Source organism: Anas acuta, chromosome 13 (genome assembly GCF_963932015.1).
Source record: "Anas acuta chromosome 13, bAnaAcu1.1, whole genome shotgun sequence".
Lineage (NCBI taxonomy): Eukaryota > Metazoa > Chordata > Aves > Anseriformes > Anatidae > Anas > Anas acuta.
The window spans coordinates 5,365,276-5,609,068 of NC_088991.1; the positions used below are offsets into that span (position 1 = coordinate 5,365,276).

At 49.0% G+C, this 243,793-nt stretch overlaps 5 protein-coding genes and 1 long non-coding RNA gene across 34 annotated transcripts in view; 1 reads left to right on the forward strand and 5 right to left on the reverse strand.

Moving 5' to 3' along the window:
- Positions 1-647, forward strand: part of LOC137863473 (uncharacterized) — a 10,118-nt gene extending 9,471 nt beyond the window's left edge. For all 4 annotated transcript variants that reach the window (XR_011100907.1, XR_011100908.1, XR_011100909.1 and 1 more), the window contains one exon: positions 1-647. This exon is cut by the window's left edge and continues 3,364 nt beyond it. This is a non-coding gene — a long non-coding RNA (uncharacterized lncRNA).
- Positions 648-14,548: 13,901 nt separating this feature from the next.
- On the reverse strand, positions 14,549-186,196 carry ARHGEF9 (Cdc42 guanine nucleotide exchange factor 9). 19 transcript variants are annotated; one of them, XM_068696576.1, is made up of 15 exons: positions 185,594-186,193; positions 171,091-172,261; positions 170,071-171,048; positions 163,669-163,807; positions 161,080-161,201; positions 74,422-74,601; positions 64,379-64,570; positions 58,271-58,450; positions 55,842-56,074; positions 51,434-51,563; positions 44,350-44,481; positions 30,174-30,417; positions 29,395-29,463; positions 27,445-27,531; positions 14,549-18,508 (listed from the first exon to the last, which is right to left on the reverse strand). In XM_068696576.1, exons 2-15 carry the CDS (start codon positions 172,192-172,194, stop codon positions 18,327-18,329), a joined length of 3,972 nt encoding a protein of 1,323 aa, XP_068552677.1. In that variant the 5' UTR covers positions 172,195-172,261; positions 185,594-186,193; the 3' UTR covers positions 14,549-18,326. The 19 variants fall into 19 exon arrangements, with proteins under 19 accessions (XP_068552677.1, XP_068552678.1, XP_068552676.1 ...); XM_068696577.1 differs by having other exon boundaries at positions 170,071-170,995; positions 171,038-172,261; XM_068696575.1 differs by having other exon boundaries at positions 14,549-15,912; positions 18,349-18,508; positions 170,071-172,261.
- LOC137863472 (uncharacterized) lies at positions 115,490-116,266 on the reverse strand. The gene has a single exon (XM_068696601.1). The coding sequence runs from the start codon at positions 115,677-115,679 to the stop codon at positions 115,500-115,502; it is 180 nt and encodes a 59-aa protein (XP_068552702.1). The 5' UTR covers positions 115,680-116,266; the 3' UTR covers positions 115,490-115,499.
- A 5,828-nt stretch (positions 186,197-192,024) lies between the features above and the next one.
- On the reverse strand, positions 192,025-206,004 carry AMER1 (APC membrane recruitment protein 1). Of its 7 annotated transcripts, none has more exons than XM_068697538.1 (4): positions 205,831-206,004; positions 198,025-200,891; positions 197,049-197,159; positions 192,025-196,270 (listed from the first exon to the last, which is right to left on the reverse strand). In XM_068697538.1, the coding sequence occupies exons 2-3, from the start codon at positions 200,795-200,797 to the stop codon at positions 197,083-197,085; spliced, it is 2,850 nt and encodes a 949-aa protein (XP_068553639.1). In that variant the 5' UTR covers positions 200,798-200,891; positions 205,831-206,004; the 3' UTR covers positions 192,025-196,270; positions 197,049-197,082. The 7 variants fall into 7 exon arrangements, with proteins under 7 accessions (XP_068553639.1, XP_068553637.1, XP_068553638.1 ...); XM_068697536.1 differs by having other exon boundaries at positions 197,429-200,891; positions 205,831-206,003; XM_068697537.1 differs by having other exon boundaries at positions 192,025-197,159; positions 205,831-206,003.
- A 1,412-nt stretch (positions 206,005-207,416) lies between these two features.
- Positions 207,417-211,921, reverse strand: ASB12 (ankyrin repeat and SOCS box containing 12). Of its 2 annotated transcripts, none has more exons than XM_068697540.1 (3): positions 211,726-211,921; positions 209,169-210,013; positions 207,417-208,277 (listed from the first exon to the last, which is right to left on the reverse strand). In XM_068697540.1, exons 2-3 carry the CDS (start codon positions 209,989-209,991, stop codon positions 208,144-208,146), a joined length of 957 nt encoding a protein of 318 aa, XP_068553641.1. In that variant the 5' UTR covers positions 209,992-210,013; positions 211,726-211,921; the 3' UTR covers positions 207,417-208,143. The 2 variants fall into 2 exon arrangements, with proteins under 2 accessions (XP_068553641.1, XP_068553642.1); XM_068697541.1 differs by having other exon boundaries at positions 211,652-211,921.
- Positions 211,922-217,727: 5,806 nt separating this feature from the next.
- On the reverse strand, positions 217,728-242,628 carry MTMR8 (myotubularin related protein 8). The gene is made up of 14 exons (XM_068697539.1): positions 242,472-242,628; positions 240,793-240,915; positions 239,947-240,109; positions 237,469-237,626; positions 235,925-236,053; positions 234,789-234,923; positions 232,937-233,069; positions 231,142-231,251; positions 229,879-230,004; positions 228,166-228,215; positions 225,901-226,101; positions 225,357-225,485; positions 224,271-224,397; positions 217,728-223,044 (listed from the first exon to the last, which is right to left on the reverse strand). Exons 1-14 carry the CDS (start codon positions 242,493-242,495, stop codon positions 222,763-222,765), a joined length of 1,890 nt encoding a protein of 629 aa, XP_068553640.1. The 5' UTR covers positions 242,496-242,628; the 3' UTR covers positions 217,728-222,762.
- Between the last annotated feature and the right edge of the window lie 1,165 nt (positions 242,629-243,793).

Below are 243,793 nucleotides of genomic sequence, written 5' to 3' on the forward strand. Positions count from 1 at the left end.
GACTGGAGGCCTCTGTAGTGGAAAACAAGATGTGAAGTTCGGTTTTAGTCCTGGGGTTGCAAAGACGGGTCAAAGGCGGGACCGAAGTCATCGTCTTGTTTTGAGGATGTTGGGCTGGATCTTAAATTTCTTCTCTTGGTGGTTACCTTTTGGTTTTCTTTTGAAGAGTCGTGGTGCCTTTCGTCTCCTTCATTTCCTTGGAAAGCACTTTTTGTGTGGGCATGGCCAACATCTAGCATAGGATGCTTCCTTGCCGTCAGGACCCAAACCAGATGTAAAGCAAAAAAGAAAAAAAAGCAAAAATCCTTCCAGCTGGCCTTGCAACCTGTTCCCAGCGAACCCCAGGTACCCCTCAATCACCCTCAGTGAGCTTTGGCTAAGGTGCCATGGACCCTCTGTGGTTGTGTGGCTCTTTCCAGCAGCACCTTCTTCTTGTGGGTTTTTGCTTTTTCAAAGCACAACCACACGACTGGGAGCACAATGAGGAGATCTTGTTGGGAGCATCCTGGCAAACGTGGGCTTGTTGGTGTGCTCCTGCCAGCCTGCTCAGACAAGGCAAATATTCCTGCCTCTGTGTCTGTGCGGGCATTCCTGCCCCGGTCTCCCTCGTGGGCTGTGATGGGCAGGATCTGGCCTTTAATCACAGGTTTTTGTGAAGGTTTGTGCCTGTACGGCTGCAGCACCAATTATCCCTGCATTTAGCCTGCTGAGAAGTTAGAGGTAATTGACACAATTTTGCTTCAAAGCTCATTTTTAATGAATTAAATTTAAATTTAATTAACTATTTCTCACATTTTTGTATTTTTTTTGTTTCCCTTAGTAAGCTAAAATGCTCATTGTGGAGCTGATGGGCATAATGTTAAGCTGGTTTTGAGAGAGGGTAGTGGAGAGGAGGAATTCTGTGTGTGTGATGGGTCCTCCCTGCCGGAGGAGCATTAGGTCTCATTTAAGTGCCTTTCCCTCCTCAGTGGTCCTATTTATGTATGTATATGTATATATATAATGGAATATATATATGGAATCGTCCTGGCACTGTTACAATTCCTCATGTAAATAACAATGGCCTTTTCTCCAGGCTGCTTCAAGCCCAGCCCTGCTGGGAGCCCCTTCCCTGTTGCTTAACTTTCTCCCCATCCCTGCAGCAACAAGTCATCCCATTCATCACTGACCCATTAAAATACTGCATACAATATTATTTTCTATTACACTTAACAAAGCAGGCTGATAGTAAACCTCTGAGTATCAAGCTCCTGCAAGAGGCAGTGGGAAGTTAGGTGTTGGCTTGCCTGGAAAGGTCAATCTGGCCAGTGGTGAGAGAGGTTAATCTGGTTTCCCTGCTAAAATAAAGGACGGTGCCTTGCTCCTTACCCTTGTTTACCCAGCTCAGGAGCAGCTCCCTGCTTTGCAAGGCAGGATCCCGCCCTTCCTCTCCTTGCCGAGCTGTGCTTCCTGAGAAAGCACAACCTGTCTCCTCCATCTGCTGACCGGGACTAAAATAGCTGGGGGGGCTCTCCTCCCCCTGCCCGGGCAGGAGACAGTGCTCAAAGGGCCAGGCTGTGTGGGACACCTGCTGAGCATCCCCGTGCAGATAAATTACCCATGGGACACACAACTGCAAGGCTGCATGTGCTCAGGTGCTGTGTGCTGGTGCAGCTTCACAGGCAGGAGCCCAAGGTGCTCAGCACGGTCCTGCTGAGACCCCAGCTGGCCAATGGGGCCCCCATCTGTAGGACAGCCTGCCTGCCGTCCTCCTTTTTATTATGTTGGTGTTTTGCAAACAGCTATAAAGGCAGACAAGTGGCATTGTATCTGCGTTAGCAGCTCGCGTTCCCTAAATATCCCAACGTTTAGGTGTGGTGTTGCTGCCTCGCTCTTCTGCTCCTGGCCCTTTGCTGTGCCTCAAAGGGCAGTGTCCCTGCAGCCTGCACCTCACCTCTGCTGCTTACATTGTGGGCAGCTCCCCTCTGGCCCTCTGTCTTTTGGTAATAACCAGAAGTGCAAACAGTTGCCGCATGGGCAGGGAAAAAGTGCAGGGTTTGGGCTGCTGCAGATCTTTAGCACCACAAAATAATGGGATGTGTTGAAAATTGTGACCTTTTAACATTGTTTTGCCATGAAATCCTGAAGTTCTTGCTTGATACGGTTTGTGTATCAGTTGCAATTTCAGTTTGCAACCCAAGAATCTAAAAATACCCAAATAGTCTGTAGCTGCTAGGAGCTGGGACCTACAGGGCAAGTGAGGTCTCTTCCTTGTCATGTAGTAAGGCTGCCTTGTTTGCAGGGCTTTTTTTTTTTTTTTTTTTTTTTAAGAAAGGTCTTCTAGACCAGGTATATGGACTTGGTCACTAACTTCTTTTTGCTGCAATAACGAGAAGGTAGGTGCTTTTTTTTTTTTTTCTTGTTTGAGTGCAACCTGCTACGTCACATGGATTTTTTCAATCAAAATTCTTTAGTGATGGTTCATCTGATTCAGGCTTATAGGAAGTAGCTATTAGAAGTCTCTTCCTCTCCTCCCCAGCTTCCAAAAGAATGATGATAGGAACGAGTCTCAATCAGATGGCTGCGATGGGCAAAGGCATCATGTTGCTGCCGTGAGGGCGTTGGGTGCTTGTTGTGGAGGTCTCTGCTTGGCCATTGATTACTGTTGATTCTTGGGAGTATCTTGCCCTATGCTACAGGGAGAAGGATATTTCTGTCTGCATGATGTGTGTGCCCACTGATGGGAGAAGCATGCTGTGTAGTGAAAGCCCACGGGTTTCTCTGCATCTTACATTCAGCTGAAATCCAGCGTTTGTGGCTGCTCTGCTGGGTGAGCTCAATCAGGAGATCTGGGTGGAAGCTCTCCCCAGCGCTGAAATAGTTTTTTATTTCTCATTGAAATAGTTTTTATTTCTTTTACATCTGAAATCTCAGACAAAAAAAAAAATCCTGAAATGTGTAAGAACCATGAAGGATCATGAAACCCCCCATCTGTCAGGTTTCCTGGCACTGCTGCTCCCCCCAGCAGTGAAGCTGTGGAGTCAAATGGAAAGTGGAGAAGAATAATGATCCACTAGATACCCTACTGCCTTGCCATTAGGGAGCTGAGTAGGTAGAAGAGTTGGATTTGGCGTAGGAATTCCTATTCCTCTGCTGTGCTCAGCTCCTCTCTCTCTTTTCGTCTCTGACTTAGTGCAGAATTCATTAATACGACACTGAGAGATACGAGGTGAGTGCTGGGCAGGTATTTTGCCTCTCAGCATCCTTGTCCCTACCTTCTGGCCAATAAGGGGACCCAGAAAGACTTCAGTGTATTGCTTCCCATCTGGACCCCCTTTTCCTTGGATTTTGTGAAGTATCTCACACACCTGGTGAGCACAGTGCATCACACCCATGCTGTGATTTCCCTCCTCACCACCGTCATTTCTTGGGGTAACGACATAAGAGTAGCAGAGCTCGCAGCAGTAAGAAACCATAACAATCTTTGCCCTCCAATTCACCTGTTTGGCATTCTCAAGGAGATGTGAAATGGTAACCCTCTTTAATTCAGGAATGTACTAACTGATCTCACGTTTGTTTGCGGCTGCTTAAAGCACTCTCTCGTCTTTGCTCTCTGTGCAAAGAGAAAGCCTACATATGGAAGATAAGGCTGCCACTTGCACAAATAAACGTGGATGTTGATAGGGCATAAGTTGCCTGAAAGCAAGGGTTAGATTTTTCTCCTATTCTGAACTTGGTATCCATCAAAAATGCAAACTTTGTGCATTCCCAGTCCTCTGTGAAGAAGAAAAAGGCAATCTTTTCTCCCATTAGAGACAAACACCTGAGGAGCAAACAGAACAGAGTAACAGGGAGCAGCCCATCTTGGCAAGTTTTTGTTGTTTTTGAAAAAAAAACTCATCAATCTATTCTCATAGATGAATGCTAGGGAGAGAGCTGGGACTTAGAAATCAAATGGAGCTGTCGTCATACAAACTGGGTTTCCTTTCAAAACTCTTCCAGTGGTATTTATTTCTTGTATTGATTTCAAGAAGCTTTGGCTACAGCACGGGTTGTCTTCTGGTGTGAATGCTTCTCTTGAGACTATTTTCCAGGTGTTTTTCTGAGCGCAGACATAGTTGAGAAATCAAATCAGCATCACAGAGGACAAAGGGGATGGCTTCAAAATTAACCTCTTGTAATGGTTTGGCACTACATCCTTGGCATCTTTACCTGGGCATCTTAAGCAAAATATGAATTGCTCTCAGGAGACAAAGACCTTCCTCCCCCTTTTCTCTCTAGAAGTCAAAACCAAGCACAGAAAACTAGAATGATGCCCCTTGGGGAGGGAGGAATGGTGCAGATTGCTCAGTGTAGAAGAAAAACGTTTTTTTTCCTTCCATTTTATTTTAAGTGGAGATGAATTTTGCTTCAAAAACATTGCTGGGTGGGAAGGGATGATTCCTTCCTTACCTCCCATGGAAATAAGGCCGGATGAGTAGGCACAGCACCCACAGCCAATGGGTGTTTCCCTCAGAAACGAAATCTAAGGAGGGGAATTGGTTTGGCTTCTTCTCTATCAGTAGAAATATTGATTTGTGTCCCAAATTGACCTTAAAAAATATATTTTTATTTAACTTGCACAGGTGTCCTGCCGCACCCCTCCCTTTAGGTAATTTTGTCTGGACAGCTCTCAGCCAGCTGGCCAGTGTGGGGCATCTCCTTGCAAAGCCTTGGTTATTTTATTTATTTATTTTTTAAGCAGTCCGAGGGCTGAAATGGAGCTGGCATCTGTGGCATCAAGGGCCTTTCTGAACTGAGGGCAGTGGAAGTGGAAACCAAGAACCATGGCTGGGCCCTGGTTATTTCTTCCCATTGCTTTTCAACATATGTATTTCCCCGAAAGGTGTCAGAGAACAACCTGCAGTGAGGGAGGGAGAAGGACTCTGCAGTACTCGTGGTTGTTGCCCTGGAAGCCTCCAACTCTTTGGGCTTTAGGAGGAGTCCAGACATCTGAAAATGCATTCTCTTAATGTTTGGCAAGAGAAGGATCCGAAGGAGAGACTATTAAAATGTTACTTTTCATTAACACGAGTTAATTAAATCATTTAGCTAGCACTTTCTGTACTGAGAGCGTGCAGCCACATGCTATTTTGGGGTTTCACTTGTTCTTCTGCCAAGTCCTAGTCTCCCGAGCAGCTTTATTTTTGAGTGGGAACTGAAGAGTTGTGGACAATGTTAAGCATCATCCAGTGGATCTGCTAATTTGTGGCTAGGTTGTGCAACTCCTACCCAGCCAACCTGGCTAATTTTAGTTATGGGGTGGGTGCCAGAGGGCTCTGCTGGGGTGCAGGCAGGAGGCACGGCCCCGTGCACCAGCACTAATTGGACAAGAATTCAATGCGGGCGTGAGTAAGTCTCATCTGATGCAGCAGTTTCTTCTCATTGTGCTGTTAATGCGAGCTTGGCTGTACCCAGGGGTATCGCTAAGAATATTATTCATAATGCACCCACTTCCTAAACCTCAGTAGCAGAACTTCACCCCTTCTGTGGTTTCAGCACATGGTCTGGGAGCAGGAGCTTTCTCCTCCTCTGTTGTGGGTTCGTCTCTTTGCCGTTATCTTCCTCACATCTTTACGGGATGTAGGCTTTCACTTTAAACTTAATTTTTGCTTGATACAATATATTTGAGGTACCAGCCTTCCCAGGCAGCCATCCTGGTGCCTAAACCACCGTGTTCTTTCTGGAGCATTTCATGGAGGGTGGTGGTTTTTGGTGTGTTGCTGCCCCGGGGCAGTGCCAGAGCCCTCGCTTGCTGCCAGCAAGGTGCACTGCCCAAACGCAGCGTTTCCATCCCACCTGGGGCCTTGGGGCTGGCTGTGCATTGCTAGCAGAGATCTTTCTCCACCCAGGTCTTTCTGTTTGTGTTGTTCGCACACAGCACCAGAGCTCAGGTTTTATTCCTGTGCTTAGGAGCTTGCGAATTTCTTCTGCAGAGTGCCCCATGCATCAGCACCTCATCCTGCTGGGGATGGCCGTGTTCAGCGCTCCTGGAGCTGGTGCCTTGTCCCACCATCAGCACCAGCAGCTGTAAGCTCTGTGCCCAGCTTGCTGCTGACTCCCAGCGCTCACAACACCTCCGTGCCTGCCCGGGACTGCTGGGTGGAAAGGCCCCAACGAGGCGGGGGGAGTCCCTCAGCCACTGCTCTCAAGACATACCCGAGATGTCCTATCCAGCTGTTGTCCAACCTCCCTCAGACCCTTTAAATTTAAGGGAGCTCTCGTTACGCCATTCATTGCCCTTTCAGTCGCATCAGAAGCAATCCTAGGATCCAAGCCACTGGGGTCTGCGTAACCAGAGCTCAGGCTCAGCCTCAGCAGCTGGGACTTCCCCACCTGGGCAGTGGGGTGAGGAGGGGCATGAGGGAAAAGGAGATGGGAAAATAGGGGGGAAATTTTATTTGCAATACCAAGTTGTGCTGTGTTCCCTGTGCCAGGTGGTGTCGGGGCACCCCTCACGTCTCGCTGTGCTGATTTTGCTCATTACTGAACCCAGTGGGGTGAGGGTGGGCACGCACAGGCATGGGGTGTTTCCAGGGGTAGGCTTCTAGGCACCGTTACGTGGTAACAAGGAATAATGTCAGTGGCAGAGATGTCACTGTTAAACGACTCGCTGGTGGCTTTGTTTCAGCCGTTACACCCTTGCAGAACTAATGGCTGATCACTAACATTACAGCAGCCTCCGTGTCACAAAATAATGCGCGCTCTGAGCTCTATTCCTGTGCTGTCATCGGCTGGCAGATAATGAGAAGGGAGAATTTTTTTCCCATAAATTGCACCACATTGGGGGGAAAAAAATGTAGAAAGCAGAGGAGTTTGTGACTCACCTCGCTGACCGAGGATCTCCAGCTGTCAGTGCTGCTCAGAGCAGGGGAGCACAGGGAGGTGACTCAGGTCTGGGTTTTCTGAACGAGCTATGCTAAGAAAATGTCTCTGGGAAACGGGAAGGCAATGGCTTACACATGAAAAGAAGAAATGAAAGCAAAAAGCGTGGGGTGGGAAGAGGAAGGGAAAGAAGTATCACTTTGTAAGCCTGAAGCTGCCCGGAGGGACAGGAGCAGGAGGGGTGGATGGCTGAGGCCCTGCAGAAACGCTGCTGGGTGGGGATGGGCTCTCTGGGACTGTCGGGCTGGGAATGCTTGCTGCCTGCTCCGGAGGGGAGGTGGTGTCGCAGATGTTCAGCACAGCAATTTTGGGTGGCCCTCAGCACCCAGCGAGGTGGTAAGAGGCGTGTGTACATCAGGCTTACAGAGGGACTCTAGTCTGTGCTGGTCCCTGGGCATCTGCAATTGCTACAGGAGATGCTGTGATCTCTGCTCCGGCTTCCCTTTGATCACTACCAGCTCTGTTTGTTCTGTAAGCCCTCAGCTGTGCATTTCCTTTCAAATGGTGTTGAAATTACTGACAGTGGCATGCTTGCAAGTGTGTCTGCTGGTGCCCTGTCCTCTTCTCAGCACCTTTGAGCATTCAGCCACCAGCGCTGAGCTCACTTCTCGGGAGCCAAATAATAACAGCGCTTCTTCAGGAGCAGTTTTGATAGAAGCCATAAGTCACAGGGAACAATTAATATATGTATTACTTAGGCAAGCATTGCAATGTCATTAATTCCACTTTTGTTTGCTGAAAGTCCTTCTGCAGTCCGCTCAGCCTGCGGTCTGCCCGCTGTTTGTGCTCAGCACTCTGCTAGACCAGACCGGGATGGCATCCGTGATCAGCCTCGCTGGTTGTTTTTTTTTTATGCTTAGTTTCACTTGAAGGGTCTCTGCTGCAATGTTTGGATGGAGACACTGCAGAGACATGGTTATTTATTTAAACCATCTGTTTCCATTGGCAAGGAGATGGCCCTTCACAATATTTCTGTTGGTCTTCAGGCTCTTTGCACACCTGGCAGTGGCTGTACGTGTTAGCAGACCTGAGCAAGCAGATCCTACTGTTGTGAACAGGTCGTGCTTGTGTGCAGGTACAAATGATGCCTGTCATTGAAGGCGACATCCTTTTTCTATTGCCCTCTTTGGATTTCTCATCCCCTAGTGTTGGAGTAGCACGGGGACCAGGAGAGTGGAATTCAAACTGGCGCTCCTACAGCAATTTCTATCAGCCTTTCTCTTCCAGCAAAACCTTTTTGTTTGTGTCTGGTGCAAGATATGTATGGCCTTTAACTGTCTACATGGCTGGGTATTAGTAACATGCCTCTTCATGGAAAGGCAAAAGAATTACAGCCCGAGGGCAGTCTCCACATTGCTGTCCTCCAGGGCTGTTACCCCTTGCTGTTTTTCAGTTATTCCCTACCCAAAATATCCCCGTTAGCTCTTGACCCTGCTTCTCATCATGCTTCAGACGGGTGTGTCTGGGGATCACTTTAATGGTGAGCATGAGCTTTGGTGGGTGCTGCCTCTGGAATTTGTGCTCTGCTTTTTTTCCACCCCCAGGTGACAAGAAGAACGCCATCCCTGCTGCTAGGAGTTGCACAGCGTCGCAGATCAGGGGGGCAGCACGCTCAAGGTCTAAGAAGTGGATGGGAAAAACCCAACCAACCCCAACAGCCCTGTTGTGTGTTTCCCTGAGCCAGGTAAGCATTGTTACCTCCCACTCTGTCATTAAATAAACACGGTGTATCTGCACATGACAAACAACTTCTCCCTGTCCAAAGGTGTCATTAGTGCTACGCGGGGGCTCCACTACATTATGTGTGAGGCTGAAACCACTCATCTGTAATCAGGCAACAGGATCAAACTTCTTTAATGGTACATCCAGACAGTAAGAATAAAGCCAGGGCAACTGCACTAGCGACACGGATAACAACAGCATGATGCATCCTTGAGCAATTTGGCTGCGTGCTCGCCTCCCCAGCCGGCCGGCAGCAGGCACAGCCGGCACTGCCTGCAGTGGGCAGGCCACACGCTGTCAGCCAGCCCCTTCTCTGCAGTTATAAAAAATGCTTGGTTTTCTCCATCCATTTCCATTTGTGTCCCCTCCCCCCCCCTCCCAGTGATCCTGCCCACACCTGATGTGCAGGCTGCAAGTACCACAGGCTGGGGCAGGTGCCGCTGGCAGGATACGTACCTTATGTGTCACAGCCCCTGCTGTGTCACCTCTACTGTCCCTGGCGAGCAGCGGTGCCTTCAAGAAGCAATTCAGCGGGACCAAACGTGGGGGCTTTGCAGGGAGCCCGTCCCCTCGCAGTCCTTAGAGAGCGGGCACAATCCGTCCTGGGAGCTGGGCCAGAGACCGCATCTCCCGTCTCAGCTCGTGCCACCAGCTACGGGTATTTATTGTGTTTGCTCCTATTTTCCTTTCCTGGTCCCAGTGCTCTGGATTTCCTTTGTATAGCGTGAAACCACCGTAGCAGCAGGGCAGGCCAGGGACTCCTCTCTTGCCGCCCTGTATCTGTGGGGGAGTGAAACTTAGAGGGAATCGATGCATTGGTCGCATCTCCCCTCAGAAAACAGCCTGTAGGTTAAAGGCTCTGCCAAGGCAGGTGATCATGGCTCCCTGTGACCAAATGAGAACGATCCCCCCCCCCTTTTCTGTCCCCCTCCTGTGTGCACAGCACCCACACACCAATGCTTTTGCCTGTCGCAGTAGGGCCCTTGGTGGTTGCCAGAGGCTTTGTGTCTGCTGGGCATCCCCTGGGAGCGCAGGGGCTCTCTGCAGCTGGCCATGGACACCACCACAACCAAGCTGGGCTCCAGCCAAACCAAAACATAAATTGCAAAATACAAATGTGTTTTAGGTCAGGTAAGGCAGCAAGTGACAGAAATGTTTGCAATTGCACTGTTAGAGCAATTTGTCTGTCTGGTCCTTGGCTGGATTTGAGTCTGTGACACTGTGTAGAAGTGCACACCTTCACCTCAGCTGGGACCTGCATGGGGACCAGGCTGTGCCATGAGGCTCTTTGTTTTTGGCACAGTAAAAGCATCAGTCTGGCTGCTGGGGGTTAAGATGCAGCAAATGGTGCCCCCATCCTGCTTCCAAACAGAAAAAGAGCTAGCTTGATAGCAAAAATATGTGGAAAGCAATTCCACTTCAAGATGTGCTAAAATCTTTGACTCCAAAAGCCCCCAGCTTGGTCTGCACAGGAGTGACTGATGGGGGAAAATCTATGAAATGCTCAGGTCTGCCAGCACTGAGCTGAAATTAAAACAGCTGGGGCACTGCAGCTCAGCAAAGCTGTGCTCAGACCATTCATCCAGAAAGGACAGCTCTCTCCTGGGATGAAGAAATAGCCAGTGACAAAGGACTTTCTGAGACAATGACAGCAGCGACTTCCCCTTCTGTGAATGAGTTATTTGTTCAGACCTGCAGCTCTCTTCTCACTTCTGCAATGTTTTGCAGTGAATGTGTTACAGCGTCAACCCAGCCTCCATAAAACCCGCATTAAAAATCGCTGCTTTGGCTAGGAACAGGTAGTCTGAAGTGGCTGAGCTAGGCTGTCTCCAAGCATTTCCAGTCTGGATCAGCCCAGTCACTGAGCCCTTGGATCAAACACTGCTTTCTGTGACACCTGTGGTAGGTCACGGGGCCTGTTCCAGTTTGTACCAGTTCAGAAACCAGTCATGAATGAGACTTTTTTTCTTTTAAACCTCTGTTACACAGTTCTAGGGAAAATCCCCCTGATTCAAAGGATCCTGTGGATAGTTGTGTGAGTGAGGAGCCCAGGCTCTGCTGGCGTTAGGTATTGCTGTTACTTGTTTGGCATCGCCACCTGGGGCAAACTGTGCTGTGGGCACAAGCCCACCTCCTTTCTGCTTTCACGTGAACCTGCAAAGGCTCAAATCTACACATACATACACACAGAGCATTTGCTTCATGAATAAAAGCTTCACAGCTTTTGTAAAAGTGAGATTAAAAGGAGAAGCAAATGTGACAATGTGTCCTCTTACTGCTTCTCCAGATGAGAAGAGAATCAGAAGTTCTCTTCCGAGGTTAGCTCCCGAGGTGTTCTTCCACGGACTTTCTGGTTGAAACCAGGCTCAGCCAACAAGACACCACAGAGCCTCTTGGTGCCTGAATTCTCGTTATCTATAAGCCAATTAGTCCTGTAGTTTATTCTGAAACAGCTAGTGAAAATGTTATGCCCTTTCCCCTCCATCTGTGCAATGGGTATAAAAGCCAGGCGGCCGCGTGCTGCCTGTTACGGCTCTCAGCTATGAGAGCAACGGGGCAAGAAAGAGCACAAGTGCGAAGCTGTGTGTGTGTGTACAGCCCCCGTCGCTGCTCTAAAGCCAATTACCAGCTCCTCTTCCTGCTGGCGAGCAGGAGCAAGCGAGGTTGCTGGCAGTGACCGGGACATGACAAGATGCCCCTGACCAGAGCGCTTCTTCAGGCACTGATGTTTTCTTTATGAGGCAACCGTTCCTGCAAGGGATCAACTTTCTGTGCATCTCCTTAATGAAAAATTTAAAAAACGCAGTGTTCCCGTCTTGCTTTTTTTTTTTTTTTTTTTTTTTCCTGTTGCTGTTATAACCAGCCCTGAAGGAAAAGCAAAAGTGCTCGGTGTCCCTCAGACAATGTGCCTGTGACTAGCCTGGCCTTGCTTGCTGTGCTGACAGCAGAGAGCTGGAGGGGATCAGTGTTTGGAAATGGGCCCTCAAGGGCTCCTGGAACAGGGGAACGTTTTTGAGCCATCGCTGCTGCGTGGCCCTGCCTGCGGAAAATGCTGACCAAAGAGACCCCGTCAAATCCACAAGAGGTAACACACTGCTGTGGCTCTGAAACAAGAAGCTGCACATCTTCACCAGGATGCGTGTTTGCCTTGAGAGAGCTGGAAAAAAAAGGTTGTGAATATTAAAAGCATTTAAGAAATAACCAGGTGTCTCTTTCCCATAGCAAAGGTAGGAGATTTTGACAAATAAACAGTTTTCCCATTTGTACCTGCAGTTTGGGGGAGATAAACAGCTAGTCCTTCCTTAGTGCAGCGCTGCAAAGCCCTCGGCAGACAGTGCTTAGAAATGCTCTCAGAAATGCCAGCTATTCCCCTGCACCCACAGCAACATGCAATTCCAGGTCATTCTTTAATAACCCAGCCCAGATGGTGCATTACGCGCTTTGGAGGCTGCTGACCCGCTCCTGTACTTAGTGCAAAACCTGGTGCTGCTTCTTAGCTACAGAAAACCATGAGAATTGTCTGTTTGGGCTAGATTGGGATCTGTAATCACAGCACCATCCATCAGATTGAAAGGCTGGTTCCGTAAAAAGGAAAAGCTCAGCTGTAATACCATGGGGATGCACACACGGATAAAGCAGAGATGGCTTTGACGTTCAGAGTCATTCATACAACGAGCCTGTCACGTCACAAACACATCAGCCTAAATGCTCTACTGCTTATATTGCAGTTCCCACGCGGAGCTGGGGCCTGGTGCTGCCCATGGAGGCCGACAGCTACGCGGCATTTTGCACGCCGACGTGACACCGACCACACAGCTTGCAAACTGTGCAGGTACGTGGAACAGCATGATACACCTCCAGAACTGGGAATCAATCAGGGACATTAATATATATATATTTTTGGTCATTTCCCTACTGATCACCGTCATTCTGAGGGTTGCATTCTGTACTTTGACATGGACGTAATAAAAGCTTTGGTGCAAAACGGTGACCGCAGGCATGTAAGTGCATTTCTGAATCAAGGACCTGCTGTGCCCCCACCACCACCGCAGATGATCTGCTTGGGATGTCACCTCGAAATACAGCCTAACAAACCTTGCACCCCTCCAGACAAGTGAACTTTAAACTGGGTCTCTGCTTTTTTGTTTTTGTTTTATGCAACCAAAGTTTGTAGCAGCAGGCAGAATGCTCGGTGGCTGGGAAAGGCTAAACCAAATGAACGGGGTCACTGAGTTCAGTACGTGCTGGCTAACGGCTGTGGGCTGCAGCACACCCCCAGCCACGGGGAGCTCCTCTCCCCAGCCACCACCAGGACAGGAGGCCGGGGGCACGGAGCTGCTTTGTTGCTTCTCAGTAAGCTTTGGTGGTGCTCTCGCTCCCAGCATGCACGATGGGTTTCTTCCCCATTGCTTCCTTGGCACATTGCACATCCTGGGCAGTGCGTACGTGCTCCCCGACCCCACCGCCTCGCCCTCCTCATGGCGCATGTGCAAGCTCAGAGGGGAGTGCAAAATTCTGGCAAACAACATTTTGGGCTTGTTATCTAAAAACGTACCGTAAGGACGGCAGTGTGGGTAGGAGAGCTGTGCTTCAAAGGGAGGTTTCTGTATATTTTAGGTCTGCTCTCCCCAGCAGCATGCTCTGGAAGCAGTGCTGCGCCCAGCCACCCGTGTGACTGCAGCGCTGTCCTGCCAGAGAAGCAGAATCACTCAGACAGGTGAGCGCCAGCACAGCACCCACGGCATCATCATTGCAAGCAAAAATGTAAGCGAGAGAAAAAAAGCTTGGGTTTGGTCTGGGCTATTGCTGAAGCAGGAGGCAAATGTGAAGCTGTGATGTTTGAGGTCAGGGTGCCCCTGCCTCTGAACATGCTCACGATCTGGACCCCCTGAAACCTTTGTGCTCACAGCCTTGCCTCCTATCCTCTCTCTCTCCCTCTCTCTCCCAGAGCAGGGCTGCTTGGCTTTTTCACGTTTTTGGTTTTTGTTTTTGTTTTTTCATTCCCTTGTCTGCCCGATTTCCTCATGCACATGGGCTGAAGACACGGTCAGTCCGTGTGCTGGCACACACCCCCACAGGCACCTGCAGGCTAGGTGGGCAAGCAGCACAGTGCCACTCCGGGCAGGGCCGCTCGTGGCTGCAGTTGTGTGCAGGCCCCTTGTGCGTGTGCCTGGGCTTCTCCACAGGGCATCGGTCCCAGCCTCTACCAGGTCTGGGTGCCGTGGTGGGGTTACCCCACTTTTCAGGGTTATGACTGCAGTTTTGTGCTCCCTAGGGCTGCAGCACGCAGCTGCCTTACCTGTGACGTGCCAGCGGGGTTCTGGAGAGAGCCCTCTGCCTTTCCAGGCTGCGGCCCCAGGTTCCTTCTCCCTGCGGGTGCTCTCTGCCTCCAGGCCCAGGGGAACCCAGGGCAGGAACCTGCTCGTCTCCTGGGGCTTGGCCTCCTGCAGCAGGGCAGCGCGGGGCCGGGGCTCCCTCCCCTGGGAACCCCCCTGCTCTACTTGCAGGTGCTCTGAAGCACTTCTCCCGATGCTCACAGCGCATTCGCGATGTCTGTCTGAAGAATCAGGCTGTTGTTTGGGTTAGAGCCGTGCGAAGCTCGGTAACAGAAAGCATTTTAAAACCATGTTTCACAGAAGACTTGATCCAAGCTCTGTTTGGAGAACCCCCTGCCAGCACTTGCAAGGCATTTCTGTGTCCGTGCTGGACCTCCCGCTCCTCATTAATCCTTTCCCTCCGTTCAGAGGAGGACACAAAGCGAGGGGAAGGGGGGGTATTTCCAGAACAAGCCTATTTTTGGTTAGGTGTGAACGTCTTGGTGTCTGCTTTGCTGACAAGCTGGAACCCCCCCAAGCAATTCGTGCTCAGCCTTTGGGAGAAGAGTGAGACCGCTCTGAGGAAAATGATTTAAAATGCCTTCAGATGCCTTTTCACTTCTTTTTATTTAATTCCATAAATATTTTCATAAGGCTCAGTGTCTTTACAACACTTTTTTAAACACTTTTTTTTGTTTGTTTTATACACACAACTTTGACACTTGTTTGACAGGGTCAAACAGTCCAATATAAACAAAATAATAAAACTGGCAAGTGCGGATCAGCTGGGTTACCAAAATCCTTTTTTTTTTTTCTTTTTTTTTTCTTTTTTTTTTCTCTTACTGTTAAAACCCCAAAAGCACTAAAATATCAGTATTTGGCTTCAAACTAGAATTTTAAAACCCTTTTTTTTTTTTTTTTAATTCTCTGCTACAAGTCCCTGTCATCATAGTGCCTTTAAACTCCTACAGACTCTTCTTTTCTTCTCAAGGAAAAATAAGCTTGGTGATGCCATGCAGAACTTACAATAGCTACTAAATATACATGTTCCCTGAAATGTAGCTGCAATGAAAAGATGACAGAGCATAAAGAGAACAAAACCAGAAACCCAAAGCACCACAGTGTACTATCAATAACATTGCAATGGATGGCCGGTGACCATCCAGAAACTGAAACAAATTTCAAATATATTTCTCTATGTATTATTTTCTATTTACAACTGTTAGATGCACCTAGGTTGATTCTTGTTTGATCTTTTTGGAGAGGGTGGGGAGGCGAAAGTCTTGAATTTAGATCCTCTGTTCTAGTGTCTAGGTCAAGGGGTAATGCATGTCATTTACCTAGGGAAGAGGGTATTTTTATTTTATATATATATATATAGTTTCAGCCAGAGAAATACCGTAAACATGTAAGTTTGTTACAACTCTCTTGTTTCTGCATATGGAATGGAAAGTGGGTTCCTCCTGTCTGGCATTGAAATGAAAGTCTGTATCAGATGCTCAGTCAAAATCACCCCAATCTGACAGCGTCTACGCTGCTTCCAGCACTTTCAGACACACGAGGCAGCCCAACCCTGCTCCCTAGTGGGAAAGCCACAGTAGGTAGTAAAAGTGGGACCCAGTGCTGGTTCTTCTTTGTGATAATGCTCCATCTCTTGCAGCACCTTGGCAATTTATGGAGGGGAAGAGCTTTCTTGAGTGCCATGCCTGAGAGCCAAGCCCCTCTTCCCTCTGGAACAACGCCTGCATCTGCTTTGCCTGCCACCTGGCTTCGGCAAGCGCTAGCAGCGCTAGCTTGGTTTGGCTTTCCACTTAAGAAAGAAGCTGTGAGTCCAACAAGTGGCCTTGTCAGATCAAGCGAGTCTTGATTTATGATGCAAATAATGGTGTGGCGGTGGTGTTTCTTTTTTCCTAGTGCTGAATATTTAGGAAGCATCTTCTCATAAAAATTATGGATGTCTCATTCTCACTCTCTGAGGCACAAAACAGTAAATGAACAGGCTTAACTAATGTGCTTGTTACTTTTTTTCCCTAAGCAATTAAAAGGCAAAGGAATAAGTGAAATTTCCATCATGTTGACAACAGATTATAATCTCTCTCTTTCTCTCTCTCTCTGCATCTCTCTCCAGCCATACAGAAACAGTAAAACATTTCAGTTAACTTCTGCAAATCAATCTCATTCACTTCTCTAAATACCCATTCCGTTAAACAAACAAAATAATAATTGCTACATTTTCAATATGAAAATCTGAGCATAAAAATGCAAAGGTACAAAAGAGCATAGGAATTACTTCCGATAGAAAATTGCACTGCCTCCTGTTTGGGGTTCCCAGTGTTTCGCTGTTGCCTATCACAGAGGGGCCACTCTTCTGCTCCAAAATGCTAATCTGGTGTTGTTCAGTGAGAGTTTCTAGGTTACTAAAAGGTGCTGAGATTATTTTTGTACTTAAATAAAAAATACATTCGCTGCCTTGTAACATGCCCTGAAAGAAAACAGGCTCCACAGAAATACTGAAATCGCACTCTCTGCTTTTGCCATTTTCTTGTAGTTCTTGTGTGAAGAAAAAAAAAATGTTTATCCACACTACTGGCCTGAGGTGTTTATATGGTGTACCAAATTCAAAAGAAAATGATAAATACCATGATCTATTATTTCATCCCCCGTTTTCAAAGGAGCTTGCAGAATAGCTCTGCAACGTTTTTGAAGTTCATCTTCTGAACCTGGTTAAACAATCTCAGTTGTCATAGGGAAAAAAAATCATCCTAGTGCACAATGATTTGTTTTACAAGCTCAAACATAAGTTTTTGCGCTTGCATACAAATGTAGTTAAGGCTGAAATTGTAGGAAATGTCTTTGAAAGTACAGCTATGAATCTCCAGAGTGAGAAAAAGAGAGAGAAAGAGACCTGGAGAATTCAGCTAATCACTCCAGAGCCCACTGACCCTGATGCACCCCTGCTGACCATCGCTGCAGTTCAGATTTAACTGAGCGGGGATTTAGATTAGGTCATACCCATGATCACAGGGCTAAACTTCTCAGGTCACATCCACATCTTTCCTGAAAGGCAGTTCTCAACTGCTCTGCAGCTTGGATGCATTAAATATCAGGTAAATACTTCCAATTACTTGGGCAATGATCCTGCTGCTGACGGGTCACTACTCATGAACACAGCTCATGTTTTGCCTGGGAGGTCAGTGCCCAAGTGGAGCCGGCGTTCTTAAACGCAAGAGTAGTGCAGGCATGGCCCTCTCTTTTGGGATCATTGCTCCTGTAAATAGCAATTAGTGGTTTGTTAATGCAGTACTGTGCAGGCGTGAGTGTGGCCACCAGGATGGGACCTTAGTTCCTGAAGAAAGAAAACTGGCCATTTGTTGGAGCCTAATAGCCAATTTTCCTCTAGCTGGAATGGAGGGCATGAAGCCGTCAGTTTTTAAGCTTTTATCTTTGCATGGAAAACAAAGATAGGAGTGGGCTTTTCAGAGAGTTGTGTCTCAGCTTAAAAAGAAAACAAATCAAAATCAAAGATAGCCCCACAGAAAACAAAAAAATAAATAAAATGCAAAAGAAAGAAAAGCCCCCAAAATTCTTTTCTCAGTCTTACGCCGAGTGTGAACAAATCACACTGAATTGAGAAAAAGACAGTGCTTTAAAAAGTGCAAGAAATTAACTGAGGAAAACCCATCTCTCACTTCCTAAATAGCTGCTACCCCTTCTGCTCGTTTTCACCTGCACACAACAAAAAGAGTTAAAGCCAGAGAAATACTGCGCAGCAGAGCATGGTGCACAAGGGAGCACATCCAGACAGGCACGAGTCAGACCAGAGGATGCAGGACAGGGACGGGGAGGGTCGATGCTCTTCGTTGAAATGGTGACTCCGGGGACAGCCAAGGAAGGGACGGAGAGGGAGGGAGCGATCTCCCAGCGATCCAAAAAACAAACAAACCCCCCATAAATAAAATCAAACAACATACACCAATGTAGTCCATGAGAAACTTCGATGACGAATTCACACAAGCAGGAAAGCATTCTGGGATGCCAATGACAACTTGAATGAAGATGAAGAAGAAAAGAAAAAAAAAAAACACAATGTCCGACCAATGGAATAAAATAAAATAAAATAGGTCACATGATTAGAAATCATTGGTGCTTCCTAGTATCTAGTAGCAGATTGCTTCCCAAAAACAACAAAAAAGTTTTTGGTCCTTCTGTATATATACATATATGTATATATATTATTTTTAAATATGTATGTATATATATATATATGTATATATTTAGTTGCAACAGTGCTTCTCCGAAAAAAGGTCCATCTATAAATATAATTTTACTTCATTTTATTTTTAATTTTAAACTGGTTTAAGTTAAAATTCACCATCTTTCTAGGTATTATTTTTTGAATGGTGTTAACCTGCTGAAGTTTTGCCAGAATGGTGCCTGGCTGCGTCTGGGTTCGGTGAACTCGAAGACCTGGGCCTGGGATATGCCATCTGTCACCATGTATTGTCCCTGATTTAATGGATCCTGGGGTGGTGGGTAGGCTGGAGGAACCGACTTGGAGCAGCTCACACCTGCATTGATGATTGGGGGGGAAAAAGAAACAGATCAGTCAGAGTGCAATCGGGTCAATAGTCTTTCTTCGTCATGCTCTCGCTTCTTATCGCTTTATAACCAGGGTCCCAAACAAAGGGAGACATGCTACAGACGGCGAGTCTACGGAGAAACGCAGCCGCTGCCTAACTCAGCTCAGAGGCTCCCTGCGCTGGACCGCGCGTTGAAGATTTGGAGCTGAGCCATTACTTTTGCATTGGCAGAGTTTTGCCTGCCCTGATGGAAAAGTCCTGTGTGCCCTAGCGCGACGCAGCGCAATGGCTGTGCCGCAGGCGGCGCCAGCCTGGGCAGACGTCAGCAGACAGCCATAGCGCCGGTCCCGCTCTCCCATTTCACACCTGATGTTTCCGAGCTCGTTTTTCACCCTCCCAGCTACATTTACAATGGGTTTTGCCCCGGCAAAGGTGCCCCAGTGACCAGCCCTGAGCAGCGCCACCCCAAGGACCACTCGGCACCAGCTCCCGCGCCAGAAGGGAGCAGCGCAGGCGGCTCGGGGGGAGCGCTGCCACAGGGACCTGCGTCACTAGGTGAAGGGCAACTTGTTGGTTTGGAAAGCTGGTCAGACTTTTCCATAGGGTTTTAAATTTATCGGGCGTGTTTCAGCCCAAAATGGCTATATGCAATGCAGTAAAGGCTTGCTTCTGCTCAATCCAAATGGGCAGCAGTGGATGGACTGGCAAGGCTACACCACCAGGGTCTGTCGGTGGCTGGGTGCGTGGTGCCCACCTCAGTGTCACAACGCCTGTGCGGGGAAGGGGTGAGGGGACACTGCTCTCACGGGGTTCCCAAGACAGAGGGGAGCTCCAGCAAGCTGGGACCTACACAGCCACTCATAAAGGATGACGCACAGATCGCAGCGCGGGGTGAATGGAGGCGGAACAGACGGAGGCGTGGTGCCACCGTAGTGCAGCCTACAGGGAAAAGTCACGGCTACTTCTGCATCGCCTCCCCGCCACGCCACTGAGGAGGGATAACCCTCAGGATACTGCGACCAGCTGGAAACCGCAACTTCCGAAAGGGATGGGAAGGAGCAGGGCTCCGAAGTGGGGTGCTGTAAGCTCTGGCCAGCTCTGGATCCCCTCTGCTGCATGCAGAACTGCTCGTCCTTCTGCAGGATGACAGCCCCGGCCGCGAGACGGGTGGCAAGCGTCGCACGGGGCCATCGCGAGGCCGCTGCCTCCCCTGGTCTTAACCGCAGGAGCGAGGTGACTCTACCCGAGTAGCTCAGTGTCCTCGTCTGGAAAGCGGGATGGCATGACCCACCTACCTCACACGAGGGTGGTGAAGCTAAATTAATTAATGTTTGTAAAACACTTTGAGATCCTCAGATGGGAAGGTGCTAGAGAAGGCAAAATACGGTGATTAGCACCCAGGTACCACAGCAAGGTGTGTAAAAGAAATGTGACTGCATTCAGTTCCTAGCCACACACAAACACATGCTCTGGGGGACCAGCGCCGGCTGGCCCGGGCACAGGAAGGCTGCACACAGTCGGGTACTTACAGACAAAGGAAAAAGCCTCACAAAGTGCACTCATGGAGCTCGTCTGACCATTTCTATATGGTGCCACAGTGTAATCCAAAACCTCTGTTTTTTTTTTAAATACGAAGCTAAGGCTCTTTAGGTGAGAAAATTCATCTTCTCTTGCTACAGGATTTACCCATCATGGATTCTTAAAGACATCAGAAGGTTCAGACCAAATGGAGATAGCATATCAGTGATGGCTAATCAATTCCTCCTTCTTTACAGCAAATACAATCCAATCATGCAGCTTTCTGTCCACTGCAGGGAGTAACCAAGGCTGTTCCTCATGGTGGACAAAAATTGCTCCATGATTCATTACTCACGAACCTTTAACCAATTCATCACAGTTAGTATTTCGAACAGTTGAAAAGAGCAATCTGGTGATGTTCTGCATTTCTATCTATGCTGGAATTGGTACTCATCAACAAGCTTTCTGCTCTATCTTTCCCAAGCTCCTCTCTCCCAGAGAGAGTGTGCAGAGAGGAGCCCAAGCCCAGAGCCCTGCTGTCCTGGGGTCAAACCCAGCCAGGGTCAGTGCTAGGAGACCCTGGCCACCACGAGTACCCCTAGCTGGCGGGGCTCAGCAGTCCATTCGCCTTTGCCACGCTGTGACTTAAGCCAATGACGTCCCGTAAGGGCAGAGCATGGGCCTGAGCTCACCCCTGTCACACCACTTCCATCCCTTCTTCTACCACCGTCCTGCTCCACGCTGCCTGGCTGGAGGGCGATTCAATGAGTGTGCAGTGAAACCAACTGCAGGGTCTGCTCTGGAGACCGAACTCCAGCCCCGAACCCATGCAAGAGTGCAGACATCCCCCTGGAGAACTGCAGCCATTAGTGCCTTGGCCGCTTCTCCCAGGAATTTTAGGCTCCGTGTCAAGGTTAGGATCTAGTGCAGGTCCCTTACATGGCTGGAGCTGGGAAATGCATCTTCTGTCTGGTAGGCGGGTTGGATCCCAAAGGACTGCTTCAAAGGGAGATAGTCCTGGTGCCACCAGGGTTACTACCCAATGCTCTACAACACAAAAGGGCTGTGAATCTAACGCTGCTGCTCCGGGACAGCCAGCAGTTGTTTCTAGCTTTGGAAGACCTTAAAACCACGCTGCTTTAATGACATGGCCCAATGTCTTTTGCATCCTGTGTCTGCAGAATTGCACCTAGCCTTGTGATGCATCTGGCCTGCCATGCTGAGCCGTGCTGAGCTCTCTGCTGTCTTTAAACCAACTTGTGGAGGGTGACCTAATGGTTTTTAATCACGACACAGAAATGCTGTGAAATCTCCTGGATCAGCAAAATGTTATGCACTTGGGAGGCTGGAGAAGTAGAAAAAGGACAGGCTGGCTGAAGTCCACTGACATTGATGGAGTTACACTGCAAAGAATGTAATCCATAGGCTGTCTTCTCCAAACAAGAAAAAGGCAGACTCCCCTGGCCAGATCACTAGCAAACCCCAGTCAGTTCTTTCCCAAGAGAAGCCTTTTTGGTCCAAACTCCTGGAACACAGCTATCCCCGCCTGGAACATGCCCATGCAAACACACACGCTGCCACTTCCCGCAGTAAAGAAGCTCAGACCCAGAGTCTTCAAAATTTTTTTGTGTGTGACCCTGCTCGAGGATGTAGGGTTTTAGTATTAGCATCTAAGTTGGATGAACTTCAAAAGCTCCCGGTTGGTTCTCCTTGAATAAACAGCCAAAGGTTTGCATATTTATCATATTTATCAAATGGCGTCCATGGCCTGACCGATCACAACTGTGCGTCTCCATGGCATGCATAATTACTGGGTGTTTGAGGGCATGCAAATAAAAACATTTGTGCTCTGGCAAGGCAGGCTGATTATTCCCTAAGAATACATTTTCTTGTGAACCTGTGATACGGCATGTTCCAAAAGCTGGAGGTGCCCCGAGAATGACTTTGGTTTTGACATGCCGATGTTCCTGACAAGGTGCAACACAGGAATTATGTGCAGGAGGAGGGAAATTCACCTCATCTGAACATCTTCAGAACCCAAGAAGGAGCAATTCCGGGGAAAAGTATGACAGGTTGCTATTTTTCTATTCTGCTGTGAAGCGGTTTGTTCTCTCATCAGAACTTGGGGCTGTTGTGCAAAATTGTCTCTTGGGGGATTTTTTTATATGCAAAGCCATCACTCCACTGCAATTCAACAGAAAGAAATGAGCAAAGCTCTTTTCCAATGCAATTTTGGGCTGCTCGGCGAACAGAATTCAAAGCGCAAAGGGAAAGAATCGATAGATCAGTAATGATTTCCAGCCACAGCTGCTGCACTGCCTTCCCGAGGCGTAAGAAAACAGCTCTACACCAATGACCAGACTTGGAGCTCCTTCTGCTGGTTCATGCATAATTCTGCACAGTAGCAGAATATAAAGGCTGCAGCTGCACAGCAAGATCATTTGGCAGGGTGGGGGCCGTGGAAATCTGTTCGGAATAAGCAAAAAGAAAACTCCAGGGTTTATGATTTGGCTAGACAAAACTGGTAAAGAGAGATGCTGTGCTGTCAGTTGAAATTGTGCCTTTTTTTAGTGCTAGGACACGTCACTTGGAAGCTTTTGGCTTTCGCAGCTCAGAAGAAAACAATTAAAAGACAAAACACGATCTCCTTATTTTTTCCTTCTTTTTTTTCAAAGTGCCTCCTCTATTTGTGATCACACCGGGACTCCAGTAGCACCTGCAGACCCAGGAGCTCGCTGCCAGCTCCCAGGACATCCACACGGACACGTGCAGACAGCCCCGCGTACAGCGAGCGGGGCGGCTCCGCTAACACTGCACCTCGTGAGAGTTAATACAAAGCAGACACGGAATGCACTCCAATTTGCCTCTATAACCATGGAAACTTGCCTTACAAGATGCTTATTCCATCCTCACCCTTTAAGATTTTATCTCGTATTTTGATCAGGAGCTATTTCAGTGGCTTTTCTTCTGCCTATCCATCCAGGTAGCGTGCTGCTTGTTGCTCCTGCTCGTTGAGTAGGAGACAACAAAACACTGGCATCTCCTTCTGTGGTGGCTGAGGGGAGGCTGCTGGAAAGGAGGCAGTGCTGCACTAAGGGGCCTTCCGTGTCCTCAATGGCAGCTTCAGGAGCCGTGTTCAAAAAATCTTACAAATCTCGTTTCCTTGTAGGTATTTTAACCCATACTCAACATGGGTTGCAGGGAACATACCTCAGGAACACTAATTGATGTTAATTACTGCTGCAGCAGAGACAAATTTGGTTTAAAGAAACCAGAACCAGCCATGGCTGACTGGGTACAGCCCTTTGCCCTTCTTCAGCACGTTTCAACAGAGGATCTCAAAGCACTTCACCACTGCTCATTCCGTTGCTGTTATATTCAGAGTCAGCAAACTCCTCTGTGCCTGGTATTAGATCTGCTGATTGCAGACAGCTTTTACACCAAGAGCACTTAGCAGCCACGGACTTCACTGGTCTTCACTTCCATGCTCAGCTCTCCACCTCAAATTTTGTCACGCTCACTCAAGAGGAACCTAAGTGGTGCATTAGCCATGGCTCTTCAAGCAGCAGGGGATTTTTATCAATGGTCTGGCAGAGGTAGATACTGCCAGGAATGGTACCTGTGAGGAGAAGATGCCTGAGCTCCCCTTTCTAAGCCTAACTTCTCTGTTTGGAGGAGAAGAAAAGGGCTCACCACTGCTCAGGGGGACCCTGCAGCCTTGAAAAGTGCAACAGAGGAAAACAGTGATCTTGTGGCCGGGCTATTCCACAGCCAAGTGCACTGTCTGCAAACACTGAGCTAACCTCACCTTCCTGAATCTACTTACCAAGCCTGTTACTGCAACCTAATGCCATCAGACTAGATGGTAAGATAACGATTCCTCATGTGATGAGCAAAAGCTAAGTGAGGCAAGGTGGAATAAATGATACAAGAGCTTTATCAATCAAAGCCAGCTGAAAACTAATTGTATTCATGTAGTCTCCCTCTCCTCCAGCATTCTCTACACTGACAGCAACGAGCACGGTGCCTGTGCCACTGATGGGCAGAGATCACTTTGTCCAGCGCTGCCCTGAAATCGCTGCAGCCTCGTTGGGGTTACAAAATGAACCAAGCAAGACTGTCCCTTGCCTGACACACCTCACTGAGCCGAAAGTACGATAGTGCTGGGCTGACAGCCTCACCACAGTTGGAATCTCAGCCTGACATTGATGTCAACACCTTGACTCTTCAAATGAGGGCTCGGCATTGATGGAAAACCCGGGCGGGCTGTTTCACATCTCACCAACAACTCCCCTGGAGGATCTGCTCAAAGCGTGTGCCCACTGCTGAGTCACCGACACCATCCTCAGAGGTCTCCCAGCCAAGAGTTTATTCTTGATTTTGCTTAGCTCGGTGCTGGACCAGATCTCGGATGGAACTGCCGACCGTCTCGATGGTGGTGATCAGAGAGCACTGTGAGCCCACAGCACCCCGGGGGGCTGGGGCAAGCTGCAGGGGGGCACCATCTAACACTGGTGTTTGGGAGGCTTGGGGAGGCTATAGGCAACGGGGTAAGCTCTGTGATGTCTCAGTCTGTGGGGAAATGCCACCAAGAACATGATTAGCTCCATTCTTTCGCCTGTGCAGTGGGAAGCTTTGTGAAAAAAGGAAATGGCCCTGAATATGTGAAAATGCCAATGCCCCTCTGTTTCTAGCTGCTTGGTATATGTGTTGCCCAGGCTCTTTCAGCCCCCCAGGCTATGTCTCCCCAGGTGTGAAGAGGATGGAAAACAGCCAGGGCCAAGCTCGTTAGCAACAAAGATGCAAGAAACGAGGTTCAAACATTCAGAGAAACGACAGGAGGTGCCTGCAGACTCGGTTACCTGGTAAGCCCTGTCCTTGCCAGGTGGATGAAGCCAGCACAAGTACACTAATGCGCAGTTGCCTTGTTCTGCTGTGCGGACTTGCTGGGGGAGAGCTTAAAGCGTACAAGTTTGAGATGTTAAACAAAGCTGTTGGGTGTTCGGGTCAGGGTTTTATGAGCTAGTTAGCCGTGAGCTCAAGTGATCAGAAGGGAAGAAGTTAGCAGGAAAATTCAGTGACTCAGAGGGAGTTTTTCTGCAGGCCACAGCAGCTCATGCTGGCTGATGATGTAACCCCTGCTGGGGTTTGCATAGCTGGGTATTTACGGACAGATTTAATGACAGCATCCTCAGCTGAAGGCAAAGGGTGATGTATGTTTTCCTCCTTCCACTAGTCCCAGACCACCAGGCTGAAGACTTGTCCGGGCTGGGGGCCCCTGCTCTGGTGAAGCTGTGGCACAGTGCAGGGGCGAATACATGGGACAGAGAGAAAGGCAAGGAGCTGGCTCAGAGCACGGGGCTGCAGAGCTCTCCTGGGGCCAGAAAACCCTCTCACCTAGCTCTAAGGCCACTTCTTTAAATTTGAGCAGACGTTTAATTTTCCAAAATGGGAATATTAATGGGAAACAGAGCTTTGAAGATGGGCTGTCTTCACTGGGCAGTGGAACTGCTCATCACCCTGACAATCCTGGCTGACAGCTTCTAGGAGCGTGAGCTCATATCCCTTTTGTGCCTGGGGGAAGGAGACAGCCTGTGTGCTACGGGGACAGGTGTGGACAAAGCTGGGGAATCCAGGAACTGAATGTTTCTGAACACTGCAAACGCTCATCACAGGAGGGAAGATCAAAAGTGGCCACCAGAAGGGACGTCCCTGATGGACAGAGGCAGTGAAGGAGCCTTCTGTTTCCAGATACGTAGAAATGGAAAAAAGTACCCTGGATAATCCTGTGTCGGTATTAAGAACAGACCAGAGTCCTACACGTGATCCATTTTCATGGGGACTTCAGCCTTGTTTCCACTGCTGTAGTCAATCACAAATGCAATTTTGGAAGTGCAATTTGATGCTATCTTAATGTCTAACTTGCCACTGCAGGCAGCAAAGGTCCTCAGTGGTACCCGGCCTTATCTGCAGAATTGCAGACTCGATCGACCGTGGTTTAAAAAGGGTGGGGTTTTGTTGGTGGTGCTGATGGTTTGTTTTTGTTTTTTTAAATCAAGCCACATCAAATACTCTATTATTTTACTATTTCTAGGAGCCACCACACTGAATTCTATTTCCAGTTACCACGCTGACATTGAAAGACACTGAAGGGCTGTAACTGAGAGGCAAAATCTTGAACAATCAATGCAAAAAGAAAACAACAAAAAAAAAAACAAACAGTCCCTCTCCCTATCTGTCGGTAAGGCACACAACCAACACTACCCATTTACCTTACATCTAATGGACTTAAAAAAGGCAGAAAATTGGTTTAATGCTGTCTTAAGGCACCTGGCCTAATATTATTATGTTTTGTCCAATCTAATAAGTAGTGCAAATCGTAGTATATTGCTGAAATCTGACCTTGCACATAATTAAATCGATTTGGAAGGAGGCTTGTGTATGCATTTCTGTTTGGGCATGAAAATTAAGGGGTGGTTGCATCCAAATGGTCTGACTTGAGCCCCACAGACAACCCTCATTTGGGGACTGAAAATCTCAAAACACGGAGTTGTGCTCTTACTTAATCACCTGCATGAAGTTTCCATTAGTTCAAAAAGTTTCAAGGTTCCTTCTCCTGCTCTTGGGCGCTCTCACTGTCTTGCCCTTGTGTGCTGCAGCGAGTGGTACTTTAAATGCTTCCCCTTAAAATGCACGCAGCTGGCTCCAGAGTAATACCTCTGGGAGGTGTGGTACAACAGGGCATGAAATGAGCTGCAGTTTATACTATTTGAAAAATGTTTTTCTGCTTCACTTCTAACAAAGTTGATCGCATTTTCCATTTCACCTCCTTCACGGCTTTTCTCTCTTCCTTAAGTATTCTGTGACAGGGAAATTACCATGGGTTCCCATTTAAGAGGTGGAGGGAATGACTGAGATAATCTAGAAACAAGTAATAGGCATCCGCTGACATGGGAGCAGAGCTCTCACCACTCAGGTCGTGCTGCTGAGCTGTCGAGCCCTGCAGCAGTCACTGAGATCTGTCCGGCGAAGATCTCAGTGCCTTTAACTTTACCTGAATAAATACTTCAGCTGAATGCAGTGAAAATATCCCTATTCCTAACCAGTTTCACTGCTTTCCAGGTATAACTGATGCTCCAGAAACAACTTAACACCCCTTCTGATGCTTCTGTCCTGCTGTGGGAGGCTGGGTGGGGGGGACAAAGGCAGCCCCGCTGCCCACAACTGCCCCATGTGCACACACCGGTCTGCCTGCTGCCAGCCCCGAGAGCAGCACCTTGGCCACAGCAACACAGCCCAAGCACCTTCCAGGGTCTTTGGCAAAAAAAAAAAAAAAGAAAAAAATTGTTGGCAATTGATGTTAAATGCACATGGAAAGATTCAAAACATCAGTCACTATAAGCCACCTCTCTGGGATGTCCTCCTCCTATCTTTCTCTTCTGAGCAATTCCGCGAGCTCTCTGCTCTGTCTGTCTTGTGCTTCTCCTTGGATCCTGGGTAAAAGCACAAGGCAAACCAGGGTAAGAAACCCAAGAGTTTTTAGCAAAACATTCAGTGCAGCTACGTAATCTAATTAATCTAAGGCAGGGCTATGACTACCGTGACGTAGGACAAAAGAAACAGAGCCACTAATTTAATGGCCTTATTTGTTGTTATTTGAGATTTCGTATCTTAAGTAAAAGAACCAGACTTTGCTTAACTTGATGCTAGGGGCCTGACTGAATTTCTATCCATCTTGAGGACTTCATCTCATAAAAAGAACTCCCAGTGTCATAGCATATGCTCGTTCTGCATAAAAGAAATGCTGACTGGTGTTTTATGAGCTAATTAATTTTATCAGAAAAGCCTACGCTGATAACCCCCCCTCCCCTTTTTCATCTCAGAGAGAAAGAGAGAGAAAGAGAGGAAACGAGAGCAATTGCTGAATAAGAAATCAGTACAGTGCAGTTACGCTCATTATGTTTGTCAGGATGCAAGGACGGGGATTTAATTAGGAGTACTGGTAGGCATGCTCAGGCACCTTTGAACCGTGTCACTTAATGACTAAAGAGTAAAATTATTAATTAATAATTAATTAATAATTTAATTGAACAGCAAATAATAATTAAAACTGGTTTTGCCACGGCCATCATGCAAGTCAGATTATCCAGTTGCCATAATTTCTGTGATTGCTTCCGTGGCTGGGGGAGGATCTGCAAAACCGAGCTCGTGATAGCGTCCGCTACTGCCAGACCTACACGTACACCGTGTCACATACCTGTCCCCGTTTTTGCGTATTTTGAGCTTAGAAAATCTGGCCAGGAGAGTTTTTAGAGAACATCTCAGCAGACAACAAAGGAAGTTAGTAGAGAGGAGAAGACTAATGACAATGGAGAGACACAGCAAACCATGGTGTTTACAGCTGGCCTAGCGAACCACTGCTGTACCAGCAAAGCCAGTAGACAACAAACAGGTGAGGCAGAAAGCAAAGAGCTCCTTCAACTTCTGCAAAAAAAACAAAACAACCCAATGCCCGTAGAGAATGGGGAAGAATCTACCTGGGACTGACTACAGCCAAGAAACAAGTTCTCTTAAAAACCCTGTTATAGGCCTAGTTGTGCTGAGGTACTTTGGTAACTGATCAATATGTCTATGACTTTGTAAAGCTTTGGAAAACGTGAAAAATTACCTCTCTGACTTTCCCTCCACATTGACTATTTCAAAACCTATAGCTGCAGGAGTTATTGCCAGAGATAATTAACTATGGCCGTCTGGGCAGCTGAGACTCCCTTTAATATCTAGCATGGCATTTAGTAGTTGGCCTGGGTGGGGAGGTGAGCCTGACATCAGAGATACGTAACATCTTCACTAAGATGCATTACTTCCTAAAGCTGATGCTTCTGTGCTGTCCTTTAAAAGTTACAGGCAGCCCCAAGAACCATGAGCATCCCCTTTCCAAAAGCAGGAAAGGGGCAGATCCCTTACCATGCCCAATATTTTAGCCTTCTTTCTTTCTTTTCTAATGGGAGACTTTGGGAATTAGCAAACACCTGCACATCTCCACACTCACTCCCATTTCAGCCTGAGATAAACAACTGAGAAAGATTTCTGCCCCCAGGGACAGCTTCTGGACGTGGGACTGGAGACACGAGATCAAATTCATCTCTAGCAGAATTCCACTGGCTTCAACCGCATTAGACCAGAGATTAATTTGGCCCACAGGTACATTAAGAAAGGAAACAAAGCACAAACGGTATTTTATAAAAAAAGAAAGGGGAGAGGGAAATTCAAGGGGGACACTGGATCCTAGCCCAGCAGGATTCAGCCCAGCCCGCTCCACCCTCACATCACCAGGCACAGTGCATGTTGCCGGTTACCTTTTTGCTTACTGACTTTCTTTACTGTCATTGCCGCTTGCCGCTTTTGATTTTCAGAAATTTCAAAGCCTGAAAAAGGGAACACGGCAAATACAATTCAGAAGATTGCTTACAAAGCCTCCTTTTCTCTTGGGGAGGGGGGAAATTTTCTGCACTGTTTAGCAAACACAGAACTCCCTAGGTGGCAAAGCATCACCCAGTGAGCTGTGTGTACCGTAAGGTATTTCAACGAAAAGCAAATCTTCCTTGAAAGGCCAGGCCTCCTTATAATCTCACTTGTGCAGGGTCTGTATGAAAAGTAAGATCAGACCCATTATTATTTATACAGTATCATCAATGTGCCCAGTGCTTTACAGCTGAGCAACACAAACTGAGCCTGAACCGACGCTGGTTACAGTTAATTTATGGGCTGATGCTGAGGGAAGGGCACGGCTGATAAGTCATGGACTTTGCCGCCATCCTGCCCTGCACAAGATGTGCTTAACTCGAGCAGAAATGAGGCAGCCAGGAGACTCTGAGGTCAGGTGGCCGAAGAGTTCTTTCTTGTACAATACCCACGGAGGTCCAGGCTTGAAGCTATGGGCAGAATTTGCTCACTGAGGGCCCAAAATACCAGTAACTGAACTGGAAAGAGACCTATTTCATGGCAATGAGAGCAACCAAGGACATCTGAACTGTAATGCTACAATTAAAAAAAAAAAAGGTGGGCTTCTCCAACACTTGGGTCTAAATTAAGCATTACCAACAATCTCCTTTCAGATCCATTTCATATTCCTCACCTATCTTTTCATCTTCTTTAACCATCTTCCTTTCTTCTCTGAAAGCTCTGAGCCATCGCAACTTCTCCTCCAGTTTCTTGGCAAAGAATAAGTGCATTTCCTCAGTCTCCTTGTTATGAAGTTTGAAGGCATTCTTCATGCTCACATTGAAGTCATCATCTCGTCCGTCTTCTATATCCACCACTTCGTATTTATCCATGTCTATGCGACCTTTGTAGTACAGAATATCTCTCCGTATCAGGTCCTGCAGAGAGAAAAGGAGAGATGGGCCGATTGTAAGGTACTTAGAGAGCCTCGACTCAGCAGGGAATTCATGGGAGGGTTGAAGAAAAGAAAGAAGCAATGGTGAAACACGGTCAGAGTCTTCAATTTTGTCTGCTGTGAATATATTTGTTGCTGACAGAATGAATAGGGGACATCATAGACAAAACACAGCAAAATAATACAAATCCTTATGCTGCAAAATTTTGCTTGTAGGAATGAGAAAATGCCTTTTAGTAGGTAATACTCTTCCATCATTTCCCATGGGTTTAGTGTCTTCTTACTGAGCTTAGGGTTTTACTCTTGCTCCATATGACAGGAGAACAGAAAACACAGGCTGGTGGCCTGATGGGATTACTGTGCTGCAAAAGGGGCTGTGTGGAAGGATAAAACTTGAGAAATCAGCTTGTGCATGCTTGGCTGTGCAGGTCCAGTAGTGCAGCTCTCTCTTGTCCAGACCCAATTTTAGTGGCAGGGTCTCTGCCATTTCTGCCGTTTGCCTGGAACTGATCTATCCTTGCACAATTCATCGGTGAGAAAACCACCCCCAGTTCTCAGTTCAAAGAACCCTTAAAATTCTCTCTAACCCATCATGCCCTGGTTTTAACCAGCTTCATTTTTTGCTTATTCCCTCCTTGACGTTTATAGCCTTTACAACCAGACCTGCTCATCTTCACCTGCTTTCTAGATCGATCATTCAACCCCTTTGCTTATCAGCAACTGCTCAATTCTCCATGCCAGGACGTGTAAAGAAAAATAATCTTCATTATTAATATTTCAGAACGCAGGTAAGAACACCCGCAGTTCCTCGGGCTGTTTGACCTGCCCAGTGCAACCTGCTCTCCGTGCCGGCAGCACACCGTGCAGCAGCGCTGTGTTTCGGCGACCGCGGCCCCACAAAGAGTGGTTCAAGTTACAAGGCATGCATATGTGAAAAGGCAAATTTAGAAACATGCAGTTAAGGTTGTCTTCCTCTATCCACTCTCAAAATATAATATTTGGGAGTATTAAATTAACTTCACTACATTCTGATTTCTGAGAGTGCCCTAAGATAAACGCTATGCCAAACAATTCATTTAAAAGGAAAGAAAATCGATGTACAACATTTACTTATTCAACATTTAGTAGCGAGGTGTTTTTGTTGTTGTTGTTGTTGTTTTTTGTTTGTTTGTTTGTTTTAAGTTAAGCAGTAGGCATTATTTTAAACAAATCATTTATCTTGAAAAATAAATTATACATCATAGTTTTTCAGCAAACTTGCTCATGGATCTTACAGACAGCATTAACTATCATGAACTGGGCAGAAGCTTGTACTCTCTAAAATTTGGATCTCTCCTCTAAAATGCTCTATGGGGGAAAAAGCATCCATTAACTAATGTATTGTATAAATCCATTAACCAAGATGTTGTATAAATATCTTCCTAGTACGTAGGCTTTGAGCAGTGATGCTGTCCAAAACATAAGAAAAGGATACTTCAGGCTGACTATGAATAGGAAAAACTTTTCTACAGGGAAGGAAATTTGTTTCCCCTCCCCCCCCCCCCCACTGATAAGAGGTGTTAGGCATCACACTAAACTTGTTCAATTAAGTCACTACTGTGAACTGGGTTTAAATTTTAGCCTTGGACTAGTTCTTCGAAATATCATTCATCTTTGCCACATTCTCAAAAAGTTGGTAACAAAACTCATTGGAAAAAGATTTGCTCCTTAAAGCAGTTATACCACTAAATATTCTTCTTCCCAGACAAGAAGAAGAAAACTTGCTGCTGTTGAAAACTTCCAGAACAAAGCAGTCTGTGCTTGTGAGACAGGTGAAGTGGGATCCAACATACTTTTCTGCACAATATTCATGGTTATATAGAAATTTGTTCATAAAAGGTATTATAAAAAATAAACAATCACAATCCTCCTCACCTGGTACTGAAAATACAACACTCTGTGCGTTAGCTTTTTCCTTGCCCATACTAGACACCTTGCTTTCTTCCCTCTTATCTCTTCAATTTTGGGTTAGTAAACATTATGAGCTATTTTTAATACCTAATGCTACGTGAATGTTTTAACAGGCTTACGCTGTTGTTAGGCTTCCAGAGGACAACGCCTCTGGTGTGGGCACGTTCAGCTGAGCTGCTCCATGCATTTATTTCCCTTCCACGGCTGCAGCTGGAACAGCCGTGGAAGGGGCTCCTGCAGCTCAGAAGCTCCTGGGTTTTGCAGGTATTGCTGCGTGTTGGGTGTGAAGATAACGGTGTTGCCTAGGAGTTACTGAAGGAGCAATGAGGGGACAATGGAATCCTACAAGCGCTTTTGGAAGTGAGATGGCCCCACGGAATATTATCCTTGGTGAAAATGCAGCAGCAGGACGACCAAGCTCAGCTATCTGGACTGTTTGCAAAAACCACGCAGAGAAGAAGCGGCGCGTTTCTGTCCTTCGGCATTAAATAAGCACACGGGGGAAGCTGGGAATGGCAGCAAGCGCAGAGCTCCCGTCTGCCTCTTTCACTTTCATTCTGAGAAGAGACTTTTTGGTAACAAACCAAGAAGAAATGCATCAGCCTCTTTCCCGTCACCCTCCCCAGAGCACCCAGCCTCCAGCTTGGCAGGAATCTGCTGCTGGAGAAAGGGCCCCGGAGGGGAGGACCAGAGGAGAGAAAGGCTCCACAACAGAGGCAGGTGAAACCCTTCAAAGGTGCCCAGGAAATCGGAAGAGCTCAGAGCTGGTCCATGAGGGATGTTACCTGAGTGAGGACCACTGCCCTGTGCCAGCGGTGCATTTCTTCCTTGCTTCCATCACGGAAGGACCATTCCCCACCCATCGGCCATGAACTCCAGCACCGGTACCCAAGTTTTCAAGGGACCCTTTCATTTTCCACGTATCAGCGCATGGTTTGTATGCACACGGGTTTGAGAAAGTTCAGTCCATACAGCAGATGGATAACTGCAGCTAGATCAGGTCCCCTGCAGCAGAGACAGCGTGCTGCTATCACTCCTGATTATCCCAGGGACACCACAAGAGAGAGTCTGGAAGAAATTATTAAGCTCTAGGATTTAGGTTTGTTTATATGCTGGCTATATTAGTACAGTATTATCTAGCTATAGTTTAACCAGCATGAAGACCAGCTGGTTAAACTGTCCAGTTTTGGATGTCATACAAAAATAAATAAATAAATAAATAAAAATGTTTCATTAAGTGCAAGAAAATGTGGGGAAAAAAAGGCTCTGAAAACCTGATCGGTGGGGAAAGGCCAAGAAAGATGGAGCTGCTTAATCTAGAAAGGACATAAATCAAAAGGAACAAGCTATTGGTATTCCAAAATGGGAAAGCTTCTTCGAAGAAGGCTGGTGATCAATTATTCTCCATTTTGATTGTGGCTTGGCTTAATTTACCGCCAGGGAGAAGGGGATTAGATACTTGGAAAAAAATCTTTCTAGCTGTAAGAGCTGATATGCAGGAGAACAGACAAAATAGGGAAGCCTTGGGACAGCACTCCCTGGAGATTTTCAGAAATAAGGTTAGACAAACATCCATCAGAGAAGATCTGAGTATACTTAATCCTGCAAGGGAATAGCTAATCTCCTGGGGTCCATCCCAGCTCTACGTTTTGATGATGTCTAAGAGAAAGGCGACAGATGGAGACAAAAAGGGATGAGAGCAGGTAGGATTATTACGGACGTCAGGGGCAGTCTGAGAGAAGCCCCAGGGCGCGGGCTGGGACAGCAAACACGAGGAGCAGTGACATAAACCTGCAGTCTCTGCAGACTGCATCCAGATTGCATTGCATGGCTCTTAAGAAAATTGATGCATTTAGGTCATTTGCACTTATTTGTCTGAATATGATCTTTTTTTACCCTACAGCTTCTGTGATTTCTTTTTCTTTCTCTAGCTGAGAGGTTAATTAAGCTCTTCTGAATAAAATGCTCTGCAGTCTGTTCACATAATATGTACCAAGAATTCACAAGGAAAAGATGAAGCCAAAAAAATGTATTTGATGGGAGCACAAAACAAAGTTTTGACACATTACATAAACCTACCACGATTCTGCTCTCTGCATTTGCTTTCTCGGAGGTCTGCAGCTGACGTGCCTGTGCCTGGGGTAGCGGCTGTGCTCGGGGGGGGGCCCTGCCTGTGGGACCTGCCTGGGCCCTTTTATCCTGCTCCCACCCTGACTTAAAGCTCCCGTTTCACTGCCCCCTCTCAGAAGGGGAGAGGCGACTTTCTCTAGCCAGGCTTGAAAGAAAAAAAAATCTAATTTGTGACTGCCACGAGGAAGCCAAGGCTGGCCCTTAATTGGACAAGCTGAAGCTGTGGAGTTGCGCCGTGGCTTCCACGATGAATTATGCACCTACCCCCGAATTATCACACCGGATTTAGACATCTCTATAAAGGATTGCACCCGTAAATCAGACTGCTCAATAACTCTTACTACTTGCCCTAGCACGGCTTTCTCCCCCTGCTCCCCAGCTTCAATCCAGCCTGGTTTTCCTGCCGCAGGTACCGGGGGCCGCAGCCCCGCAGGCAGGCGCTGCCTGTTGGTGCTGGGGGTGCTGTGCCCTGCAGCAGCCACCCCCCGTGCCACTGGGAGTAGGAATAGAGAAAATAGGATGTTAATCACGAGGAGTCAGTTGCTAGTGCAAGATGGCTTCAGAATTAAAAGCTATTTAAGAGATTAAGCAGCACACGAGGAAGAGATTTCTCTGGGCTGCGCACCGGGGAACCTGCCCGCGTGGGACGCCTGCTGCTGCTTGCACAAAGCTGGTGTCCTGCGTGGAAAAGGGCACGCCGCCTGTTCTGCACACACTTAGGGCAAGGTTTGGGGTGAGCTCTGCCTGGGAAGAGCCCAGGAGGAGGGCTCAGAAAGGAGTGAGCTCCTGTCTGTGCAGGTCCCAGGCACTGCCTGCGCCAATGGTCCTACCGGTGGGGCGCGGGACCTGGTGGGATCTGTCGGGAGCTGGGGGCACAGAGGGGCTGTGCTTTTGGGATTTGCTGCCGTGGGCAGGCTCTCAGCAATTCACATGCTTCTTGCAGTGCAGGACCACGCAGGTTGCTGGTCGGTGTCGGGGAATGTAATGGATCCCTGCCCTCTCCCCAGGCAGCCTCCTCGGAGGAGCTGGCCCAGGGCACGTCCCAGGCGGTTCGTTCCTGTTCCCGTTGGGTGCTGCCATTTCCATGCACTTCACAAACTCCTCCTGTACACTGCTTTGTGGGTGGCACGCAGGGAGGGGCTGTGAGGTCTTAAGCTACTGTTATGACTTGAGGATGGCACTTTTTTTTTTTCCAAGAGCCATGGTTTACTCTATGCTAGGTCACACTCTACTTCTCATGCATAAAACAAGTCGTCTGTAAAACGCGAGCAGGGAAAGAGCCATTTGCAGCCATGAGTCATTAGATCCCTTTTATAAACTGATGATATGAAAAAACACCAGCCACAGAATAATCTCTTACAAGTTTCTCATCACACTTACAGGTTGGTTGTTGGTCCTCCTGGCTACCAAAATCCTGCACGTCCCCATGGCGAAGCCTGAGAGCTGCTGGGAGGCCAGAGGGTGGCTCTCCTGCTGGGGACCGCCACCCCATCCCCACCCCAGCCTCATGGAAGGCCGTCGCAGTGGATGCTCTCCGAGACACTTTGCTCTGGGTGACTGCAGTGGGCTTCCTCCCTCACTACTCCTTACCCCAGAACATGGCCTGGAGCGAGGAGCTGCTGCTGAAGCCCTCGGGGCTGGAAGGCCACGAGCATCACGCTGTGCATGCACAGCTAAAGCAAAGCCAGGGCTTGCCCTAAACAACCCGTAACTGAAATACAGTGCAGACGAGGCAGCAAGGCAGCAGCACGCTCAGAAGCAGCAGTGCCTGCAGGCTGTGGGCTCTTTAGGAGAATGGGGATTCGGGGATGAGGCTGAAAATAGGGACCCTGCCGAGCTGGAAACTCTACAACTTGGTGAGCAGCTAAATTTGATTTATCGATTTGAGTCGATAAATAGTGAAGAGTTGATGCTGAGATTGGGAAAAGACTAAATCAGGGTCTATAAAAATGACACCCAAACACCAGCCCACAGTCTGGGAAAGGCTGAGCTGTCTTGAACCACGCTGTGGGTCTGAGCCCCCGCTCAGGGGATTTCTCACTGACCTGGGCAGCGATTGCCGAGCAGAATGGAAGAAGCAGAGGGAGCGAGCAGGGTTTTTCAATTTACTCCCGAAATCTGTCCTGATTTTCCTGCCTGCCTGCTCTCCATCCTCGCTCTGCCCGGCCTGCCGTGAGCAATGAGAGCATGGCACGCTGCCACCTCGCCATGTCTTTGGGTATCTTTAGTCATGAGGGCTTTCAACGTTCTTTGGCTTTTTAAAAAAAGATTCAGCGCCTACATTTTTAAAATCTAATTTACCTTAAAGCAACCCTTTGAAGAAAGCAGCACAGCCTGATTTTCTTGAACGCTGAGGACACAGTTTTCCCCAGCATTTGTTCATTTAGACTTATCTGATTGAGGAATGGTTTTGAAGACAGGACAGTCCTGCACCGTTCTCACCGACCTCTGCAGAGTGCACGGCACAGCTGGGCCTCTTCTCTGTCCAAACGAGACCCTAAAACTCAATGAACTCTGTTGTTTATTTTTTTTTTCTAAACAATCTTGGTATCAGAAAATAAATCTAAGCCCTGGCTGGATGCCAGTGACCGTGAACCACCCTGTCGGACACCGTGGTTTGGGCTTAGCCAGCCTTTAAGGGCAGGGAAATGGGGGCTGCTCAGCGCGACCTGAAAGCACGCTGAGGGAAAGCTCGTAGAAACAGGGGGCTGCCAACACCACCTCCCCGGCACGGCCCCGATCTCCAGCTGCACGATGCCCCAGGTGAATGTGGGAACCAAAACATCTGCGCTGCCCGCTTGTGTAACTCTTCCCTGCACAAGGACAGCTGTGCTGGGGAGGTCAGCAGGTTGCTGCCAAATTCTTCAGCAGCGTCTGTCTCCCTGGGAAGAGTCTGGGGAGAGATGCTCGATCCACCCTCGCCAGCTCCATGAAGCTGCGGTGTGGGATCGGAGTGGGGGAGGCCTGGAGCCGAAAGCGTTTATGTGGAAATGCTATTTTTACTCAATGCATTTAGTGGGGCAGCAGTGGCATTTCGATGCCTCGTTCCACCTAAAGCCCAGTCAGATGCGAAGCCGCGAGGCGAGGGCGAGTGCGTTTCCAAAGAACTCACAGCAGGAAGGGATGGGAAACCCTCCCGCAGACACGGCACCGCCTTCCCGTTCCCTCGGGTGTGCTCCCAGGGGCTTGAAGTCGTGCCACCGACAGGACGCAGTGGGAGCAGGGTTACATTTTCAGCTTTTGAGGTTTCGCTTGTGGGCCAGATTTACACCCACTGCAACTGCAAGAGCGATAAATGAGGCGCAGAGAGTGCTGTGCAGCATCTTGCATATCGCTGTAGTTAGATGAGTAGGCTAAATCTGTTCCCCATCCAGAACACAAAACACTGACTGTGAATGACTTGCTGAATTCAGCCCTTTCTGGATTCTACCACTAAATTAGCAACTAACAACCTCCAGCCTTCCCCTACCTCCAAGCTGGAGCTTTCCTGAGTCCTGCTGACCCTGCTGCTTCCAAGGGGCTCTGGAAACACCATTCCTTAAAAGCCTGATCCTATTCTTTGGGACTGTGACCAGACCATCCTCAGCCCTGCATGGTTTTTTGGTCGTCTCCATGCTCATCTCATGCTATCTCATTAACTCAGCTTGCAAAGTGCTTCACCTGCAAGCACACCACACTCCTGAGCCTCTGCGAGCTGCTGCTTGAAAACAGCGAAACACGGCCTGCCCTGACCCAAAACTTAGTGCAAGTTTTATGGAGGTTTAGATTACGGGGAGGTAAAAAGCAAGGGTGTGAGGTGCTGCCAAAGTCCAACAGTGTTCCTTGTGGGTGAAAAAAGCACTTGAAGTACTGAGTTGTCCTGGTGCCGCATCATGTTTGCAAACAAGATTTGCAGCCAGCCCTGTGAGACCCATTTGCCTGCCATAAAAGCAGGGCCGGCGTTTTGGTGCAGAGATTACCTCAGTGTTCCTTAGCAGAAGCGAGATGGGAACTAGACCTTCTCACACGAAAAGGGCTCAGAAATGTCTCTTTTATCTTCCTGTTTGGAAACTTGAACGGCGATGGAGTTTGACAGGATGATCTTATTTACTCTATCTCCTGTAGCACAGCTATTTCTGGCTGGCTGGCCGGCTATTGCTATTAAACTGGTCTCATTTTGCTTCTCATCCAACCTGCTTCGCTCCGAGAGCTCAAGGGAAGACAGCAAATAGCAATAAAACACAAGCTGGAGTTTACATTGCATCTTGCTTACAAGAGACACATAAAAAGTGCAAATGAAACCCAACTGTGCTTTGTTCAGCCACTGCTCTCTCGGTGCTGAAGCAAACACGAAACACGGAGCCCCACCAAGACCTTGTCCTACCACGGGTGGAAGAAAAGCATCACTGGGTGCAGAGATGCTGTTAACCCTTCCTGCTTCACGCTGTCAGTTCCAGCCTAATGCCACAGTACTCCTGAGCCCACCGGGGAAACCCAACCTATTACCCAGAACAGAAAAAAAGATGTTCATCTATTATATGGTGAGCACCTCGAGCATCCCCCAACGTAACAAGCTATGATCATAATTAATACGGCGTGTCACAGTCCGGGATGTTAAGTACTATGATTTGCAAATTTAAAGCATCTCCGTGTCAAACCCTCTCAGCTTCAGGTTGAGACGAAAAGTAGCCCCTGTGCCTTTAAGGCAACATCTTTTAATGCTAACATCATCAAGGATTGACTTCATTTCTTGGTAATTACAGTTAGCACACTGGAATATGTATTCTTCTTTCCTGATTATAGACATATGGTAAGGCAAACTGAGGCCAGTGCTTGCTTCCTACACAGTTTATTCCCTTCTTCCTTTCCAAAAGGCGTTTTCGGGTTAGGGTAACTGACCTACACCCTCTTCTGAAGGCAGCACCACTTTGTCCTCCCAACTCCCAACCTCTGGTTCAGGAAACACAGACAGAAAATGCATTAGGAGAGCTTGACGTTAGTCCAATAACCACAAGTTACCCAGCTTTGCAAAGAAAGTCCAAATCATTCTCCCAGTGGCTCTTAATCGTGAACTGTTGGCCAAGCAGCCTTGGTGCACCACGTTTGCCACAGCTTCTGGGAACGCTCTGCAGTGCCTGCCTGCACCCCCCGGCAGCTCGGCAGGCAGGCTGCTGAATGCTTGACACAGTAATTGCATCTGACTAGAATTCTCACTGCCTAGGACCAGAAATTAATTTAATGGCGATATTAGGAAGTGACCGGTGCTGTCTCTGATGGGAAAATCCGAGCCAAATACATTTATCTGTAAAGCTCAGAAATCAATTTTCTTTGTGAAGACTTTCCCACACGAGTTGCTTTGCAAGATGGTTGCCAAAACTGAGAGCTGGCTGCCACAACAGCAGCTCCTCCACCTGCTGCTGCTGCTCTTACTCATGCAGGCCTTGTAAATCTTAGTGCAAGTTTCCTGCTTGGAAGAAAGACTTAAAATACACCCATACTGGTGGACATAACATCTGGCAGGCACATTTGCATGCAGCCGTTTGTAATTACTCCTTTCCACAAATGAGGTTTGTGTCTGAAGGCCCCTCAGTTATCCACGATGGTCATGGGAATGAGTTTGGGACTTCTCGCTCTGGGGCAGAGGAGCTCATGCTGGCAGGGAGCAACCTGCACAGAGCTGCGGACGCCCCATGATTTCAAAAGGTGAGGCAGATGCTGAAGCCTTGCTTGAAAGGTTTGGGAACAACCGATAAATGTAGCAAATATTGATCAGCGAGCTCCTGCCCGGCATTCCTGATCATCCTCTGCAGGAGTATCGAGCAGGGGAGCAACTGTGCGAAGACCTTGGGAAGAATCACCCTGAGAATCGGCTCCCTCATGGAAACGCCTTGGCTGGACATCCAAAAAAAAAAACCCTACAACCTTGAAAGATTTCCAGACATCAACAGAGGGAAAGGGATTGCAAAGCTTCCAGAAAGTAGGTCATATTCAGAGCAGAGAGTTTACCTGGGAATACACTGACTGCTGCTCAAAGCAGGTAGGTGGGTACTGGAAATACTGCTGTGGCCAATGGACCTTACATTCCTTAAATTCCTTAGGCAACACTGGATGGATCAGGAGGAAAAAGAAGAATGGTAATTCCTGGTAGCATATGATAGCCTGCTGACACCCTCCTCGGCCACCTGCATGCATGGCCGGTGGAACAAACCCGATCCAACACAGGAATGGTGAAAAGAAAGATGGGTTTTGAGACTGTGGGCTCTGCCTTGTCTTTAGAGCAACACGGGACACAGCGGCTGGAACAAAGCAGTCCTCAGCGCTCCCCAGTTGACAGCAGGGCTGCTAGGAAGGAAACTCAAACTTACATATGGAGGGGACGTGTTGCTTTGCAAGCAGCAAAATAAAGAATAATTATTAAATAATGGCTACAAATGAAAGAAAGTTGTTACCTGGGCTAAAGCTGTAGTTTTGGTACTCTGGGTTCAGCAGCACTACAGCATGCCCAGAGGATCAGCAGCTTGCAATTCAGGCACACACAAGGGTCGTGGACATGAAGGAGCAGCGTGCTCTGGTATCTCCAGCACGTTGGTTGGCTGGAAGCACAAAGCTGATGAAATTTTTGCAGAAAAAGAACTGGCTTTTGCCAGTTCTTTTCTGGATACTGCAGGAATTCATGTACCAACCTCCCGGACCTGGCATGCACCTGCTGCTATCAGCGAATGCCACTAACGCCTTGCCTGAGCCCAGAGGGGCGAAGCTGATTCCAGTATTTGCCACATCGAAATGATCTCATCACCCACGGCATGAGCTGGTGAGTGCTGTGAGCCCAGCGCGTGACAAGCTTTGTAGACAATTGAGTTCAAAGCAAACAATAGAGAATACCAACATCCAAAACTGTCACAGAGCTTATGGAGCCAGGCTGTATCTGTTCCATCAGAAACTCATGAGGCAGCATCTGCCAAGCCAACGAATCCATATGCATTAACTAGGGGATTTGAGAGCACTGAGCTGTGGCAGCTGCAACGTTTTACCAGTGAGACAACAGGTATTAAAGGTGAGGAAGATGTGCAGGCTACTGCTAAGAAGATCAGGAGGAGTGGAAGATCTTGTCTGAAATATACTCTAGTCTTCCTCAAGCCTCTCAGGGTATCTAGCATGCTTTCATCAAGCTAAAGCAACTGTGATATATTTGCATAAGAAATTGGTTTTAGTTCCTTATTTATATTAAAAATCTCTTTTGCCAATAAACAGATAAAATTCAACCATTATAATTTAAAAATAAATGTTTTCTCAAATAGACCATGTCACAATTAAAGACGTGTCACTCCTACTAATTTATTGTATCTGACGAAAAGCCACCCATGCAGAAGACTTACTGAAGAGGAAGATTCACCGAGATGTGCCAGGATAAATGGCACCAAAGCTGAAAGTTTTGATCAAACTCAGTAACTACACAAACCTCACAAAACATACAGGTCAGATTGAATTTTCTCACTGCCTGTCTCTGGCAGACCAGGAGTCCTGTTCAATCAGCTGCTTTGGAAGCCTCTGAAGGATTTAATTCTCCCTGCATACAAGGCAGAGGAGCTGGCAGCCCTGCACCAGTCTGGACTCTGAGACCTTCTGGAAATCTGAAACTTAGGCGCTTTGCCTTGCCCTTCTGGACTCCAGCAACTTCTTTTCCCTGAGGGTTTGTGCAAGTGGGACATGAAAGCATCTCGCAAGCCACGTGCCGCTCTCCAGCACTTCGATTCTCATGACTGGCACCAGGCTGTGCTGCAGCTGACCCCGCGACGTGGTGCTCTGCCCACCCCGGCCAGATGAAGCACCAGCACCCCCGCAGACCTGCCATCTCCCATCTCTTGGTAGTCTGCGGGTCCTGTTTCATCTCCTCAGAGGATAATTTTGAAGCCCAGGGTAAAGGAGGCTGACCCCTGGCTTCCTGCACCTTGATATAAATGCTGCCTCCCTAAGAAAGCTGCAGGACCTGGCATGGGCACTGATGGGGAGGTTTGGGTGCCTGTTGTGGTCTGCAACAGCAGAGCCTGACGCAGGGTCAAACCAACACGGGCTACAAATCGGTCTGATTTATTTTATATAGGATACGTGACCCCAAAACATGAGCTGACACTCCTCTGAATTCTGCCCTTGAAAAATGTTTCTTAACAACTTTAACGAGACCACTATCAAGATGGGGAAGTCCAGCTGTAGCCCCCTCTCCCCTCCTACCCCATCACTCTGAAATATAAACACTGCAGTTCGGTGCTGGAAAGGCAGATGCAGAAGGAGATAATACAACTTGGCATGGTCCCTGTGCCCATGGTGTCGGGCTCACTGGATGAGTGACCCTGCCTCTGCCCCATCACCCTGAAGCCCCCAGACCTCAGTAATGACAGCACAGCTCACCCAACTCTGACACGGGGCTGGTCCCTGCCAGGAAGACCCAGAACCACCACGCTGTCTCTGAGATGGCAGAAATCTGCAGGGTGCTTTCCTACGAAGGCCTCTCTTGTGGGACATTGCCACTTGCACAACACAAAATGCCTTCTGGATGTGTAAGGGAAGAGGACACAGCAGCACTGTCAGCACACCGATCCAACCTCTTGAGCCCCAGCAGTGAATTGGGGCTGGGGGCGATGCTCGATACCCCTCTGCATCAGACCCAGCACAAGCCAAACTGGATGCTGCCTTACGAATCAGAAATTCAGGATCACAATCAAAGTTTAGGAGGTCAAGATTAAAAAAAATATTAAACCCAGCTGTACATTTCCACTCATTTTGACAGTTCTCCGAACATCTGACGTTGTTATTGTTGCTTGTTTTTTTGTTTTGTTTTTTAAGAGAAATGGGAAAGATGTGAAAAGCACAATGGGGAGGGTTAGGGGGAGGGGGGAACGCGTTCCAGAAGGCAAAATTTCAGTCAGCCGTGACTCAGGAAAAGCAAGTGCCACCCACTGAGCTGCACAGGCCGCGGCGCGGCAGCGGGCAGTGATGCCGCGGTGAGTCAGGAGCCACCCACGCCCCCACCCCCGCGGCTCCCTGAGGCACTGGGCGCTCCTCGGAGGGCCGCCACACGGCGCAGGCCTCGCTCAGCCTCTCCTCGGCCTGCCCAACGTGACAGGAGCGCAGCCCCGGCGTGCTCGGCCACGGACTTCTGAGCTCTGTCGCTTTGCTTTGAACAGCTGTGAGGATAATGAGCTGGGATCACCTTACCGGGACTATGGCAATCCAGCTCTGCTGCTGCTGCCTAACACAGTTGCTCCAAAACACAGCCCATCTGCTGCTGTGAATGCTGCAACACATTGGTTCTTCGCTACCTTTCTCTGCCTTCGTGGTGGGTTTCATGGCAGAGATGTCCCCTAAAACACGGCAGCTACATGAAGATGAGGTTTAAAATCCGTTTCCCTGAGTGACAGCACATACACCCTGCTCAGACCAGACTGCTGGCTGGTATTTCTTCAAGAGGCAACAGTCATCACTTTGGTGCAGTAATTGAGCTGTCTGCCCAAGCGCCAGGCTTCATAGTTCATACAGAAATTCTAGGGTTATCTAATCTCAGATCATATGTTGCAGCCAAAACCCAGAAGTAGAAGTGAGGCAACGAGCCAAAACGAGGGGCACATGAGAAAAAGGCATGAAATGAACAAGTGGAAGCTGGATTTGCTACTAGCATAAAAAACCCTCTATCATGTTATACTCACCATCCTGTAATTCAGTATTTCTAGCATGTGGCGCTATCCATGTCCTCCTCTGCACGTGTAGCAAACAGCCACCTTGCCCTAAAAACCACTTTGGAATGGAAAGCCTGTCCCCAGCATGTCCTTAGCAGTGCTGCTTTCTCCCTGGATGTCCTTACCTTCTTGCAGAGAACCATCTGGTGATCAAAGAGAAAGAAAACACGCTGCTGGTTCCGTCCATAAGGCTGGTAAATCCAGGACATCTCTCCCGTGTAGATCAGCTCTGAGCTGCGGTCCAAGATATCGTCTCCCTGGAGGGCACAGAGAATGAGGCCATGTGAGCCACTGCTCGCAGCCACGGCATGTTTCTCTTTGCAGAACAGGAAGGGGCAATAATTTAAAAAAGATTTTGGCCCTTTTGTAACTCTCAAAGCTGCCCTGTCTGACTTCAGACCACAAACTGGGGATGGGGGATCCTTCTGAACAAAAGGAAATCACTTGAGTGGGACATTCAAAGCACAGCCATTATAGTTCGCCCTGCAACAAGCAATGGGACAGCACAACCACTACTGCAGGACACCGTCCCCGATCCCTTTGCTCTGCCACCCCCAGCTCTTGCTGCAGGTGCCCATCCCACAGCCCTGTGGGGCTCCCTGGGGCACGAGGAGTCCCGTCTGTCCCCACAGCCCCTGGCTCTGCCCCGGCAGAGCACCCCGCTCTCACCAGGCTACTGCAGCCCCCTCGCTCTGAGCTCCCTCCAACCCCTGCCTCCTGCCCACTTTGTGCTTAGGGCAGCAAATTCCCCGTCACCCCCTCTCCCTGTAGAAAAAGATCCCCGTGCAAGTGCCCCCTGGAGGTATCAGGCCAGCTACCAAAGTCACCTGCAGTGGGATATCCATTCCCTCACCGGTGGGGCTGCCAAAATTCACCCCTACAGACTGCTGCCTCTCCTCCCACCCTATCAGGCAATGACAGTCCCTTCTCCTGTGGGTTGTCAGAGCTCCCCAGCTCCCAGAATCTATCCAGCCCCACGGCTGGCAAGGCCTGCCCGGCCGGCTGCCAGAATGCCCTCACCCTTTCTCTGCCTCCGGCTAACGCTTGTTTTCCTCTCCGAATTTTTTTTTAAGGATTCATGAGCAGATGGTCTTGAAAACACAGCGCTCTCTCTCCCACTCTCTGAGAGAACAAATGCAGTCACCCTCCACTAATTGGGATGAGCTGGACTTTTTAAAAAGTTAATTAAAATCTATTTATTAAAAATGGGTGAATTCACCACCACCTGCCCTGTGGGCATCTCTCACTCTGCAACACCACAGAAGGAAATAGGACGACTTCAGCTACAAGGTAAGGAGCAGGATTTGAGAATGAAAGAAACGCTTTCTTTTTTCTTTTTTTGGCTCTGAAACTAGTGCAGTGCTGGCTTTGATGCCAAACTAGAGCCAATCCTAGGATGGGAGCATCCCAAAATCTCATCCAACAGCTTGTAAGGCTTCAGCCAGCTATGGGGGGCATCTAGATAGACACGCTATTCTGGTTCCACTTACAGTGGCAGGTGCCAAAGCAACTACGAGTCACCCCACTCCTCATTTCTCGGTGAGGATTTCAGACTGCTGTTCAGGTAAATGTGTAATTAACCTCTCAGCATTGATTGGAAGCAACTGTCTGAGTCCCTGGGCCCTGTGACAACAGCAACTTCATTAAGTCGCTGCATCATCGCGCTCCAGCAGACTTCCAAATCGCCTCAGCGAGGTGCTTATCTGCCTCTCTATCTCCCTTCTGTGGCTGTAGTATCCCAAGGCCTAATTAGGGATAACTTCCCAGGCACACAGGGGGTCATTCCCAGAAGGGATGGGCCTTATGGGGTCTCAGAGAGGTGGCAGGGCCCAATCTCAGTGGGTACCTCCTGGCCAAAAACCAGGGCCCGAGAGCTGCTGAGGAAGCTCGGGCCTAGGCAAGGCCGTGAACAAGAAGCCTCTGAAGGAAGCACACAGGCTGCAGAAATTGGGGGCTTTTCTGACTAAACGTGAGCCTACACGAAGAAGATTAATACAAGCCTACGGACAGGAGCTTTTATGAGAAGGGGCAAGCCTAGAAAGGGCTGTCTGCTGAAAATAGAAACCCAGCTTTGTCTTTTAGTCCTGTGGTAGCATCTCAAGCCTGAGGATACACAGAGGGCTCTGTAAACACTTCTACTTGATTAGCTGAATCCAAACCGTGTCGTCCCTGCAAGCCATTTAAAACAAAAAAAGTCAGATCTGAAACGATAGGGTTGGTATTGCATTTTGCATGTTGGGAAAATGTGAAAATTTTGTTCCTTTTCAGGCTGTCCTGCTGCTTCATCCCGAGAGCAACACCTGAGCGGGGGCTGTCCCGGCTCAGACCACCCCTGTGCCCGAGCCCACCTCGAGCACAGCCCCCAGCTGCTACTGCTGGGCACAAAATCCCCTTTCCTAGTTAGCATTCAGCGAGCAGGGCTCTCTTCTGCCTGACACTGCTGTTCTTTAATTAGAGATTGACAGGCTGATTAGCACTCTGGGCTACGGAAAGATCAGAAAAAGGAAAGCAAGAGAAATGTTGTCCTTTTCATCAGGCTCATTTTTTGATACCTTCTGTTGCTGGGGAAAGGAAAAAAAGGAAGAGAAGAAAAGATGGATCTGTTTCAGTCCCTGTTGTGATTTTTTTTCCCAGGAGGGTTTCTCATCAGGCTGTCCTCACTTTGAAAACAGCATGTTTCGTGTCATTCTTGGATTCAATAACGTAATATTACGCTGAAGCCAACTATAATATATTACATAATTAAGGGCACCGAGTCTTGATTTAAAGGACCAGTAAATAACAAGAATGGGAAGAAATTTAAAAGGACAGTGTTCATTATATTTCTCAATTATATGTATTTTTCCCTTCATGTAAATATAATGCTCTTGAAACCTGCCAAAGTGGCAACCCACGGGAATCTTGGGTAGAAATATCTAGAAATCTACATAAACCGAAGTAATCTGCTTAAATAGCAGGTTGAGACTAATGCAGGATGATGAGCAAGGCTCTCTCCGGTGCCAAACACCCCGCTGCTGGCTCAGGGACTGCCAGTGATCCCTTCCCAGGGGATGTCCATGGGATGGGGAGCCCTGCCACATCGCCTCCCTCCTCCGAGAAAGACCTGCCCCAACGGTGGGCTTTGGGGGAATAATCTCTTTATAGTGCTATGTACACATTATGCAGTGACCTTTGGGATCTGCAACTCTCTCAGAGGGGCCAAGGAGGGACTGAGCATGTAAAGACTGCCCACAACAGGCTCTGTCTGGCCCGTTTCAGGTCTGATCCAGAGGAGATTTTGCACACTGGGCTGAGCCCACTCCAGCTAACTGCGTGCGCCAGTTTTACCTACCTACCTTTAAATGTCACTGTTTTGATCTAAGGATATTTAACTGCAAGTAAGAGGATGACGCTGAGCGAAGGGAAATAGAGGTTGAACATCAGGAAACACTTCATAACAACAAGAGCTCTCAGACACTGAAAGGTCTCAGCGGGAGGTGGTGGAAGCCCTATATTCTGCGCCATTAACAACCGAAAGGACAAAAGGCACTAGAGAATTTAGTGTAGGCAGGGGCAGCACCTCTCTAGGTCTGTTTATACATTGGAAATCCAAGTTACAAAATAAAAAAAGTGAGTCACACATGGTAACAGTCCAATCCAGGGTTTTGGGTCAAGACCATGTTCCTACAAATTATACAGGAACACATTTCAAAGTGATTGGGATTATTTCTAATTTACAGCAGTCAGTGAGATCTGAATCATCCCTGAAGATTTCGCCCAGTCATTACTCGCACAAAGCTACCAGAGCTGCCAGTAATTCCTCCAACTTCGTGCCCTGGCTGCCACAGCACAGTTATCAGCTGCCACTAAAGTCAGGCCGCTCTCTGTCGGTCCCATTTGTGATTTAAACCAGCAGCCCCTGCTTACGTGACTGCCTGAAAAAAAGGTCTGGCCTTGGTAGCTGAAGGATGTTCACATTTGTCAAATGCTGACCCTGAAATTCACCTTCACGGGGCCGTGCAGAAAATCTTGAGGGATTAAAATGATTCCTGAAACACACAGGCACAACTCCACAGGATTCAATAAAATCCCTTCTGCTCAGATTAGCTAGGACATGCCCCCTGCTTTTTAAATTTGTTTTAGGATCAGCAATATGTGTGCATTCCCAATAATGCCCTCTCCTTGCAAGAATACGTGTATGCACACTTTGTATACAAGTTCATTTCAAATATGCACTCACTAAATATTTGGTTTGATTTTTTTTTTCTGTTTAAAAATCTATTTCCAACATCCTATCACAAAACACAGGTAAATTCAGAAATTAAAATGCAATTTCAAATCAGAAAGTCAGCATTGCTAGTATAGAGATGTTAAGGAAAAACATTTCCTAAATGAAGTATTTCAACATCCTTAAACATTTACCCTTGGTTGCTGCTGAAACAATTCACCAAGTGCAAAATACAGTAGTAATTAGGGATTATCTCTATCTTGTGCCCTGCATGAATTTCTGGTGGGGGGAAGAAAAAAGCCTGAACTGTTTTTCTCCTCATTCCTGCTTTCTTGTAGTTGGGTTTGCTGTTTTTTGTTTTGTTTTGTGATATTTTTTTTTTGATTGTCTCAAGCCAGACTGTGCTGTACTCCAGATCCATGCTGCTATTGCTTGCTTGCACTGCTGTGCCAGCTGGAGAGATCAGGAAGCCACTGTGACACACACACAGGGACGGAAAGGAGTGCTTTTGGGTACAAAGGCTAATTAGAGCAGGAATAGGGCCACAGAAAGATGGGAGGGTAATGCTGTGGGTTCCTGCCTCCGTTTCAGTGAGCATTTAAAATCAGCTGGATAAGCGCTTGCAGAAGCATGAAGTTGACTTCGGGTCACCACCTCTCAGCTGTCCTCCACCACAGAGAAATCAGGAGTCACAGTCTTCTACTCTCCAACCCAGATATTTCCCCACGGACTGGAAGAGAATATCTACCAGGAAATCCCTCTTCTGCTCCGTAACAGCCCAGCTGTAGCAGAGGTGGGCTTGAACCCCTGCAGGTTGGGCAGGAAATGGAGCCTGGGAGATGTGTCCTGCAGACAGAGATCAGCTGAGTGGGGGGGTTGGAAGTTAGCAGCCTGGGCTTGCAATGCCTGCAGAGAGCATCTGCAGATTGAGGACAGAGCTAAGCATCAGATCTGACAGATCTGGCATCCTGCTCCCTTCCTGCATTATACTACAGCTGACTTCTGAGTGGTTTGGGTTTGTTTTTGTGCATCCTCCTGGCCATTACACGGACATCTGTGAAGTGGAGGCTGGATCTGATGATTCAGAAGTTACTTTAGGGGCAAGAATCCAGCAAAGTCCTCTGCTGCATCAAGCTCTCATCCTCTAGTGTTCTCACCACAACTCCACGACTATTCTTGATCCAAAACATGGTATAAAAATGGCAAGAATGGAGCTTTCCTTTGAATGGGGACAGCAACTATATTCCTACTGGATCTCTGAGCAGCAGCAACAGCAGGTTCTGTTATATTATGAGAAGCTGAAGGATGGTGCTGTGATATTGTGCTTGGAAATTTGGAGAAGTAATTGATAAGCCCCTGGAAGAATGAACTGGCAAGTTCCCGAGGATAGGATGGAGATAAAGAGTAGGTACAGCTACGCAGGAATGAATTATCAAGGATACAGCTAAATAAAAATGAATTATCAACTGAGCTAATGGAATAGAAAAAGAAACTGCTATCCCACTGATCCTGTGTGGAGGTCACCTTGGCTTTCCACTTGCACATGAATATTCACTGACTAGGAATTGATCCGTCCTTAATCTAGATTTATTTACAATGAGAGCCCTGGCATTTCTTACAAATGACACACATTAGCTCATCACATAGAATATACTGAAGGCTGAAGATGTATCCAATGGTCCTGTGCCTCCTTGAAAGCAGTTTTCTAATTCTGAAAATGAGTCTGTGTGTCAGTATTAGAGAATGGTTTCTTCCCCGTAAACAACAATAAAACAATCAAGCAAATCATCCGCATTCTCTCCTCTCACTGCCAGTCAAAATTTAAGAACCAGCTATGATTGCTGCATTTATATGTTTTATCAGGAGATCCAGGCTTGAATCTAACCCTTGTTATAGCAATGATACTAATTCAGTCAAGGAGGATATGCAATGAGGTGATGTACCTGCATTTCTCTCCCTCTGCTCCCAACCTTCCTAGATCTTCCCCTCCTCCCCCCCCAAAAAAATAAATAAAAACAAAATGAAACAAACCATGCATCTTTCCCATATACTAACTCATACAGTGTTGTCCCATTGACTTGAATGTGGAGTTACTCCAAATCTTTGTGACCATAAGGAAGAATGGAATCCCTGCCACCACTACAAGTACCTACTTACTAAACACATGGCTCGATGATTTAACACAAAGAGGGATTTACAAAAACATTTGTCCTGGGTCTGCCTCAAAAACCCTACTCACAGATTACATTCATACAATGATTCAAAAACATTCAGGGATTAAAAAAAAAAAAAAAAACAAACAAAAAAAGTGTTTAGCTTGTATTTGTCTTTTAAAGCACATGGCAAAAATGTAGGAGAGCGAAGGCCTGCTGGTGGGGAATCCCTCAGCTGCCTTTGCCTTGCCTGTACTGGCCCCTTCCAACCCCTACGACTCTGTGATTCTGTGTTCTCAGCTCATTACCTACACCGCAGCTACACACAGAGTTGCTTCAGACACATCTTTAAGTAGAAACTCAGTTTAAATGTGCAAGTAGCATCTCTTCAATTCAGCATAACATTTTGGCTTCTAACCATAAAAACAGAAGCTTTCTCCATTATTTTTTTTAACCTGTCATGGTTTCCAGGGCTTTTTGCTACCTCTCTTCCTACTTCTTCCCCAGTCACAAAGCACAGAGACAGAATGCACAGAGTGTCATCTAAATCTCTTGTACTCCCAGGACAACGGCACTGCTATCACAGAAGTTGATTCAGACTTGTACTGATGAAATTGGAACTGGACCCCCGATGTTCTTCAGAGTACCATTAATGCTTTACATCCCCAAAAAGTATCATCTCCAAAGTCTGTAAGTATGACTCCTCTGTCCCAGTTCCAAGGTCTTCAACAAATACCCAGACCAGGTTGTGTGAAATGAGCTCTGCAGTCTAGGGTAATTCCAACAACTGCATGGAATTTACTTTTCCCAGGTTTATAGCACCTAACCAGGGCCCAACAGGTACTGTACCTCCCAGTCCAGAACGGAGGCCTGCCATTGAGCTATCTTGTCAATGTTCTCCAGTCTCCGCTTCCGCTCGTTGATCTGTAGAGTCATGTTCCTCATGACGGCAAGAGCAGCAGCCACATACCTGTAGTCACTGTCAAACACAAAACAGAAGTCCATGAAATAGAGCAAACAGAGCCTGATGTGCAGTGGAAACTTTCAGCAGTCTATCATCACCAGCAGCAAAATCTCACCATCCTTTTAGAAAGAAATGAAGGGAGGATTTGCCACTCATCATTATGTATTTTTTTCCAACTCCAATGTCTTTCTGGATCATTGAAGAAAAAAAAAAAAAAAAAAAAAGCAGCTGGCTTACAACCCAAATAGTGTGTGCATGAGTCAGAGAAGGCCACAGCTTCTCAGGTGGTTTGCATTGAGGGAGCCCCACTGGGAAGGGTCTGCCCTCTACCACCCCAACCTACAACTGCTGTGGCTATCAGTCTTTGAAGTCTTAAGGTGCTTGCTAAAGCACATCCTAAAAGAAAGCCTGAACATTTTTATGGCCTGTCTCTGGGCCTGGATTTTTATGTTTTTAAAATGAATATTAGAAAATATTTTTTGATTAGACATCAGCCAGAGCCTCTTCCAAGCTATAAGGTGATTGCAAGAGTGCCCCAGAGCATAATCCAGTGGCATTCACTCATACTGCAGACTTCAGGTGAGCAAATCAAAAGAATTCTTTTTATTTTTTTTTCCCCTGGACAGGCCTGTGAGTGTAATAACACAGAGTGAAAATAGCTTCCCGCCAGGGCCAGCAAAGATGATGATCAGTCTTTTCAAAAAGTGATGGCGAAATCAATGCTATTGATTTCCACCCTGTGCCTTCTTTTCCATTCCAGGGAGCCTTAATGTTCATTTTAATCGGAAAGACAGACAAGGCCAGCTGCCATAATGCCACCGTAATTTATTAGTAACTTAAGGGCTGATATTGACTGCTGACTAATGAGAAAAACTGTGATCTTGGGCAGCTGCAGGGAGAATGGCTTTATTGATTATTGCTAACGGATTGCACAGGTGACAGCTAAAATAGGGGTGAGTGCTGTGAATTAGAGTGGATCTTTAGGTCCATTTCCCCGTTTGATCCATACAGGATAAATATTAAGAAACATTCGCAATACAATATACAGCAGAATATTATTTGCTATTTTGCCTTCCTTTCTTGGATGAAATCTTGAGATCCATTTTCAATTTTTATTCAATTCTCATGTCAAACTTCTAGCTGGGCTTAAAATAAATCCTACAAAATTCCAAAGCATCACGGCTGGTCCTTCAACAAAGTGAGAGAGAATAGAGGATGGGCTGACATACACAGCCTGAAGCATTTCTTGCAAGGGAGGCTAACGTCAGTCCACCCGTTAGCAGAGTCTCCATCTCGTAACGTGTTCACACACTCCTAATTCCAGCTCCAATCTGCAGCAGGAGCGCTCAGGACACCAGCAAGCTGCACTTAGGACCTTTATATATTTACTTCATATTAAACTGGTGTAAATCTTTAGGAGGTGAACAGATGTGGCTTTGTGAAAAATTCAAATGAAGCAGCCTCAAAACAATGAGCAATTGAAGGGAGCCAGGCTTTGAAAACACCCTCATGCCTGCCTCCATGTGGAGTGGGCCAATGCCAATCAAGCTGGGTTTTTATCTTGGTAATGCTAATTCACTAATTCTAATGTTCTGTTTGAAGAGAAAACCCCGTGCACATTTTTCATTCACACAGTACTGAAGAAAGAGGCATGCCTGAACTTTTTTTGGGCTCCTGGCCCATGTCTGCGGCAGAGCTGGCAAAAACTTTGAAGAAAAAAATAACAGAAGCAAAGCATTTGGCCAGTGCATTAATAATAGGATAACATTAACTATGAAATTAAGGTAAGGAAATTGCTGATTACTTTGGGGATGCAGTGACCTCTTTCCAGGGCTCGGTCAGGATGCAACCCTAGACTTTTGCCTAACTTCACATGCTAACTTGAGGGAGAGCGGTCAGGTTTCTGATTTCAGCACTGTTGTCCTGAACTGGTACAGGGAAGATACACAAGCACATATAAGTGAAGAGGAGGTAGCAAAGAAAAAAAATATCATGTCCCACTCTTAGATGAAGCTAGCAATTACTTTCATTGGGACTCAGGGCTCTTCCTGAGGTTTGCCTTACTCTGTAAATGGTGCAATTGATTTAAACAGTGTTTTCTACATAGCAAAATTCTAATCAGAGTGCCTAAGAGACTCCTAATCCAGCCAGCGATGGGCCTGATTTCATTGTATTAGTTCACTAATTAGTCCAACAGAAAATTATTCTAGCTTCTGTTTCAGACTCGCAATCGAATTACAAGCACTCTCAAACTGCAAGTGCATGAGGACAGCTCACCACCTGATTAAGGAGCCCAGCTGAAGCTCCCCAGTTGGCTTCTTGGTTTCCATCGTTCATCACTGACACTGACAGTACCCCAGCCTGCAGGTAGCTGGCTTTTCCCTGTGTCTGGTATCGCCACAACGTGACATTCCCCAAAGATTATTTACTGTTCTTCTCAGACTTCGCTCATCTCACCTCCAGCCCCAAAGGAAGCAGAAAATATTCGTATTTCAAGAGGTGCTGGGGCAGCCTGGGTTTTCTGCACAGCCCTGATGTGGAGGCATCTGGTGCTGAGACACGCTCCCTGCGCATCACTTTCCCTGCTCATGGCACAAAGCGGTCTGGGCCGTGAGCTGGGCTGCCTGGAGGTCGTTCCCAGGCTCCTTGAACGCTGGAATTGGAGGAGCCAGACCACAGGATGGTGTGGTGCAACCCACTGCGTTCCTGTGTCACAACGCCATTCCGCCACAAGTCAGGAAGTTCTCTGGGGCATGCCCACGCTAACCAAGGCACAGCATTTTGCTGGCTCTGTGCAGCCACAGGCTCCCCACGTGTGCTGTGTTACAGCTCCAGGGGGCTTACGCTTCACTAATGCAAGGCGAACAATCCTGCTTTTCCTTCTCAGAAAATGAAGGAAAAAGAGACATGAAGCATCCATAGCTGTGTCCTGTCACGGGCACAATCCAGTAAAAAAGAGCTCTCAGTCTGAATCAACGAGTTGTTGCTTAATGGCAGGAAAGCACTGAGTCTCCGCGGAATATGACTCTGTCTGATCACTTAAACACATGCCGATTTTAAAACATCCCAAAGGAATGCACTCTTCCAAATAATTTACCCTTGTGTAATCACACTGTCCACATACCCTTCGGTATTGCTACCAAACAATTCAGAGAAGGTCACTTGAAGCGCAGACCTCCTCTCCCTGAGGCTGCTAGCAGCTCCCCCTTGTAAAGCCAGGCATCCAAGTTCACCCTAAGTACTGTAGGGACACCACATGGCTGGTGAGCAAAAGAAGCCACAATGTTTGGGATCCTAGAGCTGGTTTCTGATACCCCGACATTCCCATGAGCCCACTCCAAGTTTGATTTGGCCTTGCAAGGAAAGGAAAAAAGAAATTGGATCGGGAGCCAAATGCATATTAAAATTGGTGATTTTTAACCAAGCGTTCAGCTAGCATCAATCAGTGAAACTGGTGAACCAGGTCATTGCAAACGAATGTACCTCTGCTCGTGTCAGTTTGCTCTGCACTTCCAGAGCTGGTTTTGGGAAACAAAAACAAAAAATCAAACACTTGCAGAAGTTTCTGAAACCTTTGTGGTCTTTTTTTTTTTTTTTTTTTCCCCTCTAAACTACTTCATTTTAAAAAGGGTTTTGGAAAAAGAAAGAAAACTGACACAGTAGAGGCTAATCTATTCTTAGGGGGCCTCATTCTTCTTTCACCTACCATAACTGATATTGTAAGTACTATTCTCGATTCACACTAGGTCAGGTAATTAGACTGATTGCCTTCATCAGAAGCAAAAGAGATCCATAAAATTCTGGGGAAGATATCAAACTGCCAGGTGCTCCTCTGATCCTAAAAACCCAGTGGCAAAATCAGAGATGGAATGAGGCTGAAAAGCAGAACGGGCTCTGAATTTTCCCAGGATCTGAGCATAGGCAGGTTTGAGCTGCAGATGTGGCCCTCCACCCACTACATGCTGAGGTCCTCTCTAGGATAAAGGAATAAGCCTTTCTGACCACTGACTGCTAATTAAGTAATTTTTCTAGTGTAACCAGTAGCATCATAAAGTACATCCAAGGGTAATTAGTTCATGTCTGATTACAAGAGAGATGAGTTTGGCTCCACTGAGAATCGGTGCTTTGAGAAGCTTTCTAGCTATCTGCTGAACCTTTGCCCTGCTTCAATTTCCACAAGATGTCATTAAGAGAAGAGCTGGACAGACATAAAAACATCCCCCGTGTGCATTAAGAGGCCACGTAGAAAAGCAGTGAGCAAAACCCCTTTGTGTAACAAGAGCATCCCCCTACCTGTGATCCTGTGCAGTGTACTTGAGGAGCTCTGCGAGCTGCAGGGGGTATTTGCAAATCTTCTGCACCGGCGTCAGAAGGAAACCGTCGATGGCAATATTAATCATCTGCTGCAACAGACGACACGCTTCGAAGAAATTCTGGTACCTGCTGTCTTTCATCAGCTTGGAAAGCTCCATGCATGCATCCAAATGGTTGTTACAGTACTCCGAGTAGATCCAGAAGCCATCTTGCTGTGAAAGGCAGGAGGGAAGGGAGCACACGTCAGACAGGCGCCACGAGCAGGCCATCACCCCACCTGCCAACGTGATGGCTAAAGAAAAAGGGACACCCCAACGGGAGGAGGGAACATCCCCAAGTCCTCTTCCTGCTCAGAGAAGCTGCTGCATGGTTGCTGCACGGTTGCTGCATGGGCGGGGGGGGGCCAAGTCCTGCACGGTGCTGAGGTCCCTATAGGTCCCGGCTGTGGTAAAGGAAACCCCTGTGGGTGTTCTCAGCTTCAAATTGACTACTGAGATTGTTCTTTGTGACAGGTAAAGGTAGAACCAAGTCACGGCTCAGGCCTTTGGTAATACCGGAGAATCTCATTATTTCTCGAGCTCTTTCCTCGAGAGATCACAAAGCACCTGAAAAGTGCTTGGGAGCTGAGTAGTTTTGAACACCCCTTTACCAACAGGGAACCCCAGGAACCAACTACTGTGCAGATTTCCCCAGAGCCAGTAAACACCAAAGACTGGAAAAACAAACACCAAAAACGAAAACCCCTCGCACGTGCGTGCCCAGCCACCCTTGGCAGTGCTCTAACCAGGCTTTTTGCACTAATTGGGCTGGAGTCTCCATTTCCTGCCTTCACTGACCACAGATCGTCCCCAAATGCCACGCAGACACCCCAAATGAAAGGTGTAGGAAGGATCACGCTGGAAGGAAGAGGCAGAAACAAACGGGCTGCCACATTGAAGTCTGTGGTTCAGACAGCCCTGATATAAGCCCAAGGAAAGGCAGGCTGTAACGTGCCTTTCTGGGAACACGGGAGCCTGCTTTCCTCCCCAGCCCCGCAGCCAACCAAGAGCCAAGGCCCGATGCCTCTCTCCTGCTGAAGTGGGTGAGGAAGGAGCTGGCAGGCCCAAAAAACAGGATCTTAACGTCCTCATCCCTCAGTTTCCCCCAATGGCTAAACAGGGATAATTTATCAGGAGTTTATTAGCCAGCTTTCAACACCTACAGAAATGATGACAGCGATGTCAGGTATTCCTCCCAGTAAGAGCGGTAGCAACTTTTACTTATTGGTACTTTAAAAGAATTGACAGCACAGCCTTAGGACACGCAGTTTTAGCTACTGTTTCTCACCAAGATTTCATACTTTTCTTTTGCACAAAGGTGCAATACGCTGTGTGCTTTGGAAGCAAGCAGCAGAGCTTGCAGGCTCTGATAAAAGCGAGCCATGTTAATGCCATAATGCAATTTCTCAGGAATCAGCTTGCTTTTTAATTAGAAGACCAGTGATGCTTAAGAGATGCTGCAAACCTTTTCAGGGGTGCCCCACTAAAGTTTCATGACTGTCTGCTGGAAATTTCTCTGGCCAGTGAGCTGGGGCTAGCTGGACCTGGCTGTAAGCACAGGACCTGCGTCCTGGGTCGGAGCACCCCGGGTGTAAGCTGACACAGCACTTCAGTCTCCGTAAAGGAGAGCCTAAAACTGCAGGACCAGAATTTCCCTGACACTTCCTGACACACTTCCAGCACTGCCCAATTTATCAGCTCCTGTAACACGTGGCTTATGTAACAGCACGAGGGGCTGGCCCGAAGCCTCCAGGAGTGCATCGTCAGCTGGAATGTCCTGCTTGGGGTGCACTCAGTGGGGACGAGCTCTCTGCCACCCTGCTGCCACCTCGCACCTGGTCCTGCAGGTGAAGGCATCTGAAGCTCTGTGGGTTTTTCATCCCTTGCAAATGCAGCTCAGTGCCACAGCGAGCAGCCGAGGCACTTGCTCTCTTCTACTTGCTTTGTGTAACACACAACTAATGCCTCTTCTTACTCCTCCAGACTGCCCTACCTATTCCAACCTTCTGGTCATCCGTGATCTGATGAGGATGGCTTGTGAGTGGATTTAAGATGTATTTTGATGAGAAAAAGAAGGTAGGGGGTATGTGAGGGACCTTGTGCCTACATAACGTGAGGGAGGATGTGAAAAGTTTTGGGATTCAGATGCTCTGGGGCGTTACCCAACTATATACTTCACTGAGTTCTCCCTGCAGCTGTACCTCCCAACGTGGGTACAGTGCCTGTGGAGGAGCCCGTGGTGTGTAACTGGAACAGAACAGAACTGATGAGCACAAGCTAGATTCTGAGTGGTTCCTGCCCTCTGACTTCTGCTACATCCCCACTGCACCCACCATAAAACAAAGAACAAAAATTGCCAAATGGACTTACGTGTTCAAGGAAACACGGTCCAATTTCACTGAGATGGGGATCTTCTTTGTTGTACTGTTTCTCCAAATCCCGGACAAAACCCATCTGAAATCTATAGATATCTTCAATGTTACCAAAGATGATCTTTAGCTGTTCATCGTTGAACATATCCCGTCTCTTCCGGCATTGCTTCAAGTAACCCTGTAAGAAGCAAGACAGAGCAATCCATAAAATAACCCAAATGCTTTTACTGAAGCAGCTCCCAAGTTTTTTCTTGAGGAAGGAGTAAGTGAAAACAGAACCAGAAAACATCTCTGAAAACAAAATCCACTTTTAAAGCATGACAGTCTCCATCAGCTGCTCTCTACAAGTAAGCGTGCAATAGGGAAAACAGGCTTCAAAAACCTCTAGGTCCATTTTTGACAGACAATACTTCATTTACAACATTCGGCACTTGCAAGCACTGCTCCCACTGCAACCTGCAGCAGACCACAGCGCTACCCTCGCTCAGGACACACCAGCCCCAGCATGTACCAGGCTTTACAGCCCGCACCAGACAGTGCTGGAGACAGCGCGTGTACAGGAGAGCAGTGCAGAGGGGGAACAGCGCCTCGATGTCCTTCAGCATTCTGCATGAATCAGTTTTGCAGAGGGAAAGTTCCCCAGAGATCTCAGGCAGTACAGCCTGAAACTGCCGTGTCCCTGCTTGTGCTGCAGAGAACAGCAAAATTTGGCTGATGGCTCAGAGAGGTGCGGTACAGCACCGTACGCCTGGTCCTTCAAAACTCCCTGCCTCGCACTACCCAGCATCAGGGGCAGCTCCTGCGAACATCGCTCTTGCAGCTTTCCCTGACCTGGAGGCAGCATGGTTTGTCCCACACCTGAGACAAAAGCAAGAGGGCTCCTGTCCTGCTGGCCTCCCGGCAGGGAACCCCAAAAACAGTGCGGGAGGCTGGGGGCGTTTCGGCTCACCCGATCGAGGGAGCAGCACGAGCTGCATCAATGCCATCTAGAGGAAAGCAGCATCGTTCTCATTTTTGTTTTCTCTATCCTTCATGAGATTACTCCAAATACACTATTCCAACCAGCTAAAATGTGAAAATTTTGTCCTGTTTTCTCAACTACCATCTCTTCTTCCTTGGTTAAGTGGGAACAGAGGAACGGGCTTTGTGTCCTGCTTTGTACAAACATCAGGCTCACTCACTGAGCCTACAGACGTGAAAGGTAAACGGAGAGAGAGGAAGAACCGGCATGTAGAGAGCTTACAGAAACTCTCCAAAATCACAGAATGAATCTGCAATAGAGCTGGCAGCAGTTCAGGTCTCCTGCATCCTGACCCAGCGCAATAACAAAAAGGTCCCTCTTCATCTTCATCTGCCCGTGTTACCCAGTGGTGCTGAGCCCAAGTTTAGCTGGACAGCACACAAACAACTCAGCAAGGAAGCACTGCTCCAAAGACCTCCTGACCTAAAAAGACGGGGCGGATCAATATCCTGGCAAAAAGGAAACACACCACCCCAATCCCTGTCTGCGTTCCTGTTTTGCTGGCCCTGCCTCGTCCACGAACTCACCGTCCTGGTTTTGGCTGAATCACGAAGCCTTCAGACACTGAAATACATGTGGTGAGGGGATGGGGTGTCACACGGAGGTTCGGGGTGCCTGGGCTGAATTTCTGACCCTGCCACCGATCTGGGTGACGCTGAGCAAATAACTTCTCCCCCCCGTGCCTCGCCTGTCTGAATGATTTAGACTAGAAACTTTGCAAGGCTAAATATCAAACGCTGTGCTGGCCTCTTCTGCACCACGGCCTCTTGACTGAAAACAGAATAAAATGGGGGTCATCAGGAGATGACTATGCCTTTATTATATAGGGAGAGGAAGACAAAAAAAAAAAGAAGGGAAAACTGCCAACAGCTCCAGTTGAATGGCTATATTTGGGAGCTCTAGATGCTTAGTCACACAGACGAACCGCCAGCTGGTGACACGCAGCTGCTGGCCCACAATGCGAGCCATTGGGACGCTATAATAAGCTGTCCTTCAGCCTCACCATGTGGTTCCTGGGAGGGAGAACTTCAAGCAGATGAATGATAAATGCAACTTTGGCCGACCTGGCACAGAACCAGCCTCTGCGATGTCCAGCTTAGCTAGAAGGATGCCATTACCCCGAAGGTGCCTGCTTTTTCAGCTGGGAAGCTTGGGTTATGGAACACCTTCCACGTTTACCAAATCTAGGGCTCCCTTCTTCCAAGAAGCTCCTCGATGACTCACTTCTCTGGGTTTCCCTCTCTCATTTTTAAGGCCAGGAGGAATGGGAACAGGCTGGTTCCCAGGCTATAGGACAGTTGAAGGGCAAATAAAAACACAAACCATCACGGAACAACGCACCTATTGCTTTTTGTGTTTACCTGCTTGTCTCAGAACAGCTACAAAAATTTAAAAAATAAAATAAATAACAGACGTGGACCTGCCCACAAGGCCAGGCTCTTCTTTTTGAAGCTGGCTGCAGTGCGAGCAGTGCCGAGTGAGTGCTGCAAGGTGGCTGCCTGCAAGCCAGGCTCCCCTCGCACACACACAGCTCTGAGCCATCAGGCAGTGGATGATTTATGTGAACAACTTCCAGCCCTGGGGTTGCTGTTGGCTGCAGCTACCGTCGTGAATATTCCCCGTCCTCTGTGTGCTGGTTCATCACTTTGCCTACATCACGTGCTCCTGAGCAGCTGAAGCAGCACGTTTCTGTACAGGCACCTATGAAACCACAGGGAGAATTACCGAACGCATGGAATTCCCAAGGCTTCTCCCCTCTCCAGTTTGTGCATTTTGATGGTTGGTTTCCAGCAAAGGGGAGACTGCAGATTTACAGCTAACACGCAGCAAGCGCCAGCTAGAAGGCTGCTGCATATTTTTTCCGGTAAATTTACTTCTGTTACATAAAACAACGTCATCTTCCTCCTGCTCATCCCATCAGGTCTGCTCAGAGGAGGGATAGCTGACTGATGAGCAGATGTTGGAGAGCGTTTTGTTCAATGAATACCTAAAAATAGCTGTCAAACTGGCTCCCTTTAAAGTACATTTCCATGTAGTCCCTGAGGTAAAGGCCAAAGTTGGAAAGTATCTGCAGGAGGTTAAGTGCTAAGTTTTCTCCACCCCAGAATGGGTTTAGAGACAGTCAGGAGAGGTGGCCAATCCTTCCATCCTTCTTCTCGTCCTGCTGAGAGCACGGTGAGATGCTCTCAGCAAGAATGCTCTCAGCATGAGGAGATGAGAGCTGCTGCAGGCTCTGAGTGAAAAGGCAGTGGTGGTGATATTCCCATTTCCTTCCATCTCTGAGCCACGCTGGGGAGACCCTGCCCTGCAGACTACCCTCCAGGCTGGACCAGTACCATCTGGGCTAGCAAAATCCTGATCTCCTGAACAGCAAGGACTGAACATCAGGCACAGATCCGTGCATCAGTCCTGCTCCTCTCCCCACCAGCACCACTCATTTTTTGGATGCAGACTGTGATTGCCCTGGGACCCACCTAAAACGTGTAATGAAGTCCATCAGGAACACAAGCGGGTTCCTCAGAAGGGCACAGAAGAAGCCAACCCCAAAACAGAAGAAGCACAGGAAAGCTTGTCCCAGCTCTGCACAACAGAGCCACGCTGACCAGCTAAGATTCAGTGAGGATGTTTCCTCCTCAGCATTCAGAGCTGTCCTGGCACCAGAGCAAAGTTTAGGTGGAATCCAGACAACGTTATTAAAAAATAAATTCAAAGTGAAATTAGTTGGAAAAGAGGAAAAACACAGCACTGGAAGTTGGCTGCCCTTCCTCCCCTCCCACCCCCAGATTACTCAGAATACAGAGGTTTCCTTTGATCTCCCAACTGCTTCTCTGTTCCCATCCCTTACATCAAGCCTCATCTCCTAATCCACGTCCTGGTCCCAATCTGCTGCTCCCCAAAGCACACCACCCTGCTCTTCGTGTGACCAAAGCCCCGGGGCAGGGGACGTATTCTCATGCCTGGGGATGGCCACACGTACCTACGGAGCTTTACTGGCGAGGCTGTGCCAGTGAGGCTGGCTGCTGCTCACCATTACGACAGCCTAGTTTTCAGCAGCTGATTATTTTTCTAACCTCTAACTGCTAAGCCTGAATTTCCTAGCGCTGGATGTTTCCCTGAGGCTGAATTCTTTTTTCTTCCTTTTCCCCTTGGTGATATTTCAGAATAACGATCCGTCAGCTCCCCATAACGCAGGCCAGGGAACGCTCAGCATTTTGCCCCTAATAAAAATCTTCGCCAAGCCGTTCCACCGAGCAGCAGCCAGCCCTTCACACTCAAACAAGGGCGCAGCAGCAGCTGCTGGTGCTGTATGGCTTTGCTGAGCAGGGGGATTCCCCCAGCCTCCGAGCCAGCTGCATCGCGCAGGTAATTTTCATGCTGGTGCTGGCTAGCTTGTGAGCTCCTGACTCGGCAGGGCTGGTGCCACGGGTGTTATAAATAATAACACGGTGTTTAAGAATATAATAGCAGGTACTAGGCACACGTCCTACAACAGAAAAGAGCCGTCAGAGGGCTCTCATTACCTCACAGGGGCTACGGTCCTCCGAGAACGACCCCATATCTTAAGGTGCCACAATGAACAAGTCCTAATGCCAGTGAAACTCAGCAACAAGAGCAAAACTGCACTGCTGAACCCAGCTCTGAATCAGGCCCAGCCCTCAGCACCCACCCACATCTCCTGGAGCCCTGGGAGCAGCTTGTGCCAGCCCGGGTCTCCTCTGCAGAGGAGAATGCCCATTTGGGACCTCCTCCTTTTTTAAGCGAGGCAGCTGAATCATTTCCTGATGCTCTACCTGACAGGAAGATTTATCCCTCAATGCTGTTTCGTATCCCACAGATCTCTCCCACATATTGGGCATATCGTTGGGTGCTGTAAATCAGTGTTACTCTGCGGATGTCACTGAAACTCTACCTATCTGCACCTCCGGAGAAGCTGATTTAGCAGCAGCCCAGTGACACGACTGGCAAATGCAAGTTCAGATTTATTTTGTTGTTCAACACAAAAGTGCAAATGCAGGAAAAGAAACACCACGTGGAAAAGTTCCTGCAGTTCTTCCCTTCTTCAGCGCAAAGCCCTCTGACTGAAATAGCACGCTGAAATTAAGCTCATTTGTTTCCAGATTGAAATCCCAAGATTCTTCCATATTTGAACAGCATCACAGAGGTTTTTTTGGATGGCTGCTCTGCCTTGTCAATAGAAAAGTGGCAAGTATGAAGGGAGGATGAAGACATTTGCTAAGCAGTATTCACAAAGGGCTTCAGCACATTGGCTCTGGGAAGAGAGAGCCCAGGCTCACAGCCCCCTAAACACTCCGAGGGACGAGCTGAAAGCCCTGGACCTTGATTTTAGTGCTAAGGAACTTCTGCCTCTCCGTAAGAAGGATGCACAGTGCCCGAGCTGTCCCACAGCACGCTCTGACAGAGCTGCACGGTCCCCTTCCCAAACACCCCACGCACTTCAGGCACAGCTTGGGGCCCCGAGGCTGCAGGCCAGTCAGGAGCTGGGGGCGTTAATTGGACGTAATGAGGAAGAACCAAGTGGAGGATGTGAGGGGGCAGTCATCAACGTGCATTTGCTTGCAGTTTCCCTTGCACTATGCAAATGTAATGTACCTCATTTCCCACGGTGAGATCATTCTGCTCACTGGAAGAGAAGGCAAATGGAAGCCCCCCCGAGCAAGGGGAAATTGTGAACCCAATGTGAAAGACACAGGTGGAATGGCTAACTGATTGCTTTAATTACAACCTAATTTCCTTAGCCACAAGTTCAAAAGTAGACGGCGATGGGTTTTAATTAAGAGAAATGCTTGAAAGATCTCAACCTCATAATTTTTCAGTCAAAGTGATACAGAAAAAAAGATCAGAAAATTGTATTTTTGGTTAATACGACCTAAAGCTAATTAGCAGCTCCAGTAGAAAATACTCAGAAGTATCAATACTTATTGACGGATGCTGCTCCTCAATTACACACACTCCTAATAAACACAGTGCGACTTTTCCCCCATCACCCCAGGGCAAACTCAGTCCTCAGCTCTCAGCAGCCCATCGTGCGTCCTGCGGGGTCCCCAGTGCCACAACCCCACGTACCTCGCAGATGTCCTTGAGGTGCTTGATGTAGTGGCGCTCCGTGTTCATGATCTCGTTGATGACGTTGGCTCTCATCTGGTCTCGGTTTTGGACGGTCCGGCCGAGGCAGAGGCAGTCGGCGTTGGGATCCAAGTGGCCGTTCTGCACGTCGCTGGTTCCCTCCTCCACGCCATCTTCTTGATTCACCCAGAGCTGTGAGGGGGAGAGGGGAGAGCAACAAGCTTAATCGTAAATCCATCAGGAAGCCAGCGGAGGAAGAGAGGCTGGGTGATGGTAATCGTGATCGTATGATGGTACGGCCTGGGACCTTTCCAGCTGACTGATTTACGAAGGACGAGACATGGCTGGGTCAGAAATCTGAATGAATCTGAACATCGGCTCAGGCTCACTGGGTTGCGGCACTGAGGTTTCTGCAAACTTCCCAGGCCAGGATTTGTGAATGAGCATTGATTTTCATTTCACAGCAGCTTTCCCCATCATTTCACATGAAGAGCCATTCTCGCTCAGGCAAACGCCCTGCCTCAGCATCCTGAGATTATGATCCCACCCTGCGCTGAGCTCAGACGGGGCCGTTCCTTGGCAGAATAAATCTCCGAATGGGTCTGAGGGCAGGTTTGGACTGGGAGCCCAGCACACCCCTGGGCACTGAACCCTTCGAATCGCAGTGAATTGCTGAATGTGATGAAAAAAAGGATCTCTGCCTTTTCAGCACACTGAATTTCCATCCCCAAATACAAACATCCATTGAACCTGTGAGCTAAAAGCTAGCGCTGACTCCTCGTCTCTGTCTTTGAGCGTAGCATATGGATCAAATGCTTCCCTTTGTTATCTCTTCCCCAAAATAAAATCTGCTTAAAGTGACTCTTACAAACTCAAATTGGGCTCAGCACAGTTTGTAAATGAACATTACATAAAGGCTAAAACACAGAAATAGTGCTGGCTTACAAATATCATCTCCGTTGTTATATAAACGAAGCAAGTTTTCGTCTTGGCATTTAAAGACCAAAATACCAGAGACCTTGAAACACAAAAATACATCTACCTGTAAACAGCGAAACCGTCCCCACAGACAGGCACAAGGGAAACAAGCCGCAGAGTTAGCCGGATCTTTTCTTCTTCTTTTGACTGTTAACAGTTTTTAGGAATTTCCCATTTTTCAGCTTAATTCCCATTTTAAACACCTTCATTGTGTGCCTGTGCAGACTGTGTTCCTGCAAATTAGTAAAGGGGAAAAAAAAACTAGCCCTTCCCACGCTCCTTCCCTGTTTTCCTAACCAATTATTATGTTTAGCTAAGCCACATCGCCCCTTATTACAGCTCCCACATTTTGTCTTCCTACAGTGAGCCGCACAGGCCAAGAAGCCGAGGTGTTTGCAGAAAACACATCTCGAGCAGAATGTTAATGATGCCATTAACTTACGAAAGACAAAAAAAAAAGCTATAAAAAGCCTGACTGTTCACCCGGGTCGTGTTTGTGCCATGTCCAGGAGCTACCAGGGACTTTGCACGTGGGGCGTGATGGTGACAAGATGAGCAGGGGCCACGTCCTGCCTGCTCTGTCCACCTGGGACCTCGTCCTGCCCATGGGACAGCCTTTCAGCAACCCCCAGCCTTCGGACCTTTCCCCAGGACAGCCCAGCCAGGCGTCAGTTTAATGTCCCGTGTGACAGGGCAGAAGCTGGCAGCTCTGGTTTTCCGCGCCTGGATGAGCCCCAGGGGAAGAGGAGCACCACGACACCGGGCGCGGAGGCACCCAGGGTGTCCAAAAAAAAAAAAAACTTTGTAAAAGGGGAAAAAAAACCTTGAAAGCAGGAATCCTACAGGTTTTGAAGCTCGCAGGCAAACAGCAAGCTTGCAAACTTGGACGGTTTGTGAAAGCTGCAGGATTTGGTACGCCGGTTGGGTAGTGTGGGAGCACTCCCCGCTTCCACATCTGGGAATCTCAAGAGTCCTGCTTTTTTCTTAATGAAATTTTTGCTCTTTCCTGTTAGGATTCGTGTTCCCAAAAGGAAAAAAAATATACCGCTGCAGTCTGGATGACTCTTGTTTTGGCTTAACAGCAAACGAAACAACTTTACTGGGATGGGAGGAAGCCCGACGTGCCTTCCACCTGCGCTCTCCAGCCCCAGCTGCAGGAAGGACTAATCCCACAGCGCTGTGCAAACACGCCGGCTTTTTGTCTTAACCTCTCGAGTTCTCCCCAGCTCAAGCAAGAATCCTTCTTGCAGGGGATTATTTGAAGTTTGGAGCGTGCCTCACAGCGGACGAGGCACATTCCCAGCTCTGCTGCTGACCTTGGGCCAATCGCTTCTATCAGCTAAGGCTCTCCACATCTACAAACGGGGACGAGCTGCCTTACCTGGGACATCTTGGGAATATTCCTGAGGTTTGTAGACTTTACGAAGGGGAGGCATAGGGAAGCTTTTGCACAGTTTGAAGCATGGACCTAAACGCATCACCGTGGGCTCACCACACTCATCCATGAGCGACCGCTCGGCAGAGGGACCTTTGGCTGCTTTTACACCTTCAGCTTTGGGGTTTATGCAGCTCCCACATCCTCTCGTGCTTGCCCCAAGGAGTAGCTGGGCTGTGTTTGGGCAGGGAAAATTAACCTGGGACCCCCCCAAGCCCCCGGCGGGCAGATCCTCTCTGCTTCACCGACCTGCTGGCTCAAACCCCGAGCTGCTGCGCTGCAGGCGACAGCAAGGGGCAGGAGGCAAACTGGGGGTGACACAATTTTTTCCTGGTAACTTAGTAAATGTCACACCGAGTCGATCCAGACCATACTGCTCAGGTTCCTATTTTAGCTCAGTGCATGGTCGCCGGTAGGCAGGGGGCTTTTTGGCTGGGATTTAGCCACATGCAGCTCTCCTGAAACGCCTGACCCTCCTCTGCTGCGAGCAGCCCTGAGATGGCACTAATGGAGCCAAGGCTCTCCTCTCTCCAAGCTATTTTCCAACGTGTGCTGGACACCAAGGCGCAGATTTACCTGCCTCCCAGTGAAAATGGGTCTGTTTTCTAAAAGGAACTTCAAAACTCTGGTTTTCCCTCAGTCTTACCTCATCTGCTCACTCTTCCCTGCTCCAGGGGGGTGGCTGCCCCCCTTCCCACAGAGAGGAGCTGGGGATTCAGGTCCCCGGCAGCCTGTCACCTCAATTAGATCTCCAGAAGCCTCTCCAGGCTCCTGTCCTCCCCTCCTCAGCAATTAGGGGCAGTGGCTTGGAGCAGGGGGATACCAGCCTGGATTACTGCATTCAACAGCACCTATTTTTTAGGGGAAAAATAGTGAAAATAACAGCTGTTGAGCAAGCATCAACAACCCTACAATAACAAATCAGCCTTCGGTGCCTTTTTTAACACTTCTGCAATGCAAAAAAGCACAGTCTCTGAAATAATACAGCACTGTGCAGGCCTCCCCCACACTGCTGAAGAGGTTCAACGTGGAAAAAAAAAAAAAAAAGAAGAAGAACGCTGCCAAGAGAACCATTTCAAACTCTGCGTATTGAGAATTAATTAAAAGGAACCATCAAAAAGTGCAGGAAAAAATCAAGTCGCATAATGCCAGTCCTAAGTGGTATTTCACACGGGAAGGCCACCTGAGGTGTGGGGAAGAACAGGCTTATCACGAGGCTCGCAGTCCCCAACTGCAAACTCAACCCTGATTAGGAAGTCATGACCAGGAGCAATTGGCAGAGGCAGATAAAAGTAAAATAGCCCAATAAAAAAAAAAGCCCCGTTTGCCTAAGGACACGGTTCCAGGAGCCAGGGAGAGCTGATCGCTTCATTGTGCTGCTTAATATTGGATGGGATTTATACAAAATCTGTAGGAAGGTGATTTATCAATTTGCAGCCATACCTAAATGGTGCAGAAAATCACCAAACGGCACCGTTCCCACATTAGCTGACCTGTAATTACTACACATCTAGCCTGCCGAACGCACTCGCTGTATAGAGGACATTTTACTTGAATAGGCACTGCGGGCTGATAGTCTCATAATAAGCAGAAAGCATGCTAAAACAAACATTTTAGCAGCCATCTGGATTATTAATCTCCTTCCGCTGGAGATTCACAAGGACAGAACTAGCAGATAATGTGCCATCCTGGATTCTAGCTCACAATTAAATCATGTGTCACGTTAATGATACAGGCAGATCCTTCCAGAGAGCTGTTACCAACCCGTGGCATCTCCGCTTACCAGTGACTTCCACAACAAGTACCAGTGCACACAGCCTGGCACCGAGTGGTGGTGTAAATCCTACAGCTGGAGGTGAATGTGTGAGGCTGCAGTGACCCTACAGAAATCAGGACCGTCTCACCCACCTCTCTGTGCTGCCCGGGCTCCGCAGAGCTGCTGTGCTTTGCCCTCTCTCCTTCCTCCCGTGAGCTGGTGCTGTGCCCTTGTTTTCAGCCACGCGTGCTGTACTTGCTATATGCGTGCTCTGCTGGGCTCTGCACTGGATTAGCAATTTCACTTGCTCGTTTATAACCAAATGAAGCCATGGTGCAGAGCTTTGCACAGGTCAAACAACGGAGAACATCAGTCTGCACATCACCCCAGCAGTCGGGGCATGGCCTCTCTGGGCCGTTAGGGAAAAGCAGCCTTCTCCCTGCATCCCACCCAGGATGAGGAATAGGACTCTTGGCCCCAAAAGGAAAGGCAGCTGAAGCCTGAGTTCTTTTTCCTCCTGTGGTGCTACTGCTGTTCTTCCTCTGCAGTCTGGCTCTAGCCTCCCTGCCCTTTGCCTCCCTGCAGCACACGAGCTCTTTGGTACCTTCTCTTTCCCCCTGCAACTCTCCAGCTTCAGCAAATCCACTTCAGCTCTTCCTCTTCCCCCTAAAACTCTCCATTGCCGGCCTCAGAAGTTCCCTTTATGCAAAGGGAAGAAATATCTTTCACTCATTTCTGGAAAAGGAAAAAGCAACAGACTCTACACGGCCAGCTTCGGGCTCCGTGCCCCTGAAAAACAGCTCGTGTGAGGCAGGGCCCCGGTGCCTGCCTGTGAACCTCCGGGGACCCGACAGATGCTGAGCTGTCTGAGTGGCGTTCGTTGCCATGCTGATGGCAGCTGCAATTAGCACAGGCAGTGTTTGGATGCTAAAATGCTGCTTGACTTTATAAAAAAACAAAAAATACAACACCACGCAATTTGTCTGCAGCGCATCCTGTCGCTGCGCAGCGCTGCTCACGCCGTGCGTGATACCTCCACCAGAAGCTATTTTAGTGCCGGATTTGCCACAGGAGAATAAAACCTGCTTCACGAGGCACTGGCTCTGCAGCAGGCACTGCAGCACACACCAGTGTATTTGGGCAACAGGTGAACGCCGTCCTCTTTTCCCTGGGAATCCTCCCCGAGCTGCCACTTGCCGAGGAAACGCGACCGCAACGACTGCAGCGGGCTGCGAGGCACGGCAGCGACGGGCGGCTCTAGCAAGGGACCTGCACACACAGCCAGGATGATTTTAGGGGGGGAACAACACCTGCAAGAGAGAGGAGTCCCAGCCCCTACGAGCACAAGCCAAACCGCCTGCCAAATAAAGAGGCCTGGGGTGTAGAGCGTCCTAAAAAGTGCCTTAAAGTGCTTACACCAATTTATCCAGCACGCCTCCTAGAGCAGTACAAAATGAAGTGGGTCACAGGCAGCGTTACGGCAGGAAAATCGGTCTCAAATCACAACGCTTAGGGAAACCTCAGCAATGGCCAGAGCGGAGATGGAGCCTCGCAGCACTCCTGCACTTCTCCCTCGTAAGGGACCACGAGGGATTACAGCCGCGGCAGGACTGCTGCCCCTCGGCTCACAGCACCCCAGCAGTCACGAGGCTCTCCAAGAAGCTGCAGTAAAACCTCCCCAAGCCCACGTTTGCTCTTTAGCTTAGCTCGGTAAATGTAGGGAAGAGCCACCACTGCTGAAGTGCGAGGAAATAGATTCTGGAAACTCGGTCTGCCTCTTGGTATCCAAAGAGATTAAGGGGAGCTTTGTAACAAAATCAATCCCCTTCTCTGGCCGGGATAGGTGCCTTCTGCTGTGTCTGTCTCCAGGGAAAGATTTCACAGCAGTTTGAATCAGTAAGGTTCAGTTTTAGGTTTTATTGCCAGTGGAAATACAGCAGGGCCCAAACGGGATGCCCTCTCGTTTCATGTGTCTGAAGTGTTGGGATCTCACCCCAGCCATTTTGGAGCCGTGATGTTGGGCTCTGCAACCAAAGCTTTGTTTTGAGACTTAATTTTCTGAAGGAGACCTTGAGGTGCAGCAACTGATGGATCCATTTGCAGTCCTGGGGTATTGTTCTGCGCTGTGAATTCCTCTCCACAAATCCTAAGCCTATTTTTTGAGCTCACACATGGGCGTAGCAGTATGCAAAACCACGTCAGCCCCAGAGCACGCGAAGACAGCCCAAGGGTGCACCATCCAAAAGGAAGGAAAGAGCAACAAGCAATATCACTGCTACAAGCATATGAAATCCTATTTAAACTTCCCACTGCGTTTTCCAGCTGCACCTCCCACCCTCTCAGCCCCCTAAAAGTAGACAGGACGTTCAGGACATTCACCATTGCTTACTAAGCTCCAGACCTGACTTCTCCTACGTTTGGCTTTTTCTCTTCCCAGAAAAGCATTGCTTTATCATCCCATTTCTCCTTTAAAGCTCTTGTGCTCCCAAAGCTTTGCGGCTTCCCTCTCTCCTCCTTTCTCCCAGCCAAGTCTCCAGCTAAGAGGATAACTGCAGGCCCTGAGCACAGAGACAGCAATTCCCATAGGTGCAGGCGATTCAAATGCAGCATTTGTTTGCAGCCCCCCACCCCCAAACCCTGCATGCAGAAGCAGCCAAGGGAATCAGCAGGTTGCTGTTTTCCTCTGCACATGCAAATGTGAATTCTGCCTGCTATGAGATTTTGTGAGTGCCAAATCCTGTGCCAAAGATTTTCATGTGATCTGGCTGGAGAGCAAGAAGCGTCAGACATCTCATTGCAAACTAGGCTTTCCAGCCCGGTTTTGTAAGCAGAAGTCATCCAAATGACTTTTAGAGGAATCTGGCTTTGCAATCATCTTCTACTGTACCCCATGTTCTTACCTATGAGTGACCTGTAGTCTAAAACATCCTGAAATTAATCCTGCTCGGTTTTATACCCGTCTGGTCTGTCCTGTCATTCCTTCCTCTAGCTGCATTTGATCCTCTGCTGTGCAACGTGCTGTTCCCTTTTCCTCCTCCTCTTGTATAAATGAAATAGAGATATAAAGGAAAGCAAATATTTTTCTTGTGCAAGTAAAACTAGAGCCACCCAGCCTAAATCGGGCAGCTTTCTGTTACCGTGTCAAAAAAGCAGAGCTCAAAGTACAACAGAAAAAAAATAAGCAGCCTCCTCGTTATGATCAGATCAATAAGAAATACAAGAAAAAAACATCGAGGGGAAAGCCAAGTGAAAACGTTTCAGGTTAACCAGTCCTCGACAGGACCCCGTAGGAGCATAAACCTGGTCCTGCAAGCAGAAGAGGGGTTACGGGTACCTGCCCTAACGACCCCACGGCTTTGCAGGCATCTGGCTCAAATCTCTCTCCTTGTAAGTAAGGTGGAAGGGGAGGGGTGGGGGGGGAAGGAACGAGCAAGAATAGAAATGAAGAGGCAAGCGAGCGACCTCCACCAGCGGAGGAGAGAAGATGACAGCCCAAACGCAGTCGTTTTCTCAGCACAGGACACAGCAAGCGGGGCGCTGCGTGGAGAAGGCAGCTCCGTTCTGCAAACCCGAGTGGCAAATTTCCCCCTCCAGCCTCCCCTGCAGAGCTGCGAACAAACTGTGCCAGAACTCCGCTTGCGTATTTTTTGAAATGCCTGGTGCTTATTTTTAAATATTAATTACCGTTTGTGACAACAGAACCCGGCAGTCTCCCCCTTTGGGAGCACATCCCTCAGTCCCAGGGCAGGTGTCTGGGCTCAGCCCGCGCCGAACCAGAGCCCCACAGACGGAATAACTGTGTGATGGACGGGCTGAGTTTGTTGGAGTAAGGTCAAGCTGAGTTTGTTGGAGTAAGGTCAAGCTGTGGGGTTGTGATGTTAGACAAAACGGGCAAGAAACCTGCCTGGAAAGGCCATCGCGATCCTAAGCACCACGGTTCATCCCAGGATGTTTTTCAGACATCTTTCCCTGCGTATCACAGTCTCAGATTCATTGACTCCTCTCCTTTGTTTTTCCAAAATCACCCTCCCAGTGCAGGGAGTGATGGAAAGTTCAGCCAAGCCAAGCGATCCATGGGTTTTGGCCTTAGAGTAAATGGACTTGTTTGTTTAGTTGTTTTGTGATTTTTTGGTGATTTTTTTTTTTAGAAAGCTGGGCAGTGCAAAACAAGGCTGTTATTAAACCTGCCATGAGCAGTACACTTACGACACTGCACAAAAACGCACATTAAATCTTTTCCCCGGAATCACAAACAAAACAGCCCTGGCAAATGCTCTGAAAAAGTTAAACTGGCCCAGAATATTTCGGTCTCCAAGTCAAACAAAAAGAATCAGACGGATTTTTCTAAGGCAGCTTTCCCAGCGAGGAACACAGATGAGATGTGCTTGCAACACCCATGAGAATATTTTCCCCAATGAGATTATCATCTTGATCACACCTCCTCCAAATCCATTTACCAAGCTCATTATCTCCACTGGGTGCAGGGTCAGACTCGCAGTGCCCTATTCAACAAAATACTGAAGATTATTTGTTATTCTGGGGGTTGTGCCAAGCTTTCTTATTCAGGGAGCCCAGGCTCCAGTTTCAATCCCTCACCTCTCGTTGCTCTCAGCACTGGCCAGACCTAGGAGGGACAGGAGAGATAAAAACAAGCACCATGGGGGAAAACAAAATCGTGCACTGGGGATTGGAAGAATGCAGAAGCAAGCAAAGACCTGTGTTCATCGGTGGTCATCATGCATCACTAGGAAACACCAGGTTGTAGATTTTTAACTCCACCTTCCTAATCCTTATGGCTATCGCCCAGATGATGAGATCTAATCAAACAGGGATCCTGATGATGCAGGATTGCCCGAGAGAGGAAGGATTCAGAGGGAGGGTAAGGCAGGCAGAGAACCAAAGGAAGCACGGTGGCTCTTTAAGATGCGGCACTGTCTTCCTTGTATGTTTCAGAGAAAAGTCTTCCCCTCAATGGAGCTTGTCAAATTGCCCAGGAGGCTCAAAGCAAAGATTCATCTTTCAGACAATTGCACAAGGCAAAAGAAATCTTCATTTTTGAACCATATCCCCTAAGCTCCTAAAGGAATTAAATCTCTATCGAACCCTCTGTAAAAGGGAGAGGAAAAGGAGGTGCACAAGGTCCGTGGTGATGTCTTGACTCCCCAGGGAAGTTTGAGAGAGCCCTAATAATGTTACAGGAGCTGACAATACCTAAAAGGGCATCTGCTTGTGCTTTTGCTTTCTTAAGACATACTGAGTAAAAAAATAAAATAAAAAAATCAAGTGCTTGAATCCTTATTTGGGAAAGGCCAGGCCGCCAGTGGAGATGGCGGGGTGCAGCAAAACCTGCTTCAGTAGAAAAAGAGACAAGCCAAATTATTCCCTGCCCACTTAAAAGAATAACCAGAACTGCTCACAGACTAATTAGCAAAGACATTTTACATTCAAAGCAGCTGAGGAATCAGAACACAGCACTGCTTGTGGAAAGGGGGGAGCTGACCCCTCCCTGCGAGCTCTCCTCAATGCAGGTCGCCCATAGCCCCCCAAAATCACCTACTCACAGCCTGCACAATACTTAACTGGTTTTCCAAGAAGAAATGCTTCAGGAAAGAGGCTACAGCATGTTCAGGCACACAAGCAAAGGCGTTCCGCATCCCAAAAGCATAAAGAAGAGCCAACACCTCTCCAAGCCTCCCTCTACCCCAGCCTCACTTCTTGCAAAGCCTTCTCTGCTCCCCATTTTTCACACAGAAAACACAGACATGGAAAACAAGCACAGTGGCAACAAAGACAAAAAGCAGGTCGGATCATGGACCATTTCAAGCAACGACGGCAGCAAATCACCGAAGCAGTAAGAAAAAAAGAGTTATTCACCCTTACAAAACTGGCGGGAAACCATCCTTCTTCATCATCAATCTGACCCCACCACCAGTCCTTGTTGGAAGCATCAAGAACCTTGATAACGTCTCCTGCTTTAAATGCCAACTCCCGGTTGGCCATGGTGACGTGATCCCATACTGCCTCAGCACGTACAGTAGAACCACCACTGATCAGCTGTGGAGAGAGAAAACCAACAGTCAATACAGGCCCGGTTCCCCCAAACATGCACATGCACAGAAGCAGCAGCACAGCAGAGAAGCGCTCAGCCAGCGTAAAACTTTTTCCTCCGTTCCGATCCGCAAGAGTTTCGCCGTCACATGAAGGAATAGCAAGATAGAAACCTGATAAAATCGCTCCTCAGAGCACCGCACGGCTCCTGACCATGCCACACAAGCGAGCACGTGTGCAGATGCTCGGTGACTCTCGGATCCTGGCCCTGAACATATAAAAAGCAACTCTGGAGCCGCAGTTACGAGCATGAGCACCTGTTATCACGGTACGTGGCTGTCAGGTAGAAGTCAGCCCCAAACCAGATCAATGGTGTCCTGCAAAGGAGATTGAGCTGCAGTTCAAGTTGGCTCAGGGAAAGGGTACAACCGGAGGTTTTTCATGCAAAACCAGGCACAGCTTTCAAATAAATGTATTTAGAATGCCTTTTTTTTTTTTTTTTTTTGAAACAAAAGGAAGTTTAGTGTGCACCTAGCACTGGTGATGCACTGCCCCCCCCTTGCTTTTGACATCTTCAGGCTGCCGGCAGAGCAGGGGGCACGGCGGCACCCTGCTGGGCTGTGGCAGGCCGAAGGCAGCCCACCAGAGCCGTGTCCTCCGTCTGCTGTCCTCACCTACCCAACACGGTCACTCCAGAGCTGGCCAGCGGCACGGCGATGCCCCAACCAGCTCCCGTTTTCATTACGAGCCACCCAGTTTTACAGCAACTCCCGCTGAATGCCTGCAGGAAGGACACGACTGAACACTGGTGCTTGTGCATCCACCAGATAAATCATCCATCCATGCCTGGGACACCCGCTGCTCCTCAGGACGATCGTCATCTCTCTTTTAACAGAATAATGAATTGTGTTTACGTTTCACCCGCTGCAGGAATTGGGCACCGAAGGGTCAGAGTGCCCCAGCTAAATCCAGACTTCCCCCACACGCTCCCTGGCTTGTCAGAGCCATCCTGAGCCACGCTCATTAATTCTGCCGCCTGAGATGCACCCGATGTGCGCTTGGGCTCGCCTCCAAAGCAGAATTGCGGCTCAACAAAGAGCGAGCTCGGCTCTGCAACCATCACAGCCCTTCCACATGGCAGGACTTTAAGAGGCACGGATATCCTTTCAATTTCGGCAAGCAACACAAAGCATAAAAACAACGCCCCGTCACAGCGGTTATGTAAGCACAGAGGCTCTGGGAATGGTTGGAAAGCTCTTAACGGCACTTCTGTAAGTTCAGCTTATAAAAATGCCTGCTAACAAGCACCTGCACGGTGAGAACTTGCAGGAAACCTTTTGGCACTGCTGCAGAGCTCTCAGCATAAATGCGTAAGAGCACTGGAGTCCCTATGGGCGATTCAGTCAACAGATTAAAGGACCTGATTTACAGTTTTCCTTGAACTGATGTTTCCTTTAAGGAATCAAGCTTCTTGGGTTTGTGACAATTGCGGTTTCAGCTCTTCAATTATTAGAGGCAGCTTACATAAAAAAGCAGTATCTAAGTGAGACAAACCTGACACTTGGTGCCTTTCATCCTCAAAAGCCAAGATTTATCTAGTCAGCAGATTTCTCTCGTCTCAGCAGTGAGGTGAAACAACATTCTGCCCACCTCCATTTTGACAAATTGTCCTTTCAAATTCAAATTGAGCTGCAAACAAAACATGGCTCCCCCATAAAGGACTCGCTACATACAAGCCTTACCGGATAACAAGACAGAAAACAAAAGCACAGGGTAAGAACGAGCTCTCACGTTAGAGTCAAGCAATGGCCAGGATGTGCTGAGCTTATTGCAGAAGGCGTCTGATGTATTTGTGGGGATTCAGCTCGTGTTTGATACACTGGGAGCTGAAGTCAGACAGTGTAGGACCAGCCCTGGGCCCTCACGTAGCAGAAGGGCAGCTGCATCTGGAAAAATAAGTTACCAAGACTGATTTCTGACTCCAATGCAACAACCCAACGTGCAACCCAGGCAGAGATGTGTTTCGGTGCTTCCTTAGAGCCCTGCATTGCTCTGCACCAAGGTTTCCAGACACCTCCATGAGGATGAACCAGGTAAAAGCAAAGAAACCCAAGAGAGATCTGGGAGGAATGACAGACCTCACAGAAAAAACAAAAAAACTCTCGATATATTCAAGGCCTGTTAACAATCACCCGTTCCTGCACCAGGACTGAGCTCTTCTCCTTCACCAGCATTTCCCTTTTGGGGAAAGACCCCACACCTCCCTGCCCCCCGTGGCTGCCTCCCACCAGGAGCTCACTGTGACCCTGCACTCAGCTCAGCTGACTAAATAAGATGCATTCTCTTTCTCTAGAAACTCAGTTGTCTTCTCAAAAAGTAAATGAGGCTGGCTTGACACTCATTCCCTTTGTTAATGCCACTGGGTATTTTAGTCCGTTTTTCACTGCGGATGAACCGGGAGCAGAGCTATTACGCAGAAGCCGCTTTCCTGCTTTTTCTGCTTCATTTCACACAGACTTCGCTGCCACTTCACACGCAGGCAGATCTGGGCACGAGCTGCCACCAAAACGTCACTGAAACCAAACTTCAGAGGGACTCAAGAGCCTCCTAGCCTACTTTACAAAGCGCATTTCCAAGCCTGAGGCACAAAATCCGGGCTCGGAGGAGCGCAGAGGCCAGCGGCAGGGCTGGGAATGCCGGGGAGCGAGCTCGGCCGGTGCCTGTGGTCAGCACAGATCTGAAGGGGACGGCAGGAGCTGGAGTGGCTTTGCGAGGAGTTTCTTGACAGAAAGAGAAAAAAAGGCTGAAAGCTCTTTGTTTTCTCTTCCTGGTGTCACTGGAGAAGAAAGGCGCCCTCAGCTGCTCCCCTCCAGCCCCGGTCCGTGTCCTCAGCCCAGAGCGGGGATGCGCTTGCCAGGGAGCTGGCGAGCGAGCCTCACCCTTCCAAAACACAAAGACAGCTCAGCCTGCAATAAAAGGACAGCGCTGGGAAGGCAGAATTTGAATTCCGGCCATCACACGTGCTGGGTCCATTGAGAGAACGTCAGAGCCTAAAATTAAAAGGTCTGGTTTTTATTCTGCAAGGCATCTGGCTGCATCCGTGGAGCCGTCTGGCTATTTCAGGGCAGGGTTACAGTGACAGAACCTGACATCTGCAGCAGCAAGAGAAGATGAACAAGAGAAAGGTCAGGACAAAATTCTGAGAAAATTCAACGTAGGAACTCTTCATTCCAGAAAATTCCTACCTCTTGGTTCCAAATCTAGGTCCTAACGCTGTGGCCAGGCATACCCAGCCAAAGACACTGCATGGGACTCATCTCCCATACTTTCAGATGTCCACCATACAGCATCGGAGATGGTAATCTGGGCTCTGTTATAAGCAGCAAAGAGAAAGAAACACATCTGGAGCGTAATTCATCTCAGCTCTTTCAGTTGCCTACCTTTGAGTGAGGTGAATCATGCCCCAGAAATGGCTGCTGCTCTCTGTGGGGTAATGCACACGTTTACATTTCCAACGCCTTAACGTTCAGCCCGTCTGCAACCTGGCCATTGCTAAAAAGTGGTGAGCAAAAGCTGGATTAAAGAACGATGATCACCGGTGGCATAGCCAAAGACTTCAGCCACGCTCTCCCAGCCACACCAGTTTCCTCCTTGCTGTTTGTGGCGAAGAAAAAACCCTCAGTGGGCAGACAACCAGAGATCAACTGAAGGGATGTTCATGAGGGACAGGAAGAAGGGAAAAAAGAGAAGGCTGTAATTATGTGCACAGCTGACACATCTCTGGAAGATACCCCGAGAACATGGGGTATTATCACTGCATCACCAGGACCGTGCGCTTCAGCCTGTCCAGGGATTTTCACTCCAGGTTTCCAAAGCGCTCTGCACAACCCCAATAACTCAGCCACAAACCCTCACTCCGCAGAAGCTTATTGAAGATGCTCCTAACACTCATGTACAACAGGTGACTGCATTCACAACAGCAAACAAAGTCAGGGGAAAGGAATTAAATTACTCCCACTTAATGTCCACGTGGATTTTGCTTTCTCTTCCAGGCTGGTTTTATTTCTAGGATGGAATGCGGCCACTGGAAATACTGAATTACATTAGAGGTGCTGCCAAAATAAAACGACAACAACAACAAACTGTAAAAAGTAAAAAATAAAATAAAGCTTCAGAGGACTCTGCAAGTCCAAAGTCACAACCAAAGGGAAGGGAGCATCACTAAAGCCATGGAGGGAGCTTCCAAGGCAAATAAAAGAGGAGCACAAATGTGGTGTTTCAGCTCCGGAATTAGCAATATTTTTTTTCTGGCCATGGCTTTGTGGCACTGTTGTTAAGATAAAACAACTCTTGCCGCCAAAACAAGCAGGAAAATGAAAGCAGAGAGAATAACAGGACAACATCCTGCTGCATGACATGGTGGAATCACTCTGCTTAACCCCATACAAGAGCAAAGCTGGGAGCAAACCCTTACTGTGGAGAGGGGAAGGGGGATGCCACGGAAGGCCCTCCTGCAGGAGTAGATCCCTCACACCCTGCCACCCATCTTGCACTCTGATCCAAGGAGTCCAGCCCCGGGTGTTTTGCTGAAGTACCTTTCAGAAGGTGACCTCTAAACAGAGGTGTACGACTTCCTCCAGGCCACTGCGGGGTTTCCATCTGCTGGCTGTGTCACTGCAAAAGGACTTTGCTCCAGCTCTGCAAGCTGGGGCGGCTTGGAAAGGGACCTTGGGGCGTAGGTGAACCTCTGCCTCGCACCCCTCTGCTGCCTTTTGCCTGACTTTGCTCCTTCCAAAGCCACAGTACAGTCGAAAGCCAACATCTGCTCCTTCTCAGCAACTGCCCGCAGCGGGGCAGCCTAGTAGGAAACGGGTTTTAGAGAAATCATCCAATCCTGCAGAATTTTGCTAAGTGTTCCCAAGTAATCAACACTCCCTGCTTTCTTACGGGCCAACGTGAAAAAGAAATTGGGGATTTACTTTATCCTGGAGACTGAAATGGGCACGAACTAGCAGAAAGCAGGGGGTGATTCAGTTTGAGGCTGGGCCACACGAACCACTATTCAGACCTCCTTCAGGGATAAGTAATGGTCTCTAGCCCACTGGAGCCTGCATTGCCTTTCAAGCACAAAGGTTCCCACAAGTCCAAAATCCACTTAATGAACAGCAACCGCCCCCCCAAAAAACCAGCAGTGACAAAGAAGCCTATCATAGATCAGCATCTCCTTAGAAAATCCTAAGTACACACGAAGTTTCCAAGACTGCAGACTCTGGGTAATAAAAACCTGCCCTAAGATTATCCATATTTCTCTATTAGATCATTTGCTAATGCATTAATAGAGCTGTAACAGTAAAAATAAATAAATAATTAAAATTATCTGGGTAGTGCCCTTTCAAATTAGCACTGCAGAAACTCTGTGCTCCTCTCCAGGGTCAGGACAGCCAGCTGTGAAGGGGAGACGGAGACACGCGGTGAGACTGTGCCATTTGTTTAAATTGTTCTGGTACAGACATGTCCTTTATTCAGACAGCATAAAAGCACCATAAAATAACAACAGCATTTCCCACTGCATTCACCGGGCCCTTCCAGAGAGGCAGCAGCCAAAACACCTTCAAACAAAAACATCCAGAGAGCTGGCATTCAGGGTAAAGAAATCAATACTCAAAGTAACCCCAGCAGAATAGGAAACACAAACGACTTGGAAGCTCCCAGCCAAGTGAGAATCCTGCTTTCCTCCACGTGTCCCCAGAAGCAAGGCACCTCACGCTGCTTTACCCTCCTGTGCTTCAACTGCATCGCTCCCCCACGCACGGCAGGGCTGGCAGCACAGGTCGATAGGGCTGCTCCTCGTGGGGCAATTTGTAGGGCCATCATCTGAAAGGTGTCCCAAGGATCTGCCTGGGAGCTCCCCTGTTAAAACAACCCTCACTGCATGGCCACCAAGAGCTTTGGTGTAGCCCTCGCCTGAACCATGCAGAAACTGCAGCGGGTGGCTGAGCCCCCCTGCGGCACGTTTGGAGGGTCACGGGGCAGGCGGAAAGGAAGAGCACGAGCAAATGTCCCCCCAGCCCACCGTGTCGTACTTCTGCTCTTGTCTCCTCTCCCAGCAGTCCCTTTGATCGTGTATTTATTTTTAAACCTCCCATCAGAAATGCTACAAGCTGAATAATGCTAGATCGTAGTGGATTAGCCGCACGGCTCATTCACAAAACAAATGGGAGGGCATTTCCACTTGATTTGCTTATTCTCTGAAGAGGTGCAATCACACGAAGGTTAAGAATTTCCCTTTCTCTTTCAAGCCCTTTGATGAATTTGCCTAATGGCTGGATTGCAGCTGAAAAAGGCTGAGTGGAGCGAGAGAGCCTCTGATATTCCCCGCGTTGGTCACCCTGGGTTGGAAGCCTCATGGACCTGCAGGTGGAGGATCAGCGCAGACCTAAAGGTTCATCAAGCCTGGGTTATTACATTTTTGACTGATTTAGATTTTCTTGAAGAGAGAGAGCGTGGCAGAAGTGAAATCACCTGGCCTTATACAGGGCACAGTAGCAGACTGCAGGGTACGGCTTTCTTATTCAGCATTTATTATGGTTATTGTGCACGTCGTTCCTATTAATTACACTGGCTGCAACACAGAGCTGCGCTCTGCATCTAGAGAGCTGGGAGTGCCCATAAAACCAAGGCAGGAGTGAGGAAAAGGACTGGAAACAAGGCAGAGTTACCCCAATAAAGCACTGCCCGTGTGGTTGTTAATTGGCTCCGGAGCAGTGGCGAGCCTCCTCTTTGATGGTGCGCGTGTTGCCCTAATTGCTTTCCAATCCTCTTTGCGTACCGGGCACATTAAGCTTCCCTTGCCTGATGACATATCTTTCATGTACAGTAATTACAAATAACCACCAACCATAATCTTTTAAATCACATAGATTATGAGATTGGTTCTGGAAGTCGGAGTTACAACCGCTCCCAGGAACACAGCGCCTCTCCTCAAACGAGCCAGAGCAGCTCCCGGCACCTCGCTGAACCTGCGCCAGCACGGGCTGTCAGCAGAATTCCCTCGCTACAGCACATGGAAAACAAACAGCTACGTGCTCATCAAAACCTAAACCTGTGCAAATCCCAGTTTTCTAAGCAAGGAAGGGACTCCTCACCTTCCCAAACGACAGCAGAAACTTTCTCAAAGACCTACAGTCCTACTGAAAATCCTGCCTGTGGTCAGAGGGCCGGAGCTGCGCTTTGGTTTCTGCCCAGTTTAAGCTTCAAGATGCAGCAGGGGTGAAGGAGGCAGGCAGGACCTGCTCCCAAGCAGTGTTTGCAGTGTTAATAAAGCTCCAGCCCAGCCCTGCTGCTCGCTGCGGCAGCAAACGTGGTGCCAGATAACATCGAAGCTTTGTGAAGAGACTGCTGCGGGACTGGGGAAAAGGCTGATACACTTTTCTCTCAGTTACCCAGGGTGCAAAATCATGCAGATAAGCGAAACCACAGATATTACGAAACGTACAGAAATTAGGCTCTGGGAATGTCCAGTGAAGGGCACCAGGCGGGGAGGGCACTGGTGCTGTGGACCTGATCCAAGAAGGACGCAGAGCACGGAGAGCTCAGCTGCACGGAGACCGTCCTGAGCATCCCCGTGCGCGTGGCACAGCCTCCACAACCTCACGACCCATGCACGGATAACCAAGCCTTGACTGGAAGTGCCAGGAATGCCAAACCTAGCTTCATTTTGCCCCCAAGGCCAGTCCTCACTGAAAAGGAGAGCAGAAAGACTTCTCTCCCAGGGAGCAGGCTGGCTGACTGTAGGCAAACTGAGCTCATCTGAGCAACCAAGGAGTTGTTGCAGGGAGGAAAGATAAAATTGTAATTGCTCCGAGGAAGGTAAAAGTGCTTGAAGAGTTAGAGATGATTTATTTTAAAATGTACATCACCTGTTACTCCGGGGCATGGGAGTTCCCAAAGCGAGAAGAAATTAAGGAGCAAATTACACAAATTACTCCCAGGGGATTTCCTTCTTGCACACAGCCACTCACAAAGGCAACGGCGCGCAGACCTGCTCATCCCAGACACAGGGGCTGCACCCCCAGGTGCCTCCAGCAGCGCAAAGCTGGTGACGAACAGCTCAACCATCCCAGATCTACCTGGCAGAGGGCAAAGGCTCCCAAACCCACAGCTGCACACCAGCACAAACACCAGGACCGCAAAGCGCAGCAATTTCACTTATCTGGAATCAAACGTTCCTCGTAAAATGAATCAAGTGACAGGAGCAGAACTGATGGGAGCATAAGCAGATACTTTGTTCTAGAAAAGCTGACACAGTTGGCCAGGGTCTAAAGATCACGAAAGGAAATTAACTGAGATGTAGGGCTGTTAATACAAAACAGGAACATCGCTCTTGGATGGCCAAGCGCAAGGAGCAGGCAGCAGGAGCCCCTTTGTGATATCAATCACTGCAGCGTGTTTTAAATTATGCCACATTATCCATATGCCATGTGGCATATGGATTATGTCATGTTACACCACACTGTATTAAACACATCTTCAGTAACAGACTTAATAACGCACAATTCTCATATATCGGTATTGTAAAGGGAGGCCAAAATGACTGCACAGGGAAGAAGGAAAAGAGGAAGGGAGGGAGGGAGGGAGGGAGGGAGAGATTTTTACTAATGCGATAAGAACTTGGGACTTAAGTTGTGGCTGTTATTAGTGCAAATCAGTGCCCAGGACAGATTAAAATCCCGATGAGTGTATTACACTGATTACAGTCGCTGCTCAGGCTCCATATGTGCTGTTCTGATCTCTTGATTCCTTAGTGTAAGCCCCTGCAGCTCACGCCTAATAAAGCCAAGGAGAGGCTCATCTGCGGATCAGCACAAAGAGGGGAACGCCATCTGTAAATTGTTTTGCAGACCCTGGCTTATGGAAAATTTTAATTAAATGAAAGCACAAGGCAAGAAGCAACACGTGACCACCTAAAACCACCCCCGGTTTCGGGTGGCTTTGCAGGGGCAGCGGCCAGCAGAAAGCCAAGTCCGTCCAGCTGCTCTTTTGCAAGAGCCACCCACTGAAAATCCCATTACTTCTGTCCTGGGCAGCAAGGGGAGAAAAGCAGAGTTGGAAATGGACTCTAGCAATCTTCAAGCTATCTATTTCAGCAAAAATGACAAGCCTTCGTCCTCCCTGTCTGTATTACAGCACCTGCACCAAAAGCAGCCAGAGCTCAAGCCGAGCTTGGGGGAAACACCGGGGTGAGCAGCCGCTGCTGGCAGCCACCCCACGTGGGCGATCGATAGCGCAACGCTGCGGCCGCAGCGTGATGAGGCTCGAGTCGTTATAGCAACTGTGCTTCGCATTTACATCTCACCTTTCATCCCTGGCAGCTCCCGAGAGGGCGAGCAGGTGGGATGGCAAGCAAGCGACGCAAAGCCACGTCTCTCCTTGAGCAGCTCCACCAAACCCCGGGGTGTCCCCCAGCCCTGCGAGCCCTGAGCGAGCAGCACGTGGTGCACGGGCTGGGCTCGGTACCTCACCTTTGCAGCCCGTGCATCGCCTGCTGGACACGCTGCTTGGCCAAGCCCGGATCCAACAGCATTCAGCTCTACCCCGTGCAACCCCTACCGCGGGCGCTGCTTTTGGGGAACGAGCACACGGGGTCACAGAAGGAAGCAGGGGGGCACAGCTGGCCAAACGTCACAGCACGGGTTTTTACTCCCTTGGTTTCCACAGATTAACAGTAGGTACCTGGCCTGATGTTCCCGTTCCTATCTAATTCACTCGGTATTACCATAGTCTTTCTTTCTAAAAGCTCAGTGGTCAATCCTGGATGTAAAAGGCTATCTCGTCAGCCAGGTAATACAATGATGCTAGTTAAATGCGCGCAACTCTCTTGCAGATTGCCATCGAGCCCCATAAGCCTATTACAGGGATTGGCCAGATCAGTAATGGGATATGCAGCTTCCCCCCCTAAGCTGCTTTTCTCAATTCAGCTCAGGTTAGTAATGAATGGAAGCGACCGTCTGATGGCTTCGCAGATTTTAAGGAGAATCGCCACGGCCACGGCGTTCTCCCTGACGGGAGCAATTCAAAGCAGAAACTCGCCCCAGCCCTCTCCCTGAACTGCCTGGCAGCCTGGCTGCACACAGCTCAGCCTGTGGATGCCTCTCCGAGCGGTGGCACGGCACGTCCTGCCCCCCTCCTCGCCCTGCAGACCCCGCTGCACCCCTAGGCAAGCCCCTGCCCTGCCATTTCTTATTTCAGCCTGTGCACAGCGCCGTCTCCCCGCTGCCATGCAAGCGGTCCCTTCCCCACGGGACACGTGCGAGTCCTGGCCATCTCCATCCCACCTCTCCCCCTCGGGAAAGGCCACGTTTGCTGCCTGGTGTAACAGAATTATCACCTGGACGGCGCTGAGGGAAACGGTTACGTACCAAGATAATTCTATTCAAAGTCTAGAGGGCAAAGTTGTCACAGATGAAATATCATTGTCTATTATCTGTTGGCAAACGCAGTACATAATGGCAGCCACTCAACTTAATGGCTTACATTCCAGCTCCTTCAAATGAGCCCATCACCGCTGTATGTAATCACAGTGTATATTTAAAAGTATAATTTCCATCCAGAAAGACCATCGCCGGAGCGATATGACTCATCCAGTTCCCTGTGCATCAGAAAGCGTGTCATGAAGACTGGGAATTTGTGAGCCAGTAACCATCTGTGTGCAAAGCAGGACGGGAGCCTCCAGACCCGTCCGTGGCAAACCCCCCCCGCGGATCAGAGGCACAAAACCTCTTGTCCCCGCACCCAGGAGCACAGCCACGCTTTCTGAAGCTGTGTGTGAAGTAAAGGGATGCAAACACTAAAGAGACGTGAGATGGAATGAAAGGCATCCCTCCCGCATCCCTCCCCACGTACCTATTCCAGCACTTCACATCTGAATAGCTAGAGCTGCGAGCTGGGTTTTGTTTCTGCCATCTCAAAATCATCTCCGCGGTATAATTAGTGTGCTCGTATCGAAATGGGTCCAAACGCATGGGAAAGAAGCATGCAAATACGATTATTTGTTTTTCGAGGAAACATGATGTTTTTCCCTGGCTAATAGATTTGATTCATTAAGGAACAACAAGAGACAAGCAAAGTACTTGCAGCAAGCACTCACTGATTTCAGCAGCAGTTCCTCCTCGGTGAATTATCCACGGACAGACCGGTTTTCACATAATTATTTTTGGCCCACTATGATCTGACAACCTTTTTCAGTCTAACTCGGCTATGTGCTGCTACTTGAAATTGTGCCAATTCCTAATTTCCTTAATGGGTCAATCAGGTCACCTGGCAGCGCCCTGTCCCTGCACTGGATGGCTGTCACATTCCCGCACCATCTCCAAGATGGCCAGATTGAAGGTTCATGTGAGCAGATATTTGCACTAGGATTTGCAACGCTATCTTAAGGCAAACATCTGAGTTGTCTGAAGGGGTTTTGAATGAATAATTCTTTGCATTATTCACCTACCTCTAGAAATAACGCTCCATCTGTTCACGGAGCAGTTCCTTTCTCTTATTTAGTTAAAATGAAGGTCATGCAAGCGAAAGAGGAATTTGCACATCCCCAGCACCTCACAACCATGCACATTGACAAAACGCCCGTGTACCTGGTCAAGGTCATTAACCAGTCAAAGAAAGAAATACAGCTGTCAGGTTAAGGGGAGTGAGTAATCACCCAGTGCATCATTGCTGCGACAAGCACCCCAGGACACAGGCTGGAGTCAGAACATGTCCTTTGCAATTAATCATTAATCAGGACGTGTTACGACAAAGAAGTCAAATGGCAACTCTAAAGGTGAACCAAAATGTTACTTTCAAAACACCTACGCTTAGAAAAAAAAAAAAAAAAAAAAAAGCAGTCGACTCTCAGATCAGAGGGGAAAGGCAAACGGAGCACGTATAAAATGCATCCCAGCCTCTGGGTGGAAAGCATCCAGCTCATACTGGGGCATGATTCAGCCCAGAAGAGCAGGAAGCGGTACCGCTCGCGGGAAGCTACGCTCAGCTGAGGGGGCTTTGCTGGCACACAAAATCTTTTCCTTTCCCTGTGCCACTGCCTTGAGCTAGGGGGGACCCGAGCGAGCTGTGGCTGTGCTGTATGAAAATACCAGGACTGCCTTGGGCCGGTCCTGCCTGGCTCCTGCTCGGGCTGGATGCCCTGGCCCCTGTGTGCTTGGGATAACCACTGGAAATCCATTGGTGGTAGGGGGCTGGTTGGGCCAGGTGATGTTGGAGGTCTTGTCCAGCCCTACTGATTCCCCGACACGCAGCCACCTACAGCAGCCTGGCCATCCCCTGCCCACTTGCCGAGCACACGTGGCCGTGGCTGGGACTTGAAGGAGCACACGAAATGCAAGCCATGTTCTGGTTTTGGGTTGAGAAAAGTATTCTGAAGAACAGGAAGATCGCAGACACCCAGGCAGGAGGAGTTCCCTGTGTGCTAAGCCCTTTAGGTACAGGAAGAGCCTTCTCCTCTCCAGGCTGAGCAACCCCAGCTCCCTCAGCCTGTCCTCACCGGAGAGGTGCTCCAGCCCTCCGAGCATCCTCGTGGCCCTGCTCTGGACATGGGATGTGAGGTAACATTAATTGAGAGTGAAATATGCCCAAACCTCCGAAATAAAAACTTCAGCTAGAGCTCTTTGGGCTAATTGCTGAGGACAAGAGCACGCACAGCTCCCTGCTCTGCAGCCCGTCCCACCACAGCCTCCAGGAATTGCCAAGGCTGTAAGAAATGCTATGGTGAGCCCTGTCCACAACTTCTATTTCTAGGTACCGTTCACAATTGATACCGCTTGTTATGAGCACCCAAGATCTTCTCTTTGGGCAAGGACTTGGTGAGTACCCTCTTGAAGACATCTTGCAATTCATTTTTACTACTGGCCTAGGTACGTACTCCACCTAGAACTAAGTGGCTCTAGCGAGCTTTCAGTCTAAGTAAACCCCCACTTCAAAAACCTTATGAAAATGGGGGAGGAGCTGGCATTACCTCTTTATTTTTGTTTTGTGGTTCATTCAAAGAGAAAGGAGCATGAAAGATGAAACTCGCGGGTTTCCACCGTGGCTGCATACCTCGCATCTCATGGCTTTTCCTTCCTACAGCTCTGGCACAGAAACCATACGTTATCCTACCAACACACATTTTCACGTTACTTTTTAAGACCAGCATCGTTCACGATGGCAGCTGCCTTCTTTCAGAACCACGCAGCTGAGAAGTTTATCCAAAGGGCAGAAGGACAGAGAAGAGCTGAAGGAGCAGAGGAATTTGCAAGAGGGGGCAGCACACGCGAGGTGTGAAGCACCAGCAGCAGTGCCAAGGCAGGACGATGAATTCAGGTTGAGACCCAGAGGAAGGGGCAGGCAGTGGCTGGTTCAAACCCAGCTCCGGAGAAGGTCAGAAACCGCACAGGGGTGCTGGATGCTTTGACAGCCCAAGCCCTGTTTTTTCAGACTTACTACTTGATAAAAGAGGTTGAACAAAGTGTGCTGTGGCAGTTCTACAGCAACATGATGGAAAAAGAGATAATTTCCCCTCCAGTTCAGTCACAGTCCTTGATAACCTGGATCGCAGGTTGAGTTTGCTGTCACATAGACTTAGGGATCCTGCAACGGAGTACAAAGCAAGAAAGAAGAAACAACTGCAACGAACTAGGAACAGGACCCAACAGCAAGTGTTTGTTGCAGTCTTAATTACCTTCATTGCCATGCAGAAGAGGTGCTACTACTCAGTAACCTTCCCGGATGGTACCAAATTGGAAAATCTTGCAGCTATCTTTGAGCATTGAGACATAAATCTAACAGATGGGAGGCTAACTCGTCCCGGTCCCATATTCAATGGGAGAGCTGCTCACAGGGCGAGGAACGGTGGCAGGAAATCCGAGAGGAGCTTGAAATGCAAAGAAATAAGAGCAAGAGCTGTAAGGAGCTGTAAGAGCCCCTCCTCCCATGGCTTGTTCTGCACGAAGCAATTCATTGCAGACAGATATTGACAGCGTGGGAGGGATTCAGAGAAAAGCAACAAATTTTATCAGAGGTTCTGGAAGGATTAATATCCAAAAAGAGATTAAACCTGTTAAAAGCTCAGCTAAACTACCATTTCAGAGACTGCTCTAACACAGTTTAAATAGTTCCAGGAGAGGCATTATTTATGTATAACGGGGAAAGCTCGGAGTGCAACATCTGAAATGGAGAGAGGCTCCATTTTAACTACCTAAAATCAAAACGCCAACAAAGGATTCATTTCCTGCCTACAAGGTGAGAAAGTCTTTGAACAAAGACCAAATTCCCCAACTTTACCCAACAGGAGGATGCAGCAGAAGGTGCTGGAGCAGCCCAGGAAGGGCAGGGGGGTGGTACAGAAAGCCACACACACACCCAGCAGCGGCCGGCGAGCCGGGGGGGATGGCAGGAAGCCCTCCTCTTGGCAGCGAGGGGCTGGGACATTAACCAGCTCCTTTATAGAAACTTTGCAGACCAAGGACAGACCTCTGAAAGTCTCCTTGGTGATGTAAGGCAAGCACCAAAACTGTCCCTGATGTTTCCAGTGGGTCCCACGATGGCCTGAATAATGCCCGTGTGCGCGAGGTCCCATCTCTGCTGCAGTAATATTTGCAGGAAGATTTGTCCACATTTCGCAGATAAGCCTCACCTTTTCCTACTCCTCTGGGAACGGACTTGTCCTGAAATGTAAGCGCTTGGACACGTTCTCCTTCTCTCCTTAAAAAGACAAACCCAATCCCACTCACATCATCATTTATGCTCCTTGGAAACGCAGCCAATTAAGTCCAGAAGCGACTCGTGAAGGCTGTGAAGCAGGTCGCTTCAGTGCCCCCAAACAGCCCTAATCAAATAGGGTTGTATACAAATTTGCCAGAACACCTCCGTAAAGGTGTCTGTGCTAATGGCAACTCTCAGCATGGTTTGCACATCTGCAGCCCCCAGCCCCTTCCCCTTCGGGTCCCTCGGAGTCCCTTCAGCTGGTGCAGGGGGACTAAACACGGCTGGGGGCAGGTTTAGGCAGGCTTGGTTTTGGATAGCAGCAGCCAGCCGGGGAGAAAGGGAAGCGTTCCTTGATTCAACGTGCCTGTTTCACAGGGGCAGTCATGGAAAGAGAAAACAAGCACACCGCGGGAAGCTTCGGGCACGGGGAGCACCTTTTCCAGAAGCTCACGCATCCATGCGAAGCCATCAGAACAGCACCCATGGGTGCCGAGCAGAGCACGCTGTCAGCTGTGCAAAGATGTTGAAGGCTAGTTTTTTCCCAGCTAGCACAGATTTGTCAGCAAGAAAGGCACAACCCTGCGGTGCCTGGACACTGACAGAGATCAGGAGAGGATGAAATCCCCGAGGAAAATCTCTTCCAATCCCTCGCCCTGCCTGTGCTCCTGCAGGGTGCCCGCAGCACCCTACGGCGTCCCTGCTCTCAGCAGAGCGGGCACCTTCCTCCCCTCTGCTCCCTTCTCCACCACCACAGCCCCTTTTAAGCACTCCTCCGGCCCCGCAGGACGCGGGAGGTGCAATTCGACGTGCCCACTGCCCTGCCGGGCTCACAAGGTGCTCGCTGGCAGTTTGCAAAGTGCCACTTAGCAGCGTGGTGCCCTCGCTTCCCCAAGTGGAATCTCATTAAACAACAGCTAAAATACATTCATCATTTCCCTGCTCTGCTTCTCTCTGTAAGTAATTGCTGCAGTCACAACGGGACGGGAGGCAGGAGCGCTAATAGGATGACAGGTCTCTACCAAAATCCCCATTAGGTTGTGGTCCACACAACGCCAAAGTTTGCGAGCCAGAGCTCTGTCTAATTAAATCTGCAGGAGGGGAGGGCTCAGGAAGGCTGAGTACAATTATCCAAGTCAGAATTTAGGCAGGGCTCTGTGACTTAATCCAGTGCCTTGTGCACCAAGTGCTAAAGGAGTTTAATTGCCACCGCTGATGGGAATCTGTACCTGTGACTCATCTCTCACACTTGTTGTAAAGTTGCTGTTTTTCTCGCTCCTGATCTTCTTTTGCTAATGCGCTTCCAAGGCCACAGCTTCAGTGGTTGGGGATGAGCTGGGGAGCTGCGTTTGGTTCTCTTTCAGGTTTCAAACCAACGGGATTGATCTGTGGTCTCACCGGGGCCCCTCTCCACAACCCCAAGGACAGCCACCAGCACTGCAGAGAGGAGCAGGACGGGCAGGGAGCTGGGTGGGTTCGTGGTCTTCTGATGTAGAATAAGGCAAATATCCGTTTTCTGATCCCTTCACGTGCATAATTTTCCTAAATTCACTTAAATTTTATTTAATCTTTTCTACACCCAATTATGCCTTAAAATCCTTCCCAAAAAGAGGAACCCTCACGGCTCTGTTCCCAGGTACGTTTCTCACGTACAGCCCTTACCCGTTTTTGAGGACTTTTTTTCTTCCTTTCAAAACACAAACCCTTCCCCACTTGCTAGGAAGATTTTGGTTTGAATGCTGCAAGGTCAGAACAACACAGACATATTCTTCTTTTTTCCCAATTACTCTCCTCAGAAGCAGCGAGCGTGCTCACATCCCCGCTGTACACCTTCGGAGTGTCTATTCAGAACTCTTCTTACCATAACAATCTTGTCAAATTAATTCATCATTAAGGACAGATTTTTTTTTCCCTTGCCACCACGCGTTAATTAGTGGAAGGGTTGCCATGGGAACCCAGCAACACTACTTAACACCGTGTAATTTACCATGGTGGTAAAACGTGGGCTAGAGCCCTGCAACAGGTGAAACAACAGGTGCCCATGCCTGGGGTACGTGCTGAAGCCGCATTTGCTGCTTTGGTGAAGGTTTTGGCATCTATTTAGTCAAAAAATAAAGCTGGAAAAGCTTCTCAGGACCTGGACATTAGGACTGGGTATTCTGTGTGCGAGCCTGAAGGCAGACTCCCATTTTCCTAATGTTTTAGGACAAATCCAGTTTCAGGACACTGCTAGGAACCCAAGTCAAACAAAATATACACAAAGCTCACACAAAGGCCATGGCCAGACCCAGGCTCTCCTTTCTGCCAACTCACCAGTAAGAACCACAGCCAGATCAAAGCAGCCCACCACCCGCAGGGGCATCCGCTCCTGCCTCCTCCTGCCGTGGCTCTGCTGGGAAGGATCTGGGCTCGGGGGCCGCTTGGCAGGATGCCTGCTCATGGGCCTCCATCCTGCAGGGATGTCTGCTCATGGGCATCCACCCTGGAAGGATTTGTGCTCGTGGGCTTCTGTCCTGCTGGGCGCTACCCCTGCGACACCCCAAGGAGGCTGCTCCCCAAGCACGCTCCTGTCCAACAATCAGAAACAACCAGCTAACGAGCAGCCTACGTTTTAATGAGCTCGCCCAACACCTACTCATTTCTTTTAGCCCAAGCAGCTCTTCTCCCCAGCAGTGCCTGGCCCCGGAGCACTTGCAGAGAGCAGCGATGCTCCCGCTCCATCACCGTGGTGCCAGGCTAGGCGAGGCGCTGCAGCCTCCCCATCCCCCTGACTGTCCTTGTCCCTGTTCCAGTTCGGACTCATTTTGTTGAATATTGGCAATCAAACAGGCTACTCTATTCCAAGGGAGGCTGCAGCACTGTCTGGTACAGCAGCATTAATCTCTACTGGAAATTCATCTTCTAATACATCCTTGGATCATACCTTGCTTTTTTTTCCTGGCCATATCACACTGTTAGCTCGTCGTCGGTCTTTGATCGCCCTGACAGAGCTCAGTCTTCATCCCGCCCGCACGATACAAGGCTGCAGCAGGCACTGCTCTGCCTGTGAGCCACACGCCGCTGTCTGCTGTCGTGGGCAGCCACTGGCCTCAAATCTGCTGTCTGGTTGTTTGGTTACCCTGGCAATACTCCGTGGCGTTCTCTGCTAATGCACGCAGCAGAAAAACTCAAACCTTCAACTGCTTTAAATAGTCAGATTTCATTCTCTGGGTAAAACTGGGCCCAAATTGCAGCACTGAACGAATAAAGGTATTTCAGAAGCTGGGCAAAATCACAGCTTCCCCCAGCAAGCATAACCTGAAATGAAAGCAAAAGGGATTTGTCGGCACCTCACTGAGCCAGCTCCTAAGGAATGCAAGACCAGGCGCCTACCAGCAGGTCACCTCAGCACGTCAAACCAAGGCCAATTCCCTCCTCCTGTGCTTACTGGAAGAGAAGTAATTTTGGCTATTCCAGCCTCTGAAATACAAGGGAACCCAGGCAGAGCCCAAATGCTCCGAGTCACCCCACTGATCGCACCGTGCTGGGCACAGCCGCCTTCCCAGGGCACTCACAAGTGTTCTGCTGGGAAGGACACGGCCAGCTATTGGTTATTTTTTGTTATTTTTTTTTCCTTTCCACCTTCTTTTGCTCAAGAGGGACGCACGTGGCTCTCACCAAAGCCGCCTGAACAAGGAACAGGCCCTGAACTTGCTTGAGGTGTGCCGAGCGGTGCTCTCCCACCAGCAGCGCACATCGATCCCACCCCAACACGCCTCCTCCTGCTCCAGCCTACGCCTTGCTCCCAAAGCAGCACATCCTTCTCTACTCAATTTTGAAGCAGGTCAGAAGCTGTCTCCTGAATTACCAATTATCCATCCAGTTTCAAGCAGGCAGGAATACAGAAGCCATCACCAGTCTCGGGAAACCGATGCCAATATGCTGGATTTCCCTGTTTCCAGGTTTTCTTTTTGGTTTACCTGAGCATGAACAAGATCAGGACAGGGTTTTCTAGTCCTGGGGGTACAACCGGGTTACCTACTGCTGCAAGATTTCTGCTAAGATGGAGGATATGAGAGGGAGAGTAAGAATTAAGGGAAACAAAGGCGGCTGTCAGGTCAACCAACAAAACCGGGATAATTCCCAGACATTTCTGTGGTATCCAAGAAAGATTTAATTCTTCCCTTACCCGTAATTAAGTAAAAGCCACGTGCAGTACTCCACATCGAAAAAAAACAGCTCCCAACACATAATAGGCACGCACACACCGCAGCGCAGGAGCACGCACGAATCCTGCAGGCTCCCACGCAGACACCCGGGTGCACCCCTGCGTTCCCGTAATTCCCCCCCGCTGGGCAGCACCCACAGACTTTCTAACACATCTTTTGTACAGGTTCACCACTAACTTGCACCAAGAAATCTGACAGGGGCACAGCTGGCAGGGGCTGTCAGCCGGAGACCCCAGAGGGTGCAAGGCCCCTCTTTCCTTGAGTAACCCAAGACCAGCGTGGGCTACTGCAGATCTGGAACGGGCTGAAACGGGGAAAAGCCTGTCACTGCCGTCCTTTTGTAGAAGAGGGTTTTTAGCTTGTGTGTCTAATCCGAAAGCATTAAACAGCAGCACTGCCACCCAGCCCGAGACAAGGAACATGCCCGAGGGGAGCAGCAGCACCCAGATGAAGGCAGCAGAGCAGCCAGAGCAGCCATCAGCCCCAAGAAACGTCCCAGCAGCCCTTCTCAGCACCTTCTTCATGATTACTTCTGCCTTTTGTACAGTTCTTGAGTGTGTCTATCAACCTCCAGGTGCCTGCGCCGCGAACCTCCCGTATACGTGATAAAACACCCTCCTGATCCTTCCTCTGGGATTTAATCCCTCTTTATTTTGGCCAGACTCCTGCCGGTTTGTTCTCCCCACCAAGCCCCCGGTCTCAGGCAGGCAGGGGGAAGACGTGATGCCACCCAAGCTGGGAGCTGCAGAACAGCTGCGTGCCGACAGCTCTGCGGCTCAGACGCTTCCCTTATCTCCCCTCTCTGTTCCGTGCTCTTCCTACGAGCCTTTTCTCCAGCAGCTTTAATTTAAGCATCGCCTTGCGCACGGAAGATGTGGTACTCTTATTGACAGAGCTTTATTGGGAAACGCTGATTTAGGCTTGCATGCAAATGATTCGAGCATGCAGAAATGGTGCTCGGACGTAGCTGGGAGCTTGCTTTGCCAGGCTGCGCTGCAAATGTCTTTGTAGAGGAGCTAAGCAGCGAGCTCCACTACTTCACCACCCAACACTGCCAAGGTTTGCAGGTTCTCTGGGTGCCCCGGAGGTGATGTGGGGGTCCATGGGTGGCTCCCCATGTCCCAGACATATGAACTGCTCACTGACCTTGCATTTTAAGCTTCTAAGTGCATTACAGCATCTCATCCTAAAGGCCCTGCTTCAACCAGGACAGAATTCCTTTTCTCTGACAGCACAGATTGTTGTTTTTTTTTTACAGAAATCAAACTTGACAGCATCGCCTTCCCCCTGCCCCAACTTGCTCTGCTCTTACTGCAAATCCAGTCCAGCAGGGCTTAGGAGCACAGGACAATCCTAAGAAGGATGAGGAAAACTAAAGAAATTGAAGAAGAACGGAAGAAAAATAGACTGAAAACAATATTACCTGAGCTGGACAAAGAGAAAAGCATCTACAGCCCATGGAGAAAACCACTGCACATGTGCAAATCCCTCCACTGCAGTGCCCGAGGCAGTATTAATAACAGGAGTTTTTAAATCACTGTTATCTCAACCATCTCCTTTTTATTTGTGCCTTGTAGAAAGGAGATTTCTTTCTGTTATCTTTAAATTCGGCTGCTTGATACCTTCAAGATTACAACCTTTGCAAAGGAGCCGGCAGACCTGGCAGCTCCCAGCAGCTGGAGCTCGCTGCCGCTGTCCCAAGACTGAGCATGGCCCAGGAGATGTTCTGCAGAGACAACTGTGGGCAGCCGATAAATTGGGGCAATTCCTGAACTGAAACCTAAAGGGAGATTCCTTCTCCATTGCTTTTCTTTCTTTTTTTTGGTGTCCTGCATGAAATTCTCTTTCTTTCAGGGTTGTTTCTGGAAAATTAGCAGCTGAGGTTTCCCTGTGCTTTTTGGCTTCTTTTGCCTTGATTTCTAAACATGGATATAATGGTTTTATTTACTCGTATGCACACACAGACACAAGTGTGCACGTGTGTTGCTTCTGAAAGGCCACAAGCACAACGAGGGCTCATGCTTCTACCACAACAGCAACGAGTGGTCGTGATCTGTTCACTACTGAAGAGGTTTGTGGTTTTTTTTTCTTTTAAATAAAATTAATCCCTGCTGTCAAACAAAGATAATCAGCAGCTGTGGCTTCAAGACAACCATGTGCCAGGCCTGAGCTGGAAATCACTCTCTCTTCTTACGTGTATTGAGATACCTTACAAGTTTCTTAGCTTAAACACGCTCCAGTCCTGAGCAGTCAGTGCTGGAGGCTGCCCCCTCTCTTGCTTTGCAAGGGTCAAGCTACGGGGATGGAGGCTTTGGGAGAAGAAAGTGTTACAGTAATTAATTGTCAGCCAGCTGGCAGACCTAACTCGCCAATAAGGCAATATTAAAACTGGGGGGTGCTTTCTGCCCCCTAAAAACCTCACCATTCAGCACTGAACCCCAAAGAATTATTCCCCAGGAAGACGAACGAAAGGCTGCAAGCTCCCGTAATGCACCGTCCTCCAGCTTCTCTAAGAGCTCACTTGAGCTTCTGGCAGGAGAAAGGCAGCCACAGCCTTATTTCTCCTTAGGAAATACTACGCATTAAAGAAACACACTAATATTTATTCTGCCCAGTTTTCCAAAGTGACCCTGGCATGCATATGTAGGAGGAGTGGTGCTCGTCCTACAAACACTCAGAGCTTTAGCAGCAAAATGTACAAAACAGAGACGATTGCAGGAATCAGGATATTCCACTTGCAGGTGCCACCGGACCAGCATCCTCTGCCTGGTGCAGCAAACTGGGCAAATTTAATTTAGGAACAAAGAGAAAACAAGATGAAAGACAAACCTAGCCTCCCAGAGGAGGAAAAATCACAGCGCTACAGAATTCTGATGAGCACCATTTCTTATCTTAAACACATCGGTTCTTCCCATTTCGGAAATATAGCATTCAAAAATCCAGCTACACGGATACGTCTCTGTGGCTGGATTTCGGGTTTGCAGCTGACATGCTTGGGATATGGGTCTTCAGGCCGAGCCCAAAACCCTGCTACCCCCCAGCTGGCAGCAGATAGCAGCTGGCAAACCACTGGTACCTCTCCCCTTGTGTCCACATGGCTTTAGTATTCCCTGAAACTCCCAAATACCAGTGCACTTTGTTGTAACATCTCTGAAAATATGCAAAAATAACAATTTCTGACCTTCAAAATGTAATGATGACATTTTGCTTTGTTATTCCAGCCACGGGCAAATGGCTCCAATGAAACGTGTCACAAACTAGGCCCTAACGCCCTCAGGCTAAAGCCACCTCTTTTTTAGGAACTAAAAGGTTCATTTAAACCATTATTTACTTAACACTAGCCAGAAGAGAAATGGAAGAGCTGGAGCACCAAGAAGGCAGCTATTCTCATTAAATTGGTCTCAATTTCTCAAGGATCCGGTTGAACATTACAGATGTCACAGCCCCACGCTGCTATGAAACTGTCAGAAGTTTCCAAAACCTGCGGAGTTTAATAGGGAATGCTTTATTCCCAAATCACCTCAAATGTCTTACAGAGCAGTACGAGTTTCGGTTTTATAGCTCCAAAACACTAAGCCAATAAAAAGTCTATTTCGGACAGATCCGCAAGCCTCAGCCATTAGCTGTGATCACAGACCCTACAGGAGCCGCCTTTGCAGGCTGTCAGGAGCAGTTCCCTGTTCCCTGAACCATCTCCATGCCGTTTACCCTTCCCTGCTTTCCTCATTCGAAGCTATTGCCATTCCTGAGCCACAGCTTTTCCCCAAAAGCTGAAATAACCTCTCAGAAGGCTCTTCAGCCTTAGGGCACCAGATGCCGGGTCGCAGCACGCCGCATGGTCGTGCTGTCCACTTCCCCTTGCCTTTATCTGCTCCATAAATCGCCCACGTGCCCACAGAGCTGTGCTTCCCGTAGAGCATGCCTTGAATTGATCCGAGTGGCTCACCCCTCTGTTTTTCTCCCTCTTTCCCCCCGCAGGGCCACGCTGCTGTGTCACCGACTGACCGAAGCCCCGTAACGCACACCGCAGGTACCGCAGCGGCGGCAGCCACCCAAGGTCACGCCACGGCACTTTGCCGTGAGATACGCCGGGCAGCCTCTTGTGCTGGAGGCAGCTCAGGCTCTGGCCTGATTGGAATCTTTCAGAAGTGTTGATTTGAATCTTTCCAAAGTGCTGGAGCAGCTTAGAAGCAGCTCTCGCCCCTCACCCAGCCAGCTCGCAGGGGCTGCTCCGTGCACCCCCCAACCGAATTCCTATTTCATCGGGCTGCAAACCGCATCCTACCAGGCTGACTCCCAGCACAGCCTCGTATAAAGCAGCAAAGCCGGGATCGAAACTGCTCCAGAGCACGCTATCAGATACTCCAGGCTTCGTTTTTATCTGCACATCGAACCACAAGCAGCAGCCTTAGCTGAGCCTGAGCACCCAGCCCTGAGCTCGCGCTGCGCTATCGAGCAGCCGGCCAGCTGCGGGGCTCGGAGGCATCGATCCTCGCCGTGCCACGGTGCTGGGTACCACGTCCAAGACAAATGCGTCAGCACAGGTCAGCTCCAAGCCCCAGCAGTGCTACCTGCGCTCTGCTCTGCAACTATTTTGCCATTAATAGTAAAGGTGCTATAGGTTTTTGCTCTCTTTGATCTAGGCTGGGCTATTATACTCCTCTCTCAAGCGTTTGCTAGCAGGCTGCACGCAGCCGCACGTCTCCAACTGAACATATTAATGAACTTTTGATGGAGTGCTCGAAGGCTGCCAAGGCAGAGAGGATGGCTTACAGAAAGCAGTGAGCCCCCGCAGGTGGCCAGGGGCTGCGCGGCACAGTCCTGGGGCACCGCACCGCCGCTCTGCAGCCCTGCCAAGACATCAGTGCTGGCAGCGCAGCCCTGACAACGCCACTGCCTCCAACACCCTGTGCCACAGCTCCTCCCGGAGAAGCCCATCCTCCAGTGACAATTTTCTATGAATAAAATGCTTCTCTTCATGCTTTCCAAGTGCTCTGCTTCGCTAAGGCGTTGCACATTTTCTCCAAAGCGCACATGTGCACGCTGCTGAATGTTTAGCATCTTGCTTCCTCCTCCTCTCCCTCTCGCTGAATTTCTCCTACCTTGTTTTAGCCAATCATACAGGAGAAAATTTTAGTCTGAGCCTCATTAGTATAGGATATAAAAATAGAAGTGCATTATCTTTTGTAGTTCTCTCAGTTGATTCATCAGCTGCAGGGAGGGGAAATAATTAAATGTTTGTCTAGTGAAAAAAGAAAACACGAGAGAGATTATTTTTGTGGTTTCCTTGAACCTGAGCACAGAGATTTAGGGGCTCTTGTGATACACAGACTTTGCCCTCCCCACTCTCCAGGGCTATAAAAATGCCTGATGCTGATACCTCCCCTCCTTCCCTCCTCCTCAGTTCAAAAATAAACACATGATGGAGACTTCAATTCAGGAGAAGCTGGCAAAATGTCCCTGCTGCAAAGCGCAAACATCCAGCAAATCCCCTTCAAAACTTTTACCCAAATAGCCCCAAATCCCGCTCAGCACCTCTCCCAGCACCTCCAAAAGCTCTCCTAGAGACAAGAGAGCTGGACGAGCAGGCGCGTGCCTGCACGGACCAAGGTCAGCACAGGAGATATTCAGAAAACATTAGCGAGCTGACTTGATCCTTCATCAAAATACTTTTTGCTTTTCCTTCCTAACACTTCACTGCCCACGACATGGCAGGCTGAGCCGATGTGACAAACTGTCGAAACACATTTTTTTTTAAAGAGAAAAAATTAAACCTAGACTTTAAAGGTAAAACTGGCCCCTTTGAGTCTCTCTGCATCACACGTGACGCTCCTGCCAGAAAAACCAAAGGCTCCGAGAGCAACTTGCTGGGAAAAGGCTCCCACAAAAGGGTTGGGGCGGCACCATCAGTCTCCTGGCTCTGCCTCTGTCTTTTAAGCTCACGTAGAAGCAACCACAGAGGCACAGCAGCACCTGAGCGTTTTGTAATGCCCAGACACAAACCTGGGATAAGATGCTGTTCCTTGATTCCTTACCTAACCACACTGCTGCACTGCAAGCAAGAGCCGCTGCCAAAGGACAAGGATCACAACCACCATCATCCCTAAGCCTCTAAATTCATACGTTGTGGTTTATTACTGCTATTGTATGGGTAATGACCTATTTACCATTCAGGGTGTCAAATCCAAAGTGCCTTTGTGTTCCCCGGTGGAGTGCAAGATTGCTATTGATGAGTTTAGCGATTTGATGTAAAGGAAATGAGTTGAATGCTATTGGTGCTCTTTTGGGATAAATGCCAGGGAGTTTTTATAGAGGGTTTTCAAAGCTACAATAAAATACCACGGATCTGAGTCAGAGTGGGCAGGCACCTCCGTGTAAATCCGTGAGCAGCAGAGGTCTCGGTACACGCGGTAACCACAGACGTAAGAATATGATGTGGCCAAACTCCTCAGCAGCACTGTGTGCATATTCGGTTCCCTGAAGGTCCACAAACCTCGAGATTCCTGGCATACACAGAGGTCACCTTCACGTCGCTCTGTGCGGGTGTGATTGATTACATGCCCACAACGCTTGTGCAGGGGCACGCATCTGATTGCTGATATGCGTGGCGGTAAATCAAGGCCTTGCTGCACACCCTGTGTGCTTGTAGGCACACAGCAGCCAATGAGCATTTCATATGATTTGCTTTTAATTACCTCAGCTGGCAAAAAATAGCCTTTTCTTAGAGCTGGATGGGCAGTGAGCACATGCAGAAAGCAGTTTACAAATACCTTGGGAACAGGCACAGGCGCAGCGACACTCATTAATATAAACTACAACGAGACCAAACCTTCATGGCTGTCTCCAGAAACTGGTTACACATTTCCTATGATTTCAAAATGATTATCCTGGAAGTGAACAGGTTTAAATTATTGAGATCTTATTTCAGTATGTGATGGTCTAAGATGAAACACTAAAATCTGTGGCAACAGCTAGAACCGTGTGACTTCCTAACAAATAGGCAGGCTCTAAAGCCAAGCCTTAGTTGACTGAGGATCTAGTTCATGGTTTCCTTGGTCTTGGGCTCGTTTCCAAGCTCCCAGAATCCCTTCCCAGTGTTCTCCCCCATTAAGTCCATCAGGATTAGCAAGAACCCTGGGGTTTCAGCTCACAGATTTAAAATGGATGGTGCTATGGAAGGTAAAGAAAATGGGGAAAAGAAGTCTGTTCTGCATTTATACATCGGTGTAAAGTAGGGAGAGTTTATGAGCAAGCAGCACACGATGGGACAGAAATATTTAAGAATTAAGGCTTCTTTGTGGTAGAAGAACCCGATGCACTTGGTAATGAGTACAGAAGCCCTTTTAAAAATAAGATATTGAGGCTGCTGGACACAGATAAGACTCCATAGCCCTGTCTCGCTAGCACAGGTCAGCTAACTGAATACAGCTTGTGCTTTCTAAGGTCATCCATAAATCCAGGGGACTTCTGAGTACTCTAAAGAGATCAGGAGGGTTTGGAACAGGGTATTGAACTGCCAAAAGAAATCCTTTTCTTACAGCCAAATCCACCTCTATGAATCTTCCACAAGCAGTAATCAAAACGCTGGTTCCAGCCCATGAAACAGCTCACTTGTTTCTTCTTCTTTGGGGCTGGTGCCAAAACCAAGACCTACTCACACCTCCAGCCACAACCTACATTGACAGAACCACCAAAACGAACCTCGAACTTTGGCTTAGCCACTCATTTCAGGCTCACACAGCATCGGTGGACTCAGGACCACGTAGTCAGTGATGGATGGGACTGACCTGTGTGCAAATCTCCAATGCCCAGCTTTCTAGCACGGTCAGACTGGCAAATCCTACTGTCTGCTGAAGGCTTGAATCCGCTCCAGGTAATAACAATAAAATACTCCCTTCATCTCTGCCCCGGTGTTATCAACAGCCCGTTTCCAGAGCCCTTCTCATGAATCCATCTGTCTTTGGGAGGTCTGCTGCTCCTCTCTGCAGCCATCATTAGGATAAACTTCATTTTGTGCAAATCCTGCTGGTGCTGCCCCTTCATTAGCAGTGCTGCCCAGAGCTGGCTGTGTGCACTGAAACACACCGCTCCTTGCAACCGAGGGGGCTCTGAGCTCACAAAACCATATTTGAATCATCTGTTCTGCTCAAAGCCAAAGGAAGACTGCCCCCTTGAGCGCCTGTTCCCAGTATTTTCTCCAGCCTAATCACACCTATGCCACGTGAAGGTGCGCCAGTTATTTTCCAGAAACACAAATCCGTGGCCTAGTGGATTCAATTTGCTGCGTGTCCTACTTTCTTCTGATCTCCAGCCCCAGCTTTCCCTTTATAACACCACTCCTCTATACTTAGCTTCACCCCCCACATCATATCCTTCTCCCTCTTTTATCGGCGCTCTCTCTATTTGCAAAAGCCCACAGCTCTCCTCCTCTTGCCTCGCCTCCGTCTCAGCCTCTGGCTGGTTTCTCTGCACCACAACCTCTCCAGATTCACCCGGCCTGGTAAACCGACTGCAAACCCTCTCTCCATTTCACTCGGTTGCTCTGAGCCAGTCATTTAAATGTGAAGGCATTTCATTCCCTGTCAGCAGAAACAAGGACTAGATAATGCATCCGTCGCTAATGCGATCAGACTCACCGGCCAAACCGCGCCGCGCCGTCCCGCCAGGGAAATTTCCTCCTTGCCCGAGTGGGGAGGTCACGCAGCTCTGCCAAGGAACAGCACCGCCGCTCCCCAGACGGGATGGAGACGGGATGGAGATGGCAGACACATTTCTGCTCGGCACACGAGGACAGCCCCAGTGAGACAAGGCGAGGGGGACGCGTTCGGAGTGAGGTCAGAGGAAATATCACGTATCTGGAGTCGCCCGCTTACGTTTTGGGATGCTCTGCTAGGAAATCTAACTTCTGGCAGCCAGGAAAGTCTCCTATTTCCTTGGATTCCTGTTCTCAACCCCTCATCTTTCTGCAAGCCTGCTTTCCAAACAGATGCCTTGTCTTCACAGAGCCCTGTCTGCCTGCCAGGTTGCTCTGCCTTGCTCCACCACTTGAGCCCAGCTCCCAGGAGAGCAGCAGGAGAGGCAGGAGCACACCACGGTTACAGGGACGTGCTGGGAGCAGCCAGCCAGCTCCTCCAGGCCCCTGAGCACAAAGCAGCCACCTGCACAAGCCAGAACCCAGGGGAGAGGCAGGAAGGCAGGCAGAAAGCCCCCGTTAGCCTGCGAGAAGTGGCCGAGGTGCCTCGGTGGACACATCGCTGCTTTGGGCTCTGCATGGCGCCTGCCAAGAACTGGACTCAATGCAGATCACCGTGAGCAGTCCGGATGGCTCAAAATGGACCAGAAACAAGGTAACATCTCCTTCACAAATGCCATCACGTACAAGAGAAATGTCGGGTGCACTGCACTGGCCTTTCAGGAGACTGCTGGGAGTGACGATGACGACGTTTATTAGATTCAGGGCTTAATTCTGCCCAGACAAAGGCACCATGCCCCGTCAGACACCACCAGCCTTTAACACTGACAGACTTCTTCCAGCCTCTTGAGCAGGCCGAGAATATGTAAGGTGAAAGACAAAAACCAGATGCTCCTTGTGTATGGCCAACAGCCTGCCCTGCCTACCTCTCAGTCCAGCCTGGCAGACACTGCATGATCCTCTCCACTATGGGATTATCCCCTAGGAACCGGGGGGCTTCCAACTTCCAAACTCAGCACGCTCACCATTCCAGCCACCGCGGGGTGTTTCTCAAGACAGGACAAGAGGAAAAGTTCACAGAAGAAAGCCTTGGGACGCTCCTCTTTCTGCCCGACCTGCGCTGCAGCCAGGGGGAATCTTTCTGTGGCTGCTGCAAGGAAGAAGAGGTTCAAATGATCTGGAAGGGAGCTGAAAATAACAATCCAGAAAGCTGCAAACATCTGGAAGCCCAATGCTTTGCTCTACAATTCTGAATTGTTTTCTTGCCTAAAATAGATTTCTAGATGGATTGCAATTAAAATGAGTTACACAGTGCTGTAAGAATGTTACTTGTTTCCGTTTCAGATTTTATTTTTGCATCTTTGCTTTCTAGATCCTTTCACGTTTCATCAGCCACTCTTTGGATGTAAACTACCTTTTTCTTTTCCACTCTTTTTCTAGCCAAATCATTCTGCATGCAACCAGTTTAATGCTTTATTACCAGAAGGATTCTGCTGTCAGGAGCTTACACAGCCTTACAGCATTTCCCTGTAAAAAGCTGGCCAGCGGTGCACATACCCACTGCAAGCACTGACTACAGCTGCTGAGAAAACTCGCAGAAACATCTGACCATTTCCACCGAGGTGATTGTTCTGTGATACCTTTGTCCCATGCCTCCAGGACATAAATTTTCATCTATTGTCTTGATTCCTGCTCATAAACCAGGGGAAGAAGACCGCAGGGAAGGGTGGACACCACGAAAACACCTTTGCCTTTCTGACGAGCTTGTAAGCAGTCCAGTTGCCACTGAAGAGGGCAGTGCCACTGCCACCCCACTCCAGCCACTTGCTGGCCATCGTTCATGGGGATGGGCATGATGAGAAGGTGATAACACAAGGGATGCCCGACACCGAGTACAGCTCTCAAAAGCACTGGGGTTCAGTTTTACAGATGCACTGGGATCTTATCAGCACACCAGTCCCTTTACACTTGTCCTGTACAACCTTACACTTGAGCTCCTGTGGATAATGCAGAAAACTACTGGTAGTCCCAAGGCTTTCATCTTCATTTGCCTTTTGAGGGTTTTCAGGCACCTATTTCCATTTTAAAATAGAAAAAGTACTCGAGTATTTATTTAGCACAAAGGCTTTTAAGTAACCCAACTTCAGCAACCATTCTGAAGATGCTGGAATGAGGAATGTCAAGTATTATTACTATTACTCGAATTTCAACATCAGCTGGAAACAAACGCAAAGGTAAAACTGTCTGCAGTAGGAACGGAAAGGAAAAAGGGGAAATAAAAGAAAGCTAAACCCACTGCTAGTGACGGTGAGATGTTTTCAGCTGTGGGAGAACTGTTCAAAGTAACAAGTGGGAGTCTTTCATGACCATCCGAGACTAACCACTACAGACGTTTCCTGCCAGGTTTGACAAAACAGGAGGGAACGTGCCCCAGGGAACAGCCTTCTTTTGGGGGAAAGGATGGTCAGCCACAGAAGCTCTAAAAGGACAGATTGGGAAAGAAAGATGTGAGCTCGCGTCAGTCAGGCAGAGAGACAGCCTGTCTCCAGCAGACTGCACTTCCAGCGGGATCCCACCGTCCAGAGCAGGGCTGGGCTGCCTTGGGTGGCTTTTGTGCCATTCGTCTGCGTGCTGTGAGCTGATTCTGGTTCTTATTACAGGCTAGGACGAGAGCAGCACTGGTTGCCCCGAACGGGTCTGCCCTGGAGCTTGTGCTATGGAAGACCAGGAAGCTGCAACTGCAAAGCTCCTGTTTTTATTTAGGTATTTCTCCTGAATGGAGCTTGGTTTCCTCGCTGTACAGAAACACCACAAAAGGCTAGAGAAACAGAAAAGCCTCATTTAGATCAATTAATAACAGAGAGGAATTGTATTCCTAATGAGTAACGATGGAAGGCTTTAAAGAGGTATAGGGACCTCATCTAGCTGAATGCAGTTTAAAATAGTGGAAATAATAAGGATGCAATCTGACATCGCACATGCAAAATATGTGAGGGCAAATTAATCTTTGGCAGAACCCCGCTGACAGCGGCAGAGCTGCCTCAGCCGTTCACTTGGCATCTCGTCTGGTAAGACCTCAGGTGGAACCCTGGACATCGCTTTGAACCATCGATAACTCAAGGAGGGAGCAGCCCGGGGGGGAGCCCCGCTCTGCCAAGCCTCCCGCAAAGCCCCTGTCCCCCTCGGCTGCACGGAGCGGAGCGGGCAGGGAGGTTTCCAGCCAGATGATCACATCTACCTTCAGCACAGCGCTTCTCGTCCTCAGCTGTCAAATCGTTTAACGGGAAAGGGCAATTTCCTTCTGCACGTTTTACAATGCCCTTGGGGCCGGCGGGGGGCACCCCGTCCCTCCCCACCTGGGCTGGCGCACGCCGCTCGAGCCAGACTTTGGAGCAAAACACAGAGCGCTCATGGGCGGTGAACTGATGAGTGCGTCACCCCTGCCGAGCTCACAAGAATTTCCTGCTTATGGCCGAGGTTTCTGCGGTTTTAGAAATACAGAAGATTTAAACTCCCGTGTCTGCAAGCATCAGAAACCCCCAAGCTAATGGGGGTGAAGACAGAGCGCTCTGGATAAACAGGTTATTCCATCACCATCAATTATTGCAGCTCTCGCAATTTTCTCTACGGCTCGTCTCGCAGACACTATCCCAGACAGGGCACGGAGCTACTTGCACTCCTGGTTTCAGCCAGCATGGCAATTTACTGCCTCCTTGGGAAGGCTTTGATATTTTAAAACCACAACAGAGCATTCTCTTTGCTTGAAAGGCAACCGCTAGCTTAGCCACAGCGGAAGTATTTGCAGTGCCCTGGGAGATGAAAGCAGTTCAAAACCTTTAGTTTTATTGGGCAAATTAAAAATAAGCAAACAAGCCCTTCTCTTTATTTTCTTTAATGCTACCGCTGCCTATTCCCCTCCTAGACTTTCAAAGCATCCTTCAGAAATGAAGCAATTCCACTGAACGGCCTGGAATTAAGCCTGGCATTAGAGATGGAGAAACTGAGACTCGGCGCTGTGCAGAGGATGGGAGCACCCAGCGTGCCCTCTGCGCCGTGCCCTGCTCCTGCTCCCCCATGTGTGCCACGACGTGGCACCCTTTTAGGGATTAAAGCCCACGACGTTGCTGACTCGAGCCAGATCCATATCACTCGGTATTTTTGGTTGTGCTCCTCTGCCTCTCCATAATTCACAACGCTCCCCCTCTCTGGGATGCTCAGTGAACAAGAAAACCGCGTGTCCTCTCTCATCCCCTCACGCCAAGGCATACGATGACATGACTGCCGACGGGGCCGGATGGCTGCAGGAGCTGCTAACACGGCGTTAGACCCTCCGAATTTCCCCCGCAGCACTCTGCAAGGCGTCGGAAATGGGCTTGTGGGGAGAGCCAGGAGGCGAGGGCTAAAAGTGGCTCTTGACTTCACTCTCCCGTTTGGGGGTAGGCGGTGGAGGTGGGCGGCCGCGAGCAGAGGGTAGGCGGAGGGGGCGACGTTTATTTCCAGCTGCACTCTTGTGCAATTTCTCTCGGCGCTGAGATTTTATAGAAAACAGCAGGAGGTGGGGAGTGGGGGGGGGGGACCAAAAAGGAAAATTGCAGAGTCCTTGCAGGGAAACGTGCTAAGGAAGAGGAGAGAAGTCATCCTCCTCAGCCCAGAGCCGAGATTCTGCTCTTGTTGCAGCCGGTTTTAAAAATACAACAAAACCCAGGGTACTAGAGCGACATTGCCGAATCGGTCACAACCATGTACAATGGAAATAAGGCCACTTGACAGAGAGGCACACACCGATGTGCGGTAACGACACGATGCTAAAAAATGCTGCTCGCAGAAAGCCTGCCTCCTAATAAATGGCAAGGGCTTCTTCACTCCCAGAGATTATGTAATATGTTCTTGCCTGCTGCTGACTCATATTTTTCAAAATATATCTGGGAAGGAAAACATATGCACACGTGTTTTAATGCATTTGTTTCCCTCTATCTGTACAGATAAATACGCACCAAGGTGCCCAGCAGCAGGCACACACATGCATGCTCACTGCTGCGTGTCGTGTGTGCGTGAGGAGCGGGGCCTGGCATCTGTTCCACACGCACACACTGGAGATGGATTAAACCAGCACCATTTTCTGGGGCAAAACACAGCAACTGCTTAATGCAGGGAGTGTGGGAGGAGAACAAGAAACCAGGAAGCTACGGGGGGGATGGCAAAAGCAGCAGCCCTGGGAACGCGCTGCCTACAAGCTCCCGCCAAACCTGGGCTCTGGGGACTCGGCACAGTCTCAGACTCAGCTTAAAACTGAGCTGGAAAAATGGCTTTTGGGCCGCTTTGACAATTTGCAAACGGCAGTAGGCTGCGAACACCACGCTAGTTAAGGGGATGGTGCTGGGTGCAGTGGGGGTGTGGGGCCAGCGGTTCCTAAAATTTTGTAAATCTGGGGTTTTGGTCGTGGCAATGCCTGTGAACACACGTTGTGCCCTGGCTGAGGACCTACGAGGCAGCTGGTTAGTCCTGCGCATGCCTGTGGCCAGCCTGCAGGTCTATGAGGTTTAGTTCCTTTCCTCTGAGCGTGCGGGTACTTTTAATTCTTTAGAAAAGACTTTTAGATGCTTCTGCAAAGCCCTTGGTGTCCAGGAGATGGGATCGATCTGCTGCTGGGCATCAGATGAGAGATTCATCTACCCTGGACCAGAGGAGACTGAAAATCTATCCAGATGTCAGCTCCTCATCACGAAGTGGCGGCAGACACCCTGCATCGACCACAGCGGGTGCCCTGCTCCCCGCGCCTGCCTTGCTCGCACCGCCTCCTCCTCCTGCCCTCACACATGGGCAAAAGCACCTGGTGCAAGTCCTGCTGCCCCACGGCCCTTCCCAATGGTCTAAGGCAGAAATGAGTGGGATGCCTCTGATCCTCTTCACCTTACACAGCCCTTTGGAGAGGGAATTCTCCTCTCCTTGGTCGCTGCATCAGACAGGTACACGCACATCTACGCATTGCTGCATGCGGGCACCATCAGCATTCCCGTTCTGTGCACCCAGCTTCACGTATACACAACCCTAGAGCAATAAAATTCTAATTTAATACCTAAACCTACATCAGAGACGAGTGCCATTTGAAGGACGCTCATTCTTGTTCTACAGAAACTTAAAAATGTTTTATCTGGATTCAAAACCTGTTCTATAATTGTTACTTTTCAACTTAATTCTCACCGAACTCCACAGAAGACCAAACGCACAGCATACCTAAAAGGCTTTGCAATAAACCTTAAAAACAAACGTTAAAGATTGATCACATTTTTCCAAGTTTACAATAAAACTGACTGAAGCTCAACTAGATAAGGAAAGAGAGTTGCATAAAATTAATCACTACCTTATCAAGCCAGGAAGAAAGAATGTTAGATAACAAGTGTTTCCTAAATTTGGTATCAGAACAGAAACTTCAATGCAAAACCTATTAAGAAAATCTTGTCAGATATACCGAATATAATACAGAAGAGTGGAACCATCAAAAATAGCAAGAGGAATATGAATTCTTCAGAAAAAAAAAAAAAAAATGCCTTTGGTTACTGCCAGCAAGGTCCTGATTTTATTTTCTCAAACTGAACAAAATTTCTTGACAAAACTTTTCACAGATATGCCCAGCAATTTAGCCCGCTGCTTATCAGAGTAAAAGATTGGTCCTCAGGGTATTTCTCTAAATTTATATTTATCGTTGTGCAGCTGAGGCCATACTGCATTTTCGCAGTTCCAAGAAACATCTCCTACACAATTAGGATCCTTGTTACTTCCCAAACCCTCGTGCCCGGCCGGTTTGTCAGTCGGCACCTTTGGGCTGTGAGCTGCAATCACTTCCACAGCCACACGCTCTGAGCTCACCAGCAGTGGCTCCAGACCCCAGAATTGGCAAGGACCAAACTTAACTCTTTAGAAGCAGCCACACTCAGGCAAATACCTTGGTACTGAACGGGAACTGATGCAAAGAAAACAATCAGCATCATCACCTGGTCACCGATGAGGGCAAGTCAGCTCCTTGGTGGCACGGGGCACATCCAGCGTGCCCTAGTACACTCCTACCCATGTCACAAACCTCCTGTGGGTTATTTCCATCCTCACACGCTCCCCAAATGCCACCACAGGAGCAGTGCTGGGGATGGCAGCAGGACAGGGCACGCGGCCTTCCCTCACCTGCCGCCGGGCCTGCACCCAAAACGTGGCCACCTCAGGGCCGGGGGCATGGCAGCATCACCGTAGCAGCTTAACCTGAGGAGCAAAGGATGCTGGAGCACACAGCTGGTGGTGGGGCAGTAAGAGAGCTTCAAAATCTGACAACCTGGGAATTTGCATGCAATCCCACCCACAAGGATGACAAAGGGCCGTCAGGCTGCGGGGCCCTACCCCGCGCTAGGCCCGTGGGGCAAGGCCACCTGCTGGGAGCACAACACCTCGGTGGCTGTGGTGCCACCACCTCAGGGCTGCTTCATCTCACCCGAGCCCTCCCCGGGGCTCCTCTGTCTGCCTCACAAGTCCTGGTCACATCCCAGAGAAAGGCACCAGGGCTACGGAAAGAGTTAATCTCTCGGAGGCTTACAGATCGCAGAGAAAAGCGGCTTGCAGCGTACCCCCTGCTTTACTTAGCTGGAGATGCTGCCTAAAATAGAAACGCAAGCCTTGCCAGCAGTCTATACGTTATGTTATATATGTCTCAGCTGATGCAAAAGAAGGGGCAGGCACTAACCCACATGGGACCTTCCTCATGGGCACAGGCAGGCTTTTCTGCTCCTGGGCGTTGCTGCACTGGGACCTCCAAAATCCCCACCAAGAGCTGCTCCACTGCACGAAAACAGCTCTCCCCACAAAGCCCCAGACCCATCGGGTCCCAGTGAAAAAAAAATCCAGCCCTAAATCTTTAAATACCTTCATGTCAGTGCTGTTTCACCCGCCATGGCCCTCCTTTAAAGCTTCGGGCCTGCCCATCGCAGTCTACCACAGCGAGCTCTGAGGGCTCCTTGTCCCGAGCTCAGCCATCCCAGCGAGCACACTGCCAGTGAGATGTTCCCGACAAGGCAAGGGTAATACTCCATAAAAACTGGTTTTAACTGGAAACAAGCATCCAAGGCTGCACGGCCCTTTGGTGCCAAGGTTGACAGTGGGGTTAGGACAACCTGGCCATCTGTGGGTTGTTGCAGAGTAAGACCCATTTCCACCCAGGGTCACAAGAAATTCAGCCAAACGACAACAGAAAAAACATGGTTCCTGCAGCAGCTCTTCCTCCAAAAGCATCTATTTTTAGCCAGAAGCATCAATTGCTACAGCTTGCCATCTACAACAGCCCAAACGTGCAAACTCCTGCCACACGCAGCAGGGCCAACGCGTTGCCCCTCGGTATCACCACGGCCCTGCCACCCGGCCCCGCTTTGCAGCGAAAGGACGGCGCAGGAAGGGAAGGAGGAGGTGCCCAGCCTTGGCCATGCCCAGGTAACGTGCCATATTCCCCTCCTACAGCTGGGGTAGAGGAGCTGCAGGAAGGCAAAGGAACATGCCCGAGGCCATACAGCACGGCAGTGGCAGAGCAGAGACCCGGCAGCACGCTCCTGGGCCGCCGCTGTCACCATGACACAAACCCGTCCTGCTCGTAACACGGCAGTTATTACACAATTTGGGGGGAGTTTTCCTCAAGCTTCCTAACTTCTGAGAAACTTCAGCTAAGAGACAAATCAATGCACTTGGCCATGACAGCTCTGATTACATTTAATTATGAGATGCACGCTGAACACAACTACCACAGCCGTTCGGAAAGACACACGTTGCAAACGCAGCCCCCTGCTCGCCGCCACAGCCGCGTGATTACCACCACAGAGCACAGAGAGGCACAATGCAGGCAGAACACACACGGACATGCAGGCAGGCACTGCACACAAAGAGCAGCCTGTCCCCAGTCAAAACCAGCAGTCACGAAATACAGAAGCCGAGGAACGACATCAAAATGAACTGAACAAGACGTAAGAGGGGCTCCAGTCACAAATTACAGCAACGACGACAAAAAACTTACATGGATTTGGGGCAATTTTCCTTCAGACATTAGACACAGCGGTCGGGCTGTGGACCGAATACCTGATCCGAAAAGAAATATAAGCACATTATGCAAACAGACGGGGGCAGGAGGCAGGTGAACACACAGCTCTGAACAACGTGCACCCCCAGGGTGAGCAAGCGCCTCTGCATCCCCCCCGCGGGGCTCGGGCAGGGCAGAGCTTCATTCACCACAAAGCAGAAGCCAGCGCCGTGCCGCTGCCACCCCGGGGGAAAAGCCAAATGGCAGGACAGAGAAGAGCCATCACGTCAGTGACCTCTGAGCTGTCCCGGCCCCCTTTTCACTTGTCATGTGAGGTTTAAAACAGAGGTGGGAAATATCCGGGGGACTGGGGGGGGAGGAAGCCTATAAGGAAATGAAAGCAAGCCCTCGTCAGCCTAAGGACAGAGCCTTAAAATCACAGCGAACGCAGGTCTAGCATGGCCATCCCGACACGTATGCTTTTTCTGAAGCATGGGAAGAGGGAAATGCACCCCTTCCCCGCGTCACGAAGGGTGCCTGAATCTTTAAGGCAGCGAATTGCCGCTCAGGAGGAATGGACTTTTTATGGACTGTGTGAGACGGGGTTGCTATGATACAGTCAGAGGCATTTTCATGAATCCTGTGGCAAATAACATCGAATCCTGCTTAAGCAGACAAACAGCAAGTCGGGTCTCCCATCACCCAGCCTTAGCAAATACACAGGAGCAATCACTGAAAGAGATTTTATGCGTTCGAAATATCCTATCTGCATACAAATGACCATTAGTCTTGGGGCCGTGTTTTCCGGAGGGTCAGTGCTGTGATTTAGCTGAAGGGATGGCCCCTCTTCCCCCGGCCCTGGGCTTCAGCAGCCCCGCAAAGATGAAGAGCTCAACATTTGCAAAACGGGGGTGAATTACAGGGGTAATGCCCCCAGGGCTGACCCCACAGAGCCACAAGCATAACCCGAGTCATCCCCCGGAGCTCAGGGGGAAGGAAAGCTCCACCGCACACAGCTATTTTCCAGCGTGCAAATTACACCGTGAATTTTGCAAGCACGGTCACTTACGAGCACAGGGGATCTACCGCAAGCGACAGGTACGCTGTCACCCCAAAAAGCAGCCAAAGCAGGTCGTCCCGGATTGAGCCGCTCCTGAAAAGTACAGCAAGACAGAGCGGTTCGCCTTGCTCCTGCTCCCCAGGCTGCTGGAGGCTCAACTGCAGGCTTGGAAAATGCAAAACTGGGGGTGCAAGGCTACAAAAGCAGGGTTGGGGCAGGTGGCTCAAGGCCCTGCTCGAAAAGGTGGCCACTGAGGACTGTGGGGTGGGAAAACAAGATCGAACTGATCGAGCAAAAGCTCCAGCCCTGGCTCACTTGTCACGCTCCTCTCTCTCTCCCTGAAGTCCAGCCGGGCGCCCCACACAGTGAGAGCAGCATTGCTAACACCACGCTCCAAGTTTTCTGCGCTGAACTTTCACGGTGCTCTGCATAAACCTTACTGCCTGCGAGCCCACCAGCCTCTGGGAGAACAAAAAGCAGAGAAGTGGCAATAAAATCACATCGATTCTCTCAAGCGCCTTCCATCGTGGGGAAAAAAAAAAAAAAAAAGGACAAAAACCACAGTAATTTCCAGCAATCTCTGGATTTCCAGCAACCCCTGGTCCCCCAGCAGCCTGCCATCCCGCAGCTACACCAAATGCCACCACTGCAACCAGAAGGGGCTCGCAGGAGGCAGCGCCCGGACACAGCGGCCCCACACACACGCGGTAAGGCACACCGCCGCGGGCACCCCGCCACGCATCGCCCCAGATGCACGAGCTCCGGACCAAGGAATGCACTTGCTCGTGCTAGAAAATCACCATAGGTGCCGAGCATTCCTTGTAGAAATCATATTGAAAGGTAAAACCTTCACACCAGAGCTCTAACCTTAAGGAAAACAGACATTCAGCCACAGTTGCATCCTATTTTTAACTTGCTGGTTGTTTGTTTTTTTTTTTTTTTTGCTTTGTTTTTCTCATTTTTCCACCCTTGCTCCTCCGAATCACTGTCACTTAAAACCGTTTCGCCGAAAGGACTGTTTTGGCTGTTGTTTGATTGATTCCCTTTCCTTGGTGATCTTTGTTCATTTATTACATTTCCAAGAGATCCTGCAACCTCCGAAACTAACGACATCACAGAGCTAACAGGAAAATAAAGCAAATTGGAGCTGTTTAACAAACTGAACCATCCTCAGCATTCAAATGATTTTTTTTTTTTTTTTTTACGAAAGATTCACTCAATCACCTCCGGAGGGAAGCGGATTCCTCTCCCACAGACAGCTACAAGTGAAGATGGGGACGCAGAGCCAGCAGGCACCCGAGTGGCTGTGCCGGGCTGGTGTCACCGGGTTTGGGCATTTCTGGCCATTAAATGGGCTACTGCCATTAAACACCTCTTGTCAGCTCAGGTGGCCAAATGTCACCACCCTGGGACTCGGGAAATTTTTTTTCCTCTCTTATTTACAGCTAAAGACAGTTTCAAAGCACCAGATTCACAGCATTTGTTTAACTTAATTTCCAATCATGCCACCAGCCAAAAAGAACTCTGCTCCTAACCAAGTCCAGCTCCGCATTTAACTTGCAGCAGACACTCACATGGAAACAGCTGAGTCTCCATCTCTAAGCTCCATCCAAGTCCTTATGAATCAATTACTTGATTTTTTTTTCCCCCATGCTTAGTAGAAGACATCAGATAGAAAAATACAGCTGGAGTTGGCACCAACTAGTTAAATTAGCAAAGCAACCTAATTCCAGTGAACGTTAGCAAGAGATGTAAACATTTTCAAACTACAGTTATATTAATACATATTTTGAGCAATTCTGATTTTTCCAAAGGGGAAAATAACACAAAAAATATATATATATAGCCATAAGATTTCTAACAGAAACACTACTCACATACAGAGACATATTTCCAAGAGGAAAAGGCATTGCTCTTTTCAGACATTCCCTTCAGATCCTCGCTAAACTTCATGCTCTGAAGCTCGAGCCCCCCAGCCAGCTCTGCTTTCATGCCGTAAACATTGCAATTTCGGTCCAGACATCTTCCAACAGAAGGACCTCTAACTACTGGACACCTTTTCAGCAAGCCTATAATATGCAGCTTAGCACTTCATTTTCCAGAAAATCAATGTAAATAAAGTCAAGCAAAACAGCCCATCTCAAAATCTCATCATCCTTAAGGTGGGCAAAGATTTTTCTTACATACATTACCAAAAATAATATATAGAAATGCACACGCACAAAAGAAAGCTAAAACACAATTTCTACAGGAATCAAAGCAAACCCCAACCCCTCCGTATCTGTTGCTTTAGCAAAGAAAAACAAAGCATGCATCCCCTTTTTATCTTTGATTCCTCCTTCCCAATTTGCCAAGACAGAAAAGACGTACAAACAGAAAAAAAAGCCCAGCAGTTATGTTTCGATCCCTCTCACATCTTTAAAGAAAGGAGCAGGTTATATCAGTGGGGACGTAGAATTTGGAGGCTTTGGGGCTGAATATTGAGAAATCAAGTCAGATCATCAAGGCAACACAGATAAATACAGAAATCAGAGATTGTCTCCCCTTTTTGTGCCTGAATGTTATTTTAGCAAAGATTTAATCCTTTAATAGGATTTCTCATCCCCCCCCCCTTAAAAATGTCCAGAGCTCGATTCAATTGCACACACCACCTCTCACCTGGCAGCTACATGGTTACTCTCACAGACATTGCACATTAACTGCTTGCTAGAAATTTCGAACAAAATGACTTATTATTAACTTGAGTCTATATTTTAAAGGAAGCAAAACAACACAGGCAGTGCTTATTACAGAAAGATATTTTCACTCTGCTTCTAACTCAATATGGATAGCTCTATCTCCACAGCACAGCACGATATATGAATGGATCATTACTATTATTTATCACATTTAAAACCCAGGCAAAAGCAGCTACACTTACAGGCATACTTAAAAGACAAGACATGACAAAAGATTTAGGGAGAGATAATATACCAACGTCATACATATCACAGCGAGGCCATGTTGAAGCTCAACGCGTTTCCCCCCTCAGTAAGAAATCTCTCTCTCTTTCTCTCTCTCTCTCTCTCTCTCCTTTCTCTCTCTCTCTCTCGCTCTTGCTCTCTTGTTGAATTGCTAGTGGAAGTAGTAGCCCCCAACAGCTCAGGAGAAAAAATCCATTTAACGAGTGCCCAGGAAGAACATGAGTATGACATTCACAAGCAATAGCACCACAATCACTGCAAAAACGACCACCGTTTGAACATCCAAGGTCATGGTGCAATGCAGAACACTGTAGTGTTCGAGATGTGGGGCTGGTAGATTTGGAGAAGTCAACCTCTGCTCTGTAAGACTGTCCATACATCCACCATGCTAGAATAAAGGAGAAAACTGTTCCTGGTTTTGGTTTTGCTCGGAATGCTTTGTGGTCTGCTTTGAGTTTATCCCCCTATCTGCTGTCTCTAGCTCATTCTGGAGCCCGCTAAGTGAAGCATCATCACAACCAGTGAGCACTAAAGATGCAAAATCCTTCCTTTAGGAAAAGAAAGCGAGCGCTGTCTGCAAGCTTCTCTCTCTCTCTCTTCCCCCCTCTCTCTCCCGGTCTCGCTCTTGCTGGCTGGCTTGCTTTTTAATTCGTCAAGCCAGTGCAGATAAGAAGCCTGTGTGAGTGTGACAGCTCTGCAAGCTGCTGCGGCTGCATCTCTCGGTGCGAGGCGGACCCTTGCGCATACAAATCAGCTCCAGTGACCAGGCAGCGAAGGGATCCTGGCTGTCAGTCAAACGCAAAAGGAAGCGCTGGCTCCATAAATACGCGCATCTTCCGCCCGCCGTGACGGGGAGCGCCATGCAGGCATGTCTGCCCGGCTGCTTTTGCGGCGGTTCGGGGGAAAAAAAGAGCCGTGCGTGGGGCTGGGAAGCCGCTGCGGCGGTCGGGTGCCGGTGCTGAGCTCCAGGAGAGGCGTCTCCAGGCTTTCTGTGCGATGCAGATCCCGCTCCCCGCCGGCGCTGTGCGGCGGGGACACCTCTGCCCCGTCTGCACCGCCCGCGCGAAGCTTCGGATGGGAAATATTAAAGACCTGCAAGCAGAGCCCGTGCTGCTCGGAGCCTGCTCACGTCAGGGCTGGGAGCAGGAGGAAGAGCCGGGAAGCAAAGCAGCCGAGCTAACGACGAGGCAGCCCCTCGCAACGTGGAAATTCGCTGTGAGCCTGTAATGGGGGAATTTTGTAGGGGGAAAATCACTTCTCAGCTCTGCGCAGCGCTGTGCGCACCAGCCTGTCACAAGCACATCGCAAAGCCTCGCCGCTCAGCACCGCACTGCTTTGCTTTGTAAACTGAATTCCGACTCCACAGATAGAGCTGCACGGAGGCAGAACAGGGTGGGGATCTTTATTCCTTCCACAGCAACCAGCAATGCTGATTCCTACGTTAAATTCACGCACGCACTCAACATTTACAGTCCAGATGCCAGTTGCTACCCCAAACCTCGCTCTCAGGTCCCAGCCCCAGCAGTTACCTTGGAGAGGCATTGCACACACACAGTAAAAGATGCGCTCAGCTGGAAAAAGCAAATGATTTTACAGGCAGAGACAAACAGAGCAGTGCTGCGAATGCCGATGCGTTACACACCACAATGTGCACATGGGGGCTGCTCATGGGCGCGTTCCAGGAGCGCTGCCCCGCACAGCACACCCGGGGCACTCGCGCACAGACACGGAGCCAAAATGCACCAAACGAGCCCTTGCTCTGGTCTCTGTCAAGAGCTTGGGAGGACTTTGGTGTTTGACACCTGAGCAGACATGGCCGGTGGTGTTTTTCCCCTCACAGCATCCTTCCAGGGCAGGTACCTTTGTTATCAGGAAGGATCAGGTCAGGTTATGCTCCTACCCCACCTTACCCCTCAGACCCATGCTACACCCAGCCCCTTGCAGCAAGGCTCATTTTATTTCCTCCCTCTGCTGGAAGGCTCCCTCCAAAGGAGCATGCTTTGTCTATATTTACCCCAAAAAGCCTTCAGAGGAGAGATCGCCCAGGGAGGCAATGACGGGGGCTCTGCTGTGCCTTCCTTCTGTTCAAACTGAGTCTCCCTTCTACAAGAGGACCGTGAGGGGAGACTTTTCACTTGCACGTTTACAAAAAACTGCTCGAAACCCGCCCCTGTCCACATGTGTCAGCACTTGTCAGGCTGTGCCCAGGTGACGGATCCACTGCAACACCGGGCTCCACACCTGCACTTCCCATCACGTATGCATTTTTAGGATAAGCACTCCGGTCTAAACTTGCATTAGACAGGCAATCAGAACAGCAACCAAATTGTAGACGTGGTGCATTTATTGTAGTCACCATCCCTTCCCAAAATAATTCGGGTAATTTTCCAAAGCCCAGCTCTGAACTCCTGTGAAAGCCCAGGAAATTCAGTTTTGCTCTCAGCAATAACAGCGACCCCTCCAAAACCTGCAAGGGGCCCAGATATAGAGGCACCTTTATGGCCAGTCAATCTTTTCCTCTAAACTGGAACGAGCATGGAAGGAGGCTCAGGCTCAGCTTTACTTCTACGGAAAGCCATGCGGAGGTTTTCTCCTTTCTCCCGTCTCCGCAGACGCCTCTGCAGGCACAGCCTGTGCCGTTCGCATCCTCCCACCACCAAGAACGGGAGCCTTGGTGCCCCCGCGTGTAGGATCAGGGTGGAGGGGGACAAAAACCGGGCAGGTAAAAGCAGCAGGGGCCTGAGAAACATCCAGAAAAACAGTGCAGCAGCTACCACACATGCTCAATAGCCACTTCCGTAGCTGAAAAAAAAAAAAAAAAAAAGAGGATTTCATTCCCAGCGATGTGCCTGGCAGCTCTCAGGCAGTCATCCTGCAAGCGCTGAGCCACTCAGAGCGGAGGGGAGGGCAGAGATTATAAATAGAGGATCCGAAGCCAGCCCCCTGCCTGCACCGCTGCCAGCCGCAGGCAGGAGGTCCCCCCCAGCCCTCACCCCACATGCAGCTCGTGCGTCACCAGCAGCTGGGCGATGGCTGCGGGGACCCCGCCGCCGTCCCTCCCTGCTGGCCGCAGGGGCTGGAGGAGATGCCCGAAGGCTCCGTCCTCCCCGTGCCCCCCTCCGGAGCGAACGCCCCAAAATATCCCCGAAACATCGGGCGGGGAACTGCACGCGGATGTAAATAGCGGGCTCCCGGGAAGGCTGGGTGTGGATCGGGGTTGATCAGCACAAACAGATTTACTGCAGAGAGGCTCCCGTTTAAATTATTCAGAGTATTCCCGGTGGTACTTGCTGCCTTATATAATTTCCCATGCCTTCCGCGTGCGCTAAATGTTAATTTTACTAGGGAAATGGATGATACTTTCTCTTGGAAGCCTCGCTGCAAAGGAACACCTACACATCAGAGGTTTATATAAAACCACCCCGAAGTTTAACTTGATGTAATGCTTTCTGAGAAGTTCAGTCTAATCTTCTGGATAGAGTTAAAGTAAGGAGCAGGAAGAAAAGGCGTGTAACAGTTACATAAAATGCCACCTGCCCTTGCAGCACAGCACACGCCCCGACATCACAGCAGCTTTCGGGAGCGTGGTTTGTAACACAAGGCCAGGGATGGCTCCTTCTGCGTGAGGAAACAGCTCTGAACTCCAGCAACCCTCCACCAGTCACACCAGTAAGGACGGGGTCGGGACTTCCACCGACACACCACAGACCTACAGAGAGGTAGGTGTGTGGAGCCGTACACACACGGACACAGACGGTGTTTTCTGGACTGCCAAATCAATCAGAAAGGCCACCCTCGTAACGTTAATTGCGATAATGGCAATTCTGAGGGCTGCCCCTGCAGCAGGTGATGCCAGCCTCCAGCCCGTGTGCGCGGCGCCGTGTGCTCAGCCATGTCCCACGACTCCCTCCTATGGATGTCTCAGGCAATTAGCGCAACCCAGCGCTCCCAGCTTAACGAGAGCAGCTACAGCTCGGGAGCAAGGGCTGAGGATTTGCACGCTGAAAGGTCCAACACCCAGCTCCCGCTGCCAGGGGCACCGTCTCTGCACGAGCCGGCAGGACAGCCCAGAGGCCGGCGGCAGCACGGGGCTTTCAGCTCCGGTTCCCTGCTCTGCTGTAGATCCCCTGCACAAATTAACACCCTACGCTGCAGCAGCCCCTCGGACATGCAGAGGCATCTGTGCTTTCCTGACACCAGCTCCACCTTCCACGAATGGCAAAAAACAAAGCTCTCACAACCCCGAGACAGTCCCACGAGTGACCCACCGCAGCGGGCTGAGCTCGGGGATTTGCCGCGAGCACCGCAGCTCTGCCGGGCCCAGAAACCACGCTCAGCAGCCAGCCAACAGAGAGAGAGCTTCTGGTGAATCCGTGAAAGTTTCCAACAGATCTTGGGGCTGCTCGTGGTGCTGAGTGGGAATATAATGATGGGGGAGTTGGTCTGGACCAGGGGCAATCAGCTGCTGGCGACCTTTGGTCCTGAGCAGCTCCAGCTCCTTCTGCCGTGCTCCCGCGTGGAGCACAAGCCACATCTCAGACCTACAGGGTGCCAGGAAAGGAGTTTGAACTTTTTGTTTGATCCCAGGAATGCTGCCCATGAGGAGGAACGAGCAGCAGTGGTACCCGGGGATGTGTGGGCAGGGGACGTGCTGCTGCTCCTCTGCCGGGCACGTCCTCCTGGCTGCTGCCTTGCCAGGCTCCGGGCTGGGGTTTGAGGCATCGGCTCTATCAGAGATTATGCAAGGACCATCAAATGCACGCTGGTTTGCTAAATCTAGCCAGGAACTAGTTCAGGGCTTCAGAGATTAAGGGCTAGTGGGATTACGATTTGCTAAACTTCCCCAGAAGGATGATTTTCTTCAATACGATTATCTGCACAGATGTGGGCTCGCGGTGCTGATGCTGGAAGCTAACGTTACATTTTCCCGTTGCCCACGTTACATCTTCCAGTTGTCTGCTGTTCCTTGCCTGCCCACTCCATCTTTCAAACGCAAGGTTTCCTCACTGTCCACATCAGTTTGGGACTTTCTTCCATTAACTTCTCTCTTCTGCCCTTCTTACCTTTCCTTTTGCTCTACCTACCTCCCTTAAAAGTTTCCACTTCACCTCGCCCTCTGTCCCACAGCAGCTCCAGTGTCCTCTACCAGAGAGAGGAACCCGAAAGCAAGGTGGTGAGGTGACAGCAACAGCTCAGCCTCGGCCAGCCTCTTCCCTGTGAACTGCATGAGATGCTTTAGCAAATTCACAGCATAGCTAGACAAGCAAAGGATTCATTTAGAGAACTAACATAAAATGCAATTATAGAAAGACAAAGGGGAAAGAAGGAGAAGGAGAGGGGGGCAAGGATAAGATGATGATCTCAAAAGCTGCAAGGCAGAAATAGACTTCAGAGGGAGAACTGCTGAGGAGAAGGCTGAGATGAGAGCCTGCAAAGCAGTGGAAGGGGAGAGAAGGCAGATGGGGAACGCAGCAGAGCATGACCCATGAAGCAAGCCGCTCTTGCAGCAAGGCTGAGAGTGCAGGACAAAGCACAAGGTACATTTCTAAGCCCACTTCTGCAATGTTTGGAGAGCGCCGTGCACTGCTGGAGGTTGACTCGGCTGTGCTGCTTAACCTGCACGAGCGCCTGGCCAAGAGCGCTACACAAAGCTCAGGGGCTACGGGGATGGACCTGAGCAGCTCCAGGTCAGTGCTCTCAGTATTTCGTGAAACCAAAAACCAAGAATTTCACCTCAAGATGGGAAGCACCACTCTGAACTTCAGAGGTCACCCGTTGGTAGATGTGCTACATACACAAACGTACAGAGCCCAGGCCAGCTGCAGCAGAGGAACTCTTTCCCATTCTTCGCCTGTTCTAATTTTATCTCGGCAAACAAGAAGTGTTATGCAACACAGTGATGTCCCCAGTGCAGAGATCAATTTATTTCTGACCATTTTGTTTAATACAAAGAGCCAGACAACCACCACAGGAAGCCCAAGGAGGTTGCGAGGTGCTTGTGCAGCAGCCCTCTTAAAAACCGACCACACTCCAGATGCAGGAGTCTCAACGCAAAGGGCAGCAGGGACATGTCTGACACTAACCTGCTGGCCTTGGACCACTTCTGGACACCTCAGTTAATGCTGGTTTCTTCTACAAACGGATCCAGCATCTCAGCAGGTTGTGCTCTGTTGAATTAAATCACTTGCATGATGCTGGGAGGGGGAGATAAAGCTGAAGCCATGTCACTGGGGTCTGACCCGGTGCCCAGAGGCTTCTTGCAGGGCACCCTGATGGGGTGTCACCTGCATGCCGGCACGGTGACGGCGCACACAGAGCTGCAAGGCTCTGCCCAGAATTTGGTGTGCCACAACGAGAAGCCACGTGCTGGTATCACCAGGTTTCACAGCGTTTGTAACACTACGCAAATCCAAGCTCAGATGGCGTGGGGAGAGCACCCGGCCGGGGGGTTGATTCCATTGGGCTTGGCAGGATACCACTGAGAAAAAGGAAACTTCTATTTTTAAGTTTATGTGAACTTAAAGCATTAAGAAAGACTAAAATCTCATGCCCCCGGCAATCGTGTTGTTTTCCCTTCTACGTACATCTGCTCCACATCCCAGCTGGAACTGTAGAGACATCTTCAGACTCTCAGTTTGGGAAAAGAAAAAAAAAGAAAAAAAAAAAAGCTTCAAATCCAGCAGAAATCAGACAAGGTAACATCAATTACCCTGGTCACAGAAAAAGACTGCAGGGGCTGAGAAAGTTCAGTTTAGAAGCTGACCCATCAACGTCCAGACGTTCGTTGTAACCTTACATAAGCTCTCTTTTGTCTGAAAAACTGGCCCCGAAACACGCACAGACATTTACTTCTTAAGTTTACATCTCAGGCTTAGGGGCTTGCACTTGAGCTTGGGAATAAGACCAAAAAGCCCAAAGCCCAACCTGCAGAAAAACTCAAGACAAATCCCTTGCTTCCACCGCTCCCCCCCAGGCATGCTTACGGGAACTCCAGCGCTTCTGAAATTAAATTGTGGAGGTCTTCACAACCACACACCCCTGGACAAAGTGGTAAGTGGAAAAAAAAAGCCATCACCCAGGAGAAACTACGGCACTAAACCCAGGGTCAGTGTCCCCGATGCAGTCCCTGAGCAAACCTGCTGCACAGAAGCAGAGAAGAGAAAGCTCTTCCCCAGGAGGATCAAAGGGTGTATGGCAGTTTTGACACAACCCAGGAAGATCCTTTGAAACCCAACATGCCGCATTTCCTACACAGTTAAAAAGCAACCCTAAAAGAGTATTTTCACCTGCCCGAGCCTGCGGAGGTCCAGCAATTAGCAGAGCAAGAGCGAGATGCTGGGCAGCATGGAAACGGCACGACCCACGAGGCACACGCTAGCAGCCCTGTCAGAAACGGTGTGGGCCAAGGGGCAGAAGAGAAAAGGAAGTTTCCAGCTCTGTTTTTCTGCCTGACCTTGCAGAAAACGTGGGTTTAATGAGCAGCAGCATTCCTGCACGAGGGCTCGCTGCTCTCTGTGGATCAGACCATCACCTCGGCGCACCATGAGAAACACAAAGGCTTACAAACCTGGGAGCCCTGACGCACTGCTTGCTGGTGGGGCTGCAACTTCTTTCTGCTGCTCAGTCAGCCAGAGCCTATTCTGAGGGAAACAGCAAGTTTTCCGCCGTGTGTAATTAGGGAAGCAGAGCCCAGGCACGATGCTGTGACTTACTGAGGGTCACGACACGGCGCTGTGGCAGGCAGGAGCAGAAGGCACGGCCCTGCTTCAGGCAAGAAGGGTAAGGAAGGGAAGAAGTCACCTCCAGCTCCTTGCAGCCCTCCTCAAACCCCTTCTGCCACTCTGGCAGTTTTAGCTGCCCTGGATTGCTCCTTGTCAAGATATTGAGGAAAGAAAAAAAACATCTGATTAAGAGGCTGACCCACGGGTCTCATGTTCTTCACACAAATTAACCTAGAGCTTGAGACTTACTTTATATAAATCATTTTCTCCATCTCTCTGCTTCCCCCCCAAAAAGGAGAGGGAATAGCCTATTGAACCTGACACTCACGTAATGAAGAAAACAACGCAAGACAACCTAATGCAGTCGGAATTCCAGCAGGATCTCCGTAGGTACAGGAATAGAACACGAAACACTCCTTGTTATCACCCATAACATCAGCATCAAAAGCGAAAAAGAGATGTCCGGAAAGCTGCAGTCTGATTTACCGCACGCCCAACGTTATCTCGGGTTAAACCCAAGGAATCCTGTAGCATGGCAGCCAGCTGAACAAAAAGCACTTCTGCATCCAAAGCCAACCCTGGGGGCTCAGGGGGAGATAACCAGAGCTGCGGAGCAACAGGCACTGGGGATTTCACAGCCTGGAACTACTGCCCGGCACCACACCTCTGCCATCCTCCAGCAACATTCCTCCTTCCCCGGCCACGTTACATAACAGGGAGCGTTATTTATTTATTTCTTGATAAGATGCCTTTTCATAACAATAGGAACTATTGGAGACTGAGATAACTTGATGAATTTTTCCTATTATCTAAGAGCTTAGTCACTCAGGGAATTAGTCATGTTCAAAATAACAGCCCGGCTCAAAGAGATTCAGAGCAACCGTTCTGGAGCAGAAGCAGCTAATGTCATAAATACATTAAGATGTTAGCTTGAAGCATTTCGGAGATTTTTCAAGAAGTCTTTAAAAAAGAAAAAAAAAAAAAAAAAGAAAAAACTCTCTGCCCGCACAAAAGGCAATCGGGTTCTCAGCAGTTCAAAACCCACCGGGTTGTACCAAGTGTGCTGTGCTCCAGCACCGAAACCTCGAAGCAGGAGGGACAGGGGGACTTGGTGGCTTTGCAGTGAGCGCATCCTGCCCGATGCTATACCAAATCCTGTTTTGTATTTCTACAGTACCCTCCAAGCAATGGTCTCGAAGGGTTTTCCAGACATCCCCGGTGAATCGTGGAGGTATCCCAGGAGGCAGGGAAGTTATCGTCACGCCTGTTCCCCAGCAGGTAGGCAGCGGGGCACGGAGCCACCGTTTGCTCGTGGGACTAGAGCCAGGCCTCCCCCTCGCCAGCCCTGGGACTGACACAAGGGCACTCAGCAGCATAAACTGGTATTTATCCAAGTGGTTTTATTTTGTGTAGCATCTCCTTCTTAACCTGGACGTTTACTGCGCGCTCTTACAGCGATGCCAGTGGGGGGCTTCACAGACAGATTGTAGAAGCCCAGAACTGGAAGTGAACTGGGAAACAGAACAGAAACCACAGCGGAGAGAAAAAATCCCCCCGAGAAATGCACTTGGTAGCACGGACGTAAGCCTTTGGGAGCTGTATGACATTGCAGCACGTGCAGAGCTCTCACAACCCAAATACCAACCTTCAGTGACAACAGATCCCAGGATGAGTGGGACGAAACTTTCCAAAAGCCACTCTTGTAGGAACGGCCCCGCTTGCTTAGGCTGCAGAGTGCAGCGATGACCGACCAGACAGCTCCCCTCCACCTCTGGGGGAGCGCAGGGTACTCTGGGCCTCCCAGACCCCAGTCTTTGCCAGTGCCTGGACACAGAAAGACCCTTTCCCCATCCCATGCCAGCCTGGCTTCCCCCTCCCCACTGCATTTGCTTATCCAGGGTTTCAAAAATGAAAATCCAACCCAATCTGCTTTCTTGCCCTTCTCTTCTCCCGACTTCACACTGAGCTTTTTGGGATTATGGAATGCAGAGAGTCTTTCTACTCTAAATATGCTTCGATTTGCAGCCTGGCAAGTGGAGGGGAATCAGTAAGGAAAAATGGAAGGAAGTTTTCTGCCTGCTGACCTGCCCTGTGCACGGACATCGTCACGGCTCCTCGCATTTGGCGCCTTTATGCGCTGAAATCTTTCCCAACGTTGTGGTGATTTCCAATAGCTTACTTTCTGCTTCTGACAGCGACGTAAAATTTCAACCACAAATTGATTTTAAACGTTTGATCAACATGCGCTGGAAAAATAGGGCTGCTCGTGGCTGAAAAAGAACAAACCAGGATGCTATGTACTGAAGCTAATGGCTGCGCTCACTTGGACTTTCACAGGCACAACATTAAGTACAGATTTAGACTCTATGTGTGGAAGTAAAAATGAAGAGGCAGGCTCGTTTTTCCTTTAATAAACACAAAGGCTTGGGGAAAAAAGCTCTGTCCTTATCAGATTAAAAAACCCTATTCCAGAAAAGGCTGTGTTGTGGCGTGATTTAAACCAACTCGTTTCATTATCATGCCCGATCAATATTCTCTGTGCAGACCTACCCGAAGCATCACCACGCTTGCAATGCTGATCAGATGTGGAGATTTATTCTCATCACTACCAGTGACAATTAGTTTCATCTTTCAGGGTTAAAAACAGATACTAGCGGAGTTTAGCAACTTAGTACCAATGAAGCATGTAAAATACCCTCATGGGAAGCTAGCATAATTGGCAAAAGATTAATTGTTTAAAAAACGGAAAGCAGCACATGCAAAGGAGAAAAAAGGAAGCCCCGACAGCTTAATATTATGGAATAATAGCTAGGTTTGAGGGGCTAATTTAGAAATAAAGAACCACCTGCCATGAGAACAAAAGGTACTATCGCTTGTAAAATATAGTGACATGCTTCTTAGAGATGACTAAGAGAGCGGGTCCGATTCTTTAACCCAAGCAGGGCTGAGGGACAGCAAGCAGCCCTCCAGGAGCCCCGTGCAGTGCAGCACCAGCCCCAAATCTACCTTCAGAGCACCGTGCCCGAGCAGAGCCAAGCCCAGGGGTGCTATCCAAAATAAACTCCTACTGCTGCTCTTTCAGAGACGTACATAAAATAAAGGGGGAAAAGACAATCCAAAAAACGTATTCAGAGGCTCGGAGCTCAAGAAAATTGGCCCGGTGTTCTCAGGGTAGGGCTCCTGCCATATGGCAGGCAGCCTGGTGCGTGCGAGCGGGCCGGCCGACCTTCGCTGGGGAGCAACAGGAGCAAAACCACTTCGCATTTCTACAGCCCGTTTTAGCCAGGAGACCGAGATGGTAACGCTCACACTGACTCGGGGAGATGCAGCTACTTCTAGCGTGGGACGCCTGGTTTGTTTAGCAGGGCACGCCAATACAATCCAGCAAGAAGTGCTCTGAAAAGCAGAGGGACTCACCTACGGTAACAGCAAGCAAAATCTGACATTGATGGAATGGAACTACCTGCGCTGGCACGTGGCCAGGACACCTGGTCCAGCCATCCTGGCCTTGAAAAAAAAAAGAGAGCAGAGTTTGGGTGGACCAAACACCACAGCAGGACCCTGGGCTCGCAGCACAGCCAGGCTCTTTGCCCCCTGCATCCCCTGGGCCGCAGCGAGCGGGCTCCCTGCTCGGAAGCTGCTGCAGAGAGCTCTGCTGGATTCACCTCACGTGCTGCCGTTCTCTGCTTTGTGATCCTTTTTTTTTTTTTCCCTTAATTTCAGATGATAAAGAGATACACGGAGAATCTTCAAATACTGCTGAGGTTGTAAAACTGGCACGCAAAATGCAGAAGCCACGGCCCTCTCTCTTTTATTTTTCCCTTGGTAGATGGAGCAGCGTTGGGAAATTCCTGGGCAGAACCTGCCTCAAAATCAATCCCCAGCGTTTGACTCCCCCCCCCCCCAAAAAAAAAAAAAAAGATTTAAATTACAGGCTATTCAGCAAGCACTACAATTTCTGTCTAACAGAAGGCAAAGATTAGTCTGATCAGAACAAAATAACAAGGTCTCCCTCATTGCCATCAACAAGAAAGGAAGCTGGAAAGATAAAGAGGGCAAGAAAGTGGCAAGTGCGGTGCTGTCGGCCGGGAACCGCACTGCATCCCCTCCCCTCTCCGCCAGAGCTCAGCAGTCACCCAGGGGGAAAGGGAAAAGGATGAAAGAGCCCCGTCCAGCTTCTCCACCACCACTTTTCTTTCAGCGTGGTAATCTCTGAAAATGTAAATCAGCAAATGGGCGAGAGGCGATTTGTGTTGCTTGGACACGGGCGAAGAGGGGAAAAGTGCTAGGCTGGCACGCATGTGGGGAGGTGCGGGCGCGCACGGAACAAAAAGCCTGGGTGCCTGCAGGGTGGGAGCGGGCAGCAAAACCCCCCCCAGCTCCTGCTGGGTGCCAGACGAGCCTTAAATAGGACCCTGACAAATTTGCTGGCTGCCGCAGGCTGCTGTCAGCACCCCCACACTCCGCTTCCAGTGCTGGCACCAGGAGCACAAAGCGCTGGGCTCCTCTCGAAGTGCCTCGGAGGGGATGGAGGGGCAGGAGCGAGCCGCAGGGGGCTCCCGGAGGAGAGACCCAGCAGGGATTGCTGTGCTGGCTCCAAACCCAGCCCTGCTGCCAGCAGCAGCCACCGGCTGACACCAGCAGGGCCAATGCCACCAGTGGCCATGGGACGAGCCCACAGGGGGGTCCTGCAGCTCCCTGGGGGCAGCGAGCACCCAGGGGAGGACGAAACAAAGCAACAAAATCCCACAAAACCCAGCCCAGCGCAGGGAACGGGAAGCAGGGGAAACGCTGCTGCGATGCCGAGCGGTACGAGGATGAGGGGAGGACCCCAAGAACAGCCGCAGCTCTTTGCGGGGAACTTTCTGAATGAGGAGACCCTTGCCGAGGGGGGGGAATCGCCCCAGCTCCCCTCCCGGCAGATACAGCCCCTGTGGGCTGTGCTGGAGGCACGGCGAGGGCATCTGCAAAGCGGCAAGGTCTTTTCTTTCCCTCTCTGTCACCGCTTGAACCGCTTTCCCCGAGCCTCATCCCTTCGGAGGAGCGTTTGGCAGCCCGATGCGAGCCAGGCAGGGATGCTCCGGCGTGGCAGCACCCAGCCTCCCCCCGCGCCGCAACTCATCATCCGCAGCAGGGGCAGAGCTGACAGGTCCCAGCGGTGGCTGCCAGCCGGCGTCCCCGGGCCGGTGCTCCTCTCCTCGCAGTCCTCTCCCCGGCTCTGGCACCGCACACAGGCGCCTGGCAAACCCTCTGCTCTCCCCCCGGCGAGCCCCCGACCCACGCTGCCCAAACCCACCTCCCCAAGCCCCTGCCGAGCGCCTCTCCCCCCCTCCCACGCCCCCGGCGAACGCACACCCTCCTTCCTCCCTTCTCATCCCGTCTTCTGCTCGGCTGTTTGGTGCCACCGAGTCCATAAAATGGCTACAGGGGGATCGACGCTTTCAAGGACGGGGAGCAAAGGAGGAGCCGGGAGAGAGGACGGCGGCTGATTTCCCCTTCAAAGTACTGCAACGAGAGGAAAAGAGAAAGACGTAGCTACCTGAACTCACCATTCCTGAGCCATCCCTTAGCCACTGCATCTTGCTTCTGATGATGTCCTTATTATCAGGGAGGGGAAAGAAAAAAAAAAAAATCCCTACTGCCTGGCGAGAGCTGGCAGGAAAAAAAAAAAAAAAAAAAAAAGAAGCCCCCCACCCCCACCCTAGCCTGAAGCCTTCAGTCAGCCATCCCTCAGCCTGGCAATCCCGTGCCTGTCAGGAGCACGTTATTAGCAGCCTCCTCACTACCTGGGCTCCTAGTTATTTCTTTCAGCCACACGACCGAGGGATTTGAGGGGAGGGGGCCGTCCTTTTTGCTGCCTTGCTGTGCTTTGCAACTCCGCGGGAGGGGAGGGCAGGGAGGGGAAGGGCCCCCGCATCAACTTCGCGAGGGTCCCCGTGCTGCCCCGTGCCCTGCCCTCCTCCTGCTGCTGCTATGGGGTCCCGGACCCGCAGAGCCCACGTGTCTCCGTGCCCAGCAAGGAGCTAGGGGCTTTGCTGGCATCCCAAGGGCAGCGAGCTCTCGCTCTGCTCCGTGTGCAGGGCAAGTCCCTTCCCACCCCAGCGAAACCTCGCCGCCCGGTGAAGGGCTTTCCCCTTCTGGCACCTGGGTTAAAACCTCCCGGTCCCTTTTTCCTGACTTTTCGGTCAGAGCGAGGGAACGACAGCCCCCCCCGTGCTGTTGGGAAGAAAGAAAAGACGCTCGTGGAAGTGTTCGTCGCCAGCACAGCCGCCCACCGAGCCGGGGAGCCGAGCTGGGTCTGTCTGGCACTGCCGGGAAGAGGCGTTGGTGGCGTGTTGGGCTGGCACTGCCGGCTGAGGCAGGACCGAACCCTCCCTGTTCCTCCCGACAGGACATTCACATCAGCATCGCTCTCCCCACATCGCAGAGGACACGCAGAGATCAAAAAGGGTCGGCCAAGGCCGTGCAAAGAGGCTGCTGCGCCGTGGCCGCAGCCCCTTGCCCGACAGCTCCGGGAAGGAGCAGAGCATCCCAAGGGCTGCCACCCACCTGAGTGCCATAAAGCCGGCCCAGCAACACTCCTGACATCTCTCCGGCACCTGAAGAAGCCTGCAGCCAGCCCCAAGGGCATGGGAGGGCAGATAAAGTCACGGAGACCGTGTGGGTTCCTGCTCTGGGTACCCTGCATCCACGCGCAGGACAGAGCAGAACGTGTCGGGGAGCTGCAGCCTCCCCCATCACACCCGCAGAGGATTTAGGGCTGTTTGCAGGGTTATGGTGTGTTGTGTTTGTTTTTTTTACTGTGTGCTCCTGCCTCAAGGGCAGAAGGGCATTTGAATCTCCCGGTCCTGACCTCTAGAGGAGTCACCATTTTTCCTGCAGCTGAAGATTTTGAGTCCGGGCACCACACGCGGCTCCACGTGACTGCCACTTTCTGCTAGCCCCGCGCCGGAGCCTAGGTGTCTTCACTTATTTATTTAAGCAAGCCAGAACAAAAGCACAGGCAAGAGCAAGGGGATGCTGCCCAGCATCTCGGTGCCACTTGGGCCCCACGGAGCCTGCTCCAGTTCCATCACGCCACATCCCATCACCTCCCACAGCCGCTGGCAGCCGTCATTATTCCTGGAGATGGACGGCAAAAAGTCAGGAGGCAACAGCTTAGAGATGCCCCAACTGCAGAATGCTGCCTACGTTAAGTAACAGAAAAGCCGGGAAAATTATTTATACAAAAAGGGGTCTGGTCTTAAAAATCCATCTCCAAAATCTTTCTGGAAGGGATGTCCAATTCCCTGCTGAATAATGCAGCGGTGGCCACATCGTTGTGCAGCCCAGGTTTTCACAAAACCCTGGGATATGGCACCCGTTTGCGATGTCATTCTGATCCACTGCAACGTCACCAATGATTCAAAAGGGTTGGGGAGAGCTGGGATGGACGAACTGACGGGCAGACGTGTCCCGAATGCAGGGGCATTGCCTCCCCCAGAAATTGGACTGAAAATAAAAGCAATGGTTGGGTTACCTGTCACTGAAGGGTAAACGCTTTTCCTACAGGGAAGGACCAGAAGAGAGACCTGCAGCACTGTCAAGCACACACACGAATAACACAGGACCCTGCGAAGCACAAAATCACCTTAAAACCACACCGAAGGGTACCAGTAACCGCTGACTGCAGGCACAGGGACACCCAGCTTCACCCTGACAGCGCCAACGGGGGCAGCACTCGTCTGGTGCGTCCCATCGCGGCGCTCTAATTGGCGAAGTGGATCTGGGGGAGGTCGATTTGTGTGGAGGCTTCTTGCACACCCGCAGAAATCACACCGCTTTCTCTCCTCCCACTGTCAGCTGTTGATTAGGCCCATCAATAAGGCTAATATTCCTCCGCTTCACTTCCTAGCCCTTGGCTATGCTAAGCAGATTTGGGAAGTAAACCAAAGGTTGCCAGGTTAATTCTCCATCCCTGTGAAGGTGACGAGAGGCAGCGAGAAGCAGAGATTTGCCAAATCCCTGAATCGGCATCCATCTGCAAACAAATCCAACCTCGCCCAGACCGGCGGGGCAGCAATTCTCTGCTGCACACAAACCCCAAAGAACCCGGTTGGGCTTCCTCCACCGAGCACACACACCCTCATCGCCTCCATCGCCACGAAATGGCCAGGCAGCAGGCAGGGGACCCACCCCACGGGACACACAGGTAGGGGAAGAGCCACCCGCCAGCTTCTCTGCACCCCTGCAGCAGGGGAAGAGACCTGCCCTTTGGGAGAAGCTGGGGAAAAGGCCTCACAGCTTGGCTCCTCTGCCAGGCATTGGAGCAGGGATGCTCCAACATGAGCACGCTGCAGGTAGCCCCACTGGCACACAGCAGAGATTTTGTGTTTCAGACGAGGCACTGGAGTCACACACAGCACCACGGAGCGGTGCTGCGGACCCTGTGCTGGGAATAAAACCCCCACTGCTAAGGGGAAACAGAGGCCAGCTCCAGCGTGCAGGGTTTGGGCACTGCAAGTTTGTGCACTGCTTCCCTCCCCGTGATGTAGCCCACAAAAACATCATTCCTGCTGCCGAGAGTGAGCAGTTCAGTGCTGCTTGGATCTGAGGAGCAGAGCAGGTCCTCGGTTTGTCTTGGGGATTGTTCCAGCAGACAAACCCCATAAGAACTCAAACATTTCTTGCTAATAACACAATGTCCCATTCGTTCTCGGAAGAACTGGTCACATTTTAGCTGCCACAGCCCCCAGAAGTCGCTGTCCCTACAGAACCAGCCCATAACACATTGCATCTCGGGTGAGCAGAGCTGTGAAGGCACGGACAAGGTTTACCTGGAAACTGCTCTGCAGCAGGAGTTGTGGCTGATGTCAGTACTGTAATTATCAGATTAATGCCACTTTTCCGTGTGCAACTTCTTTCTCTTAATTACTTGCAGCTGGAGAGACTGACTCAAAAGCAAAGCAAACGGCTCCGAGCCGGAGGATGCTCACTACCACATCATGCTGCTGAAAAGCACAAAGAAATCTCCAGCCCTGTACCTCATCTCATACGCTTGGAGCTGTGCAGCCAAGACACAAAAACCTTTAATGGCATCCCCACTGCACTCTGCTGCCCGACCCGCCACGTGCAGCCACTCGCCCTGCCCTCCCTCCCCATTTACTGCCACGCTGCAGCACCACGGGGCAGCTCCAGGGTCAGGTCCCCATCCTGAGACGGACAGGGATCCCAAACTGGGGGATCATTTCCTCGAGTGGTGAAGGAGGACAGCAGCAGCACAGGATTTCACCTGCCTCTGATCTCTTTTTGTCACTACGCCCTCTCACTGCCAAAATCCCCCGTGGATCATTCAAGGCTGCCGTCCTTTACCCACACCACAAGAACACTGCTATGAGCTGCTCAATGGGTATGGAAACCTTCAGAGATGCCTCTCTCCTTCCCCAGCTCTTGCCTTTACGAGGGGATTACCCCTGCTGTCTTTTGACCCCTCTTCTCCCCTGCAATGCTCGCTGCAGGCACAGGAACACATCCCCGGTCCCCCAGCCAGCGGCTCCCCATGGAGCTGCGTGCCCCGGATCGCCTCCATCGAGTGGGAGCTCTGTGGAGAGCCCTTCCTCACAACGGGCATCGCATCGCTGCGGCGGGCAGATGTTCTTCATTACCTACCAGAGAGCACAAATAGGTTCTCGCAGCCATTGTCTCTACTGAACTGCAAAGAAAAGGCACCAAGTCCTACAGGTTAATTAATGAGAAGGGAGGGGAGTTTGTCTAACCTCTGCGAGGAATTAGCCAGCCTGGCTTTATAAACCAATCAGCTGCACTGCACAGCTATGAAATAAGCATCTTCCTTCAGGAAAAAGAAAAAAAAAAACACAAACCCTATGGAATACTTTCATAATGGCCCAGTGCTTCTCAGATTAGCAGAGCAATAACGCAGCGCTTCAGGCTCTTGCAAAGTATTATTATTTATGGTACATTACAAGGTAGATTGTTTGTTCTTTAATAGGAGATGACATATTCAGAAGCCCCAGATACGTGTCCTCCTGAACCAACTCTGACACAAAGACAGTCTTAGTCATAAATTAAAGGATGTGAACAAGTGCAGGAAAATAATTTGCTCTGATGTAATCGATCGGGATCTTGCTGTTCGCCAGAGAAAAAGGAAAAAGATTTCCATCTCCCCACTGCAGCTGCAAACCAGGTGCACGAGGAGCTCCCCTGACTTGCCCAAGGTTATATACATCGAAACAGTGGCACGGATGGACAGGGGAGCCCAAGCTTGGTAGTAGTTCTCTGCTCTGAGGCCACTTCTCCAGTTCAGAGCACTACACGTGAAATATACTACGTGTGCTATATATATGCTATATGCTTAAGTAGATACATAGCGTATATATATATATATATATATACACACATATTTGCTATATACTTGGCACAAACTAGAGTTATTTCTAATTTATGTGTTTGGTGCTGTTATTTGGTACATTATATTTAGCACTCACAGAGCAAACAGACTCCAATCGAGCTCCACACACGGTGCTCCCATGGCAAAGGAGGTAAATGACCAAACGGGCACGGCCACGCCATCCGGACACTCTCCCCAAAAAGCTTCTGGTTTGGAGAGCACAAAACCAGCCTAGAGCTCTTATAAAAGCCATAGCGAAAAACCATGGTTTGGAAACCTGTTAAAAATAAACACATAAAATAAAGGAAATGGCCTTTTTTTGAGTGAACCACGCAGCCCAGAGGCCAGGATCCCCCTTCCCAGGCGCAGATGCTCCAGCCAACGCGGTCCCGTGCCAAGCACCTTGTTTACTATTCCCGTTCCCTCCTCACCCCCGTCTGACTGACAAGACGACTCATGCCTCAGCCCATTTGATTTGCTAATATCTTTCAACTTCTTCCAACAGTGGCATTTTTAAAACTCCCACACCTGCTTTAATTAAACCGTGGCAGCCTGTTTCCAAGGCCCGCGCTCTGTCGCTAAGGTCTCTGCTTCAGAGGTGAAAATTAATAACCTGCAGTCAAATTAAACTCAGAGAGTGACGAGGAAAGCACCCCGGTTCAGATCCCCAAGCCCGTTAAAAGTCTCTCCAGCATCCAAACCTTCTTTATGTCCATCTGTTACCAGCGCTGCCCTACTTCTGCTTATTCAGGGAAAATCCTATGGAGATTAAAAAAAGGAATAAAACTAAATTTGAAACAGAAAGGGCTTTACAAGTAGCACAATGCACGTCTATAAATTCATTTAGTTTGTGTACTTAGAGAAAGATCCGCAGCCAAAAAAAGGTGTTTTTTTCTTTTTAAAGCGAACGAGAGCTTAGCATTACAATTCACAAGAAGATCTACAGGGAACCGCTGCCCGAAATCCCCCAGCCACGACCTTCAAGGCCTGAAGGGACCGAGGAAGCCACACACCCCCCCTGCTCCTTCCTCAGCCCCATGGCAGGACCCAGGGCCAAGTGTCCAGCACCCCCGGCATGGCCATGCCTCCTGCCCCGAATGCGCGCAGCCCTCCCTGGTCTCACATCACACCGAGCTCCTGCCTGCCCCCCTCAAACCCCGTGGGGATCCCGCTGGAGCTGGGTGATTTCAGAGCACACACCCCAGCCCGGTCCTACACCCACAGATACATACTGACCCCTGGGACGGGCAGCTTTTCCCCTTTTTCCTGCAGCAGCAGCAACCACGGCGGTGGGATGGTTGGGAACGATCTGGGCATGGCACAGAGCTCTGCTGGCCTGCAGGGGAGCACAGCCTGACTGTCAGTGTTACAGCTCAGCTCTCAATAAACAAAGCTATGGCAGGAGGCAAGTAGGTTGGTCTCCCACGTCCTCACATCGCCATCAGGCAGGTGAAGGCTTAATGAGCAGGTCACGTTTATAAGGTGGTGGCCACAGTTCATCAAAATGCACAGAGGAACGTGGAGGAGCCTTTCGCATTCGCTCCTTGTTCCTCTAGCTCAATTATTTAACGCAAGCTGTGACCCGCGGCCCCAGACGAGGGCTTTAAGCACCTCGGATCACAGCCACGTTTCGATGGCTTCAATCAGTCTGAGTTTCAAGTGCTCGGGGAGAGACCCTTCCCCAAGCAAGGTGTGCAGAGAGGCGCACAGGGAGGGCTCCCAGAGCCCAGCCCTACAAGTCCGGGCTGTCAGCAACAGCCAGGACAACAAGGAGAGCGTTGAGCTTTCTCTCTCCCACGGTGTGCATTTATGGTATTTACATGCCTGCTTTTCTAACGGACCTGGGTCAGGTCGGTCTCAAGGTTTCCAGTGCCTCCCCACACTCCTCCCTTTGTTTTCTCGTGCCTGCCATCAGCTGCACCAGCCAGGGAGCAGCTGGGCAAGCAAAACAGGCAGGGAAAGGAGCAGCTGGGACCAGCCCCAACCTCACCCGGAGAACTTCTTGTGCTGGAGCATCATCTGCAGCTCCCATCAGCAGAAGGAAACCTCTTTGTTCAGTCCCTCCGTTAACCACTGACTTTCAGAGCTGGGATAATTGCACAAAGAGGCACTCTTCTTCGATACTTCAGGCTGCTGCAGCACCATGAAGTTTCTCTCCCAAGAAAGCACTGCCCTGAATCGCCCACAGAAGTTAAATCAAAGAAAGGCAAAGAGACTTCTTCCCCACCTGCCATCTGCAAAGGCATGGAAATTCACCTGATAAACAGAACCACATGCTTTCATCGTAGGCTACTTTTCAAGATCCCTTCAAGTCTCACAGTCCCCTCATCAGCCTTTCACTACCACAGACAGTCCACAGCCTTCCCCACCAAGCTCAATCCACAAAGGAGCATTTTAATCTTGTTTCATTTTGAAAAACATTCGCAATTCACTTTCTGACACTCCTTTTCTTAGAGCTTCCATCCCCGTTCCCCTCCCTAAACCTACAATCCTCGCTGGTGTCCTTTGAAATTGTTAAAACTCATCTGCCTACAACAATTACCAACTCACTGCTTTAATTTCAAATGAGATGAGATCCCTCTCGGGCTTGTTTTTATTAGTGCAGAGGAAACAGGCCATAGGCTCAAAGAGTCTCTGGCTTGCCAGGAAGAAAGCGGTAGGAAGGGGCATCGCCCTCCCGCTGTTCCCATGTCTTTCATTTCTGCATTGCCACACCACGTTACGCGGTACCAGTGCAGCGGGGTGTGCGGTAACACGAGGAGACAGGCAGATCCAGGAGGAGCCAAAGGTTTCCCCAGGAAGTCATTTCACAGCAGGGATGCTCAACAGCAAATACAGGGTGTAAAACACGGACGAGGATCATCTAACATCTTCCAGAGCACTTACAATTTTAGGTCGCAGACCAGCTGAAGTCTACAGAGGTCAAATCTCAGGAGCAGTTATAAAACCACGGTCAAATAAATAAAGGGGTTAAAACCAGCTACAGCGCTGGCTGGAAAGCCTTTCTGGAGAAAAGCAATTCCTTTATTAAATGTATATCCCCACATGCACACGAGGCCATAAATATGTAACATTCTCTCCCTCTAGTGGCTGGAGGCTTGGAAATAAAGGGGATGGAAAATGACCTTGCAATTCCAGGAGAAAAATGGAGTTGGTCCCAGTGTGTCTATCCCCCAAACCCTGCAGGGAGCCAGCCATCACCTTGGCAGGTACTAAGCCTGCGACAGGGCTGAGGCATTGCGTCCTCTGCAGCAGCACTCTGCAGAGCGGGATGCAGCGAGCTGCTAGCTCCAGTTCAGCTCGTCTTCACCAGCCACCTGCAGGTTCTTGAGCTAGAGCCACTGACCTACCTGCTTTGCCTGCGTGCATTTGGTTTTCTTCTCCGCAATGCTCCGTTTTATGAGACTCGTGCTTGTTAGCGCACCGTGGCCAAGAACACGTAAGAGCCGCGCTGTGCTTATCCTCACCGTATCATCCAGCCCGTCTGCCAGGTCTGCTCACACCTTCCCACCGTCGGCACGCTTGGAGGAGAGCACGAGGCGTAAAAAACTCACCCGGGGATGGTCTGACAGCACAAAGAGAGCAGCAGCAGCACAAACCAAGACGGTATCATACGCAAAGCTCCCCAATGAACTGTTTCTGAACGCTTTCCTCTTACTGTTAGCACTGCTCAAGGGTTTTAAAAGATGACAAAATACCAAACTCCACGATACACCCCAGGTTCCCAGATTTATGTACGCAGCTTCTCTAGTTGGTTGAGTGCTGGGACTTGCTTTCACATAAGCCTTCTGCTGCTCTACCCATCGTGTAAGGGGTACCAGCGTGGTACAAACTCCACTTTGAAGAAGCGTGGCATTGTTCAGAAGGGCAGCATTTTTGGAAGGCGGCGTGGCACCACCAGGTCACGACAGCTCCCCTCCCCAGCTGCAACACAACGCTACCAGTTCATTTATTTTAGCTAAAAAAAAAAGTCGCACTAGGTATCAGACATCATTACCTCAGCACAAAATGAGTGTGTGTGGGTATGAGTGCTGGATGAATATTCTTGACAACAACAGCAAAAATGTTCTTATAAAAAGCTGGGGGAAAAGGAAGAAAGAGCTGGGGGCTGCTATGCAAGAGAGTTGGTGGGTTTGACTCAAAGATGACACTTACAAAGACTCTTTGCAGTTTTCTCAGGCTGGTGTGCCCATCACAAGCATGTCTGAGCCTTTCCAACTCCCCTGGGAAGAGAGGGTGAGCTGAAGGTCTCAACTCTGCACAGATTTGCACATCCAGGAAAAAATATCCCGGAGGAACACCTGTTTTGAACTGGGAAGGGTTAAGAGAGCTGCCCACAAGCCCTCTGGCCATTAGAGCTCAGAGACTTTTCTCCCCTTTTCACTACTGTGATAAGCCTGGCAAGGCAGAGACCAGCCTCATCGTATGACCATAACCATTTACATGCTGCTCTTTTTTCTTTTCTTTTTTCTTTCTTTTTTTTTTATGTAAATTTTTATTTTTTTTTAATGCAAAATGTTTATTTAAAAAAAAAAAAAAAAAAAAAGCATAGTACATACACCCAAGCAGTTGCCTGTAAGAACCAACGAGGCAGGCAGATGTTAAAAAACACATTTCTGCCAAAATCCCAGGAAGATGCCCCATGCTTTTCCTGCATTGCCTTCCCAGCTATTCCTGATTCAACAGAGCCAGGTCCACACTTTGCCCTCCAAAACTGTCCTTTGCCGTTTGGTGCTTTGCTTGGCAGTGAGGCTTATAATTCAGTCCCAAATGCTCCCCAGCATCACTGCTGAGTACGAGGGATTATGCAGAGGTAAAGACTTCAGGCACCCATGTGGTGTGAAGTCAGAACACCATCTCCTGCCTTCTGGAGTGCTAAATATACCAATATTTTACTACATACTTGCCTACTTAGCTATCTCAAGAGCAGTCTGTATCAGTCCCTAAAGAAAGCAGTTTGCTATTTATATATAATGTGCTTAGCAATTTTTGTCACTAAAGCTCCATAGATATATTATGCATGGGGCTTTTCATCCTTATAAACTTCAACACGGGAAAAATCTGTGCTATAAACTAAGCTTCACAGGTTCTTGGAAAGGAACCTTGTCAGGCGGGATGAGTGTCCTAACACCTCCGAGAGCGTAATTCTTGTAAACTAAGGATTTTAACAATGCTTAGAACATGGCATGAGAAATAAGTTAGACAGGCAGCCATTGAAAATTGCCATGCAGTCTATCTATGGGAACGGTAGATGTTTGTTTCACCCTAGATTTACACAAAATAAAGAGGAATATAAAGTTCCTCACGAAAGAAGGAGGCAAGATTACTCGCATAAGCCAGGTAAGACAGCAAGATCATCTTTTCAAATTGCTCCCCAAATCTACTGCTTCTGGAAACACATCAAGCACTGCCTGACGTGGCTGAAGACAATCAAGGAGAGTTTTCAGAATCTCAGCTGTGAAAAACAAGACAGAATCAAAGGTGCAATGCTAAAACAAATGCTGGGCGTGTGGCCCTTGCTTGCTTAACCTCTCAGCCAGATGGGACCTAAGCGGCGTTTGGAGTGCATGAAGCACCACAGAGCAAACCAGAGGTACCAGCAGCTACAAATGAAGCCAGAAAACTCCTCGAGTACACTGAACCAAGGAGTCTGGATCTAGCTGGGGTATTTTATTTTATTTTTGGAAGGGGGTGGATTTAAAGCATACAGGATTGCTTATAAAACAACGTTTTTCTTTATCGAGCTATGTTGTAAAAACATAAAAATAACCTTTTGGGGACAGCAACCTAACTGCAAAAGCATCGCAGAAGTATTTTTGTGTAGCGTGAAAAGATATGAAATGCATATTCTTAAAAAGAAACGCGTGGCTTATGTTTTACTCCGCTTCCACTGTGCAGCCGTATGTTGGCTGCTGGGTTCTATTAATAAACTCAGAGCTCTGCCATTATCCCACTTTGTGTCTGGATAAGCACGACCGATGCGCAATTTCGGGCACATAAATACTTAATGCTGATACCTTCAGTGGATAACGATGCTCAGATGTCAGCTCTGCCATAAAGAGAAGCCGATTCAGCCTCCTGCAAACTGCTCCGTTAGGAGCACGCTGATCCCATCCGATTCACAAACAAGAACGGGGAGGGCTTCCTCTGTGCCTCCGAAGGACAAACATCCAGATTGGGTCTGTAATATCCACACGTGTGAGCACAGCCAAGCTGGCTGCAACTGTGTAGAAACACTGCAGTCTCAGTGAAGGTCCCGTGCCACGGCTGGCAGAGCCTTGCTTCCCTTCAATAAAACTACCCCCGGTGACACAAGGGGTGCTCGAGCCTTTCCTGGATGAAGGACACGGAATAACTTTGATTTCCCTCTATTCCCTCCACAAATGACAACCCGCTTGCTCTCATCAGCAGGGGCAGAACACTGTCAGCACGGCTTTCCATCACATTGCCCATGTCCAACTGGCATGACTTCATCCTAGACAAGACCCAAAGGTTACCTTCTACAAGGAGATAAATTTTGTTTAATCCAAAGAGGAGAGAGTGAGTTAACCTTCCCAACTCAAAATAAAGCAGACGGTTCCTTACCATGATCTCAGTGCACCTCAGCTCTAACCAACACTCAGCTTTATTTGGTTACATGTCCTCCAAACCATTTCCCCATTTTTCTGAGCCAGTGAAACTTTACCAGAAACCAAGAAATAAAAACTGGTTTTCAGCAAGGATTCCCAAAACTGCTGCTCATTAGAGAACGTCTCTGTTAGTAATTTACTTTGATGCCTACAGTTCCATCTGGAAACCAGAAAAACCATTTTGCTGAGAACCTCAGCAACAGGAAAGTCACATTTTCAGGAAGGATTTAGCACTTAGTGATCATTCATCAGGAGTCGTCTCTTTTTCTCCAAAGTCCCCAGTAGTAATCTAGATTTTCCCCTCTGAGGTTTTAAAGGAAAACAATGGGAAACCTCTTTCAGAAATCAATTAACTCCACAAAAATCAATTAACTCCGCAAAACCAAAGAACAGAATGAGCACTTCTTGCCCTGTGTGCATCACGTTCAGAATAGCAAGCCTGCCTGCGACATATGAGGCACTGCAGCGCTTCTCCATCTTGCTGGTCTGCTGGTGCTCCGTTCAGAGCTCACACTCTCCTTTCTTTACTCGACACCCAGGCTCTGTTTTCCAATGCTACATAAACCTCCCAGCACCATTTTGGCCCTGGTGGATATGAAAACTGCATGAAAAGAGAAAATGGCTCGTTACAATCCCCACCCCCACCCCCCCAAGCTTTTTTTCTTCTCCAATTTCTTGAATTTCAGTGTTATTTTTAACACCTAATAACAGCTCTGGTCCCCATCCTGGATGGAGCCAACTCCCGCACTACGCCAGGCGCTCCCTGCTCCCATTGACTTCAAGCCTACGTAAAACAGACTGAGTGAGCTCTAGCGGCTCTTAAATATTCACTTTTATTGTAATATTCTTAATCCTGAACCTTATAAGACCTGGAATCATTTCACACTCATTTACAAGAATTATACACAATGCTCACTTTCTCCTGCCCTGACGCGGAGCTCGCTGTCGCAGGCACCCATTATCTGACAGCCCCCAGGAACGCCGCACAAAGCATTAAGCCCCAAGTCAGGAACACTCAAGTGCACAATGTACCGCAGCCATCACGGAGCTGATCAGAAAATTGGGGCTTCTGCACAAAATGCTTGCAGATATTAAAGCAGGCTCTGGTTGTATAGGGTTGGTTTTTTGGGTTTTGTTGTGTGTGGGCTTTTTTTTTTTTTTTTTAAACAAGCATTCTGAATAAACTTTTCAGTTTTATCTAAAACCTGAAAGCTGCGTGTCAGCAGAGACACTTCTTACAGTTCAGAGCCTTAAATTCGTCTGATTTCGTATTTCAGCCCTCACCCTCAGAAAGGAGGAGAAAACAAGACAGCAAACACCACCCAGATCAGTTGCAAACCCAGTTTTCTGACCAAAACCCACAATCTCCATGGCAAATATTCAAGCAGCCCTGAATAAAACTGTTCAGCATGGGCCTGGGAGCACGCTGCAAACAGTAGGGCACCAACAGGGAGGTGTCCTGTTGGATGCTGCGGTCCTCCTGGCTCCAAAAGGAGCAAAATAAAGCAATTCCATGACTACTTGTGTCATGCCCAGGGAAGGCAAGGAAAGTATCTCCAAACAGCGTGATTAAAGGCATTGCTTTGTCGTTTTAACGCCTCCCTTCCTGTCACTTCCACCAGCACCCATCCCAGTGCCTCCCAGCACCAAGGGCTGCCGATGGTTTTCCGAGCCCAGCGAGCAGGGCCAGCATCATTTCACCTGGAAATGAGGACATTCAATTGGATTTTTGTTTTTTTTTTTTTTTCCAGCTTCTTAGAAATAGTCAGGGGGGACCTAATATTAGCTCTTCCAGGAATAGTTACGTGGCTAAAAAGAGAACAAAGGTGATAAAATAGACTGTCTGCAGCAGCCGTAGAAGAGGTTTTATTCCTCCAGCCTGTCTGTTGTTATCCCCAGGAGCTTCTGCCTTTTGTTGTCACTTGATGGAAGACCTGGATAAAACTCTTGGGTCAGCTCTGTGACACCCAGCTGTCAGGGGGACAGGATTAAATGCCCATCTGCCACAGCTGACCACAAATATACGGAAGGTGATAAGGAAGGAGGAACCTCTGGGCAGCTCGAGCAGCTCCCCCTGCCTGCTGTATTAAGGAGCAAACCCCACAGAGGGCGAACCACAACGTGATGCACTTTGCATTCCCTTAAAAAGTGCTTTAGAGAACTTAACACACCTTTGGGGAGGTGCTATCAAAGGGACAAGGGGGGCTTTGACCCCCATCTGGAGTGAGACCCCAAACTGCAGCCTCACCTCTGTGCAGCCAGGGTGTGCTTGCCACGCGTGGCTCACCCAGGACCAAGCGAATTCCGTCCCTTCTGGGCAAGGATATTCCCCATCTCTTTCAAAGAAAATCCCTGCCTCTCATTTTTTAAGTGATAAATCTCCTGAGGGTTAAATGCTCACCCTTTGGCCAGGCGACGAACACCTTACCTGCACCAAATGGGAGTGAGGTGGGTGCACTCCTGCCTTGCTAAAGCCCTGCTAAAACTAAGGTAGAGCATCAAAAGCCCTGAGTTATATCCTCCTGGAAGTCTTGCTTTCAGCGGGTTGGGTAACAGTGGGGAACTGCATTATTTGTTTCCATTTTCACGACTGCATTCTGCCTTTTTGGGCCTCCACCAGGCCTGGTTTTAATGGCTTGCAAATTATACACAGGAACAGTCATAAACTGTACTGAAGTACCAAAGGACTTTTCCCCCCCGCCCCTCCGAAACAAAAGCTTGACATGGTGCCGCCCTATTAAGCCTATCATGAATGTGCCTGCTTGGGTGACTGTAATTACAGGAATTTAGTAGGGCCTTTTGTTTTGCTCTACGGTGAAAAAAAATAAAATAGGGAGCTGGAGGAAATGGAAAAAAAAAAAAAAAGACCAGTGGACACAAAGAAGTTTTCCAGGAACCACATGAGGGCGGATGAAGGATTTCTGTTTGCAGAAACAGGAGTTCTGGACGGGGCAGGCAGAAAGGAAAAACAGCACCAGGGCTATGGGAGGATGCCAGGGAACCCCATATCCTGGAGCCTTTTAGCGGTGCAACTTGCTTCTCGCTCCGAAGGCACGGCCAGATCCCACAAACAGACCCAGCCCCTAAATACCTGCGCCACGACAGCCTCTGGGTGCCGTGCATTTGGGGCCAGGGCAGGCTCCGTAACCCAGCCCGAAGGGGGACGGGCCTTTGGCTTTGCTCTTTTTTCCTCCTGCACACAGCACAGGAGCACGCAGCTCTTCCCAGATGAGCCCCAAAACTCAAAAGCCGGCTCCTGCCCCAATTTCAGCATAATTACCACACGCAGACAGGGAAGTCTGCCCCCACGGATACAGAAGCTCATAGCTATTACAGAATAGAGCAGCTTCTTGAGATGTCATTTTTCCTCACTGATTTGGACAGCTGGGAGTAAATAACGGGTTGTCACTGCTGTCTTTTCCTCGCAGTGGGAGCAGGCCTGGAAATCCCGCAAGGAGCATGGAAATCGGGTCCTGGGCTGACGGGATGTTGAGCCCAGCTCAAGACACAGCGCACCCAAAAGTCACAGGTGGATCAAATGCCCGTCCTCACCTCCTCGGTGTGGAGCAGCAGCAGTCAGCACACGCCACCACGAGTGAAAACGGAGGCAGAGGAGCAGGGGCTGAGAGACACGAGCCAAACACAACAGCTCCAGCCCAAGGGACAGGTTTTACAAAAGAGCCCACGACACATATGCTCCTTTCCCTTCTGTCCAAAAATAATAATAAAAAAAAAAAGATACAATTTGTCCTTTCGATGTTACAGTTTGGGGGTAGGTGGTGAGGACTGACTCAGCCTGGGATAAAACAGGGACAGGATAAAACACCTGCAGCAGGGATGGGATAAAACACCACTAAATGTCCTTTCCTCTAGACCCTGGGGAGAAATATTGCAATCAGAGACCTGAAGGACTGTGAGAGCAGCCAGGGACCAACCTAGAGGGGCTCCTCCAGTGATAATTTGCAGCTTTGCCTCAAAAACACGAGCCCAAATCCTCCTGCCTGCTGCAACACCCCCCGTGCTCTCCCCTCCCTGTGCCTTTGCTGCACTGCACAACCTGGAGCCCTGCATATTCAGGCGGTTCCAGAACAACCCAGGCTCTTCGCAGGGACCAAAACACGCGTCACCACATCTGCACATCAAAGCCCTTGCAGCCACAGCATCTGCAGGGACGGGAGAGGGAACGAGCAAAACAGAGGTGACAGTGGGGATTGGTTTTTACTCACGGGGAGCTCCCCGATGATTTTTTTATTATTATTATTCTTTGTCAGAGTGTATTTTAAGCTCTGGAAGGCTGCAGTTCCGCTGAGCTTTCAGAATTCCTGCTCAGCACAAACCAGGCTTCACCAGCCCTCCTCCCTCCCTTTGCAACCCTGCCTAGGATCCAAACAAAGTGTCAGCTAGAGACGGATGTCAGACGGAGAGCTGCTGGCACAGAGGGGTTGTTTTTGCAGTTTTGCTTTTCTACATAAGTTTGCATTATCCACGGTGACTTGAATATTCAGATAGCTCAGATACCAGGAGCCAATGTGTCCAGTACGTGCTAAAAGAAGGCTGTCAGAAAAGAGAAGCCAGCTCCTTTCAAATGCCCTGAGATGCTCCAATTGTTTTTGCTTTTCCTGGGCAGCCACCTCCCTTTTTGTTCTCTTCTGATGCAGTTGCAAAGAATATTAGTTCAGGTGCTGATCTCACATCCAGACCCTCTCAGTCCGAACAGAGCCTTGCGGTCACCTGAGCACTGCATCCACCGCCCCCAGAAAAGGTGCTGGAGTTGTCTCTGTCCTGAGCCTGCTGAAAACCTCCCCAAAGCTCAACACTGCCAGAGCAGTGCAGCTGCTGGGTTAATTTTGGCCAGATCTTTAAGGTCATCTCCATAATGACCATGCCTGAGCAGACAGGTCTCTTACAGGACCCAACCCCATGGTACCCTACTTCTGCAGAAAACCTTCAGCCGCCCATCTCAGGGGATCTGTTGGCACAGGGACCTCCGCAGCAGCAGTACAGAAGGTAAGGTGCAGCGGGGTGATGGGATCACCCCCGCCCTGCCCAAGCAGCCAGCAGCAAGTCCCCAGCCTCCTACCCCCGTGCCAAAACCTTCAGCCCGTGTCACAAGAGCAGGCTCTCTCATCAGGTGCCTTACAAGAGTAACCAACACAGTGCAAATGGTAAATGTCAGCGAGTGCAGTCCGAACCGTGGTTCAGCCTTCCCTTTGGGAGATGGATATTTATTTTGTAATGAACACAGGACTGGGGGTATTCGTGTGGATACAGGAACAGACCAGGGAAGGAGTGTGCACATACCTGCATCATTACCTCTCTCTAGTTTCTGATATTGTGTAGGTTCTTCCTATCTGTTACAGAGCTACAACAAAAAATAACCCATTAGCCGAACCCAGAAATAAACCCCAACAGCTTCAAGCTATAAATAACCAAGTCAGATACGCTGGATTCTCCTGTTTTCACCGTGCAAGGGCAAGACAACAGGAAAGGCAAGGAGAAAGGGTTTACTTAGAGCCATCTTCAATTTTTGCTTCCAGCACATTACTGTACGAAGCAATAATGCTTATGTACCAATGCTGTGCAGACTGTCAGAGCACGAGACACGTGTGAGCTGCAGAAGCATGAAACACACTGCCTGCGTCTGGTCAGGTTTCCCTGAGCAGCCTATTGCCACGGGACACGGCAAGGTGTGAACTCGAGGCAGCAGGAAAGCCACAGCACACGTGGAGCAGTGTGACAGGCAGCTTGAGCCCGGCAGCTCCACTCCTGCATCGAGAAGGCCTCGGTTCCCCCAGGCGCCTTTTGCAGGACTTGAGGTTTGTGGAAGTGCAAAGTGCTGTGACGGGGACAGCAGCAGAGAGAGGAGGAACAAGAGGACATCTGAAAAGAAAATCCATGCACTGCAACGCCAACATGACCACCCATCACCAAAAACCCCAGAATTAAGTGCCCGACTAAGTTTGCTAGGGAGATTTGGACAAATATAAAAGGAAGATTATTTCCTCCCCGCCTGAGCTCTGCCTGTCATTTCTAACCCCACGAGCCAGTCACTGCAGCCACTACAGAGCAGCACAGCTCCATCCCCTGGGGAAGAGCTCAGGGAAGTCCCTCAGTGATGTTTAGGCATCTCCCCTCACAGGGGAACGCTTCCCAGCAGTCTGGGGAGCTGGAATTTGGACAACCCCAGCACCACTGAGGCACCTCGATGATCAAAGCTTCAGGATGCTGGGAATGCCCCAGAGGTCAGAGATGCTCAGCACCTTGCTTTGGCCAAGAGGGCTACTGGCTTTCTGTCCTGGCATCTTCGCAGTAGCTCTCAGTGCTAAAGCAGCCGGTAGAAGACCTTAAAAAAGCTCTGTACCTTTCTTGCAATTCACTCCCTATCCGTTAGCCTTAATAAGACCTTGCAAACCTCATTTTTTCAGCTGATGATTCTCATCACATTCAGGCACAACTATTTTTGTTTAGGGATGTAGCACAGGAATAGTTTAAGTTATGCTTAAGAAAACCCCTTGGCATTTTAACAGGCATTGGCAAGAACCAATTTCAGAGCAGTGCCTTATAATGGATGTCTCCATGGATACCTCTTTGTCAGCACCTCATTAGATAAGAGCTGAGATGTGTGTGAGTACCTTCCCCTTCTGCATTTCAGAAGGTACCTGAAAAACACTAATTATGCAAATCTCCATCCTCTAAGTGATGGATACCGGTGAGTTCAGGTGACAAAACAGATAAGCTGAGCCATGCTAGGAAAGGAAGATGAGATTTCATTTAGACACTTCTTACAGCTGCTGACACTTTGGCAATTACCAGAGACCAGGGAACCCCCTTAGGCCACAATGGTTTTTTTTCATCTCCTCCTTTTCTTTTTAACATAAAAAAGCAAGCAGATGGAAAGGAAGAGAACAATGGAGAAGCAAAACTCAGAGAGCAGCACCTGGAGCTCCTGCAGCATTTGGAAGAAGGCAGAGGAGTCTGCGTGGCAGAACATCACCAGGACTAGCAAGGACCTGGTAGCCAGAGAGACGCAGCCCAGAGGAGCTGAGACCAGCACTCCTAGATACTCCACGGACCAGTGACCAATTAGTCTGTGTAAGGACCAATACACCCACTAAAATAAACATCCAGCTCTGGTAGAGATGCAGGAACGACAAAGCTAGCTTGACTTTCAGAACAGCATCAATAGCACTAAAATAGACAAAGATGGGATTGCGGGACCCGTGTTACCTGTAAGCTAGACACAGCTAACAAAAATCTCAGAAACGAGGTGAATTCTGTGAGATTGGTCCCACTGGGACCTTCAATTTGTTCTTCCACTGCTGAGCACAGCAGAGGTTATATGTGCTGCAATCTCCTGCTCCGGGAGCAGCTGGGAGCCCACTCAGCTCCTGGCATGGCTCAGAGCCACCACAGGGAAAGGATTTTCTCTCTCCCTGAGCAGTCGCTGTAAGTCAGTGTAATTCACAGGAGAAATCCTTTGGACTGCTCTCAGTTATGCTGATGTGCAACAGCCCCATGGAGCTACCTACCAGCTGGGGATCACCGGCACGCTGCTTCTTGGCTGCGCTGCATTCCTCGCCTCGCAGGCAGGGGCAGAGAAACAGGGAAGATGTTGCCTGCAATACAGCCTGAGGGTCACACAGAGATGCAGTTTACAGGGAAGGGTTGCTGAGTTAAAAATGGTGACCCTCGCAGCATCACCTTGCTGGCAACTTGCACGCAGGCCCACGGCTGTCTCACTCCCTTCTCTGAAGTTCTTACAAAGTCCAGCTTGCATGGCTCACCTTCAAAATTAAAGGCCGGATCCTTTCACCCTACACCATCCTTTCACCCTAAGACACACCGATGCTGGGCACAGGAATCACTTCTTTCTCTTTCTGCCACAGGATTTTCGAACAAGCAGTAACTGTGCTGTGACTGAGCGAGCCAAATATTCCTGTTTCATCTGCCATACAAGCACCAGTGGATTTGATTACGCCAGAACTGGCTCTCTTGTGGCCCATCTTTATTGTTAGACCCTTACCTGAGGCTGTGTGAGCAGAAATATTTGGAGATTTTTCCAATGACAATTGCTTGTTCTTATTTAGTGCCTCTCACCCCCAAGAATCCCACAGCATTGTATAGGAGAGGAAGCACTTAACCCTAAACCATCTACCTCAGCAGTGCCATGGGGCAGCTCTTTTACAGACACAGTGATGTGTGCATGCATAAAAGGAAGAAATCACCTGTGACAAGACATAAAAAAAAAAAAAAAAGTAAAAAATAATACTAAAAAAACTTCACGCAGCGAGTTTCTCAGCACTGAGACCTGCAGCACAGTCCCACCAAATCCATCAGTCCTTTGGGGCCCTGCCACGTGGATAGGGCACATCTTGAGCAGTTTTTTCTCCCATCTGCTTTCTCCAGGAATCCCTCTCATGGAACAAAGCTTTGTCACACGTAAGGAAGAAGATACATCCCTTCCTGACAAAACATCTCCCCTACATAAGGAAAATAGACTGAAAATGTCCCTGCTCCTCCCTGCACTCCACACTCCCAAGAGTGGCAAGCGAGGGCTTCCAGCTACCAACCAAGCACTGTTAAACTCTGATTTCCTGAAGACTTACCTGGAGAAATTGCTGTGCTCACAGTAGATGTAGCAGCAACTTTAATCTTAAACATCTTCTGCAAAGGTGTGACAAAAGCGAGTGGCTAAGGTTAACGCCAGCTAGATTCTTGATATTGAATACAACATCAGAAAGTTCAGCAACTGAAGAAAAAGGATTGTAACCTAGGCCAGCTGTAGCCCAGTTTTACCACTGTGCTCTCCAGCACCCACAGGAAGTTTTATGGCTTTCCTCAGCTACATTGACCCCTTTAGCCACACAAGAACTCGAGTCTGGAGTTGCTGCAGAGATGGATGGAGAGCGCTCAGATAGCAGATGTGCAGCTACCCTGCATGAGTACCTCTGGGATGTGATAGCCTTTTTGTCAGAGGACAACTTCTTTTTAATTCCCCATGAATTTCCTCAATAACTACAGCTTTCAGAATTCATTTGAAGACAAAGACTTAATTGAATATTAATGCTATCGAAAAATAATGGGAGTTGAGAGTATGTCCTTGATCGTGTCTAGACAGAACCAGATATAATGGATTTCCAGTACCTAGGTAGTAGGTATAAATAGATTAACATTACTCACAGAGACCTGGAACATCTCCGTATGTTACCCAGCGAGGAGTGATCCTACAGCACAAAGCTTTCTAGCAGCTCTGTTATCTAACCAAGAGTGCACCATTCAGCTCCTGACTTGCTCCCTACAAGGTATCTGGAGAAAAATGGTCACAGGGCGCTGAAGAACCGCTCAATCCACTCACCTGTCTCTTCTGCTCTGGTGAAGGGAACAACTGATGGCATCAGAACCAACAACAGAACCGAAGCTTCTTAAAATTTAAAGATCAGGATACTGCATCCGCAGACTGCAGGCACACGGACCCGGCTGTCGAGGAGCAGAAACACACGGGAATCCAGGCACCTATGTTCCAGACAAGCTCTCCTGCCACGGCTTAAGCCCACCAGTTTGTTTCCCCGAGGGCAGCACAGAAATGCTCACTGGGACCCAGAGCTGCGTTGGCAGAAGCAGCACAGTACTGGCATAAGCAGCATCCACGCTCTGCCAGGAGTTCATCAACACAAAGGCCTTTGTCAAGAAAGGGGAAGTAAAAAAAAGGAAAAAAGAGCAGGAGTGGGTTCATCTGTAAGTTACGGCTGTTTTAGGTGTAAGCCTGGGGGAATTAACTTTGACACTCCCTTTCAGCTTTTTTTGTTATTTCTCTTTTGCACAAACTTGCATCTCTCCGCTGTCAGACTTTGATGGTTTTATGTAACTGTTTAAAAATTGAACAAGCTTCTTAACTTAGGTTTAGCAGAACACACTTTTTTTTTTTTTGCCTTTCTCTTTCTCGAATGCGCATTAAGAATAAAGATTGCCAGAAAAAAAAAAAAAGAAGAAAAAAAAAAACAAGACCTTTCCCATCCACTGACATCAGCCACTGTAGTACACAAAGCCGCGTCCTTGAGGACTCTATTTTTTGTACATTCTGTTCCAGCACAAGCCGACGCATCTGCAGCCCCCGTGGGCTTTACAGCTGGTAGCTGGAAAGAAAGATTCATCCCAGGGAAAATACACAGGTTAACCACAGCAACAGCAGCCACAGGGCAGCTCTTCAACGGAGGGCAGGAACAATGAAAGAAACCCCCAGACCTCAGCAGTACGGCAGGGCAGCCAGAGCTCCCAAGGGGCAGGAAGGGGCTAGCCCCACATTATGGCCTGAGAAAGAAGTCAGGGACCTGCTGCTGTCAGGAGAATTTGGTTTTACTTTTATTTAAATATAAGTTTCTGCGCAACTGGATGAAAATGCTTGAGAAGAGACTCCCTCAAGGCTCAAGAACCAGAGGCAAATAGCCTCCACCCTTTTCTGTGTTTGTATTTCTTAATTACATTCGTTTCTAAGCCAGAATCATATTTGTTGATGCTCCGGGTTGGCAGTGCTGTTGGTGAAGACGTTGGGGAAACCCAGTAAAAAATAACAGCAACATTTGTAATTAGAGCCCTGCTCTCCTGCCACTTTGTCTGTTGGGAAGTGTCTGCCTGTGTTTGTACTGGGAGCTCTTCATGGCACACGCTGCTTCTTACTGTTTGCACGAGCTCACACCAAGAGGCTTGGTCTCGACCGGGGGCCACGAGCTACCAACACCAAAGGGGCAGCACATCTCTCACCAGCATCAAAATAAGGCAAACCTTTTGATAACCAAAGTCTTACACCTGAGAACCGAGACACGAGCCTCGAAGGGAAGGGGATGCTGAAGCATGGCAAAGCTTGGAGACTTCCAGCATCGCACAGAGAGTCAGGCAGATGATATTCAAACACAGCACCATTTATCGTGATAACCTGCTATTTATCTCCCAGCTGCATGGTTTGTCCAGGCACAGAACAGGAAGAACAGACCCCAAGTTTACGCTGCAGGTGGGACTCGGGGTCTAAAAGCTGGACATGGGAGCTGCCAGACCATGGTCCAGAAAACACAGCAGCAACCCAAGGGCATGCTGCGTGTTTTTGGAGCCCTGACAAAGAGACTGCAGCTTCATTGTGTTTTTTTTTTTTTTTTTTTTATGGGGCCTGCTTATGCCTCTGCACGGCATGCCCCGAGTTTGGCATGATGTGACAAGGCATGCAGATCTAACCTGCAAAAGCACCAGCGAAAGGAGCTCCCAATGCAGATTTGCAGAACGGTGTCGTGTGTTGCAGCCACATCAGGCAAAAACCAAGGAAAAGAATATCTGGGAGAAGATCCTGGCCCTGCCTCAGGGGCTGCAGGGGCACTGCTGCCAGCACAGGAGCTGCGGGTGCGGAGAGAGCGTGCTCCCATGCCGCCAGCAGCTGCAACACGGAGCGCGATGCCTGCTTTCCTGAGCTTCAAATCCTGCTATGCCTGCCCCAAACGCAGGCCGAGCTGCTCGCAGCCACCCTGTTTCCTTACCCATTTCACACAAAGCCACGGGGGATCGTCGCCTGCCCTTGCAACTCCCGCAGAGGCGGCCGCACCATGCTCCGAGCCCGGCCGATCTGCAGCACGTTACACAAGCCACGAGGGAGGCAGCTCCTTCGGGTTAACCCCAAATCCACGGCAGGCCCACGGCTGCCTATGACAGCACCGCTCGGCTCGACCGCTCGGTGTCAAGCAAGAGTTATCCGCCGCCAAACTTCTGACCTACTTCTGCGTTGTGTTTCTCCCCCTCCCTGCTCCTGCCCTCAGTCCCCAATTAAATCTGCGTGAGATTTCCTCAATTATCCTCTTCCTGCTAATAGATGTGGAAAGAGGATGCCGTAACAATGTATTCCCCTGGCAGTGGTTCAAAATAAATCTCAGAATTAATGCTGAAGAGTGCAGGATGTATGAACACTTTAATTAACCACCAACATATAGAAAAGAGCAGTTACGTTCAAGACAGCTGATATGTTGCTGTCATCACAACACAAAATATAAAGTACTGAGTATCCTGGTACTCTTATTTAACTGACAGGCCAATAAATCAGCACTAACTTCCCCCTTCTGCGTAGCTGAGCCGATTTTTACCTGGGGTCAGCTATTTTAGGACACCACAATATTCAACTGGCGCAGCCTAAACAGCGCCGTGCTTGAAAAACACTCCGGGATGGAGGAGGCAAACAGTCCTAACAGCTGAAAGGTTCGTGTCACCAAAGCCTTAGCTTCTCAGACACACGCACGTGACAGAACTGGAGGGTGGGAGTGGAGGGACCAAAGAGTAAAATCTCCATTTGGGGATGCTTGCAGGAAAAAAAAATAATCATACGTACCTCTGGAAAGAAGCGGGGCAGAAAGAGAGAGCTCCTAAGTGAACACGGTGAGGAAGACAGTCTGATAAGTGCTTGCAGTTCGGGATGACTACAGAAATAATTTGAGCAAGATTTTTAATTGAGACAAAAAAAGCCTGTGAGGAATAGGTAATAAACAGGGCCTGGGAATCGCTTTGCCCATTACAGGAGTCGGCAAGCCTCTGCTCAGCTTTATAGGCCCCTCTCGGCTCATCCCAGAAAAGCATGGCACGATAAGAAATTGCAAGTCTTCATTAAAAAAAGAGGCTTTGATCCAATGGAAACCACATCTACACACCTACAAGCAGGATTTTCCATCCTGGAGTTCCTATTTTATCTCCTTTATTTACTCAAAACTGGATCTTGGGCCAGAAGCACTCTGTGTTCTCCTAACGGCTAGATACTGCAATTAAACACATCACTGCGAAGGGAGATCTCAGCGTAGCAATACTACAGGAGAAAGGAAAAAAAAATATAAAGTTTATTTTAAGCCTGGTGGAAAGCAACATGCAGCAAATTAAAGGATGCTGGGCCATAACCCTGCTGCAAACGCTCAGCAAAACTGAAAGGCAGCTTGCTCACAAGCACGCATCAAATACCTGGGAGAGCATTCTCCAAATTATTTAGGGTGTTGCAGTGCTGGGTGAGGCTGAAATGAAAACAGAGGAAGACTTAAGCCAAGTCGATGTGAAATTTTCACAAAATCCTCCAGCAGCAAGGAGCTGCCAGGCTGACCAACAACCACACAGGAGCGGAGGAGCAAACGGGCACGCATTGAGCTGGCCATGGACTGGGTAGAAGGAGAAAAGGAAAGAAAAAAAAAAGGCAAAAGGTGCAATTTTGAACTATTCTCCAGTTTTTCTTCATGTCCTACGTGGCTGTTAAAAATGATTAACACCCCTGGGAACAGACTGTCATCTCTAAAAACCCTAGTTCCCTTTTTGTGCAGGAAAGGCAGTAACTGATCCCACTGAAATTGCAAGCAGTAATACCCTGCTCCTCTGGAAAACACACTTTCTCTGAACACCTCCTGAGAGACTCTAAACAAAAGGCTGCAGCTTCCCCTCCTGCCTCCCTCCCATCGTTGTTTGCTGTCCGTACACCCAAGGCCTTCGTTTCCACCTTAGTGCACATGCACCAAAGCTATTTCTGGCCGAGAGTGACGTGGCTCTGTTTGCATAACTGGGTTCCCACCTCCTGATCTCCTGCTCTAATAGTTTGCAAAATTAGCGCTGGAAAAGGCCCGATTCCCAAAAAGAGCTTGTAAAGTTTCGTTTGCCTTTATCCTAAGCCCACCCCCCACCCAAAAATAAAATAAAATAAAGGGGCAGGAAAGATTATTTCTGCAGACGGGTTTGTGAAATGCTTCAGAAAGACATGGACCAAATTCTGTAATGGTGACCGTCTGGGATGAGGGGATTCATTCTGCTCTGTTTTGGCTGAAAGAGTACCAAAATAACAGCAAAAACTCACAAAAGCAGATAACCATTTTACACAATGGAGTTTTAAAACAATACAGCCTGACCTCCCGTGGATCTGGCTTGTAACAAACTCGCTTCAACCCAAAATGTCATCCAGAGGAAAGGCAAACGGATTGTCACTGAGGGTGAAACCAGCAGCAGAGCTGAAAATAGCATCTCAGATGAAGCAAATACGTCAGCTGGACGGTTCTCAGCTGTCAAAACTGAGCTGTAATCACAGACCTCTCCTGAGGAATATTTGATATTTGGCTAGTGTTAAAAATGAAAGTAAGATATCTTACAAGAGAAAAACGTGGCCCTAATAAAGAACGCAGGGAAATGAGCCAGGTGTGCCAACAGATCCAGCCACTGGTTCTTCAGCAGCAGACAAAATCCATCTCTGTAACAACTTCATCCCTGCAGGACGCCGTACAGGTGGGACTGAACATCTTCCTAACCTACCTGGGCTAATCGAACGAGCAACACGCAGCTCGAGCCCCTCCAGCACCCCGCCGCAGCAAGGGGAGGACGCGGAGAGCAGAGGGGGAAGAGCTCTCCCTCCCCATCCCGAGGAGGGGATTTCTCACCGCAAATCACCGAGCTGCCAGGGCCGGGAGGAGCCGGGGAGCCTCCTTCTTACCCTGCTCCGAAACCCCGCGTCCTGGGAGCCTCGCTGATAGCGGCCGGCCAACTGTGCTGTGCTGGATTTCCGCGGGGAATCGCTCAGCAAGCACCACGCAGTGCGATTACGGGGAAAACACCTGGCAGCACACTGTTCTGACAGAGACAAAAAACACCCTACACATTTGCAAAAGACTGCATTCGCTTCTTAACCATTTCACGGAGGTGCTGTGGAGCCAAAAGCCTCAGAGTGCAGAGCCCGGCTCTGTCCTGCTGCAGCAGAAGCCTCGCGAAGTTGCTCGAGCCCACATGTCTGCACATCTGGAGCCAAGACCACCAAGACAAAGGCAATCCCAGCACTCAGCTTCTTGTCAGCATTGCCCTGGGACTCCAAGAACACAGGCAGCATCACCAAGAGACCTGAGTGCTCCACTGCTGTAGCGAAGTCCTGGAAAAGCTTTCATTTACCTTTTTCTCGCCATTTCCCTTCTTTCTAGGGCCAGTTGAGGCCACCGCGTGACTGCAGCCCACTTAGGTGCCAAAAGACAGCGAAAAATTTGGAAGCATGTCAAGAGACTGAGAACCGAGGAGTTCCCCTCACACAAAGAACAGGGGTGAAGGCATTTCTGCTTTCAGATGCGTACATTTTGGCGTGAGAAGAAGAGGAAAGGGCAATCAGTCAGTACTGACTCATCTCTCCTGGAGCAACCTGCTTCTCAGGCATCCCACTCCAGCTGTGCAGGATTTCAGGTCTTCTCTGGCTTGCAGCAATTCCTGGTGGTGTTGTGATGGCAAAGTGCACAATCCTGGTAGCAGCCACAGTGCGACCAGCTACGCTTCCAGCCTTTCTCCAGCCGTGTAGGAGCGCAACCACTGACCCCAGCAAACCAGGTGGAGCCAGCACAAAATGTCTGTTCTTGTTCAGATAAGACTGATCTCTCAACATTTTTGGACAACAGGATAATATATTTCCCTACATATTAGAAATTGGAAGTTATTTATTAGGGGAATTAGTCTCTATATTCTGTACGGTCCATTAAGAGGTGAAGCTTCCCCTGAATCATCGAGGAGCTCGTTGCAAACCACGTGGTTTCAGTGCTATAATATCCAAGTTCCCTGTGCAGCTTCTCATCCTGTTAATTTTATACCCTGAGTTGGTTCAAGTCGGGTCTAAAACCACTAGGACAAAGCCAGGGATAGAACCAGACCTTTAACTCCTACCACTGGTACTGGGTGGAGGCAACATATCACCAAAATCTGCTTCAGCTTCGTGACTTAAAAACGCAGAGCGAAATCCAGCCAGAGCACCTGCACCCTCCTCACAAAGCCCCCGACCCTCACGTGTCAGTCAAAGCATCACAAGGCTGTGTCCAGGCGTGCTGTGTCGGGGTTTTTATGGAAGCATTTCACTGGATGTACTCCCCTACCCAGTGACCAGGGGCCTCAGCAGCACTTTGCGTGGGTGATGGCGCATCGCAGAATCACATCTCTGTAGCTACAGGAGAGACTCTGAAGCTATGACTGTGCTTTTGCCTTTCACCCTCCCAAATTTAGCTCCTTTTCAGCTACGTGCTGGTGACACTGCAGTGGCCTTGAGTCACAAATGCAGCCAGAGCTTAGGAAGCACCACAGAAGCATTTGTTCCAATATTTACTCAGAGATTTTTCATGCTACACCTACCACGGACTTTGGTTTATTGAGAACATAGCGCACTGGGGAAGGGCAAACCACACTGAGCTGCCAAGCGAAATGTCATTAAGGTTTTAGCAATGCAACACTAATTGAGTTTACTTTAAAGCTTCTTTTGTATAAACCATATCCCAGAGTGAAAGACGGTGACAGAGCTGAGTAATGAGTTGAAGCAGAGCAATCAAGGTGGAACTACCGAGCAATGGAGAAAAGGATCAATTCCAGGCTGATATTTAAGATGAGGGTAGAGAGCTTAATTTGAACTATAGAAGAGGTGATTATGTACAGTCACTGTTCTACACACATTTAAAACCACGTAGGATGCAGCACCTACCACCTGCAGTGGCACAGAAAACTCCCCAAGGTTCATTTGCACTCTAAAGACTATCACAAACTGGAAGATGAGATTCTTCTTAACAGGCTTACGTGTAACCTCTAAGCAGCTGAGAGACCTCTTCTAAGCCTGGAACTTCAAGTCTCTCTCTTGTGCTACCTAGAACCGAAACCCACGACCCAAAGCTCAGTGTTCCTGCTTTTCAAGCTTCTCCTTCCTGTAAGGATTCATCACCCAAGCCCTGTCTGTCCCCAGGTGTGGTGGGGTAACACCGAAGGAACCAAGGCTCATGTTCCCCCAGCGCTGCTCTGTACAGAAACACAGCTCTGAATAAGCACATTTCTGCTAAGCAAGACAAAATAACCAGAGCATGGTAAGTTTATAAGAACTGCTCACTTCTGGGAGCAGGAACCTTAAAGTGTGTTTTGCACTAATATTCCATCACTGCCACCAGAAAGCAAGTCCAAAGCACGGAGCATCCACACAAAGTGGGTGCAAATGGGTTTAGGGATGACCTCGAGTTCACCGGAGACTATCCACATCCCTTCAATGCTCCCTGGGCTCTGAGCAGTTCAAACACTAAATCGGATTAGATGCAGCAGACCTCAGGTGCTTAAAAGGCTGCCCACTGCTGCAAATCCCACTAATGCAGAGCTCCTTGCTGGGCGTGCTTCACGCAGACACACGGGAAGCATTCGCCAGCATTAGCGAGTCACAAGGCTCCGGGACAGGGGCACCGGGACCTGCCGGCTTGGTCCAGAGGAAAGTAACGTAAAAACCAAAGATTTCAGAGCACCGTTAAGTACAGCAGTAGAATAGGTTTATCACAATATAAAACAAACCCCAGAAAACACACAGATCAGGCACACCCTGGCAGCAGAAGTACTGAATGTTTAAAATGAAGGAAGGGAAATTAAAAGAGGCTGCATTTTCCTGGCAGCCCTCCTTATGTGCATATAAACCTCTCATCATCAACGCGCTGATATTTCAACTAATTAGCACCCGGAAAGCCACGGGACTGTGCTTTTCCATCAGCCTATTCATGTGGACAGAAGGGCTGAGAAATGACTACGATTACATCCAGCTCACGTAGCAGAATGCAGCAGTCTGTGATCCCTTCCACAACCCCTTCCTCCCCAAAGTAGCGAGCCAAGAGAAACATGGTGCAGGACACATTTCAAAGAGAGAAAAAAATAATAATAATAACCCCACCGAGCAAATTGCTCACTCAGCATTATGCCAGGAGATAAAAATAGAAAGCAGAAGAGCTGGTGCAGAATACCAAGCAGCATTCCCTGCTCATTGCAGCACAGGGTGAGCACGAGAACCCAAACCAACCTTCCCTTCGCTCCGATCTCTTGCAGGCTGCACATTGCTTGGACTTCCCATTCCTCACAAACGTGCCTGCGGGGAATTAGCTTTGGACAGCTAAGGACCGGCGCACGTGGCTCACACATCCACCATCACTGCAAAGGCAGCCTCTAAAAACAGCTGATGATTTGGGGAGAGCACTAAGGACAGGACAGGCACAACCTCTCGTTAGCACAGGGGATGTCGAAGAAGCTGGCTCTGATGCAAAGTTTCCATTCGAAGAAATCGCACCCTGGCTTCCTCCAGGACATAAATTTGGGCTTCAGTCCCTTGTACAAGAGCTCACAAGACACAAAGGGGAAAAGCAGCAGAGAACATGAATGTTTGCCATCAGCTTTGCTAATCACTAAGGTGTGATAGATGCCAAGGGCCCAGTCAGAGCTAGGAGAGCCTTTGGGGAGTACTTTTTGGCATTTCTGTTTCCTGCTGCAGCAAAATCTGACGATTTCTTGGGCACCTCGAGGTCCCACGCAAGTTGGTCTTGATTGTGTCAAAGTGCTCCCAGCAAAGCAAAGGCTCCGAGCAACCAGAGCACCAAACCAAAATGCTTTGCATATAAAGCAAAAAAAGCGTACTTAACAAATACCAAAAGCTTTTAAAAGACTCAGTTTGACCTCATTTATTTTTTTCCCTGCTGCTTGAAATTAGAAGAGAAATGAAAATATATTTATACTTTTTTTTTTTTTAAAAAACCAAAACCTGGGCTTTACACAGAGCAAGGAATAAGCAGCCTCCTGGGGTTCACAAGGCAGCTGCTCAACAACAACTTTGCATTTTGCATGACATGTAGTGATACCAATGCTCTTTTTGCACACCCACCCACACCTCTCCAAGGACCAAGATGGAACTGATGCCCCTAAGACAAGCCTAATGCTTTGGCAGTCCCCTCTTGCTGTCTCCACCTCACACTTTCCCAACCAAAATGGAAATCGAGCAGTTTCTCCAGAAGCCTGGCCTCTGGTTTGGAAGTATAAATCTTTCTGTACTAGCTCTGCCACCTGACTGGTCTTCAGCTGTCAATGAATGCACCCAGTAAGAGATACCCAAGCTCACAAATCTTATCTCAAGTTCATAAATCTTGGCAAAGAAGAAATTTCTTTCTGGCAAAGTGCTGATTTACAGACCCATGCACCTTCCCTCAACGTGGGGCAGAGGCAAAGGATGAATTTTCCAGCACTGCTATTGTAACCACATTTATACATCCTACTCCAGCAGTGCTTAACACGGTAACTCTGATTAATAAACCCCAGCACAGGTCGCACACCTGCCTGTCTACTGTAATTCAGGCTGAGCAGCAAGCTGCCTAATGGCAGCACCAAACAAGTCCCCGAACTCATCCCAATCAGCACCCAAAACCAATTCTCTGTCCCAGCAATGGGGTCTTCAGCACACCTGTGTCTGAGCCAAACATCACACGCAGGTCTGTGTGCTCATGAGAAGCTCCTTTCCCTTTCCAGCTCCACATCCTCCCTAGGCATCACCACCAGAGAGGTCAAGTTTCATAGCTACCCCTTCCCAAACTTCAGCAGTGTTTTTGGAGTGTTGTGAGTTTTAATTCTCAGCTGCATTTGAAAGAATGCTCTAATGTCAGGCTCAATTCTCTGTCAGAAATATGTCTGGTGGTAGCAATATTGTGACAAAGCAGAATAGCACATTGGTTTCTGAGCAGGTCCTGAAGGATGACTACAAAGGCTGCAAAACATATGGCTCCTCTTAACAGATTAAGAAAGTGTTAGATGCTTTTAAGGTAGACCAAACATACTCATGCACTACTCAGCACTGGGTCCTGAACACGGAAATGTTTGTCACACACCTGATGATATTCCAAGATAGGGCTTGCAGGGCAATTTATTGCTGTAACAGCAACTCCACAGGAATATTATTGTTGCCCTTCTTTATTCTGCCCCAGAGGACAAACAGCCCTACTAGATTTGGATCATTTTACCTTCCAGGAGCTTAGATGTTCAACAACCCTATAACCAGAAAAACATTTTCAAGTTGAAAGAAGCAGTTGTGTTTCAGAAACAGGGTAGGACCCAAAAAGAAGTGAGAGAAAAGGAAGGAATGAACTCCTTGTCTGTTGCCCTCTACCTTGTGTCTCAGCCCACTAAAATCAGGAGAGGTGATGGAAGGTGGCATTCCAGAAAGCCACAAAGGACTGAAATACCAGAGGTATTCCAATCCCTGGAAGCCATGAAACACCCAACACAAGCAGGCCAGAAAATTCGGTCTCACTGCCTAGAGGAACAACAAAAGCGAAACCTTTTCGGCCCTATTCCCTAGAGAACTTCCCGTGCATCACACTAGATGCCAGCCAGCAATTCTGTTGGTTTGCACTATCCAGAGTTTTATATGTTCGGAACCAGTGAAGTCAGACACAAGTGATACCAATCCCAATGGCACCAGGTGATATCAATTCCCATGGAATAACCAAGGCCTCCAGACGTCAAACATTCAGCATGGCACCAATAAAAAACCCCACACAGAAACAAGGAAGGACGTAAAACTTTTGTTTTAAACGTTTGTTTGATAACTTTTAGCTATTTTTTCCTGAATTTTTTCAGCTTCCAGAGAAAGACATGGACATCCCCAGGCCCACAACAGCTTTTACTTCCTCAGCCAGCAGCAACATGAACAAAAAAAAAAAAAAAAAGAACAAACTGGATTGTGCCTGTATTTGCAAAACACTTTGAAAAGAATCAGTCAAGTCAATCTGTCACAGAGACGGTGCTGGGAGCAGTAACAAATCCAAAGGACATGTGGCAAAAAAGGGGGGAAAATATATCATCAAGACCACAGAGCAAACCTGTAAGCAGTTTTGAAACATTACAGTTCCCTCTACCTGCAAGGAACATTCAGCCAAAGAAATGGGAGGCCCAATGCCTCCATCAGACTATCAAGCCTCTGATATATATTGGAGGGAAGCTAGGCTGGTGGGAAAGGTTAATGCACTTATTCTTGTATTGCTATGATAAATATTCTATAAATATTATATATGCATATAATAAATATTAATATTGCTATAATACAACTCTAATAGAAAGAAAAAAAAAGCTCAGCAGTGGCTAAAGGAGCTGCAGATTCAGGAAGCTGTAAGTAAAGCAGGTTGTTAGTTTCCAAGGTTAAAGATGCAGTGGGTATATAACATCCCTGAAGCAGGCAGAGGCACAGTTCAACGAACACCTTACCGAATACTTCAGCTTCACAGTTCCATGCCTGAATAAGGTCCATCGACGTCTACTGTTACTGTTCTTGTACACCTCCACAGTCTTTGAAGGCAGATCATTCTCAGCAATTCTCCGTTTCAAATCTACAGGGGGAAAAAAAAATGACAAAAGATAAATGGTGTGCTTTAGCTCAGGCTGGGGGCGGAGGCTGTTCTTTTAAATGAAAGAAACAAAATTGTTTGCAAGAGACTCATTCAACCTCTTCTTTAGAAAAAGAGAGCAGAGAGTATATTTAGGTGCTTTATTCAGTGCTCTTGGGATACAAGAAAAATAGTGCAGCTTGGATACTACAAAAATGCAGGCACAAACTAAGAGCTGAGAGCCAAATTAAGAGGTGGTGTAAGCAGGTGGGGTCAGACAGGCTGGGTGTGAAGCCAGAATGCTCTCCCGGCAGCACAAGAGCCTCATCTTCATGCACTGATATTAGAAATGAAATCGTTCTTTGGGTCATAACTGCTAACAGTACCTCTGCAGAAATCCCAGCTTTACAACCCTCGTGGTCCACATGATGCAATATCTTGAAAAAGATACAGCTTCTTGAATCCATGCAGAAAACAACAATACAACAGTCCATAAAAGCTGTTTTTCAAAGCAATGTCTGCTTCTCATCCTAAATATTTCAGGCCAATCCTTTACAGATGCAATCCTGATCTAGCCTTAAGCAATTTATACCATTTACACCAAATCCCAGCTTGGCCTTACAGATGGTACACACCCAAGCACAAAACAGCTTGTACAGAAGAGGCAAACGCTGGAGGGGGGCTGCCAATTCACCTTTCAAAAGTCAGCTCTACTTTTCTAATCATCCCAGATTTTCAGCTCCCCATCCTATCCTTCTCTTTTTGGGGGTAAAGCTGTCATTCTGTGCAAGATTGGGTTTTCCCTCCCACATCTGGCAAGGTTAGACCTCAAACCCTTCCCTCCCCAAAGCTGGGGTGACAGAGGCTGGGAGGAAGGAGCTGGAGCCCCCACGGCAGCTGCCAGCACCAGCTTCTGCGAGCAGGCACACGGGGTCGGGGCAGTGCAGGGGATAGATGTACGTGCATATATGCTGCCACGGGTGTTCCCATCCCCTGGATGCACCTCTCACCTCAGCACGAGTTCCAGACTGTGTCAGTCCCGAGGGCTTTGAAACCAGACAGCAAAGGGTAAAAAAGGTGCCAGGCTTTGGGGAAGTGGTGCTGCACAGCCCAGGACCTCTGCTCCTGCAATTTGGGTCACCTTTACCTCACATGGCCAAAGCATATGCTCCCTGAATGCTTATTGCAAGCTCCCTGCTCCCAAATCACATCGGTGGGGACTCCGATCAGCCCAGGACAGCAGCACAGAGCAGAGCAGAGCTGGGACCCTGCCTCAGCCCTGACACGGCTGGGTGGGCAGCAATCCTGATTTTTTTCCAGCGTTGCTGGGAGAGAGATGGCGCGGAGACCTATTTCCTAAATGCGATGCTGACGTAGGCACCCTGCTGTTATTTTTAGCAGCATGCATTTCACTTTCTAGACTCGCAGGAAATCAAGCTGCAGTGCAAGTGCCGGTTACAGCAAGAGGCTGCGGGCAGGCTCCAGAAGAAAGGCGCCGACGTAGTAGCACTCGGGAGCAATGTGCAAGCACCGTAACAATCACATTTGGAGAGATCCTTGTGCTGCTCCCTGCGCGCTGAAGATGCCTGCGCCCCTACAGAAGAGCCATCAATTAAAGAGGCGCCGCTTTGCCTTTTCCCTTCCAGCTCTCCTTCACCCTGGTGTGCTGCCGCCATCCATTAACTGCTCGGATCCCCTGGGTGCTCCCAAGCCATGCCAGCACAGTCTGGCAGCGCTCCCGTACTTGCCCATTGCTAAAGCACAGGATTCTTAGTGTTAGCAGTATCCCTTCAAGAAATAATTTTCTTACTGTAATTATCAGGCTTTTTAACTAGAGGTTCACAAAATCTTGTCACCCATTCAGCTATCTGCCTGTTTACCTGCCAAAACAAGACGCTTCCAGCAAATACACTGTCATGTAGTGTTGTTTTGAGCAGGACAAATTATAATTACATTAATCAAGTGCTGCAGAGGAGAGCTCATCTCAGTCTTTGGCTCACGAGATTCTCTACCTGATCAGGAAGAGTACCCAGAAGGAAAAAAAACTAATTTCTTGCTGTTCCAAACATCACACCTGAGTTGCAACCTCAGCATCCAGTCACCACCTCCAAATGGCGAGCACTCACAACCGAACCTGGTAACAGGACAGAAAGCTAAGAGGAAACTACCAAATTAAAACTTGCACAGAAGTTTGTGAACAGCTTTTACACTTTATGCACCTAACTGCTCATCTTCTCATAACCAGGTTATAGGCAGTGTGTTCAAAGACATTAAAAATACAAGGAAAAAGAAAAGAAACTTTACAGCACATGGCTATCAGAGCCTTCTCACCAGGCTTTACGGTTGTAACAGGAGTGGATACAAGCCACATTTGTGAGTTTTTTCAACCCACTGTAGCCTTGGCTGACTCTGCAGGATGCATGGGATAAACAGACAAAGTCAGGAGAAAAAGCACTGCAAAGCTACTCACAGCGTGGTTTGCCACACATCCTCTCTGCCTCCTCCATCTCCCTGATGATGTTCAGGATTAGGGAACTGGAGGAAGATCTCTCCATAGTGACATTGTTGGAAGGCATTTGCACGGACAGTTGAGAAGTAGAAGACACCATCTGGCAAGAAAAGGGTCAGAGAAGAATTTTACCAATGTGTTAAACTCAGAATTAAGCACACATTTAATAATACATATTTTTTTTCAAGACAGTGACACACAACCTTAGACTTTCCTCACTGCGGTCTGTACCCTTGTCATGTTTTTTTTACTGAAAGATTAAGTCCTGCTGGCTGCCGTGCTGGGCTGCCCGAATTCTCCCTACCTTAAACACAGCTCACGGTGCTCAAATCCCAATAATTTCCAGTGGCACTGAGTCCCCAAGGCACTTCTGAGAGTAACACATGATGAAGACATCGGCATCAGAGGGTGACCAGGGCCAGACAGCCTCCAGATCATCAGGTGCATTTGTGGTGTCAAAGCAGGTAGGCAGCTTGCAGATCAGCCCCAGTGAGACAGCTCCAAGGTTGAGCTAGGAAGTCAGGCCCCAGGTGGGCATCGAGCCCAGCACAGTCTGTGGACGGCTACGACACAACTGTGGCTGAGCTAGAGACCAGCACACGTGCTACAGGGCTCAATGAAGGACTAAGCACCCAGGGCTGGACTTAAATGGGCTCCTGAGGCCATGGGTGTGTGGGGTGGAGGCCCCAGGTGAGGCTGCTCAGGGTCATTCAGGCCTGTTAGTGCATCCATAGGAGGGTGGGGACTCGACAGCTGGAGAGCTGCTTCAATTGGCATTCCTGAACTGAGCTATGAGAGGCACCCTTTGACGGCCTAGAGCAGCAAGAGACTCTTCCCATCAGGGTTTTTTTGCCAGATGACAGCTAACCGTGCCCCATCACCTACCATTGACCTCCACGTATGGCCATGCTCAGCAATAAGAAGTGGAAAACGGGACGAGAGAGAGAGCTTTGCAGAAACGCCTCCACCACTTAAAGCACATATGAGTAGAGCAATGAATTTGCAATGTGAGCTTTAGGAGAACAATCTGCTCATCTGCATGCCTGTCCAGCAGAACAGTAATGGGATCTGCCTGTCCTACTACAGAAACAAAAGTTAAAATTTTTCAAATAAAGTTACCCATCCTGATACCCATCAAGAACAATTCCTGCAAAACTCAGGAGTCCTGCTGACAATAAGATCTATTGTGAATTACATCTGTAAGAGCGAATTAAATTAGTAACAGGATGTCACTTTCTTAATTCCCCCAAATCTTAACAAAATTCTCCCTTCCAGGCAAAGGTCATCTAAGGTCTTCTCCCGGCTCCATAAGCAGAAGCCTGCAGATGGCCTACAAAGAGGACAGGAGGTGAGTAACCAGAGCTGCTATCGCTGTGCTGTTGGAGTCATCGGCAGGGCAGAGGGAGCCTTCTGGAGGGAGAAAGGACTCTTCGTATATGTAGATTTTAATTACTTTGGTGGAATATGTAACTGCAAAAGAGCAGCTCAGACCTGCAGGCTGTCCTCCTTCAAAAGCTGAGCCTGGCATCGCTCAGCTGCTAACAAAGGCCAAATACAAATGCACTGACCTTCATGCAACCCAGTATCTGTAAAATCGAGCCTCCTTACAAGCACAGCTAATTTTCAGATACTTCCTACCCACCCTGCATCTTCTCGTGGTGGCTTCCCTCGTGGCTGAGGAGATGCAGCTGACGGCCTGAAGCTGGCCTGGCCTTGCTCCCTACCAAATCCACCACGCACCATAAGCTTTGGGCCGTGCTTCAGCCACACCAAGGCAGCCAGCCCTTTGCGTTCCTCTCAGGGACGTTTCCCGTTCTCTGCACCATGTCCAGTGCTCCAGGACGCTTCTCTTGACTGGGTAACAGGGGGAGGAGGAGAAAGCCAAAGCAAACCTCCCACACGGGGAAGTTCTGCACCCAGTCACTTTGGCACAGAGGCCAGCAATGTCCACGAGTCCCTGTTCATATCAGCACTGTGATGGTACCAAGGGTGGCAGGAGATAGCCTGCAAGGCTGGGAGCTAGGGGAAGGTAAGACCCGAGAAGTATTTTAAGAAAACGTGGAAATTGCAGTTATTCACGTGTTCAGCGTCTGGTTCTATATACATGAAAATCCCATCGGCTTTGCAGACTCGACCTGCCTTTCCCTGACACTGCTAAAAATGTTTCCAAAAATAAAAAACAAACCACCACAACACCCTACCCCACCATAGATAGGACTAAATAGAGGCTGTAATTCAAGATTTTGCTAGCACCTCGTGGCTATTACAAACAGGAAAATCTGAACAGCTCAGAGTTTTTGTCTCTTCTAAAAATAAGATGACTGTCAGACATAACCGTATTAAAGGCCATAAATACACAGAATCTGCATTCTGCAACTAAATCATGCCTTGCTACAGATTTGGGTACAGTGCTCCTTTGGCAGCAGGAGGATTTAGAAAGTAAAGCACTATTTCTTAATTTGTGTTTCTTTCATAAGCACAGCTAGCAGCAGTAGGCTGAGACAGCAGCTTACTGGCGATAACCAGGAGACAAGGAGAGCTCTGAAGACACCCCTCAGAAATACACATTTTCCTGGTTAGTGTCACTCGACAGAGCAGTGAGGGAGAAGAAAAGTCACCTCATCAGGCACACTTCTGCAGCAGCTCCCAAAATGTTCTGTGGCAGAGAGACAGATACAGACCATCTCCAGATACAGGTCACGACGGGAACTTGCTGCACAGAGCTTGCAGTGTCCCATCAAGCACAGAAAAAGCAAGTTGCTCCATCTTCCTCTTGCAAAAAGACATTTGTGGCAACTGCTTGAAAGCAAACCAAAGCTGTGGGAGGATCCAAGACCTCCGGGTTTGCCCCCAGTGCCTCAGCGATCAGTAAGGCAAAACTGCCAACACATCTTCTAGCGTGTGCACAACCAGGAACCCTCTGCCTCCAGTTAGACCCACCACACAGGTCGAGTTTCACATTTCCTCATGTATGGCAATGCTTCTTGCCCAGAAATCACAAAACCCCCTTAAAGCCCTGCTCACAGGCCACCGGTACGGGCTGCTTGGCATCAGCACGCTCCACAGCGGGGAGCACCTTGGCAGCATCCCGATGGGTTAGCTCGTTTGCACTCTTCCAGCAACCATTAATTCCCCCAGAAAATGGCACCTCAGAACCAAACAGGGACATTTCTCCACGGGGACACAACAGCCAGCAGTCAGATGCAGACTGTACACCTCCTGCGGGTAAAAATCAAAATCCTAGGGATAAAGATAAGGCGTTTTCTTCCTTAAAAAGAGAAAACCGTATTTCACAAATAGACAGCAGAGGGCAGAGTAAGACTGTAGAGAAAAGCCTCCTGCACCTTCACTGCAAAAGGGGAAACGCGAGGGAGCTGCTCTGCAGTGCTCGGTGCCCGTGTGCGCCCCCGAGTTGGCCAAGGGGAACCTCTCTACTGGCAATGAGCCAAAACCACGTTTCAGAGAAACCTGAGTTTCTACAAATCCTAAATGGATGTCTTACAAAAAAGCCAGGTGCCTATTTTACAACTGCTCCTCATGCCATTCGCAAAGCGGGTATCAAATCCCCCACAAACCCTGCCCAAGGACAGGCTTCTTGAAGGGACTCAAGGCCTCTCGCTGAGGCGATCGGCTCCGGGGCAGACACATTCTGCAGCAGAGCAGGAGATCGAGGCGGGCAGGGCTTTTTTTCCAGCATCAAGGCCACCCAAGGCAGCCGAGAGAGTCGCCAGGGCCTGCTTGTGAAGAGCCCGGCCATGGTATCCACCAGGCAGAAGGCCATGGCCTCTGCATCTCCCGCAGCCTCTCCAGCCACAGTCACCGACGTGGCTACCCAGCTGGAAGGCTCAGGGAAACACACGGCCATCCAGATCTTGGGCTGCAGGGTGTGCCCGAGTCTCCTGTCGGTGTTGGGAGGTGTGCTGTGGGTGCTTGAAGACTTTCTTGGCCTGGTGGTGGAGCTTCGGGAGGAGGTGAATAGGCTGAGGAGCATCAGGGAGTCAGAGAGAGAAATCGACTGGTGGAGGCATACGCTGCCCGCCCTGAGACAGACTCACGAGCCTGACACAGCACGAGTGTCTCCTGCTACACAGAAGACAAAAGTTCCCCCATCCCGCCAGGCAATAGGAGGGGACCTAGCCAAAGGGGAGAACGAAGGCAGGTTTCTGCTAGGGGTGGTAGGAGAGCCCTCTCCCTGCCCACCTCACCTTCCCATCTACCCTCATATAACAGGCATGAGGCTCTAGAAAGTGACAGTCAAAACAACGATGCAGACAAAAGCCGTCCCAGTTGGAAAGGGTGCCTAAGGCAAGGCAACCGACCCCCCGCATTGCTACATCGTCTGTCAAGAAAGAAAGAAGGGTTATTGTCATGGGGAACTCCCTCCTGAAAAGGGACAGATACCGTCCAGACCCAACCCACAGGGAAGTCACTGCCTCCTAAAAGCACAGGATCAGGCAATTTCAACATTTCCCAAGTCAAGCAGGCAGGGCAGAAGGCTGGCCTGGCTGACCAGGGATCTTCTGCTGGAGCTTAGGCAGAAAAAGAAAGTATATGGCTGCTGGAAGCAGGGTCAGGCAACGTGGAAGGAATACATGGACACTGTTCACGTTTGTAGGGAGAAAATTCATGCGGCCAAAGCCCAATTAGAGTTGAAGCTGGCCAGGTCTGTGGGAGACAATAAAAAGGTGTTTTTTTTTTAATATGTGAACAGAAAAAGGAGGACCAAAGAAAACAAAGGTCTGCTACTTGATGGGGAAGGTCACCTCACAGACAAGGACATAGGCAAAGCAGACTTTTAATGCCTTCTTCACCTCCATCTTCAATGTTGATGATGGGCTTCGGGACCCCGGGTACCCTGATCTGGAGGACCATGACGGTGGGAATGACAAACTCCCAACCAACCCTGAACGTGTGCAGGATTTGCTGCTCTGCCTAGATCCATACAAGCCCATGGGTCCGGATGGGATCCATCCCAGGGTGCTCAGAGCTGGCTGACGTTATCACGGGACCTCTCTCCATTATTTTTCAATAATCTTGGGAATCTGGAGAGGTCCCAGTAGACTGGAAGCGGGCAAATGTTGTACCAAGAAAGAAGACCCTAGCAATTACAGGCCTATCAGTCTCAAATCAGTGCCTGGTAAAATTACGGAGAAGATGATCCTTGAAGTTAATGGGGACAATGCAGTCATTGGTCCCAGCCAACATGGGTAAGGGTAATGAGGGGTAGGTCCTGTTTGACTAACTTTACCTTTATAAGATCACCCATCTAGTCAACCAAGGGAAACCAGCAGATGGGATCTTTTTGCTGTGATCTCCTGCTGACTTCAGGAGGCCTTTTCATGTATGACTCCCCTATCCATGGGACTTAAGAGGCTTCCTAGCATCGCCAAGCTGAACAATGCAGATCTGTAATACCCAGAACCTAGTCCAAAATGTGATGTCCACTTCAACAATATAACAATTCGGCTTTAAAAGACTCGTTTTTAACAAATGGGAATACACCGCCGTAATTAGAGCCACCACCATTACCGAACTTTCACTTTGGGCTGGGTATTTACCACTGCTGTCATTTTGTGTAGAAGCAGATGCAAGGCAGCTCTGACCAGACCCTAAGTCAGCACGTAGTCACATTAGGAAAGCATTTCACTCAAATCATACACCCAGCTCCTAAGCAAGCCTTTCTGCCACAGGCTCAGCACCAATTTATTGAGGCCACACAGCTTCTGACAAGCTTGGAGAAGGGAGAGCTCATTTAGATCTTCCAGGGAAATGATGAGCTCTACAAGATATGGTCCAAATTTCTTTTCTGTTCTTACACTACATGCTAGGACTTTGCGTGATATTCTAGATGTGGCAGTGTAACACGCATCACCTAATAAAAATCAGCCGCCACCACCAATACTACTCCTTTAGGTAAGAAAACACAAGGACCATAGTGCAATTGAGGAATGCCACTTGTTCACTCCAGACTTAAAAGCTCTAAATTTGCCAAAAGCAAGCACTCTTGTTGCAAATTTCTACTTCATATGAACGAAATGCAGAGAGAAAGAAAATTTAAAGTTAGTGCCTAGAAATATATAAACATCTGTTACAGCCCACTTCTAAAGGCACTGATATGAAATGGCCAAAGAGTCATAAGTGGAGCAGCTCTGGAGATTAACACTAACATCCCAGGCAAATACCAGGCTGATGCCTCCTTTAAGTCTGATATAAATGCTGTGTATGTACTGTCATCATTTGTATGATGGCCTAATTAACTGAAAATTCCAAGATATAAAACTGGTTTCAGGTGCAAACCATCTTTGTAAGTAGTATAGTAACAATATGTTCTTATGGAAAACGTTATTAAAAGTTTACTAATACCTCTCCTTCCTTGCACAGTCCGGAGGTCATATACAGTGAAGGGCAGTAGTCATCGCAGTGAAAGTATTCTTTGTCATGAAGCATTACGGCGTTTTGTTCTACAGCTGAACTTTCTCTGTGCTTCTTCACGCTGAGATCAGCAGGCATGACAACCAGTTGTTCATCCACAGCACATTTGGAATGAGCCTCTACAGAAAAATCATCATTAGCAGCTGGAGAAAGGCACAGCTCCTCAGGATCCAGATTATTCACAGGAAGATCTTCAGAACATGGCCCGTCTATGCCCACATCCTGTACTTTCTCCGGAGTACTGACCAGGTCTTGAATCTTCACATCATCTGTAGACATGTCCTGCAAAGGCAAGTCAGGATTTCTCGAGTCCTGCATATCCACTTCTGTCTTCAAAAGCTCCTCTGCAGCAGCTGCAGATGAAGCCACCTCTTCAGAAACTACCGAAGCACAAGACACATCGTCAGCTTCAAGTTCAGGCAGAATCACCTGTGGCAGGTGGATCAGCGCCTTGGTGTTCACTACAGAAAAGTCACCACTAACAGCTGGAGAAAGGCCCAGCTCCTCAGGATCCAGATTTTTCACAGCAAGATCTTCATACTGTGGCTCATTGTCCATTTGTAATTTAGAGTGCCTCTCCAAGAGTTCATGCTCCACAGGACGGAGCAACTCCTCAAGTCCTTTCATCAAATCTGCCTGTGGAGTTTCAATTACATCCTCAGAGGTTTCTTTAGCATTTAGCACAGTGACAGAGTCACCTGAGAGCTCTGGCAGCTGGGAGACAGGCGGTTCTGGCCCAAAGGAAGAACCCAGTGTTTTGTTAAAGCAATCATGCTCGCTGTCCAGGACAGAGGAGCCAAGGTCTTGAGACATTTCTGTGGCTGTGCAATGCTGCACGAACTTCTTACATGCTGAGCTCTCATAGTCCTGGTTATTGAATGTGCCTAAATCTGGGGACTGCAGATAGTCCTGGTTATTGAATGTGCCTAAATCTGGGGACTGCAGATGCACTCCCACCCTAGTGGAAGCTCTTGCACTCTCATTCTCCATATCCAAGTCCTCTCTCTGGGAGGTGGCATCCTGTCTCCTGCTTTGGAAACTCCTCCAAGACCTTTCTTCATCAGGTGAAAACAATTTTGAGGAGCCTCGCAGCTTCCGAGTTGCCTTGGCCACACTGGTGAATAACTTCTTAACTCCCAGAAAGCAAGGGGCTCTGGATACAGTGAATGATTTCTTCTGCTGGCTAAAAGTCTCTTCATATTTCATATCAAAGTACAAAGAAGAAGTGGAATGGTAAGTTTTATTTCCTAAGTTCTGGAAATTGGTTTCAACTCTTTCATCTGGAAGCCTTAAATCACCTTTGCCAGTTAATGAATTTTCTTTCGTATATCTGAAGAGCTGAAAGCTTCTTCTTCTGCTGCTCTCCCGTGGGGGCACAGTACCCCTCTTTTCATTTTCCCCTTCTGTATCTGAATGACTCTTAATAAAGTTTTCAAAATTCAAAGACTTGCTCTTTCTAGCTCGTATTTTATGGTAGTTAGTACAATCCTCTTCACCGGGGACAATAATATCCCTGAGACATTTAGTTTCATTGGCATCAACGTCTTTCAACTCAATGGCTGTTGAACCTGAGTAGCGAGAGAGCCTCTGATTTTTACCCATTTTCTTAATCCCCTTGATGAATGTTCTTTGCAAGTTGGCTGAATTGTCCTGCTTCTTGGTGGCAGAAGCAGCCTTTTCTCCGAATCCTCTGAAATCTATATTATTAGGCATCGTGGAGCTTGCTGGCTTTCTCACCCCATCCCCGAAGGGTGAGTTTTTTTCTTTTGAGGCCTTACAGGTATCCTCTAGTATGACCATGGACTGGGGTCTTGTTTTATTAATAGAGGGTCCTTTCTTTTGCCTAACAGAATTCCAGATCTTCTTGACTTTGGTCTTCTCATCTGTGGGTTCTTCTTCCTGTTCATTGGGGACTTCATAACTATAGATGCCGTGCTCATTATGATCGTGTTTCACTATTTTGATACTCTCTCCACCCACTTCAGCCTTGGAAATCCTGTTTGCATATCTACTTGAATCCGGATCAGTATCCAGGTAGCTGTCTATATATTCCATTGCTCTGGCTCATAAGTTGCGGTCGGGGTCACACATGAATTGTCTTTAGACTGTTTTCTTCACAAGACTTAAAAAAAAAAAAAGAACAAAGGAATAAAATTAGGATCAGAAAGTTTTGTTGTTTTTGTTTTTGTTTTGTTTTTTTTCAAAACACGTATTTGTTAATGCAGCACAAGTCCAATCTTATCCCAGCAACAGTGGAAGCTTTGCCACTGATTTCAATGAGATTGAATTTTGCTCCCAAACCGGATAAAGTATAGAGCAACTCAAAGCTGATTTAAGTGCCTGAAGATTTAGTGATCACAATAAACTTCCTGCATTAATAAAGTTACCACAAAGTGCACACAGAACACCGTAAAGCACATGTAGGCCTTGCAAATCGCCACTACTCTCAACACATCGGAGTACATGACAGAGAGAGAAAGAGGAAATGACAGTGAAGTGTCCCTGTGCGTGCCACTGGCCTGTCCCCCCGCCCCATCTGCCAGGAACCGACAATGCTCTCCCACTGAGTTCACTCTCTTAAGGCAGGCACATTCAAAGCAAAGCCAGGATGAGCCTCTTCCTGGAAATCATGTAATTCTGAAATAAATTCAAAAGCAAAAAACCTCATGGAATATTCAAGCCAGGCTTTCCTACTACAGCTATGACACCAGCATGGGAATCCTCGGTGGAACTGGGCTGCTAAATGAAAGCTGCTTGGCCACCGCTCAACACTACACAAAAACACGTTCCCATCAAGTGAGCTTCAGCCTAAGTGAACAGGATGAAACCCACAAGTACCCCATATACAACAGCAATGGTAACCACTCCAAGCTCTCTGAGGGAATTTGGACTCCTACGCATGCAGATGATAAGCCTTCCTTTCCCGTGGTGTACACCTGCCCTGTCTCACTGCTACAGCTTCATGATGTGGCCCTGGGCTTGCTGCCTACCTGTGCAGCACACAGAGCTGTGTGCCAGGTACCCACCAGGGTTGAATTCCCCCAGTTCCTAGTCCCACTCTCAGGACAACAAAGGGAAGCAAGAGTAGGGCCAAGAAAGGGAACAGCCCCCAGAGACACACACCTGACAACACAAAAACTCTGCATTTTCCTCCAGTTTTAATTAGTGAATTAGTTGATTTTAACTAGTTACTGACGCCATTAAAATTAACTAATTCCTAGCATCAGCTGATGTTCCTACCTCTAGTTATTTTAACTCAGTGACATCCAATACCTCTGCACAGAATGCTTTATTAGCCTTCACAGGACCCTTAGAGGAGAGGGGAGGGACTGTTGTCTCACAAGATATCCCAATTAAAACTGGGAATGAGCTTGTGAAACTACTTGAAGGGGTCCAGAAGCCCAAGGAAGTAGCAGTGATACGTTATAAAGCGCATCAGAGCAGCAATTCAGACACTGCAGGAGGAAAATGGAAAAGCAGATGAGGCAGCCATACAAGCAGCTGTAGGTGGAACTATAAATCTATGACCTACCAGGAAGGAATCGATAAGTACCTCAGAAAATACAACAAGGAAATCAAACTGGCTGAATTTATAAACTGTGTTAAAGATTCGATTGGGTGGTGTGTAACTGCTCAGGGAAACGGGGACACCAAAGCAGTCAGGTTCTGCTGGAAGAAGTAATCTCAGGGTTACACACCCCGTGGAGGCCACAGTCGAGGGGCAAGGTAGAAAAAATGAATCAAACATTGGAAGGACAAATAAGGAAACTGTGCCAGGAGACACTGTTAAGTGGATGCAGGTTTTACCAACAGTGTTACTCAGGCTTTGGGTAACTCCCAGGGCACCGGAAAAAGCAATCCCATTTGAAATACTGCACGGGAAGCCTTCTGCTGGGAATTTGGCTGGGAAGCCTGATCAGATGCATGTAACTGTGAACCAAGCACTTACAGAGTTTCTTTCCTTCTTAGCAAAAACTTTGAGTCTTATCCACAGATACATCCTAGTAACAGCACCAATCCCATTACCTGCACCGGTTCACTCCTCTTCTCCTGGAGATTAACTTTAACTGAACCTGGAGGGAAGACCCCTAACTGAGAAGCATACCCCTAACTGAGGACCATATCTGGTGCTGTTAAGGTCAAATATTGCTGTGAAGCTTAGGGGGATCGACCTGTGGATTCGTTACAGCCAAGTGAAAGCTGCTCCTCCACAGCTGTGCAAAACTGGAATAACAGAGCCTTTGAAATTGAAAACCAACAGAGTTAATGGACTATAAACGTCTAGTCTGAGATGGTATAAAATGAAGTGTATCTCTTACTGTGATCTGCGTTATATAGAGAGAGATAGGGATTTTCTGTGTAAAGGTGCAAGCTTCTTTAAGTTAGAAAATGAGGGGGTAAAAAGCATTAAATGCATTAAAACATTTTATTGGTTGAGTGTAGTCAGAAAGCCAGGGGGCGAAAGAAAACAAGAAGTGGTTTGGAATCCCTGAAGCCAGAACACCCCTTTGGAAAGGACAGCTTCCCTAATGGGCTTTCTGAACTCTTGCAGTGGTTGTCTTCTTGGCTTCTAGATCTGAAATTAGGGATGAAGAAAATTTTAGTCCTAACAATAAGGGTGGTAACGTTCTTTGTTTGCATGTACCTACTAACAGAGTGCACCTGTAGGTAGGTGCTGCACTAGGTTGATGGATAGGTGAGACTAACCTAACTACATAAGTCTCAAAGGGGGCAATTGCGATGCCAGCAACTAGTTAGTTTTGTTTCATTAACTTTGTTTCATGAGAAAAGATGTTAAATAGGTATTTCAAGGCAAGGGCAAAGATGACCCAGGTCTTAAAGATACTGAAAGGATGAATAACCAAGAAACTACTTAATCAAGAAGACCATTTTGTAAGGAAGAAATCCAGCACACATGCTTTTGAGTTTGTTACTAATCAACCTGTTGGAAACACCTGGCTGGAAAACATTAAGATTGTTATAATATGAACCGTCCATGAACTATCCTCAGTACAACACTAAAAATCACACCCCTGGTCTGAGGAGCCACAGCACAATTTTGTCATGTCAGCGGTATGCTAACTACGTAACCAGCTGGATATTGGAGGATTGTTGTGATAAGAGATTGTATTAAGCGTGGCTTGGAAAGTGCCTGCTTCGTGGGAAATCACCTGGTACCCAGACGTGTGCAGTGCTGAAGTAAAACAGCATCTCAGCCACAAACCCCACGTTCGAGGAGTTTCAAGTTGTGTGGCCAAACATATACGGCAGCAAAAGACCAGAATGACACAAGGTCCCTATTTTTTCTCTTTCCAGTTTTATACTTTACTGGTTTTGGCTGGGTGGATCTTGCACGAGGGGAGAAGATTCAAAAGAAACAGGCTTCTCTACGAAGCCTTTGGAGGGATGCTAGCAAAGAGCAGAGAGGCCATTTCCCACGAGAGGCATTAGCAGGAGACAGACTGAGTGGCCCCTCCCCAGAGAAGCAACACAACCTAGAAAGGCAGGGCACAAGGGTGACTTTAAAATTAAAACTAGGTGGGTTTTTTTTTATTATTATTATTTTTGAAAAAGCACACAGGCTTGGCAGCATTACGGCCCTTAATGACAAATAAAATCTGAGTATGAAGAACGGATGCAGAAGTACCCGACTAGCTCTTACACATCTTTCTGGGGCACAGGGAAAGGAGGTTTAGAAGACAACATTTTGGGTTTATTTTTGAGGGTGTGTGTCAGCTGGAAAACCCAAATGGTTCGTCAGCCCCCTGGCCTTTTTTTTACTTTTCTGCAAGAGCAGGGGCAGATGTCAGGCTGTACAGCAAGGTAGCAGCTAAGCTGCAGCTCTCTGCGCATGAGACTTCAGCCACAGCAATCAACCAGATGCTGGAAGCTGCTCCAGCCTACAGGAGCCGGGGGGGGTTAAAAACCCAGCCCTGTGCAGCAGGCCCTGTTGTTCTTCTCACCACAAACCCAGCACACCTTCATTGCCAACCTCACCTTCATCTCCAGCTAACCGAGGCTGACGGATGCGTTAGACGTGCATAAAATCCCGTGCAAACGGTACCAGGTGTTACTCTAACATCTGCAGCCATGACACCCTTCCAAATTCTTTGATTTTATTTTTTTTTTTTGCATTACCCAAATCTTTAAGAGAGAACTCGGTGCTTTGTGCCTCGGTCCCGATCGCACAACATTTCCTTGGCAACAAGGGCTTTTCTTGCATGATACAGGTGGGAGGAACAGCAATTTTCTTCCATTTCAGCGTAATTTAGCAGAGGAATACAAGAGCAGAAATAACACCACACGCCCAGCGAGGCTGACACTTCGCAGGGATTTACAGGACTCTGAATTGGGCCTGGGCAATCAGGGCTGTCACAAGCCTTCATGCAGGAACCAACGATTTTTGTGGGCAACCATCTGACGTGCTCGTCCTTCATGAACGCGAACACCAGATCATAACAGTTACTTGTCAACCAGCAGAAGGGGGGCTGTTTGTTTTTGGTTTTACTGTTCAGTGCTGTAAAGCTGTCCCCCATCTAGAAAAAAAAAAAGAAAAAAGACACCAAAAAGCGGTGTTTCGAGCTAAATGTGCTTCGAAACCCACTGGCCACCCATCCCGCGGTGCAGCCGGGTTGGGGATGGCGCAGCAGAGGCGCCAGCGGCGCTCCGGCAAGGCGGCAGCCGGAGCTGGAATGCACCAAGGGCCCCTGAGGACACGAGTTTCCACTCGGCTCTTCCTCTGCGGGATATAAAATCACAAACAAGAAGGAGCCTTTGGCCATTGTTTGCCGGGGAAGGGGGGTGACAGGGAGAGGGCACGCGGCGCAGCCTGCCAGAAGGCACGGCTGAGCTAAGGAAGTCCTGCCTGGGCTTCGGTGTATCCGCTCCTCTCCAGGAGGGGCAGGGGGAGGCAGGAAGGAGAGAAAATAGAGAACAAACGATCATACAGCCCTTGAGAAAAACCTGTCTGCTCTCGGAGATCGTATGAAGCCCCAGCATGCAGCGCCTCTCGCTATACAAAAGAGAAAGAGGAAAGAAAATCCCACTGGTTCTTCCGCTACCGTGTTCTAACACTGAAAAAAAAAAAAAATGGGAGGAAACAGATGTTAAGCTCTCCAGCATCAGGAAATTATCTTTTTCATGAGGGTACACTCACTGCGGCGTATTTAGGTGAAAGAAGCAGCAAGAGAATCGCGACTTCTGTCCCTGTCTACGTCTCCACGGACGTTTCAGCCTCCCGGTGCTGCTCCGAAGGACCAGCCCCAAGGCAGCTCGCACATTTTCGTGGCGTGCACCCGGCGGCAGGAGCCCCTGCCCAGCCTGCAGGTACAGCAGCACGCAGCTGCCCACACCGCAGGTTGCTCAGCCCCTGCAGGAGTTCAGCATCTGCCGGTTACGGGACAAGACGGACGCTTTGCTGCTGCCGTTTGGACAGGCACAGTGGTATTGGAGCTTTTTTTTTTTTTTAAATAGAGGTGGAAGGAGTGAGGAGGAGAAACTTAGGTGAAACATCTGCTAAAGGGATCGCCGGGCCATTAGCAAGCGCAATTATGGCTTTCCAGCGCCCGTAGGAAGCGACCACAGCATTTAAGCATCATTTCACACACTCTGCAAAACGCATTACACAAGAAGTTTAAAAAAAAAAAAAAAAAACAACTTTAGGAGCAGGAGGTGGACAGGAGATCAGTTTGGCTTTGTCTCCAGCCAGGAGGGAACGGATCCTGGTGAAACACCAAGCGGTGCTCAGTGGCACGGGGGGAGCTGCAGCCACGGTCTCACCACGGTCCGTACGGAACTCAAAACTTTGGCTTGAGTAAATCAGTTCACTCAGGTATAACTTAATCGTCACTTCCTTCCCGTTTCAGGAAGCTTCAGACTTTGTGCGATGGCTGAACACAATGAAATCAGAGCAGGAGGCTGATTCGCCTGCAGCTGAGGGACAGGCAGGGTCGCTCAGCTGCATCTGTCGGATACATTGGGCTCGTGCTGCCAGGGGAGGGACCAGCTCCCTGCTAACACCAGCCCCAAACTCGGGGCTCTGTGGGCCTGAGAAAACAACGTGGTGGTGCAGAGAGGTGCCAAGCAGCTCAGGGGGTACCAACACCCGGCCCTGAGCCCTAAAACCTGCTGCCAAGCCAGCAGCAGCTCTGCATTTGCAGTGCTTGCACAGAGGAGAGGAGAGGAGAGCTGCCTGCTGACTCCTCACACAAAGCCAAGCAGAAGAAACTTGAGAAGAAAACTTGGGTGGATGAAAATCCATGCTCATTTGGATCAAAAGGTGGAGAAGGTATAAGTATATAAATATATATAGTTGCAGCATTAGTCCTTGCACACCTGTTCACATTTTCATAAACCCTTTTTTCCACAATTCTGAATCGTTTTGCTCTCCAGCAAATAAAAGTAAGGTGAATATCAACTAGATCTGAAAGGATATTTTGCTGTTTACACCTCGGATGCACAGGTACCAGAACAAAATAAGGCAGTCAGAAAACACGCCAATCCTCCAGAACAAGGCTATGTTTTGATGCATAACAGCTGCTTCCCCGGATCTTCTCAGGTATTTGGCACCGTCTGTGGCCATCATAACAAAGAAATAATTGTCATCACATCACTTAGGCTGTTCAGCAGTCACTTAAAAGTAGTTAAGTACATATAAGAACATTTAATTACAATCCCAGTAGCAGCTATAGATATTCTGGTACCACAGTGATGAAATAATACAGTGCACACAGACTATGGGGTCTACACCCACACACACCCCATTATCAGTTCAGTCCCAAATTGGAGCTGACCCACAAGGCCCATCACTCCTGGCTCCCCCCAGGACTCCCTGGGAATTGAACCACACATCTGAGAGCGTCCAAACGCATCCATAACCTGCAGCAGGCTTGGTGCTGTGACTGCTTCCCTGGAAAAACGACACTGAACTTGTTCCAGCCACGAGCCACTGGCCGCAAGCTTCAGGAGGACACCGGGAGGCAGCGGGCTCCTGCTGCTCGTACACAGCTTCACATTGCCAGTCAGCCAATTCAGTCGAAGTTCCTCTGCAACTTCACAGCGGTGACATTTCCCTGCGCTGAATCCCTTAAAAAATACTTTCCTTCCCCAGAAATCGTTCAGGAAAAAAAAAAAAGCATGGCTGTCAGTCGCCTCAACATAAGGGCAGAAATCGGCAACCAGCATTCAGCATTTTGTACCGTGCACAAAGATAGTGTCCAAATAATTGTCTATTGTATCCCAAAGACGGTACAGGAAGGCTTTTCCCCTCGCGGGGAGCCTAGAGGTCACACATGCTTCTGCCATAACGTTTGCTATAAATAATCCTCGGCTGAGCACAGGTTGGGGCCGGTTACAAAGCAGAGGGAGGCAGGCACTGAGCTCCTATCGGCCTCAGCCATGAGCTCTCCCCAGAGAGCGCACGCTCTACCCTATTGTTCCTGCTCAACTGTTTGAAAGAATTATTTTTTCCTTGCTTCTGTTGTTTGGGGGCTTTATGTATATTTTTTTTCCTTTGTCATGGAATCACTACGAGAAAAATGAGTGCCATCTTACGTGGCAGCTCGCTGATGCCAGTGGTGCAGTCAGGTGTGGAGGGTCACACTCCTACAGACTGCTGCGGCTCCAGGCCTCGCACGCTGTGTCTCTGTGTTCATGTGTGAGCTGCAGAGAGACCTGCACAGGCTGGAGAGCTGGGCCACCACCAACCATGTGAAGAGCAAGAGCAAGTGCTGGGTCCTGCACCTGGGACAAGGCAACCCTGGCTGCACACACAGAGTGGGCAACGAGACGCTGGAGAGCAGCCCCGCAGGGAGGGATCTGGGGGTTGTGGCTGGCAGCAAGATGAACATGAGCCAGCAGTGTGCCCTGGCAGCCAGGAGGGCCAACCGTGTCCTGGGGTGCATCAAGCACGGCATCGCTAGGTGGTCGAGGGAGGTGATTGTCCCGCTCTGCTCTGTGCGGCCTCACCTCGAGTGCTGTGAGCAGTTCTGGGCACCACAGCACAAGAAGGACATGAAACTGTTGGAGGGTGTCCGGAGGAGGGCGATGAAGATGGTGAAGGGCCTACAGGGGAAGACGGCTGAGGGCACTGGGCCTGGTCAGCCTGGAGAAGAGGAGGCTGAGGGGAGACCTCATCACGGTCTAAAACTTCCTCATGAGGGGCAGTGGGGAGGCAGGTGACCTGCTCTGTGTAAACCCCAGTGCTAGGACCCACGGGAACGGTGTTAAGCTGAGGTAAGGGAGGTTTAGGCTGGCCATCAGGGTGAGGTTCTTCACCAAGAGGGTGGCTGCACACTGGCACAGCCTCCCCAGTGAAGCAGTCACTGCACCGAGCCTGTCTGAATTTAAGAAGAGATTGGACTGTGTACTTAGGCACATGGTCGAAACTTTTGGGTAGACCTGTGCGGTGCCAGGAGTTGGACTTGATGATCCTCATGGGCCCCTTCCAACCCGGGATATCCTATGGCTCTGTGATATTTGTGCGCTGACACCGGCCCCAGATACACACGCAAAGCTCGGGAGGACACCGAGCAACTGGTTCTGCTCAAACATTTTAAAGAATGATTTTGGCAGATTTCTCACCAGCTCCTTCGCACTGACCTGAGAAGTCAAGGGGTACGAACGCATACTTCATTGCCTCCCTCGAAGTCCTGTGCCTGTCTCCAGGTCCACAGCGGGGTGCGATTTCCCCTCTGCTTGTCCCCCCCCGGCCTTGCTCTGTACCACGGCTTGGACAGGAACCTTCACTTCTTGCAGGTTTCTCTACCAAGCAGACAGAGCCACCCCCGTCCCAAAGGGGGACGGGGGGGGAAGCAAACTGCCGTGACCACGGCCTCCCTTGAGGCACAGGGGGCCTGTGGCCGTGGAGGGCAGCGGGTATCGGCTCCAGACAGGTGAAACACTGCCTGGTGCTTCTCGGCAAGAGACAAACCACGGGAGGCCTCGCAGTGGCAGCTGGGGTTGCCAGCAGTGAGGCTCTGAATGCGCTGGCCCCACCCTGCTGGTGTCATAGGTGGCACTATGATGTGTCACAAGGTGCCTCCGAGCCTTCTCCCCACGATGTAAAGAACCTAAACAGCCGCTTTTTAACCCACTGCCATCGTGGCCTGGCCACCACCACACCGCTCACCCAGGCTGGCATGCCGGGTTGACCGCTTGGCAGAAGGCACTGGTGGGGTTGTGGGGCTTGGAGCCCGTTTTGGGGGCAACGCTGCCATCGTCAGAGGCCAGAGCCAGTCCCCACAGTCCCCACAGCTCAAAGCTTTCTTAGCTCCTCCATGCAGCCCTGCCCTGCTGTCCCCACACCAAACCCAAACAAGCAGCTTTTAAGCCGGCCCCGCTGCACGGCGTCGCCCACGTGGCTTTTCCCAGCAAAGGGGGCTGTCAGCTCCTATTCCTCATGCACCGAGGACCCCACTCGAGCCAGCAGCGGTGTCTGAGCAGAGGGAAGCTGTGTCCGATCCAATTAGCATCATTACCGATGAGCTTTTTCATCTCTCAGCCACATCCCATCCTTTGCGCACACACAAGCGGCCGTGCTGAGCAGAGCTGCTCAGGGCACCCAGCTGGGACAGCGGAAGGACAAGCCGAGCTGACCTCATCAAGGCCACACTAATCCCTTTTTTAGGGTTAAAAAAAGCAGAACAGCTGAGCGGGAGCAGCTGAAGTTTTTTATCTTTGAAAAGAAAATAAAAGAAAAGACAGTTCGCAAAATCTGCCGAGTTTTCTGGGTGCTATCCCAGAGCTGTGCCTTCTCCTTGGCTCCTTCAGGAGCTGGACCCTGGCTGTGGGCTGACGCCTTCCTTCCTGTAGTAAAGTGTTGGGCTGTCCCATATGCTCACCACAGCACTCCCTTGAAATAAAATCTCGTGAAGGAGCCAATCCTTCCTGCCCACCCCACGTCAGAAACACCAGAAGAGCGCTCCCTGCACGGTGCTGGTGCCCAACACCCGGCACCTGGGCTGCACAGTGCCTGGAGGCACGGGGACACAGCCCCCAGGTGTTTTCAAGGGTTACTGGTCCCTGTAGGACATTCCCACACCAGTTGTGATTCATCATCCTCATCAGCGGAGTGGAAAAAGTGACCTCTTCCCCTGGAGGAGGCGAAAGAAGTGCGTAAGGAGAAGTATTTAAGAACACGGGCTTGCCCAGCAGGAAACCTGTGCAAAACTCGCATCCCACAGCAGCCAGGGAGATTTCCACCGACTCCAGGAGCTCCTGGGCTCTTCCCTGCCTTTCCCTAGAGGTGCACTCCCCCTCCCCACAGCAGCGTGCCCAAGGAAACGAGAAACCCGACACAGTGGGGGTGACAAACACCATCTCCCTGGAAGCCACGGCTGTTGGGAAGGGCTGTGCAGCATCTAACTGGGGAGCTGGGCCAGATGCTGAACGTGAGGTTCTGGCCCAGCTCCACAGCCCCCAGGCCCAACCGAGCTGTCATTCATCCAGCTCAGAGCAAGGCCTCCCCAAAATCTCACAGCTAGAAATGTTTTAGACCCCACGAGGATGAGCCCTGGTTTATCACCAACAGCAGGCACACAGACCTTGTCCCAGACGGCTTCACCTCTGGGAATTCTCCTGCACATCCCACGGATCCCAGAGAAGACAGCCTCAGTACAAAAAACCCTACATTTCCCTACGTTTCCCCATTTAGGTGCCTGTACTAACCTTGATCTAGTGACCGCAGTACTCTTTTTGGCACTGCACTTATCCTCACAGCAGAGGGGATCTAAAGAAATGGGGCAATGCTGCTGAGAGGGGTTTCTCCAGCACCACCAGCCAGACCTGGTCCCTAAATCAGCAGACCCTTCCTGCTCCCCGCACACATCACACCTCCACCAGTGCGTCTGGAGGGAGACAACGATGCTTTTGCTTCTCCAGCCGGTACCAGACAGAAGAAAGTCATCAGGTCTGCGAGCCCTGGCCATGGCACTGCGCAGATCCATGCAGCCGCCCTGCCGCAGCAGTAATTACGGGATAATCAGCACCCTGGAGCTTCCAGCTCTGTCAAACACAGGTTGGCTCACGTCCTGAAATGCATTTGTGTACTTACATGAAGCCTATTCATTGCAGCCTCAGTACTACCCGGTGGCCAGAGCCCTACCTGCTCCTGCGCTGAGTTCCCAAGCAGGAAAACCGAAACAGCTTCTGGGTTGCCAGCACTCATGGCTGGCCTGGAGCCGGCCCCAGTGGCACTGCAGCCCCTGCTCTGTACTGGCACCCAGCAAGAGTCCTGGGGGCTCCAGGCTGGGTTCAGGTCGTTCACACAGCTGCTGTGGGTGTAGGGCACCAGCTGTATCCATTTGGCATCCAAAAACGGCGAGGCAACGAGAAACAACAGCTGGAGGCACCAGGTCTAAGCCGGGGAGGTGACACCACCTGCAGCGCTCGCCCCGCTCCAGCACAAGTCCAAGCAAAGGACAAAAAAGCAGAGCAAGGAAAAGGCAGCACAGGGAGGTTTAGGGCTAAAACCAGCCCAAGGACAGTGGAAAAGTCCAGCGGGAGATGGCAGAGCCCCGCGGCATCTCCTGGCCACCCCCCTCCTAGAAGGAGACGCTCCGAGCACAGTGGAGAGCCCTTAATGAGTTTAAAACTGCCCCGTTTCACTTGTGCTAATCAAAAGTGCCTATTGTGTGCAAAAACAATGCCCACTGCTAGCTCTTGGAGCTCTCAGAAGCCCCGGCAGCATCCACGCTCGATCCAGGGGCACAGCAGGCACGCGGCTCCGCTCTGCCACCCACCGCAGCTTGGTGCTCGCCCGCTTGCAGGACGACAGCAAAAAGGGGAAGAAAAACCCAGAGGCAGGGAGACGAGGGCCTTGGAAGGCAAGGCAAGGAGTGAGAGAGCATCCCTGCAGCGAGAGGGAGCGACCCCGGGCTTCAGAGCCTTCAAACCCTCTTCCTGCTGCTGGCACGTGAGTCGTACCCCAAAAAAAAAAAATCACATGTCGATGGTGAGAGAGGTTTGCAGGGTGAGGAGCGGGCGGGGTTTTGCGACTGGGATCACACAGCATGGGAAATAGGGGCTGTCGCTGCCAACCACCCGAGCCACGAGGATTAGTGCAGGAAGAAAATGAAGAGGAAGCAAACACGGGAGCTCAGCGCTCGCTCACACCACTCGGATAGGGAACTGAGGCACGGGGAGGTTGCAGGTGTCCTTCCTGCCTTATGTGATCCACTGTCACCCCACGAGCCCGGCGAGGCTGTGAGAAGCAGCTGTGAGGCACCGTGGCCGACCAACCCTGCTTTCCCTCTGAGCTTTCCTTACCGCTGAGGATTCCCATCAAAAACCCAAGCAGAAAGGGACAGATAAAAACTGCGTCTGGACACAGGTACGGCCAGAGCTCGAGAGCTTTTTATCTTTTTGCCCTGCAGCACAACATGAGCTCAGAGCCCTGCGGCAGGGCCCTGCTGCTACCCCCAGCCCAGCTACAGGAGAGGACACATTTGGGATGCACACGGTGGGGAAGCACCCTCAGCACCCTCTCCAGCCCTGCTTGTGATGCCTTTCAGCAAACATCAGCGTCATTCATTTTTCAAAGAGGGGCTGAAACCCTTTCCTACACTTTCAGCCCTATAATTCCTTTCACACTTCAAGTTACTTGTAGTGAAATACACAGAGTACACGTGTCAAAAGGCCAGGTTTTGAGAAGAACCCCGGTCAGCCCCACCAGAGCAACGTTTGAGGACAAAAAAAGCAAAGCCTCGATCCCAAGACCTCCACCTGTTTGATGGCCAAGCCGACTCTGCTCTGCTCACCCCACGTGCTACCAAAATTTTAACGACGCTTCCAAAATGCCCCCTTCTGGCAAATTACAGCTCGGGTTTGCGGGTCACAGCCCGGCAGATAAAGCCCTAATAAATCTGTCGTTTAACGGAAAACCAGCGCTGCCGGCACCGAGCGGAGACACGAGGCTCAGCTCCGACACAACGTGGTGTAACTGCCTAAAGCGACGAGGCAAATTAAACTAAAATCCCCATTTTAAAGAAAACGTACGGGGAAGATCCCAGCACGAGGGAAGATCCCAGCACCTCTACAGAGTCTTTGTGCCTTTCAACACGTTAATTCCAGGCTGTGTACCTGTGTATTTCATGCTTGCTTTTGCAGGCAGTAAATTATCACCGGCAATCCAAAGACCCTGGGTACCTGCTGCTGGGTACCCTGACCCCAACTGAAGCCCTAATAGTTAATCAGCGACACCCCTTAACGCCCCACATCAGGCCAAACACAACGCACCCAAACCCAAGCAGCCCCACGCCCAAAGAGCTGGCGATGCCCTGGGATGGGGCACCTCTGGCACCTGTTTCCCCCCTCCCCAAAACCTGTCACGATGCCATGCAGGGAGCAGGCAGCATTCCCCAACTACTGGATTTAAGCAGTAGTTTTTTAGGGGTTCCCTGACAGGGCGGATCAGGGTCCGAGATGCCGGGGGGCTGCGTCCCGACCCCGCTCTTACCTCAGCGCATGGCCCCGCTGCTGGACGGTCCCGGTGTCCCCGCTGCCGAGGAGTTGAAACGTTTTAAAACACACCCCAAAAAAAATAATAACAAATTTTAAAGTTGAAAAGTGACGGTGCGAGTTATTCCAAGTTAAAAAAAAAAATAAAAATAAAAAGTGGTAAAAGGGGGGGACGGAAGGGAGGGGGGTGGAAGGGAGGGTGCCCGTGCCATGCACTGCCCCGGGCTGCCGCCCCCCCCGGCCCCCCAAACCCCTCCGTGCCCCGGCCCCCTGAGGACCCCCCCGGCCCCCCGGGGAGGGCTCAGGGCGAGGCTGGGGCAGCTCCGGAGGGGCCGGGGGGTGCCCCGGGGTCCGGGGGCCGCCCTCGGGCAGGGGGACGCGGGGGGCACCCGCCGAGGCCCGGGGCGGGCCGCGGGGCTCCGCCGCCCCCGCGCATCCCCCGCAGCCCCGTCCCGTCGGGGCCCGCCCGGCACCGGCCGCAGGGGCACCAAAAAAAAGTAATAATCGATCAAATAATAATAAAAAGCGAAAAAGCGACTCCTGAAAGCGGGTCTCCGGCTGGATGCGAGCGGGGGGGTCCGGAGAGGGGCCCCGTGTGCCCCGCCCCGGCCCCGCTACGGCCCGCGGAGGAAGCGCGGGGGCGGCTCCGCTCCGGGCCGGCCGCCACCGCCCCGCCGGGGCCGGGCCGTACGGGGACCCGACGGCTAAATGTCTCCTTTATTTCTTAAATAAAAACGACAACGACGACGTTTTGGGGCCATTCTAAAACTTAGGAGAAACAAAATCATTGTTAGGAAAGGTTTAGGGGGTGTAATTGGTGCTTTTCCACTGAGAGGGGTGGTTGGGTGAAGGCACGGTGCTCTCCGTGAGGGGCCAGGTGTGTGCTACAGAGGGGCGGCTTAATTGGACCCCGCAATTAAGTGGGATTGCAACCATCGTGTCAGCTGTGCCACACAGCCACCTCGCTGACCCTCTCAGTGATTCACCCACCACCAAACGTTCTCCAGGCAGGTGGCAAGGAGCCCCTTTTGGCCTCCTACACCCTCGGCCTCCTGAAGGGGACACGGCCTCTGAAGGGGCCAGGGCTCTGAAGCGCAGGCCCGCTCCCACTAAACATAATGTTTTATTTTGGTTCTGTGGCTCGCAGTGGAAGCTGGAGCAGGGCCTTCTCCCATTTGGGCTTCACCACCAGGCCCCGCAGTGCCGTTCTTCTGGGTATCAGCCATGGCCGCTATGCCCACGCCAAGCTTGGGAGGCGGCAGGAGCAGCACCACAGCTGTAGTCCTTTTGGAAGGAGCTTCAAACCTGCAGGGAACACTCCAGAAAGCAGGGGGAAGCCCTTAAATCCCGATTCTGCCAGGGACATTCCCGGGTGCTTACCCCCAGTGCTCTGCAGAGAGCTAAATGACAGAAATTACAGCCAGGCCACGAAAACTCAGTCACAAACAGGGCAAGAAATAAACGATGGGATCAGAGGCTCCTTCAGGCGTTTCCCAAGGCCCACCAGGGGAGGAACAGACCCTGAAGGGCTGTGAGGAGCGGTGGAGGCGGACACGAGGCCTGGTGGAGCCGAGCTGCCATGCCGGGGCATTTCCCTGTGTCTGGAGGCGACGCGGTGGCCTCCGAAACTCCGTCCCTTCCCTCGCTCCTCACCTTTGCCCCCGCGGGCACCATGCTGTAGGGTGAAACCGCTCCTAGTGAGATGGGGAGAGACAGAAAAGCGATACGGAGTTAATTTCCAGAGTCCCCTTGGAAACCCAAAGTTGTTTGGAGCGTGAAGACCCAGAGCCGGCAGGTTCCTCGTCTCCTTCCCTTTCCTGCTGCACTTTATTCACACCGCTTCAGATGATAGAGGATGCCCAGACCCTAAATTCACCCGGATCTGGAGCCTGCCCCGTGCCCTAAATGCACCCAGTCGGCTCTCCCACCCTGACATGCTTCCTTCTGGCTTCTGGCCTCCAGCCGAGACCCGGCGTGGAGCTGGGCACCATTTTCTCCAGCGCCCGGCCCCACAGCCTGTGGCTCCCTTGTTGAGGTGACCATGGGCCAGGCCCCACACAGATGGTGCTGAGCACACAGCCTGGTGCCAAGCAGAGAAAAACACCATCTCCAGAAACCTAAAAAATCCCTATTCTGCAGTGCTCTGCCCCAAACCGGGCTGTCCCACAGCTGCCCCCAGCCCCTGAGCACCGCCACAGCCCGGGCTGGGGAGGGGAGGCAGCGACGGGCAGGGCCGCAGCGAGTGGGAACACAAGGACACGTTTCCACCTATTAACTCCACTTCCTTCGCTTCCTGCAGCCTCACGGCAGCGGGTTATTAATAGCACGTCGCAGACGAGCACCGCGGCCGGCCCAGGATCCGGCCTCCCCGTCACAGCCACTCGGCAGCCGTGGAAAACCCGCACGCGAACACTGCGAGCAGCCCGTGGGGAAAGAAAGAAAACGAGGAGTCTGCCACGTGCCTTGGGGAGCTCCCCCAGCTGCCTGGTGCCTTCTGGAAGCCCCGCACCTTGCATCTTGTGGGAGGGCACCGACCAGCAGCTTGCAGCCCTGCCTTTACGGTCAGAAGTTTGCTCACGGTGGTGCTGAGATCTTCCAGCCTTGTGGCAGGCTCCAGCTCAGGAGCCAGCTCCGGGTTTGTGGGGAGCAGCCAGGGCCATACCCCAGACCTGAGCTCCTGAACCCCTCCGGGGGAGCTGGGGAGCTTGGGGTCACCCCAGCACCTCTGATGCGTTTGGGAAAGCAGAGACCCTGCAAAATGGGCCTGGCAAGGAACTGCTGGAGAACTGCCTCCTCCTCCTGGGATGGGAAGAGGAAATCAGCAGTCCCTGGGGAGGACATGTGAAGCAAGAGAGCTCCTGGGATGCCACGTGGGATCACGCAGGGCCGATGGACAGGAGCTCCTCCACCCAACGCTGTGGGCCAGACACTGACACAGCCACGCAGGGAATGTGGCATCATGCACAGAAAGGCTTCTCCCACCCTACCCCATCCCTCCAGCTCCTCTCTCAAACCCCAGCCAGTGGGGACATCCAGCACCCCGTGACCCACAGCCCCAGCACCAGGGTTTGCAAATCAGGCAGTGAACAAAGAAAACAAAACAATAACAAAACTCATAACATCAGTGGGGGCAGGGCTGCGTCAGGGAAACTCCGGCTCGGCTGCTTTCCTTCTAGCTCAAGCTGTTTCACCACACCAAGAGAGCAAAGAAATCTTAAAAAAATTATCTCCCAGCATTTGTTTCCTCAAGTCCTGTTTTCCAAAGTCAACCTTAATCACTCCTTAATCATATTTGATGCTCCTCTGGCTTCAAGCAGCCCTTAATCCTGTCCTGGAGACTCTTCCCATATCCAGCCGGGGCTGCCACCCCTCCTGGGGCTCCATCCAGCGATCGTGTCCTCGTGTTGGCTTTTGCTCCGGGCACGCCTGGCTCATTAGCACCTAGAGGTGGCCTTGCACCAGTCTCAGATATTCCCTAAGGTGCTGGATGGCCCCACATCAGTCCTCTTCTACTCCTGGCTGGCATTTATGGGGACGACTCCGCTGTGCTGAAGAGCAGGAAGCAAACGGGCGCCTTCAGCCGCAGCAGCAGGAGCAGCAACGTCTCGCAAAGCCCCGGCATTAAAGCACGTGGGCGATCGTCTCCCCAGGATCTCCACCCAGGATCCTTCCTGCTTCGGAAGATTTATTTGATTTTTTTTCTTTTTTTTTTTTTTTTTTTTGGTAACACGGAAGCAAGAGCAGGAGGAAATACATAAAAAAACGGTGCCTGGGAGGCTGCAACCTCTGTCCTCCTTCCGCTACTTGTGTCAGCAGTGGCTCCAGCCCCTGCTCTGGGGGAAACCTGCGCTGCTTCCCCCAGCTCACACAATCCCTAAGGCTTCTTGCGACGACCTTACCCAGACGTGCCTCTGAAGGTGCAGCTGGAGCAGCAGCTTGCAGGGGGTGTCGTGACCAGCGGGCGCCCAACACCATGGGTCGGAGCAGAGGGGACAGCATCCCGCATCCCCGACCCCGCGCCTGTGCAGAAAATAAAAGGTTCTCTGCTTTAAACCATTGTAAAACTTGAAACACAAAGCGAATGCTGTGCAGGATGGCTATCTAGGTTAATATCGTGTGCATTGTGCTGATGTGCAGGGGGCTTTTTGAAACGGGGCATGATTCCTGGCTTTCCTCCCTCTCAAGGAGGAAAAAAGCCATCCCTGGAGCAGAGCCCGCAGGTCCCATGGGTGGCACGGGGATGAGCGGGTCCCTGATGCCCTCTGGTGCCGGGTGCTTTGCCCAAACCTGCTCCCTGCCCACCAGGCCGAAGGCGCAGGCTGTGGGGCTGGGAAATGAAGAGCTGCAGCTCCGGCACCCGGCAGCCCACGGCACATCCCCAGCAGCCCCGAAAAGCAGCGGGAGGGGAGCGCTTGGGGCAGCTCCCCGACACCAGGCACCGACAAACCCTCAGGTTTTGGGGCAAAGCCATCGGTGTCACAAAGCCGGCGCAGCTCAGGCCCAGCAGGGAGACACGGAAAGAGGTTTTTCTCCCCAAAACGTCTCATATGTAAAGATCTGGGCGCCCAGCACATGCAGAGCACACCGCTTTGTTTCCTTCCACCCTGTCAGCCCCTGGCTGTGCCCGTGCAGTGGCTTCCTATGCAGAGGGACCGCAGGTTGTAGGGTCACAGGCTGTAGGGTCACAGGCTGTGGGGTCACAGGCTGTGGGGTCACCGTCTGCAGCCGATACAAACCCGGGCTGTGCGGGGAGCATCGCTCCAGCCCAGGCGCTGCAATAACGGAGCTCTCCCTTAGAGGTCAGCCCAACACCAAAACCGGGCCCCAAAATCCGCAGGGCTGGAAGCGGTCCCTGCAAAGAGGAATCTGATGACAGCGGGCATTTGGGGCGGGCAAGGGGTGCTCTCCGACACCTGCAGCCCTCACCTTGCTGCCTGCGGGGGTGGTGCTGCTGAAAGCCGAGCTCTCACGCGTGCTCCCAAGCTCTGTGGGGTGGGGGACAAAGCCCCGATGCCTCCAGGGGCTGCTTTTGGGGAGCAGGACAAGCAGCAGCCCGGTCTTGTTGCTGCTGCGATATTTTGCATGCCCAAAGCAGATGGAACAGCTCAGCAGCTCCAGGCAGGTGCCGGCTCCTTCCCATGAGACGCTGCAGCCCAGTCTGTGTGTTTTGTGGTTTTTTTTTTCTTTTCCATCATAAAGCAGACCTCAGCATCATACTAAAAATAGAGAGATTAACAAATAAATCCCCAGCACGCAGCTCCCGGGGTCGGCGGCCGCTGGGGACGGCAGCAGGGCTGAGCCATGGGGATCCCACTGCTGAGCATCCCTGCTCCGTGTGCGTGGTTTTGGGGCACAGGACGAGGATGGGTGCCCCGGGACAGCAGCCTGCAGGTGCAGCCCTCAGAACAGAGACCTTAACGCAAGGGCTCGGGGGGGTAAAGAGGAAATTAAATGCGCAGCAACCCCAATCTTCAGCGGGACGCTCACCTGCGTCTCCCTTGGTGGCACAGCGTGGTTCTGTCGGGGCTTCGGAAATGGCTTTGGGAAAGAAAAGCCACCCCGCTGCCCCCACAGCCACGCTCCCTGGCTGTCCCCTGGCAGCAGCGGAGCCCCCCGCGTGCTGCCCCCAGCCTGGCAGCTCCTTTTCCGATCCCCTTTCAGACTTTCTGCCCGTGATTAAAATGAAGAATAATAATCGGAGCTCGTCCATCAGCGACAGCTGGTGCCTGCCCTCTGCTAAAGAGCTCCGCTCTGCCCGGGTATTTTTTTCCCTCCCTAAATTCAATTAGGTGTAATTAGGACTTGGCCCCATTACGGCCACGACTCCCCCGGGCCGGGCACGGGGCTGGTGGCCTCTCGCCTCCTGCTGGTCCCCCTCCCACGGGAGCTGAAATGCAGCAGAATAAATAATAATTAAATATTAAAACACAGGGGTCTGAATGACAAGCCCTCGCCCCCGATGGTTCCCAGCTGCCTCCCATGAGATGCATCGAGGACCGGGTTTCGAGCAGCTCCAGCCACTGTGCCCGCTGCAAGCCTCATGGCTGCCCGACCCCAGGAGAGCTGCCCCTGGCCCCCACAAACCCGGCACCATGTCCCCGTAGCTCTGGGGGCTTCGTTTCTCCTCGCTTGGAGCTCGTGGCTGGCTCGGGGAGGTTCAAGGCGCTCCTTCTGGAACAGGCAGCAGCCAAGGAGGGTATGAAGCAGGAGCAATGTAGGGAGGGGGGTGGCTGCTCGCTTGTATCTTCTCTCCCCCCAAATTACACCCGTTCCAGTGTGTTGTGCTCTAACACCCATCTTCTGCAGCCTTCTCCCGCTGAAAAAAGCCACTTCGCTTGCAACCAGGAGACAGGAGAGGGGAGGAGGGAGAAGAACAAGATATCACCGAGGATCAAGCAAGCCAGAAAAACACCCAAGCGAGCCCAGGCGTTCTCTAAAAATCCGAAGTTTATTCATTAGAATTCAGTGAAAGGAACATTCAGTTTAAAACACAGTCAATACATTAAAAAGTTGAAGGAACTAGTAGCAATGAGACCAGACCGGGACAAAGCCCCCCCCCCAGTCAGTCCCCTCCCAGGGGCCGGAGGGGAACCCACTGCCTCCGCCGGGCTGCCCGCAGCGCTGGGGCCAGCGGTGCCGCCAGCAGGGCTCCCTTGCAGGCAGCCACGGAGGGGGCCAGCGAGAGATGGACGTGGGCAAAGCGCTGTTGGTGAGCACTGCCGGGCTTCTCTAGGTTTCTGCGTGTTCCCTGCACCACCAGCAAGGCACCCGCAGAGGCAGCGGCAGGACGGGCGCTGCTCCCAGCAGTGGGGAGCGCGCAGCGGGGTGCCGGAGGGGCAGGAGGGGGGCTGGCCAGGCTGAAGGCCTTTTTCCTTGTCCATTTTTTGGGATCATACAGGCACGGAGAGAAGAGCCGGTACCAGGTCTGAGCTGCACTCGAGATGGGGCCCGCACAGCGAGGGGCAGAGGGAATGTGAAAGCAGCGAGGGTCAGCACGCCCCCGGAGTGTTTGCCAAGCCACCTGCCTGCCCGGCCCTGTCTGGGAATGGGGCAAAGCCATTTAAGAAAAAAAAAAAAAAAGAAGAAAAAAAAAACTAGCAGCACTCCTTTTTGTTAGGAGCTATTTAATAAAAAGACAAAAACCTGTGCAGAGCTAAACGCCTGGGATGGAACCGGCACCTCTGCCAGCGCTGGCTGTCAGGGGAAGAAGGGACAAATCTGCTCTCAGTCACAGTAATTTACTTTTTTTTTTTTTTTAGCTTTTCAGCATTTAATTTTCTTTTTGCCTGTCACTGTTTGGCATTGTTCTCTTCTGCTCAATTAATCAACGTGACCTTCTGCAGAGAAGTTCTGTCAGCCCTTACACCCCACACAGGGTTGCAAACTCTGCAGGGGCACAGACGTAGAGTCAAGCAAACAAAGCAGCATATTCATTCAACTAAAAAAAAAAAAAAAAAAAAAAAAAAAGGCAGAAAAGAACCACGTTAACTAGTGGTGTTAGGTCTTAGCTTACCAGCAGCTCTCGTTTCAATTAAGATCCCAAAATTCAAGGCAGCGTTGCTCCGGGAAGAAGCCAGGCGGGGAGGGACGCTCAGACCGCAGGGTTATTTTCAGAACGATTCTCAGACAGACACGGCCTGGGCACCCTCCTCTCCTCCAGAGAGGAACTTTGCCACCGGTTTCAAGATCATCACCGCAAACCAGCTGCCAGCATCTCCTGCCCCGCGAGGTTGTACGGGGATTTAAGAACAGCCCCGGTTTTGGACAGAGTAATTACGCACACAGAAGGGAAAGCCCCAGCTGAAATCCACGCTTTTTTTAGCTTAAAAGACAGCCGACAACACTTTCAGGGAGAAATCACCACGGTCCACAAATTCAGATTAAAAACAAAGCTAGAAAACAGGTTGACAAGTGTGACAAACCAGTATTAAAACAAAGACATCTTAGCGGCGTCCACAAAGAGAGAGTAAGTATTGGCAAGGGCCCGGCTGCTGGTTTGCAGAGCCAGGCCCTCGTATCACGTTGAGCAGCGTGGTACACAAGGGTGTGAGAAGCGAGGTGGTTTTCTTGCATTGCACAGGCAGCGGCAGCAGCAGTGACAGCAATAAATTGCTTTTTTTCTCCATCGGAACTGTAAACCACACCATTTTAAAACACAACGTACGTAAGTAAAAGAACAGTCCATAAAATCTCCCCATGAATATAAAATGCAAAACTATACAAAAATAGATAAAATCGACCGTTTTCTTGTGTGTATATAAAAAAACAAACGAACGAACAGAAGAACAAAGTCCCCAAAATGCAATACAGTTACTTGGTAGGCTGACCTGAAGGGCAGTGGTTTGCTCTGCGATAATCCACCGCTCCGAGCCAAGGCTTTCCCTGCAAGGGATGTACTCGGTTCCTTGAGGTTTGGGGGAGATTTTCCTCAACATCCCAGCAAGACAACCTGCTATCCTCACTCCTACGACTTATTTTTTGGCTCAGTAGGCTCCTTTTTCACAAAAAGCCTCAATTACTACTCTCAAACTCGGGCTCCTCGGGTAAGTCTCTGTTACACCAGGTTAAAAGGCATCGGCTCCATCCAGAGACGAGCACAACTGCTGCAGTCCTGGGTGAGAAACGGGGCTGCTTCTAGCCCAGATGGGCTCCAGGTGAGGAATTGCTTGGAAATGGTGCTCGGTACAAGGTTGGCAGTGGTGACCGAGCAAGCTCTGAGGGCATCACGGGCTGCCAGCCCCTCTGCCCTACAGGAAAGCAGCCGGAGGTCGATCCCACCCCAAATTGGCAGTGCCCGCTCCCTGTGCCACCAAACACTCCCTGTGTGGCTACAGCAAACCCAAACTATCAATTAACATCAATTAAATCAGAGAAAGGATGGAGGATCACCCTTAAAAGCTTCATTGCCAGACCTGTTCCTTCTGAAAGGGGGGTGCGAGTATTTCCCCCCTCCAGGGATTTAAGCGTTAATTTGGACACTGCAACTGTGAGAAATCTCTCCTAAATCCCTACCAGGAAGAGATCAAGGCTCAGGAGCTTGTATTTGGCACTCAAAGCGTAGTTCTTTTATAATTTCCAAGTCAAAAAGTATTGTGGGGAAGATCTGGTCCTATTTCTCCCAGAGCACACAGGTGTTGTAAGAGCAGGAGGGCGTTGGGTAACGAAACCCACTCCACGGCACTGCAAATCTACAGCCCGGGTTAGCAGAACGAGAATTCTTACTTCTTTTGGTTAATGGGGCAGAATGCTCCAATAATCCAGGAAAATGGGTTTAAAACGCTTTCTAAAATCTCCCTTGAAATCAGCAGGTGTCTGCTTCATTTAGTTCCAATCAAATCAAGAGGAGGAACCTTTGGTATGAAGTCAGATTATCAAGTCTTGCCTGTATTGCTTTCACACGTTAGTCTAGGACCTGTTGTCAGGAAGTCTTTCCACTACGTACCTACAACCAAAATAATTATTACCGAAGAGACATGCATTTGCAACTGTACATTCATTTTAGCACTGAGACACTTTCATACTTCACCAGAACTTTGGCAAAGGCTGCGTCATTTATGAGAACACTACACAACCCCCCCCCCCAACCTGCAAGATGCCTTTGGTGAAAGAAAATAAGCACTAAAAATCCAGGAAGGGGCTGCGGAAGCCGAGCCATCACCGTGAGCACCGGTTTGTGCCGTGGCATCTCTGGTGTTGCTGGCACTGCCTGCCTGCCACCCGTCCCACAGCGGTGTCAATTTGGGCTGCTCTGTCCCACGAAATCCCTTTTGGTAACAGAGGAGTGCGCAGAGGACAGGAAAACGTGGCACAGCGCGTTCCCACAGCACCTCCCCGAGGAGGTGGGGGTACAGAAATACTGAAAAGTGAAGGTTTAGTCCCACAGATGCGCAGACAGCTCTGCTCTAGCCTCAGGAGGCTGGGGAAAACAAGAAAAAAAATCATACAGAAATGCAACTGCCAAAAATCAAAGCCTGGCTTTGAATTTTGAAGAATTTGCCGTTCCCTGCTCCTTCGTGGATGCACAGGGACAGGGGTAAGAAGCCTCGTCCCAAGAAGGAGCAACAGGACTTGGCTTTGCTTGGGCACGCAGCACAAAGCAACTGGTGGTACCTCGGTGCTGCTCGTGCTCCAAGCAGGTCGGTCAGCGGGAGGCACGAACAGCAGGACCTGGAGGAGGGGAACGCTGGGGTATTGCCAGCTGGGGATCATTTTTTTTTAATGCTAAAAGCTCTGCTGTGAAAAGAAGCAGGAAAGGGGCAAGGCGGGGAAGGAAAAAATAAAAAAAGCGATCTGAAACTGAATTAAGATCAGGCTCCAGAAGTTGGACAGAAGCAGGAAGAGGCTTCGTAAGTCACAGAAGGCGAGGTTTGGGCCACAGACAGCAGTGTTTAGGATCACCCAGGACACCGGAGAGTCCTTGAGGAGAGACAGGAGCTCTGCTCCAGCAGCCTCAAAGTGTTCCCAGGAGCTCACAGCCTCAGCACAGAGCCTGCCTCCCTCGCTCACGTCCCTTCTCCACGCTCGTTGAAAGAGGAAAACCAAACCAAACAAAAACCTGCAGCACCCTCCAAGCTTTTTTGTTCCCTCCAGTTAGGAGGAAGAAGTCGCGAAGCCTAATTTAGGCTGTGTTAAATCCTGTATCCCAATTAACAGAATACTGTCCCCGCGTGAGTTTCTGCAAAGAAAACAAAAAACACAAAGTGAAAAACCCACAGAACTTCCTTCTGAAGAAAGTAACAGCACCGGCAGCTTCGCAGCTACAGGCACGATGCAAATTGAGCTTATTTCAAAGAATTCCTACATGTGCCCGTGGCCTGGGAGAGCCTGGGAATGTGGGACAAAGCACGGGAAATGCTTCACTTGGAAATTACGCACCACAAAGACAGACCACGACAGATAAAACGGGGCTGAAGTTTTGTTCTGGAAAGGGAATCCATCAAGAGGACACCTCTCCGGGTGCTGTATTTTTGAGCAAATTAAAGCTAGAGCTGAAAAATGTTATCAGCACGCACACAAAAGCCCCTGCTTTCCTTTTGGGCAGGAAAAAAAAAACTGTTACGGCAACGTTCCCCTGAATCGCCTCCTTCCCTTGCTCTCAAAATAACCTGCATCCTTCCTCTGGGGTCCCCAAATCACGATCAAGGTGGAAGACATTAAAAGTCTCCGAAACAAAACGTTTCACTGAGAAGAGGAAGAAAAAAAAACAGTTTCTTCTGAAAGCTTCCCCGAGACTTGCTCCCCTGGCTCCGTCCCGAAGCGGGGGCTTCAGGAAGGTTCCCGAAAGCTGCCTGGCCCCAAAACCCCCCCCAGCAGGGAGACGTGACCCCAAACAACCAACGCCCGAAGCGAGGGCGCAGGGCAGCAACGCTCCCTGCTCCTCCCAAACATCAAATCCTCCAATCCTTCCTTTGGAGGTGGCGGTGCCCCTCGAGCTGAACCTGCCGAGAACAAACCTTGCCGTGCTGGAAAAGGGTCCGTTTCCAGAATTTATTCTAGCAGCACTGGGGCCGGGCACTGGGGCCGCGTTTTGCATTGTGTATTGTAGTCGGGAGTGGTGGCTCGCGCTGGGAAAAAAAAAAAAAACAAACCAAAAGTGCCTCAGTGTTAATCCATGAATCCAGGAGGTTGCTCTACATCAAACCGGAGTGCCCACAGCAGCGCGGAGCGGCGCTCACTGCAGCTGCAGGAGTTCATCTTTGTTGGCCCAGTCGGACATTAAAGTCGCTCATTAAAGTCACTCGTTAGCGTTCACTTTCTCCCTCCCCCTGCCCCCCCTTTGAACCCTTTCCCCCTCCCCCCGGCTGCCCAGGAGGAGCTATTTGGCTCCCGTTACATTCAGCGAAGGGTTCGGGCAGCCGGCGGGCAGCGCGCTGCCCTGCGTGGCTCTCCCTTTCAGCAGCTCTTGGCCGGCGCTCCCGCAGCGCTCCGCGAAGCAGGAGGGGTTTTTTAAGGTTTCGGTGCTGTCGTCGTGAAATTGGGGCACCCCCTGGGCCACGCCGACGGGTTTGCACTTGGCTGGTTTCTCCGGGGACTGAGCGAAGCCGAAGCTCGGCGGCGGCGGCTCCGGCTCGCCCAGGGGTAAGACGCGGGCGAGCTTTTTGGCCGCCACTTCTCCGTGGTGGTACCTGTAGGCACCGGGCGCCTCCAGGGGCTGCCTCGTGTCGGCCTGCAGAGGTAAATTGGACGGCCTGACCAGCTGCCTGTCCGGCTCCGGCTCCTGGGGCCGCCTCTCCAGAGCCTCCCTGGCGCTGCCGCGGGAAAGGGACAGGAAGGGGGAGTCGGCGTGGGGCTGCTCAGACGGCTCCCAGCCGCTCTCCAACCCAGCAGCCGGAGCAAAGCCCCAGCGTTTCGCCCCCCCGGCAGCCAGCTCGGCGTCGTACTGCAGGTGCTGCAAGCCCGGCCAGCCCAGCACACCGTCGGCCTCCCCACCTGCAGGAGCAGCCAGCTCGGCGTCCTCTTTGCTCCTTCTCGCACCGTCCGAGTCCTTTTTGTCCCGTTTAGACCAGAGCTGGCAAGGCTTAAGGCCGTTCTTGGACACCTGCAGGTCGGCAAGCTCGAACTCGAGGCTCTCCGTGTCCAGGGACCTGCTCCTCCTGTTGACGGAGAGCGGCGCTGGCATGGCCGGGCTGAGCCCGTGCAGGCGCAGGTGGCGGGGGAGGCTGGCGACACCCCAGTTGCAGCTCTGGAAGGAGCCCTGGGGGTACCCGGGGAACATTCTCTCGTCACATTCAGCGAACGACTCTTTCTGCATGTAGCTGTCGTCGAAGGCCTCGAAGGACGCGGCGATGTCCTCGTCGGCGTTCATCTCCAGGTGCTGCTCGCACTCGCCTTCCCCTTCCTGCTCCACGTCCACGATGTCGAAGGTGACCATGGTGGGGAGGACGGGGAGGTTCTGCGTGAAGGAGGAGCCGGAGTCGGAGCTGCCCAGGCTCTCCGAGAGGCTGGAGAAGAGGGTCCCGCTGCTGGTGAACTCCACGAGCGCTTGCGAGAAGCTCACGGCGTGCTCGGGCTCACGCTCGCCATCGGCCTGGGGCTCCCCGGGGGCGGCCTCAGCCCCGTCGCGGCGGTCACTCTGCGAGCAGCTCTCGCGCTCCTGGGGCCTGTAGCCGGGGAACGGCCCCGTTTTGGATGGGGCCACGTGGACGGACCCCCCGAACAACGCCCGGTCCGGGTCGGGATCGAACCCTGGGTTGTTCTTCATGAGCTGAATAAGGCAACTTCCTTGGGCTTTTTGGCTGTTGTAACAGTTCTCTGGACACAAAGGCCCTGGAAAGTCCCTCCACTCCGGGTTTTCACCTCTCGCCCCCGAAACCCCGCTACTCACGCTCCTGTTTGGAGCTTGAGAGGCAATCTGCTCACTACCAAGGCCACTCTGATTTTTGCCAATCGAGTTGGCTGCTCTGGTTTTACATTCAAGGTACTGCTTTTCCCGGGGAGCATCGAGCCGCTTCAGGACCGGTTCCCTCTGCAGCTCCCAGTAGAGCAGCTCCTTCTGGATGGCAGCCAGCCGCTCCTCCTCCGTTTCCATAACGCCCATCTTCCGATCCATCATCTGGAGCAAGCCCTTCTCAGCAGGGAGACAGAAGTCCAAGAAGTAGCTGAAGATCTCCGGGCGAGACACTTTGCTCTCGAACAGGGGCTCCTCCCCGTGCGAGGGGCTCAGCAGCGCGTCGTCCGGCTCGTAGAACTCGTAGAGCGCGTCGCCGCTGTAGCTGTCCCTGGGCAGGCGCTCCTTCTTCATCTCACAAAGCCCATCCCCGCCTTCGTCCTCCGGCCCCGGCGTGGTGGAGTCGTAGTACCCCTCGTCGCTGTTGGGTGCGGACTCCTGCTGGTCGCTCTGCGGCGTCAGGAGCTCGACGAGGGCTTCTGCCTCCTGCAAACCACGCGCCTCCAGCTCGCCGCTCGCCGCCTGCGCGTCGTGGCCGCTCCCGGCAGGCGGCAGCTGGGCTTCGTAGCCCCCGTCCCCCTCGGTGGCGCTGTCCCACATCTGCTGGAGGTATTCCTCTGCCTCCTCCGGCATGGCCATCTCCTCCCCGCCGCCCTGGTAGGTGACGAGGCAGGAGCTGCGTTTCGCAGCGTCTCTGCTGCGCTCCACGGAGATGGTGCTCTCGGCGATGCTGAGGATGTCGGGCTCGGCAATGATGTCCCCGCAGCCCGTGAGGGAATCGAAGCTCTTCAGGGAGGTGACGTCTCCAAAGATGAGGCTCAGCTGGTCCCCGGAGTGCAGCGAGGGAGGGTCGTTGTCTGCCAAGTCGGGGTGCAGGGCCACGGGGAGGTGGCTGTACTCAGACTCCGCACAGACGGCGGCGGCCGCCTCCGATTTTGCATCCAGGGCGTCCCGGTCCCCCGGCATCGCCACCCCATCACCCTCGGGGCTGCCCTGCTCAGCCCCCAGCCACTCTGGCTCAGCAGCCTCCCCGGAGTTGGTGGTGGTGCCGACCGAGCAGTTATCCTCCGAGCTCCCCGGGCAGGCGGCAGCGAGGGGCACAGACCCAGGTCCCCTTTCCTCTGTGGCTCCTTGGGTTTCCGTTCCCGTGCCTCGAGCTTTGTTGGCCTCCTCGGAGCCCCCAGCCCACTCGGGGAGCTCTGCTTTCTCACACTCAGCCACCTTGCTCTTGCGGTGACGCCGGATGCTGTTCAGCAGCCCCTTCAGGCCTTTTTTCGGCCTGGGGAAGGTTGACTTGTCTCCAGAGGGCTTCTTCTCACAGCCCTCGCTGCTCCCTGGCGGAGAGCCGTCCTGCCTGCCAAAATCGAACCTGACGCTGGTGTCTATGGCCACGTGGACGCTTTGGGAGCTCGGCAGCGGGCAAGGATGCGAGTCCTTGCTTCCATCCGAAGGGCTTTCCAGCTGCACCCTGCTGCCCTCGTCGTACACAGCGCCGCTGATCCCATCGTGGGTCTTACTTTTACTGAGCCCCTTTTTCGAGGCTCCTTTCCCCTGGCCTTTGTTCCTGCCGCTGAAGAAGCTGGGCAGCGTGCAGATGCTCCTCTTTCCTCCAAACAGCTTGAAAGCAGTTTTCTTCAGCTTGCCGGGGGGGGCCTGGGGCTGCTGCTGCTGCTCCACGGCCGCCACCGAGGCGTCGCTGCGCTGGGACAGCCGCTCGCCGTTCTCCTCGGGCTGCTGCTCGCTGCCCTTGCGCTGCCGGCACGCGGCGGACTGGGACCTGCTCCCGGCCGGCTCCTCGGCGCACGCTGCTTCCATGGCAGCTGCTGGGCTGGCGTCGGTCTAGCTGGAAGCGAGGACTCGGGCGGCAGAGCCTTCCTCCGGGCACGCGGGCTGAAGCATCGTGGCTGACCTAAAGCAAAGAGAGAAGAGAGAGGAGGTGAGGTGAGGCAGGGGGTGGCGCGGAGTCGCTTGCAGCGCTGTAACGAGGCGAGGGGCTTCGTCCCCGTCTGGAACCGGCGCTGCAAAAGCCTCCCGAGTTAGTTACTGGGCTTTCTTTTCCCCTCCCTCTCACCAGATTTCAGTTGTTTTTAAAATCATCTGTCAAGCACGGAAGAATTGCATTAAAACCATTCATTACCAACCACCCCGATCAGATTATCTCAGCAGCAGGGAGAGAGGTTTTAAACTTTCAGCCTAGATTGATGTCAATAACTGAGAAATAAAATAACGTTTCTTTCCCGGAGTTGGGATGGGAGAGAACAAATCCAATGAAGCTCGTAACGCGCTGCTGAGCCGCTCTACCTGAGGCTTAGCCCTGCCTGGTACCAGGCTGGGAAAGCTTCCCACGGGCTTTGCCCAGAGATCCCAAATCAGAAATACGCCCGGACGATGGCTCCTGGAGCTCAACAGCAAACCCACCACCTCAGAGCTTCTCTCGAGCCTTGGGAGCCTGCACAGAGAGTATCACAACATCTGTTTGCCTCCGTAATTAACGAGAGCCCTGGTGATTCGAGGCCTCTGGGGCCTTCCCAGAGCATCCCAGGGGGGTTGTGGCACTGTTCTAGCTCTGACAAAGCGCTTCTGGACTCCTGGACGCTTCCCAAACCTTGCTGGACCAACTGCGGGCTTTCTCTGGAGCCTCCCCAGAGCTGCTCTGCAGAGATCTCCTTAGACAGGACTGAAAGACAACAGCACGCACACGTGTATATGCACAGATTGTTTAAGAAGTGGCAGAACAATGAAACAGGAACGAGATTTCACTGACTCGATTTGGAAACAAACTCGCTCTGACACAATGGACGCGCGCTGCCGCGACCGCACAGCTCGTTAGGGTCGCTCGCAAAATGAAGGCACCGAGGGCAAAACCCCAAACCTGTAGTCAGGGTTAAGAGCAAAACCAAGCAAATCCCAATAAAAGACGGCGCTTGTCCTGTCCTCAGCTTCCTGGGGTGGCCAAGAGGGACAGGGGGAGCTGGGCAAGGTGCAGCTTTCTGCCCCGGGCCCTCCACCCGCTGGGCTCTCCTAACTCTGTAAGGCCACAGACGTGCCCGGCCACCTCAACCTTCAGCAGCAAAGGAGGAGGAAAGCAGCCCAGCCTGCCCCTAAAAGCTTCGGGAAAACAGCCCTGACTGATCCCCCCAACACACTGAGGGGCTGAGGCCGCTCTCCTCCACGGGGGCTGGCGCTGCCTGCGGTGAGCAGGCGGCTAAATCCTGCCTGGTGTCACAGCAGAGATTAGCTGGGGAGCCCCTGAAAGCCATCGGGGCACTGTAGGGACGAGTCCTGAGCACAAGAAGCCAGGAATCCCCCCTCCTACAGGCAGGCGCACGGGGCCGGCACAGCTGCTGGCACGGGAGGTGTGCACCCGAGCACGAGCAATTAATTCCCGCAGGCACAAGGCAAGGACGAGCTCCGATCAATTAATTCTCAGCAAGGGAACAGGAGCGTCCTGGTGCTACAGACAGGGAAAGGGGAATTAAGGGACTTACCCGCGTCCCGGGGGAGGCTGCCCTGCTGCCAGGATTAGGAGGCAGAGGCACCCCCAGCCGGAGAGCGGATTTCTATAATCCGGGAGAGCCGCTCGAGCACCGCTGGGAGGTTTTGTGACAGATGCAGCACCTCCTCTCCGTAACCCGGGGGCTGCTTTTGCTGCAGCTGCTGTTAGGGACAGCCCGGGGCTGGCCCAGCTCTGCAGCACGCCCGGGGAGCCATCGGGGCAGGCTGCTCCCGGGACCTTTCCAGAAGCGCGCTTGTGCTCCAGCTCCGGAGTTAAAGAACAAAAAATCTGAGCAAGAACCACCCAGCCCAGCCCCGGCTGGAATTCACCAGATCCTGACCGAGCCCGCAGACAAAAGAGATCCTTCCACGGACCTCGGGAGCATCTGGGCTGAGGCAGCAGGAACTCAGCTGCAGGCACCCACGGTGGGAGAGCTCTTCCCCGGGCTCCTTGCTGCTGCTGCGTGACCCCACAAACCAAGGGTTCCTCCGGGCCTGTCCCAAGAACCAGAAGCCCCAAGAACTGGAAACTGCCTTCCATTTTCCAAAGTATTTCACTCGTGGCCATTTTATATCTACTTCAGCTTAGGCGCCTTTTCCCTTTTGCCGTGCTTACCCCGCAGCACGCTTACCCCTAAAGCAGATTCCCGGTTCTGCGGCCGAGCGAGCCCTCCCATGCGGCGTGCCCCGTACCCCCCGAGCCACCCCACAGCCTTTTCCGTGCCCACGATGACAGAAATTAAATCCTCCCTGAACACAGGCTGCAAGAATAGAGGCGAGGGCCGGCATCTGAGCTGCACCACACACTCGGCAGCTCCCCCATGTGCTCCCAACAGAGCCCTGAACCCTCATGGAGGTGCCCCACGGTGCCAGCAGCAGCACGGCCCCGATCCTTCTGCAAATCGCCCCCAGGAGCTCCTCTCAGCTAAAATTTCGTGGATGCTGCTCGCAGACAAGCAGCAGCCCTCCCTTCCCACGATGCCCCGTTTGCAGGCACATCAGCGCCGCAGCGCCCCGATCCCCAAACAAGCTGCTGCATAAACGCTTTTCGTTACAGTAAGAGCAGCAGGCGATGGAAATCGTTTTGTTGGAAGGCTGCGTGCTAATGTCATTCTGTCTAAGAGACAAAGACGACTCGAGCACTTCAAAGTTTCAGTCCCGAGGCCTGATTTACCAGGAGCTTGATAGTTGTGAAACTCCTTTAGTCGGAGCTGTGATTTCCTTCAGTTGTTTTTTTTTTTTTTTCCCTAATTACACGACGCGAAGCACCACGTGGGCAGATATCTACAGGTTCAGGAGCGCCTGGCGCCGGTGCTGCTTATCCCCAGACCTACTGGTGTAACCGCATCCACAGCGGGCAAGCGCTGACCCTTTACCCCACCTGGGTGTAATCAGCGTGCCATATTTACATGCTTATGGAGACAGCCGGGGTCCTGGGGCAAGGAAAACCCTACAGCGTAGGCAGACACGCTGCACTTAGGCAGCAGCACCTCGTGTTTATGGCGATAGCTGGTGTGCCAGAGAAGGTCCCGAGATGCTGGTGCTGACTCAGAACGAGCTCCACAATTTGCATTTGCCACCAACCTCAGCTTTCCCCTGCTCGGAGCTCCTGCCTCCCCTTTTGTAAAAGGGGATCCTTTTGTGTTTCATCGCGTTTTAACATCAGGCAGGTGGGTTTGGAGCACGCCGACACAGATGGGTAAATAAAGAAAGAGACGCGCCGGGGAGCAAACAGCACCTAGCACACCCCGCATGGCCCTGCCACCGAAGATGCTCGGCAGCAGCCGAAAATCAGCCCCAAACCTGAGAAATGAGTCGGGTCACACAACACCGATGCCTGAGGAACAACCTGCTGCACCACCAAGCACAGAGGCACCGCAGCCTGCCCGCTGCAGGACCTCGGTCCCAAGCAGAGCCGACCCGGAGCAGCGCAGCGACGGCAGGCACGGACCTCGGGGTAAGGCAGGATCGCAGCGCCTTCCCCTCGCACCGAGATCACAGCCACCGCAACTGCGAGTAGTAACCACATGAAAAAAAAAATCGCGAGCGAATGCTTTTCCGAGCCGGGTGTAAGTTTAACAGCTCTGCCTGAGGAGCTCGTGACGCCTCCACGAAGTCTGGAGCTGAATGGGAAGGCGGCTCCCTCCCACGGAGGCATTCCCCTGCCTCTCCCCACTCAGCCCCGGCGCGTGGCTGTTTGGGTGCCTCGCTCCACGCACGGCTCGTCTCGGCACCTCATAGCGGCTTTTTGGGTGCGAACAACGGCATCCAGGTAGGGAAGGTCACAATGAACTTACGGAGAAGAGGGACTTCAGACAAAAACGTGCGGTCACCCAGCCTTTGGGGGAAGACGGAGCGCATCGAGGGGCTCAAGCAGCTCACCGTGAACCTGAACGCCGACGCTGCGTGGCAGATCCCATCCTGCCCCGGCCAGAGCGAGCACCAGCAGAAACCCGAGCCAGAAGGCAGCGCGGGTATTTTGGTCTACCAGAAAAACACACGTGAGAAGTCAGCTTTCCACTCGTGGCTGAATTTGTGCAAAGCAGGACCCCGGCGGTTACCGGTCAGGCCTCAACGGTTGGGGACGAGAAGCACGGCCAAGAACCTGGGGCCACATCCAACACCAGAACAAATCCGGCCAAAAAAGCCTCGTCCAAACTCGCCCTGAAGACCTCGGGGTCTCAGCAGGGAAAGAAACCCAGAGCCACGAGCCGGGCTGCTGGGACCCTGCTGCCCCCGAGAGCCAACAACCACGCCGGTGGGCTCGCCACCAGCGTCGGAAAGCGGGGGGGACGCGAATCCTGCTGGGGGTGACCGGGCTGTGGGGTGACACCTCTGTGGGGTGCCACCTCCATGGGGTGCCACCTCTGTGGGGTGACAGCTCTGTGGGGTGTCACCCATGGCAGCCCCCCTGGAGACGGAGGGGATGAAGGCATGGGGGCTGCAGGGGGCTCAGCTCAGCCTGCCCCCCTCAGCAGCCCAGCCTCACCTCTCCTCTCCTCACCTCTCCTCTCCTGTCGCCCCCGAGCCCTTCCCCAGCCCCTCGCCCCCTTCCCCGCACCCCCTGGGGGGTCGGAGCCCTCCTCGCCCCCTTCACCCGGGCAACCCCACGCCCTCAGCTCCCCGCTCCACACCCGGACCCAGCCCCGCTCCGAGAAGGAAACCAATAAAAAAAATAATCAAAAAAAATCACGAAATCGATCAAAACCAACCCCGAGCGCGGCCGCCACCCCCGTGGAGAGGAGGTGGGGAGGGTGGGGGGGGGACCGCGGCCCGCTGCGGCGGGGCGAGCCGGGGCCTTGCGTGGCGGCCGCCGCCGCAACAAAGGCAGGGCCCCGCCGCACCGCCCTTACCGGCTGCTGGGCCCCGGCCGCGGCTCGGCCCGGAGGAGGAGGAGGAGGAGGAGGAGGAAGCACGGCCCGGCCCTGCCGTGCCCGCCGCCGGGGAGGCGCCAGCCGAGGAGGGAGGGACGGGGGCGGAGTGGGGCGGGCGCTGCGGGCTCGGGGTTGGGGAGGGGACCCGAGGGGCTCCGAAGGTTTCTGCAGCCGGGGACACCTCCTTGGAGCCAGAGGCCAAAATCCCCGTTAAATTAATGTGGGTTGTGCTGGGGGGTCCCCACCCTCTCTCCCTTCTGATGAGCACCCTGGGTTTTTACTGAATGTGGTAAAAACCCTCTCCCACACGAGGGACAAGCACCAGGCTGAGCCTCCCACCCTCAGCCAGAGGGGGAGGATCCTGCCCCCTGCCAGCCCGGCCCCCATGAGCCAGAAATTCAGGGAGATGCCTTCAGAAAGGGGATAGCAACAGCTAGGATGAGGGAGCACAGCAAGAGCGGCTCCAAAAACTCCTCCTGATCACAAAGCATCCAGTAATTAATAAATGTGTGCAGCTGGCATTAGGGCCACCAGCTGGTACTTGCTTAGTGTGATTACTCTGAAAATGAAGTTTTTCATCCATTCAAGCATTAGCTGGTTTGATTTCCATCCCAGGTCAGCAGGGCCTGTGAGGCAGGAGCCGCTTCCACCTGCCTGCTGGCCCAGGCACGATGCAGGGGGGTGTCATCCCCAAAAAAACATCCTCCAAAACCCCAGGGACAGCTCAAACCCGTTCATAGCACCTGCTGGGTGCCCTGACACAGCTACACCAGCACACCCAGCAGGAGGCAGAGCTAAATACCCCTGCCTTGGAGGTCAAGGGCAGCCGACCCTCCTGCTGCCCCGATCCCCAGCCCTGTGCCCGCAGGCCTGCCCTGGGAGCAGGCAGGAGGGCTTTGCTTTTGGATCCCCTGGCAGTGGTGGACGTGAAGAGGGCACAGAGCACTCAGCTCTCCCAGGGCTGTGGGGATGTGCTGCCACCAGGTAGAGGAACAGCTGCTGGTGGTGTTAATGCCTTCCCCAAGAAGAGGCTGCTTCGTATCGTCCTGAGGAGAACAGGACCTGTGAGATCAGGCAGCCCTGTTTCGCAGAGTTGCTCCCTGCAGAGCAATTTCCAATGCTTTGTCCAGGCTAATTTGAAGCACACCATGCTCAGGGGGCCTGGACGCTTCTCCCAGGAGGCTTCCTGCAGCCTAATGGACGCTAATTAATAGATTCCACAACCTCTGAACTAACAATTAGATTGGGGACCAATAAATAATGCAGGACAGGCCTGTGTTTACAAACAGCGAGCTGTGCAGAGCTGACAGCACACTGATGTTGTGCAGAAGTTCAAGAGCAGCCAGGAACCCGCAGCAAACCCCACATGCCGAGCTGCCGAAGGCACCTTGTGGTGTGTGCTTCCCTCCGACCTTTGAGGTACAAGTACACCGGAGTGAACAAACTACGGGGGATAGATGCTGCTAACCCCTACAGGTGGCCCCGGCTGCAGCAGTCAGTCTCTTTGTCACTTCTGGATGATGTCAGCCGGGGTTTCAGTCTCTTCGGATACCAATTAAACAATATTTTAACCAAACAGACCACAGCAGTTTAATAAGAATAGTAGCATACATTAAAAAAAAAATCCTGCACAGTCACAGGCACTCAGCCCAGACGGACACCCCAGCCCCTCAGCAGTAACACCCCCACTTCTGAGGAGGGTGAAAGGATGTTTAAAGATGGTGCTGGAGAGGGGAGGTGGGAGATTGGGCACTGGGGACTTCTGGCTCTGAATACTTGCTGTAGCCCTTTGCCTGAGTCACCTACAGGTGGGGTTGTGGGGGAGCCACACCAGTGTCCCCCTGGGCTCAGGAGCACCCCAGACACAGTACGGAGGAGGTGACAGCCACACGAGAGCATTGGGGCAGCAGATTGTGGCTGAATGCAGCCTCCTCCCGACCTTGCCAGGCTGCAGTACAGAGGAAACAGCTGGAAACCTCTCTGGGGAATGGGTCTTACACACCGCTGAGGCCTCGCTGTGGGGAAAGACCTGCAGGTCTGCTCAGATCCTGCTCTGCCGTCACTGCTACGCCTGGCACAGAGCAGGAGCTGAAGCCTTCTGTTTTCTTTCCCACTCCTCTCGCTATCTTTTCAGGCAGGCGATGTGTTTCAAGAGAGACTTTGTAAAGCAGAAGTACTTTGTGGTCACAAATTCACATCTGTTTCATGCTGTGCAGTGGCAGCATCAGAGCAGCTTTTAATTCAGGCATTGGGCACGTTTCTGGGGCGGGCATCTTCCGCGGTGTGTCCCTGCTAAAGCTGGTGTCGGAGGTAGCTCACCAGCACCGGGGGGATGTCCAGCTCGCCGAGGGCCTGCGCGTGGCCAGCCTGCTTCAGGAGGCGCCTCACCGCCAGCCTGGACTGAGACATCAAGGATTTGGGATGAGCTGCATAAGGAGAGAGGGGGGAAAAAACAAAACCATCACTGCAGAGCTTCAGGACACACAACCCTGCTCCCCTCCAGCTCGTGTGCTGTCACAAGCACATCAGCTAATGCACCCAAACCGAGCATCTGCTGGGGCTGGGCACGCGGTGCAGTCAGCCACAAGCTTCGTGGTGCGAGCTGGGCACATAGAAAGGAAATCTTCCAATATTACACTGAAAAGGTGAAGTTTCCCTGGACCTAGGCAGCACAAGAAAGCTGGCAGCAGAAATGAGGAGAACAAAGAAAAGCAGCGTTTAACCCAAAAGGTTTACATTGAGTGGCTTTTACATAAACGTATGCAGTAGCTGCACCGAGTCACACCAAAGACCCTTGATTAGGTCGTCTGTCTCCAACAGCAGCCAGCAGTGAGAACTGAGGATGTTTGGTGGACATGAGGAGCAAGCCTTGCCACAAAACACTCCCCTAAATCCCAGCAATTTCTCTGGGGAGTTTCCTGGGACAGCATGTGTATCTGAGCCATTATTTAACCACCAGGGGTGGACCTGTCCTTGCAACTTTGTTAAACCCTTCTCGTAAGGCATTCAGTATCAGAGCCTTTTTTGTGGGTGTGTTTTGTGTGTGTGAACACCATTGTCAAGGTGAGAGGGAGAAAGAAAGAAATGTTCAGAATAAAATAGCAATAGTATTCAGGAATGTAAGACTAGAGAGAGCCATGCTCTCAAGTGAGGCTGCAAAGAAGGTCAAAGCGTGCAAGAAAGCCTTGCCCAGGCTGATATCTCCCTCTCTGTTGGGGAGCAGAATTAAAGGGAAGGGGAATCTGAAGCAACTTGCCCCCGAATAAACAAAAATTGGTGCTAATTTCCAGCCCAGGGGCCACACACGCACAGATTACCTCTCGCCTGCAACAGCAGCTCCAGGCCCTCGCTACCGGGTGGCATCTTTTCCACCGCGACTTTTGGCAAATAGACGTCGGCTCCGAAGTCGAGGAGCAGCTTGATGAACTCCCGCCGGCAGCCGTGCCTCAGGCAGATTTCCAGCAGAGTCTTGGGCTCCTTGATGCGCGCGATCATCTTCTCCTCGGTGCAGTTGTAGTTGGGATCGGCACCGTAGAGCAGCAGCATCCTGAAGCACTCCAGGTGCCCGTAGACGGCCGCGAGGTACAGCGGGCCGGAGCAGGCGGCGGAGTTGGCGGCCCACTCGGGCACCCTCCCGTGGACGTTGGCCTCGGCGCCGTGGTGCAGGAGCTGCTGCAGGATGCCGAGGTCCCCGTCCCTGGCCGCGGTGAGCAGCGGCGAGCTGTTGTTGTAGATGCTGCCGGAGGGATTCGCCCCGGCCTCCAGCAGCGCCTTCACGCACTCCAGGTGGCCGTTGCTGACCGCCGTGAAGAGCGGGGTTTGGGCCTTGACGTCCAGGCTGTCCACCTCCGCCCCGTGGGCCAAGAGGACCTCCAGGCTCCGCAGGTGGCCCTTGGAGGCGGCCAGGCGCAGCGGGGTGCTGGGCACGCCCCAGCCACTCCGGCTGTTGATGACCCTCTTGTACCTGTCTTGGCTCAGGAGCCTCTCCAGGGTTTGATAATCATCCTGGGATACCACTTGGTTCAGCTCCTCGCTTTCTCTGCTACCTTCTTCGTCTTCTCTGGGCTGGAGCATGGAGAAAATCTTGGTGATATCCATGAGGCTCATTTTTTTGCTCTGTCTCCTGAGTACCACTTTCATTGTAAACAGAAAAGCCCAATATCTACGGGACAACACGACAGGGTTAGAACCAGTTACCTCCAACACCAACCCTACCCTTTCGTTATTACTTTCTATGCGTTATCGAAGGAATATTCTCAAAACGTTACAATCAAGAACATGAGGTGAATTTGGTGAAGGCCAAAGGCTGCATGGGTGAACTCACAGACCTTTTTATTTTAACTATTAAATGCTTTTCTGCTGCCCCCAGAGGGGGGGGACAGGCATGGGACCACTCACAAGATACTCAAACCCAGAACTCAGGAGGGAACCTGCACGGCCACAAACTTCTGCAAGGACCCATCGAGCTGCTCCCATCGAGCCTGAGGGAAGGCCAGGTGGGAACAAGCAGCAGGATTGACTCTGCTCTATGTGGGCCAACACTTCTGTAAGAAGCCTCGCTAGTAGCTGCATTTCCAGGTATTTCGAGGCCTACAGAAAACACAATTTAGGAGCTGACACCAGCTCCGGGTTTTGCTCAGGAGCACTCACAAACAAGAACTCAATTTTTTGACCCAGTCACTTTTTTTTTTTTTTTAAGGGATTGGGTTTCACAACAAGAGATGAAGCTAACATGAGCACAGCCATATTGATCAAGCATTTTCAACATCGCCATCCCTTGAAACTCTGACATCCCAATTTAGTGCAATGACCTCCCTCCGCTCTCCTGCCTCCTGAAGGAACAAGGCTGCAGGAAGGAGCTGTGGGTTTCCTAGCAGGCCGTGCAGGGAGGAAAAAGAGGGGTTCCTGAGCTTGTTACACCCACACTGGGACCGAGACCCAGGGTGTCTGCAGGGTAGAGCCCCGAGGTGGCCGGGTGGCACCAAGGGAGAGGGATGTGATGTGGGACAGGCACCCGAGCAGCTGGGTGGGCAGAGGAATTCCTCGCAGCAGCGCGGCCCTGCAGCAGCTCGGGTTTCCTGCAGGAGAGGCAGCGGCAGCGGGAGGGCTCGGTCTCCCCCGCCTCCATGCAGCAGGGCGCTGAGCAATTAGCCCCATTCTGCAAACGAGCATCTGATGGCAGCAAGGCAAAGCCACGGGAGACGTGTCCCACATCAGCCTTCGCTAGCAAGGTGTGCGAGCTCGGAGGGCTCCCCTGTGCCGAGACACCTTCGCAGCTCTATTTTTGGGTTAGGCAGAGCAAGTTTGCTGGCAGCTAGGGAAGGCAAAGCTCTGTTGCACGTCCACCTGTTAAACAAACCCAATCCGTTTATAGAGAAACACTTGGAATTATGTTAGTTTTATTCTTTAGACACTCCAGTAACAAGTGCTAGGGCTTTGGAAACCCCCCTACTGACACAGCTAATAGTTCTTTGGGGGGAGGGTATACGTGGGATGGTGGGGTAGGGATTGAGGGTCAGGGATTATTACAGATTTGATCTAAAAAGACAGTTATACTTCCAATGAAAATAGTCTGGAAAAATAAAGCCGGCTGTAATATTCCCTGAACACACAAATTACATGTAGGGGCAGTACTTTGACAGCGTAAACACTGGTGTGAGGAGCTCACAGATGCTCCTTGATCCAAAAAGCTCAGAGTCAGAGCCTTCAATACTTGAGCTAATGCAAGCTGTCCATGGATCGGTGGACACAGAAAATTCTAGAGCCGAAGATGACATACAGAACAACAGGGTATACTCACACCTCTAAAGCTCTGGCTACCAAGTGATCTTCAATCCCCCACGCTGCCCACGCATCACTATGCTGCTGCCTTACCTCTGTGAGGTAGGTGATGCTCACACCCGAGCCAGGCAGGGCTGCCGCAGTCCCATGGCCAATTCCCCCGCGGTTTAAGTGCGAAATGGAGGTGAGAGAGCAGCTCTGGCTCCTTCAGGGATGGCCATCCACTCTGCGCAACTGGAAGGACGCAGGCTGTCAAGCTCACAGCTGAAATGCCACAGCGGGGAGAAGGGCCAGGGAGCTGGGGCTAATTTTAGCCCCCGCAGGCATTTATCTTCCCACTTCCATTCTTGGAAAGTTCCCACTGGGTAAATATAGATAGGGGCAGCAGGGGGGAGACTCAGACAGGTGCAGGAGGCTGTTTGACCCAGGGCAGTAGCTCTGGGCAGATACAGGCTTCATTTGCTTCAGTTTCCTTGCTGAAATTGCAGGGAACTGCTTAGTTTTGAGCCCGTGCTATGAGCCAGCTCCCCAGGCACTGCCCTGGCAGGACAGCCCTGCCCTGCTGCAGCACTGGCCTTCACAGCACCATTGTCCCACTGGATTCCCCTATTAATGCCTCTCCTGGGCGCCTTTTCCACTTTCAGAACAATAATGGGCAAAAGGTGCTCTCCTCCCTGCTAAGCTTGCCAGAACAAGCCACTTACTTGGCTTTATAAAATTACACGGCATATAGCAAGGCAAAAACTTTACAGGGGCAAACAAAAGGGGGAAGGAGTGCTGGGACTGTCTTATCACGAGCTGTCAGCTGGTAAGTGTAATCGTATTTTATCCAGTTCCCTCTAAACCTTTTCCTAACTTTTCGGTGGTGGAGCAGGAATGGTCTGTCAGTTTGAAGAAGCACTATCAGTGGGACTAGATAATGAGGAAGGAACCAAGTTATCCAGCAGGAGAAATCTCTGCTGCAAGAACTGAAATCAGGGGACTCTGCAAAACAGGTCTGAAGTCATGTCATTCCCCTCCCCTGCACTCCAGGGAGTTTGTAGTTGCACTGGGAAAAGTGTGAAGAGCAAGAGAACGAAATATTAACAAGTTTTAGACTTTTGGCTTACTTGCAGTTTCACTCTCTCCAACTTCACTCGGAAATATTTATTCTACAATAACATCCATTTCCCAAAAATCAGGACTGTGTAAAATTAAGAAAAAAATGTGAATAAACATCTGAGTGGAAGCTGGAAGTTAAGGATTTATTAAATATCAAGAAGTCTCAATCACAACTGGGATCCTGCAGTCAGAAAAGCCAAACCTGACTGGAAAGCCATTCAACAAAACACAGAAATAAAAACAGCAAATAAAAAGGCAGAGTATTGGGGTGGGGGGTATGGATAAATCAATATACCCTGAAAAATAGGAAATGCAGGAAACTAAGATTTTAGACATGAAAGGAAAACCCTTGAATGGAAAATTTAAGGATAAATTGCATATTCTTTTGCTGTTGCTGCTGCTGTTTAGTTTTTGACCAAGAAATCTCAGAAGCACTACCAGCTTTTTGGCAAAAAGCCGTGATAAATAAATCCAGCAGTAACGAAGCAAGGAGTTTGCAGTGCTTGTTGAATAAATCTACCCTTCAGAACCATACAAAAGCAAACTGAAATACTTTTTATGTGCCTGTAAGTGCTAAAGAGCCATGTTAAACAGCAACTTGCATGATTACTTAAATCAGTAGATTCAGATAAACACTAAACAGGAGCCCAAGCAGAGCTGACTGATAAGTCAGACCCATTTTGGCTAAGCTTCCTAATGCTTCAAAGCCTGGGGAGGCTGAGGAGCCAGGAGGAGCATTTGTGATCTGTGTGAACACCAAAAGCAAGTGGACTCACCCTGAAGTAGTTCGCTGACCTGACACATTCTCCAGGCAAAGCCATTCCTTTCCCAGCTGTCCATTAACTGGAGAAGAATTAAAGGGCAGAAGTATATTTAATGCCAATAAAAAAGGTTTTTAGGAAGGTAAATCCTGTCCAGTGCAGTTGCTTTCATTAGTAAGATTATAGCTATTAACATAGCTGGGAAAAAAAAAAAAAAGTAATGAGCTTTCTGATTTAACACTGCAAAGCATTCTGACTTCAAAGTTTAGCACCAACCAGTACCAAATAAATCATTTTGCAGGATTAGGGATTTACTAAGAGTCCTCACAGTCTGAAATGCAGAGTTATTGTGTGGGGATACTTCTGGCTCCTGCCTTTGCGCTATAAATCACTGCAAAACAGTAACACCAGGGCTGCTTTGAGCTTGGACTTTACCTCTGTGCCATTCAAATACCTGCTCGCAGCCTGCTGGCACAGCCTGCCTGTTCTGCCAGCCACACGCTCAGCACTCGCTTGGAAGTGGCTCTGGTGGCAGCCCCGGCAGCAGTGTGATTCGGATTTTAGCCACGAGAGGGCAGGGACAGACACCCTGCACCACTCCTACCTGCACACAGACAGCTTCCAGGGCGCTCCTCAGCAGTTTATAGTCAAATGGATGTATCAGCCTACAAAATGCGTGGTTAACATCACTGTGAGACGAGCTCACTGAGCTGAGGAAGGAACCGAGAAACTTTTTTCCTCCTCCACGAGCACTAATTCCTCAAGGAACTTTAGCCACGGAGGCTCAGCAGCACGGAAAGCCGGCTCCCTGCTCTTGCTCCCTTCCAGGCACCTGCTGCTTTTGGGATCCAAGGATGTGCTGGACCCCGTGGCTATAAACCGATGCTAGAATACAATCATTAAGGACCTGAAAATAACCCAAACTCAGCGTGTGCCCGCTCTGTGATGCGAGTTAATCTGTGTGGCACTGATCTTTCACAGAAATCTGCCTGTTTGTCCCAGTATTCTCCGCTCAGTGTGCTCCAGGCTGACAATACTCAGGACGTTATTCATGGCAGAGGTAGGGGGTCTCTTTCCTTTTGTTTTGCGATACTAAAATTCACTGCTTTTAATTCCAAAGATTTGAAGATAAAGTAAAACCCTAAGAAGCTCTGAGTCATGCCACCCCCAAAGACAACTTTGCCCTGAGATCACAAACCATATACTCAGTAAGCAAAGCTTGCTTTTTTTAATTATTCAAAGTATTAGGCAAAAAGAACAGGCGTAGAAGAAATACCTGCTTTTAAAGGATTCTCCAACAGCAGGAGAGATTGCAACAACCTTTCAGAACCAGAATTTCTGACCTGTGAATCACCATATTTACCCCACTTTTTTAAACTCCACATCAGATCACAGCATAACAACAACAACAACCACTGCTTCCAGAAAAGCAGCATTCAGAGGAAAAGAATTGGCAAAAGTGTTAAGATCTGAGGTGTTGTGTGAAAGGAAGAATGAATAGGATAAAAACCAAGGATGGGATTTGATTTTCTTAAAAGAGACAACGTGCTGCCCTTATGTAGGTATGCATAGGTCAGATGATCCTGAAGGTCTTTTCCAACCTTCATGATTCTGTGATCTTCATCCTCTCCCCAGCTTCCCCTTTGTCAGGTAAGATCTGTAAACACTTGTGTTGTTTAACTCCCTTCCATGCCTCACCAGTAGGGGGGACTGTACAGAACCCCACAACACCTTGCAGGACCCTCAAATTCTCGAGCCTCAGCCTTTGGTTCATGTCTGCTTCATTCCTGGTGTGCCAGCCAACAAACTCATTAGATAAGAGCAGCACCTGATAACTTTGCTTATACACAACTTGACTGTGCCCCCCGGTGTTATTTATTTTAGCAGTTCCTACTCACACTAGATTCCTTGCTCCTCTCTCCCATGGCTGAGCAGGCTCCAAGATCGATTCCTTGTTAAGAAAAGTGGGGAGGAAATAAAAGATTCAGTAAATAGCATTCACTTTTCCCCAAACCACTGGAATAGAGATATGGGAAATGAGGTTCTGATCTGAGTTAAGATATGTATTACTGTTACAGTTCCTCTGTTTTGTCTCTCCTGTCTCCTCTACCACCATCCCCAAGTGAAACAAAACAACACAAGTTACAGGAAAACACCTGAATATGGAAGCTTTGGATTACACGTGAGAAATCGTAATTAACACACCTTCTGCCTGTAATGAAAGACATTTCATCTTTGCTTTATTTAGTCACATGAGCACGCAAGGATTTGCAGCAGCTCCACGTTAACTGACCTGTGCAGACCCATGCAAGGCACTGCAGACGTTTCCTCTCACTGTGAATAACGCTGGTGAAGGTTCAGTTCTGTTCCTGCACTTCATTCACAGATGAATTTGTCCTTTTTACATGTATGCATGAAGTCTCAAATTACTGCCATCATCTTTAACTGCTAGGTGACTGAGCTGAAAGGAACAGAGCACAGTTACATCGCCGAAGAATGAGTACTACAATACTCAAATTCCACTCCAATGCAGAATTGAAACAAACCAAGTATTTAAATGTTGTTGGCACACATGAACCTGAACCTCAACAAGGCAGCAAGTTAACTTAAATGTTTTTTTTTTCCACCTAAACAATAGGCTTGACTTCTGTGCATAGCTCCAAGTAAGTTTACTGATGAGTACTTTTATTCAGCGTATTTCAGGAGCTGTTCAAAACTAGAGCTGATAGAACCACAAGCCTTTAGCAATACTCCTACAACGACCCTACATGCAATCTACTCCCTCAGCACTTGTTAGCTTCAATAGGGAAGTTTTAAATCCCCCTCAGCAAAGATGCTAACAGACAGTATGTTTCCCCAAGATATAAGTGAGTTTTATCCATTCCACTCCACTGTCTTCATTACATGCTAACAATCCAGTTAAATGCAAGGCAAGCAGTCTAGGTAAATGAAAAATTTCTCTGAAAGCATTAGGAATATTTAAACCAAGGAATAAAAAAGACTCCCAGGCATCTGAAGACTGAGTATACCCAACTGTCGGGCATATTTTTGGCCTTCATACATAGAAGATATCCAGTTTTAGGATGTACATTGCAGCAGGAAGGATTCAGCAGCTGGGTAACAGGTATTGGCTTGGGGCTCATCCCTAGTGATCATGGTCTCACTGCCCTCCTGCCTGGTGATGTGTAGCTGGGGGCTATTCATACTTCAGGTGTAAGCCTGAATGGCCTGGTGCTGAACTGACCCAGGAGGAACAGTTCCTCTCTCTCTGCTGCTGCCCTCCTGTACGTTCTTCTGCAAGCGCCCCCCATCTCTCACATGGCATTAAAAACCTCCAAGCACTTCTTTTAAAATTACTCGCTAAAATAGCTTACACTGCTTTGCCAGGCACACATTTAAACAGTTTACATAAGTTTACCAACCCAAAAGACATCCCCAAGCATTTTGGAGAGCCTTATAAACAGCAAATTAGCTGGTATCACTTTGTTTGTATCTGCCTTGCAGAAGTACATTTAATTGTAGGATTTGACTGCTGCAGCGCAGGTGTAAATTAAAGCACCAATTCCAGCTTTGTATACAAACAAGTTTTTGCACCTGGAATCTCCTCCTTCCTCAAACATCCTGCAACCACACCTTGCCCCAGTACTGAGTTTATGATTAAATAGAATCGCACAGAAGAGCATTTTTAAATGATACCATCAGCAGACAGATTGCAGATTCTTTGCTCAAAGCTATCAAGGAAGAAGTCTCTTCACCTGTTACCATGCAACACCTGCAAAGGTCAAACTCAATTCTTACAGCAGGCCAGCAGGATGGTTTAGTAGCTTCTCAGAAAGCTTTTTAACTCAGCTTGGAGTGATCTGTAGACAGTCTTAACTAGGAGTGAGGGATAGAACACCTTCCAGGAGGAAGAAAACACAGAAAAGATTAGTTTTATATAAAACTAATAGTCTTATATGTTTTTATATAAAAAGAAAAGCAAACTAGAACATGTACAAAAGGTACTAAGCTTTAACACCCCTTAATCATCATTATCATAAAACAAGAGTAAGGACACCAAGCAGCACCGTGTACCCAACAGCCCCTCTGAATCCAGCGAGGTCACCTACCTTTTATTCTGTAAAAGAAGTGGAATCACATTATGGTAAGATCACTCCTTAAGAGTCTTTAAATGCATCAACATTCCAAAATACGAAGTTCTGCTTTGAGTTTAATTAACAAACAGATCAATCATTTCCTTTAAAAAGGCAAGATATTTATTTTTGTAAGAAATAAAAATAAACCATCATACAAATGCAACTTCATGAGACAAATACATTTGGAGAAAGGACACAGTGCTCCTCTAAACACGGTACAATGGTTTTAAGCAGTGCATTAACTAAAATGACTTACATATGTACGGCCATCGCAGCACATTCAAGAATATGGGATTTAATCATACACAGCTTTATACAGATGTCCCTCATCAATTACACTAAGGACAACAACAGCATCCGACTTACAGAAACAGCAAAAACATTTAAAACTTGCAGCTGCATACTACACACACATCTAGGTAAGTTCCTACAAAGATCACTTGGTGACGATGAGAAAAGTACCACGTTGTGCTCCGATGTGACCAGATCCAGTGCTACCAGTTGGCCCAGTAGGATGCTGCTACATGGAAACAGGCAGATATGCAGAGACTGCTGGTAGGGGATCGGGTCAAACATTTTCACCTACCTTCTGCATCACCTCGGTAGGTCAAGAGATGCCAAAAGGACAGGAGTGCACATTTAAATGCTCACCCTAACAAATTACACTGACTGCAGCTGGCACCGACCTGGCTACAACTGGTGTTGAAGATACTAAAACATGGACTTCACCTGTTTTGGGACATTCCTCATCCAATTAATGAAGTGCTGTGTATTAATTAAAACAAAACTAGTACATTCAGAACAGATTACTTCCTCCCAGCCCAGATTTCAGGCATGGGAAGTGCTTCTGTGTGCAAGAGGGACAGCATGTAAACAAGGAACTGCCTCAGCTTCTAACAATTGTTGGGTTTATCAAAAAAAATGATCCCAGCACTCAAAGCGGTGGTGAAGAAGAGAAGAGAGAAACAACATTTTTATCTCTTTTGGTCACTCATGACTATTCATTACTAAGCAGAGAAGTGAACTGAAGCAGCACCTGGCAGAAGAGCTCTTTTAAATACTTTCCCTGCACATGTTACAGGCTTCTCAGATGCAAGGGTACTTGCCGAGTGCCCACCAGGGCTCATAATCCCTAAAGTCAATGGAAACAGCAGAGACAGGGCCCTTCACCATGTGGGTATTTCCACCTGCAACCCATGAAGGTCTAACTCACAGCTGTGATCCTGGGAAGCTCTGCACACCTTCAGCTCCCAAAGGTTTCCCAGCAGGACTTGAAGCTCACTGTAGTTTAGTAGCGACCTAGAAGCAATTCTCCTCTAGCCCAGTCAAAGTAGTTTCATGGATCAACAAGGACCCACATGGTGGCCTCCTCTTCTAAGCATGTAAATGTCAGGCATGCACTCAGAGCAGGACCAAAACACAGCTAGAAGGATATTATGCTCACAGGCTTTTCTAAACAGCTGTGGAAGAGGGCCAACTGGAACTACACCACCTGTGGCCAAACCAGGCATTCCCTTTTTCCTGTAAAGCAGTCAGTACTGGTTTGATTTTCCCTGCCACAGACAACAGCTGCAAAACAAAGCTATTTAAGAATCCAGCATTAGGAGATTCACATTAAGACATTTCACTTCGAAATAAAGCTAGGCAAATCCCTTCCTCTACTTCAGAACAGTAGCTGTAATGCAGAGTATTATAGGCACTTGCCCACGGCAATATCAAACTATTTGTAGCAAGAGACATTACGCACACCGTAACAGACTACCTTGAGAAAGCAGGGAGTGCTCCCGGAAGAGTTTTACACGAACAGAACCCACCCACAGCAAATAGGATCCCTTCTTCCTCCCTGGCAGAGGAATCCAAATGGAAAGCAGCAAGTTGCATTGTTCAGTTAACAGCTCCAAATACAAAAAAAAAAAAGCACTCATCACTTCGCAACACGCAGATCTCCACTAGGAATAAATAAGTTGAGTAACTTTTCACCTCTACAGTGCTCACACAAAATTCCTACCTAACAGTTTTTAGTTTTTCCCTTTAATGCTTTCAGGGAACATATAACGAAGTCACTCACCACCGCCAGCAGGGCACTCCCTAAGGAACCAGGACACGGGCTTTCTGCAAGACTCTAGGAAGCCAATCCTGGTTGATTAGAGACCTGAGGACATGCTGCAGTGCTTTGAACAGCTTTTCTCTTTTTTTTTTGGTCTTAAAAACACACAAAGAGTTCAAAACAGAACTCATCTTCAAAACAAAACAAAAAAATGCTTCTAGTTAATTGGTTTTCAAACAAATAATCTCATGGAATTCCAGGAAACCCTGCTATCTTTTCCAGCTCCATAAATTTACAGCACCAGCATGAATGACTTTGAATACGTTGTAGGCTTTGGCCAAGCTTGTACATATTAAACACAAGCAGTTTAAGACGACAGAATGTTTCCCTTTTTTGGCTAGGTTTTGCATTTCAAAGTATAAAGTCATGCATTGTTTTGTTACTGAAGTCAAAAGCATCATGATTATTAAAAGCTTATAAGCACTTTCAGTGTATAAAGTAATCTCTTCAGGGTTTTACGCACCTAAAGTAACATTGTAGTCAAAGATCTGCGGAGATGTCAGCATCCTACTTTAGGGATAAGCAAAGTTCATTATACATTTTTTAAGATAATCTACGGTAATTTAAAAGACAAGGCAGTGTGTAAACATTTATAGAAACCTCCTGCAAAATGTTTTTATACAAAGATTAACCAGTGGTATATCTAAATTCTTCAGTAGTCAGTCAAAATTGTCTATAATTCTGTATCGCTAACTTTCACTACAAAGTACATTAAAAAACTGTTGACGTAGAGTAACTGGTCCTAAGAAATGCCTATCTTGGTCTCAATTTACCATTTAAGAGTTCTCTACTGAAGAAGTTGTGCATACTATCCACTACTCTTACTACCTAGAAAGAGAAGACAGGGTTAGTCTCTTAGTTTGCTTAAAAGGAGCTCCGAACTGCAAAGTGCATGTGCCCAACTGGGCTTTTAGGCTATGAAGAAGCAAAGGGAAGGAATCTCCCCATTGCTCTCCAGTGGAAATCTACAGCAAAATTTCAAACCCTGCGTATTTAGAGCAGCAAGACGAAGATTTGGGTGTGATCTCTTCATTTGAGGAGTAAATGAATATGGCAAACAAGGGCTGGCAGGCTATCTTGCTTGGTGCTAAGCATGATTAATGTTAATCAGATTTATTTTTTTTTTTATGGAGACACAACAGTAGATAATCTTGAGATTAAAAATGATGCATTCAGAAGTATGCATCCTTCAAAATAAAATATATAGCTGTTTGCATGATGCAATATGCAGTTGCAACATACCCACACAACAAATGTTGAGCATCTTCAGCGTAAGCGTATCTAGATCAGTAATTTATGTGCTTAGCTTGGAAAAATCAAGCACACACGCTAGCTCTCTCACTCATACCTGGAAAACAGCTATTTTGTAAAGCAGACAAATATTACTTGCTTTAAGATTTAAGAACCTGCAACATCAGAAAAAGTTTCTCTTTGCCATTCCAGGCACCAAAGAAACTGTTCTCAGATACTTCTTACTTGGGTCTTTTGACATAAAATTAAGATTTTCTTACCCAAAGTGACACTTGGGCTGGTTTTGTTTTTCATTTTTCCCCCCCTTCTTCTTGAAAAAACATTTAAGTGTTCATCATTTCATGACAGGTTGTAAGCACACAAACAATTGCATATTGCAATGTTGTAACAGAATAATGGAATGTTCCTACTTTTTATTGCAGATTGGGAAGGGCTAACTTAGATTTTATTTTTTTTTGTTTCAAAATTTTATAGAAGAGCAAAAACCTGATTTAAGACCTGATGGCAGCACCGAATTTGAGCATAATCCAAAAGAGAGCAAAAAAGAACTACTGAATTTAGCTGCACAAAGGGACTCTTATGCAATTAAACACATCCATAGGAGAAATTTGTCCAGAACAAGTACTGCAGAATGGCTTTTCTGTGCCATTCATTTCCCTGGGGAGATGAACCGCTGGAATGGAGTAAATGGAATATATTTGTGTTAAACTTTCAACTTCCACCAGTATCTCCAGCTGAGCTTACTGCAGTTCAAAGGAACCAAGCAGCACAACAAGCACTGCAGTGAGTCCAAGATGGAGCCACAGTCATGAGCTGAGATGTCCACTTCTCGGTCCAATAATGGGTCCCATCCTGATCTAGGTTTTGTCACCACCTTCACCAAATGACAAAATTCATCGCTATGAGAGAAATTGTTCATTTCCTCAGGTCCTGACAGTACAGACCACTCAGCTCTAAGGTTTCACATGATTTTAACATTCAAGGTAACATTCACCGTAATCACTCAACACATGATGTGAAATAACCACCCGAGTAAAACCACCACAGTGTCTCTGGAGCTACTAAACTCAGGAGACCAGCACAGATCCTTGGGAAGCTGGCAGCAGATACAAAACAGTGTTTAAAAATACTGACTACAAAGAAGACCAAATACTACACCCTACACTACAATAATAAAAATACTACATTGCATTGCTAGACATTAAAATGGTCTCCATAAAAAGGCACAGTTTTGTTGTTGTTGTTGTTTGTTTAACAAATATGCATAGGAAACAAAAAATGAATCAGTTCTGCCACAAGGTGAGGGTCCATGCAGAGATTCATTCAAAGCTAAGAAAATATTTTTTTTTTAGATCAATTTTAGATGAACTGAAAGGGCATTTACAACCTTGCACCACCACTGAAAATAAACGGATTGCATCTTTCCTACTCCAGTCATGAACACTGGGCAACTTCTAAACCCCACGTTAATTGGCCACGATGTCTTTCAGCTTGAAATACAAGTACTGGCAGGCAGTTATTAGCCTTAAACATTTTCATTTCCACTGAACAGTAAGGTTTACACTAACTCAAGATAGCCTCAGCAGCTCTGTACGCATCTTCATCATTTTAGCCACAAAATGATGCAAACCAAACACAGACTGTGCTTGCTACAGCGAGGGCACAGCCCACTGCCAACACACACACAAACACTTGGCTGGAGAAGGTGGGCACAGATCCCTCATGCCTCACCACCACAAGCACCTGCTTCATTTAACACAATTCTCAGAGCTGATCAATGGCACTGAGGCTCTCCTTCCTTAGCTTCAGAGTCTAAAATGTTGGTGGCATTAAGGTCAGGGAGGTCTTGGTGATTAGACAGGTTCTCTTTGTTCTTTTGGTCCACATCTGACATAACATCTATGTTCCCCACTGAGATACCATTGGTCAGCACAGGCGGCGGTTCCCCTTCATAATCCTGGGGAGTGTTCAGCAGTGGTGTTTTCGAAGCAGCACTTCCTACTTTAGATAAGGAGCAAGCTTCGCTGGGCAGAGGACCATCAAGGAAGGGAAGTTTCTACACAAACAGAAAGACATTTAAAAACATTAATGAAAACTGTTATTCCCAGATGTCAGGGATACACACACAACTGTCAACATAACAGTCCCGTGACAGCGCCACTTTCATGCTCAATTACAGAGCTGAAAAAGTAACACATGCAATTATCTATACCCAGGCAGAGCTTTTTGAAACAAACACAAGAAAACTGTTTGATCGATAAAACCACAAGCCTAAGCATTCACATTAACCTAGCAAAGGACACTGACACTGGTCTTCTCACCCATTTATTTTTAGATGGATCTCTCACTACTGTATTTTTAGATTTTTTATTTTTTAAGCACACAAAGGACATTGTAAGTAGCGCCTTGAGCAGAAAGAAAAGACACTTCTCCTTTCATGCAGCTGTACACAGAAACTATGGAAACAAAACTACAGCCCTTTAAAAGCTAACAAGACTATTTTCCACTACAGCCCTGCCCCCACCTTCCCTCTTGCTGTGCCCAAACGGCTATAATTATCTATATGAAGATAAAGATATATCTCTGGGGAATCTGACAGAACTGAGCAAGCTTTGTGCTGTGTGTTGCTGTTTATTACACTACTGTGGTTTGAAGAAGAGAAATTGGTTATTTTGGACACATTATCGCTGCCCTCCAACACCACAGAACAGAAGTGGTAGATATACAAGCTTGCCCTTCATTTCAAATGCTTCAGCTCCAAGGTAGCCACTTCCGGAGGACAATTCAGCCTACCTATCTGCATTTCAGCCATTACATGAAAGCCAGCTTTCATCTTAACTCCACTGTTTTAAAACCTGGCTGATCATCACTTTTTTCCAACGTGTCTTGTAAATGGAAGGAAAGCAGAATCGGGGAGCAAGCTGTAACCAACAATGTTTATATTTTTAGGGAGCAGGGGGACAGAAATTGAGCCCATTCTTTTCTTTCCTAACCCTCACATGAAGTTTGCTGCACATCAGGCTGAAACTCAGATTTCTTTTAACTTGTTTTCCTTAGAGAATTAGACCATTGTAAGCCTGCAACAGCACTTGACCAAACAACTTTAGAAGATGAGGGTTTTGGGTAATAGAATATAGTCATTACAGTAATGTCGTTTACCTCCTCGTTTTGTCCAACTCTGCACAGTATGTTGAAACAATTGTTTTAATGCCAATATTTAATCCAGTTATATTTGCCAAAACCAGCATATAATTTTAAGTATTGACAAGATTCGTGACTCACATTTTCTAATTCAGATGCATTGTCCTCTAGTTTCATCTTCTGGCTCATGCAGCTTAGCAGATGATCCAACACACACTGTTTTGGATGCATTCCTTTGTCAAAGCGATTGTACATCCCACACCAAAACCTTGAGAACAGGGCAAAAAAGAAGAATTAGGCAGCCAATTGTACGCTAGCGGTCATAACAGAAACCAGATGGTACTCAAGGCAAGAAGTATCAAACGTTAGTAACTGATGTAAGAAAATGCCACAACCTATGATTATCAAATTCGTATCGATAAGACAAGTTTTCATAACGCTTTAACAAAGTTCAAGAAAAACTTCTGAGGGTTTAAGTACTTCTTTCCTATGATCCACACGTGTTTGCAATAGGTATTAAAAGATGACACGGATAGGCTATTCTACAACAGATTCACTCAGGATTTGAGCAGTTCACTTTCCAGTTCTCAGTTTGTCCTACCTCTCTACTTCTGTGAAAACCCTTGGCCTTCCAGTAGTAACACAGAGCACGTACAAAAGCCCTTGTATCCCTCTCTCAGCAGGGAGGAGGAGTGAGCCAGAAACAAAGCACAACTACTCACTCCAGCTGTAGCACCCAGGGCAAGCAAATGCACACTGCAACAAGAAATCCCTTCTTGTGGAAGTGTTGTGCACTCTCGCTGCGTCAAGCCTGGGTGTGACTGGACACTGAAATTCTCAATTGAAAGACTTCCTTAATATATGTTAAAAAAAAAAAAAGAGAGGAAAGGAGGAACTTAAACAGTTGCCTACCCTCTCAAATTTTCTTGTCAGAAGAGGAAGTTGGAGGTGGTGGTGGGTGGGGAGGGTGTTAATCTACCTATGTGGAATTATTCTTCTGCTTGCTTTTCCCCCGCTATCATTGTCAAAGGAAAGCAAAAGAAAAATAAATTACAGTACCTGCATTTATTTATCAATTACTCATGTACTACTATCTTCAGCTTATGGATGAGGAATGAAGGCAAAGGGTAGAACAAACCACTAATCAGCAAGAAAGTTATTTCAGTAAACCTGAGTTACTGAACCGTTACAATGAAAGAAACGCCCCTTTTTAAATAAGTAACTTACTGGAAACTAAAAGGTAATGTGTTTGGCTGAAGCTCTTTGTAAGCTGTAAATCCTTTGTACAATGGATTTCTCAATTCCTGCTTCTTCTGTAAGAGGAAAGGCCACAGAGAATGGGTCTTCTCAAAGATTCTGTCAATTACAAATAAGATCTAATCAATAAAAAAAGAATCAAGTTAAGTAGATCAATAATGCTAGCTGTTCTGAGTAGAATTAGATTAAAGGAGCTAAGAATTACTTTTACACAGTATCTGCTTTATTTCATAGACACAAAATATATCATTGAGGAGTATATAATCGTTTAAAATGGACAACATCCAATCCAAAAAGCACTATCTGCAAAGTATTGTTTTAATTTGGATCACATCTGGCTATGGTTGATGTAATTCATCTACTATTTTTTTCCCACGCTGCAGAACAAACATCCATGGAGACAATGCTACTCTTCACCAATCTACAGTTTCACTAGGATCAAACACACAACCTGCCCTTTTTCTGACATTTGAGTTGCTTTCCAGACTGCTGACCCTATAAACTGCCAACTCACTTCAGATCCTCACGCTCCTTATGACAGGTCCCAAGGAAGTTTCCAAACTGGCAGGAGTAGACGTGATCATGGATTTCAAGAAGGAAGCGCTCATTAAACTCAAACGCGCAAGGGAACTGCTGCATCAGCTGCCAGACACATTCAATGAACTGAGTGAAGACAGGGGACACTTCTTTTGGGTCACCATCCAAATGGCCACACCTAGAGAAATACAAACAAAACAGGGTCAAATTCTGTGTCACTACCTACAAAATGTTCTTCGCTAATAGAATAAGGAATTATTCTGCAGAGTCAGAAAAAATATGCAATTTATCCTACAACTCATTGCAGCATGCTACCTTTGTGGGAGTGCACTCTCTATAGGATTAAGCCTTTGCACACACAACGGGATTCTGATCAAGTGCCAGCTTTTCTCTTTCAGACCAGGGCAAGCCTCAAGAAAGCATTACTCCTTTGTCAGGGGTACTGGGTAGAAGTGGGAATAGTTGGGCAGCGTCCCCTTCTCAAAAGGGAAGTTAGCAATGGAAGAACCCACATAACAGACTTCTGAGCATCACAAGGAAAACTTGTGAAATAGCAACCCTTAAGCCTATGCCATGATGCAAGCACCAGAATAAAATGCAACGTTCTCCAAAGGAGTGTCTACAGCTTTACCATAAAAAAGTAACACTAGCCCCGAACTGAGATAAAAAGGTTGGCATTAACAAGATTCTGTCTACCAGGAACAGTAAGAAACAATGAAAAAAGGAGTCTTCTGTGATCTTCTATGGGCGTGAGTATTTTATGGTGCAAGGCTAACCACAATGCACAGTGACACCCAAAATAACCTGATTTTGCCCTCACAGACGGCAGAAATGAAGTCCTGGTAGGCAATTTACTCAGAAAAAAAAAAAAGCATAAACCTTTTCACAGCTTTAGATGAAGTTCAGAAAAAAAACCCTACTAGTTCTGCAAAAACCTAGCCAGGGAAATAACGGTTTTCATTATATACCATAAGAAAAGGAAAAAAATAAAAAACAACCAGAAGAACAATGGTATTTTTGGAAAGCAGCCAACCCTCTGTTGTACTGTACTGACTGCTCTTTCTTAACAGGAAAAACTTAGGGCAGAATGCTCTTTTTCTCAGAAGGGGTATGACCTGAAAATCCAGGGAAATAAAACACGGTGCCCCCAAACCCAAGCAGAAAAATTAAATAAGATTTCTTATTACAGGGATCAGGTTAATCAGATCCCAACTAGATTCCAACTCCAATAACCTAAGAAGTATGAAAAAGGACGGATTACCCTCAGAATTGTAAGACACAGGCCACCACTAGGAGAGGAAAGATTTTCTCCAGCTATTGGAAGACAAGTTCATATTCTTAGGCAATGGTGAAATTTGGGTCTCAAGTACTTTTTGTCTCTTACAGGGGTCTCATATTTGGAACAACCCTATATATTAGAAGAATAGGAGTATCATTTTAGTCTTAAGAAAAGTGAAAACAGTCCCTAAAAAACGGGGCGTTTGTTTGGCCAACAATTTCTGTACAGCTATTTTATCTTTGGATAACTTCTTCTAAAGCAAGAGCTAAGCGTGCACACATGGCTTATTTTTCCTTGATATACTTCATGGAAACGGCCTCGTTTTACTATTAAATGGAGTCAGGTTCACATCAAGAACAAAAGTCTCCATTTTTAACAAGTTACTAGCACTGAGTAGACCTGCACATTCCCTCCTAGTATTCCTTTGGACCATCTTGATTTCTAGTTTCTCTATGGCAAGTGGAACAAGAAGTACCCCAAGGCAATATTCCCGATATATGCAGGCTAACAATTAACAGGATGACAACGTTTTTATCCTGCTTAGAGAATGCAGGTCAAAACGGCTACAGCGGCCTGAAGTTTGTTTTGGTAAGAGTCCAAAAAAATATTAGCTGAGATTTTCTGTAAGAAAATTATTAGAGAAGAACATATCTTACCAAGACATTAACAGTCTCCATATAATGCAGATGTGATTTTACAGGTAGGAAAATGTTCAAAATTCTAACAATTTGTTCGTAATTGCATGATTGCATAAAGTAATGAAAAGAACATCCCCAAAGAGCACTGGTGGAATAACCCCAGCAGATACTGGCCTCAGGTCACCAAATCATTTCCAAATTTTTTCTCTTCTGTGCTGTATTTTCCTTTTAACTTTTAGATGGAAAGCATAAACTTGAGAACACTACACAAGTTCCACTGTCAAGGCTTCACCCAGTCGCTACACCCAAGGTAACATGCTCTTACCTGTGAGAGAACTTGTGGCCCATTGCAATCCACTCCTTTTCTATTAGGACCTTTAGTTTCAAAACAGAGGTAAGAAAAAATAATACTAAACTTTCTTCAGGAAAAGCAAAATGAAATCTTTAGTATTAACTCCACAAAGCTTACAACTGATGCTTCCTGATGACCCTACAGTTTTAAGTACATCCATAGAAGTTAATGAAAACAGTAATAGTGATTTACAGGTTAGAGTTAACCACAGTTATCACTACAACATCACTGTTGGAATCACAAGTTATTGAAAACAAGGCTAGTACTGTATTCAGGTAGTTTTAGTTTGTGTTGTTAAGATCATAATATACAGACACAGCTAAAACAATTAACAGTTCAGTACTACACTGTGTACTGTTTAATGTGAAAGAGACCATCCTGACATTCACCAAAATACATCAGCATTTGGAATTTAACAAGTGTTTAACACACACGAATATAAAAAGTACAGCTGTTTACTGAGCTCAGGATGCAATTAGAAAAACTATATGGTTATTTCTCTCGAACAGAATGTCACTGCTATATATATTTCCTGATAAGAACATATTATTTTAGACAAGGGAGCAGCATTTTCCTTTAAAATATGCATCACAAGGAACCAAATGACTTATGCTTAATCCTTTATTATGTGTCTTCCTAGATCACATTAAAGATCAATTCCTGATATCCTCCAGAGGCTTAATAAAAGTAAGGCAGAAATTCACAAGAAATTTCTTTGAAAACTAAGTTATACCGCTTTTTTCAATTTTTCCAATTCTTAGAGAGAGCTGTTGCATTCATCTAGGAATAACCACTGTCTTAGGATCTGTGTATACAGGCTATTTGCTCACAGGACAAGCATTTGTGCATTTTAATTACAGTTCCTGACCCTCATCAAAGCCATGTTCATCACACAGAATTGTCCAGAGCACTACCCAAGCCGAGGTAAATTTTTTGCACCGATATAATTTTAATTGTTAAAAGACTGTAGTTTAATCCAGAAACAAAACTAGTAATTAAGAAAATAGCATGTACTGAAAGGAACAGGTCTAGCAGTACAACACAGTGAAGGAGCAAAATTTGCATTGTTCTGATCTCGGGGCTTCTTTTAAGGAACTCTGAGAACGAGCAGCAGCTTGTCTTTCAGTAATTAACTGAAGCAGATGAATGGAAAGGTCACAGATCACACTATTTATGCAGTGATGGTTTCATGTAAGAAAAACCTCACAGTAAAAGCGAATGGCTAAATTCACATGTAATGGCTTTAAAATAGGTCTTAAATGATGCACAGATTTTGTGTGATATACAGGTTACACACTTCCCTGTGCACATGAATGAGTTCCCCCATCTTAAAATCCTAGCAGATCAGTCTGTCTTAGGTGACAAGTTTCTTCACCACTTCTTCTTGTGGATTGCTGCCAGAGTCCCATCCTTTGCTCACTCATCTCTTGATGAAATGTCTCATTAGCAGCTCTCACGTGGACTTTCAAGGAAACAAAGATTTGGGAATTGTAAATCAACTGCTGCTGTTCTGCGCCCATGCTGTTCAGAGCAATTAAAGCTTGTTTATAGAATCAAAGCTGTTTTTATATAGGTCACCTACTGTTTGTTCCAGAAAATGGCCTAAAACATTTAATTAGGGCTTGTTTACATTTCAAATCCAGGAAGCACTTTTTCTTTTTGAAATTCCAACATCCGTATTCTTACCATGAATCCTTTAAAAGTCCTGTAAAACGGATCTAAGAGGAGGCTAGCCAGGGAGCAGACCTGCGCTGTGCGATCCCAGCCATCAGAGCAGTGGACCAACACACTGGCATTTTCATCTTTCACAGCCTGTGAAGACCAGACAGAACAGTTTAACAGCTTTCCAGCTTGGTTACTGTAATTAAATGCTGTCCCTTCATCTGCGTTTACCAGACTGGCCTAAAACCCAAGGGGGAAGTTTGTCATTTCTCATCTGGACCATGGAAACGCACCATTTCTGGGCATGTAGCCATCATGCCCAGAAACCCCAACCAGAATAAAATGCTGGAGCATGCCTTGTCAGCATGAGAGACTGTCAAGAAACAAAAGATCCTCTGATCTCAAAACACAGTTTTCTGACATGCCAAGAATTTTCGGTCCTTTCCTCTGAGGAAAAATTTGGTAGATGAGTAGAGAATAAGTAGTGCACACAGGGACTAGGATAAATTAGAAGAGTTCACCCCAGCTTCCTCCCATCGGGATTACCTTTATCCCTACGTACTGGTGGCAGAAGATAAATTCAGAATAGCTTCTTGCTTGCTACACCATGAAGTTTTAAGAGAGAAAAGGAAGCATTTGCAGAAGTTCGCTGCTCTTGCCACTCACTGCCTGTATTCCCTCTCCTATTATTGAAGAGCCGTTTACTTTACTGACTTTTTCCTTTTGTCTGGGCTGCAGAGTCACATTCTTTTCAAAGACTCCACAGAAACAACGGCTATGTTGAACATTACAAATTAGCAGCCCCTGCACCCCATTAAACCAGGAGAAAACAAGCTGGTCTGCAAAACTCCTCATTTAAAACACAACAGTCCAGCTACTAATGAGCATGCTGCATTAGGAATGTAAGGTTACACATTGTTTGCGCTCCTAAGGACAGTGCTATAGGGTACAAATGCATTTCTAAAGGTCATTCATTCATTTTCTATAACTTTACCCATTTCAAATGAGTAAGAACATCCACGTAAGCATTCGTTATAATGCAGTCCACAGGACTGTCTCAATCCCTATGGCTTTTCATTTAGTTTCGTGAAGCAACTCAGAGTGCCAGTTGGGTAACTGACTTGATGCACTCTGCCTGCAGGCTTTTGTTTGTTTTGAAGAAGTGGGGCCAATCTGAAGAAGTTTTTCCCACCTTCTCTCCAGAGACTGCCTTACAGCCTTGGAAGAGTCCCTAACGTGACAGGTAAATTCTTTTAAATTCACCTGCAGGTCAGCACAGAGTTTTACCTTGGCGAGAAAGACACCTGCATCCATCACAGCCTTGATGTGCCGTAACCAACCTGAGTTCTCCAGCCCAGTGAGGAAATCACTCATTGAAGGAGACTTTGTTTCACACACTAAGAACACAAACAAAAGAGAGACTCTGTTAACACCATCTTCATCCCACCCCCCCCATTATCCCTTCACAGCAGTAAAGGTTTGTAGATCCTAAATGTTAATATTCTCAGACTGCGTCCTGTCTAAAGGAAACAAACTACAGGTTTCATATATAAATACACAATCCAGAACTTTTTAGCTACAAGAGAACAGTACCTGCCTCCTCTTCCTTTTAAAACTATCTCAGTACTTTTTTCATTTGAGCTTTCTCCAACACAAATTACTTTTTAGTGATTTGTTACTTCACTCCCAATCACCATCGCACAGACACCTAACGATCACCAGCACGCTGTCACTATGGGAAGGATCTGAAGAAAGGAGAGCTCTAAGTTACACAGAGAAATAACACAGCCTTGAAGGCAGCTCAGATGCTATACTGAGAACCAGCACAGAAAATACAGTAATACAGTTCCACAGTCCCTCAGGATTAGTAAGAGAGGTGTTTTTTTTTTTTTTTTATCACTGTTAAAATTTAGCAAACAAGAAGAATTTGGGAGTAAACAAGCATTTATGCTTCCTCCTCTTCCACCACAAAATGAATCTGCCAGCTACGGGCAACTGAGGACTGAATACTTCTGATCAGGCCAATCTCATGGTGACATGAAGAGCCTCATTTTTCTCCAAGCTCACTACAGATTCTGCAGCGCTACCAGGCCAGGCAATTGGTAGCATCAATTATTCAGCTATTCCAAGTAAGATAACCATTATGCTGGTTACTTAATATTAAATTCATATTTTATATGACAGCGCTTATATTACATTTTAGAAAACTAAGCACATGGACCAAATAGAATGATTTACAGCACCTACTCTGACTTGTTCCGCAGCCTTTGCTAGCACAAATGTGTTCATATTCCTGGAAACCAGCTTGCCGAGTAACTTGTTTGATCCAAGGTACTCTTATCGCCTTCAAGGGAATTTCTCCCAAATTACACCAATGCAAATACAGGCCTGATTCACCTCTCAGCCTCCAAAGGCTCTGGAAGTATTTCTCCTGCCCTCCTCTGCATTTTCCCCCAAGATCACAATTTCAAGGAGTAGCTTAGTTACCTGAGTATTCACGTACCAGGAACAAAACAAGTTCAAAGAAATTAGAAGTGAAAAAATAAGAACTCTGAGATTAAAGTCATTGGAAAAAAACAAGCTAGAATTTTATTTCCAATTAGACACATTGCTTAACACTGAAGTAGTCCAAAACTAAACAAAGCAAACCCCAGAGAAGTATCTCAGCAACCAGTGATTGCTTTCTTTCAGTGCTCAAAGTAACCATGAGGATCTCTCACCAGTTAAACAATATTTTTTAAGTGTTTTTCTTTTCATTTGGAACATTTGAGAAATTCACGTTTTATGTAACTAATAAAATTAAGGAACGTTGTTAGTGTCATTTCCTGGTTTTGATCCATCATAAAACTAAGCACAGTAACATAGGAAATGTCTACTGGGAAAATGTTTAACATTAACACTGTCAGACACTTCAACAAAGCAGAGACTAAGAAATATACGTGGACTTTGCCAATCAACTTCCACCACAGCTCTGAGTCCACACGCACTTGCGCACATTGGATTTATATGTTATCAGTGAAAAGTTCTGTTCAAGAGGAACCAAAGGTAATAAAAACTGGCCACCTGCATGCACCATACTTACCCTCCAGGAGTTTCTGCAAGCTGTTCCGCATCACATGGATGTTTTCTATGCCAATAAACTTAAAGCGAATGTTATCGTAGTTATCTTCGTTCTCATAACCCTTCCCAGCAGCTCGGTTGGCCATGGCATTTAACTGTCAAATTCAAGGGAACAGGATGGAAGGAGAGAAAGTGAGAAGAACCAACACACAGAAATAAACAAGTCTGCTTTGCCAGTTGTGTTTAAATCTCCCAGAATATATACTAAAGAAGAGCTGCTGCTCAGGTGTCCTTCCCCACCTCCCCATACATTACTTCCAGATGCTTTACTAAAATGACATCAGCGTCTCCAACCCACTAGCCATATGCACAGACTCATTAAGACCTTGCACAGCACTTCTTAGGACAGGCAGTAGCAAAACCTCGCACAACAGCAGAAGAGAACTGTCATCCAAAAAGGTAAAGAAACATTTTGTCTTTACTGTGAAACTGCACAGAGAGAGCCAGACAGAAGCGTATCAAAGTAAAACTAGGAAAAGCCATTTTTACAAGTAACATACATACATGGTAGTACAGAAATAGTAAGAGAATTCCAAAGCTTTTCACAGACATACATGCACAGATGAAATAAAGCCACCTGAGGGAAACACAAACATTAAAGTTGAGCGGAAAGAATACAGCAACTGACTGGGAGTGCAGAAAAAGAAGTTGAAAAGCTGCCAGTTGTTCTAGCAATCACCCAAAACTGTTCAAGAGTTACCATGAAACCTTTACTGCTGACAAAGAAAATACCTCCAGCCCCCAAATACTGATTTGGGAGAAGGAAAGATTTGCTTCCACAGAAAGGAGAGAAGAAAGAAAGTTCAGGTACAATAGTATCTGAACATCTTCAGAACAACCAAATAACAATAACTTATAAGTGGAACAACTATGAGACCAGAAGATGTCTGTACCAAACGAATACACAATAATTGCTATATACAGCCTGTTCTGTAATTAAATGTAGGTCTTTACGGAATGTCATACTGCAGAAAGACAAAATATGCCTGAACAATGGGTGAAGTACTCCATCTCCCCAAAAATGAGTTTTCCTCACCATATTTTAACTGAATTTGTGCTTTCTATAAAAACTCAAAAGTCTGAATAGTGAAGCAGGTTCTCAGAAGCCATTTATTAATCAGAGCCATGTACATCTTCGTATTTAAATAAGTGTGCTGTGTGTCCTAATTTGCTTATACCTATACCCTCAGTGTGCTTAAGGCAATCATTTGATTAAGTTTCTAAATTCAAATCCTCAAGAGGATTACAGATTTCATTTGGAGAAAGTTTCTTCAATAATCTCTTATATAATAAACCCCTCAGCAACAGAGTTCAAGCTCCAGATAGTGGCTACTGACCAGAAAAGCTGATTGCATTAAATTGCCTTTCTCAATTGTTCTCAGATTCCATGCAGCCCCACTTCTGCCCAGTCCACAGATAGAAGCACTTTAGCCTTGTGAAAGTGATTTCGGAGGCTTTGCTGCAACTCAAAGCATTAAGGACCTGGCTTTCTGCTGGAAAATGGCTCACTGTCTCAGCCAGCTTCAAGACTGCTGCTCACTTCGGGTCATCCTTAACACAGACCTCAACCCAGAACAGCCTGAGAGCACAGGCGTTCTTACCACTCCACAGTGCAGTTCTGTTACGCACAGTCATACATTCACCACATTAAGACACAGAGTAAGGAGCCTGATTCTGATTTCATCTTTGACTGACGCAGTTTAACCTAATGCTGCGTGAGAAAGCATTAGCAGAGCTGTGAAAGAATTAATTGGAAACACTATCGCTAACTGAGATGCAAGCTTTAGAAGTAGCCAGGAACCCAGTGAAGATACCTTTGGCCTTGTGTCTACAACATACATGAAGGCACACCCAGGGTTGGCTTCTCTGATCGCCTGCAACATTTGTTCATCCTCCAGACAGCGAGCACTGAACCCAGACAGCGGCTGGCTACAGCGACATATGGCAGCCTGCAATACACAAGAACACATTTTTCCTACTTTCAGATCTTCTCTGCTGCATTGATCTAAAGAATACCATAATTTGTTGGTTTTAAGTGTCCTGTTCTCTGCTTCGCTAAAAAACTGCCACTTAAATGGAGACGCAGAAATACCATGGGAATATTTCACAGAAACAGAATTTTGAGAATCCTAAAAACAGACTGAGCAGACCTTTAATGCTATGTCCTCAAATCCACTATGCTCTGCCTGATGCTCATCATCCCAAACATTAGCAGTTTTCAATTTCTCCACCTGACTTCTATTTCCCTAACCTTTCTTTTCTACTTTCTTTTCTCTCTTTCTACTGCTTTGCTTATCCATTGCTGTTACCATTCCACACTCAAAACTGCACTGGGTATGCCCTAAGGAAATCCCAGTTGTTGCCAGAACAACTCCACGCAGTCGCCCAGGTCAAGGCATGCTTCCTCAGGAAAACAACAACTTGACTGTCACAGCATTTTCCTAGCATCTGCATCTAAAACACTGCTGAGACAGCAAAGTTAAAAATTTACATTCTCGTCTTCAGTGAAGGGAAAAAAAAAAATGAATCTGTTAACTCAGAATAAGCAAAGGTTTCGTTTCAGGGTGGTTCTTCCTCTTCAATAGTAAGACAATTTAGCTGAGTTAACATGCTTCTTGTTAAACATTATTCAATATAGCTACACGGTACATTAAAAACAGAACTACACGTAAGGAGTTCTTGAAAGCTGATCAAAAATTTTCAGACAGGAAGCCTGGAGAGCTCGTGGTTTTTTTTTTTGTTTTTTTTTTTTGTTTTTTTTTTTTTTTTACCCAACACTGGATGCACCCCCAATATTTGGCTTTAACCAGCTTATCCTGTGTCTAGGAACCAATTCTAGAGCTGTTAGGAGAAGCACACTTCAATAATCATCACATTCTTTCCTTTCGCTAGAAGGGGAACCTCTGCCCTCCCCTCCCACCCCCAAGACAATAGACAATGAACAACTAACATTGTTTTCTTTATATAAGTAGGAAAGCACCGGAATCCGCCCTCTGCTCCTGAACCTTGAGCTTCCAATCACCGTTGCCTTATTTGCTGCTCTAGGCACCACTATTTCTGGAGGGTACGTGTTGCAAACCTGAAGTGCGAAGAAAGAAGAAATCCAAATGTGACTACTGAGCAATTTAAGATCCATGAAAATTTTATAACTTCACATTTATAGATACGGCAATAGATTATTCACCATAGCACATCAAACAAACCATATCTGAAGCGTCAAGCCATTAAAATGCATTTAGAAAAAACGAGGGGATGGCTGAAAATAATAAAAACAGCGTGGTAACGGAATTTTGCAATTGAGCCTAAAACTGGACTGTACAGTACACCAAACATTTTAAAGAGAACTTCTTTGAAGGCCTACGTTTTAAAAAAGCTGCTGATTTGCCACAAAAAGAAACATATATTTTCCTCTAAATCTTACTCAACTTGAAATGATCTTCTAGTAATCAGGTAGCATCAGCTTTATCCATTTTCCTCAGAAAATGTCTTTTCAGCATATACTTCACAGATAAGCCTTTATTTAAGGCTTGACAAGTTTAGAACACAAACTGGAAACCTAGAGGAAGTTGTACAGCTTTGGCAATTAAAGTTAAGTATTAGCTTCAAAGTGACTCAGAATTTTAGCTGCCCACATTCCAGTACCCTGATCAGCTAATGGGAAAAGCATCTCTTCAGTCATCTCAATTCAGACATCCAAAGACAGTCAATTAAAACCACCAGTGGCTTCTGACAACAAGGCATCTACTTCTTCAACTCAAAGTGGAACAGGAAAAAACAACTGGCTGGGGAGAGAACGGAGAGCAGGGCAAAGGGATTCAGGACAACCTGCTCGTATCTTCCTCACTTGTTCATTTTGTCTTTTAAACAAAGTCTGTGCACAACAGAGAAATAAAAAGGGAAATATGAAGCAGGGGTTTGAGTAAGCTTGCTAAAAAATACTTCCATTTAACATTTAGACCTGTAACTTGACCTTACAGGGGAAAAAAAAGAAACAGCAGCAGCTAGTTAGGACTGAAATGATTACGAACCCTTCCGTAGCATAAGATCTAACCAAGAAAGCATCCGTTTTCAGTAATTTTTTCCTTCCTTACCTAGTCCCCTTCTTCTCTGCCTTGTTCCTCACACCAAGCCAAACTGCTGCCATTTATTTCTCCTCTACACATCTGTCACCAGCTTGGTGGGGCAGGACTTGGAAATACCTACAGAAGCTAAAGGTACTTCGGTTTTCCTAACAGATGGCTTGACATTTCTCTAGAAAAGTAAGTAGCTGGTATTTTGCCAGAGGAATCAAAGCAAACCAAGGTGACTCTGCAGCTCTGTTCTTTCATAGCATCATTACCCACAGCTTCACATCAAGGAGCTGCTGCTTCAATTAAAACCAACTGAGCTCACTCCTCCCCAGAGGCATCACTTATGCAGCAGTAGGATTGCTGGATGTCATTAATACCAAAAGAAGAGATACTGTACCAAATGGCTACTTCAGACAAGAATTACCTCATAGTCCTTATTAACATCCGTTATTTCCCAATAGTCATTTGGAATTCCCATACGCTGGTAATCTACTTTCAAATCAATCAGCTTCCATCCAATCTCCCGATTATCTTTAGACATTTTCGGATTGTAAGAGAAAGCATAAAGTTCTTCAGGTTTCACTAGGAAGAAGAAAAAAAATTAACTTGTTAGAAAAGACGTATGGAAAGGTCAACACCTCTTCCTAAAGGCCTTTTTTTGTATAAGAACACTGTGCAAGACGCCGCACTACGGGTGTAGCCTACCTGAAAACAAGGACCAAACAAATTATTCAGTCAAGAACAGTCAGGAAACTTGGAAATGTTTTTCTATAAAAGCCAAGGTTTTTCTATAAAAGCCACTTCACCTCATAGTTGGCCATGTCTCAATAACAGCTGTTTTACTTATGATTCTGTCTCAAAGATCACAAGTCCGAAGTTTAAATTTTATCACTTCATACTTTTACTAATATAAGCAGACTACTTAGACTGATTTTTCACTCCTCAAAAATATTATTTGAGTGCTATATAGGAGAGTACGGATATTTGGAATTTCTCAACAGCTCCTCAAAACCATTCCTAATCCTATCAAGCCAAATTGGACTCACAGATGAATGAATTGGATGAGGCATATAAGTTTAGGTCTTCATGCAACGTTCCTCATATTTACATGTACACGTTTCATTCTGGGTAACGCTGAGTGTCATCAATTCATATTCAAATCCTCCGGAATTTCTAGTACTCATTTTCCACTGACAGGGAGATACACTAAAGAATTTTTTATCAGAATTACTATTTTGAAGTTAATTCTTTCTGAACAAACTGTTACTGAATTTTCTGCAATAGGCATGCTAGAAGAGACTGATATTGGAAGAACTAATCCAGAAATGAAAACATTAAAGATAACTTTTTCTGTGAAGAGTCTTGCACACCTCTAAGTTCATCATTCAACAGTGAGTTCTGAGCTGCATGGAAAGCTTGACAGACGTCTTGAATACTACTGGCAGCCCAACAAAAGCTTCAGGCTGTGCCTGACAAATGGTAATTTCTTCCTCCCTCCATCTCATCCTTCCCAATTTCCTTCACTCTCTTCAGAAAATGCAAATCCAACCAATAACTCATTCAGCTGACTCCCAAGGCAGTAAGCTCTCCAGAAAGAGTGCAACCTGCCAGAGTCTGATAATGTGGCCAGGTTACCAGACAGGTAACCCGTAACTGTCAATCACACGTGCAAATCATAAATAATTATATGCTCTACCAAATAATGTGAAAGAAACACATACAAAGAAATTTTAGACCAAAGAACTAAAAAAAAAAAAATCCATAAATAGGACAAAAGAGCTACAGCATGTTACACAAATAACCACAAGACAAAAGAAACTGACTGATGTAATCTCCCGAAGTGACAGCTCCCACACTTCAGGATGCTACATGAGTCTAATTTCCAAAACTGGAAGAGAAGTGACAGCTTTTAAACAGAACATCAGAAAATTGCCAGATACAGCATTAAAGTTAAAGCTTCAGAACTAGGAAAACTCCACAGCTCAGGACACAAGGAAGATGCTGGGAACAGGCACAAGTCCTAATTTCAATTGGCAGTTCAAACACAGCAGAATTGTTTCTACTGAAGTCCTTCTATTCAAGTCCTATGCGATGGTGAGCATGAAGCAGACTGGCACCATTAATTCCTTCCCTTTAGACTAGTGCCGAAGTCACAAAACGCAATCAAAAATTACACCCTTATAATAAGGCAAGGCACCAAATACTGGTTCACTAAAAGAGACAGAAGCTAGTATAAAGAGAAGCCAGGTAGGAAAACCTCTGGAATGCTGTCCTGCAAGAAGAACAAAGAGGCCAGAAGAGACCACAGGTTTTTGAGGATGTTTTGCATCTACTCTTATGACCGATTCCAGGTCATGGCACCAGGGCAAAGCACAGGGCTTCACATCTGAAAGAAGACAAATGCTGAAGACTAACCTAACCCCGCTTTGGGAAATGACAAAAGTTGACAACATTTACAACTGTGTGGGATCAAGAATTCTACAGACATCTGGCTCAAACAGCAAGGGCAGAATTACACACGGCCAGCAGCTAAATCACAGAAAGAACTGACAACAGCTACAAGAGCGCTACAAGAAAGAAGCGTGAGATGCTGCACACCACCTCACTCCAGCAAATCAACTTTGTACAGGTCTTCAGAAGTCCTTCATCAGAGACCTCCTTGTTTCCACTGTCAGAAAACGTTGTTTAGTTTAGAAGCAGACAGCCTGGTGCAGAGGGCAGAGCTCTGCTTATTGTGCTAACCCACACGATTAATCTCTAGCAGTGGAAACAGATTCTGATTTCACATCCTCCTCTCCAGCAAAAGCAGCAGTCTGACAGGCGAAGCTTTCTCTATTGCTCAGACAAGCTTTCCAGCTTACTGCATGGCAACAGTTTGAGAAACAGACTCTGTCCCAAATACCTGGTTGTGAAAGTTTAAGCAATGAGGTATACACTTCATGACAGTCACGTTCTTGCCCAATAACAAAGTGAGCCACATGGAAGTTCTTGCAGTGAATAAGAAGGGGACATCCAGCTGTGGTCAGAGGCAATTTTTCGACACTTGCAATATGGTGATGCAGAATCTAAAAAAACAGGAGATAATCAAATCCTTCAGATAACCACTATTAAGGCCATAATCTGTACAAACAGACAAAAATTCTGCAATATGCTTAATGCATCTAACCGATTACTAGCAGCAGAAAATGAGTTTATTATATTTATCAAGAAAACTTAATAAACATCCAGATTGTGCACCCAAAGGCTAAGTAATTACAAGCCAGACTGTGAAAAAGCACAGGTGTGTAACAAATTATTTTTAGAGACTGCTAATGTAACTGGGTTTACCTTGTTCTAAGAGGAGCCAAATTCTCTTTATTTTGTATCCTCTCCACCCCCATCTGCAATAAGTTTTGTCATTCCCATTTTATGATCAATAACAAAGGCTGCTGGTTTCAGCATTAATTTTCTACTTCTAAAACCTGTAAATTCAAGGTTGGGAGCTCTGCACACTGAGCTTGAGATAGAAAACTAGGTTAAGTTATTTCCTTTCCTGGAACTGACATCAATTCAGAGTCATCTCTATCAGGTCACTCTACCATTCTGCACATTTCCTTCCAAAACAGTAATTTCTGTTAAACATTTTCAGAATCAGAATGCAATAAGAAGACTAACACAACTTTAGAATTCACAAAACTACTCATACGGCATATAAAAATACTTTGTATCTCATATTTGTATTTAAACAGGCTCCAAGTATTACACGTACCCATGTTTCTTTTCTGACTTCAGAAGAAGCATCCACGTAGATGAGATGGGTAGCTGTCAGGTATAACGTCCCGTTTGCTGCCTTCCTATTTGCATATCGATCTAGTAATTTCACATTTTCAACCTGCAATATAAGAGAGTTAAAAAAGTAAATTTGACGTTGATCAAGGAAATCCTAAACACCTGCTCAACCATAATCATACCACTGCTAACATACACATCAGGGAAAAAGAGAAAAACATAAGAATTAGACCCCCTGCGTTACAAACCCAGCCTTATAATTTAAATCAATAGCTGGCAAAATAATTCAGACGTCAAAAAGGCCAAATTGCCAAGATTTAACACCAGCATGAGTTAATAGGATTACTGGATTTGTAGCCAAAGTTATCAAAGTTTATTACTGTGCAAGGTTGCAGGAATAATAAGACAAAGAACTACAAGAGAAGACTGTCCATGTTAGTATTGGTTTTTTTGTTTTTTTTTTTTTTTATTAAAGTATAGCTGGTGAAGCTATACTTTAATAGTCAGCTATAGCTGACTTCCAACTGCTCAGTCGTTACAAAAAAGTATTGGTAGCTACTTGCTGTAACACACTGCTTAAGCATGTAAGCGCATTTCATAAACCACACTAACCTAATTAAAAGGGTTTCAAGAAACATGAGGGCAGTCTAAAACGTTAATTAAAATAATTCATATTTTTTTCCTGAGTCTATTTGCTTGTTAATGAAGGCAGATTTCATCCTAAAACAAAAATACTGGGAAAAAAAAAAAAAAGAAAAAGGAAAGAAAGAAGACACGCAGCTTAAGATCATGCTAATAAGTTATTTCTGTGTACTGAATACGTAAGCTTCCTTACAGTCACTGGTCTGAAATAAATAATGGAAAAATTTTAAGATAGTTTAAGTGCAGGGGTCTTGGCTGTACATCTTCCCACTACACGCTGTTTTTCAGCACGTATCTTTATCTGCCTTTTTCAGATCCCTGGAGCCGCCTGTCAGTACAGCCAAACTGCCTAGGCAACATCAGTAAGGAACATCCCCAAATTAATATCCCAGAGAACGAAACAAAACAAAATACAGCGAGTGTCAGCCTTAGCGCCACTGCAGCATCGAAAACAGTGCCTGAAGGAAATCCTTCCCAGCTGTCACTCCCTGAACTCTTCCACTTCATTTCAAAATGCATTTTGATCCACTTATTCAGACTGAGGGGCCTCTTCACTTTGATGCAAAGTTTTCAGGAATCACGCTCAGAACACTTTTTGCTCGGCATCCTCAGTGAAAGTTTTCATTTTCCAACACTGGGATGCAGTGAGAGGTACCAGAAGAGCTACCCTTTAAGACTTTGAAGCCTTCCAGACTTCGCAGCGCCCTGACAAGCAAGAGGGCCACTAATGAACACGCGTCCCTTAAAAGCAAACAAAGGCAGCTCGCTGACTGAAATTCACCTTCAAACAAGCAAAATATGCTCGGAAGCACAGCGAGCTTCTAGGGTTAGCTAACTTCTACCTCACCCTACACCCCGCCGCTTCCACTCGCACTTCACGCCTTTCCCTGAGCTTAAGGGCAACGCTGCGGGGACCCAGCGGCCAGGCAGCGCTCCGCAGCCCTGCGAGGAGCTGGGGAGAGAAACCCAAGGCTGGCTGATTGCCGGGGCGAGGGGACCGCGGCCCCTTACCCTTACCTTGGGCGTAGTGATGTGCTCCATGGCGGCACCGCCCGCCTCGCCTCAGCCCTGCCGGCCGCCGCCCCGCCATTTGCAGCGGGCAGCTCCCGGCCCCGCCGCGCGTCTCGCGAGCCTCTCGCCAGGCGGCGCCGCGGCCGCCATTTTGAGTGAGGGCAATGGGTGTGCGTGTGGGGTGGGGGGGGGGGGAAGGGGCAAGGGGGTGAATTTGGCCTGTTAGTGCCTCATGGGAACGTGTAATAAAACCAGCTTTAGCCCTCTCCCCGTGTATTTTAAATTCACCTCGTGGATGGCCAAGCTGGATCCTGAGGAACTCTGTAATTGCTGTTAACCTGCTGCTGCCTCCGCGATGAATATTCATGATGCGTTGCCAATCTAAGGGCAGCCGATTCCCCTGGTGCTCACAGCAATCTAAACCCTTAATTTGCTGAGAAATTCAGGTGGGTGACCTTGCATCAAGCCTGATAATTTACATTTTATAATTCTTGCATAACAGGTGGCATCAGCGTGGCAAGCAGGAACATGAGTTTGTTGCAGGTCCCTGTAAGAAAGGTGTTGGTTAAGGTACTATGTGAGGTAACACGAGAAGAAAAAAGGGGATAGCACAGATATTCTTACATTCTTTCAGTGCTGGGAACCCCAGGTTCTGGGATACAGGACAAACCACTGACCATGGCACGCTACCCAGCTCCCACCAGCACTGAGGACCTCAGAGCTTTTATAGGACACCCACAGCAGTGAGCACATCTCTTCCAACCTTCTGCTTTAATAATAACAATAATAAAAAAAAAATGTTTTTCACTTCAAGATAAGATGAGGTGCAGGTGTATAATCACTAGGTGCCAAGTGGGAGATGCACACTGGATTCCCTGCTGCAATTAGTAGGCTAAATGCATCCAGCAGCCAAGTGTTAGGCACAGCACACGCCTGCTCCCATCAGCTGTTACAAGGATCACTGACTCCTTGATGTGTGAGAGCTAAATGTTAGGACCGCTACAATTAATACATCATGTTATTAAACAATAAAGTGAGTAAAAAAACTACTAATGGAACCCCAAATTTACAATGTCCAAGAAAGCACGTTAAAAATTGGAAAGGGCCTGTATGTCTCAGTGTCCTCATTGCTTTTCTAAGTAGGCATTCTAAGCAAACCCATTCAAACATGACTAAATGAAGGATATTAAAATACAGCATCTATGGTTGCAACAGAACTCCCAGCATTACCTTTGGAAACAAATGGAAATCCCAACAGTTTTATTTTCTTTGTCCCTCAATCACAATGGGAATAAGAAAGGAAAAAAGGAGAAGTGCACTAAAGTTTG

Excerpts from the sequence above, each read along its gene's own strand:
- LOC137863472 (XM_068696601.1), bottom strand. The coding sequence starts at position 115,679 with ATGGACAGTCTTACAGAGCAGAGGTTGACTTCTCCAAATCTACCAGCC.
- ARHGEF9 (XM_068696570.1), bottom strand. The coding sequence starts at position 172,194 with ATGGAATATATAGACAGCTACCTGGATACTGATCCGGATTCAAGTAGA. Across the intron at positions 58,451-64,378 it reads ACCTCAAGGACATCTGCGAG|GGTTACTTGAAGCAATGCCG; the intron begins GTACGTGGGGTT and ends TGCTTCTTACAG. Across the intron at positions 18,509-27,444 it reads GAGGAGGACATCCCAGAGAG|GTGTGAGCTGCTCCAAGTCG; the intron begins GTGGCTTATAGT and ends TCATCAATGCAG.
- AMER1 (XM_068697536.1), bottom strand. The coding sequence starts at position 200,797 with ATGGAAGCAGCGTGCGCCGAGGAGCCGGCCGGGAGCAGGTCCCAGTCC. Across the intron at positions 197,160-197,428 it reads GCCCGAACCCTTCGCTGAAT|CGCGAGCCACCACTCCCGAC; the intron begins GTAACGGGAGCC and ends TTTTTTTCCCAG.
- ASB12 (XM_068697540.1), bottom strand. The coding sequence starts at position 209,991 with ATGAAAGTGGTACTCAGGAGACAGAGCAAAAAAATGAGCCTCATGGAT. Across the intron at positions 208,278-209,168 it reads GCTGCTGTTGCAGGCGAGAG|CTCATCCCAAATCCTTGATG; the intron begins GTAATCTGTGCG and ends CTCCTTATGCAG.
- MTMR8 (XM_068697539.1), bottom strand. The coding sequence starts at position 242,495 with ATGGAGCACATCACTACGCCCAAG. Across the intron at positions 233,070-234,788 it reads TTGTAGACACAAGGCCAAAG|TTAAATGCCATGGCCAACCG; the intron begins GTATCTTCACTG and ends TGAATTTGACAG. Across the intron at positions 225,486-225,900 it reads AAGGAGCGTGAGGATCTGAA|AATCTTTGAGAAGACCCATT; the intron begins GTGAGTTGGCAG and ends TGTAATTGACAG.